Source organism: Armigeres subalbatus, chromosome 2 (genome assembly GCF_024139115.2).
Source record: "Armigeres subalbatus isolate Guangzhou_Male chromosome 2, GZ_Asu_2, whole genome shotgun sequence".
In the NCBI taxonomy this organism is placed as follows: Eukaryota; Metazoa; Arthropoda; class Insecta; order Diptera; family Culicidae; genus Armigeres; species Armigeres subalbatus.
Window position 1 is genome coordinate 8,402,560 of NC_085140.1, and position 204,678 is coordinate 8,607,237.

The window sequence follows — 204,678 nt, forward strand, 5'->3', positions numbered from 1 at the left end:
AATGCCAATAAGAAGAAGAAGAAGAAGAAGCGACAATTACATTCCTTGTTAAGGTTCAAATGTCATACATCAAATCGACTTCTTTTTCTTGCTGTTCGCTTCTTTTTTTTGCGGAGAGCCTACTCATTCGCTCAAATCTGATTTTGTACAAAGTACACAAACATTTCAGAAGGTATCAAACTCTAAATGTTTCCACAAAATATTAACGCCCTTTTCAATACCTGTACAGCGCACAGATTATAGTGATACGCATAAACAACCTCAAACATGCATCTGAGATTGATTTGTTGTGCATCCTTCTCCTAATTACACAATTTCCTACATGCATTTTACATGAATGTAAAATTATGATGCAGTTGACAACCTTCTCAAATGTTCGTCTTCGAGAAAACAAGCATAACATATAGAACAAATCAACACGCAACACTGAACGATGATTTTCGAGTATCTGCAAAGTATAAGAGAGCGTGAATATGTACGTAAACATCAAGCAATAATCTATGAAAATGATGCTTTTCATGCTATATATTGACACTAAATATTAGATGTGAGCTAGAACTGTAAAAACGCAAGCATTCATAAGCAACGCAGGTTATTTATTTTTTCATAATTCAAGTGTTGATAATGTAATGAAATGCTAAAATAATAATATAATGCTAAAACGGCATCACTTTTCATGTACACAGAGAGAAGACCGATCATATGGTCATGTAAACAATCCATTGAATCTAGACGAACATTTGAGAAGGTTGTCAACTGCATCATAATTTTACATTCATGTAAAATGCATGTAGGAAATTGTGTAATTAGGAGAAGGATGCACAACAAATCAATCTCAGATGCATGTTTGAGGTTGTTTATGCGTATCACTATAATCTGTGCGCTGTACAGGTATTGAAAAGGGCGTTAATATTTTGTGGAAACATTTAGAGTTTGATACCTTCTGAAATGTTTGTGTACTTTGTACAAAATCAGATCTGAGCGAATGAGTAGGCTCTCCGCAAAATGAAGAAGCGAACAGCAAGAAAAAGAAGTCGATTTGATGTATGACATTTGAACCTTAATAGTGTTGGACTATTTTATATTGCATTCAAAATATTTATCTAGAACGAATAAGAGTTTTTACAACAATTGAAAACACAAAAATGCAGATGCCTCATTTTAATAAGTGCTTCCGCAAAAAGACGTTCAAATATTATAAGATGACTCTCAAAAGAAATTTTTCAAAAGAGCCATATGAGGATCCTTGTATATTTTATTTTGTAAATATGTTTGAAATCCGAAAAATTATAAACAAAATTTTGGAGACAATATCCGCAAATTTTCTTCAAGTTCTACAAAAAATTCTAAAGCGATTTCCGCAGGAAATCATGAAGAAATTTCCGCAAATAGGCTCTGAAGATTTTCCGCAGGTTGTTTTGAAGAATTTACTTGAACTTACGTCAAAATTCCCAAATGAATTATACCGAATAATTTCCCAGTGGAGCTTTTGTGCAATTGTGGAGCGATTTCTGCAGCAGATCCGAGAGCAGTTGGATTTCTGCAAACATTTCCAAGAAAATTTCCGTTAGATTTCCCGGAGGATTAACCACAGCAATTGCTGGGATGAATCTGCACGCGAATAATTAATTTCTGCAGGAATTCTCGGAGAAGTTTTCGCAGATATTCTTGGAGATTTTGGCTGAAATTCCAGTACGGTTGAAAATGTTGCAACCATGTTAGATTTTGTATTATTTGTTTCTTGATACGAATTCAAATAATTGTTTTACAGAAGTTTTGTTTTAAACCATTGCTGCATTGTCTAATTCGTTAATCTCTACGCAAGTTTGTCTTTTGATCAATAACAATTTGCATAATTTATTACTTCAGAAGAAATTACGGTTTTGGCAGATTTTTTAAACCGTCTAAGACGAATTAAGTACTGTCCATTTAATTCCACCAGTTAATTTTCGTTATCTTTGCAGATACGTATTTCGACCACAACTGTGTGGTCGTCTTCAGTGTCTTGTACTTGAAGTCGAGTCAAGTACAAGACACTGAAGACGACCACACAGTTGTGGTCGAAATACGTATCTGCAAAGATAACGAAAATTAACTGGTGGAATTAAATGGACAGTACTTAATTCGTCTTAGACGGTTTAATACATTCCACTAAAAGAGCTTAATATATTTTTCTGAGATTTTTTTTATTATTCGCCAAGTTTATCTGTGATCAAGTATGATCAAATCTGACCTGAAAATAAACTGACAATAACGGAACAAAACATGCCAAAACCATCATCTCATTTTAAAAGCGGTGCTTATTGAAATAGTTTTGGCTGTTTAGTTCTAGTTCACTTAGCTTCAATACTTCTAGTGGCGAATAGGGCCATCTAGAGTGGTTGTAATACTAACTGCGGGTTACTTAGCATGTAGATGAAATGCTTATAGAATACTAAGGTAAAAATCTGGCCAAGTTCCAGTTGAAATGTATGGTTATTGAATAAAATATTATAGAAAACAAACTTAAAGAGAAGACGTTCAGTAAATTGTGATAAAAAAAATGGTATTTCACGTGTATTTGCTTAGAATTTATTTCTGAGTAGCGCGAATTTGGCGCGGAATGGGTTTCATGTCGATTTTTGGTCGGCTCGGAAAATATTTCTGAATCTCTGTAACAACCCTGGAAATATTATTTTCGGGAGAATCTTATTTTTGAGGAATTCGAGTGTTCGGGGAATTGTACAATATGAAAGAATCTCGGATGATCTAAAGAATATAGAATTTAAATTATACCTAACGTCCATTATGCCTAACCCTAGCAGCACAAGTCGGGATAATTTAGTTGCTGCAACTCAAATGTAACCGAAATCAGTTGTAAATAGGTTGCATGAACCTCTATACCACATGTGTGTTGCTCGGGAATGTAATAACAGATTCATAATGGAATGCGGGACGTTTTCTGGGACGTCTAGACACTTTAATATATCACTTGCCAGGATTCTTTCACGAAGACTACACTGCCAAAAATATATAAGATATATGTGTCGGGTGCAATAGATCCACCCTAATATAATTGATATAGAACCACACATAAATTAAATAATTGCTAACTCGAGAACACACATAAAGTTTATTTGGATATATATTTTTTTAGTAGTTCGCGTGGAGAATGGTTATGTGTGCGGTGATATACATCATAAGTTGAATCTATGGATTTTTGCCAAAAAATATGTGTGGATTTTTAGTAGTGTAGACTAGACTAAAGACTAAAACTTCAAAACATTATTTTCTTATTAGCCGATAGTAGTCGAGTTTCGATTGAAATTGTCATAGGATGCATTTTTCTATAGTGGTGCTAGATGCTGGGTCATTAGGCCGAAGGCCATTAGGCCGAACGGTCATTAGGCCGAATGGCCATTAGGCCGAATGAGAACTGGGGAGTGAGAAGAGAGCAGTGCGAAGCGAGGAAGAAGTAGAACGGAAGAAGAAAGATGGAAGAAAGAAGAAGGATTAAAGAAAGGTAAGAAGGATTAAAGAGAAAGGAAGAAAGAAGAAAGAAATGGAAGAAAGAAGAAAGAAGGAGGAAGAAGGAAGAATAAAGAAGGTAGAAGGAAGAGGGAAGAAGGAAAAAGGAAGAATTAGGAAGGAAGAAGGGAGAAGGAAAAAGAATGAAAGACGATTGAAGAAGGAAGAAGGAGGAAGAAAGAAAAAGGAAGAAGGAAAAAGGAAGAAGGAAAAAGGAAGAATGAAGAAGGAAGAAGAAAAACGGAAGAAAGAAGAAAGAAGAAAAAAGAAAGAAGGATGAGCGAAGGAGGAAGAAGGAAGAAGAAAAAGGAAGAAGACAGATAGACGAAGGAAGGTGTAAGACGGGAGAAGGAGTAAGGTGCATAAAGAACCTCATTTTTCACTTTTTGCTTCTTTTTGCTAATTCGGCCTAATGGCCATTTGGCTTAATGACCATTCGGCCAAATGGCCTGACACCGTGGTGCTAATTTTATTTAACTTTCAATTAATAACTGAGGGAATGGTAATACATACATAGAATACTAAGTTGAAAAACAGGCCAAGTTCCAGTTGAAATGTAGAGGACAGTAGAAAAATCGACATTTTTTGCGTTACGTAAATAATGAATATCTCCTTAACCACCAATATTCTCCCCTTCCGACGATCATTCATAAGCCTTTTAAATTAATTCCAAAACAATTGAATCGGTACTGAACCAAATCGTCCGATAACAATGACCGTCACGAATCGATAGTCTTGGCTGATTATTTTCTGAAGAGGAAAAAATTTGCTACGGTCAAACAAAGTCAGTTACAAATTGTCGACGCAATATGTAGTATATATGGAGAAAGATGCACTTGGGTAGTAACTTATGCCACTTATGCCCGTTTGTGGTCTCTATTACACAATTGTATCCCAACTAAAACATTTCAATTTCTACTATATATTTTTTCTTCTTTATGCAAGTATTTTCACAAAAAATATTTAAGTTCATCATTTATTTTTACTTTACTAGAATCTTACGCTAACCATATACCAAAAAACAAGTCTTTCGATTGTATTCCAGCCGAATTAATACAAATTCTCTTCAAACAAGTTTTGTCCTTACAGATGGATTCAACTTTTCGTTAAAAAAAACTTGAACGCAAGCCAAAGCATAATTGCCGGGAGCTTTTTAGCTCTATGAAGTGCGTAAAAGTTCCAGAAGCTTTCTTTGGTAGCGTGCTGTTGGAAGGAAATGCAAATTATTGCTTGTAAGCATGTTGATACAGAGAAACTTTTGAGGTCGAAATTTGTATCTGTAATGTTACTATTAAGTAGTGGAATTAAATGGGATAGTACTAACACTTATGACAAGTTAGGACATTTTGCTGAGTTTTTTTTATTCAGCATTTTAAAAATGAGACAACCAACAAAACCCATCTAATGTATTATAAGAGATAATAAAATATTTTAGATAAGCCTAAAACTTGAGTACTTGTTGAATTAATAAATTATCTGGAGCTTTCACTTGAGCGACTTCACTTTTCATTATACGAGATAGTACCATCTCATTGAATTCCAACTCCTTGATTGTACTTTTACAGATATGTATTTCGAAGTCAACAGTCGAATTGTATCGTACTTGACTCAACTTGGTAATTGTCTATTTTATATAAATTCGATATAAAATTTCTGACAGACGTACAATTTAATTTTAATTAAATTTGCAATTTGTTTTAAGAACTAACATATGCTTCGTAACACTTCTATGTGCTCTGGGCTAAACAATTTCTGCAGAGGCGACAATCAAAGGATCACAAATGCCAACTTCCACGACAACTTTTATTCCTTAGCTTCCTAGGTAGTGATAATGTGAAATTCATCTAGATTCACGTAAGAAGAATAGCTGAAATCGACTCACTTCACATCGCTCTACTCTACTACCCGAATAAATGAAATTATACAATTTCAGCCCAGTATAATTTGGTCTTTTCCGTGAATAATAAACTCATAAAAATTCTGCCTGATTCAATTCTGGAAAGAGTAACTAAGTCGGCACAACTAGCAAACCGTTGTAACCGCGCAAGATTTACGTCAACCGTCGGAAGAGATCCCAAATCCCAACTCATTTGGCATTATTTTATTTATTCTTCCATCAACCAACCTTTCGACTAAGAACCGCGGCATGTTATCATAATCCCAGAAAGTTTTATTTCCATGCTTTTATAAGCTCTCTCATAGTCAGAAAAATGCTCACACGCGCCGACCAACATATCGCGAGCAATCTATACCTTATACCTCCTACTCAGCCAAATCTATCCTATCTACAGCTGAAGCGTGCTGCTGTTTCGTTCGTAGGCTTGGCCGCTCGATAGTTTCGTGAACGGAATCCAACCACCGCCGGCCGAGCGCGGGCTCGCTCGCTGTTGCTTTGCTGCTGCTGCCTTGTTGCTTTGGCAGCGACGTGTGGCGAGTCGAGGACTTTGACTCGTCGGTCGGTTGATCAATGAATTTCAGTTGCTCAATAGCCGTCCTCCGCGAATGACATGGAATTCGCCGATGTAAAAGTAAACTCGGCTCCAATCGTCTAAGTGGGTGGTGTTAGTTCTACGAATGTAGTTTTCCTTCTGGAGTGTCCTGATAGGGTAGAGTAGTTTGTACGGAAGAGAATTTAATTGCGGTGAATTTGCAATCGGAAATACCACATTTAGAGGAATCAGTTCTAACGAGAATTGACAGCTGCTTGTGAATAATTTCAAACGCATAAAATTTTCATGCAACGATAATCAAAGTTACGGTGAGGAAATGTGAAAACTTGTTTTCCATTCGCCGAGATTGAGTCAACAAAGTGGGAAAGCGCATGAAGAGTGACCGTATAAAATTGGGCAATCGAGTCCGGTTGTAGATTTACTACTTGTGAGTGGCGTTCAATCTCTGTGACCATGTAGGTTTCCGAACCAAACAGCGGTTCCCTGATCTGAGGCTTGGCATCAGGAGTGTGTGTTCGCGAATTTACTACCAAAGAACAGACGAAACCAAGTGTCCAGTCAATTTATGCACATGTTTGCAATGCGTTTGGCCCTCTCGAAGAATTACCAATAAAAGTTGATAGTCTACACAAGTAGCGAAGTGCCAGAGAGCCCGCGAGTGTTTGAAGCAGCCCGAAAGTGAATGCCAAGAGGTGGTTCTTCGTTGCTGAAGAGCATAAGTGAAGTAGCATAAAATCAACACTTGTACAAATTGTTTAATTTTTTCATCGGCCGAGTGCGACGGCGACGCGTGATTGTTCGTGCACATACGGCTGAACCAGCTGGTGGGTACCGGAGAATTATTGGCTAACAGCATACCGGTTCGGCCATCACGAGTGGCAACGGTGGAAAAATGGTGCAATGGACACTGGTGTGGGCCGGTATCGGCGTCCTAACGGCCATCTCGGGTGCCCTGCTCGGATGGGTTGTGTTTCCTGGGGCGGTGCATGATAAAATCCTCGAGGTGAGTAGAGAAGGGAACGGGCAGGCAGGTTGTTCTGTTGCATGTGAGTGCACTGCAAACGAGCTTCATACTGGGATGTTACAAGAGATCAGTTGTAAAGATAAACGACTAATGGAATACTTTCCGGAAAATTACTACTAATATTACATTTGAATGCATCGTAATATTGAAAGCTTCGTGTTAGGCGACAATTAATATGAGAATGAAAGTCGTTTTACAGCATTTATTTGAATTAGAAACTGGCTTGTAGTTGTTCTTCCCATCCTATGCAACTTTTCCCTTTCGATGCATTGATGGAAAATGGTAAAAATCTAAACTCCTACCTATTTCTTTTGATCTAAAAATCCTGCAGATTTCAAAAAACATTTCAACATATAGAACCTTATGATTTTTTTTTCGAACTTGTATATGAAGTGCATTTCAATTTTAGATTAAAATTTCATCTTTCATTTTAATTTTATTCAAACATGGCTTGTCAGTTGAAATCTGAAATAAATTTCGAGATTTTAAATTGTTCTCTTAGATACCAGAATTGAATTTTAATTAAGATTACTACTGAATAAGAAATATAGATTAAGAAACAAATTCCCATTCGAATTTTTATTTTTCTGTGGCTTTGACTTAAAATTTGAATTTGAATTTTAGTTTCAATTCTAACACAGCTGTCGGATCCAAGTAGGCATCAATACGCTGACATTTTTTTTTGTGTTACATTAAAGTTGTTTTTGAAGCGGGTGGATTAATTAATTAGGGGAGAAGGTTTCAAAAACGACCGCTCCATCGGCGAATAATTCATCATGTCAGTTGAATGCTACCAAAGCACTAACAAATCGGACGTAGACAGCTATCTTCCATTGTCGTGTAGTGCATACCACTTAGGCTAGATCAGAGGCTCCCAAACATTTAGAATAGTCACATAGTAGAATCCCATTTGGTTGTGACCCACCAGGTACCAAACGCCTTTGTTTTTAGAAAGTGGTTAAAAAGGAGTTTACGTTAGAATGCTCACGTTATGATAATAAATTGTTTTATACCTTTTTTATATTTGCCAAAATCTCAGAAATCTTTTTTTCTATTTGGAATGGATTCAAATTGAATTTCAGTTGGGTTTGTATTGGATTTGATCTACATTAGATTTGGGTTGGAATTGGATCCTGTGTATCTTGTGGATCCGAATGTAAATCGATTTGGATTTAGATTTGTATTGAATTTGAATTGAATTTGTATTGGATTTGGATTAGATTTTGGATTGGATTTAGATCAGATTTGAATTGTATTAAGATTGATTTTGGATTGAACTTGAAATGGATTTGGATTAGATTTGTATTGAATTTAGATCAGTTTTGGATTGGATTTGGATTGAATTTGGAATGTGTTTACATTAGATTTGAATTGAATTAAGATTGAATTTGGATTGGATTTACATTCGATTTGGATTTGGATTCGATTTTCATTGGGTGTGGGTTGGATTTAATTTACATTGGATTTGGATTGAATTTGAATTGGATCTGGATTGTATTTAGATCAGATTTGGATTTGGATAAGATTTGAATTGGATTTATATTGAATTTGAATTGGATTTAGATTGGATTTGGATTCGATTCACATTCGATTTGGATTTAGATTTGTTTTGAATTTGAATTGGATTAGTATTGGATTTGGATTAGATTTTGAATTGGATTTAGATCAGATTTGAATTGGATCAAGATTGGATTTGGAATGGATTTGGATTGAATTCAGATAAGATTTGGATTAGATTTGAATTGGACTAAGATTGGATTTGAATTTGGATTGAATTTGGAATGGATTTTGATTAGATTTGAATTGGATTAAGATTGAATTTGGATTGGATTTACATTCGACTTGGATTTGGATTTGATTAACATTGGGTGTGGGTTGGATTTGGACTCAATTTGTATTCAATTTGGATTTGGATTGAATTTGAATTGAAATTGAATTGGATTTGCATTAGATTTTGGATTGGATTCGGATCAGTACTGGAATTTCTCATTTTCAATGAGAGATATCACGCGATGTTTACATATTGGCCCCTTTCAAGGAAGGATGGAAAAGGAATATAATTAATTTATCGACTAGTCACTATTCTCTGCATATATCTATTAGAATAACTTAGAAAATTAAATTTTAAAATAAAGCGCAACATCCTTTCATGACTGCCTTTCATGCGAAATTGATCAAAGAACCCACGATTCTTTCACTTGGTCGCCTGAAATAGAAAAAGACGCTGTTCGAACCAACAGGATTGAACTGTACAGCGGGGAATCCCCCGACAGCGAGACAGTATGCAGTTAGCAAACACAATACGAAAGAGATGAGGCGACGTCAAACGTAGATAATGAGGAGATCATATATGGATTGCCATCGAGCGTTTTAAAACGTGTTATCGAACGGTTACTTGTTGATAATATAAAACTTATTGAATTCTTTGATATTATCGTTATTTTTGAGCTAGTGATCTACAGTGTAGGGGAATTGTTCAGTTGAATACTTGTAAGATTGCGTTTCGTAGTGAAATTTATGCAGTAATTGATTAATTTGTATCCCCTAGGTTAGAGATTGTGGGAGTCAAATGCTATCTGGTCTAGGGTCGTATTTCGACATCGATTCATTTCTAATAGGACTGTAAGTGTAACCGCAAAACTCTTTTGCCAAGCTAAACCTAATATGCTATATATCTATAGTAGGACCTGTTAGAAGAAATAGCTACGAGCTCATTGCGCTGAGTACTTGGAAGGGGAAAATTAATGTAAAGTCTAATAGCACACGAATCTAACCCACAATGAAACTTAAATACACTATCTATTACAGCTTTGAGCGTATCACCAAAACCGCTACAGAGAAGTTTTCTTGACCCATAATCCGAACAATCTCAAAGACTAATTTCGGAATCACGCATGATGCCTCGAAAGCCACCTCTGGACGATAGCTACTACCTATGTGAATCATGCCATGAGTCACCTTCTGCTGACCGCGGGATGGTTGCTTGCGACGAATGTGGAAAGTGGTTCCACTATGCATGTGCTATCGAGGACGAATCAATAGAAAACACCCTGGTGCTGTGAGAGATGTTTGTCTGCCAGATCACAGCGACACAGAGGAGGTAGCTCAACATCGTCACGACGTCGGTCAATGGCATTGGAGCTCCAACGGCTGGAGGAAGAATATGCCTTGCAGCAAGAATACATGCATAAGCGGTATGAAGTGATGGCATCGTTTCTCGAGGACGAAGAAGAGAATGATAGTCAGGATGGTAACTCGGTCGACAGCAGCGTAAGTAGGACTAGAAAGTGGATCGATAGTCAGCGAGGGGCAAGGGGAAATTTTGGTCCCAGTAAAGCCTGTAGTCTGCAAGCGATACCGAAAGCAGGTCCAAGCAAAGTTGAAAGACACGTGAAGTTACATTCAGTCACCCCCGGTCGTCCGGAATCGAGAATATCGGAACGGAAAAACAATTTCCCAATACCCGCGGTGAATCATCAAGCTTATAATCATTCGCACCGTGCATCATCTTTATCAGAGCCTCTACATCCTGGTTCTAGCCCACACGGGCTGGGGAGAAGTCAAACATCGTTCCGAGAAAACGCATCGATAATTCCCGAATTACTGCAAATCGGACCCTCGAACCCACCACAGAGTCAACACCGCTGCGTTAGAAATGTGGATTACGGCGGTCGTTATACGGATAATGCGAGCAATCATACGTTGGTAAATACAGTTGCTCAATCGACTCCAAATATTGGACCAACGGCGGTCCAAATCTCAGCAAGGCAAGTGTGGCCAAAGAAGCTGCCGGTGTTCACTGGGGCAGCAGAGGAATGGCCCATTTTCATAAGTTCATATGAAAATTCTAACGCTGCTTGTGGGTTCTCTGATGTAGAAAACCTTATACGACTGCAGGAGAGTCTAAAAGGTCCAGCGTTAGAAATCGTCCGCAGTAGGCTACTATTACCTGCGAACGTTCCAAAGGTGATTGAAACATTGCGTCGTGTCTACGGAAAGCCGGAGATTCTCATTCGTTCGTTGATATCGAAGGTACGGGCTATAGACCCTCCGAAGTCTGACCGATTGGATTCCATCATCAAATTCGGCATTGCCGTACAACAACTGTGCGACCATTTAGAGGCGGCGAACCAACAAGATCACCTTAGAAATCCAGTCCTATTGGAAGAAATGGTGGAGAAGCTGCCAGCTAATTTCAAGTTGGAATGGGTACGCTTCAAGAAATGTAAGGAGCATGTGTCGATCCGTACGTTTGGGAATTTCATGGAAAATCTGGTGGATGAAGCTAGCGAAGTGACACTTCTGAATACGCCATCAGAGTCCATAGTAAAAGCAGGAGAAGAAAGCATCGGTGAAACAAAAGGAGTTCCTTCTATCACACAGTGGCCCGAACGCTACACCTGAGGGTGACACTAAATCGGATAAAATGAGGGAAGAAAACCATGCGCCACGTGTTCAAAGGTCGGGCATCGAGCGCGAAATTGTGAGGAATTCAAGAAGTTGAAGCCAATCGAACGTCTTCAGTTGGTGAGGAACCGAAAACTATGTGCCGTGTGTCTCTACAGTCATGGTAGTATGCGCTGTCGGAATAAGATGTTATGCAACGTCCAAGGCTGTCATGGTAAGCATCATGCCTTACTTCATAACGCTGATGAACCAGAAGAAGCAAATTGCATGGTGCACCAAAGAAGCGCCAAATCATCCGTGGTATTCCGAGTCGTTCCGGTAACACTCACAAATGGAGCTTGTGAGTTAGCGACCTATGCCTTCCTGGACGAGGGTTCTTCCAAGACACTATTGGAGAAAAGCGTAGCTACCAAACTGGGGCTGAAAGGAGCTGTAAGACCATTAGATCTAACATGGACTTCTGGAGTTACTAGGACTGAAAAACATCGATGAATGTGCGCTTAATGGTGTCGAGCAGAGAATCGAACCAGCGATACTTATTAACAGATGTACACACTGTTGAACGACTAAATTTACCAAGACAAAGTGTAAATTTCAATAAACTGGTGTCAAGATTCGATCACTTGCAAGGATTGTTTGTCGAAGAACAGAATGATGCTGAACCGACCATTTTGATCGGCCTGGACAACCTCGATTTGATGGTACCTTTGGAATCGCGGATAGGTGGAACCGGAGAGCCAGTGGGATTACGCTGTAAACTAGGATGGACGATCAGTGGACCAGTAGCTTCAATCGCTTCAGATGGTTTTTGTGGTGTGCACCAGTGTGATGTTTCGTTGGACCAAGCACTGAGAAATTATTTCACTATAGAAGAGGCCGGAATTACGTGCCCGTATCGCGTGGAATCCGATGAAGACCGAAGAGCTCGTGTTATTTTGGAGCAAACCACAAAACGTGTGGGTACCAGATTCGAAACGGGCCTGCTATGGCGTAACGACGAGGTGCGTCTTCCGAACAGCTATTCGATGGCATACCGGCGCATGCAGAGTTTGGAGCAACGCTTCAAGAAGGACCCCGAGTTGCAACTCAAGATAGCTTGTACAATTGACTTTGTGAAGAAGGGATATGCGCATAAAGCAACAGCCAACGAGCTCGGATCTAGCGAGATAGTTAGAGAGTGGTATCTACCATTGAACGTAGTGGTCAACGCGAAAAAACCGGGGAAGATTCGGTTAACGTTGGATGCTGCAGCTAAGGTAGGAGGAATCTCACTCAATGACATGTTGCTGAAGGGTCCTGACATGTTGGTTTCTATGTTGGACATTATCAACCACTTCAGAGGAAGGCGAATTGGGTTTGGGGGCGATGTGAAAGAAATGTTTCTTCAGATTCGGATGCGGCAGCAGGACAAGTGTTTCCAAAAGTTTTTATTTCGACAAGACTCTTGCAAAGCTCCTGACGTCTACATCATGGATGTAGTCATATTTGGGGCGAAATGTTCGCCTTGTTGTGCACATTACACAAAAAGATGCAAATGCTCGAGAACATGCGAATTGGTATCCAGACGCCGCAGAAGCCATCGTTAATCGACACTATGTCGATGACTATTTTGACAGTGCTGACAACGAAGATGAAGCGATTCAACGGGCTCTTGACGTGCGGAAGGTACATGCGCTTGGTGGGTTTGAAATCCGCAATTGGGTGAGTAATTCACCTAAGGTACTTACTGCACTGGGAGAAGAAGGCCGAACAACGAAGACCTTGTGCTACGATAAAACGACAGATTCGGAACGTGTGTTAGGGCTACTTTGGAAACCGGAAGAAGATGTGTTCACCTTTTCCATGGGGTTGAAAGAAAAATTAATTCCATACCTAGTTGGAAACAGGCGACCCACAAAGCGTATCATTCTGCAGTGTGTCATGAGCTTGTACGATCCGGTTGGGTTCCTTTCTCCTCTCCTGGTGCATGGAAAGATCATCATTCAAGAAACCTGGAGAAGTGGCACCGAATGGGATCAACCGGTGATGGATGAGATCTACGACAAATGGATAAGTTGGACAAAACTTCTTCCCAATATAGGAAAGGTAGAAGTTCCAAGATGTTTTTTTGGGAATGAATCCATCGCGGACGTAACTTGTATTCAGCTACATATATTCTGTGATGCCGGCGACGATGCATATGGCTGTGTAGCTTATTTGCGTTTCCAAGTAGCGGAGGATATCCGCTGCTCCCTGGTAGGTTCCAAGGCGAAGGTCGCCCCACTCAAGCTCACCTCGACACCACGATTGGAGCTGCAAGCCGCAGTGATAGGTGCGAGAATGATGAACACGCTGCAAACAACGTTGCCCGTCCCGGTCCAGGAAGTATTCTTGTGGGTAGATTCAATGACGGTTCTATCCTGGATTAGGTCTGACAGCCGTAAGTACAAACCGTATGTGGCACACCGTATAGCGGAAATAATCCACACGACGAATATCAATTGCTGGAAATATGTCCCGTCGAAGAGGAATGTAGCCGATGATATAACAAAATGGGAGCTGGAACTACCGTGGACCCGGATAGTAGGTGGTTCAATGGTCCACCTTTTCTCCGTCAAACTATAGATTTGTGGCCGGAGCAACCGAAGACAAAGTCCGTTGTGTCGGAGGAGCTAAGACCATGCTACCTGCTTCATCATATAACTATTCCTCGACATATCATCGACGTAACACGCATATCTAAATGGCGAACATTAGTGCGAACAGTGGCAATGGTGTATCGCTTTGTCTCTAACTGTAAACGAAAACGGATGGGGTTACCCATTGAAGCAATAAACACTGAAAACGATCATAAATTAACAGTTTCAGCAGAATTTGTGGCAATCCAGCAAGAAGAGCTAGTGAAAGCTGAATGTTTATTGTGGCGAATCGCTCAGGCCGATGCATTTCCGGATGAGATGAGAATTCTGAAAAGAAATATGGAACTTCCACGTGACCAGTGGATGTACATCGAAAAGTCAAGTCAGCTCTACAAAAACTCACCGTTCTTGGACGAAGATGGTGTCATCAGAATGGAAGGAAGGACGTGCTCAGCAGCCTTTGTAGCGTGGGGTACCCGTTTCCCTGTCATATTGCCAAGAAGCCACGAAATAACGACGAAGATATTGGCAGATTATCATGTTCGATTCGGACATGGTTCGAAGGAAATCATCGTAAACGAAGTACGTCAAGCGTTTTCGTTCAAAACTACGGACAGCTGTGGCCGAGGTTATTCGTAATTGTTTGAAATGTCGGCTACGGAAAAGTAAGCCGGTTCTACCTCGTATGGCGCCACTTCCTATTCAACGTTTGCAGCCCTATGTCAGAGCCTTCAGCTACGTAGGACTTGATTACTTCGGGCCGATCGATGTCACCGTAGGTAGGCACAAGGAGAAGCGTTACGTAGCACTATTTACGTGCCTGGTTGTACGGGCCGTCCACTGTGAGGTAGCGTATAGTCTAAGCTCTGAATCTTGCAAGCAAGCTATCAGACGTTTCATTCGGCGACGTGGTTCTCCAGTTCACATTTTTTCGGACAATGGAACCAATTTCCAAGGGGTCAGTCGGGAGCTTCGGAAAGAGTTGGAAAGAATCGATCGAGACTGCGCCAACACGTTTACCGATGCTAGAACTAAGTGGACCTTCAACCCGCCATCCGCTCCTCATATGGGCGGCGTGTGGGAGCGAATGGTGAGGTCTGTCAAAGCCGCAATGGAGATGCTTAATGACGGTCGTCGAATGAACGACGAAATTCTGGCGACCACTTTAGCGGAAGCAGAGTACTTGGTTAATTCCCGACCACTGACGTATGCGGGAACAGAAGATAATGAAATGGATGCAATTACACCAAACCATTTCCTTCTCGGCAGTACCTCTGGACAACAACACGAACTGCGTACAAGGTTACCATTACTATGGCAGACGAGCTAAGGAGCAGCTACAAGCGGTCTATGTCACTGGCGAATGCGTTCTGGAATAGATGGTGTAAAGAGTATTTTCCGACACTAAATCAACGCAGTAAATGGCACGAGGAAGGTAGAAGACTAGAAGTAGGGGATTTGGTTTTCATCATGGATTATGGGAAAGGCGAGACAGGAGTTCGAGGTATAATCGAAGAAGTCTTCGCTGGACGCGATGGGCGTGTGCGGCAAGCAATAGTTAGGACGAATGGAGGAGTCTTTAAGAGACCCGTAGCGAAGCTGGCGGTTCTCGAACTGGATGATAAACCTGGTGAAGCCATCGGAGAGCATGTAGACCAGGGTTTATGGGCTGGGGAGTGTTCGAACCAACAGGATTGAACTGTACAGCGGGGAATCCCCCGACAGCGAGACAGTATGCAGTTAGCAAACACAATACGAAAGAGATGAGGCGACGTCAAACGTAGATAATGAGGAGATCATATATGGATTGCCATCGAGCGTTTTAAAACGTGTTATCGAACGGTTACTTGTTGATAATATAAAACTTATTGAATTCTTTGATATTATCGTTATTTTTGAGCTAGTGATCTACAGTGTAGGGGAATTGTTCAGTTGAATACTTGTAAGATTGCGTTTCGTAGTGAAATTTATGCAGTAATTGATTAATTTGTATCCCCTAGGTTAGAGATTGTGGGAGTCAAATGCTATCTGGTCTAGGGTCGTATTTCGACATCGATTCATTTCTAATAGGACTGTAAGTGTAACCGCAAAACTCTTTTGCCAAGCTAAACCTAATATGCTATATCTATAGTAGGACCTGTTAGAAGAAATAGCTACGAGCTCATTGCGCTGAGTACTTGGAAGGGGAAAATTAATGTAAAGTCTAATAGCACACGAATCTAACCCACAATGAAACTTAAATACACTATCTATTACAGCTTTGAGCGTATCACCAAAACCGCTACAGAGAAGTTTTTCTTGACCCATAATCCGAACAGACGCTTTGCTCTCTGTCTTATAACGATCACGACTTATTCCAGTGCTGATTCAGATCAGATTTGGATTGGATTTGGATTAGATTTGAATTGGATTTAGAATAAATTTGAATTGGATTAAGATTGGATTTACATTCGATTTGGATTGGATTTGATTTACATTGGATTTGGATTTAGATTAGAATTGGATTAAGATTGTATTTGGATTTGGATTGAATTTGGAATGGATTTGAATTAGATTTGGATTGGATTTAGATTGAATTTGGATTGAATTTAGAATGGATTTGGATTAGATTTGGATTGGATTTAGATTGGATTAGAATTGTGATATTGATGGAATTTGATTTGGATTGGATTTGAATTAGATTTGAATTGGATTAAGATTGGATTTGGATTGAATTTGGATTGGATATAGATTCTATTTGAATTTGGATATGGATTAAATTTGAATTTGATTTGGACTGGTTTTGGATTGGATTTAAATTAGATTTGGATTGGATGAAGATTGGATTTGGCAGTTTGTATTTTACCGTCGTAGCAGTCGGACGAGCGAAAAGTTGTCTACGCGTGATAATAGGTACGGTAGCTCATAAAGAGAAGCCTTTTGATTGCTCCGTCCGGATCAATTCGGTCGTTGTTTGCATGATGATGCTTGTGACTACAGTGCAATTTAGATTTCCGCTCTCCTCTCCCCTTCCGACATGGGCTGAGGTAGCGGGTTTTGTCAAACAGTTGGATACTGATGTAAAACTTTTGGAAACTGTTTACAAAACGTCGGAAGACAGATCTTCATGTGTGAAATTCACCTCGTCCGATGCCATGCAGGACGTGTTACAAAAGAATCGCGGGCCACGAAAGTTTCATTATTCGAGCGGAAAGACAGAAAGTTCGAAAGATCGTTACGGGAAGTAATATTCCGTATGGTGGGGTGTTTGATCTTCCACCAGAAATACCTGATGAGGATCTACCCTCGGTACTCGGACAATACGGTACAGTGGAGGTTTCAGTTCGAGAAACATTTCCAGTGGATTTTGGCCTCGATCACTTGTACGTGGGTGTACGAGGTGTCTGTATATATGTTAAAAGTAGAATACAGCCGTCGCTGGAAATTGCAAATCATACAAAGAAGATTTTGTATGATGACCTGAAGAACAAATATCTCAAGTACCAAAAGGAAGGACATCGCAAAAATGCATGTACTCTGCAAAATAAACGGATTCAGGAGTAGCCCAAGAAATCGACAATTACGTTTGCCGGAGTGGTCATTAAAAGCCAGGACCAGTACTGGAAAAGGTCGTGATCGTCATAAGACAGAGAGCAAAGCGCATTTTTCTATTTCAGGCGCCCAAATGAAAGAATCGTGGGTTCTTTGATCAATTTCGCATGAAAGGCAGTAATAAAATTAAAATTTCTAAAGTATTTAAAAAAATACATACGAAGAATAGTGACTAGTCGATAAATTAATCATATTCCTTTAATTCACCGAGTTGAAAGTGGTAATAAACACGAAAATAAAGCCGATATTGCACACTTTCATGTCCTGTCCCGGAACAAATATTTTTTGAGATTTTTGTAGCATGCCATTCATCCTTCGCGTTTCTATAGATATTGAAAGGGGCAGATATGTAAACATCGCGTGACATCTCTCATTGAAAATGAGAAAATCCAGTACTGGCCAGGACAATGAAGAAGATATGAGGAAATTATTGAGGAGGAAACTATTGAGGTTCTAGACGAAGTGATGCAGCAATCTGGGGAAAAGGAGAAGTAGAAGAAGAAGAGGAAGAGAAGGAAAAAGAACAGGAATCAACGAAAATAGTGTTTAAAAATAAAACAGACCAATTGACCTTTCCCGTCAATTTATTTAAGGTCAACTTTCTCAAAGAATCCATATTTTTTGACGTCTCTAAGTATTTTTAAAATTTAAAACAAAAAATCGAAAATGTGCTGTTTTTCAAGATTGGCCTAACAATTGTCCGACTTTGAACGAACATAGTGTGAATTCTTCAGACCGGTTCACACGTGTAGGTCAATTGAACGAGCGTGGAGAAATTCTTTATTTTACTTTATTATTTAATAAGTAAATCGACTCCGTAGAGTTTTATATGAAACAAATGAGCCTCAAAAAACACATTAGAAACGAAAAATTGATTTTTTTCCATCCATTTTTCCATCTAACTAACATGCATATTGGAGTGACTAATTATTGTTACAAAGTGACTTATATATGTGGGGTCAGTGTAGTTGGATTAGATTTGGATTGGATTTGAGTTAGATTTTGATTATATTGAACTCCATTGTACATATTTGCTAAAACCTCTGCAATTTTTATTCTATTGCTGAGCCTTTGCCTCTGTCCAGAATTCATATTTCCACCTTTTTTGTATAACCTTTTTCGTAATAACGACCCCCCCACCCCCTTGGTCGTATGTGGTTTATTGTTAAACGGCTCATTATATTATGAAAAAATCAGGGTGGTCCAAAACCAACCCTCATGTTTTTACGCTTTACTTGTTCAACGCAAGCGCCTGATAGATAGTCACCTACTTCGATATTGAGACAGCAGTTTGGAATAGAGTGATTAAAATTTGTTTAACAGATAGGTATTGATTTTGTATACCAAAAATGTCAAAAATAAAATTAACTAGAATGGAAAGTAATCTGCATTGACTCCAAAAACAGCAACAACAATATAAATTGTGTGGCATTGGACAGGCCTATTATCATGAACAGGCCTAGCATGCAAGAAGAATGGTGCTATTGTGGACCAGAATGATCACAATTCTGCGTGGTGGGACGCCCGCATTCAAGTGTTTCTTCCTTTGCGTTGGTGGGACGCCCGCAAGAAGATCGGTGTTATTGTGGATCAGAATGATCACAATTCTGCGTGGTGGGACGTTCGCATTCAAGTGTTTTTTCCTCTGCGTTGGTGGGTCGCCCGCAAGAAGAATGGTGTTATTGTGGATCGGAATGATCACAATTCTGCGTGGTGGGACGCCCGCATTCAAGTGTTTCTTTCTCTGCGTTGGTGGGACGCCCGCAAGAAGAACGGTGTTATTGTGGATCGGAATGATCACAATTCTGCGTGGTGGGACGCCCGTATTCAAGTGTTTCTTCCTCTACGTTGGTGGGACGCCCGTATTCAAGTGTTTCTTCCTCTACGTTGGTGGGACGCCCGCAAGAAGAATGGTGTTATTGTGGATCAGAATGATCACAATTCTGCGTGGTGGGACGCCGGCATTCTAAAGTTTCATCCTCTGCGTTGGTGGGACGCCCGCAAGAAGAAAGGTGTTATTGTGGATCAAAATGAGCACAATTCTGTGTGGTGAGACGCCCGTATTCAAGTGTTTCTTCCTCTGCGTTGGTGGGATGCCCGCAGGAAGAATAATGTAATTGTGGATCGGAATGATCACAATTCTGCATGGTGGGACGCCCGCACTCGAGAGTTTCTTTCTCTGCGTTGGTGGGACTCCCGCAAGAAGAATAGTGCTATTGTGTATCAGAATGATCACAATTATGGGTGATGGGACGCCCATATTCAAGTGTTTTTTCCTCTGCGTTGGTGGAACGCCCGCAAGAAGAATGGTGTTATTGTGGATCAGAATGATCACAATTCTGCGTGGTGGGACGCCCGCATTCAAGTGTTTCTTCCTTTGCGTTGGTGGGACGCCCGCAAGAAGAACGGTGTTATTGTGGATCGGAATGATCACAATTCTGCATGGTGGGACGCCCGCATTCAAAAGTTTCTTCCTCTGAGTTGGTGGGACGCCCGCAAGAAGAACGGTGTTATTGTTGATCGGAGTGATCACAGTTCAGCCAAGCAAGAGTCTCTTGCTTAGCGATGGTCGATGACCTACAAGTAGTTTGGTGTTGTGGATCCGAAATGTCACAGGTACACAAGAGGATTGATTTAACTGATATTAGATATTCGGCCATGATTTGGAGCTGTTCATCGACCTTTTTTTTAGTTACGGTATCTGGTTTTTGTTGCTGGTTGTTTCACAAATGTGAATGCACAGTGCATTGGACGTGTGTTCGAAAAAAGCAGAAGTAGTGGTAGTGATTTGAAGTACACGTGAAATGTTACTTCACGAGTTGTGAGTACAATTGCGAGTCGAGACGCCCACTGCATGGGAGTTCCTTGAGAGTGGTTTCCCATATTTATGTGAGCCACCATTTAAGTGTGTTCTTCGATTATGAAATGAGATGCACGCAATACAATGGAGTGCCGGGAATGATTGTTTGCTGCAAGATGCTTTTGTATCATGATGAGAGCGTAACCGGATGATACATAATATGTCGTAGGTGTTATTTTTTTCATACAGAAGAAAAGGGTTAATGCATTTTTTTTTTGAGAAGAGGGGAGATGTGTGGCATTGGACAGGCCTATTATCATGAACAGGCCTAGCATGCATGTGTCAAATGACAGATCCTGTCAGTCATCGTGAGTATACACATTCGCGGGCAGTCGATCCCACCTTCCTCGCGAGTGCAGCAGTGCAAACATGATGGGTGACAAATATGCGCGATGTTGAATTGCACATAAATGATGTGCCATTGCGTGCCAGAAATAGGTCGTTTTGAATCACCCTTTTTGAGAATGTTAAAAACGTAAACTTTTCCTTCTCCGCTGTATATTCTAACTTTCCACAGCCACCCACAAACAGTAAAGTGCCAGGAAATGTGGAAAAATGTCCTTGGGGGTCGTTCAACAATTATGTCACAGTTTTTAGGGGACGGGGGTCTAAGATTTTGTGACAGTACATATACTAGGTATACCAAAACGCGTCACAGATGGGGAAGGGGGATCAAGAAATCTGAAAAAGTTCTGGACGTCATATTTGAATCGTCCCTTGCCAGAAAAACAATTTTTTGCTTTTTTGCTTAGAGGGTCGGTTTCGATTTCTATTATCATTATTTACTCGATATTTCTGAACTTTCATTATCTTTCAAGTAATGTGAACTTCCCTCACTTGATACGTTCTCTTCATTTTAGCGGCGACATTCGATCTATTTTGGTGGTTCCTACATACAATATCGAGTACCTGAGGGAAAGTTCACTGTATACGCTTATAGTATAATATAGAAACCGGCTAGAATCTAGAGAAAGCATATATTCGGTCTGGGGGGTGGCATAACTACATATTATTATGTATCTACCTGAGTACCTGGTTGGCTACAGCGGCGTTACAACTATGCCTGACGTTTTGTGAAGCTCCGTAATCGTTGGTTATGACCGATTTACCTAAAGCTTTCCCGAACGTTTAGGATTAGATTCCACCAGGTGCTGGTTTACTGTTGACTTTTTTTCTTTCAACATTTACACTAAGTCTGCCGTATTTCATACGTTTCAAGATATTTTCTTCTGTGTACATACAGTTATTCTTATGTGTACATACATTAATTAATATAATTTTCCGTATACTGACTAATTAACTAGATATCAATTCATGAGGTACGTAGCTATTAAAAAATTGCATATAACTCTGCCCTACAGGATTTTAAGGCGAAAAGAGCAAAAAGTCGTTCAAATGACATTTTGTGATCACTAAGTAGAAATCTTGTTCTCTTTTTACACGAAACAACGTACTCTGTCTAAAAATTAAATAAATATTTCGTCAAAGGGTCATACCATTTCGTGCACAATATTTTTATTTTTTATCTGAATCAAAATTGATTATCATTGGGACTGAGCTGCACTTACTAAACTAAATTGGGATTTGTTAATGCTCGGCGTTGTTATCAATGGTCTTATTTAACGAACTAAAATGATGAAGACACAGAAAGGTTAATTATTATGTGTATAGAGCTCTGAATAATGTTCCACTCTGACAAATTGCTGATCACTGTTCCAATTTAACGCTGATTAAAATGCGTTGAATGGCAATTATAAAAAATAGTTTAAATCGATGAGTCATGCGAATACTGCGTCAGACAATCGATAAAAAAAATGCTGCGTTTCTTTCCTGTTGTACTTACTGCTAAAATGATTCATCTTTAAGTAGAAGGTAATAATCGGCGGTAGAATAATCAAGGTCATGAGCAACGCGGTAGAACGTATTTTTTCACCTTTTTTTGCTCAGGCTTATTCCAGTAATCAATAAACGCCTTGGAATTAATCAAAAATAGCAACAAATGTTTCGTGTGATTTAACCTTGCGAATGGATGTGTGACTGCCATGGAGCTGTACCTGTAATGAATTAATTTTCAATGATTTTCAATACCGGCCGTATATATGAATGGTTGCTACTCCATAATTGATCTGAACTGCCATAAATTGCACTACGGTGCAAATGAATGAAGGGTGGAATGTTACCACATATACTCGAAGTGTACATACAATAATAGCCCTGGTCAAATCCTCAAGGAAGGAGAGAATATAACAGAGTGTAGTTATCCTTGCTACCAATTAGAATCCGATAATACCTCTGCACCTCCCGAATAGACATGGAAAGAAAGTGGTGTTATTTGGGTAGAGTGAGCAAGAGCGTATATCGGCGTGCACCATGGAAAAAGAAAGGAAACGATTTAGGGAAGCTTCCACGTTGTGAAGATCGTGCCCCTTTTTTGTAGATTATTTTCCGGTTGTATGAAAGTGCAGTGAAAATTGTGCACAGTTATTAGAAAAAGTTTGCTGATGATGGTCGAATACTATAAAGGGTAGAGAGAAGGTAACCAGTAGGATGGTTCAAAAAATAGATTTTGCTCCACAGTGCTCATCTGATTCTTTACCATGTTCTGAGTGTCCTCTGAAAATTTGAGCTCCTTTGGATTAAAACTGATTTAGCACAAGCCGTTTCAAGTTTGCATGCAAATTAGTATGGGGAAATTTATTTTTTCATTGTACTGTTAATGACGCTTCCCCAATAAGCGCAGGTTTGAAGAAAACCTACACAGCTAAAAGGAATACTCAACAGCTTTCACCCAACGAAAATCGCATGTTGATTAATCACTCTCGTTGGTAGGTCTTCCTCGCAATCCGAAAACAAATATTGAAGGAATTGCAGAGTCTTCATTCAACATCGCGAAGGGTAGACCTCAAAAACCGTTTCAAAACCGAATAAAACCAAGAAACTACGTGTTGAAGACCTTATCATTAAAAATGAATCTGATGAGCTAGCATTTGCGGCCAATGTATCAAGTAGCTCAAGCGCAAATCATGAAAAGGTAATGACAGCGACACAAGTATTGGCGTTGTACATTGACTTGAGTTTATCCGACAGAAAGTACAATCTGCTGCAAAGTACTTTAAACGAGGTGCATGCAAATCTGCTTCCTAGCTTTTACGCGTTGAAAAAGGAAAAGGAAAAAAAACATTCCTAGACAGGTTTCCGCGTCTGAAGCGTCCGCTGAGGTTAATTTGCAAGACCTGATGAATTGTACCTCGCTAAGCATTATGCAGAAATTTTCGGTAGAGAGCTCAAGGACGGTGAAACTTGTATGGAAATAGGGTTTTGATGGACGCATAGGACATAGCACCTACAAACGAAAATTTTCGGAGGATGAGAGCCCAGATGAGAGTCTGCGTGTTGCTCTATTGCCCATGATTTCATAGTTGACGTATCAACCATTCGAAATATCAGCAAATTTCCATCATTCTGATGATGATCCCAGTCAACACGTGTACGCTGTCTTCTACTCCTCTGTTACTAACTTCATAATAAGATATGATTGTACATATCACCAAGAGCCAAGACTCCGTGAAGAGTTATACACGCCTGAGTTCCAATGATTTCTGATACCGTCGTTAAAAACAATCCCTCAAATCATTACTAAGAATATTCTGATTCTATAGTATAAAACATGAGAGCTGGCGTTTACGTCATTCATGGGATGATCAATTGGAAATTGGTCAATTGTTGTAATAAAAACTGTTATCATACCACATTATCATATCACATATTTTTCGTAAAAAGATCCTGGTTCTTTGAGGCATATCGTAAAATCTGGCGTTTACGGCATTTATGCAATTTTCTGTTCAACATAGTTCAATTACGCAAATAGTAGTTTTTATCATAAGTGACAATTCTCCCAAAATGATCTCGATTATACGAAGCGTATTATATTGTATGAAATTTGGCGTTTACGCCACTAATGCAATTATCAATTTAACATAGGCCATTAATGAGAATAGTAGAAAAACTAGTTTACAATCATTTTCCCAAAGACACCATTGAGTTAACACGTGCAGTTATGATTTTTGTCCCGTAGTCCCGTAGTACGTTCGAAGCACTGTGTGGCGTCACCAATTAAAAAAAAATCTCAGTTTGATTGCTTTTTATATTTTTGTTTTTATTATTTTGCAAGGGCGTAGCCAAGGGGGGGCAGGGGGGGCCGTCGCCCCCCCCCTAAATTTTGGAAAGATTGAACGGGTACTGAAATGAATTCCCTCAAACATGTGCACTTTACGATCCAATCATATACAGAAATAGGTAGTTGAAATTCAAAAGATTCCCAAAACTTATTAGGGCATTCAGGATCCATAATATATGAAAGTTCAAAACAACTCGAAACATTTCGGGCTCAAAAATTCTCCTTGAAATAATTCTAGAAGCTCTCTGGGAACTTCTGAATTCCTCCGGAAAGTTATCCACAAATTCCTCTGAAAATCGTTCGAAAATCCTTCTCATGTAATTGTAATTCCTCCTTATCTAGAAACCACCACTATTTTTCTTAGGAAATTCACGAGAATATTCCTTGAAAATTTCTTTTCTTCAAGATTTACTTCTAGATATTTATTCGGCTATTCTCTCTTCAGGCAGAATCCGGCATTTCCTTCATGAATGCATTCGAGAGTTCCGTCAAGAATACATACGGAATCTCTTGCCAAAATTCTACCAGAAGTTTCTTCAAAAATTTATGACGGAAATCCTCCGATTTAGCTCCATAATTTAACTTGTAAATCTATAAGAAATTCCTTCGGAAATTCTCCGGCCATTCCTCTCGGAACTCTTCCTTTAATTCCTCCGGGATTACTTCCAGGAAATTTTCCGGGAATACATTCAAACATTCAATAGCGAAATCATCTAGCATTGCGATCTGGAATTCTTTTCGCAATTACTTCAGAATATCCTTCAAGAAATCTCTTCATGAATTTCTCCTGGAATTCGTCCAAGTATTTCCACAGAAATTCTTACAGGTATTTTTTCGGGAGTTTCTTTAGGTACTTCTCCAGAAATTCCTTCAGGAATTTCTCCGGGAGATTTTCCGCGGAAGTGTACTACTCCTGGTATTTTTCTGGGAATTACTTCAGATATTTTTTCGGAAATTTCTTTAGGGACTTCCCTTAGAATTATTTCAGGACTTCCATGTGGGAATTCCTCCAGAAGTGCTTGTGGGAGTTCCTCCGGGAGTTTTTCCTTCACAGGGAATTCCTGGAAGATATTTGGCAGGGAATTGACGGGAAATGGGATTTCGGAAGTTCCTTCGGAAATATTTTTTCTCTTCCTCTAGGGTATTCCACTGGATGTTCCTCTGAAGTTCCACCAGTAGTTCCTTCGGGAATTCAATCAGGCTTTCTTCCAGGAATTCATTTAGCATTTCTTTAGACATTTATTTACAAATTCCTCCAGAAGTTCCTCGGAGAATTTCTCTGGGAGTTCTTACGGGAATTCCTCCAGGAAGTTCTTTTAAGAATTCTTCCAGGAGTTCCTCCTGGAAAGTTCCTTTGAGAGTTCATCCTAGAATTCTTACGAGAGTTCCTCCAGGATTCCATCCGGAAATTCTTCCTGTAGTTCTTCAATAAATTCCTCCAGAAGTTCCACAGCCAGTTCCTCCGAGAATTCCTCTAAAAATTTCTCCGGAAATTCCTATAGAAAATTCCCTAGGAGTTCCTCCGGAAATTACTCTGGGAGTTCCTCCGGGAGTTCCTTTTCAGAGAAACACCCGGAGAAACTGCCGGTGAAACTCCCGAAGGGATTCTCGTAGAAACAACTGGTGAATCTCCCGGAGGAATCCCCGAAGGAACTGCCGGAGGAGCTCCCGTAAGATCTCCCGTAAGAACTCCCGGGGGAATTTCAGGAGGAGCTCCTAGAAGAATTCCTAGAGGACGTCCCGGATAAGCTCCCAGAGAAACTATCGGAAGAACTTCGGGAGGAATTTCCAGCTTAATTTTTGAAGAAAGCCTAAATGATTTCCTGAAAAAAGCCTGAATAATTTTCTGGAATAGCTTTTGGTGGAACTCCCGGAGGAATTTCCGGAGAAACTCCCGGATGAATTGCTGGTGGAATTCCCGGAGGAACTCTCGAAGGAATTTTCTGGAAGAATTTCTGAAGAAATTCCCGGGAGAATTTTCAAAGGAACTCCGGGGAAACTACCAGAAGCAATCTCGGAATTAAGAGAATTCATCTTATAGACAAATCTCGTCTAGCTGAAACCTTTGTTGGGGTTTGTAGCTGGACCATCATCATCAGAGGACCTCCCTGAGGAGCTCGCAGAGAAATTCTCGGAGGAGCTTCTGGTGGAAAATCTATATAAATTCATAAAGAAGCCTAAATAAATTCCAATTCTGCCGAAATCCCGGAAGAATTTTCAGACGAACTGCCGATAGAACTACCGGAATAATTCTCGAAGGAAATCCTAGAGAAATTCTTGGTGGAAATGCCAGTGGAACTCCTGGAAAAATTTCAGGAGGAATTTTCGGAGAAACTCCTGGAGGATCTCCCAGTGAAAATCTTGAAGTTTCCACCGGAATTCTTTCAGGATTTCATTGCGAATCAATCTAGGAATTCCTCCGAAAATTCCATTGTTGATTTCATTTTCGGTATAATTTCTGTATAAATTTCCGGTGGAATTCCTGGAGAAATTCTTTGAAATTTTCACAAGAAATTATTCGAAACAATTCACGGAAAATTTTATGGAATTTACACAAGAAATTCGAAAATTTTTCGTGAAATTCTCAGGTACAGTGAGTCCAAAAAGTATTCGTCTAGCTGTGTGTTTTCTAGAAACTGTCAAAGATAGAATCTAGTAAGCTCAAAAAAATAAAACTATCGATTACATTGTGTAGTAAATTAATCAATCTACTTTATTGTTCAAAATCAAACAGAAAAATAAAACAATAACAAAAACAAAGGTAACAAAACATAACAATTCATTAAATACGGGCTCAAAAAGTATTCGTCTAGTCAGGTTTAGCGCGCTTTTGAAACGAAAACAGGAGTTGTAGAATGGAATTCAATATTTCGTTGGATTCCCCTGTGTATCTATGACGGGCTATAGTTCTTGTGGCATGGAACTGACCAAATTAGCCGTAATGGGGGCCGGAATATTCTTCCATTTTTCTTTCAACACTAATTTCAATTCGTTGTTGTTCGAAATATGACTTTCACGAATTTCACGAAAAGTTTGTCGTCCAGAACCTTCCAATGGAGTTAAATTGGATATATATCTGGGATCTGAGGAGGCGTTTTGAGTTGATTGGGGTATTATAGAGTAGCTACAGCTTAGTACTTTGGGCTGTGTGCTTGAGGTAATTATCACGCCGTAAGATGTATGTTCCCTGTAAGCCCAATTTCTCAGCACTGGCGTTCAAATTTTCTTTCAAAATGCGGATGAACATTTTGTGATACATAATTCCTTCAATAATGTGAAATTTTCCCATACCAGTTGCGCTCAAGCACCTCAGAGACCATGACGGAGCCCCCACCATGCTTTACTGCTCAAAAGAGATTCTGCGGCTGTATCTCAATTTTCCTTTTCCGCCATACCATACATCGGCCATTTGATCCAAATATGCTGTACTTGCTTTCGTCAGATAACATGACTTGTTTCCGAAAGTCATCCTTCTTCCAGCGATATTTTTAGCGGAAATCGAGCTGTTTTTGGTAATTTGATGGCTCACTTGAATTTTCTTCCGTGATACTCGCCCATTATACCCATACTTTTCACAGGTATTTCTGTTCGTATTGGTTCATATCTGAGCACTTCTTCTCTCCAACTCACTTGCCTATATGGGTGAACTAGTTTGTAATTTTCCGCACTATAAATCGCTCATCGTTATCAGTTTACCATCGCTAACGACCACTCTGTTATTTGTTTGATAGACTTTTGTGGCGCTGATGCGATCAATCACCAATTAAATGTTTGAATTTTTGCTACCCTGAGTCTACCCACATTTCTTGCAAAGTCATAAGTCAACTTGCACTAATTATGCAGGCGTAGAATAAGTTTTTTTTTTCATTTTTACTCATCTTTCTACTTTTCCCACCCATGGTGCTTCTATTTCCCGCGCCAAGCTCAAACAAAACAAAAACATTATTTGATCTGTCATTGAATATTGACAAAAATGTTGCTAGACATCACTAGAGTGTGCTAGTGTAACTACATGCGAATAAAACTATTATATTCGTGTTTCACTCGATTATTTTCTGAATAGACGAATACTTTTTGAGCGAGCGGAATTGACGAAATTTAGATATTCTCTACATACCAGAAAAAGTAATTGAAATTTCTATTTGTTTTTGAATAATAATCATGTGTTGATAAGTTTTCTACCAAATTTAGAAGAAAGTTTTTTGATCTCACTTCTATCACGCCTAACTTTTACATTTTACTAAAGAACATGCAGCTAGACGAATACTTTTTGGACCCACTGTATGTTTACTGGCAATTCTGCGGAATTTCCACGGAATATTCTTATTCTTAAAAATTATGGGAAACAGCACGAAATTATTTGAATTATTGCAGGGAATTCTGCAGAACTTATAAAGAAGTTCGTGAAGATTTTCTTGGAGTAAATAATGGTGGAATTTTCGGGTCAATTCCCGGCAAAATATTTGGTGGATTTCCTGAAGACACTGCCGAAGAAGTTGCTGGAGGCATTCCTAAAGAATCCCTGATAGAATTTCGGATAGAATGCCAGGAACAATTGTCGAAGGAATTCCTGGAGAAAGCTTGCATATTGATTTTTCTGCTTATTTTATAATAAATATTATTTCAGAGAGGATTTGTTTAGAAATTCAGATGTATGGTTCTAGTTTTCTTAAACTTATGGAAGAATGCAGGATTTTTATAATAATTGTTATAGCCGATTTTATATTCTTTCTGAATACTAAGTTCGATAATATGTTTCTCACTTTATTTAAAAATATCTGATGAGCAATAAATCACGCATTTTTAAATCCATTATTGTTTTAATCATTATTGTTTCGATTTGGTTTGGATTTGGTTTCATGTGTTATTATTCATGTGTTTTTATAAAACTACTATAAAACTACGATTTAGAAGACCAAAAAGTTGCCCCCCTCTTTTCGAAATCCTGGCTACGCCCATGTTATTTTGTGATTGTTTATTGCTAATTTCGATTTAGGGTACAATGACCAATAGTAGACCCTCCACCCATATTTGAATAATTACTTCATAAAATAAAAAAATTCTATGAAATTCCATTGGGAGAACCTAACTTACGTTCTAATGATTAGATTACATACAATGGAAATGTCATGGAATGTAAAAAAAATGCTGGGGTTGTATACAAGACACGACCGCTCGACATAAACTACGTAAAACCAAATATAGTACACTGAATCAATTATTCTGCTCTATATAGAAGATAAGGAACTATCCCACCGACACTACTACCCAGCATTAGCAGCATCTCCCACTCTGTGAGGGAGTAGGGACTCCACTGTCTAGCAGCTGGGCCACCCCATTCATACACCCCAGTTCAACAATGAATCGACTGCTTTGAGCGTGCTTACAGCGGCACACTAGGAGTTAACTTTCTGAAATCAGTATGGCGAAAGGCATCTAAGGTTCGATTTCTCAAAATTAAGCACTTTAATCGAAAAAATATTTGGTAGGCGTAGTAGCGGACACCATCCCTCATAACCGGTACCAAATAGTTTTTCATGAAAAGTTCCTAATTTTGAGAAAACCAGCGTTAGATGTCTTTCGCCATACAAATTTCTGGCGGTTAACTCTTGCTGGCTATTTTGTGCATATACTATAGCGCCTGGATGTGGCTGCGGCGAGTAGAAAATCAGCCACTGGCAATAATTCATTGATAATACCTAAAAGTAGGCAATTACCAAGGATACGAACGCGCTGCAGAGGGGATGCATGATGCATGAAAGAACTAAAATTTTCAATAGTTTAGCATTGATACTCAAAAGTTTCAATAGTATTGGTAAATTGGTGGAGAGTTTATGAATCGATTGATATATAAATCTTTATAATCCATTGAAAGATAAAGGACCTATTAATGTTACAAATCTTACATGATTTCGTGACGGTCCTCAATTTTGAAATTTTCATTTTACACCCTGTATCCGAGTCTTCCCCTTAGACGTAGTTTACGTCAAAAAACGTTTTTTTTTACAATTTTGCAAAAAATAAACTCGAGAATGTTTATTATAGAAATATTTTGGGGGGACATAAAAATGAAATGGAGTGTGATCGCAGCAAGCTATGAACGAGGATGATTGCTTTGAATACTGATTCGGCTGATGTTAATTTTTTGCATATGTACTAGAATTTTTTTAAGTGATCTGAAGTTTGAAATTTGCGCTTATTGCAAAGTTCGCTTGTATTTCTTATGTTGCACGTGTTGCACGATTAATGGTTCAATCCAGTAATATCTTTGCTGATTAATCGTGAACCGTTAGATTCCGGAAGAGAGCGCACTTTGCTTTCAATCTGTTGCTTCCACCAAGTTCTGGTTTCTCCTTTATTCCTACTTAAGACCAGTGTTAGAAAAAGTTCAGAATCTAAGAAAATCCACTAGTCCGATAGTCGATGCAGGAATCCAAGTGTTTTCCAAATTCAGTGAAATGACGTTCTTCACGTGGAACAATGGAAGTGTAAACAATAAATTGCCTTTGCATTGATTTTAAACGCAAACGTGGATATTTTCCTTGTAAATAGCGATATGCTCGATTTGCTTTCTTATCCCATGAGTTCCGGCGTTATCGAGTATCGACAGGAAGTTATATGATTGTAAAAATAGTATAATAACCTCTAAGCTGCGAGGCGGTAATGTCCCAGTGGGGGACATACATACAATGACTTGGAAGCAGAAAATGATACTGATAACTGATACTTCTTCATATAAAGTTGGTTATCGTAAATCTTCATAAGTACTTACTGGAGTATTTACCGTTAATGATCGAGAAGATGTCACCTGCGTAGATATGTTATTACTTACACCCTTCTTTGGTAATTTCGTTATTTTTGAAGCTAATTGCTCATTTTATATGAAACAAAAAGACAAAGTTTCACAAGATTATAGAAAAATACAGCAAAACGTTGACCTTTTTACATTCAACCAATTTTAGTTTTTTTTTTTCATTCTGCTGAATAAATTTCAATTTTTAGTTAAATTGTATTTTTTATCCAAATAATTTGTTTATTGCTGATTTCTGATTCTGTTGTAGTTTTTAGCTTCAAATAATATGGTAAATAGCCATGGGCGTAGCCAGGATTTCGATTAGGGGGGGGCCAAATTTTTTAGGTCTTCTGAATCGTTGTTTTATAGTAGTTTTGTAAAAACACATGAATATTAGTGCTTGGTACTTTTTCCTTCTAAGCTCCAAACACTTTGAAACCAAATCCACAACCAACAGTAAAGGCTGAATCTCAACAGCGCGTTGCGCGTCAGCGTTGAAGTCAGCGTTTTATACTAAAACGTAATGCCAATAAACGTGACGCATTCACGCCCGGATTCTTCAGGAATGCCTCCAGCAATTTCTTCGGCAATGTCTTCAGGAATTCCACCATCAATTTCGCCGGGAATTGACCGAAAATTCCACCATTATTTACTCCAAGAAATATTCCACGAATTCTTTTATAAGTTCTGCAGGGAATTCTTCAGATAAATCTTTCGTGCTGTTTCTCATAAAAAAATCTGAAAAATTGCACCGTGGAATTCCTAAGAATATTCCGTGAAAATTCCGCAGAATTGCCAATAAACATTCCTGAGAATTCCGCGAAAAATCTTCGAACTTCCTGTGTAAATTCCATATTTTTTTCCGTGAAAGTTTCGAATAATTTCTTGTGAAAATTTCAAAGAATTTCTCCAGGAATTCCACCGAAAATTTATACAGAAATTATACCGAAAATAAAATCAACAATGAAATTTTTGGAGGAGTTCCTAGATTAATTCCCAAAGATATCCAGAAAGAATTCCGGTGGAAACTTCAAGATTTCCACTGGACATTCTGCAAGAGTTCCTTCGAAAATTCCTCCGGGAATTCTTCCAGGAGTTCAACTTGCAGATCCTCCAAGAATTCCTCCAGGATTTCCTCCGAGAATTATTCCGGTAGTTCTATCGGCAGTTCCTACGGGGGCTCTCTAAAAATTCTTCCGGGAATTTCTCCAGAATTTCCTCCGGGAATTATACAGAAATCCCTCCAGTAGCTCCTCCGAGAATTTCTCTGGGAGCTCTTCAAGGAATTCTCCGGGAGGTCCTCTGATGATGATGATGGTCCTGCTACATACCCCTACAAAGGTTTCAGCTAGATGAGATTTGTCTATAAGATGAATTCTCCAAGATTTTTTCCGAGAAGTCTACTGGTAGATTCACTGGCAGTTCCTCCGGAGGTTCATTTAAAGAATCTCCCGGGAGTTTCTTTAGACATTCCTCCGGGTATTCCACCAGTAGCTCTTCCAGGAGATCATTCAGGCTTTTTTCAGGAAATCATTTAGGCTTTTTTCAGAAAATTAGCTGGAAATTCCTCCCGAAGTTCTTCCGATAGTTTTTCTGGGAGTTCCTCCGGGAGGTCTTCTAGGAATTCTTCTAGGAGTTTCTCCTGAAATTCCTCCGGGAGTTCTTACGGGAGCTCCTCCAGCAGTTCCTACGTGAATTCCTCCGGGAGATCCACCAGCAGTTTTTATGAGCATTTCTCCGGGAGTTTCACCGGTAGTTCCTTTGAGAAGGAACTTCCGGAGTAATTTCCGGAGAAACTCCCCGAGGAATTTCTGTAGGAATTCCCGGAGAAAGCATCAGAGGAATTTTCGGAAGAACTGCCAGAGGAACTTCTAGATGGATTTATTGAAGAACTACAGGAAGAATTTCCGGAGGAAATCCTGGAGGAACTCTCGTAAGAACTTCTGGATGATTTCCAGGACAAACTCCTGCAAGAATTCTTAAAGGACCTCCCGGAGGAGCTCCCAGAGAAATTTTCCGAGGACCTTCTGAAGGAATTTGTAGATAAATTCTCAAAGAAAGCCTTAATGAACTCCTGAAAGAAAGTCTGAATGAATTTCCGGAGGAACTGCTAGTGGAACTCCCGGAGAAATTTTCAGAGGATCAGCTGATGGAATACCCGGATTTGAATTTCTAGAGGAACTTCCGAAATCCCATTTCCCTTGAAATTCCTGCTAAATATCCTCAAAGAATCCCCTGTAAAGTTCCTGGAGAGATTACTAGAGGAACTTTTGGAAAAACTCCTGGGGGAGCTCCCGGAGGAACTCCCACAAGCACTTCCAGAGGAATTCTCACAAGGTAGTACTGAAATAAATATTGGAGAAGTTCATGAAGGAATTCCTGGAGAAATATCAGAAGGAATTCCCGAAAAAATACCAGGAGGAATTAATTCAGAAATTACCAGATGAAATCCAGAAAGTATTCCCAGATGAATTGCTGTTCTTTGTTTGTTCTGAAGAAATTCCTGGAAGAACTCTTAGAAGATATCTTGGAGGAACTCTAACATTACTTTCCGAATTAAATTCTGGAGTAAATTCCGAGTGAAGTCCGGAAAGAGTTCTAGAACAATTCCGCGGAAAAAATCTGGAGAAATTCCTGAAGGAAGAGAAAAATTTCCGGGGAAATACTTGGACGAATTCTTGGAGAAATTCCTAAAGAAATTTCTAGAGGAATTCTTGAAGAATGTTCTGAAATAATTTCGGAAAGAATTCCAAAATGTAATTCTGGAGGATTTCGCTATTGAATTTATAGAGGTATTCCCGGAAAAAGTCCTGGAAGTTAAGGCTACCTTAAACCTCGGGAAAATTTTCCGCCGGATTTTGGTCCCCGTGCATTTTAAATGGGGCCGGGATTTTGATTTTCCGTGCCCAAATCCCGAAAACATCGCATATGCAAAAATACATGGGGAAAAAATCCGCGGATCAAATTCCCGAAGTGTGAGGCTACCTTTATTCCGGAGGAATTTAAGGAAGAGTTCCTGGAGGAATGCCCGAAGCAGTTTCTTATAGATTAGCAGATGAAATTATGGAGCGAAATCGGAGGATTTCCGTCATAAATTACTGAAGAAACTTCTAGTGGAATTTTGGGAGGAAATTCCGTATGTATTCTTGGAGGAACTATAGAATGCATTCCTGAAGGAAATGTCGCAGATTTTCCTGGAAGAATAGCCGAAGAAATGTCTAGAAGTAAAACTTGAAGGGAAGAAAAGAAATCTTCAAGAAACTTCCACATGAATTTCCTAAAACAAAATTAGTTGGAGGTTTCTAGACAAGGAGAAATTACAATTACAGGAGAAGGATTTTCAAACGATTTTCAGAGGAATTTGTGGATAATTTTCCGGAGTTCAGAAGTTCCCAGGGGAGCTTCTAGAAGGATTTCTAGGAGAATTGAACCGGTGCCAGCGAAAGTGGTACATGTTACATTGAATAAATTTTACAGAAGAAGCATTTTTCCGAAACCTTCGAAAATAAAATTCAAATTAACAATTTTCTGCATCTCAACTATACCAACGTGTTATGACTGATGTGCCTAAAGGTAGTAATGAGAAATATGCAAAGTTTCTTGACAAATTTCAAGTTTGTTGGAATAAAATGCACATGTACCACTATTAATGGGAGCAAAATGCAACAGAAACCTAAAATCGTTGCCAGTAAAAGTGGTACATGTACATTTTTAAAATTATTTTAAACGGCAGTAAACCATCTTGAAATTTAAAATAGGGTTGAAATCTATTGCGGAAACATCTATGCTGTACAATTTTCTTTTCAATAAGCTGTTTTTAATGGGTATAACTGCACATGTACCACTTTTCCTGGCAACGAAATTGCCATTGTGATATATACCATAAATTAAAAAGTGCATATCTCCAGATTTATTTGTCAAAAATCACTTTTTCGTTATTCCCTTACTAAATCTTTGCTCCCAGAAGCAGTTGGTGTAAAAAACACAAAATCGACAAAAATGGTTTATGTACCACTTTCGCTGGCACCGGTTCAATTCTTGAGGCCGAAATGTTTCGAGTTGTTTTGAAATTTCATATAGTATGGATCCTGGATACCCTTATAAGTTTTTTGGGAATCTTTTGAATTTCAAAAACCTATTTCTGAATATGATTGGATCGTAAAGTGCACATGTTTAAGCGAATTCATTTCAGTACCTGTTCAATATTTCCACCATTTAGGGGGGGGCGACGCCCCCCCCCTGCCCCCCTCTGGCTACGCCCATGTAAATAGCATTCATTATACATTGATCCCAATCCTAAAAATACATTCATTCTTAATAATTAGAGATCTTCCGGAGGTCTGTAATAGGAAATTATTCGCACCTGAGCATAATATGAGTCAGCGTTAAACTGATGGACCAAGTAACATCAATAAGGCTCGAATTTATTAATAATAATAATTTATTATTTATTATTAGAAAATATTAACGTTAGTTGAATTGCTCCGAACGGGATACAGTTTAAATTCATCATTCTAAGATCGCTGATAGGACTTTACGCAACCGCTGTGTCACCTCGTTCGAACGGGTCATAGAAGTGTACCCGTAATTCAATTGTTCTAACTTGTTGACGCGGTGATTCAGCCCATCAGTCGAAACGAACACGATGGAGAATAGTTTGATCTCCGAGTTCATACCTACGTAGGCAAAGGCACATTCACTCTGCCGGTGTAATGATCGCTAATTGTAAGCTAAATATTCCTAGCAGTCAATTAGCGGGGATTTTGCCAACGAGAGAGAAAAAAATGTGCCGACTGTGCATATTTCTAGGTATTGGCGACTGATCTGTGCCTGAGCACATTATCGAACTGACTGATTTCGCCCCGGACTCGCCGTTGTCGTTTGTCGAAGCTCGAATCACGGCTGAGAACAATATGAGGTAACCTTCTTGTGTAACAGCTTTTTTCTTTGTTTTTCTTCCAAGCGCGTCAAAGGGTTGAAGTTTTTTGTATGTCCCAATCACTCTTCAACGTGACGTGCAAGTAACGTTCAACCAGGAAACGTCTCGTTCAATGCAGTAAAGCTTTTTTCCCGATTTCCTAAACTCAGAACATCTGTAAACCAATGTTCCATTGTACCGTTGTGGTGTGTTAAGTGGTTGTGTGTACCGCTTCAATCTATTTTGCCGATTTTGCCAGCCAAAATGTAGAAGAATAAATGACGAACATTTTTCTCCTTTGGGTGACAGACCTACGTATGGAGATAATTAAAATGAGTCGAAAATTGCGGTGATTCGTCACGCGTCACCCATTGCGGGATGTCAATTGACTTGCGTTGTGAGCTTTATTGGACAGCACTTGTGTAACTATCAGGAAGTGGATGCAGCAAGTTCAAGATCACTTATCAGCGCAGCAGCTGTATATGATGAATAACGGATGAAAAATGAACTCATTTGTGGGAAATATATGAGGTGAATATATTTATATGATAATATGAATAGACGTTCGTAATTCCATTTATTATCATAACTAATAAAAAATAGGGTCGTGGGTGTAATATTTACTGAGTGTGTGACGTCGACCTATTATAAAATAAAAAATAAAAAGAATCCTGAAACAGACCTCGGGTTGCCATAAGCGAAATGTGTTTTAAGTAAATCTAGTGAAGATGTCTACCGGTGTTGCTCAATTCATATGAACCGTTTAGCCGAGGCATTGAAGAAAACGTAAGATACGAAAAAATTAATCATTTGATTCTAATAAAAAAAATTAAATGGTGGGAATGCGCTTGTCATAAGACGAGTTAGTACACCACTCGAATCAAGTACGAGATACTGAAGACTGTGAGAAAATGAAATTGTGAGAATGATTATTAATTGAAATTAATTTTAAGTAAAATGATTGGTGATTAGCGTATTACCCTAACTGGGTAGTGATTCCTGTCAGGTTTCAATTTGAAAACAGCTTCCCGCTTTCAAATGGACAATTTTTCAATATTAGGTGTCAAGTAAGAACTAAAATCAGTTTTGCATCTTTGCTTCGTTGCAGCATGTGTGGAAACAAAAATATTGATTTTTGTGCCGTTAAGAACGCTAGGTGAGGACTGGCATAGAGATGTGCGCCGGTCCGAATATCGTCAACGGCGGCGTTTGTGGCGTCACGCCGAAAGCCATTTCAACCGGTGGCGGCGGCGACGTAATTTTTTTACGTCAAGTTGGATAAATATTTTAGAGTGTAACATTCACCACTATAACGTTCTATTGAATAAGCTTGTCAGGCGTATGTCAGAACTTTGGCCAGTGGCGTTTTCGGCGTCAAAAGCCATTATAGCCGGCGGCGGCGGCTTATTTCGGCGTGGCAATTTTTTATTACTTTCATATTTTTTTCAAGTTATTTGTTACATTTTTTATGTTTTCAAAACATTGAAAGAATCTTTAAAGTTTCACGAGAAACCTCCCCACAAAATTTAATTTAAATAAGTTTTTCCAAAATATTCATTTGAAAATCATTTTCGAATTTTTGACTGGAACTACTTAGAAATTTCGAGAATTCTTTGGAATTTTCAAGGGAATCTCTTTAGAACTTGCAAGGAAAATTATTAGTGAAAAGATCTTAAGAATTTCTACGAGAAATTGATCCAAATTTCTATAAGAGAATGTTGAGGATATCCACGGAAAGTTTTTCGCAATTCCTGTTCAATAATTTTTGAAATATGCACAGAAAGTTCTGCAAAATATGAAAATTCTGTAAAATATCCGGAGTTTTCACGAAAAATTCTTCAGAGTTTCAGCGGAAAACTGTTCGGAAGTTCTATAGAAAATTTAATGGAATTTGCATGTTTTTTCCAATTTCTACACGGAGAAAAATGTGTTAGAATCAACCGGGTTTTGCAACAATAACAATATTTACTGTTGATACAACCACAAATAGGGTTGAATCAACCATACTGTACAAACGCGATAGTTGATTGGCTTATTTCACTGGTTTGTTTCTTGAATTACACTAACAGACAAGACACAGTCTAGTTTACAGTCTAGTCTATATTTGATTTAACCATGCTTTCCAGCTATCACTGTTATATAAGCAGGGATCGTAATGCTCACTCACGCAGATTTTCACTGAGAAATCATTTTGCGGGGAAGAAAAAAAGGCCTGATGAGAGATAGCTATTTATCCCTTACTGTTCGCGCCGCGAAAAGTTGATTTTCTTGTTTTCTTACATCTTTTATCTTTTTCGTGCCTTCACCAATGCAAACAAGAGTAGCCTTTATGGAAAAATACCTATCCCAATAAGCAGTCAACGTGGAGGTATGGCTAGAGTGAGCGCAACCCAGTGCTATTTTTGTTGGTATTCTAGGTTCGAATCCCATTGCGGTTTTAATTTCTTTCATAAACGCACTTATGAAATATCAGCGAAACTACTTTATCGACAAGATAATGATAACAACAAAAGAGGAAAAAGTTATTACAGCAGAATCGAATTAGCTTCATGGCGAGTGAGTCATCCACCGTATCTCATAAGTCATAAGAACGAAATTATTATTGTTTAAGTCATACGATGCACGATTGAAAAAAAAAACGATGAAATTCGTTTGAATAAAGCAGTTAATCAGTGTTGAAATCACTAATTTGAAGATTGAAACAACAATGCCCTCGTTGTTTAATGCATCAAACGATATAGTTGTTTCAATCGTGCGTGTAAAGAAAACTTTTCAAAATTTCTCCGAGGAATTTTCCAGAATTTCCACTAAACCTTTTCAGAATTTAAACATTCAATTATTAAATTTTTACAAAAAGCTGTTGGATTTCTACGAGACATTCTTTGTTTTCAGAAAATCACTAAAAATGGGAAAGGATCGTTTGGCTAAAAATCATTCGACGGAAAGACATTTCGTGCGAACCGGTTATAAATGAAAAACGGTTTGACCAAAAATTTAATTTGACCAAAGCGTCAATCGGCCGAAAAAACTGTTGTCTCTAATAGGTTGTTGGCCGAAATAGTCGTTTGGCCGAATGAGTCAACAGGCCGAATGGATCATACAACTAAATGGCCATTCAGCCAGATGGCCATTTCGGTCAAATGATCTTTCCGGCCAAAGAACCTTTTCGGCAAACGGTATTTTTGGTCAAATGACCTATTTGTCCCCAATCGACTTTTTCGGCCAAATGACCAACGATATTTTCGGTCGTATAACCATTTCGTTAAATGACATTTTCCGTCAGATGGGTCTAATGATTTATTTGGCCAAACACCTTTCGGCCAAATGGCCTTTCCTGTCGTTTGGTCGAAAGTAATTCGATGAAAAGCCATTTGTTCAAATGTCGCTTGGCCGAATAACACGGTAAGCTGAATTGAATTTGGCGGAATTATGTTAACGTTTATCCGAAACGGTTGTTGGGTCGAAAATAATTAGACCGAAAATGTTATTTGGCCAACAAAGTTGTTTGCCCTAGCAACCCTGTAGGCTGAAACTGCCGTTTGGTCAAAATAATCGTGTGGTTGAAAATGTCGTTTTGGTGAATAGATTATTTAGCCGAAAGAGACCTTTCTGCAAAACACTCCGACGCTTTAGGCAAAATGTCCATTTCGGCCAAATGGCCCTTTCTGTCAAACGACCCTTTCGGCCAATTGTGCAATTCGGCCAACGGATTTTTTCAGTCAAAGAAACTGTTCGGCCCTACGAGATTTTCGGCGAAATAACTTTAGGCTAGACGGGCTTCGGCTATATGGTTTGTTCGGTCAAATGCCATATTTGACCGAACAACATTTGGCTTTCGGCCGAATGTCTTTCTGTAAAACGACTCTTCTTCATTCAAATATTCTATTTCAACGAGAAATTCTTTGGATTTCAACGGAAATCCTAAAACACTGTAATAAAAAAAATATTTTGAGCTTTTTAGTGGAATGTCTTCGTTATTTTTTATGACAAGTGGACTGTAATAAAGTTTTAAAAAAACTGTTTGTGTATTTTAGTAAAATAAACGCCACACTTATTTTTTTACCGGGATCTCAGCAGTTTGTTGAACTTTTACCGAGATTCGCACAACCGAGCCCCAGCAAACGTGTTTTTTGCCGAGATTTCTGTCAAAATTGCTGAAAATCAGCAAACTATTTGCCGAAAATCAGCTAACAAACGTTATTTTTGCCGGGATATCAGTTTTTATTTTGCTGGGCTAACGGCTGTGCGGATTTTGCCGAGCTGCAGAAATAAAAACGAGTATGTTATTTACCCACCGTTTTGACACGGTTCCTCAGTATTTTCCTCTGAGGAAGACACAATCCCCGTGCCGAAACGTTGGGTAAATAACATACTCGTTTTACTAAATGAAGACTGAGTAGCCGTTTTTTTAATCCTTCAGAATTTTTAGTTTCGATTACCAAAGTCGGTAAAATTTTACTGGGTTTTTGAACAGCTGACTTAACTCGGTAATTTTAAATGCTACTGAAAAGTCGGTAAAGATTCGAGCTCATGAAATGTCAAAAAATAACTGACTTTTTTCCAAGTTCGTTTATTTGGTGGTCTCAGGCGTGTATAACACTTTACGGAGCAATGTTTCTTTGTGATAACTGACTTTCTTGGTAATTTTTTCGTTCACTGGGGTTTACCGAAATTTCCAGTTATTGAACTCGTTTATTTTGTATAAAAAAAACATCATAAATATTTTGTGGAATATTTAAAAAAAAATATCAATGTTGACTTATTGTTAGAATAATAAGAACAAAAATGTATCGTTGCTTCAACTTCAACGATAGTCATTTAAATGAGTTTACGTGAATTAACAATTTCCTACTAGATTCGACAATCAATTTCGATTCTGATTCCATTCTGGTCAAGATTCTGGCTTGTACTCGACAATAACCAAGCTGCCAAGTGCTGTTTGGGCATGGATCCCTACTACTGCTTGGGAATGGATTTCCGTTGGGAACCTGATAGTTTGCGGCTAATGGAAACAGCAGCATATATGTAAGGGCCAAAATGAACCAAAACTTCAGCGCGGTACTTTGTTTTTCGATTCCTGGATCTTCAAATCGAGGTGCTATCGAGGGTGCCTGCTCATAATTGTTTGATTCTTCAAAAGTCCTGCGAAGAAAAAACACCAACTGTACCGTTTGCTTCAAGAATCTTGAAAAAATGCGAGAAAATGAAAGTTTTGCCTTTTCAAACCACGAGCTTAGTTGACGTTTAGTTTTGAAACCCATTGTCAGTAAAAAATAACAAAATACCGTAATTTCGGTATTCGTGTTTACTGACTTTTTAATCTATTCAGTAAACATTAGTAAACATTCACTTATTACAATAAAGTCGGTATTAATCATTACCGAATTCAGTAAATCATTTTGCTTAATGCTGATCGTCGGAAAGAATTTGTCGAATTACCGAGTTTTCAGTATTTTTTACGTTTTACGGTTCGAAAACCGTAAAAAATGTACCGAACAAGAAAGCCGTGATTAAGTGTTCACCGGTTGGTTGAATAAAGAGAGCTGCAACTGCTGGCAGAGCTATCATTAGCGAGGGGGTTCCCTTGTTCTCCAACAGGTTATAGGTCCAGGATTGGTTCTGGATCTGCATCGTAGTGGGATTTATTGACCGTCGGCGTTACAGCAGTGGGATCATGGTTTGGTCATGTTTGTTCAGGTGGTTGCTGGCTGGTCAGCAGGAGTCCAGGAAAAGCTATTGATCGAAATAGGAGCTGGTCTGTAGAGCATTTAGAGGCGCTGTACGAGCAATAGAATTGCACCAGGAGTTGTTTCGGCGAGGAGGAGCTCAGGTCGAGAGGCTCGGTGTTAGGAGGAGCGTAGAGTGTGGCGAAGCGTCCACACTAAGGAGGAGTGTTGGAATATCAGATCAATATTGAACTTTTCGCCATGGGTCTTCTTAAAAATGTTTCGAGTAACATTATTTTCTTTTTGTAATCCCAATTAGGTTTTGTCAAACCTCCCTTCAAAAGCTGGTCTACCCAAGTGAGTCCTTTAAACATGCATCATGCATCGATTGATCGTATGTTTTAATGTCGAAGTACTCGATATCTTCATCGACTTCATGCTTCGTTTCATCGTTTGAAACGTCTTGAAGCAAGCTACCTTTGAATTGAATTTCATCGCATAGCTCATCATATTTCTTCCACATTACTCTTGTTCATTTGCGGTGTTGCATCTGATCGTCCTAAAGTACAAATGCATGATGTATTAATTGCAATATGTGTATACCCAACCAGCAATTTTCAAATATTTTGTAGAAAATACAATAGGTATGATAAAATGGCAAATTGAAATACAAAAAAATGATTTTGTCATACATATATTATATGAATGCAGACTATAATTTGTGCAATATTCTTTATAAAATTCTTTAAAGGATTATGTTCAATCATGTAAGGTTTCGTGGAATAATTTGGGTAAATTATAAAAATTCAAATAATTTCAAAGATAAATTCTAATTCATTTTACACTGGATTCTGTTTTTACTCGATTTACATTTTCTCAATTTTGCGCTTATCCTAAATATTTGACGCATATTAATTACCATGTGATTTTTCTTTGAATTATTTAGGATTTTTTGAAACATATTGCATAGACTGTGGTGGCAAATTGAAGTCACACGATCAAAATTACGAACAAAAAAATCGTGTAAAAACAGAATCCTGTGTATTTTCCACTGCACCTTTCATGCCGCAATTTTAAGGTCACTCCTGACAGAATCCCAGTTTCAAAGTGCTCGCGTTTTCGGGGGCACACCACTCGATACGGAGGCGGCGGACAACTGTCATTTTTGTTGATTCAGCTTTGCTACGTCGCAGCATGCGTGAAAAAATAGAAATGACAGTTGTGCGTTGCTTCCGTACCGAGTGGTGTGCCCCCGAAAATGCGAGCACTTTGAAACTTGGATTCTGTCAGGAGTGACCTTAAACAACTTTTTCAAGGTTTTTTACGAGTAGGTCAGGCTATAGATTCAACAACAAGCTATCCCATCTATCGATAGTAGAAAGGCTTTTGAGAATGAGGCATATCAAGCCTATATAGTCTGAACATTTCATCATACAGAATGGTGAATCTAGTTGGAATCCAGAAAGTGGTTACGAATAAGTTTCCTAATATTTAGATGATCAATTTGACGGGGAAAGTTGAAAAATTGTCAAAATGTCGAAATCTCGCTTAACTTTTCAAAGGAACCTAACTAACATTTTTTTATGAATTAATTTGAATATTGCAATGAACAGACCAATATAAAAGCTTTTGATTGCAGTACTCAAGTTTATTCATGAAAAAATGTTACTTAGGTTCTTTTGAAAAGTTAAGCGAGAAATCGATCTAGAGTGCGACGCCGCAATCAACTAAATGATTGACAGATCGCAAATAAAACCCGAGCGAGTTCGGGCAGGTTCGCCTAGTAAAACATAAAGGTAAAGTACCGTGTTTCAGTAGGGATTCCCACCGTCCGAAAACTCCCCACGCGCACACGCCCTAAGACCCGGGAGAAAAGAGGCCTTCTACGCCCACCCGGAAGCTGCCGTTGGTCAGACCAGCAGCTTGGGTCTAGGCTAGTCCGCTTCCGGGACAGCAAGAACTCCCGGTGTCATAACGTTTCACGCGATACCTCGAATTCTCACTACCCCTAGTGTGAACTATCGCCTATTTCAGTTAATAATTATTTGCGAGCGTCTTAGGGGAAATGTTACACGGTTTTAAATAAATTGTCTTCGTTTTTTCGTATCTACACAAATACGTATTTCATCCCACTACTTGTGGACATCTTCAGTGTGTTGTTTACTGTTGTTACTCAGTCACAAAGAAAATTATTCTAAAACTTTGGGAGTACAATTTCATCGAGTTTGACATCGTGTCAACTGCGAGACACTGAAGCAAGGATGGTTTCAATCTCTAGTAATTTGGGTTCAATCATAGTTATATAGTTAGGCAACAACAAGAAAAATAAAAGATTTTTAAAAATTAGGTTTTACGTAAAACCAGTCAAATCAAGGCACGTTACTTTTTTTGGTGAAGAGTCCTAGTCGAAAAACGCATAAGTGAAAAAAAATCCAAAAATCCAAAATCCAAAAAACAAATATACAGAAAGGCAAAGCTTTTTTCACGCTACTAACGTAATAATCTAACACAGGAGATTCAAAATAAATTATATCAACGGGAAAAAATATATCTTTGTCGTTTTTTAACAAATTATAACTGAAAATCCTTCTTCCACTCGAAACTTACGATCCGTTTGTTAAAAAAACTGTTCTCAAATTGACATTGACAATTGTTATTTAAATTTTGTATGGCTCAAATTCATTTGGGGTGTTACTAGGAAGCAAATAAAGCCACTACATGGGAAATAATAAGTAGAGCTCTTGTTAATAAATAGAAAAACATATAATTTGTTGGTAGCAATATAGTTGCCACTGCCTTATAAAGGGTTAACTCCGTTTGCAATATGCGTTTTACTTCGTATTTTGTTAACTGATTTTGAAAACTCGAAACATTTTGTGACAGTTCTTTTAGAAACGGGCCTCCACTTATTTATAGATTCCACAAAGTTTGTCTTCAAAATAACCTTAACTTTTGTCGCTCGATTGCTCAACAATAAGGTACCAGCAACAAGAAAAAAAAGCTTAACGCTTGGATGAATGCACTTCCGAGCGTGGCCCGAAAATCACGATCAACACCATCGTACTTGGCTTAAAACGTACATGGCAAGAAGATAGCTACCGAAAAATAAAAAAATAAATGTCCCGAGCGTTCGTGACAAGTGCATCAAATTGGAAACGATATTTCGATTTCGCAACAAATTTCAAAAATATTCGATAAAGGTCGTGTACAAAGATATTGAATTGAACATTAGTTAGTCGTGGAATTGAGCCATTTTAACACGTATCATTCAATATCATAGCTTTACCAAAAATGGTTTATTTTCTCACTAACCTCGATTATCACCATTGTTTATTTTTACTCTATTGTCCACAATTGAACCTCTGGAACGCAAACACCTGCCCCCAAAAATAAGTCATAACAACCACGAGCCACGTCTCTTGCGGTGCCGGCTTGTTGACAATGAACTTATTGCGACCATAACCATACGCACTGTACCTACTGATGCCACGGCAAGGATATCGATTGGTCAGTCTACATACTTATATCTTATTTTCCCACCTCTCACCGCATGGCTCTTTACATCATCGAATTATCACCGCAAAACAATAAACCACACACGCCGCTGCCATCACTCGATGATATGATTCGAATTACCCTCACGTAGGCCGGGCCCGGTACGCTAATACGAGACAAATTATGCTGAACGCTACCCCCGACCGAAGGTTTCATCGGAAAGCGAATGCTCCTCCGCCTGTCTGCATAAGGGGGTTCGAATCCAAAAACACTTACTTACGAGGGCACTTAGCTGGCGTGGCGTGGCGGCGGGCGGCGACATTCGTTGGTTACTGCAGTTTCGAGACCGCACTGTGACATTAGTGATGGAACGTAAGTCGTAGGCCGTGTTAATGAAAAAAATAAATCCTCACTCACATGTGGTGGCTTCTTTCGGGCTGCGATTGGGTGAACAGTAGGGTGTTCCAATGAAAAGACGAGCGCGGTTTGCAAATCTAAAAGGGAAAATGATTATTCATCAAGTTTAAATTTATCGACTGTTTGATTTGCTACATATAACTTCATTTGTCGGATAGACTAAACTTGAAATCTAAAACACACAACAAAATTAGCCACTAGTGAGAGCATTATTATTTTATCAATTTGAAACACACTACTGACCATTTTGCCCACATACAGCCAGTCAACGCTAGTTAACCACCTAATGCTGCGGTACTGCTGAGTGAGGTAATAAAGTTTTATAAGTTGGCGTCAACGGCGGACAAGGTTACATTTTCGATAAAAGGCGTTGAAAGATTTGGCATACCAATGATGAGCTAACATTCCGTCTGTTTTGGACCCGCAGGGAAGGTCAAGTTTGAGATCTTTGCTTGGGAGAAATGGCTGCTGATTAAATGATTAAAAAATAAAAGCAACTTTTCGGTTAGTGCAACGACCTTTATATGATTACTAGTTCTTTTTAAAACGTTTTTTTATTCTTGGATTTCCCTGATTCCATTCGTAATTCTATAGCATTATACCCAGATTGTTCACATTTCACAAATTTTCACCACCTTACAGTTCCAGCTAAGAGTTAAAATAGATTTATTATCAAGCTCATGATGGCCTGTCAGAATTCTCCTTTGATTTTTAGAAATATTTTCCGGACCCATCTTTATGAGTTCAGCTTCGACACCGCATTCTTACCAGCTGCTTTATTGTTTTTGAGCCGTTGGATGGCATCGACTCGCAGCATGAAGCCTGCGTCGATCTTCTGATCGAACTTGTGTGTTTCTTGATAGCGGGACATCTTCGCACTCCGGTTCTTCCAGACGGTGTTTCTTATCCTGAAAAAGGCGGGTCTGCAGTCTCCGTTTTTATCTTTAGCGTTCCATGTTCTGCCGGGTCTACCGCCCGTACTGCGTCCTTTGAACCAATCGCGCCGTCGACTTTGCCCCACATACCGTTCCACAGACTTACTAAAACCAATTTGGGCTGAATTGTGCTGCTAGGGCGGCAACGCTGCATCGATATACTGCGCATATGCAGTGACGACATCGGGATGCTTCGGCCGCTGTAGGTCTAGATCGTACTCATGTTCCAGCTGCGCGTAGAATCGTCTTTATAACCATCACTGCTTCTGGAGTGTGGGCTATGGACGTTGATTATGCTCAAGTTAAAAGGGCCGATTCTTCCTTAAACTATTGCTTCGCGCAATCGAAGCTATTTTAATAAAAATTTAGCATAGGGTACAGCCCCTCGAATCAGTTCATTTTGGCAACAGCTTCCGAAGAAGGTCTCTGACGGTGTGCTACCTATCGAAAGTGTATACATACATGATAAGTGAGAGATTTTTTCATTCTCATTTGGATGCAAACTCTGCTTACGCACATGCCTGCAGTCTGATTCAACCTGCATGGGTTCTCTCAAATGGGAGCGGGTCATTTGACATAAAGTCATTTGGTATAATTGCGAACATCGTCAAAAGTGAGGGTAATTTGGCATAACGGACATTTGGCATATTTTTTTCTGTTTTCACTAAATTAGTTGCTTGATTAAGTGGTGCTGGAAAAACCGGAATAGTAAGTATAACACCGATCGATAATAATATTAACCCTTTCAGGCCTAAATTCACAAAACAATATTTTTTGAGTTGTGCTAAATCATCCAAATTGTCACCCCCGTAACGCTGGGTAGACACCTTTGCGTGGTGTGTTACGGTGTAAGATCTACCACGGTCATATTGTCAGCTACAGGCAAATCCTGACCCAACGAAAACCTTCCCCAATATCCAACTCCGTGGTACTTATGAGGGTGTCGCTGAGTCGGGGGCCTCTCGTTAAGTAAGTACTACATCAACACTTCCTTCCCCTCCCAAGTTACGGTGAAGAAAGGCGTGACCAGGAGTAGTAATCCTCATGCTTTTGTGATTTTTATCCTAGATTGAAATCAAGGACCACACCCACCTTGATTTCTGATAGCAATCTGGATAAGGATTTCAAAAGAAAAACATGAGTATCACTAGTGTCTAATCTACGAAGTACACCGTAACTATGCTATGCTATTATTTTTTTTAATTATATGAGTGAGATAAAAAGTATTTGAGCATTAAAAGTATAGATCGAACCTGGAGTACGAAAGAAATCGGTGGAAAGAAACCGGCAGCTTAAGCACCTGAATCATTTCAGATTTACAAAGATCGGTTAAAAAGTGCTGTGATCGAGTGTAACAGCGATCGCATGTTTTAGCTCCTAACTACTATCATTCTACATGAACTATAATCTTACTTCTCTCCAATATGAACATAAACACTAAATTAAAGTTCATTTTTATCTTTCATTCCATTACACATAAAAGGCAACACATAAACTAAACTCGAACCAGTTAGCCATTCAAAAAGAAACACTAAGTCAGATTGGTAAAATAAGTAATAAGTTGTAAATACTTATAGTTGTAATAATGGAAACATGCGCTTAGGTCCATCTTTGGCGGTGTGTGGTCGCGAAGGATAAACCAGGAGCTCGCCCAACACCACGGCGAACCCAGTATCCAGAAGGTAGCAAAAGCAGGAAGGGTACGATGGGCAGGGCATGTTGGAAGAAAGCCGGTGTTCGATTACAACCCGGCAGGTACAAGAGCAGCAAACTTGGTGTACTAACCTGGCACAGAACGAATTGGCGAGCGTGCAGCGTAACCGAGGATGGAGAGATTGGAACTCAAACCTCGTATTGTGGGGGCAAATTGTTGATACAGTGTTATCTGTTTAGTTGATAAACCAAATAAGGAATGAACCGGAAACAAATTCAAACTGATTTGAAACAACCTGGACCACTTTTTGGACGTGTTTGCAGGTATATTGGGGATATCGTTGAATTAAAATATGGGTTCTTTTAAAATTTCTTACACAGATAGAAAAAGTTGTTGAAATTTACACGAAAGTAATGCACATAGAGGGAATGCCTAGAAGAGTGTAATCTTAAACGATATTTTCGCTTGAATGTATGCAATTTGTATTGCATTATGTCACTATTTAGTCGACTAAGTGGCATAATGCTATACAAACTGCATACATTTTTGGTGAAATTGATGGAAAAGATTCATGTATGCTTAGAATAGTGTAATTTTCCGTGTCTTTATTTTTTACACGCTTATTAGTTTTCATTTTTTTTTCCTGTGTAGCTAAAAACTTCAAATCAAAATTTCTCGAGATTCCTCCTAGGCATTTTTTTAAAATTTGTCCAGAGCTGCAGAATTAGCACAAGAATCGAGCCCAGTACTTGATTTTGATGGACATTTTTATTTTTTAATAACGGTCTACTGGCGCACCGTGCGCGTTGCTTTTCCGTTTTTGTATCATCAAGAATATGGCGTCATTCAAATGAAATAATTAGTCGCTTACTAAGGTGATTTCCAATATATTTCCTTCCCAACTAACATACTATTCCTTTCCAGTCTCTTGTAGCAATAAGTGCCAAACTAATTTTCCCCTTGACTTTGAGGACGTGGCTGGCAGCGTTATTGGTCTTGAATTAAAGAAACTCCGAAGCATGTACAGTGAGAATGTCTTTCCAGTCCCCAGAAAACTATTCAATTGGTGAGCTGTACATATTTGTTATTTCTCGACCAATCACGACTAGCAACTACGATGGGTACAGTCAATCAAGCTAAGCTTTAAGTCTATGGTGGATGTGATCCCTTCTTTACCAGTAGCCGCTTGCCCGCTTTAAGGCAATGGCGAGTACAATTCTTCCTTGCCCGGATTGATGTAAGCGCTTGTTTAGATTAAGGCAATGGTGGAATAGATCCCTTCTTCAAAAGTCAGCGTCTGGAACAAGTCAAGACAAAATTTTCAAAACGACTTATCTGCTTTTGTAAACAAAGATTCGAACGACGATTTGACGAATCTGATAGCTCTCCCACGCAAACTAGCACCACCAACAGGTAGGTGAAGATTTCCGCTACCTGTTGATGGTGTTGGTTTGCGTGGGGGAGCTATCAGATTCGTCAAATCGTCGTTTGAATCTTTGTTTACAAAAGCAGATAAGTCGTTTTGAAAATTTTGTCTTGAAGTCAATGATGAATGAGATCCCTTCGTCAGAAGTAGTTCAAACGCCTCGTCCGTCCGTTATTCCGAAACAACTTTATACCAAATGGCCCAGAACCCCCCTCCCCCCTATCCCCAAATATACACCAACTTGAACCGCAACAGTTGCTTACTGGATCTTGTACCTACTAGTGAACGACTACATTTTGTCAAGCTCGAGCAGCAACACGGAAATTGAAGCTTCTATTCGCTACTGGTCGAAATTTGTCCAAAATCTGTTCAGTTAATTTTACCTAATTATAAAAATTGAAAACATTTAAAAAAATTAAACTATACCATACTATACTATACAAAAAAATGACATTATCTGCTTCCCGACACTGAACTGGAATTTTCATCGAAGCAAACATTGATTCCTCGGTTACCAATAACAGCCAATTTGTTGTTTGATTTTCATCAACAAACAAGCTTATACAGAAAATTGGAATTCTTAACACTCAATGCACTTCATTGATATGTCTAATTTTAATTTAATTACAGAATATCGAGGAAAACAACTTGAAAAATCTATGAACATGGCGGTTAACTTACTTGGATTATATACAGAAGTGGACATATTGAGAACTTGGATCAGGAACATTGTGGTCGATCATTGAGCTGTGGATCATCGCTTACGATGTGCGATTGGTAAACCTATCCGTCCTTCAAAAGCTGCATATCCAAATCATGAAAAATCAAATTGTTTTTTATGAGCCCTATCAGATCCTCGAAAAGGCGTAAATTTTAGAACTCTGGAGCAATTCTGTTCTTTTTCCGTTCATCTGAACTTCCAGTGAATGCTTATTAGTGCATCATTGACCTTCGCGCTTCTTAAATCTAGAGAGAATGTATATGGTTTTGTAACAGCAGAGTTTTAAAAGGGGTTTAAAATGATTAAAAGTATACCCAATGCAAAAATTTAAATAGAAAAACACTATTGTAATTTTATAAAATTCAAATCAAAATCTATTCTGCTGCTAACTGCAAGAGCTGTTTTCTAAAAGGGAAATCCGCCAAAGATGTGCCCGACTTACGGTTAGCGCCACTATTGAGATCACTCTACAAGTACTTGGTGTTAGATACCTCTAATGAGACGAGAATGTATCCGATTGAATTACAAGACGATTTACGTGAGAAAAGTCGGAATTGACCAACCTTACATCAATCTGTTTGTAGAATAAGTCTATATATGTGGAACGCCAAAAGAGAAAGGAAATAGTTCCTTTATTGTTCAAACGAGTAATACTTTTCAGATTTGGAAAAGCTAAGTACAAACGCATTTCTTGATTCACAAATGCCTAACAACAGGCCCAACGTTCATCATTATGTCCACTTCGATATACGCTCACTATCCACGCAAGTTGACCGTTAAGCTCTTAGATTATACTTATTTCTCTCGGTATTAATCTGTAATTAAATTAAAATTAGTCATATTAGCAAAGTTCATCAAATGTTAAGAATTCCAAATTCCTGTACAAGATTATTTGTTGATGAAAAGCAAACAACAAATTGGCTGTTATTGGTAACGGAGGAATCAATGTTTGCTTCGATGAAAATTCCAGTTCAGTGTCGGGAAGCAGATAATGTCATTTTGATAAGACAATTATTTTGAGCTTTTTAGTGGAATGTCTTCACTTGTCATAAGACGAGTTTATACCATCCCATTGAATTCCACCACTTAATTGTATCTTGACAGATACGTATTTCGACCTCAACAGTAAGGCCGTCTTCAGTGTCTCGTACTTGACTCGACTTGAGTCGAGTCGAGTCAAGTACGAGACACTGAAGACGGCCTTACTGTTGAGGTCGAAATACGTATCTGTCAAGATACAATTAAGTGGTGGAATTCAATGGGATGGTATAAACTCGTCTTATGACAAGTGACATAATGTCATTGTTTTTATAGCATCCGCCATTATGGCCAGCGTGGAAAGCTGGATTAATAGTTCAAAAAGTACCTTGCGGAGTGGGCTCTTTGATTTGTATTATGATCAAGTTTAATTTATTCCAATAATTGGGAAATGAAACTCAGTAAATTTTGAAACCAATTTTAATAAACACTCGAATTAATGGAACCCAAATTTCAGCGTTTGTCGAATGGCGATTTGTTTTGCCTTTCTCGTATACTAGGTATATATGTTCGCTCCTGAAACAAACTTTTTATAGAAGGCCCGGAGACTCCTATTGTTTTATACCAATCGACTTAGCTCGACGAACTGAGGTGATATCTGTGTGTGTGCTCACGTTTCAGCCACTTTTCTTTCCGATTTGCTCGCACGCGACAAGTTGCATTCAGCAGAAAATCCTGTTCTATTGTTTACTATTGGAAACTGCCAGGATCGGACTATGGGCACAGAAGTTATGGTATAAATACGACTTATTTAAACTTATTTACGACTTATTTAGCATTTCACAAACACAGGAGTGAAATCAACATATCAATAGAAAGCCATTTCTTTTCAAGAATCGATTGAGATCATCGTTTGAGCTTGAGCTTGATTGACTGCTCGTAGTTGCTACTTGCACAGGGAACAGATGTTTGCTTGGGACTAGCACACATCTTCAATGTACAAGTACTGGTGATCTCATTTGTTAGGTCATACTGGCGCCTGCCACGTCAGAATGCAAGTCAATGTAGGGAAGGGGGAGGAAATGATTATGCAATCACTCGCCCACTGCAAGCCGAATATACCTCTGCACTTGCCACGAGTTCATGCGGAATTTGTTGGAATTTTTGGGTTAGGTTCGAGAGGCAGAGGTCCGTCTTGGTTAACGAGCTGCCAATGTGATAGATAGGAGAAAGCAACTGATGGAATTTTTAATTGGATGTAGGAAACGAGCTCTATAGCTCATTTCCAAATTCTAGCAGATTACTGTTAGAATACTCAAGTTGAAGGTATAGGAATAGTAGTGGAAACAGTTTGGAAGTCCATTTCCAGTTCTAGCGATTGCTAGAACATGAGAAATATAGAGAAAGATACAAAGTAGGATAATGGAACGGACCTAGGATTGAACCCACGACCTCCTGCGTATGAGGCAGAAGCAGTAGCCATATGACTACCAAGCCCGTTTTACAAGAGCCAACACGCACTGAACTGATTAACTTTATTACCGGCCGCGCAATGCAAAACACAAAATTTCGGCAAATCGCGCGATCGTTCTGCCGTCCGAAACAAGAGCCAACACGCACTCTCAAGAATCGATTGAGATCATCGTATGATCGAGAAACAATGTTTAAATAGTTCATTCAAAGTTAGTAGCCTATACTCCGGGTATTGACCACCTATGCCGGTTGGTACAATGTTTGAAACCCAAGTGCATATGCACAACAAGTTAAGAATTTAGTTCTGAAAATGTATTGGAGATAATCACTTCCCTCAGTGAGCTGCAACGGAAGAATTTGTACAAAATCCCTTCATTTTCACTTTTACGATTTGGAATTCTTTCACCTCACCCATGAGGTTTCTTTCACAAATTACGTAACGCTAAATTTGATGATTTTGGACCCTCTCCCTCCCCCACGTAACACTTTTTGAATGGAAAGTTTAATTTTTTGTATGGATCGTAACGCTCGACCTGACCCCCTCCCTCTCCCTACAGCGTTATGTAATTTGTGAAAGGCCCTAAGAATTTTGTTTAATCCATCAAGACAAAACGAAACAACCACGCGTTTACCATTATTTAACAATTGATTTATTTCACACCACCATTCGGGCGTTTTTCTCGAGGCCCATTTTTAAAAGATATTTTAAATGCGTTATGGTTAGAAAGTCACGAAAACATTGTTGTTTTGAATAGGAGATTATAATTTTGAAAAGATATTTTAGTTACCAGATAAAGATTGTCGCTTCAGTTCCCTTTGTTCTGCTGTCCGAAACATGTGTGGTACCTAACTGTCAAATCGTATGTATTTTTTCTTAATTGACATTTAAATCCATTATCCTCGCCAGCAAAAGATGTTCCGGACAACGACGACAGCGACAATCTTTACACAGACATACAAACGTATCACTTCCCATTTCAACATCGTTCACGCGTTCAACGGTTTATTTGAAATACATCTGTGCTACGCGATTGTGCCAAGAGAGGCGCTAGTGTTCAATCGCTTTGACATTTGATTAGTGTATATGCTGCTGAATGTTTTATGTGTTGATGACGATGATGATGATGATTGTTATAGATGTATGCGTTATAGCCTATTCAGATTACGCCATTAATGACATAATAATTGGCGTTTCAGGGTAAATACGCTTTATGATGTCATTATTGACGTAATATTCCATACATTTTGCGCTGTCAAAAGATACCCGCTAAAAAGAGTCATAGAGAATTTATTACGAACAATTATTACGAGAGAGCTTTCGTTCTAATTGGGATGCAGGGAGAAATTCAACAAAACAAAACTGACAAGCGTCACGCTCTCTTTGCCAGAGAGAAAATTCTCTCTGTTTTCATTTCGTTTCGTAGTTGACAGTCATGCTCTTTCTGTCGCAGCAGGGTCGAATGCATGTTTGATGGAAATCTTCTGAGCGCTGAAGAATAACTCGGATTGTGATGGTTTTGTGGAAAGCATTTTATATGATGAAAAATAAAAGATGATAATTATTTATTCTCCACTTATTCAACATGAATTGTTTAACAAACAGATGCTCTCTAGAATTAACATGAAGTATTTAACTTAAACCTAGATTTAATAGAACAAATCGAATAAATTTTCAAAGTTCAAGGGCCAATGCGGAAGACAATTTAAAACGTAGGAATGGTTGTAAAACGAATGTATTTGATGAATAAACATGATTTCATAAATTGTTTCAATTCTGCTCCTTGAATGGCTTAATATACTTTGGATTTCAACATTTTTCACGTGGGACAACTGTACGATTTGAATGGGATGTATATATAAAGTAGAATAACCTTAAATAAAACATGGATTGGTAATGCATTAATTCATCCAAAATTTGTGAGAATTCCCAAAAGTATCTAAATTTTTCTATCAAATCTCCGTTCGATCATAGTACAGAATCAAAATACTTTTTAAACTTAAAAATAAATTGAGGAATAGTCTGATTCCCCGAAGAACGGCGCACCCAACTAATGAATGTAGCTTCGCTCATTATCCTTAATGAGAGCTTCAAATATTCTTCGAAAATCCCTTTTCATATTTTTTTTAAATATTTTTTTTTCGTAGAAACTTTGTTCAGAAAAAAATGATCGATTGTCGCCACACAAATACTTGATTTCGCAAATTAAATTTTAAAACTCTCCTTGAATTCAACCCTGTATTAGCGTGCAAATGAGGAAACATGGAAACGTCAAGATATATTATCTTGCTGCAGTCTGAACACCTCGTAATAATTGGATACCCTCTCACTTAACAAAGTCATAAATAGCCCAATCTGAATAGGCTATTAGAAGCAAACGTCAAATGGGAAATAATCATGACCGACTGAGTTTCTCGCGATTCTGATAACAGATGGCAGTAGTGTTTTCTGAAAAGCGAATGACGATATTTTTTCGAACAGGTTGTATGAAGAGTTACATCTGTTTGTCTGTGATCTTTATCTAGTAACTAAAATATCTTTTTAATTTTGCATCTGCCCGTTGAAATGGTTCAGTATTCTTGTTTTTATTGGTGAAAACATCAAAAAAGCTTAAGGGTGCATGTTGGACTGTTCTCCCCTACCGCCAATACATTTTTCGAACTAAATCTTCCACATGTTGTGCATAATCACATCGAGTTTTGAATGATAACAAACTGAAAATTGATCATGGTTTGAACTTGTAAATGCAGTCAAGTTTTATTATTGTCAGATTTTCTGGATATGATACACGGCGCGGCGTTTGTAGGGGAAGAGGTTCGGTTGAGGGCACCCTTTTGTGTTTGGCCCATAACTTTGGCCCTGATTGATCTTATGTCGACATTTGCATAGCAATCGAAAGCAAAACTTATAACCTTACTACTAGCAAAGAAATTAATATGATTTCATCGATTTAGAAAAAAATATTGACAATTTAGAAAATTTGACATTTTTGGACATTTTCATTTCGTGGTTCGGTTGTGGGCTAAAATAAAGAAGCATGAATAAAAACCACCCAGATTTAAAGACAAGGAATAGTTTATTCATTCTAAAAGCCAGGAGACGCTAAAAAATCTCAAATCAATTCACCTAGCAGTGATGATGCCTCCTCGGTGCATTAAGGAGGATGTTGAAAAAATCACATAAGAAATGTCTAAAATAGCACTTTAGGTAAATAGGTTTTAATTTTTCATTGATTTACGTTTTATTGGTATGCATCACAGTAAAAAAATCCTGATTAATCACCCTAGCGGTAATAGTGCCTTTCTCGTTCATTTCAAAAAATAATATTTTGGACATAAGTTTTGATCCCCCCCGATCTGACCAATTTTCAATAGGAAACAATGGGAAAGCATTCCCCGTCGAATGCAACTTGTTGCAAGCAAATCGGTCAACGCTTTGTTCCAAAAAGTGTGTGTATAATGACTAGACATGCCCAAAGAACAAAAATATTAAATAAACTCATTATTTCGAACAATTATGTCAAACTAATTATAAAAACTGCCTTAAAACGTTATTAAAAATAAGTTAAGGGACAAGTAAAACGATATTGAATGATTTATCAATAAAATGAGGGTGTCCATAACCGAACCAATAAAGGTGCCCACAACCGAATTTCGCAGCCTTTTTGGAACGAGAAGAAAAAAATCGCGCTAAAATTTTGATGGCAATCGACATTGGGCCACAAAATAGATTAAATTAACTGTATCAATACACATTAGAACTCACTTTCTGAATTAAATCCTTTAATCAATGACACCTTCAAAAAGACCAAAAAACTTTCGTGTTGTTTTTCTTGTACGAAAAATTTATTTGTTTCTAGTTCAAAGTAGAGATGCCCATCCGGTTTGATATTGAGCACAAAACATCATGCTATTATAGCAAACAAATGACGGTTGTCAGAATGACAGCATCTCTTATCTGTCAAAAGAGGGGTGCCCATAACCGAACGGTGGCCACAACCGAACCTCCTCCCCTAATGTTCCCAAATAAGTACTTGCACAAAACTTCACGCGGCGAATGACTGTCGAAAGGTACGGCCGCGCCAAACGATACACCGCAATGCTATTCACCCATAAGAATTAAGTAAACGGGGTGCAGAAAGCGCGGCGGTACCATTCATGAAGGGTTCGCCGCGTGCAATTTTGAGAAAATCAGGCAATACTATACGGTAGGAGCACCTTACTGGAGCATAATCAAATTTGTGTCGCTATTAGTTTTCTTAGCATTTCTATGACAAGTGAAGACATTCCTATAAAAAGTTCTCAATGCTATAAACGGGCACATGAGGTTCACCTTTCCATGATAGATTTAAGTCGAAAGCATAGGTAAGTATAACTCCGTTAGATAACGGCTAGCATGTATAATTACATAAGTAAATTTAAAACGGCGCAGAGGGCAATTTGTGAGCGAACATTACTTTTACCAATTCCTTTGCCCTCTCTTCCGTTTCATGGAAGTGTGGCAAAAAGAATGAACGCTTCGATTTATTTTGAACATAAATTGCCCTTTGCTCGCTTTTAATCTGTATAAAGCCTTCATGCCTGCTGTATTCTAACGGAGTTATCAATGCTACAATTCTGCACCTAATCTATCATGAAAAACCTACTAATTAAAATTTACAGTTTACAGTTTTTACAGTTAAATTTCTGTATAACGTTTCCATTTTTTTTAATTTCAGCAGTCATCTAAAAAAGGCAACACAATTTTATAGTGATTAAATATTCAAATCCGTCAATTTGAATTCTTGGAAAAGCATCATTTTTCCTTTTATCACATTATTTGTCTCTTGGTCAACTTTGTAATAGGATCATACTGCCGATAAATGCATATTTGTCCCATGTTTGCTAGGATTTCCTATATATATATGGGACAGTTATGCGTATAACGGTAGCCTAGATAATAGGTACATAACACCGATATTTTATCTGCTGCATCACGTTAGCATTATTTTATGGCGACAAACAACTACCTTAGTAGGCGTCATCGTATCTAGGTTACGCGATCAAGTGGAAGCGAATTGAAGTTCAATAATCATCAACACTCCTACCGCGCCAGGCTCGGGGCTGTGCTTAATCATGTCTGGCATACTAAAATAACAGCCACCATGACGTCGCGAATGATCAAGCCTTTGTCGTTTTCTTTTTCACAACGCCATACGAACGATGAAAAGGTTCGAAGCTATGCGGTCAAAGTGGAACCTGCATCGGCAGCAATCATAAAGCATTATAAACATGTGAAGAGCCCGTAAGCCATAATGGAATGTGCACGCCCTTCTGACTCCGTTCCTAGACAGGTACTAAGAGTATCGCCGCACTTATTGAAATTGTCATCATCGGCATCGCTGTTATTGCCTTTCCTAAGAGATACTCCTTCAAAATGATAGGCATAACGTGTTACCGACGATACAGACCTTCAACACTTCATACCTCAATTGGCTCAAGGTCAGCAGCTTGCTGGTGACGGCACGGAACTGGTGTGGAATACCTGTCCGTTTTCCACCTACTCGAGTGCAATCAGAACGGTAGGCGCAGTCGGATTTCTAGATTTCTGCCATGGCTCGAAATAAATTCAACAAAATTTGAAAACGATGCATGCTCGGACACACAAACGGTTGGGTCATCATTTCCTCATCGACCACACCGTCTCACGAAACAGACCTCTAGAGCCGAATGAAGTTTCGAATGTTTAATTACTTCCCCAGACCCAATCGAACGGTTTCGGCGCTCGTTCACGCCAAGGTAGATTGATGCAATCAGATGTGCTGTAACTTATCGAAAAAAGAAACAAGTCATCTCTTGCAAGCAGAAATCAGCATCAGATGTCCAGACAATGTTGGGAAGTGTAGATACAATCGTGATTAAGTAATCGTTCTTCGCACAGCTTAGGTCTAATGTCAAAGGATCGGGTTTCAGAAAGCCCTGGGAAATTTGAACCTCTTACTGGTAGGTCGTTCAGATTTGTCACGTCTTTGTGTAATACCATCGACGGGATGCAATAGCGGAAAAGTTGGTTTAGTTTACTTCCTCACTTGTTTGTCGTCGGCCCTCTGCGTCTCATGAGGGTGCTTAGAAATCGAAGTCAGTATATACATATGTAAATTATCTACTCGTACTAGATGTTCGTCCGCAGGTTTGTTTCATTTTTTTTGAATCTGTCCTCAACGTGACAAGCTGAGGTGATTTACTTCATCTCATTTGTCGTCGACCTAGCTGTGATTTACACCAGGGCATGTGCAATGGCTCCACTGTCATTGCGCACAATCCATAAAACCTATCACAGCAATTAAGTGCCTGGTGGCTTATACTGCGATGATCATCTAACGGCAGCTAGCGAACCAAAACATACAGTGATCAAACATGCAAGCTCTCACGGTTGCATTAGATCGGTGGTTTTCGATTCCTAAAAAAAGAAAAACTTTGGAAATTGCAGTAATTTTCTTCCATTTGGCACCGAACGGTCGTCCGTGCGATGTGGTACGGCAGGCAGACAGACAGTATGGCTTGAGTATGCATCGTCGTCTTCGGTTGGACTCTTTTACGCTTGCGCTTACGTACAGGTCGGAACAAAACTGACAGTCATTAGAAAGTTGATTACCCTAGTTGTTTGCCACTTGGGCGCGAATCGTCAACTTCCGATCACCACGGTTTTCCGGTTCGACCGGTAGATATGTAGGAGATAATGACCTAAAGTGTTCCCTTGTGGATAGATGGTGCAGCACATGAAATGACAACCTTAGTTTTCCAACCTAGAGGCATAATGAAGAGATTGAAAAAAAAATTGTGGCTCTGTGAAATTTATCAAAAGAGATAATCGTTTCGTATAATTCACAAACCTATGATAAATAATGAACATGGAATCCCCCGTTTATTTATCAGACAAAACCTTGATGTGGATTTTAGACCATTCTTCCTTAAAGGTATAGCAACACTTTCAATAATGTCTGATAATTTTGGCCACCCCCGGTATGTATGATGGTATTATTATCTTTTGCTGTGCACTAGTCTTTCTAGCTCGCCAATAAAACCAGGTAACCTGTATTCGGTGAGGATGAATAAACATAGAAGAAGAAAATAAAGCCTGTTCACTAGAAAGTAAATATTGAATTTGGGAAAAATAAACTAAGTAAGTTAAATTGTGAGAATGGTGAAACAAATTCCTTTGAACTAATTAATAATTAATTTGATTTGTTCGATTTATAAAGTTTATAGCAAATCTAATGCGGACATTCATTTTATTCATTTTATGCTTGTTTCTTTATTCTGAGTATGTGATACTACTTTTTTTCTCGTAGCTGGGAGGAGATTACTCAATATATTTTTCATTTGAATGATTTTACTTGGAAAAATGGTATACCCACTTATCAATTAAAATATCACTCACAACATCACATTTTGAAGACAAACGTTTTAGTCATAATTTCTTATCTGTTGAACTGTATTTGAGCGAATGCACCTCAGAATAAAAATGATAATTCAATTATATGGAGCTATTGGTTATCCGGAAGAATTTGTTTTTAAAATTTCCGGATAATCTGCCCTGAATAAAAATTGCTTAGCGTTTTTACACGAATGTAGATATTTGTTTGTGTATATACAAAAGGTTTCCTAAAGAAATTCAAACATTTTTAAAATGCTCAAACTATAGTCAGAAAACATATGAATCCCCCTAGCGGCGATGGTGTCTTTATCGAGCATTATAAAATGTGTTAAGAAAATTACAGAAGATAGGTCAAATAGCACTTTAGATAAATGGATCCCAATATTTCGTTCAATTCGTATTCGATAATATTCACATTTAAAAATATTGGTGATATTTCGTGGTTGGAAAATATAATGAGGCAAAACGCCTTTCAGCTGGTAGGGCTCTTTTAAGAACAGCTTTAAAAAGGAACAACACACCACGCGTCGGCGAACCAGCATCCAATGCGTGGAGGCCCGTAGTACATTGTAAATTAGTCCCACTAAGCCGTATTGCCTCGCCAAAATGTTAAATGTTTCATCAAAATGTGGAAATTATCGGTTTTCCCACCTTCCTATCTGTTAATTTGACACTTTTTCTTGTCTTACCATCATAATTTTAGGTCTAGTTTTGTTTCGGCCATCTCAAACAAGGTAAATATAGGGAATACCCAAAAGACGTTTTGCCTCGGGCCAAGGGGCCTCTTTCCCTTAATTGTGTGTTGCTGTTTGGGATTTCATGCGTCAGCGAGATGACAGGATTCCTTTTCTAGTTCTAGTTTGTTGGGGGAAGCTTCATATTTACTCATTCTTGATAAAAAATGATAGATTGTTGGACGTATATTGCCCTTTGCTTCTCTCTGAAAGAAGGGAACATGAATGAGTAGCATGTGAAAGGAGTTATTGATCGAGTCAAGTCCGAGAACTGAAGAATAGTACCAAACAAGTCTTATTACAGGTGAAGACATTCCATAAAAGAGCTGAAACAATTTTCACTTTAGGTTGCTTTCTTACTCTTCAAATATGCTCTGCGTTCCTGAAATTCCAAACAATAGCCCTTTCGATTCAATATCTAATTCTGGTTTTGGCTTCTTTGGTTTAATCTGCGTGTTTGCTCAGTATTTGATAGGTTGATTTTTTGACGTTATTGCGGTTTATGACGCGAGTTAAGACATAATACGTACTTATCGTTTTTACTCTCGTCAACTAACATTTTAAAATTATCCTCTAAGTCGACCGGTCTCGGGCGTGATGTTTCCCATTATCAGGACTATACCTATACCCAACTTCTGAATATAAATGATCATCAGGACATCGCGCCCGAAACCGGTCAATATAGAAGGTGTAAAAATAAAATATCTGGTAATGCGTCGCGTTTCATAGGTATCTGTAGAACATTGAGTCTTATGAATGTCGATTTTATGGAAGTCTAAAGCGATAAGTAGACCTATGCGCCGCAGAGCCGCACCGCCGTCGCCGGTGGTTTTACTCACGTCGCCGCCGCTGACGAGTTTGGATCGGCGCGCCGCCGATCATAATTTCGCCACGCCGATGACTAATCGCAATAAAAAAAAATCAATTACCTTGAGTCGAGTCGAGTAAAATAAGAGACACTAAAGTTGGCCTTACAGTTGAAGACGAAATACGTATTTGTAAGACAATACAACGTGGTGGAATTGACTGGAATAGTACTAAACTCGTGTATTGATTGTTGTTGTTAGTTAGTTGTTAGGATGTTGTTGAGGTGGAACTCGTCAGAATTCAATTTCAAATCTACCTCAACTCAAGTGATGGTGTCTCCACAGACAAACAGACAAAACACATTGAACAATCACTCATCAAATTCATCGTCATTTAAACACTAACGACATCTGTTGATTTCAGTTAGTTGGGCGAATCACAAACCAGATGGCGGTAATGAGCAAATGTCAAACTCGATCGGATGATGCGCGCGCCACTAGTGACCGATTGGCCAACTAATGATTATTTGAATTGACCAGTAAATCAGTGAACGATGGAAATTTGACGAGTGTTATGTCTGTTTGTCTCTGGTGTCTCTAAGACAGTGTGGTGACAAACATTGGAAACAAAGCATCATTCAGTCGGACACCTAAATCTGTAGGCAGTGTTGTCCTACATTCTGTGCAAAAAAATCTGCTCTTTGATTTTACTCCATCCAAACAATTTTACAATCTTAACTACGTAAGTGCAACTAATAGAAGGCTATTTGTATTTTCTAAATGTCCATCGTCTAGATGGAGTAAAATCAAAGAGCAGATTTTTTTGCACAGAGTGTAAGACTGCCTGTAGGTGACTCGCAAATTATGTTTGTTGTGGTACATAAGCTTTTGTAAAGGCTTGAATACATGCCCAAAGCGTCAAAACCAATTGGTATATTTCCTAGTAAATTCCTCCAGATATTCCTCCGAAAAGTTTCAATAAAAAGCCTTAGAAAATTACTTTATGTATTCTTCCGAAAATGTCTTACGAAATTTCTCTTGAAGTGAACGTCCCCGAGCCGACGAGCCGACGTTCTGATACCTGATACAAACAAACTGTTGTTAGCAATTCCTTAGGAGAATCGTTAAGGAATTCCTTCAGAAGTTTCTTTGGCGATTCCTCCGGATATTTCTAAGAAATTTCCCAAGAAATTCCATTTGGAGTTTTTAAGGCTATACCTCCTTATGAATTTCTTCGGCAATTATTCTATGAATTCCTTAAATAAATTCTTCCAGAGATTGCATAAGGGATTTCTTCTAAATTTTCCTACGGAATTTCTTCAGAACTTCTTCCAGCAATTCCTTTAAAACATTCTCTGGGAATTCTTCCAGAACTTCCTGCAGGAATTCCATCGAAAATGCTTTCATGGGTTCTTTATGAAATTATTTCAGTAATACATTCGGATTTTTTCAGTATTAGTTGGCTAATTTGTTTGTTTTATTTTTTCGAAAATTCAATTAGCAACTCCACCGAAAACTATTTCATTCTTTAATTGATTTTCAATGGATTCCCTGGAGAAATCTAAGAAGAAATCCCGGAGTAATTCTTGGTGGATTTATTTTTTTATTATTCAAGGAAATTTTTTTGAGGAGCTCTTAAATGAATTTTTGGAGAAGTTTTTGAAGAAATTCCTGTAGGGTTTTGTGCAGGAATTTCTAAATGTATTTCCGAAGGCATTTTTAAAAGAGAGACTGAGTGGATTTTCAAAAATAATTCCCGTTTGAACTACTTTAAGAGATTTTGAAGGTGTTTCTAAACGACTTCCTAAAAGATTTCCTAAAGGAATTTCCATAGGAATCCATAAAGGGATTTTTGAAGGAATTTCTAATAGAATTTCAGCTTTAGTGTTTTGCTTTGGAATTTCTTTGAAAATTTATTAGTTAAATATTCCTTCGGAAGATTATTTTAGGAATTCCATCGGATTTTTTTAGTAATTCCTCTAGGAGTTCATTAGCAAGTTCCTTAACAGTTTTTCCTGAAATTCCCATAGGAATTCTTTCAAAACTACGTTAAGCAATTTATAGAGAATTTCTCCGGGTAATCCTTTGAAAATTCCTCCAGTAAATTCTTTTTGTAACTTTATGAAGCTACCGACAGGCACTGACAAAACTAGCTCTGTACACATCGTTGATTCGTCCAGTTGTCCTGTACGGCCATAAATCATGGACGTTAAAAGATGCAGATTATCGAATTCTGGAAGTGTTTGAGTTGAAAATACTGCGCTCAATATTTGGCAGCGTGCTGGCAAATGGTAAATAGCGCAGACTAATGAATCAATCACGAGTTAAACCAAGTATACACAGATGCAGACATAGGCAGGTTGATAAAATAAGGCAGATTACAGTAGGTTGGACATGTAGTGCGTATGCAGGAAGAGAGACCATCAAAAGATCTTGCAAAGAACCTGGAAGAGGACGTTGGTTCAGGGGTGTGCAATCGAGGAAGATGCGGGAGCAGCCGCTGATGCATTTTGGGAATATTGTTAGGAATTCCTTCGAAAATATCTGTGGGGATTTCCTCGAAATTTTCTTAAAAGGTTCCTACTACACTTTCCAACACTACTTTAGGAATTCTCTCGGAAAGTCCTTTAGAAAATTCTTTTAGGAATTCCATCGAAAAATAGTTCATTCTTTAATAAATTTCCGAATGAATTCCTGCAGGAATATTGTATGTTTTACTAAAGGAATTTCCCAAAGAGAACCTGAATGGATTATTCTTTCTAAAATCAAAAAATTCTGCAGAAATTGTCATAGGATTTTACGAAGGAATTCCTAATGAAATTTCCTGAGAAATGCCTGTAGGAATTAAAAAAAGTCATAGTTTTCTCCAGAAATTCTTTCAGAAACTGCACCAAGAACTTTATTGGCATATTTAACCAAATTTTAGGAAAAATATTAGACTACTTTTGAAATTTAAATATTTCGAGATCAAAACGACTGAAATGTATCAAAATCCTGAATTGGAAATAATTTTTAAAAAAGTTAGTAACAAATTAGTTCTATGATACCACAATATTATTCCTAACACTTAGGGGTCACGAAAATGATTAATCAAAATAACAAAATAGTGGTAAGTCAAATATCATTTTGAAGTCAGGTATTGATTAGTATCGCCGGCAATTGACTATTTTGTTGAATGTGCTGTTTGATGATCGGCAAACGCAGAATATTGCAATTTTAATTAAATGAGTTCGCATTTCCTTTGAGGCAATATAACTCACGAACGGATGGACCGATTTGCAAGAATTTCTCACTAATCGATTCGTCTTGGGAACAGCTGTGTTTATATATACAAAAAGTTTGCAACTTCGACGAGTAATGGTTGAAAATTGTCAAAGTACTATATTAGAACGATTTGGGAGAAAACCCAACGTGATCACACAAAAAATTATCTAGAGCGCGGCGCTGCAATGTTCTCATTTCCTTTGAGGCAATATAACTCACGAACGGGTTGACCGATTTGTACGGTTTTCTCACTAATCGATTCGTCTTGTGATCAGCTGTGTTTATATACATAAAAAGTTAAAACATTTCGCTGGGAAAGTTGAATAAATCTAACAATACTGTGAGTTCTGAAGAGAACCATCAAACTCGAATAAAATCGACCTAGAGTGCGACGTTGCAATCAACTAAAAGATTGACAGGTTGAAAAAAAAACAACCCGAGCAAGATCGGGCGGATTCGTCTAGTATTTTATTTAAAAAAATCTCATGAAATGAAAACCTTCAGAAAATTTGTGATAACAAAAATTGATATTTGGCGTATTTGGCCAGAGTTTAGTTCTGGGCGCAAATAGCACGGATTTGATTTCAGTCAGTGCAGATTTGGCACGGAAAATATTTCAGGATCCCGTAGCCACTTTGTAATTGTTATTCATACCCTTGTCTAAACTATACCTTTCATGCTGTGGGAAACAGAGGCAAACCGCTAAGCATCAAGAGAATGTGAAACGAGGTGATCGTAAATGTCGGATCAGACCAGGAATGTTTGTGTTATGGGAAGAAAGCACTGTAATTATTAAAAACACATGTCACTGATCAACCATTTTTTCAATTGGATGATAATGTGATAATAAATATTGTATTGCTGATCCAGATATCTTGGTGGAGAGAACAATCTGTTGTAACTGAATACCCGATTGGACCAAACAAAGAGCCGGGGTATTTGGAAGACTATATCAAAGTCCTTGATCATGGAAATGAAAAATACCAAATCGACTCGCTTTGTCTTATCATAACCAAATAAAATATTATAGCCGATGAACAAAAAAATGCGTCAGTTGGAGTTTTTTTGTATAGAAGGAGGAAGTGTGGGTCGTGGGCTATCTGGCAACAGAATTTAATACATGTACAAAAGTCTGTTTTAATCAACTCGAAAAATAAAAAAGTAATTTTTTCAGCTGTATTATAACGTGAGCCTACGGAGGAAAGTCCTGATGTGGTGGAGTTAGGGCAAATGGACGTTGATTTCATAGGTTTTAGAACCTATGACGGAAATTGGACAACGGGCGGAAAATACCTGAAGTACCCGTAATTATTGCGAACGTTTTCTCGAGTCACCACGAGTACGTTGGCTTCTACCCCTCTTCTACTAATCGTATAATAAAATGATATTGAGTGTATATATCACACAGGACCATGGCTCCGTGAAGTGTTATACACGCCTGAGCCTACTAAATAAACGGACTTGGGAAAAAAGAACTGCGAACGTTGCTTGAACGATTATTCTCTTCACCTCATGTAGCCCGATCCGTGAAAGTTGGCAGCTTTTCTCATATGGCGCAGTGGAAGATTCCATTCATTGTTTTTTGGCATTTCTATTCAAGCGAATTAACGGGTTTGAAAAGAGACCTTTCCGAATAATGATTAATTAATTACGGAATTATGTTGAATTTTTCAATACTTTTTTGGCAGAATTTTTTAGTATCGGTTGGAAAAAATAATCGTCATCAAGATAACAGTAGTATAAGCGGTAGCAGTGATAGTGATAGACCTAAAGAGTTTTTAGGAAGATGATGGTTTTTATTCAATTCAGAACTAAAGATCGTACAGTAACTTCTTTGGACCAGTACCAGGCGACATTAGAAAATATTTTGCAAACTGTTATATCGGCAGATACATAATACTTTTGCCACAACCATGTCATTTGTGTAAGTGAATTCTTATTGACGGCTGGTGACTACCGAAATGTGATTTGATGATCTTGAGAGATTTTCTCCATATTTACCCAGGCCCGGATCATCAATTCGCGTGGTGCTTTAATTATTGTTTTCCTCTGTGAACATGGAATCACAGGTGAACGATTGGTACATGGAGAAGTTGAATGAACCATGAATTGTATCATCTTTACCGCGAATCGGACGACTGCGGTGGTTCTCGATAATGATCTGAATACGGCGTGCGGCTTGTGGATGAAGGTTTCTAATATTGGAAGCGAATTAGTTTAATACATAAATTAATTAGAAGCACAAACCACTGATGTTTCATATTCTTTAAAATGGCATATTGATTTTTTTTAACAATTTCAGTAACGTTTTATGTTATAAATACTCAGATATCTTTCTATAGTAAATGACTTCAACGGATAAACTTGAATCTTTCTAACGTATTAGCAAAAAATTCTACATGGCTAAAAACAATGCCACCTAGCGTATAAATACATAATTTCGATGGATTCCCATAAGTTTCAGTACAGTTCAGTTAAGCACCGCCTGAACGTTGGTCGATATGGATGACATTTTGTCTCGAACATCAGAATATCAAATATTATGTGACCTATCAAAAAATTAATAAATAAGTTTTTTCATACTAACTTGAGCCACCCTATGTCCATGAAATAAATTAAAAACATGCGTCTTCGAATATATCATGTCATGTTACCATTATTGGATTAATCGGCATGCAGATTAAATGAAGGTTAAAAACGAAGGACCATCCTCCTTTAATATGCTAATTTTCGCTTGCGAATAGTGATTCAAATAAATAAAAAATATTAAAAAATATTGACCATGATAAATTTTGAGTGATAGGATACCGTAAATATCCATTCTGATTTGAAATTTTTCGAAATATAACCTTAGTTCAGTTCGCTAATAGGCTAATATCGAATGCTAATATCGAAAGTCGATGCTGCGCCTCGAAGCCAGAATATCCAATCAAGCCTACTCGGAATTCATTTTGAATCAAAAAAATTGTGATTGTGATGCAACTCATATTTATTACATCCGATCGAAAGGAAAAAAAGAACAGGTTTCCGACAGAAATTTGTTTATTCCAACATCACACCTAATCGAAAACCGATCCAAAACTGCCCTTTCAAACTAAACATTTCGGTCACGGTATTCGACGTTGCATCGATCCCAAAACGAGTGGTGCAGCAGCCTGATTTGCAAATCTCGAGACGAATCGTTTCTCAGCGAGCGAGCGAGCGCACATGGCCGCAGCAGCAGCTGTGGCAACAAACATCGTCGGACCGTTGAATTTTTAGAGAGAGCAAAAAAAGCACGTCGACCTGTCCGATTGATCCGTTTGAAACCGGCTGAAGTGGTCTGTTGCCCAACGAATGAATCCACTGACCATACGGCAGTGCTTATATGCCATATTCGCCATATGAGCCGTTATGAGCATACACAAAATAAATCCCAAGCCTACATCAGGAGAACTTGAATATTTTGGTGACAATTTTGATGTGGGTTTAGGGTTTTTGTTTTTCAGTCAGATTTCTCCAAAAGACACTCCCGGGAGAAACTTTCCAAAAATAAAAAAGTTGTGGCTCACGTTGTTCACATTTGCATACCGATATTTGATCGGTTTTGAACGTCAATCGTGTTTTGCTTGTCCTGGTTTCAATTGGTCACCGGGTTCGTCGCTTGATACGATGAAGTCACCACACTTGTGTAGTGCGCTATGTTGGTTGAAAGTAAATACATAAAGAAGTAAAGTGCTTGTCTTTTGTTCGTGGAATACTACAACTTTTTCGTGAGCATGTGTTGATCTCAGCTGCTCACCTAAACACAACTTTATTTAGTGACTAAATTAATTCTGCTTATTTCATTTCTTTTTTTCCGTATCAAATGAGAAGCATAATTAAGAATCGTGATCAAAGCAGATACACAGAAACGCTCAACAAAACAATGATGAAGCGTAAATCAGTACAACCATGTTTAATCTCAAATGCCCAAATTAAACTATGAAAACCAGTTTAATGCATTCTTTGTACACTTGTTGAGCAGTCGCTAGAACTGAGATACAACTGGACTTGTTTATATCCAATCAATCCTGTTTAATAAACCGGCTACTTAGCTGGTGGCGACACAAGGTTCGATCACGCGTTTTTTGTGTAAGTAATATTGGATTGAATTGACGAACGAAGTGTGATAGCTCGGCAACAATAAACAGTTGGTTGATCATGTTCTTGGTGAATGATCATTTTTTGTCATGAAGACTTCCTCTAAATATTATTCTTTTACTGTATGTCATTCTATATGCGTCAATTGATTATTTAAATTATTTATTCTGATCGATTTTTCGACATTTTCATTCCAATCTAACTTTGACAGTTCAAGCCTCATGATTTTCAGGTCACTCAACTCAGTCCAAATCTTTTCTCATTTTGTTTCTATGTTCCGATCCACCTTTTTCAAAAAATTATAATTATCTTGAAAGTATTTGCTACTTATGGTAGGTAAATGCTGATGCTTTACAATAATTCACAACACTATTCACTTTTAAAATAAATATACCTAGTATAGGCTAGTATTTTTTTCTAAATCAAGGGAAATATAAGCACCCGTGTTAATTATTTGTATTTTCCTAAGAAGTATTTTTAAATTGTACTGTACTTGTAATTATGTAAAGTACATTGCTATAAATATGTACCACTTTTTCCAAAGATTGAGAATCGCTGGCACCGACGACTGACGCGCTCGCTCTAAACAAACATCACGAAATATGACTTGACGAAGGGATTAGGTCAAAATAAACAGAAGCTGCTGCGGCAAACTTTTTTTTTTATCGTCACCATCAACGGACCATGCTTGAATAAATATGCGTGTACCTACAAATTTGAATGACCAATAAGTCGTTGCGTCAGTTACCCTCCCGATCCCGCCCAGTCCGATTCGAAACAGATTATATCGCCATGTGGAATGAACATAATTGAATGCCGACGCCAACGCTGACCACGAACTGCGGCTGGCATGGCGCGGCCGTTGGTTTCGTCCGCGCGGCTCAGACAATAGAAGCGTAAAAGGTAATCATTGCGATAGTCACAGGTCATTTGAGATGAAAGCGAAAGTAATGACCGCAGTTTAGGCGTAAGAGCAAATGATTCGGGAGATTACTGTCGATGTGGGATTTTGAAGCATGCTCGATAAGATTATAATTATTTTATTTCGTTTCATTTGAAGAGATTTGTAAATTTAATGTGGTTTTTATAAGCAGATTAAGATCATGGTATCATGGCTGTTTCAAGCTTGGTACCTGCTCCTTATGGTACAGAGAAAAGATATTGTAGACAGTATATGTTCTTGGTCATCCAAGAAATCCCTGGAGTAAAGCATTCTAGGCAACAAGCGTAACCAAAGATCAATTTTTCCCGATTCAAATATGGTATACATGCTTTCAGAAGCGCAAAGAATAAAATGCTGGCACAGCATATGTTTTTATTCATACAAAAAATCCCTAGAGTTAGGCCTTTCCATCTGCACACGTAACCAAAGATCAATTTTGTCGATTCGATTAAGGTACATGTTCTCTGTAGTGCAAGGAGAAGAATGTGTTAACAGCATATGATCTTGGTCATCCAGGAAATCCCTTGAGTAAGACTTTTCAATCTGCACGCATAATCAAAGATCAATTTGCCCGATTCAAATATGGTACATGTCCTGGTTATTACATTACCCGATTTACTCGCAACAAGTTGCATTCGACGGGGAATGCGGTCCCATTGTTTGCTATTGAAAATTGGCCCGATTCGGCATTTCGGAATTATTGAAAAATCATTGTTTTTTTTCCCAAGGGAAAAAAATTTTAAAATTGGAAAAAAAATGTTTTCAAGAATGGTGGCAATGCATAGTAATTAATGCAAAAACATGCAAAATGATAGAAAATATGCGATCTATTCCCCTAAAGTGCTTTTTTGACCTTTCTTATGTGATGTTTTTAGCTCCAAGCCGTTTTTGAGCCACATTTTTTTTTAATTTCAGTTTTTTGCTTATAAGCGCATGAAATGGCATGCGTCCCCATCACTTCAAAATGCCAATAAGTTAAATGAAGTTGTCGAGCTTGTAACTGATCAAACATAATAAAGTATTTCAAGAATGCATGATTGGTCTCATGTTCAATGTTGATTTTTTGATGATGTGTTCATCGAAAATACGTTGAGAAGATGGAATTTTAATCTCTGAGTAAAACTTTTACTAGTTCAGATTTTTACCATAAGATATATTTAACCGCAGCGTTAATGCACATTCAACCAATACTGCGATACAAGATTTTTGTTACAAGAGTTTACAAGGCCATCTTATAACTACTGCAATCGAACTTTATTTATGGCCTACTTCAAAACTAGATTTCAAAATAAACTACGATTTTTTCTCGGAAGAAGATTACAAAGCGATGGAGAAAAAGCAGATTAATTCACCTAGCGGCGATGTTGCCTTTCTCGTGAACCATATTAAAAAAAACACATTAGAAAATCACATTCTATCATTTTGAATTAATTTTAAATAAATTTTTTTTTGGATTAATTTCTATGCATTTTGTGATTTTTTTTTCCAAGGGGGAAATATTTTGAATATTTAAACATCTCAAGGCTAACTATTTTCCTTAAACGATATTTTTTCTAAAATCAATAATTGAAAATCTTTTCATTCGTGCCAAAAGATTCCAAATTTATTCATTAGTTCAAATGTTATGAAGGTTTGATTTTTTTTGGGAAACCCCATTCTGAAAATGGTCACCCTAAGAGCGAAACAAAAAAAAATACGGGTCTAATTATTTTCGATAGAGATCATTCATACATATTTTGAGCAAAATCGGTGAGCATTTTTTTCGTCTTTATTCTTTTTTTTATGGAATCGCTGATATTATATATTTTCATTTCGCACCTTTTTCATAAATTTTTCAGCTTAAATGTAAATGGTCCGCATTAATGTAATGCACTGAATTATGTTTTTATTTTGCTCAGTGTATGCTACTTTATGTACCACAATGGGCACATGACATTTAAAACAGGGCAAGGTTTTTGATTACGTGTGTAGGTCCTTTTTTCTTAGATTTCTTGGATAACCAAGAACATCGTCCGTTCAAATATACTATCCGATGTTCAGTTCAATGTACCTTTGACATTTTCAAAACAGGCCAATATTTTATGGATTTAGCCCGTTTTGATAAACTACAGTGCATATATACCGCACAAAAAAACTAATTAATTAAAAAAAATAAAAAATAAATTAAAAAACTAAAAAATTAATAAATTTGGTGTACTTGTTCAAATACCAACCAATATCAACAGATTTATTTGACATCAATCCATCGAATATTGGGATGGACGAATTAAAACTCCCATGGACGTAAACATATTTTCGTAAGACAAATTAAAGAAAATTGAAGGGCATTTTTGTATTAAACCATGATTTGTTCATTGCGGTAATAGTAGGGGAAGGATGGCAGACTTGATCCCTGGGGAGACTTGATCACCCCCCGTTTTATCGAGAATGAGAGTAGTTTTGTTCTAGCGTATTTTTTAGAATAGATGCTCTAGACAAGTGACCTTTATGTGGTGAGTTATTTTTCGGATTGACAACCTTATTTATTCTGCAGGGCGGTTTGTATGTTTTGACCTTCCTAAAGATTTTTTTATTGTCCACGCAAAATTTGAAAAACTTTTCATAACAATGACCAAATGCTTTCATTTTTTCACAGCACAAAATGTCAACATTCCATCCAAGTTTTAGGATATTTGGATTTGAAGTTATTGCCTCAATATGGGGACGCTTGATCCCCCATTAGTCATCCATACAACAATTTGGCGAAAAAAAAATCTGTTTTCAGGCTTCTATTTTTTTGTAGATTTGACAGATTTGATGAAGGGTTGGCAGGAAAAAATATTTATTGCGTAGATATCATAGAAAGGGGATCAAATCTCCCCAAATTTTAAAATTGCATGTGCTGTCGAATTCAATAACAAAAATCGTTCATGTATACGCACAGAAATTAATTAATAATTCCGTAATGCCGCGTATTTTGAAGGAAAAATATTTTTTTAAAACTAAGGATTTTATCAAAGCAATTTCTTGGAGAGGGATCAATTTCCCCCGAATATTTTAAAAGTCGACTTTTGACAGCACTCCAAAAAATCTATTGTGTATCAATAACAACAATAATTCAAGGACTGTCATACATCAGTAAAGTTAAATACTATATTTCTTAGAGAGTCTGTGTGGAAATCGCGTATGTTTATTTATTTGTGGCTGTGATACATCGGAAATCAGAAAAGGGAATCAAGTCTCCCCAGTCTCCCCTACACAATGGAAAGTAGGAACTCGAAAATGCATGTTACATAGAACATAGTGTTAGAGTCAATAGTTGGGCTAACGTTTGCTAGCAGTACCAACTATGACGGAGATTAGCTCAGGGGCTGTGCACAAACCACGAAGACCAAATTTTCACGTTTTCAAACCCCTCCCCTAGTAGTAATAATTCTACGTAGATTCTTGGTATACCACCCGTCCCCTTCATAGACAAAACTAGGCTTTTCATGACCAGCCCCCACCTCCCTCCCACCCCTCCTTGAGAGTCTATGTGGTTTATGGACAGCCGCTCACTACCCTGCAACTTATGCCTCAAAGTTGCGTTCTATCCCAACAATACAGCATGTATACCACAAGGTGTCTCTATAGGGGAACATTATTTTATAAAAATCAGTATCTGAAACACCCACCACGCGAAAGTATGTATAGTCTCCTCTTTCATGTCGTGGGTATACTAAAATGTTCTATCAGGGGATCTAGAACATTTATTTTTTCCGTATTTTTAGTGCAAACTCCATATAAATCATATTCGCCACCAAACTCTGGAAAAATAACTCCCCATAGAACATTTTATAATTGCACTTAAGCAAAAAACCTATACTATCGTGTAGTAGGTGTTTCAGAGATAGCGATTTTTTGAAAATATGTCTCTTGAAACAAAGACACCGTGACCAGCTAGCACACACACAACATGCCACAATTCATTGTTGCTAGATATTTTCATTTGAAATTGTGGAGAATGTGTATACTATGTGCGAAAAGTGAAAAAAAAACTTCTTCAAAAAAATTGTGCTTGATATATATAGGTATATGTGTATAACTCAATGGACGAAATGGTTCTACGCCCCAACAAAAAAATAAGACCTATTCTGCCGTAATCTGAAAAAATGACGTATACGCCATTTTCCAAAAATGGTGTTAACTAGTAGTACTCATCGAGCTCTTCAACAGAAAAATGGAAACATGCATGTTGTAATTTGGCGCTTACGTCACTTTCTCAGATTACGGCAGTATTGTTGCCAGTTTACCAATTATGTTTAGTAAAATATAAATTCATTCTTGTTTTTGTAACCGTTTGCGAATTATTCTCGAGGTGATTTTAAAACACAGTGGCTTAAGCGCCACACTCGAAGAGAGACCACCGGTCGTGTTCTCTATTTGCCCGACTTTTACAGACCCTTTACCTCTGGGGACTCTCGAACGGTCGCTGGCTCCAAAATTACTTACGCTTAATATTTACTTCCCCACTTCCCACCTACCTGAACTCGCTCAACCTACTGAAAAGAGAACGGGAAGCAACTTTTTAAGCCAACTTTCGAACTGTAGCCACGGAAAACAAGATGGGATTGAATTTTGCCAGCCCCGTGAAACGCAATACAACTAAAACTCAAGCTTACTTCTTCAAATTACTTAACGGCATTTATTCTCTAATTCGGGTTGGACGTATCGGTACGGAGTGGAAAACAAGCTAATATAAATAACAAGCTCACATACCTGCGCAGATTTTTGCTTCTCGATGCACTGATGCGTTGAAAATACTCCGCCGAGAAGATGAAAACGATGTCCTCCGACCAGGTTGTGGTGATGGCGGCTGATTGGCTTTGCCGCAGATGCTGCAGATTGGCGCCCAGCGATGGAGGTCGAGCTCGAGCGATATGGCCGAAACTAAAGATGCGGAGGGAGTGGCGCCTGACGGAAGGCTTCCGATTTCGGAATCGAGAGTGGTCCGGAATAACCGTTCCCTCAAGCTAGTAGTTTCGTTTCCCTAACGACCCGGTTTCGCGTACCTTTCCGGTTCACCGAGCGAGGACTAAAGCGTACGATTATTCGGTCCAGCGTACGATTATTGACGACTTACGGGGACCGCACTCTCGGGAATGATCCACGGGAATTCGTTTGGGGATCTTACCTTCGACGGTTGATTGGCGACCGCCGAGTTTTTGCTTTTTGACGAGCGACTTCACTCCATCTCCGTTTAACTACCTTTACAGGCGGGCCTTAACGCACGCTCGAGCTCTCGATGTCCGTTGGACGAAATAGCGGGCCCTGTAGACGCCACACGTATTCCCGTACCCGACTCCGGTCGAATACACAAAATCCAGCCCGTACCAAAAAGCGCAATGAGCTGGAAAAGTCCAACGCGAATTCGTTTAATTACCAAAAACTTTACATTTAACATTATAATTCGTTTTACCTTTTTGTACGTTTCACTAGCTAACACGGTGTTCGCGGAATTCAAAAATACACGTCCTAATGACGTCTGCTACGTTAACTGTTAATTTAGAAATTTGATATTAGTCAAACAAGCCAAACTCAACTTAAAATACTGGAAAACATCGTAGCCTACTTGCAAACACTTCTAATCACCAGCCGTTTACTTAGCGAAATGATCGAGTTCTTGTCTGAATTTTATAAAGAAACTTATCCTTTGAAAAGTCGTCAATTATTTTAAATTTGCGTCAAATAAATTTGAAATGGCGACAACGAGTGCGCGCTTTCGGTGAGTCGACAAAAAACGAGCACATGAGAACACTACAACAGTACATGGTCAATTTTAATTTGGATAATAGATTAGTCAAGACACAAACCTTGTAATCGACATACAAATAAAAATTCAAATTTCTTTTCGTCCGGTTTGTAAATGATTTACGTAATATTTTACCATTTAATTAATTCCAAATAATTTAAATTTGTGATTTTACCTTAAAAGAGAAAAACGTCATAAATTACTATTTTGACTTAATTAAAATTTATCGAAAAAACGTAAAACGTTACATTTTACATGGCAGATATGAGAATATGACTTTTCACTGTGCATTAATTCACCAACAGCTCAGCTGATGAATTTTCAACACCCCATTACCACCCACCGGTTAGTAAACAAAGTTTGTATATGCAGATTTCGTTAGTGTTGATTAATCAATACTAACAAAGAAAGCAGTCATTGCTTTTCGAAGCTTGTGATGTAGTCTTGTGTACCACATGTACCGTTACTAATTAGCGACCAAACGCGATCTATTTTTTCACTATATTGACGAGGAAGGAGTAAATCGTTAGAGACAATGCAGTAAAAAGTAGACCAGACTATAACAGACTATGTAATTGGCATTGTGTTCTAGAAAATGTTAATACATCCCATTTAAAAGGACATTTGAAAAAATAATTAATTCCAATCGCATAAATAAAAAAATGAGTTTAAGTATTTGAAAATACGCATTTTGTAAGGTTGTCCTAAATCGTCACATGTTGGTCTGACTGGACTTGGGTTGTATTGACGACGACGTTTGTCGCTGACAGAATAAGCTACTGGATTTATAGTGTGCAAATTGGTTTTGATTATTTAGTAATTGGATCATTTTGTTGTTTGTCAATAACTCATTTCAGAGGCTGAATTTCAAAATGTGTTGAAAGTTTGGACTTGGCGCCATGTTTTTTTTCAACAACAGATCGTTGATAGAATTCTACTAGTTGTGAAGCTAAACTGCTAGTTGTAGTAACTTATGTACTAAAGGATACCAAAACTTCAATCATTAAATGTATAATCTTATAATTGTATACTATGTATTACATGTTTTCAATAAATAACGAGTAGATTTTGTATTAGTGTAGTCGATCAAACAATTTCATCGAGGAAGGTAGGTACTTTAGGAATTAACGTGATTTTCCGCTGGCGATCAGCCGCGCTATATCACGTGTGGTGCACTTGAACCGTCCGGTTGTAGCTAGCAGGGCCGATCCGCCCTTAAACACGTGGCTTAAGCGCCACTCCACGGGGGAGACCACGTGTACTGATTTATTGCCCGGACGAGACTCTCCTTAGGGCGAGTCCATTTAATCTCCTCGAAAGGAATTTTACAGATCGTTTCAGCTAGCTAGCGAACCAACGACCGAACGGGTTTACCCTAGTTATCGCAACTTCCTCATACAACCAGAAGGCACTCAGAGATTTCGGTAAGGGATCCACCCGGATAAAAAATATCATTAAAATATCATAAATTTTATTGTTACAACACTATTTAAAACATAATTTTTACCATTGAATATAATGGAATGTTGACAATAAAATCACATGAGAAATAATGGTTTTCCACGATAAAATTAATGGTAAATGGGACTTTTACAATTAAAAAGGGGGTTGTTATGTAATAAAACAATTGAGTTTACGGTTCTTCAATGGGATGATTTCGAGCAACAAAACAATAGAAAACATTGTGTTTTAAATGTTTTCAATTACTATTTCTATTGTTTTACAATAGAAATACAACAGGATTTAGAATACATTATACTCCAATATTACAATAAAAATACAATATAATTAATTGTTTTACAAATTATTTTATTTTCCTTCGGTTGTTTAGCATATCTTTAGACGAATCCAGAGCACTACTTCCAAAGTTAAGTGGGTTGCCTGTATCTGGAGAGAAATCCAACATCGGTTTAAAAAGCGTACTAACTTTGTTCCGAATAGACAATACATATAGATATAAACCTGTGAAAAATGTAAATTATAAAAGAATGTCAGTTTTATTAGAAAAAAAATACGTCGAGAAGAAAAGAAAAAATTACCTGCATCAGTTCTTATTATATCCCGTTGGTGAGATTGGCCAATGGTAGCCACTGAACGATCTTCAATCAGTGACCAGCAAGCAGCAGTATTTTATTTATCATAAGCTTCATTTCTGTAAAGGAACAAGGATACATGTTAATACCAGGCATGTCATCAGATATTATGATGATAAAATTTTCATTTATTTTTTGTTCGGGATGAACCACTGCGTTCATTATGTACATTGAACTTTTGTAGTATAAGATTACGATTACCGGTGGTGAGTATAAACCGTTTATCAGCGCAGTATCATTACTTGACACTCTACCGGTCGCTACTAAACGCGCTGCTAAAACAGTAGCGCAGCTGACAGGTGATCAAATCGACCAAATAACAGCGCTACTATTTGATGAACTATCAAACGTCGAACGTCACCGATACGGAATGCAGCCACCGAAATGATAATCGAAAATACCGAAAATAGTGACCGATGCGACAAAGAGTGACTAATCTAAATTGACAGTACAGTGAGAGTGATCAAAATACTCGCGTCCAGTAATCATGCTCTAACGCGCTTCAACACTTTAGATACTCACCACGGCACAGAAGCCATAGTGATCTACCGCTTTCCCAGCAGCAGAAACTGCAATGAAAAACCATACCTGCACCATACACACGCTCATTTGAATCTACTCAAAAGTGAGTCAAATTTGACTCACTTGGAAAAAAGTGGAACAGCTCACTTTTGAGTAACCGTATGTTTACTCACTTATGAGTAATGTAGCATCATGTCAAAATTAGAGTAGCTCTTACTCACTTTTTTTCAACAAAAAGTGAGTAGATCTTACTCACTTTAGGAAATGCTAGCTGTTTTGCGCTTCATTATGGAATGGCATTTTATTTTGATGAAAGAAAGGCTACCCGCCTCGCTAGATTTATTTATTAATATCATTAATATAAATATTAGTTGAATAAAAAAGTTATGTACAATAATGCTAAGTGCATAATAGTGCACATCGGCACCGCCTTGGCAGAAGTAGCGACTATTGTCTAGAATGTGAATAAATATAAAATCAAAACATAGGCTAACGATCCCAGTTCTTAGCAACTTACTTGGATGTAATGAACAGCTCCTTTTTTCCCACGATCATTTACACCGTCTGCCCTTCCTTAACGCCGGCCGGCACTGATGGGATGGCTACTCAATTTCGATGAACCATCTATCATTTGAAGACGTGTTCCTCATTTGGGGCATATATCCACAACATGATCGTATATGTATTAATATACAATTGTTGAAACTGCGAGACAAAGTTCTAGTTCCTGGGCGTCATCAATGCAATACCGCTAATCGGAGAATAATTCACGGAATCGGCCTTGAATCCTCCTTCACCGACAATCTAACGGAACAGCACCTCCGGATCGATCGTGCTGTGGAACTACCAGATTAGTGAGAATCCTTGCGGGCCATATACAGCGGGATCACCATCGCCAAATCCGCTCACATGCTCCGATATTTTTTAAGTGTCGTACTTACACGTCCGTAACATTTCTGAGTCGATAGAAATACGAGTTTTTCGGCTTTTTTTATTTTTTTTTTCAAAAACGCGAATATTTTTCACGGAAAACTTTCAAACTGTTTGACAGTTGAGATGAACAATTACGCAAAAGTGAGTAAACCCTAAAATTATAAGAATTGAGTGAAAATTGACTCACTTGCTAAATATAATGTTACTCACTTTTTGACATTTCCATTAAAATTTTAAAGTGAGTCATTTTGACTCACTTTTGAGTAGATTCAAATGAGCGTGCAGTTTCATTATTTTCATCTCTCCACTAATTATAAACAAAACTGTACACGCTCAAATGAATCCAGCCATTCTCCGAGTAAAATTATAAGCAAAAGTTTTTGTTCCCTTTCATTTTTTTGAAATCAAATTTTAATTGCAAAACATTTCTAGACCTGCAACAAGACCTGCAATATGAAAATATATACTTGAGAATCGGTATAACATTTTTATTTATTTAACAAACAAAGCTATTGTAATTTTATTGTTTTCAATTGTTATTTCATCAATATAATAAATCCATGAAATATTCCAAAATTATATTAATTGAATAACATTAGTCGGATTTCCAGATCATCCAAACCGAATGCTTTTAAAAATTGTTTAGTTTTTGGATGAGCAATACTAAACATAAGCGAACAATAAAAATATAATAGAATATATCGGAAACATTTAAATATATTGTTATTTTAATGTACGTACAATAAAGATCTTTTACAACCGCGAACATTTTACAATAAGTATACAATAGTTTGTATTGTTTGCATTACAATCTATTGTATTCCAATGGGTTATGTCATACAAGTTACTGTAAATTTTTATCCGGGCACCCATACTCAAATGCGATGCAACAGGTTATGCTGCTCGCAACATCTCATCATCGGAGATCCGCCGATGGTGGCAAAACAAACAACAGATAGGAGGTGGTCTGACTGCCCCTACGTCACACTCCCATATGGTGGAGGACGGGACTCGAATACAACAAACGCGATGTGACGTAAAACACATATAAATCAATCAAACAGCAGGGATTTGGGACAGAACTAACATTTATTATAAACAAGAGTCGAAATAGCTTTTAGGTTTACATGTATTTGGTTTCATTGCTCATTTTAATTCATGTTCAGATTGTATTCGTCCTCTCTATTCTATCCCTACTATGTATTGCGTTCTCTCTCCTGTCTAGTTCTCATGTGCTCATGTGCTTTAAATGTTCTTGATGTGACGTCACATTTCTAGCAGCGCATCGGTGGGGCTAGTCTGCGCTCCTGGTGACAAGAAAGGTTTAGCGGCGGCAATTCGTCACGCACGCTTCACGGTGTCACCAATTTTTGTGAATGGCTTTATGGGCACATTCCTTCAGTCTTTTGACTGGACAAAAAACAACAACTCCGAGGCGTCTTCAGCGGACACCCCACTCCACAAAAAGAAAACTTCCACTGGATGGACTCACCGGATTCTGATGGCTTACCGGCCCAGTCGTTGACCTACGGGCAGGTCAATGTGCCCGTCTCGAGCGGCGACGATGACGCCAAGCGCCTGCTTGGACGATGGCGGTTGGCTTGCCCGCTCTAGCAGCGGCGATGCAGCGATGGCGACACGCGGTGGCAGATCGCGATGGCTGTTGACGATGGCTGAAGCGGACCGATTTACAGACCCTGTCCAAGTGGAGGTCCCTGGGCCTCGCCCGGACGATATGTTGGCGGATCGTCCGGCTTCCAGCGGGTTGACGGTTGCTGAGAATGCTTTCGTCCGTGGAGGAGGAAATTCGCACGCTTGGGTGCGAGTCCGATTGCTGCGAATGAAAATAGCCAAACGGCTAAACAGAACACTAAGCACAAGCACAGTACAGCACATATCGAGCACATTACCTTATATCGTTGGCTTTATCTTAACTATCGCACACAAATCCTGACTACGCACACTTTACTACTAATCTAAGGACGAACAAATATTTAATTAATCTTATGCACTTAACGTCACTCTATTTAACATACTTATTAGACAAACGAATAAACTAACAAACGCGCACACTTCCTATACACTGGCTGTTCACAGACGAAATGGCAGAATCTATGTTCCCTCAGATTAAGGAAAGTGAATCCCGGACAATCCTGAGATTCGCCATTTCCCGAAATTTCTTCGTGCACATTCGTGATTGCACAATTCCGAAGGATAACTCGGTACGCTGGACCTGCTGCCGTCTCTTTCCAACCTTTCGAGGCGACAACTAAACTCGCCCAAGGAAAGATTGGGCAAAAATTTATGGCTTGTTGCCTATGCTAAGTTAAACATTTAAACATTTTGAATGGAATTTTCGCCCATTCACATATATACAGAATCACATTTAATATTTACAAAATTCTGACCGTTACATATCACCCAGCTCTGTTTACGAAAATTTGGTTTAAGGCGTTAAACCAAATTTTCGTACTGGTAAATTGTAGTTCCTTTCTTTAAAGAACTATTATTATTGATTTTACTGTCCCTTGCTTATATTAATTTGTCGCAAATAATCAATTATAACATATCCGGGTTCCTATCCTATACAACATGCCGTAGCCAAAACATATTTACAAACAAATCTATCAATATTTACAGTTTATTTACAAAATTTAGGTTCATCTCCATAACATTAATTGAGTCTTTTGACGTTCTCAGAATAGATGTGAGCACAGATATACTCTAACCACAAGAAACATTTCATCTCCCAAACGGCATTGCTGCGGAAACCTCACAGTTTCTACAGAAGCCCTATACATGACTCTAATACATTACTCTAAGACCAGACTAAATAGAATGAAACCACACCAATCCTCCCCGCTGGTTTACTGTTTCATTCATAAATGTCTTAAACACTCAAACATTCAACGATACCGACATCAGAAAAGCAATAACACCAATCCTCATCGTTGGTTACTTTTCTGAGTCAAAACTAGAACCAGTCATCCTATGAACCCACAGGTTTCTTACCTGCTCTCGGTTCAATTAGCGTAACCAAACATAAATACGAATCATCTGAAACATATCTACCCACGCGTATCAACTCGCCAAATTAATTATTGGCTTTGTCAGTACGCACGCAACATAAACTCCTTAACACATTTCAATAATGTTTCGAAACGCCGATGTCTCACATCAGCTCTCACGAAACATTACCAAATGCCACTCTCCGTGCGACACGGAGCAAAGTTCTCTCGGCACTCATATACTGATACGCTTACCTACTCTGAAAAAACGTCAAAAGTAAACGTAAACATTGGACGTGTACTGCGGTGCCAAATTTCCGAAAAGTTTTCAGGTAATTTAGTGAAAATTGTTTCCCCAAAATTGCTTTCAATAGCGGAAAATGGACTATGAAGTGACTTGAAACCTGCAAGTAATGATATTTAATGTTTTTCTAGTGTATAGCTGCAGTACGGATGGAAAATTTTATCGACGACCACGACGGCGGTGCTGGATGAGGGCATTATTGCTGACCAAAACCTCGCTCCCCTTGGGTCCTAAAGCGGCATTTATGTTGAAGAAAGGAGACGAATCATCGGTGATGGTGATGCGGACTCGAAGGGAAGTTGATTTCCGATTACAGGTGAGTTTTAGGAACTGTTTATTATAATTTATTTTTCTCTTTTTAGGTGCAATCGGACAAGGAATGTTGCACGACATCGTTATGATGTATGGACGATGTCGCACAGTGGGCCGACAAGGAACAAAATTTTCCAATTGGATTCAAATAAAAAATTTGAGATTAAATATTTGCATGCAGAAATAAATAATTAATTAAATAAATTTGTAAATAACTATGTGCATGCAAAAATAAATAAATAGTGTAAATAAATCTCCAACAAATAAATAAATAAATAAATATAAATAACTATGAAACAATACAAAAATATAGAGTAACTAGCTTTATGTACCCGGCCTTGCTCGGAGTTGCCAGTTTAATTCGCAGTTTTTTTCACCATCGGAATTGGAATAGGTCAAAAGGATAATTGTGTTTTCTTATTGATATTTCATCATTTGATTAAAAGAAGGTAGATTACATTTGAAAACATTGACTGATTTTGAAAATGGGATCAAACCCAAAATCGCTTTATTCCGGGCAAACGTCTATTTCTAAAGAAGGAAAAACATACACCGATGCCTTATTCCGGAAAAACGTCTATTTTTAAAGAAATGATCACATTTACCGTCCAGAAGGAAACACTTTAATCATTGCTTTTCTCTGGGCAAACCATGATTTCGATGAAGTGTTGAGTTGATCGATCCCTGTCATCTTCGCCTTCTTAAGAAAAGAATGTTTGTTCCAAATTTGGTTGAAATCGGGCAAGGGTACAGAAGTTATGCTGGAACATTGGATCATTGCATACCTTGCTTTTATTTATTAATCTTGAATCATTATCATATAATTATCATACCTTTTAAAATTTGGAATAAAGGTTACTCGATTATGGATCACTATGCAATTTGATCATTCATAATCATCAATCATTAATCATATCGATCGTTAATCATTAACCATACACATAGTGTGTCAACATTTAATCACGATCGGTAATCGTTAATCATAATCCAACGGTTTTTCATCTATTATTCATAATCGTTAATTATTGTCAAAATGAATTTAATCATTAATCATTATCAGTCATCATTTTCAAAAATTATAATTCATTAATCATAATCTTTAATCATAGAGTTGAATGATTTAATCATTTAATCTGCTTAGAATTGGTCCTGGGGTCAGGAGTTACACTGAATTGCCCGTTTTCTAAAGACAACCGCTTTCCCTTTACCCTTCCTCTTTTCTCAACGGCCATTTCACCCCTTTGTTATCTTCTCCTAGGGATAGAAAATGTGTACCAAATTTGGTTGAAATCGGTACAGGGGTTCAGAAGTTACACTAAATTGCCCGTTTTCTGAACAATACCCCTCCTTCAGACCCCTACCCCCTTATCCAAATTTCCCTCCCGTACGATCGGCTCCTCATAGTGAATAATATGTGTACAAAATTTGATTGAAATCGGTCCTGGGGTTGGGAGTTACACTGAGTTGCTCGTTTTCCAAAGACAACACCTCCCCTATACCTTCCCCTTTTCCCAATGATCATCCCACCCCTTTGTTATCTTTTCCTTATGATGTAGAATGTGTGTACCAAATTTGGTTGAAATCGGTACAGGGGTTCATGATTTACTTTGAATTGCCCGTTTTCTAAACAAAACCCCTCCCTCCAGACCCCTCCCCCTTTCCCAAATCCCCTCCCATATGATTACCTCCTCGTAGTGAATATGTGTACAAAATTTGGTTGAAATCGGTCCTGGGAGTTGAAAGTTACACAGAATTGTTCGTTTTCTGAACAAAACCCCTCCCACCACCCCTCCCCCTTTTCTACATGACCATCCCACCCCTTTGTTAACTTCCTCTGAGGATAGAGAATGTCTGTACCAAATTTGGTTGAAATCGGTCCTGGGAGTTGAAAGTTACACAGAATTGTTCGTTTTCTGAACAAAACCCCTCCCACCGCCCCCCCCTTTTCTACATGACCATCCCACCCCTTTGTTAACTTCCTCTGAGGATAGAGAATGTCTGTACCAAATTTGGTTGAAATCGGTCCTGGGAGTTGAAAGTTACACTGAATTGTTCGTTTTTTGAACAAAATCTTTCCCACCACCCCTCCCCTTTTCTACATGACCATCCCACCCCTTTGTTAACTTCCTCTGAGGATAGAGAATGTCTGTACCAAATTTGGTTGAAATCGGTCCTGGGAGTTGAAAGTTACACAGAATTGTTCGTTTTCTGAACAAAACCCCTCCCCCCACCCCTCCCCTTTTCTACATGACCATCCCACCCTTTGTTAACTTCCTCTGAGGATAGAGAATGTCTGTACCAAATTTGGTTGAAATCGGTCCTGGGAGTTGAAAGTTACACAGAATTGTTCGTTTTCTGAACAAAACCCCTCCCACCACCCTCCCTTTTCTACATGACCATCCCACCCCTTTGTTAACTTCCTCTGAGGATAGAGAATGTCTGTACCAAATTTGGTTGAAATCGGCCAAGTGGTTCAGAAGTAGTTAGCGAACATACATACATAGATTGGTTTTTATATATATAGATATTGGTCATAATAAAAACTATCATTAAGTACACTAAACTAGCCTAAGACTCGATGTGCACTACAAACTAACATTACTATACAGAAAGAAACACCCACTACAAATTTGCAAAAGTTCCGTTTGTCGAGATGATTAATTGCGAGTCGAATTTAATTTCAAAACCGGTTGAATGTTTCAAATAGCATTTCCTTTTCCAAAAGTTGCTGATCTACTTGCTCGATTCACTTAGTTTGCTCATCATCGTCTACAACTTACGGTAGAGACATCCGAGTCTTATTGACGATCATCATCTTGGCACCCTCAATCGCAAGACTCCGTATTATTACTTCTCGCGTTAGATACTCCTCATCATCACTTTTCAGCTCCGAGTTTCTTAGTCACTAGCTCATCGTTCTGGAGTGTACTCCACGAACTCGCTCTGCATTCAGTCGAGAGGGTAGGCGTCAGTAGACCAGCAATATTCAAAATAGGAACTTACTACTAGCTTCATTCTTACCTGAGCCAACACGTTTGCGAGATTTCTTCCAGGGTTTCCCACCTAGGTAGCACCCAGTAAATAAAGTTGTTGTGGGGCTGCTCGGACTGAGGGTCCGAGCTAAACCTCGCAAACAGTGGTAATAGTGTTTTTGCGACCAGAGCAGAGCATCATGGTGCATGGTTGCTACTTCATTCGAAATGAAGAGCTACATAGCTTGAGAACGGTGGCATCATGTACATGTGTCATCGTTATTGCAACCCTAGACTTGCTAGGGCATTAGTTACTGTCTTGATGATTAGACAGTTACATAGCTATTTAATTTTTCATGTTTACGGAGGGTTTGCTTTGGTAAGCTTCTTGAGGAATTTACAATGGAAAATTCCAAGTCTTTTTCCATCCAAACCCTCCAAATCGTAGCAGTGACTCCCAACCAATCGTTTTACAATAGCTGGTATATACTTTGGTCCCAGCTTGGCGGATACACCCTTTCCCTTGTCCGATTGCTCCGTGTTCTTTTTGAGGACTGATTCCCCGACTGCATAGTTAGGGCAATTGGAGTTCGATCTGAGATTGTAGTAGGAAGCGTGTTTTGAATAGGCTGTTTTTAGGTTCTCTCTCACTTCGTCGAATAGTTTGTCTCTTTCTGCTGGGCTCAGGTTTGGATCATTCGTAGAACTGGTATCTCGCATGTGTCGATACTCTAAGCCGTCATTCACCATGTTCCTTCCGAAGACGAGGAAGTAAGGTGTGTACTTGGTTGCACTATGGACAGAATTTCGGACTGCATTGGCGATTTTTTGTAAATTATTTGCCCATTCTTTATGGTTACCTTTGATTGTGGCTCGGATAGCTGTGGTAATGACACGGTTGACCCTCTCCGTGTCATTTACTTGAGGATGGTAGTTGGGTGTCCTCCAATGGGTTACGTTGTATCTCGATAGTAGGTCCTGGAACGTTTTTGAAATAAATTGGGACCCGTTGTCCGAAAGGACTACTTCCGGCACCCCGAATAACAAGAAAACGGAATTTTCGATGAACTGAGCTAATGTTTCTGCTGTGGCTTCCCGAAATGGCTGCAATAATACGAACTTGCTGAACAAATCGGTTACCACCAACAGACACGTGCTACGGCCTTTTCCAGATGCCGGTAACGGACCCACATAGTCCATGGCCAGAAATTGCCACGGATGTTCCACAACCTTTTTTTGGCTTGTCATCGGAGGAGTTGTATTTTGGTTGTTTGCCTTGCTGGTCTGACATTTTAAACAAGATCTGCATTGCTGTTTCACGACCCCGCTCATTTTGGCCACCAAAACTTTTGGCGAACCATCGCTAGCGTCTTATCTGGCCCGACATGAGCTTCTTCGTGTATTCTTCGTACAATTTCATCCCTTTCGTCCTTCGGGGGTACCGTTTCCAACGAAAACGTGGATCCTCGAATTTGGTTTCTGTTTTACAGTATCGCAAAATCTCTCCGTCCACCACTCGAAAGTCTGTGTACAGCGTCGGGTCCTTCTCGATTTTTAGCCAATTCCTGGTACTTGGTATCTTCCGGAACTGTAGAGATCGCTTCCACAGATCTTGACAAGCAGTCTGCCAGGATATTGTTTTGCCTTTCCGATATTCCAAATCAATATCGTAGGACTGAATTTTTAAAGCCCATCTAAGCAGTTTCGCGTTCCCCGACTCAACCCCAATGGTGAACAGCCATAATAAGCTCGAGCGTCGGTTACTACCCGGAAACGTGTGCCTTCTACAAAATGCTGGAAATGCTGTATCGCCAACAACACTCCGAGACATTCTTTCTCCACACTTGAATACTTGCGCTGTGTACTGCTAAGCTTTTTGCTAAAATATGCGATCACACGTGGTAGGCCTTCTTGTTGTTGAATCAGTGCCGCTCCAACAGCGTTATCTGACGCATCCGATTCTATACTAAACGGTCGACTGAAGTCAGGATTCCCCAATATGGGTGCGGATACCAACGCTGCCTTCAGGTCTCCGAATGCCGCTTCTGCCGCTTCCGTCCAGCTAAATTTCTGCTTAGTCTTCTTGAGCAAATCCGATATCGGGGCCACTATTCTGCTATAATCGCGTATGAAACGCTGGTAGAATCCGGCCAATCCCAGTAATCGTCTTATATCCTTGATGTTTTTCGGCCGAGCGTAATTTAGAATTGGTGCTATTCGTGAATTGTCGATCGATACTCCTTCGTCTGTTAAAAGATATCCCAGATAGGATACTGTTTTTCGACAGAACCTGCTCTTGTCTAACGAGATAGTTAGGCTGGCTTTCGTTAATCTTTCTCCCACGATTTTCAACAAACGAATGTGTTCCTCGAAGCTTTCCGTTGCAATGACGATGTCGTCCAAATAGACGAATACGTTGGGCTCGAGATCGAATCCAACTACTCGATCCATGAGACGACACATAGTGAACGGCGCGTTAGTCAGCCCAAAGGGCAAACCTTGAACCGGTAGAGTCCTTTTGGCGTCCGAAAAGCGGTGTGGTCTCGCGACTCTTCCTTGAGAGGATTTGGAAGTATGCATCTTTAGATCCACCACCGAGTAGTACTTCGCTTTCCCCAATCGATGAAATATTTCACCCATATTCCTCATTGGGTAGGAGTCCTTCTTGGTGAGTGCATTTATCCTCCTGGAGTCTAAGCATACGCGTAATTTCCCGTTAGCCTTTCTAACGGGGACCAGCGCACTAGCCCACTCACTGGCACACTCCTCTATTGCATCCATTCGCTTATACCGTTCCAACTCCGCGTCCATTTCCGCCTGTATCGCTGGCGAACAACGGTATAACGGCTGGCGCCTGGGTTTTGCCTCCTCATTTAAAACAATTTCGTGCTGAATTACCGAAGTTCGGCCCAACCGATTCTCCGTTGTGCAAGGAAAGCTCTTGATGGCTTCCGTCAAGTCCTTCCTCTGATTCGTCGTTAACCCATGTTCAGTCTCGATGGTATCGGGCGTCGTTGTCGAAGGTTCTGGTAACTCCAAAGCGGGGATGTCTAGTGAATCGTCGGAGTCCGCTACTTTCAGAACTGGCAGAGTTTCTATTGGCAACACCGGTATTTGCACGGAATTTACGCAATGCCCGTTTCGCTCTTCTTTCGTGTTTATCGTGGCCACTTGTTCGAATCCACCTGCACTTTGGATCATGGGCTGAATCCCGAAGATTTTCCAAAAATTATATCCTAGTATTAAGTCCCTGGCGATTTGTGGTACTATTAACGTTGGAATTATCTTCACAACCCCTCTACATTCCATCGGCAAGTTCACGTATCCTAAGCTATCGTGAACTGTTTTGTCGGCTGTCACAATCTTTATTGGACTATGGTGTACTTCCAACCCGTTCTGTTCTACAATTTCTGTATCACTCATTACGCTCACCCTTGCTCCCGAATCCAACAAAGCATCGTAGTTTTTATTAAATATTCTAACCATCACATGTGGGCACATGTCCATGTGTATCTTCACTTCGCAAAGTTCCTAGAACGTATCCACAAAAGGAATATTTTCTGGTTTTCTGGGAACGGTCATAACTGGAATGCTATCGTTCCCCGGCTGGCATTCCAAATCTAGTTTCCCGAATTTTCTCTCGTCGGTCTCCTAGTGTCTGCTGGATGATTCTCACACGTTTTCACTGTTTTTCCTTATGCTCCACACCAGTAACAAAACAGGTTTTTCTCGTGTGGACAATTCCTCCACAGGTGGCCAGTCCTCCTGCAGTTCCAATACAACATGGACTGCGGGACGTTGACGCCATCCCTGGTTGATGATCCTGGATTCCTTCCGGTCGACGATGATACCTGCTGCATTCTCAGTTTCCTATCCCGGTCCATTCTACCTCCAATTACGTTGACATCTTCTGGTTCCGATTCTGAGCTATACGATTCTTCCTTTTCCCGTAGGTCGATGTTGTGCACTGCACTCGTCTTGCTCGGTCCATCCCGTCTGAAAATTGGGTCATTCGCATCAATTCTATATGCATAGTATTCGAGTTTTCTCAACTCACGTACTGTTCGACATGCCAACTTCGACCTGTAATGGGGCCGCATGTTATCCCAAATAACTTCAAAAATTCTTTGTTGGTCTAACGGTGTGCTAAGTAGCCTATTCAAACGCTCAATTTCCATCTTGAAGCTTAAAAGGTTTCACCTCTATTCTGCTTCCTCTCGTAGATCTTTTGGCGATTTCCCTGATCTTTGTTAGGGTTACCGTACATATATCGAATCCTTTCCTCGAATTGCTCCCAGTTATGAAATTCATCGGCGTAGCAAAGGTACCAGTCGTACGCTTCACCTCGCAATATCGTATGTATTCTCTGCATGAGAACATCGTCTGCAATTCTATCCATTTTGGCAAGACGACGTACTTTCAGCAAAAAATCTTCCAATGATCTGGTACGCGAATCGCCACTGAAACTTAAGTGCCATTTCTCCATCCTACGATCTGCGTCACGGATTTCAGCTTCACTTACTCTCCTTACTCTGTTTTGATGGTGGAGCACTCTATTGTTGAATCTCTCATCCTCTGAGAATTCGTCTGAACTGAATTCCGATTGCCTACGTCCGTGTGTAAAGCCTCCTCCATGATGAACACGACGATCCTGCACTTCGCCCCAGTGTGTGTGTTGTTCCTCTTCTCCATACCCTTGTTGTCGCTCGAAGTGAGTTCGAGTATTATGTCGGTCCGACCATACTCTACGTGTGTGATCATCTTCACCTTCACGCCTCCTCTCAAATCTTTCTCGGTGGAACGGAACATGGTCACGATACCTTTCCCCACTTCTGCCTGGCTCGTCCCTATACACCACACTATTTCTTATGGTGTTTTCGTCCGTCTTATTACTCCTGCCGTCATATCGGAACATTCCACGTTCATATTCTTGCCGACCGCTATCATCTGCATCGTATTCATCTGTGAAATTCCTTCTGTTTCTATCCTCTCTCTGGCTGTATGTACTACGTTGTGCTGGAACACACAAATCGAACCTATTTCTATTGTCCTCTTCATTCCAGGTACCCGTCTGGTTCCAGGTACCTACTATCCCTGCGGTAACCTTGCCCTGTAACGCATTCTGTGAGCTACTAGCATTATCCTCTTTTCCTCCTTTAGCTCCCTCTGAATTTTGGATAAACATGTCTAACTTTCGCTGTAGATCCGCAACCTGTGCTTCTAACTCTTTTTCCCGATTACTGACCTGTACCTGTTCACCTTGTGATGTTTTCGGAACAACCGACTTGGCTCCCATTGGACTTAGCATTCTGACCTGAGCACCATAACCATCCTGAGATCTATCCTCTTTTTGTAAACTCGAAGTATCTGGCCTTTTATCCTGCCCTTTCTTAGATTCAAATTTATTTAATTCTTCCCTTATGTCCTTCAGTAACTCTTTCCGCATTCGCTCTGAATCAGCCTCTTTGGTGATTATCCTGTAGACCCTACAATAATAATGTCGCAATCGAGAGTAAACTCTCTCATCCAACCCACCTGCCAACTTATTCCTCAATTCATTGACCCTAGAACATATCATGTCATATTCTTGATCAATAGTGAATGGAGATTCGTACACTCTCTTTTCTTTCTCATCTTGTTTGAACAAATACCTCAGCGTTCTATACTTTGTCTCAACATCATTTTTCGTCTCGTCGTATTTCCCTCTAATCGTAAGCTCATAGTCGACTTCGTCATTGATCAGATGATCCGCATGTGGGGGTTTAACAGCCATTTTCAACAGTAAGTAACCAACAATTATAGATAATAATAAATAGAAATAATATGATGTTCAACAAATAAAGTAAATGAACTCAATAAACTTTCAACGAAACTTTGTAATGCACTACATCAACCCAAACTTTACAATCTCAATTACCTACAAAATACTCGAAATCACTCAACAAAATATTTTTACTCCAGAATTTCTCCACATATGCTGTTTTACGGAAACAATTAACAATTTTAAAAGTCTGATGAACGGAATTTTTTAGTTATAAGATAGGTTATATTAGGAGATAAGTACAGTCTGTACGATGTAGTGTCGAAGACGGTGATGAATAAATAAATAAATAAATAAATAAATAAACATAAATCATAAATACAACATAGAAGCCCCACGTTGGGCGCCATTTGTAGCTAGCAGGGCCGATCCGCCCTTAAACACGTGGCTTAAGCACCACTCCACGGGGGATGGCGCCCAACGTGGGGCTAGTCTGCGCTCCTGGTGACAAGAAAGGTTTAGCGGCGGCAATTCGTCACGCACGCTTCACGGTGTCACCAATTTTTGTGAATGGCTTTATGGGCACATTCCTTCAGTCTTTTGACTGGACAAAAAACAACAACTCCGAGGCGCCCTCAGCGGACGCCCCACTCCACAAAAAGAAAACTTCCACTGGATGGACTCACCGGATTCTGATGGCTTACCGGCCCAGTCGTTGACCTACGGGCAGGTCAATGTGCCCGTCTCGAGCGGCGACGATGACGCCAAGCGCCTGCTTGGACGATGGCGGTTGGCTTGCCCGCTCTAGCAGCGGCGATGCAGCGATGGCGACACGCGGTGGCAGATCGCGATGGCTGTTGACGATGGCTGAAGCGGACCGATTTACAGACCCTGTCCAAGTGGAGGTCCCCTGGGCCTCGCCGGACGATATGTTGGCGGATCGTCCGGCTTCCAGCGGGTTGACGGTTGCTGGGAATGCTTTCGTCCGTGGAGGGGAGGAAATTCGCACGCTTGGGTGCGAGTCCGATTGCTGCGAATGAAAATAGCCAAACGGCTAAACAGAACACTAAGCACAAGCACAGTACAGCACATATCGAGCACATTACCTTATATCGTTGGCTTTATCTTAACTATCGCACACAAATCCTGACTACGCACACTTTACTACTAATCTAAGGACGAACAAATATTTAATTAATCTTATGCACTTAACGTCACTCTATTTAACATACTTATTAGACAAACGAATAAACTAACAAACGCGCACACTTCCTATACACTGGCTGTTCACAGACGAAATGGCAGAATCTATGTTCCCTCAGATTAAGGAAAGTGAATCCCGGACAATCCTGAGATTCCCAATTCCCCGAAATTTCTCCGTGCACATTAGTGACTGCATAATTCCGAAGGATAACTTGGTGCGCTGGACTTGCTGCCGTCTCTTTCCAACCTTTCGAGGCGACAAATAAACTCGCCCAAGGAAAGATTGGGCAAAAATTTATGGCTTGTTGCCTATGCTAAGGGACAGTTAAACATTTAAACATTTTGAATGGAATTTTCGCCCATTCACATATATACAGAAACACATTTAATATTTACAAAATTCTGACCGTTACACGGTCAACTCCGGTTCATCAGCTAGAGGGAACACTTTCATCGAGTGTTTTGGAAAACGACAGCAGCTTGCACTATAAGTTCGGAGGCCGAGCCGACAAGAAATCTTATGACGACAGATTATGTGTCCTGTGTGGATTTCACTCGGCAAAGTTTTTATTTATGAAAATTTGTTGATACAGCTGGTTCAAAATTTTAGTGTTACCACAACTGCAACTACAGCTTATCTCCATAACCAGTAGAATTTTAAGCAACGATCTGTTAAATAGAATTGTAAAAAAGTTGAAGGTTTCAACGCAAATTCAAAGTAGAATTTCGTATAGTGCAAATATACGATTGATGAATACGGAATTCGATCATCAACATTTTACGCATGTTCACGCGCTAATAGCCGAAATGTAGACAATTTATTATAAATAGTGAAATTTTAACACTGCCTGACAATATTCGATTTTTCAATAGTTAAGCGCCTTGAATCTTTCATTTCGATGATAACAAAATCTCAGAAATCGGTTGAAAGACGGCTGAGTTATTAGCCCATTTTCTCTGACCACTTTTCGTGACGGTCTCAAATTTGAATCTGCAGAATCTGCAAACCTCCCTATATTCCAGAATGACGTAATCCTACCCCAAAAAATATCGCGCTTGTAGCCGACCTCCGATATTCAGATATTCTTAAATGAGTTATGAACAAACTAGCAAATGATCGAACCTGTCATAAGACGAGTTTATACAATCCCATTGAATTCCACCACTTAATTGTATCTTGACAGATACGTATTTCGACCTCAACAGTAAGGCCGTCTTCAGTGTCTCGTACTTGACTTGACTAAAAAGCTCAAAATAATTTTCTTATCAAAATGATCGAACCCAAATAACTTAATGATCAAAACCTTCCTCGATTGTGAGAGTATATTTTTGTTTATTATACGACGGCCCAGTAATCATAATTATCAAGGTAGATAAAATTTATCAAACCAGAATGATCTATCCAAGGCCATTTCTCTTCCAAAAGGTCAATCCATATGCTGGTAATTACTTTCATATGTGGCTCATCAAGCTCTTCATATCGGTTTTCATCTAGCGCTTGAACCTTCTCATTCTCTCAGTTCAGCAAAGCTTTTTCGTTCGCGTGTGAAAACTCAATCGCGATGATACACGCTTAAAATGACTTACATATTTTTGTGTTCCGTTCACACAAAACGGGGCTCTCCTGGAACAACTCATATTATGAGTAACTACGATGTTACTCATTTTTGTGTAACCGATGGCCGATGATTTTCGGTGAGTTCATTTTACACAGCGAGAGAGCAGTCGGAAATCGAACCTAACCTCAATTGTATGTTTTCAAATTAATGTTTAAGTAAGCCAACTTTTCCATACTTATTCGGAGGCTTCTCCAATCGTTTCGATCAACAAAACAAAGTGCGATGATTGTATTCGCACTTTTTTTGTTTCGCCATCAAAACAAAGGAAAAACCTCCGAAAAGTAGGATTTCTTGCAGCACATTCTGCACACGTTCGCCATCATAGCGACCTGAAGGGACTTTGACAGTTCGAGGCAAACTCACTTACACATATCATGCACGTGTGAGACAGTACACAGCAAATGCGTATGTTGCACACAAAATTTTCACGCATAGGGAGAGTTGGTCAAGGCGTCGCCGTGATGTGTGAAAGCTATTCATGCGATGTGTACTTGACTTTAAGCGTGTAACAGCGGCGATGTCCGCTCTTCTTCAAGCACCGCCTAAAAGTAGATAAATTGTTGCTCATCGTCGAAGCAGGTTAAAGCTTCGTGCCTTTTCTAACCCAGCAAAAAAGCTCAATAGCGCTTTTGAGGTGTTTCCACAGGTATGCAAATATTCTTTGTCTAGATCGCGCTTACCCTGCCGCACACCTATCAATAATATTAGCTGACTACGCGAGCTTGAAGCGCGTGGCGTAGCGATCATCATCCCAACAAGCGTCTCACGTCGTAGGTCGCAACGACATTGTTTAAATAAATAACCCCACTTTAATGGCTTATCCGGTAGAATTAGCATTAATGCATCGTGTGTCGTCCTGGCCGATTGAATATTTGATCAGCGGACTTCTCTTTGACGGATTCCACCGGCACGATAACTGAGTAGTCCAACAGCTTAATCGACATTCGAAATTGCGTGCCAGCATATGTTTGCGTGGATAATAGAGCCATATCATTGATCCGTTTCCGCCGATAACCTTGCACAATATCGGTCTGGACTCATTGGGTAAACAAATAGGTGCCATACCTATAACGAGCTGAATAATTTATGTCGATGTTTGATATCATATCGTCTAAATCTGGAATTGGGCTAAATTATATTTGAACTTGAGGGACCCGACGCGGGATGAGGCGCTGGCAAGGGACATTCACCTTCCTCACATTAAAGAGGCATTTTTGAATACGTAAACAGCAAAACAGTGGAAGTATAAACTACCAACCGACACGCAGACCGGCTTCATTGAGGGCAAGGCTGAAGGCGCGGATAAATGGAAGAAGGTCTCCAGAGAAAGTGTACTCTGTCGGTCAAGGATTTTGGCGATTGATTAAGGATGAACGTGACTGGAGGGTAATTTTGTTCCGGTATTTACATTATCAAAAGAACAAAGCACGAAATCTCGCTAGTTTAGTGTTTGTGATTTTATTTTCGCAATTCTTCAATAGTAATTTTGTGCAGATGAGTATTTAATTGGATTCAGAATGCTGCACCTTAATCAAACCTAATAAAAAATTAGATGGCTGTTGAGTTCACTTTCTACTTTCATACCGTTTTTAAATCGGAAAGGTTATACGATCAGTGCGAAAAAATAATAAAACGCTCAAGTCCAGACTCACTAACCAACCAAATTGTAATAAGCATGGGAATAAACAAAGATCAGTGCTGGAATTTATTATTTTCAATGAGAAATATAAAGGTTTTCCTTATTCAAAAATATCAGCATGGAAAGTTTATTGAACTTTTTACATTATTTTTGATTACTGAGAAAATTTTACAAATCTTATTAAATGTAGTTCTCAATAATCATCTCTAGGTAAATAAATCGTTTTCTTTTCTCTTTTTCATTTCAGAATACAGAACTGCGGCAAGAAACGCCACAATTCAAACGATGGGAGGCAATACCCCAACCTCTGGACTTCAAGGTTTACATATTCAATGTGACCAATCCGTACGAGGTGCAAATGGGTCGACGACCTCGAGTGGTCGAAGTGGGACCTTATATTTATTTGTAAGTATTTGCATGCCAGCCAATTTCGACGTATCGCTCTAACAACATTCCCATATTCGCGCATCGGCAGCCAATATCGCCATAAGGACAATGTTCGGTTCAGCAGAGACCGATCCAAGGTCCACTTCTCCCAACAGCAGATGTACGTCTTCGACGCCGAGTCGTCGTATCCCCTGAGTGAAAACGATCCACTAATGGTGCTTAATATGCACATGAATGTAAGTCACGTTTTGCTTCCTTTATTGTAGTATTCCCTCTCCATGAATCGGCGTTTCGTAAATTTGTTTTATTCATTAGCAGTTGTGAAGTCTGTCTCTTGCTGTGCGTAAAGATGAATATTTCTCGTATACATCGTATCATTTATAGAATTTCAATTTCGGTATTATTTTTCTCAAATTAAATTTCCAATTCTTATTTTAGGTGCAACTTATAGCAATGAACAAGTTTCTTCCGTAACAAATTATTTTGACACTAATTAAAAAGCTTACGCCAATTCTATAGTTGACATAAGTTGCACCTACTAAACCTCGTTACCCATACATGCATTTCCGAGAATTATTCTATCTAATCTATAATTTCCCTCTATCTGTCCGTTTCTTTCATTTGTATATTCTCCATTTCAGAGCATATTGCAAATAATCGATACCCAAGCAAAGGAAACCATCACAAACTTTCGCTCCGATGTTAACAATACTCTCGAAAAAATTCCCGTAGTTAGAGTCATTAAACGAATAATAGAGAAAACGACGCCAATCCAAGTAACGTTTTTATTAGGTTTTCTATTCACTACTTTACGAACTTAGTATGAGCTTAACCAAACTTTACAATAGTGGCGTTTGGTTTTTCACAACTCCTTTTTGTATCTGCTATATACTTCCCACTTTACCGCCCACTTGGTGAGGCTGGTCATATGGTTGAGGCTATTCTACACTTTTTGAACATTTTTCACTTCAAAGCTCTATTGCTTCCAAGCCTGTTGAGCTCTTTCTTCTATATGTCTGTATGTGTGTATCTACTACTTCTAGTTACTGTGTTTTCGCTGTGTTGTGTATAATCATTCTGTTCGGGTGGCGGACTAATTTGCTAAATAGTTGAAGCACAACTTTCAAGTAATTTAAAATGTAGAATTTTTGGCTTTGCTCTATTAGCTGTAGTTGAGATTCATGCGCCCATCTGTAATAACTCATTATTACTGTGCACTCATCCGTTTGTTCACATTTGACCATCATGACTCATACTTCATATCTGACAATGACAACAGATTGAACACTTTTGGATTGAAACCGCCATCCGAACGGGTATCAGTACACATCCATCGACGACATCCCCCGTGTTGAGTGACGAGCATGCTTGTTTGTTTAGAACAAAATCGAAGAAATTACAAAAAATGTAATCTGGTACAAACATCAATAATGTGATGCATTTTTCACCCTTGAACATCTGTTATACATATAATATTGAGATGAGTCGAATTAATTTTCTTATTTCATAAAATTACTTTTAAATTTCCGAGGGAAAACTTTTGTAACGTTATATTTATATATCGCCTCATCACCGTGTTGTAGTAGCTCTCATGGCATGATAGTTGACAACCGTAGAGCCTTTGTTATTTTTCAGTCAGATGTCCTGCGTGCATGCTTCCTTCTTCGTTAGCATCAGGACGTAGGCTCCGGGGGCTCCCGTTCGTGTCCCTACAAATGTCAGGATGTGGCTCGTGACCCTTGAGGAAGCGGTTCCACATCTCATAGAACTTTCGTTTGTTATTAGCGCGGGACAGTTTCTCCTTATCTTTCTGTCTGCTGGTATTTTTTCTTACATAAAATAGAGTTTTTGTCAGTCTATCCAATCCTTTGCGTGGTGTGTGTTACGGTGTAAGATCTACCACGGTCACATTGTCAGCTATAGGCAAACTTATGCACTTAGTTATGAGGGTGTCGCTGAGTCGGGGGCCTCTCATTAAGTAGGTACTACATCAACACTTCCTTCCCCTCCCAAGTTAAGGTGAAGATGGCTGTGGCCTGGAGTAGCAATCCTCATGCTTTTGTGATTTTTGTCCCAGATTTAAATCAAGGATCATGCCCACTTTGATTAGTAATCTGAATGGCGATTTCAAAAGAAAAAACATGAGTATCACTAGTGTCCAATCAACGAAGTACACCGTAACTATGCTATGCTATCCCAGTCCGATAACCGGTTTGGTCATTTCCTGAACTACAATAGATTTCCGTCGTATGTATGCTCCAACGCTGCTTTTTCTTCCTCTGGATACCCGTGTACACAGTGTACGTTGATGAAAAAACGACCCCTTTATATATCCTTGCGTCCATTGGCCGCCTCCCAAACACTTGTTGGCGTAGCTTTTCCAGCACTATAAAGCCGGTTGGAGATGCTAGGCTAGAGCTTTGATAGGAGGTAGCCACTCGGTGCCCGCCTTTCCGTTGTCTGTCCCGTCCAGCATACTATCCACAGCGCCACGATATCGATATTTTATGTGATTAAAGACACTATGAACAAAGACAGGAAATGTTCCGATTGGAATTCAACTGTCAACTCACTATCTTGTAATCTATATTTCAACATATTTAAACTCGACATTCGTAAATCCTAATTTGCAATATTCGTATAGCCATGACGTGGAAAAATCTGCCAACAAATGATCAATAAAAGCAATTGCAGAGATATGAGAAAAATGACAATTTATTTCAATGCTTATATTGGAATCATATAATTGATTACTTATTCGTATGAGTACGCGGTGCCCTCAAGCTTTTTTTCTATGAAACAATAGACAATAATAAATAAAAGGCCAAAAATATAAATATACACGACACGAGGTCGGCGATTATCGCAACTATTTATATCATGCATCTATAATCGAGGAACGGATAGACAGAATAAGACTATTGTTATAATGCTATGATTAGCTTATACAGTAGATGTTCGATAACTGCAAGTCATTTAACTGCAATGCTTTTTAACTGCAATTCGATAGTTGCAACAGTGTTGCAGTTATCGGACCGCTAAACTTCAAACTGATGTCAAATTCAATGACAGCTGCATTGCGCTGCACATTTAGATGCACTTTTATTGCATCTGACGTCGATTGACAACCCTTTGACGTCTAGAATGTGTTGCAGTTATCGAACGGCATTCATTAACTGAAAAGTAAACATTTTGCAGTTATCCAACGGCTACTATATTAGATTATATATGTATTTATCTTATGTAGTTTTTGTGTAAATTATCTAAGAATTTTTCGTAGCATGAATTCACTATAAAAATATAAAATAATATAAAAATACAAAAACAGCTTTGTTATGCTCAAAATTATTCAACGCTTTAAAGTTTTAATTTTGCCCCTATTTCCCTGAAAATCGAATTATTTCATTAATGCTTCGAACTGTAAATATATATTTCGTGAAGGCAAAAAGGGCGATGGTTTCGGCTTGATACCAGGGGTAGAGGTGTGCGCCGGTCTGATATTCGTCGGCGGCGGCGTTTGTCAGAATTTCGGTCGGCGGCAGCGGCGTTTTCGGCGTCACGCCGGAAGCAATTTTAGCCGGCGGCGGCGGTGGCGTGAATCGGCGTGGCGATTTTTTATTACGTTTCTTTAAAAAAATGGCATTGCAAATTGGAAGAATCTTTTGAATTTCGCATGAAAAACCTAATGAACTTCTCCATGAAATTCTATAAGTTTTTCCTAAATTTGGAAATTATTTTCGGAGAAATCTTTGGAATTACCCAGAGAAGCTATTTGGAATTCCCAAATAAAATTGTTTGGATTTTTTATCATAAAATTCGTAGCAATTTACATGAAAAATATGATAAATTGTTCTTAACTTGTACAGGAAAATCTTCGGAAAGTTCCGGATGAGTTTCTGTTGAGCATTCTTCGAAATTTACACAGACAATTCTTCATAAATGTAGGAGAGTGCGGCTGGGTGTTAGAATGGGTGTTTTAACGTTGGCTTTCTCAGTCTAGAATAATTCAGACGGCTTGTTTGGCATGGTCAAAGATATTTTTTGTGTATTTATTAGGGAGACTTTCAGCCCGAGGCTGGCTCGTCTCCGGATGGTCAAAGATAAAACATTAACTTCTTAAGAATTTCCACGGGAGACTCGAAGAAGTTTTCAAGGAAAATTCTCCTGGAATTTTAACGGAAACTTCTTTAGAATTTCCGCGAAGGATTGTTCAGAATGTAGATTTAAATAAAGAAAATCTTTGGATTTCAACGGAAAATTGTTCGGAATTATTGAACTACGGGAAATTCTTTGTACAGTAGACGTTCGAACACTGAAAGTTATTTAACTGCAATGCTTTTAACTGCTGTTCGATAGTTACATCAGTTTTGCAGTTATTGTACAGCTGATCTTCAAACCGATGTCAAAGTCAATGATAGCTGAATTGCACTGCATAATCCAGTGTACTTCAATTGCATCTCTATGTCGTGACTCGTATTTTTTAATAATCGGACTTGATAAATAATTAACTTTTTTTTGCACTTGTTTGGAAACACGTTTATTCCACTTCAAATCATCCAACAAACTGAAACTAATCTCCCAAGCCTGCTGCGATTCCAATATTTTTCGAATTCAATCACACCGCTTTATTTTCAAATATCCTATGCTTGCTGCTGATTGAATTCCATTGTTTGAATTCTACTCGTTCATTCACACCATCTGTTTTCAAATATCCTACGCCTACTCCGATCTACCCCATTAATCTTTTATCATGCCCATTCAATTACACCATCTATTTTGAATACCTTATGCCTACTGCGATTCAAATGTATTCATCCATCATCCTCGCCTGTACCTGCCTTTTTGGAATAAATAATCTTTGTTCTTCTAAATTATTATTATTAATATTTTTATACAATCTCATTTCAATCTTATTTTGAGAGTTTCTTATACGACTTCAATTCATAATATGTATTTATTTATTTTAATCCGTGCGCTTCCCTACACTCTAGTCGTCTGACAATTGTTTGACGTCTAGAATGCGTCGCAGTTATCGAACGGCATTCTCTAACTGAAACGAAAACATGTAGCAGTTACCGAACGACTAGTGTATGTTCCATAAGAAATTCTTGGGAAAGCGACTTACGGCCGAAAAAGTCGTTTGCCTTAACAGGTAGACCTGTGCACCGATCTACTTTGAGCCGGCGGCGGCGAGACCGCAATTCTTTAACGGCGGCGGCTGCTTAGCCGGCGCCACGCCGTGGTTGCTCACGGCGGCGGCTCGGATCGGCGTGGTTCAAAATAATCGTTCAAACATTTCGTCGGTTCCTAAGGAACCTTAGGCAAAATTCTTTCAAACATTCTCCAGGAATTTCTTTACGATCTCCTCCAGTGATTTCTCCAGAAATTCTTCTTAAATTTCCTTCAAGAATTCTTCAATATTTCGTCCTGGAGGGTGTGGAATTCCTAGTGAGAACACTAGCAAAAATTCTGAACTTAGCTGCCTTGGCTGCCTTAGCCTGGCGACTGCAAAGTAAGGCCATGCATGGTACGGTGTAGGTTTTTTGGTTCTTCCCCATGCCTATGAATTATATTAGTTTTATGACACAGGAATTCATAAATGTTGATTCTACTTAGAGACTGTGGAAGTGCTTAATAAACACTAAGTTGCGATACGGCAATTCCAGCAGGACATACGTGAGAATCCTACAGACATTTTCTGGAACTTTTCATGTTTTTTTTATCCAGAAAATCTAATACACGTACTATTCATTCCTCAGAACTTCTGGAATAAGCGTTTTACAGTAATTCTTGTGTAAGGAACTTATGGAAGTCATATCGGAGGAATTTCCTATTATTAATAGGAGAATATTGCTTCATAATTCGTGAGGGAGAAATTGCCCTGTAGGTTATTTTCCAGGAACTTGTTTCTTCAAATTACTGAAGGAGAAATTACTCTTTCTAGGGAAGGGATTTCTTGAAATTCGAGCGAGAGGAATTGTCATGATCTTTTGAAGGGGCCATTCCCCAAAGTTTCTGAATGAGTATTCCGGAGAATTTCTGTAGAAGGAATTCTTGTAGAATGCAATTCTCCGAGTTTCTGAAGAAGAAATTCTCCAATAATTCTAAAGCAGAAATATACTACCATTTTTGTAAATCGAGCTCCCAGAATTCATGAAGAATTTCTCCGAAATAACAGGGTGGAAAATTGTCAGAGAATTAAAAAAAGGAATACATTGGTCAAGGTGAGAATAATATAATAATAATAATAATATCCATAATATCTAAAGGGGTACAGGGAACATCATCAGAACAACTGGAAAAGAATTCCCCAAAATTTCTAAGGCAGGAAAAATCCTGTATTTTTTTAATATGAGTTTCTGAATAAGGAGTTTCGCAGAATTTTTGGGTAAAGAATTACACAGAATTAAAGAAAAATGAAGTTGCGAAAATTCTCAAAGATGCAATTGCTCAAAATTCTTTGAGTGGGAATTCTTCAGAATTCCTGGAAGAGTAGTTCCTCAGAATTCCTGTAGAAAGAATCACTGATGGCGGAGTTTCCAGAAATGAATTTTCCAGAATTCCGAATACATTTTTCTGAAAAGGTTTCTTAAAAATTTTACCAGGAGGATTTTTTGGTTTGGTACCAGTTATGTAAAGAGGTGTTCGCCAATATTTCTAGCTCTTTTGCGTGAATTGGTTCAATGATGGTTTTGTCATTGCCAGAAATGCTACGATGATCAGCAAATCGCACCATCTGATGGCACATTACATCAAAATATCTGACATCAATAATAAAATCAGATTCCTTCAAAAAAGATACCATAATACATATGTGAATCAGTAGTGTAGCGAGAAAATTTGTTGTGGGAGATGGGGGACTCCTGTATTGGGTTCGATCAAACTATTTAGAGTTATGATTCTGCTAGACATTGTGTCCTCCGTTGTTTAAATACAATGACTCACAATCTTCCTTCCCAAGCTTCTTTCGTGCAAATAAAATAAAAAACACTACGTATTGTATTCCAATTTACACGAATAATTAGAAAGGACTCGTCCCTACTGACATGTACTAAAAAGGGATATTCCATCAACTTCAATTGCATTCATATAAAAATTCCCTGGAGTATACATCTTGACTTCCTTAAGAGCTGCAAGCTTTTTTAAATCGTTTATGTTGATTGTGTTCCTTAGAATTGAATTGGATGAGCGTTCAACAATTTTTCCATATCAGTTCATCCAAGAATTCCCTGGATTTTGGGCCTTAAGGTCTGCACGTGTATCCTAACGGCTGTTATGTGTTTTTTTTCTTAATTGACAATGTGCCTTGTAATCTGTAGAACCACATTGGATGTGCCATCAAAAAGTATATTATTCCTCTCCTCTGATTCCTGTCCACTGAGAATTTCCTATTGACTGTGGTTTATGCAATATCTGATCCATATAACTAAATTAGATAAGAGTTAAATATAAAGTCAAATGTTATTTGATTCAAATGATCACAAACAACGACGTCTTCCTTCGCCATGCGATAAGATGCGTAGCTACAAAGCAAGACCAAGCTGAAGGTGGGTGGGTTCGATTTCCGGTCTGGTCTAGGAAATTCTCAGGTTCGAAATTTTCGCAACTTTCCTAGGCCTGAAGGTATTATCGAGTTAGCTTCATAACATACGAATGCAAAAACGGAAACTTGGCTTAGAAACCTCGAAGATTACAACTGTGGAAGTGCTTAATGAATACTAAGCAGCGAGGCGGTAATGTTCCAGTGAGATATGTAATGCTAATAAAAAGAACGCTAACCGCATGTTCATTTCTGAAAGAAGAAAGAAGATCTTTCGTTGTGCATATTGACCTGTACTCCAATTCTTGAAAATCTTGAAAATTCGTGAATCTAGCTTGGAATGGAACAGGCATTCAGTTGACCTTTTCTTATGTGTCGTTTGTATTGCTTCAGTCGATTCTTTGACTTATTTTTGGTCAATTTTTCTAGAGAACTCAATTTTTTTGAATCCTTTAACTATTTTAGAAATCGAAAATAAAACATGATATGCTGCACATATGAACCTGAAGAATTGAACTAATGTTGGTTCCAGATGGACCAAATGTTAGGCCAAACTTGAAAAAAGCATTTTTTGCAATTCCTGGTCATAATACCTGGTTTACAGTTCGTCTTTGAGTGATAAAACGGCCTACTTTTCCATACCAACGAAATTGGTGGTTTAATGAAAATTATGCAACTCAAATGAGTTGCATAAAGTTCATCATAGCACTCATTTGGGTGCTATAAAGAAAAACAAACATCAGAACAGTAATGACATGACAACATTTTGTTAAATTAGCTTGGGTAAGTGCTCAAATAGTGTATTCTCTGTGCCTCGTAATAAATTAAATAGTTTAATAAACATGAACATCAAAATTGTCCAAAAGCAAGTTCAATTTCGCTTCTTGGCTAGTCAAACCATGCAATGTGGCACGATAACATGAAATCTGATTGCTCTCTGCAGCAACATGATTTATTGGTAAGAATGATCATGAGGATTAAACTAAACTATACAATTTTGGTACAGATTTATCATATTAAATCCCTTTTTTCGTCATTGCAAAAAATAGCGTGTGCAACTCGTTGCAAAACTCGATTTTTTCAGCACTCGTAGTATTTATCCAACTCGGCAAGCCTCGTTGGATAAACGTACAACTCGTGCTAAAAAAATCATCTTTTTGCAACTAGTTGCACAAACTACTATTTTCGATTTTTGTTGTAATTTTAAAAAGCAGTTAGAAGCGTAAAAATGGATTCTTTGGGAAAGTTAAATAAAAAATCGATTACTAAGAACATGTTTTATATCTGAAAGGACTTGATAGATTTTTCGTTACGTGTATTGACTTTAAGGCCTGTACTCCAGTTCTTGAACTTCTTGGATTCCTTGCAATGAAACATGCATTCAATTCGAAGCCAATTTGATTCAAATGATCACTAAGAACATGTTTCGTTTCTAAAAGGAGCTTGTGAATCTTTCGTTATGCGTATAGACCTGAGAGACCTATATACGTGAGGGAATTCTTGGGTTACCTGGAAAGAAACATATGTTGAAGGTATGTCCAATTTGATTAATGAATCGCCAGGAATATTGATATATGGTCAGCTGGAAGCATGTACCATACCAAAAGGCCGAAATATATTAGTTTACGCGTGTAAGCCTAAACTCCAGGGAATTCTTGAAAGACCTGAAACATTTGGCGATAACATATCCACCACAAAAGTTCAACTAGTGGACGTAGTGGTTTATTGTCCCAAAAAATCAATTTGGATCTTTGAATTGTCATAATAATGTATCTTGTGGGACCGAAATCCGTACAGCACCGAAATCCGTCCACCTCATGAGATATCAATAAATTATAGGGGGTTAAAGGTAAATAATTCAGAAAAAAAAATTATCTTTATCCTGTTCTGACACTTGACAATAAGCTTTAAGTGCGTTTAAATGGAAAGTAGGCTTTGAAATTAAAACAACAAAAATCAAAAACATATCGCCACCCACCAAAAGCGGAGTTTCTGTCGCCATTTTTTTGCGGGTAGAGCATAATCGCACATAATCGTGAATCAATACAAAAGATAAACGGAATACAATTCACAGGGATCGCTTCTCAAGGTGCGTATTGAACTATACCTAAAGCCTGTCCACGTTAAATTTCGGACACCCATCTCCAAACGCGATTTTTAAACATATTCACCGACCACTTTTTTACCAACCACTATCTACATGACAGCCCAATCTCTTGGCTTTACAGCTGCTTTCAGCATGTCTTAGCTCTTGTTAAAAAACGACGACAAATCAATTGAACATTATCTAACTATCCGAAGTTTAACGTTGACAGGCTTTACTTCGGAAGATTCAAAACAGAATAATGTAAAATAAACTTAATCTGAAAATAAGAATGTCTGTCCCTTCGCTTAATTTTATTGACGTTGAGGCGTGACCTGATTTTAAGGAAATACTTGTTTACCAAGTTACTAATTCCGGGCAATCCACTGATGAGATTGGCCAAATTTTAATGCCTCCTCTCCCGGAGAAGCACCTGTTGCCATTAACTGTTAAAAACCTTAAAAAAAAGTCGATCTATGAAAAATACAAAACGGCATAGATAGCATTCTTTTAAAAGCCACACTAATAACTAACATCTCACACTTTTTTTTATGGGTTTCGTCCTTATTTATTGGAAGATGAGTCAGCCGAGGGCTTAGATCTCTCTAATAAGAACTTTCTATGTATGATCAATGTAGAATCAATGAAAAAACGGGTAACATTGAGGATTTTTCAGATTACGACGGGACATCACAAAACGGTCTAAAAAATGGGACTGTCCCGTTAAATACGGTACGTATGGTCAGCCTAGTTATATACCAATCGACTCAACTCGACGAGCTGAACAAATGTTTATCTGTTCGTGTGTATTGTGTGTGTATGTGTGTGCACAAAAGCTAAGATAAACATTTTACAACTTCTCATATAGTAGGGTAAAATGCCCAATAGTGGACCCCCTAGTAGCGAAATTTTGCTCTTCCTGGCATAAGGAGTGGAAATTTTCAAAATATTTATTTTGCGTGATATTTAACATCAAGCTCTGCATCTCCTCTTCACGATACATACATAAAATACTCAAATACTCGACGTTATTCGTTGAAATTAACATTTTAAAGTGTGACTGAATTCGCCCTATAGTAGACCCCCTGGGGGTCCATAGAAGGAAATTGCTTCCCTATAGTCGACACTTCATTTGATTTTTATGTTCCGTTTCGGGACGTTCTTTTTCCCTATTATGGACCCCCCAAAATATTCCTATAATGGACACTCTCGTGTTTATTTTTTATAGAATTGTAAAGCATCATCTAATTTTACTTTCCATAGCATTTCCAATGCATGTAATCAAACTATAGGACTGTCAGGTAGGTTCTCCCGATGGAATTTCATAGCAAAATGTTTACATTGTGCTGTAATAATGCAAACATGACTGGAGGGTCCACTATTGGTTGGGGGTCCACTATTGGGCACTTTACCCTAATCCTTAACCGATTTTCTCGCAACAATTTTCATTCGACATTTCGGAGCAAAGCCTTTTTGATCACTGTTGAATTTGATAACAATCAACCGTTGTGTTTGAAAACTATGAAAATAATGGTACCGTCAACTGGGGGGAAGATGACATTTGAGGTGAAGATGATCATTTGATGTATCAGTCAAAAGTGCCAATTTTTTTTATGAAACGGTAGTCAACAATATTCTCAGTTCAAGTAATGTTACCGCTAGGTAGAAATCCGAGTTTTTGATTATAATCATGAAAATGTATTTTGTGGAAGAAAGAGAGATAGTCATAAATGACGCTATTTTCGTTTCAAATATTGACTTCCTAGACTTCTTTAAGTAGTAAATTCAACATTCATACAAATAACCTAGTATATTTTGACGGTTAGGTCATAATGATTTTAGTAGAGCTGTCTTGATCAACTTCACCCCAAACCAGATTACTCAAAAAATGTGTGATCATTTAATTTATTTTAATAAATGCGAACGCATTTCAGAAAACTAAAGTTGTTGATTATTGCAACGTATAGCAGTACATGTTTTGAAAATATTTGTTTCGATTTAAAATGTAAACACACATTGTTATTGCATGTTTTGTCTTAAAAATGATCATCTTCCCCCCAGTTGACGGTACATCGAACAGCATCGAACCATATAAGCGCTATATAATGGAACGTACACCCGGTCAAGCAGTTTGACCAACAATGACTCCATCTCTCGTTTATTCAAACATCCATCAAGTTTCACCAACAGCGGCACGAACAATCAGTTGATTCGATCAACAATATCACACACGAACGACCGAAGCGCCAACTTGAGCCCCAACCATCAAAAAATATATGGGGGTTTATACAACTTTACTACAAATGCTCAAACATGTTCGGTGAACCTTGACTCCACCCCCGACAACTCAAACCAAAATCAAACCGTTTTAATTTTTTCCAACCGAGTCGCCAACTGTCAAATGGTTGTTCGAACAACTTCACACACGTTCAAACAAAGTAGCAACCGAAGCGTTTTCTTGGAGGCGGAGTCAATGCTCGTCAAACTGCTTGACTGGTGTGTACGTTGCATAAGGTTGTTGTCTGCGAGAAGGCAGGATAACTACTCGGTGAACGAGTTTTTTTTCCTATATTTGATTATGTTCAATTTAGATTCAGCGAATGCGTTATTAGAGTGTTATATCATTATACCATGAAGATACGGAAGCGTTATAGGGTATCTGTTCTATTTTTAATAGCATGTTGCTATATCATTAACATCCGCAAAACAGGCAATTTAGGCTCAATTTGTTAATTAGTTGTTTCCTTATGAAGGTTTCAATGGTATATTCATGTCACTGACAAATGGATGCATCACAGATTTTTTTTAAATGATCAAAAAAGAACGACTCAAATAAAAACTCCCTCTAAAAAAATTTAAAAAAAATCATAAAAAATAGTAAATCAAAAATAAAGAAATCAGTGTATCTCTATCTTCTTTTTCTTCTTCTTCTTCTTCTTCTTCTTCTTCTTCTTCTTCTCTATATAAAAATGAGTTTGCTTTTTCTTTGAGGAATTATAACTCACGAACGGTTGGGCCGATTTTCAAGATTTCCTCACTGATCGATGTGTCCTTCCTGGGCTCTGCTGTGTTTATACACAGATAGTAGAAGCATAAGTACTAGAAAGCTAGAGGCGCTGTTTAAATTATTTTGCTAAATTATGCTTCAACAAGCTTCAATTGGCCATAATTTATGTGTCATGTTGTAGTGCATGTTTGGTTTCATCATCAATATCGGTTTGACACTTGTAGTACCGGTACTTTGGCTGCCAGGTCAAAGTAACCTAGATGTTAGGCACGCGAACAGGAACGACATTAGCAATCTTATACTTTTGAATCTACTGGAAAAGTAGAAAAAATATTAAAACACAATAATAGGATGAATTGTAAGGAAAAACAATGCAATCGTACGAAAATTGATCTAGAGTGCGGCGTTACAAAAAACCAGGGTTTCGACTTTTCGTTTCAATGAGATCAAAGCAAGCGTGTTTCGGGTCAAGGGAAAATCTTGTTTCGTTGTTTAGGTTGAGGATCATCTTTCACCCATCAATCTTTTCTTTAGAATTAGCATTGGAAGATGAACGAAAATCTTGCCTATTAGATGAAAATCCCTTTTCGTTTCATTACTTTCACCTCTCACTCACTTTTCGCGAGAATTATCGCAGAACAATTACAAAATTGTATGGCCGCGCCGGGATTCGAACCAAGAATAGTAACAATAACAGCTGTGGAGATGCGCTTACTTTAGCCACACCACCACGCTATCTGTATGAAAGCGTTAAGTTATTTGTTTCACATAAGCTACTATTATTTGCATTTATGATGCTACGAAAAGAGTCGAATATAAAAGAAAAAGAGCAAACCAACGTTTAGCGGCAATCTAAGTGAGCGAAAAATTGTTATCACTCTCCAGGCTGTTTTTCTTTCCTGAAAAGCGATTTCTCCCCTAAAACTTTACTGAGGGAAAATCATGTGCTCCTGAGATTGAGTGAGCATTATGAACCCTGCAAAAAACTCATTAATTGACATTTAGAACGCCAAATTTTACCACAACCCCGTGCAATGCAGGGTACGTTATTCTAGTGAACAATTAATAAATATAAATTTCCACAATAATGCAAAATTTCCACAAACAATTAAGAATTATCCACAAGACAAACTTTTGAAAGCAAAAATGGCAATTATAAAAGAAAAATTACGGCTTTTATTGCTACTATCCTGGGCTCGGATACCGGCGCGGCCATGCAATTTTGTAATTGTTAATTCTCACGAAAAGTGAGTAAGTTAAGTGATGAAACGAAAAAGAATTTTCATCTAATAGGCAAGATTTTCGTTTATCTCCCAGAAAAGATTAATGGGAGAAAGATTATCCTCAAAATAAACTATGAAAAAGGATTATCTTCTTCTTCTTCTCTCTTCTTCATGGCTCTTCATTCCAACTGGAACTTGGCCCAGCTTTTTAACTTAGTATTCTATTAGCATTTCCTCAGTTATTAATTGAAATTTTTCTATACCCGCCATTGCATGAATGTTTCTTGTGTGGCAAGTACAATAGATATACTATGCCCAGGGTGTCGAGAATGTTTCCAACCGAAAACATCCTAGACCGGACCGAGAATCGAACTCGCCATCTCCGGATTGGCAATCCTACGCCTTTGCTCGCAATGCTACTGGAGACCCAAAAAAAAAAGGATTATCATTTGGCCCAAAAAACACTTGCTTTGGTCTCATTGAAACGTAAAGTCGAAACCCTGATTTCTTTATTGGCAATTTCCTAATTTTCCATGGAAATTTTATTTTGCTGTCAAAAATAGCTATGAGCTTCTGCTCTCCAGTTAGCGTTGCGAGCCAAGGCGTAGGATTGCCAACCCGGAGATGGCGAGTTCGATTCTTTGTCCGGTCTAGGATGTTTTCGGGTTGGAAACTTTCTCAACACCCGGGCATAATGTATCCATTGTACTTGCCACACAAGATACATACTCATGCGTTGGAGGGCATAGGAAAGCTTTCAATTAAATAACTGTGGAAATGCTTTTAGATCAATAAGTTGAAAAGCAGGCAAGTTTCAGTTTAAATGTTGAACCATTGAAGAACAAGACGAGCTTCTGGTGTTAACAAGTAACTGAGTACCTACAACTTCTTTAACTGTCAAAGGAAGGAACAGATTCTATAAACGGCACATTGTAACATTAACGAAATCAAATAAAAAACTGTATGTTGCAGTTAATTAGTCTTGTAGGTAGTATGAATCGTATACCGTTTAAATTGCTGGGGGTATTACTGGGTAATACAAAGTTATCACACGAGCTGATCGGGTTTCAATGATAAATAATATTTGTCTCCTATCAATGACTATTCCAATAACATCCAGTCCCATCAATAGCTCTAGTTAAGTATGGTTTTACGTTTAATGCAATTATTACATTAGTAGTAACTGCAGATGGGGACAATGGTTACTATTTCCAGGAATAGAGTTACAAAATAAACAAAATGGAATCAAACATCTCTCAACTATCATCGCCAAGATCGACCTGACTAACTGCATTTATTATTTTCCATGTTTTATGATATGTTCACTTTTTTCTGTTCACATTCTCAATATTCGTACGTAGTACTTATTAATTGCCAGCCACCACCCCATTCGTTCAAACCACAAACCATCTTAGTATACACATTTTGGCTAACCGCAAAACCACGCTCTTCTTTTCTCTGTTACACCATTTGTGAATCCATTTTGCACGCATGCGTCTCACCAAACTCCGTAGTCGATCCTGCAAATCGCCGAAGACGAAACCTACGACAGTCTGCGGTTGATCAACGTCGAACTGAACCGTATCTTCGGCCGGCCGGACTCCATGTTCCTGCGGACAACTCCGCGGGAGTTCCTGTTCGAGGGTGTCCCCTTCTGCGTGAACGTGATCGGCATCGCCAAAGCGATCTGTAAAGAGATCGAGAAGCGGAACACCAAAACCATCCGGGTGCTGCCCGACGGGTCGATGAAGTTTTCGTTTTTCAACCATGTAAGGCAAACTAGTTGCCCTTTGCGGTTCATAGAATTGCACTCTGATTCAATTGTGTGAACTTCCAGAAAAATATGACTGATGATGGTACTTACACGATCAACACCGGGATCAAGGACCCAGCGCAGACACAGATGATCGAGTACTGGAACGGAAGGTCTATGTTGGACAGGTGGATAAATCAGTCTGCGGGATCGTCATCGAAGTGCAACAAAATCGTTGGAACAGACGGTTCCGGGTATCCCCCGTTTCGGGAAGGAGTCGACAAGATGACTATTTTTAGCTCCGACATTTGTAGGTTTGTATTTCAAAAATATGTTTTTTTAATACAAAAAAAATGATGTTGATTCTTCAATTCAGAACCGTTGACATCAAGTACGTGGGTCCATCAAGCTACGAAGGAATTCCCGCGTTACGGTTCGAAACGGACAGCCATTTCTTGAACGAGATTGGGCCGGAATATGGCAACGATTGCTACTGTGTCAACCGAATACCGAAGGCGATCGTTAAAAGCAACGGTTGTCTCTACAAAGGAGCGTTGGACCTGTCAACATGTTTCGGTGAGTCAGTTATTTTTATCAGAACCAATTTAAGGTTAGTCATGGGAATAATCTGAAACCTTTCCGGTCGTAAATGACGCACTGAAATATGATTCCATAATAGGTGTTAAGCGATTATTTATTTTTCCAAAAGATCGATTAGCATAATTCTTGAATTTGATTAACTTGTGGCGGAAAATGTCCGATGCCAGTCATAAACCGGTCACCCACACCAGCGATGCTCCAGTCGAGAACAGCGAAAAACTGAATCGTCTAAATGCGATAATAATCAGGCAAAAAATACAAATGCCATCCAGTCAAAGATCAAAGAGAAGTCCCATCTCTAACTGCGCTGATGATATGTAAACAAATCCTGCGCTAACCGGCCAAACAGGTTCGCATCAGACGGCGAAAGAAGCTTGCAGTGGTAACCGACGACAGGTGATAGTTAGCAGAATATGCTACCTTTCTAGATTGAGCCTTTCAGGTATCGACTGGAGCGATAATCGCAATTGAGAAATGAGTCGTGTTTGTCACTTTAGGTATCGGATCATCGATCAAGAAGTATGCTAATTTGATGTAAAGGCTGGATGAATTTTGGTCAACTCGCCAAGCGATGAGATTGAGATAAGACGGCTGATCGATTCGAAAGGAACGTGTTCTGTCAAAATGCTCTTAACTATAGGGGGAGGTTCGCAAGTGTCAGACTCCCAATATCGGACACTTCTCAAAACGATACTTGTACAAGCTCCTCTAATTTCGTACGAAAGCTATTTATAAGTCCTTTAGCGGCATTGATCGATCGTCCCTTATATTTCAAATTTGGAAATAACTTATTAATCAGGTGAACCAACAGTATGTAGTAGAATCGATCGAATGCATTTTAATTATGTAAAGATTATCAATTAAGAACAAGCCTCCCGGAATCCAAAACTAAATGCACTTGCGTTTTCAAGGGCACACCATCCAATATGGAAGCAATGCACAACTGTGCATCGCAGCATGCGTGGAATAATAAAAATGACAGTTGTGCGTTGCTTCCGTATTGAATGGTTGTGCCTCGAAAACGCGAGTGCATTTAGATATTTTATGTAATTGTGGCGTGACACTAATTTCCTAGGAAGTTGTCCCTAAGGATCATTCACGAAACAAGGTACCATACCGAGGTACCGTATATAAAGCAGACTCATAAAAAAACATTGTGATTAGTTTTGTAAACGACCCAGGCAACCATTTATTTTATTTATTAACAGACTAAGGCCGGAGTGGCCTGTGCTGCACATAAAAGTCTTCTTCATTCAGCTCGGTCCATGGCTGCACTTCGCCAACCACGCAGTCTTCGGAGGGTCTGCAAATCGTCCTCCACCTGATCGATCCACCTTGCCCGCTGTGCACCTCGCCTTCTTGTTCCCATAGGATCGTTGTCGAGAACCATTTTCACCGGATTACTGTCCGATATTCTGGCTACGTGCCCGGCCCACCGCAGTCTTCCGATTTTCGCGGTGTGGACGATGGATGGTTCTCCCAACAGCGGATGCAACTCGTGGTTCATTCGCCTCCTCCACGTACCGTTCGCCATCTGCACTTCACCATAGATGGTACGCAACACTTTCCTTTCGAAAACTCCCAGTGCGCGTTGGTCTTTCACGAGCATCGTCCAGGTCTCGTGTCCGTAGAGAACTACCGGTCTTATAAGCGTTTTGTAGATAGTCAGTTTGGTACGGCGGCGAACTCTATTAGATCGGAGCGTCTTGCGGAGTCCAAAGTACACACTTAGTTCATCTCGGCATTTTTTTGTTTCTTTTGCCGAGATCCGCACAGCCGAGCGCTCGGTTCGTGGCTTTTTGCTGATATCTCAGCTGAAAAAGCAATTTGTTTACTGCGGCACTCAAAGGAGCCGCCGTAATCATACGTCCATTCAGCCGATATTCCAGCTAATGAACTTTAACCGAGATTTGCACAGCCGAGATCGGTGGAAAATTTTAAGTGTGTACGATTTCCAGCCACTATGCGTCTCCGAATTTCTCTGCTGGTATCGTTCTCGGCGGTCACCAGTTAGCCCAAGTACACGAATTCTTTAACCACCTCGATTTCGTCACCACCGATAGAAACTCGTGGCGGGTGGCTTACATTGACCTCTCTTGAGACACTTCCTATCATGTACTTCGTCTTCGACGTATTGATGACTAGTCCAATCCGTTTAGCTTCGCTTTTTAGTTTGATGTAGGCTTCCTCCATCCTCTCAAAGTTACGTGCCATAAAATCAATGTCGTCGACGAAACCAAATAGCTGAACGGACTTCGTGAAAATCGTACCATTCGTGTCAATCCCTCTCCTTCATATTACTCCCTCCAACGCGATGTTGAATAACAGGCACAAAAGACCAACACCTTTCCGTAACTCCCCGCGCGTTCCAAAGGGAATAGATACTGCCTCTGGAACACGAACTACGCGCATCTCGCGATCCATCGTCGCCTTGAACAACCGTATCAGTTTATACGGAGATCCGTCTTCGTTCATTAGCTGCCACAGCTTGTCTCGATCTATTGTATCATATGCGGCTTTGAAGTCGATAAATAGATGATGTGTGGGCACGTTGTATTCGCGGCATTTCTGCAATACCTGACGTATGGCGAACACCTGGTCTGTGGTAGAGCGTTCACCCATAAATCCCGCCTGGTACTGTCCCACGAACTCTCTTGCATTTGGTGTTAGTCGGCGGCATAAAATTTGGGAGAGTACCTTGTAGGCGGCGTTCAGCAATGTCATTGCGCGGTAGTTGCTACAATCCAGCTTATCGCCCTTTTTGTCCATCCACTCCTGCGGCAGAACCTCATCCTCCCAAACCTTGGTAATCACCCAGTGCAGCGCTCTAGCCAGTGCCTCACCACCGTGTTTAAACAGCTCTCCCGGTAGTTGGTCAACTCCAGGGGCTTTGTTGTTTTTCAGCCGGCCGATCTCCTCCTGGATTTCCTGGAGATTCGGAGCCGGAAGTCGCATGTCCTGCGCGCGTGCTCCTAGGTTCATTACCATACCGCCACCGTTGTCTGCAACATCGCCATTCAGGTGCTCTTCGTAGTGCTGCCGCCACCTTTGGATCACCTCACGCTCGTTTGTAAGAAGGTTTCTGTTTATGTCCTTACACATATCGGGCTGTGGCACGTGGCCCTTACGTGAACGGTTCAACTTCTCATAGAACTTTCGTGCGTTATTAGCGCGGTACAGTTCCTCCGTCTCTTCACGGTCTCGATCTTCCTGCTGGCGCTTTTTCCTCCGGAAAATCGAGTTTTGTCTGTTCCGCGCCCGTTTGTATCGTGCCTCGTTCGCCCTCGTACGGTGTTGCAGCAATCTCGCCCGTGCCTAGTGCAGCGGTTGCGGTGCTTCCAATGGCGGATCGAATTTCTCTCCAGCCATCTTCAAGAGATGCTGCGCCTAGCTGCTCTTCCGTTGGGAGAGCCACTTCCAGCTGCTGCGCGTAGTCTTGGGCTAGTCTACCGTCTTGTAACCGCCCAATGTTTAGCCGCGGCGGACGACTCCGACGCGTGTTGTACACCGTCGAGAGTTTTGAGCGCAGACATACTGCAACGAGGTAGTGGTCGGATTCAATATTCGCACTGCGGTAAGTTCGTACGTTCGTGATGTCGGAGAAGAATGTACCGTCGATAAGAACGTGGTCGATTTGGTTTTCCGTTACTTGATTAGGTGATTTCCATGTGGCCTTGTGGATATTCTTGCGGGGGAAGAAAGTGCTTCGGACTACCATTCCGCGGGAGGCTGCAAAGTTTATGCATCGTTGGCCGTTGTCGTGCGATACGGTATGCACACTATCCGGTCCGATGACCGGTATATACATTTCCTCCATTCCTACCTGAGCGTTCATGTCACCGATGACGATTTTGTCGTCCCGCAGTGGGCATCTATCGTATGTCTGCTCCAGCTGCGCATAGAACGCTTCTTTCTCGTCGTCGGATCTCCCTTCGTGTGGGCAGTGCACGTTGATGATGCTATACACCGATCTCGGCTGTGCAAGTCTCGGTTAAAGTTCATTAGCTGGAATATCGGCTGAATGGACGTATGATTACGGCGGCTCCTTTGAGTGCCGCAGTAAACAAATTGCTTTTTCAGCTGAGATATCAGCAAAAAGCCACGAACCGAGCGCTCGGCTGTGCGGATCTCGGCAAAAGAATCAAAAAATGCCGAGATGAACTAAGTGTGTAGTTGAAGAAACGGCCTTTTATCCTCAGCTTGCACGTCCTTGCGTTGATTGGCTGCCACCCAATCACGCGTTGACGCATCTTTCCCAGCACTATGAAGCCGGTTCCCAGCTCGTTGGTGGTGCCACAGCTTTGGTAGAAGGTAGCCGCTCGATGCCCGCTTTTCCTCACTTTCTGTCCTGTTCAGCAGATTTCCTACAGCGCTACGACATCGAAGTTGCGGGGATGTAATTCATCATAGATTATCCTGTCGCAACCTGCGAAGCCTAGCGACTTGCATTTCCATGTTCCAAGCTTCCAATCGTGATCTTTTATTCGTCGCCTAGGTCGTTGCCGATTGTATCGAGTCGTATTATCTTCTATGTCGTTCGTAATGGTTGTTTTTTAAAGGCGACTTATTGGGCCTGCGCAAACCTCCTGTCTCGTCGGAGGGCCGTCGTGTCAGGGCTGTTTAGCGTCCCACCTAACACCAGGACTTGGGCTTGTGCGCTTTGAGCGGCACACGGTCGCTTTGGAGGAGCCTACTTGCGGATACATTTTCATTTTCATTTATTTAGTTTACATCTAAACAGATAACACTGAATCAACAATTTGATGCCACAATATACGGTTCGAGACCGCATCTCTCCATCCTCGAATGTGCCCCACGCTCGCCAAGTCGTTTTGTACCTGGTCTGCCCATCTCGCTCGCTGCGCTCCACGCCGTCTCGTACCTGCCGGATGGGAAGCGAACACCATCTTTGCAAGGTTGCTGTCCGGCATTCTTGCAACATGTCCTGCCCATCGTACCCTTCCGGCTTTAGCTACCTTCTGGATACTGGGTTCGCCGTAGAGTTGGGCGAGCTCATGATTCATTCTTCGCCGCCACACACCGTCTTCTTGCACACCGCCAAAGATGGTCCTAAGCACCCGTCTCTCGAATACTCCGAGTGCTAGCAAGTCCTCCTCGAGCATTGTCCATGTTTCATGTCCGTAGAGGACTAGCGGTCTTATAAGCGTCTTGTACATGACACATTTGGTGCGGTGGCGAATCTTTTTCGACCGCAGTTTCTTCTGGAGCCCGTAGTAGGCCCGACTTCCACAGATGATGCGCCTTCGTATTTCACGACTAACGTTGTTGTCAGCCGTTAGCAAGGATCCGAGGTAGACGAATTCCTCGACCACCTCAAAGGTATCCCACTCTATCGTAACACTGCTTCCCAGGCGGGCCCTGTCGCGCTCGGTTCCGCCCACAAGCATGTACTTTGTCTTTGACGCATTCACCACCAGTCCAACTTTTGTTGCTTCACGTTTCAGGCGGGTGTACAGTTCTGCCACGTTTACAAATGTTCGGCCGACAATGTCCATGTCATCCGCGAAGCAAATAAATTGACTGGATCTGTTTAAAATCGTATCCCGGCTGTTACACCCGGCTCTCCGCATGGCACCTTCTAGCGCAATGTTGAACAACAGGCACGAAAGTCCATCACCTTGTCTTAGTCCCCGGCGCGATTCGAACGAACTGGAGTGTTCGCCCGAAATATTCACACAGTTTTACATACCATCCACTGTTGCTTTGGTCGGCATCTCAGGGAAGCTGTTCTTGACCATAGTTTTCCATAGCTCTACGCGGTCTATACTGTGTAATCCGCCTTGAAATTAATGAACAGATGGTGCGTTGGGACCTGGTATTCACGGCATTTTTAAAGGATTTGCCGGACAGTAAAGATCTGGTCCGTTGTCGAGCGGCCGTCAACGAAGCCGGCTTGATAACTTCCCACGAACTCGTTCACTAATGGTGACAGACGACGGAAGATGATCTGGGATATCACTTTGTAGGCGGCATTAAGGATGGTGATCGCTCGAAAGTTCTCACACTCCAGTTTGTCGCCTTTCTTGTAGCTGGGGCATATAACCCCTTCCTTCCACTCCTCCGGTAGCTGTTCGGTTTCCCAGATTTTGACTATCAGTTTGTGCAGGCAAGTGGCCAGCTTTTCCGGGGCCATCTTGATAAGCTCAGCTCCGATACCATCCTTACCAGCTGCTTTATTGGTCTTTAGCTGTTGAATGGCATCCTTAACTTCCCTCAAGGTGGGGGCTGGTTGGCTTCCATCGTCCGCTGAACTGACGTAATCATCTCCTCCGCTGCCTTGACTTTCACTGCCTGTACTCTCAGCGCTATTCAGATGTTCCTCGTAGTGCTGCTTCCACCTTTCGATCACCACACGTTCGTCCGTCAAGATGCTCCCATCCTTATCCCGGCACATTTTGGCTCGCGGCACGAAGTCTTTGCGGGATGCGCTGAGCTTCTGATAGAACTTGCGTGTATCTTGAGAACGGCACAGCTATTCCATCTCCTCGCACTCCGCTTCTTCCAGGCGGCGTTTCTTCTCCTGAAAAAGGCGGGTCTGCTGTCTCCGCTTCCGTCTATAACGTTCCACGTTCTGCCGGGTACCTTGCTGCAGCGCGACCGCCCGCGCTGCGTCCTTCTCCTCCAGAATCTGTCTGCACTCTTCGTCGAACCAATCGTTCCGTCAACTTCGACCCATATACCCGACGTCGTTCTCCGCTGCGTCGTTAATGGCTGCTTTAACTGTTTTCCAGCAGTCCTCAAGAGGGGCCCCATCGAGCTCGCCCTCTTCCGGCAACGCTGCCTCGAGATGCTGCGCGTATGCAGTGGCGACATCAGGTTACTTCAGTCGCTCTAGGTCGTACCGCGGCGGTCGTCGGTACCGAACATTGTTGATGGCGGATAGTTTTGGGCGCAGTTTAACCATCACCAGATAGTGGTCAGAGTCGATGTTAGCGCCACGATATGTCCTGACGTCGATAATGTCGGAGAAGTGCCGTCCATCAATCAGAACGTGGTCGATTTGTGATTCTGTCTGCAGTGGTGATCTCCAGGTGTACCGATACGGGAGGCTGTGTTGGAAGTAGGTGCTGCGAATGGCCATATTCTTGGAGGCGGCGAAATCAATTAGTCGTAGGCCGTTTTCGTTCGTCAGCCGGTGAGCGCTGAACTTTCCAATAGTCGGTCTAAACTCCTCCTCTTGGCCAACCTGAGCGTTCAAATCTCCTATGATGATTTTGACGTCGTGGCTTGGGCAGCTGTCGTACTCACGTTCCAGCTGCGCGTAGAATGCGTCCTTATCATCATCAGTGCTTCCGGAGTGTGGGCTATGGACGTTGATTATGCTGAAGTTGAAGAACCGGCCTTTGATCCTCAACCTGCACATTCTTTCATTGATCGGCCACCACCCGATCACGCGCCTTTGCATATCGCCCATCACTATGAAAGCTGTTCCCAGCTCGTGTGTGTTGCCGCAGCTCTGGTAGATGGTATGATTACCTCTAAACGTTCGCACCATTGATCCCTTCCAACAAACCTCCTGCAGCGCTACGATGCCGAATCCACGGTCCTTGAGCACATCGGCGAGTATGCGTGTGCTCCCAATGAAGTTGAGAGATTTGCAGTTCCACGAACCGAGTTTCCAATCGCTAGTCCCTTTTCGTCGCAGTGGTCTTCGCCGATGGTTCCGGTCCGTACTCTCTTGTTGATTGTTCGTAGCGTGAGTTTTTTTTTGGCTGGCTTGCAGGGCCTGACACCAAACCCCCTAAATTTCCGGAGGACCATTCCTCCTTGTTTCCGGTGGACCATGGTGCACAGTTTCACTTAGAGTCCCTCGCTGGCACTCGGACGATGATCAGCCGCCTCTAACATGGAGAACAGACGCTATTGTGAGCCGATCCTTACATGGAGAACAGACGCTCAATAAGATTTGCACCTCCGGAGAGGAGCAAACCCCCCCCTTCCCTGTTTACATACCTTCTTTGTAGCATACGACCATAGTTCCCACCGGGGTTGGTTACCCGATCTTCCCTAAGGTTGCTCGTATCCCGGCCAGCACCGCGGGGAAGTAGGGATAGGAGTTGCTGGGTAAAAGGCTAAGGACCGCAAGATGGGGTCTATTTTATTCCTTCAGGTACGCGAAGTACCAATGGTACGCTTTACCCAGCATTTGCCGTGCCCTACTTGCGGATACATGCAGCTTTTTATACAGGTTTAACAGGGCCCACTGTCAAACCCCACCACATCCTAGGCAGGCGCCACAACTCGCAGATGGCCTGCGGAGGGATCGTCAAGCCCTTGGACATAGTCCCTGCTGCCCCAGGCAACCAGTATGCATTAAATAAAGCATTTAAGTGGCATTATATGCGCCTCAACGGCAAATCATTACATGCCAATAAGCCCTATAGTCGCCTTTAATGCTAGTTTTGAAACTTAATCTAACTCATTTTAGAATGCAATCATCACGAACGTCATACCTAGGTACAATGAAACAGCTATAGTAGAGCCGCTTTAAAACATCCATCGAACATAGTTAACGACAAGTACTTCCGTCATTGGTCGGAATGAAAAAATAGTAGTTTGTGCAACTAGTTGCAAAAAGATGATTTTTTCAGCACGAGTTGTACGTTTATCCAACGAGGCTTGCCGAGTTGGATAAATACTACGAGTGCTGAAAAATCGAGTTTTACAACGAGTTACTACGCTACCTTCTTTTGCAATGACGAAAAATGGGCTTTAATATGATTAATCTGTACCAAAATTGTATAGTCTAGTTTAATCCTCATGATCATTCTTGCCAATAAATCATACTTCTGCAGAGAGCAATCAGATTTCATGTTATCGTGCCACATTGCATAGTTCGACAAGCCATGAAGCAAAAATGAACTTCCTTTTGGAAAATTTTGATGTCATGTTCATCAAACTAATTAATTTATTATGAAGCGCAGAGAATTCACTACATAAGCACTTACCCAAGCTAATTCAGCAAAATGTAGTCATGTAATTACTATTCTGATGTTGGTTTTCCATTATAGCACCCAAATGAGTGCTATAATGAATATTATGCAACTCATTTGAGTTGCATAATGTTCATTAAAGCACCTATTTCGTTAGTATGGAAAAGTAGGCCGTTTTATCACTCAAAGACGAACTGTAAACCAGGTATTATGATCAGGAATTGCAAAAAAAAACATTGTGCACGTTCTGATTTCTCGAGGTTTCTCTAATTCAATCATAGTAACACATAGTTACGGGCTCGGAGGGACAAGCGAGTATGAAATGACTCTTTCTGAAAGAAAGCCGCAGCAAACGAGAACATTTGTCTCCACTACGATACCTCACGATGGCTTAGCGGGGTGAAGATGAATGCGGCGATACATGTGAAAGATGTAATTTGTCAGTAATTGACGGCCCACTAACCAGCTGGTTGACCAGTTACTAGTTCCAACATTTCGAACAGCTTATCCAGCAAGGCCAATACCGAAACTTCGTTATTGCTAGAGATCCAAAGTTATCCAAAGTATGGAATCTATAAAAGCCTCATAGTGCAATCGTATATTAGCCGATAACTTAGTAAAGGTGCCTAAAAACTGATGACATGCGCGACTATATCCCGGGCAGAAGCCATGAACAGAATAACAAAACATGATATGGACTTGATTGATATAAGAGATAAAAGAACAGGCAACAATATCAAAAATTTGCACCGAAATATTATTTCAATATCAAGATATGTTATGGATAAGAACAAGCCAATAGCACATGATATTGATTACTTCTTACAAATAGCATAAGTTGATCTCCTCAAGATATTTTAGTGCAAAATTTTGATATTGTCGTTTGATCTTTTATCTCTTATATCAATCATGTCCATATCTCATTTTGATATCTTATCAAGATTTGATATTATTGAGCTATTTTCGTCTGCTCGGGATGCGATACCTGGCAAGGCATTATGTGGGTGTGTAGCATAATAGGAGCATAAATTCTATACAGGGCCGGATTTAGCCGGAAGGAGGCCCCGGGGCCGACAGCTTGTGGCGGTCTGACGGCGGCAGTAAGCCAGAAGATCCTATATGGAACATACTGTCAAGCTCCGTATCATTCTGGACCAAGTCAACGAAGTCATTGAATACTAAAAAGCATTCAATTGCCTCAATTACAAGAATATATGAAGCGTATATATGAAACACAAAGCAGAGTCCTTCTCGTGCAGAGTGTTGCACAACGGGGTCTTATCCTATCCCATTTGTTTCGTAGCTGGTGTGGGGCAAGGATGTAAGTATTCCATTACCACTACTGTTCCTTGTCGTATTCATCTACACCTACTAGAAGGTGCAATTAATCAGTTAGCGCTCAACTTCCAAGTACATAGTGCAATATTGCTTTTCATTTTTTTCTTTCCGTATATAATTGATTCTCCTTCGCGAGTAGTGCAAGAATGAGTTATCGACGCGAAACACCTTTAGCGTTCGATTATCCTGCGAATATGGCGAAGAAGCCGTCTTTTGAGGAGCTTCATGACTGCACTGGGTTAACATAAGACCTGCAGCGCGAACAAGTTTCTTTAACCAAGTAAAGCATATCAGTACGCATTCGTAAAGGTCGTTTACCTAGCCCAGCTGAACACAACAACAATCACGAGACAGCGATAGAAGACTAAATTAAAAATTAAAAAGAAAAAAAAACTCTCCTTAATATGTCCACTAAGTAAGCAAGGATGCTAATATAATTTTCAGAGTTATTTATTGATTTGCTCTAGCTGATTTTAAATTTTCGTTTAACTTTCATTGGCAAAATCAGACACTATTCAACCCCTAGGAAAAGTCACATTTCATTGTCCAGATAATTCGCCGATTTTCACAAAATTTTCCCGAGCCTTCAATTTGTGTGTTCTGATAAATTGAATAAAAACGGTTCAACGCATAAGGGATATTGGACAAAATTAGACACTGATGGGACCATGTGCAAAAAAGGAATAGCCTTTTGATATACCTACAATAGTCTTCAAGGATCTTAGTACATTTTCCTAAAATGAAAATTGATTTGATGTTATACTTTTGAAAATATTTTTAAATTATAGGGGGCATCAGACAAAAAGAGACACTAAACATATTCCCAGTGAATTGTCCGAGGATAACACTATTTGATCGTCCTGAATTCCGTAACTGACAGTAACTCATTTGATGATCTCCTCGAATCTTAAATGTGTATCACATAAAGCATTTTATAGGGGGTATTAGACAAAATGAGACACGTATCCGTGTTCAAAAATACATGGGAGGCCTATTATGATATTTCCATAACACAAGTCAAGGTTTTCCCCGTCTTTTCGATTGATGTGAACATATGCATGAGCAAAATCCTCTATTTGTAGGGGAAATTGGACAAAATAGGACACTTCCAGTATTCTAACGGGAAAGGGGTAGGCACCATCAGATTCTTTGGGTTTTTGTGATTTTTTTTAAAGGTAATCTCCAGATACATACAATTGCGTGGTTGAATTGCGTCCGTTTTTTGGCTCGAATTTGCACACTGTGTGGTTTGCTTTTTTTCTTTCATATTCGTGTCTTTTAATGGCATCATCAATAAAAATGGTAGTACTTTATGTGAAACAAATAACTTAATGCTTAGCGTGGATGGTGTTGTTAGAGTAAGCGCATTCTCACGGCTATTATTGTTACTATTCTGGGTTTCAGTCCCGGAATCAATTTTGTAATTTTTCTGCGATAATTCTCGCGAAAAGTGAGTGAGAGGTAAAAGTGATGAATTCAAATCTAGGCAAGTTTTTCGTTCATTTTCCAAGGCTAACTCTAGAGATAAGATTGATGGGTGGAAGATGATCCTCAACATAAACAACGAAAAAATATTCTCCCTCCCTCCCCGAGAAACGCTTGTCACAATGAAGTTTCTGCAATCATTTTCGTTTGACTTGTGCGGAAACCCCTTCAAAGGTACTATAAAGGGTACGATCGCGCTTCTAGAGTTGGAAGGCAGAAAACTGATTTGCTACCCATGCCTCCTATGATATCTGCTACAGCATGTCACCATAGAAACGATCTTTAAAGTGCCTCCTGTTAACACTGCAATTCATATTAATCCACATATCTATTCACACATTAATGGCCGTTGAAGTTATCTGTCGTGCATCGATTTTCCGCTCGCCTGAATCACCCATTTTCCCACGCACTTCTATCCCATAATCTCTCAATTAGCATCAATCAATAGCCTGATGCGCAAAGCCTTGCGTGCTCCTAAATAATAGAAGCACGCGTTGTTATGAGTGGTGCCTGCGGCACTGCACTTCCGATAGCAATCAACATATCTCCAGCAGCAAAAAAACCGCACCCACAAACAACAAACTCTGTTATTAACAGCTATTGCGCCGTTATGGCTAAATGCATGCCCGTTGCATGTCCGAAACCTGTCGATGATCGTATGAACAATGGTTATCAATTTGCTAACTAACTCACTCCACTAGCTTCGATAACAAAGTACGATCGCACGCTCACGCATTCTCAGCCTCTAGGGATGAGGTTCATATCGATGGAAGCAAATAGCTTACTGATGCGCACACCCTCTGCCACCTGTCTATCCACCTCTCTACAAACCGGTTCAAGGTCGACCATAAATCATTCCCCGTGGTGTTGAATCAACTCAGCGACGTCGCACGTTGGCAAACGAACGGGTTCGTCGTTTAGGCGGTCAGCAAATTTCCAAATAAGCCAAATTAAGCCAAACGATCTTTGTCGGACCTTTGTGACGAATCGATCAGAGTGTTGTTGTTGATAGAATTTTCTCACGATTCGTATACACAAAATGTTCTGGGTATTTTTTTTCTATTTGAATTTGGTATAGATTATAAACATTACTTACTTCTGTGGGCTGTATATGGTATTAGTTTGCTGCAGATCCAAATGATGTTAGTATTATGATGAGAAATATCTTGGTTTCTGTCTGGTGTTTCCATCTACTGTCTAACTCTTATCTTAGGCTTGAATACTAATGGAAGCAACCTATTTTTTATAACTCCACCACTTCAAAAAATATATTTTGATAGATTCGGAAGGTTTGTAACAAAGAATGTTGCTTCAAATCGTTTCAAAGCGAATTAGACCACATGCGTTAAATCTCTCGTACGGTCAGATTCATAATTTCACAGTTTTTTTTACTAGTTATATCACTTTTTATATTGTATGTTATATAAAAAAAACTTCTAAACATCTCCAACTGAAATCCTTACGCTAAAACTTTCCTATTTATAAACTCATCGAAATGAATACACGTCTTAACATCTGGCCTCTTTGGTCGCAACGCATATTTGCAAGAATGATTTACGATCCTGCCCATTCGTCTGGCTTAATCCGCGCGAGCGGAGACACTTTGTCAGCACAAAGCGAGAAAGTACCGCACCCAGCAGAAGTATAGAACCTGTCGTGTCGCTAACCATTTACTTAGCTGCACACTCGCGCAAAGCAGCCAGCGAGGGAGATCCTCTCAGCTGATATCCACCAGCAAGCAACTACCCACGAAGGATGTTCGAAACTCATCGAGAAGCTCGCGCCACCAAGCCAAACGCTGATGATCCTCTCCATGCTGTTTGTGGGCGCAGCATTCAGTCGACAGTTAGCAGCATCGCATAGCAGACGTTGAAATTTCGCGATCGCGCGAATCGACCCGGCAAATTAAACACGATCGTCGTGAGCCGCGACTTTATCTTTTTTTTTTTTGCTGAAGTCACCTCACCCACTGTAGACCTCTGGGTTCCACTCGATCGCACCCCGATCGAGTTTGTTACAAGATAAACATTTGTTTCTGGCTGTAGTATGGTGCATGGATGGATCAACAAAAGCACCATGACGCGATCGTTCTTCATAGCCGCGGCTGTCGTTATCCTGACAATGAGCGATCGTGCCGTAGCAAAAATCTTCAAGAGGTGCGAGTTGGCACGTGAGCTGGCACTCAAACAGGTGCCGGAAGCCGAAATTGGGGATTGGTTGTGCATCGCCGAGCATGGATCGCGGTTCAACAGCTCGGCTAATAATCTCAAGTACAAAAGATTCGGGGGTTCTGCATATTATGGGATCTTCCAGATCAGTGATCTTTATGGCTGTTTGAAAACTTCTATATGTGGACTTTCTTGTGCCGCTTTAAAAGACGATGAAGTGGATGATGACATCGATTGTATGATGAAAATTTACGGCGAGTATAGCCGAGAAATTGGAGATGGTTTCGCCGCTTGGCCGGTGCATAAAATTCATTGCCGTAACCCGGCGAACTACATACCTTTTAAGGAATGCTTGAACGAAGAAGTCATGAGATTTCAATCGTATTACAAAAGGAAAAGAGCGAAAGCTAAGAAGGCTGATTTGAAAGCGATAGCAGAAGTGGGAAAAGTGTATGATCGATGTGAACTGGCTGCTGAACTACGGGATAAGTACCAGATGCAGTCAGAGCAAATTCCTACATGGGTTTGCATAGCGTATCATGAAAGCCGTTTTAACACATCTGCCGAAGGTCGCCTGAACGCAGATGGGAGTGGTGATCACGGACTATTTCAAATAAGTGATATTTATTGGTGCTCTACAGGGCGATCTCCAGGCAAGGCATGCGGCGTGACATGTGAAGATATGCGAAACAACGACATTAGTGATGATATCCGCTGCATCAATACGATATTTAAGGAACACCAAAGAATTTCTGGGAACGGATTTAACGCATGGTCTGTCTACCAACCCTACTGCCAGGGAAGAGAGGAGAGTTTCGTTCACAACTGTTTCGACACAACCAAACCAACCAAACCAACCGAAGTAATTCGTCCACGGCCGGCCATAACGGCTCCTACTACACCGAAAACCAAATCGTCGGTTGTCTCGATCGGTAAAATCTATGACCGATGTGAGCTGGCGAACGATCTTCTGCACAAGTTCAAACTTCCCAAAGATCAAGTGGCAACTTGGGTATGTATTGCGTATCACGAAAGCAGCTTCAATACGTCGGCGGAGGGCCGTTTGAATGCGGATGGAAGCGGTGATCATGGACTGTTTCAAATTAGTGACATTTATTGGTGTTCGCCTCCAGGAAATGGGTGGGCCTGTGGAATAAGTTGCGATGATCTGAAAGATAACGACATAAGCGATGATGTGCAATGCATTCGGAAAATATTCGACGAACATCAGAGATTATCTGGGGACGGCTTCAATGCGTGGTCAGTGTACAAGCCATACTGTCAAGGGAAGTCAGATAGCTATGCCAAGGGGTGCTTCGGATCGGATGATGATCATACAGTCACTTCCGCTTTGCCCAAGCCTGCTATCACTGCTCCTACTCGCGTTCCTCCTAAAAAGTTGGGAGTAACTCGCGGAAAAGTGTACACTAAATGTGAACTCGCAAGAGAATTGTACTACAGACATCGACTCTCGATCGAGGATACTGCTATGTGGACTTGTATCGCTCAATATCAATCGAACTTCAACACCTCGGCCGTAGGATATGGAGGTGGAGACGTGCAGTACCACGGCATGTTTCAGCTCAGTGATGAGTACTGGTGTTCGCCTCCTGGTCGTGGTTGGGTCTGTGGACTACCTTGTTCCAATTTGGAGGATGACGATTTAAGTGATGATCTCGCTTGTATGAATCACATCTACGAAGAACATCAGAGGATCTCTGGCGATGGTTTCAACGCGTGGGCCGTATATCAACCTAACTGCAAAGGGAAGGCTCAGAACATGATTGAGGGATGCTTCGAGGAAGGAGAGAATGCAATCATTCCAACTACGACGAAACGAGTTCCTCATAGGAAGCAAAATGTTGGAGTTGGAAAGATTTATGAACGTTGTGAACTGGCTCGCGAGTTGTATTACGTACACAATCTGCCGTTTGAGCAGATCGCCACTTGGGTTTGCATTGCTCATCGAGAATCTAACTACAATGTATCCGCGATCGGTAGACTAAACGCTGATGGAAGTGAAGACCATGGACTGTTTCAAATAAGTGACATCTATTGGTGCTCACCTCCAGGAAAAGGTTGGGTTTGTGGAATAGCGTGCTCAGACCTTGAGGATAACGACATAAGTGATGATATTCAGTGCATGAAAACAATATTCGAAGAACACACACGGCTCTCTGGAGATGGATTCACTGCTTGGGCTGTTTACAGGCCTTACTGCCAAGGAAGATCCGATCATTACATCAAAGGGTGCTTCGATGAAACGACAACAGTGCCATCAACCACTGCAAGGAAAACAACATCAACGACTCAAAGATCAACTGGTACCACAAAACGATCAACTTATTCGTGGTTCACCCCAACTACCAGAAAACCTACTACTGCCCTAACATACAAAACTGTACGGACATCAACTACCAAAAAATCAACACTGCCATCAACGATAACTACCCGTTCTACAACTACCCCACGATCTACAATTGGATCTACAAAGTCGACAACAAGTCTCTATGATTTTTATTTGAACCATTTTGGCCGCCCAAACACAGCTCCGGCTTCCTTCACTGCCTACACTCTGAAACCACCGAGTTCACCGAAACCTGCCCTTTCTACGACCGCTGCTCGAATAACGGCCTGGAAATCTTCCACTGATCGAACTACAACGCGGTCCACCACTATCAGAGCACCTACATTGAGCACCACCACGTATTCAAGATTCGATCAACTTTTTGATAATTTTAAACATGGATAGCCGAATAAACAGACCTTTAGTTCAAAATCAAACATAACTCATTCAAAGAAATGTCCTTCACCTTTGGTAGTTTGTTAAACAAATTGATCGATCGTAAATCGACGTCCTTCACAATCGATTCCACGTACCTACGTTTTTTATTCAATTACATCCATCATAGCTGAGGATCGTCTTCAAGAGTCGTAAATCAAAAGTAATAAAACGGTAATTTTATTGCCCACTTCTCAACCTCTCTTCCGTTCTGTTTTACAGATGCCCCCGTCGTTCTAACGCATCCCCACATGATGGGCGCGGCAAAAGAGTACACCAGTCTGATTGATGGGCTACATCCCGATCCAGACAAGCATCAAATCTTCGTTGACGTGGAACCGGTAGCATATATTAACGCTTGATCAATTGATCTAACGACTCGTTCGACAAACTGCAACTTAACTTTAAATTTTATTTTCCAGCTCACCGGAACTCCCCTAAATGGAGGCAAGCGGGTTCAGTTCAACATGTTTCTACGAAGGATCGATTCGATTCGCCTGACGGATCGTCTGCAAACCACCCTTTTCCCGGTGCTGTGGATCGAGGAAGGAATCGCCCTGAACGAAGACATGGTCAAACTGATCGACGACAGTTTGATGAAGATCCTCACCCTGCTGGACATTGTCCAGTGGGTCATGATCGGGTTCGGTTTGCTGTTGGCGATCGTCATGCCGATCGTGTACTTTAGCAAACGGAGACAACCGTCGGGGTCGATTACGCCGACCCTCACGACCACAACCAGTACCGTGAGCATTTCGGAGGGCGGTGGACTGGGGGGAAACCCGCAAAAATGACAGTCTCTGACTATGACCTTTCTGGACTGATCCGACAGGGAAAGAGTGCGGTAAGTTGATCGGGTGAAATGATGAGATTGAGCGTGAGCGATCGAGTGAACGAGTATCAAGTGCCAACACCATATGAAGCAAAGTGCAGCAACGCAAGCGGTTCGCTATTGTGCATTTCAGTGCAAACTAAGTCATTCCGATTCCGTCCATTTTAGGGGTATATGAATCATGATTCTTTTTTAATTCATACAGTAGAAGGCAGTTACAAATAGCTAATTTTATGTGATTTTTGTACATAAGTAAAATGTGTTACCATAATCCTCAAATTTGTTTTTTATGATCCGAAATTCAAACCGATTTTGTTCTCAAAAACAAAGATTCGCACCTGTCATGTAAGAATTCGTTAAAAGTTAATTAGGCTTCTTTCTTTGCATTCTTTGAATACCAGTAAAAACTAAAAATAACTAGAAAAAATATTTTAAGCTCTTTTTTCCACTAAATTCAACCGTCTAAGACGAGTTAAGTATTCTCCATTTAATTCCAACAATTATTTCGATATATTTGTAGATACGTATTTTGATCACAACTGTGTGGTCGTCTTCAGTGTCTCGTACTTGACTCGACTTGGAGAATACTTAACTCGTCTTAGACGGTTAAAAAGAACTATTTTTTTTGCCGGCATTATTGTATTCGCCCAGTTTTTATATAGATTTTGGAATGCTCTATTATATAATACTGGTGTTGAAGAAAGGATCCCATGCATCCCGGACAAACAAAAGGAAATTTTATTACCTGCATATATTTATTTTCTGCCGCTCAACACTTATTTGTGTTAATTGCGGTATATTATTGGTGAAATTCACAAAAGTGAAGTAAGCTTTATTTAATGGATTTCTTATGATTCACTTAAAGCCAGTGGCGCCGGGAGTGGGTGGGACAAGTAGGACATGTCCTACGCATGAATTGTCTTGGGTGGGACAATCAAAGCATTGTCCTACCCATGATTATGGTAAGAACATATGAAGTCATTGGCTGGCAAGAATTTGTGTGTTAGCGAAAGGTGATTTTAAAGTTAATCATAGTCTAATAATAATAGACTACTAATTATTCTTTAAGACTTCAGGCAATTTATAATCCCGAATGCACTCTAAGCTGTCCAAACTTTACTTCTTTAACTCTAAAGGTTTTCAAAGTTGTCGACATCTGCAAATTCGATCAATTAAAATTTATGGTAAATAAATCACAATTGATTGGATTATTAGAAGCCCATAGAGAAAAGTTTTCTGCAAACCTCAAAAGATTTATTGTAATCTGATTAACCAGAAACATCCCAAAGCCTTCTCGTAATCTGGTCCATGAGGGATTCTGAGCTCCCAAAAGATTATTTGACAATCATACGATTTTTTGGGTATTTTGCTTTGAATCGCTAGGTCCATAACTATTTCTGAAAGTTAAATCCTAGCAGTAAACAATAATTGAACAATTGAATATTTTTTCGAATCTCTGTGATCCGTGACTTTTCTTGGAAGCTTCCAAGATTATCGATAATCGTGAAAATTCCAAGATTGTTATGCTTCTTGGAAATCCTTGAACAATCTTGGAAAAGCAAATTTGTCCTAACAATCGAGGAAATTTTCTCAAATTATGTGAGTATTCTGGCCACAAGAACTATTCAAGTGCTGATTATTTTTAGAATTGATTACATTGCATTGCAAGCACAACTGTCCCATACTAAAATGGATATTTTTTTCTTTTCTCTTTTGTTTGACGTTCCAAAACCAAAAACCAAAACCAAAACGATTCCTACTGTTATAGCTATACTGTAACTGTTCCAAAACCTCCCAAGGCACCTATGAGAGGTCATAGAGTTCTCGCTTAACTTTTCAAAAGGACCTAAGTAACATTTTTTTCATGAATTAATTTGAATAGCGCAAACAACAGAAAAACATGAAAGCTTTTGATTGCACTACTCAAATTAAATCATGAAAAAAATGTTACTTAGGTCCTTTTGAAAAGTTAAGCGAGAGTTCTCTATTGCTTTCTTAAGGACAAGCTACGCGTCGCAGCATGCGTGGAATAATAATAATGACAGTTGTGCGTGGCTTCCGTTTCAAATAGGTTGCCCGTGTAAACGCGAATGTATTTAGTTTTGGACAATTCCGGGAGATTTGTCCTTAAGTATAGATGTCCAATTTGAACAAGAACGTGGCCAGGACATATAATAGTCTATGGTTGTAACACCTACGAATTCAGGAGAATCGCTTAATGCTTATGTTAAAACCAAAACTGTTGCCAAATTGGCATTTCCTGTTTGTCCTACCCACGACTCAGAACGTGAATGCGCCTCTCCTGAGGATTAAGGATCGTAAATGTGGCCTATCCTAAATCCTAAAGTGACCAGACGTCTTATATTATGCGGGACTGTCCCAGAAAGTGAATTCAAGAGACTATGGAATCCGTAGAAAAATCCAGAATCCTAAAAGCTTTTGAAACCTTAAGGGTCTGGATAATGTGGGGATATTGAAAATTAGTTTGATGTGCGGAATTAAAAATATGTCGAAATATTCTGAAGAGTTTAGGTCATGGCTATTCCAGGATCTGGAGTCAGTATATCAGAATATCAGAAAAGTCAGTATATCAGAAAATGTCAGAAAAAGTGTCTCTGGAACCTTCTTCTTCTTCTTATTGGCATTACGTCCCACACTGGGACAGAGCCGCCACGCAGCTTAGTGTTCATTAAGCACTTCCACAGTTATTAACTGCGAGGTTTCTAAGCTAGGTTACCATTTTTGCATACGTATATCATGAGGCTAACACGATGATACTTTTATGCCCAGGGAAGTCGAGACAATTTCCAATCCGAAAATTGTCTAGACCGGCACCGGGAATCGCACCCATCAACCCTCAGCATGGTCTTGCTTTGTAGTCGCGCATCTTATCGCACGGCTAAGGAGGGCCCCTAATGGAACCACCCCACCCATTTTTTGCCCTTCATACAGGAGTTTGATGAAATGCAAACAATAATATAAACATGATCAAATGCAAATCGTTTGTCAGATATGGCCAGTGCTATCGGCAGGTGCCTTGCTACAATAAAACATTGCACGAATCTTCGCTATCTCTTTCCCACTTGATAAAAATTAGAAAACAACAGGACCACTTCCTGTCAAATTTGACAAGTACTGGTCCTGTTGTTTTCTAATTTTCAACTGATGGAAAAGAGATAGACGACGTGATGACGTCACCGTGCAATGGAGTATAGATGGTAGTATCATCATCATCATCATCAACAAAAAGAAAGATTCGCACCTGTTATGTTAGAATTCGTTAGAAGTTAATTAAGGCTCAAATTACCGTCATCCAGTCATTGACGAAAAAGACAGCCACGTGCTCGTACCACCCCCCCGTAATAAAACCACCTACCGAGGGGAAAAAGCAGTCTCCAGCTGGATGGGGGAAGTATTTTTGTTTCAAAACTACATCATCCAATAGCGAAGACATAATTATATCCAGTAAATGCTTCAGTAGATTGCTTCATTTTCATTAAAAAAAACTGCCTTTTGCAACATTTTTTCCCAAGAAGGGAAATCGACGATTTACTCTCACGCAAAACATGGCAAAATATGTAGCAAAAGGCAGTTTTTTTTTTAAACTAAAGCAAAATACAACCAAATGAAGCATCTACCGGATATAATTATGTCTTCGCTATTGGATGATGTAGTTTTGAAACAAAAATACTTCCCCCATCCAGCTGGAGACTGCTTTTTCTTCTCGGTGGGTGTTTTTTTTTACTGGGAGGCGGTACGAGCTTGTGGCTGTCTTTCTCGTCATTGACTGGATGACGGTAATTTTAGCCTTAAGGTGATTATACAATCAAGTCATGTGGTGAATTTCAAATTCACCACACGATTTTCTACTCCTATTATCAAAAGTTCAAATGTAGCGTAATAATTTTCGTACAATGCTGAAATTTAAGTCGATTGTTTAGCATGAGTAAGCAAGCGATCTACGGATGTTTCATCCCCATGGGCGTTGTGGTTCTTTCAATTCGTGTTCTTGAAAAATCACTAGAAAAAGCACGTGGTTTTCAAGATGGCCGATTTGTGGCTTTGTTGTATAACCACCTTAAGCTTCTTTTAATTCTTTCAAATACCAGTGAAAAGAACTATTTTTTGCCGACATTATTGTTTTTGCCCAGATTGTATACATATTCTGGAAGGGTCTCAAACAAAATTGTAAGAAAATCTATAATCCGTTGGATGGGTGATAGAATTAATCCTCGGCGTTATGATGCTATTCTATTGGTAATCCCCTGTTATCATTGTTTCACTGATCAATAACTAGTTATAAGAGGAGATATAATGAACGACAATCAGCATGCTCAAGATTAAGACGTAAAGTAAAAGTGACTTCTACTGTTGATACATAAATTGTTGTACTATGGAGGAACGAATTTACTTTCAAACATATGAATGCAGAACTGGATAAAAATTGTACCTACCAGAAAAAATGAAACACACATATTTTCTGCAAACTTCATGGAATTAAGTTCGTCATTATGATTATTATTTTTCAGATTAGTATCTAAAGTATCAGACAACCTAGATTTAGATTTAGGTATTTAGGTTTCTATCTTTCACATATGTTGACATTTGCAGTAAATTATTGTGGAAGTGCTTAGAGAACACTAAGCTGCGAGACGGCAATGTCCTAGTGGGGGTTGTAATACCAATAGGAAGAAGAAGTTCAAACATGTGCTACTTGGCTATCATTCGTTTTGCGCAAACTTATTGATTAGAAGGTTCAATCAAGGCTAATATAGCGAATAGCTAAGGATTTGAACAGTGTAAGCTTTAAAGTTAACTATTCAACGTTAATTATTGAGTAAACGTTAATGCTAACTAGTGCTAATTGGATGCTAACAGATATACATTTATATAATCTTGCATAACACCAATCCGAAAAAAGTGAGATTTATTTCTATTGAGAAACGAGTGTATAAAAAGAATATAGTGGTCAACCTCAACAAAAAAGTGGATATAGCCGTGAAAGAAAATGGTTAGTGTCAGTTATTAACTCTTTCTACTCTAACTCATCTAGGTGCTGTAACCGAAATCTGGCGTACTATCGAGTGCTTTGTAAATCATCTCGCTTCCAAAATTATCGAAGTACACCATCGAACCATCTCTGCCAAGATAGCTTATCTGTCTGTTTACAGAGAAGGTCACAGATTCTTCAATTCTGGTAAGCCTAATCCTTTTTTTTTCCTCTTATTGGCAAAAACAACGGATGTGAAATAAGATTTGAATCCAACTTGCTTGCGGAAATTCCAATGCAGATTGGATGAACGCCAAAGACATTTTTTAACAGAAAATATGAAACTGGATATGGCCTTGGGCGTATGAATGGTAATACTGTAGACCAGGACTGCCCAACGTACGGCTCAAGGTCCCATTTTTTGTGGCCCGCGTTGTGTGGGGAAAATCACTACATTACCGGTCTGCAAGCTTTTCTATCTGGCTCGAGAGATTCCTTTATTATTTATTATCAACTCTGTAGATTATTACTGAAGTCAAATCTGTTATTAGAATCTTTTACTTATATTGTGTTTCAATATATCTTTAACTGCTGTTTATGCTGGTATCAACATAAATCTAATTGGAAGAACTTTATTTTCTACTCGTAGAACGGACGTTTTAAAACCAACGATTGCGCCAAACTATTTATTTGAATTTGGAACAAAAATAAAATTTTACATCATTTGAAACGGATGCATAAAACGAAAGTGCGATGTGGACCCGGATAAAAAATATAATTAAAATATCATAAATTTTATTGTTACAACACCATTTAAAACATATTTTTACCATTGAATATAATGGAATTTTGACAATAAAATCACATGAGAAATAATGGTTTTCCACGATAAAATGAATGGTAAATGGGACTTTTACAATTAAAAAGGGGGGTTGTTATGTATCTTTACAATAAAAAAATCGAAAATTTTCCATACAAAATTCGGAGCAAAACAATTGATTTTACGGTTCTTCAATGGGATGATTTCGAGCGACAAAACAATAGAAAACATTGTGTTTTAAATGTTTTCAATTACTGTTTCTATTGTTTTACAATAGAAATACAACAGGATTTAGAATACATTATACTCCAATATTCCAATAAAAATACAATACAATTAATTGTTTTACAAATTATTTTATTTTCCTCCGGTTATTTAGCATATCTTTAGACGAATCCAGCGCACCACTTCCAAAGTTAAGTGGGTTGCCTGTATCTGGAGAAAAATCCAACATCGGTTTAAAAAGCGTACTAACTTTGTTCCGAATAGACAATACATATAGATATAAACCTGTGAAAAATGTAAATTATAAAAGCATGTCAGTTTTATTAACGTCGAGAAGAAAAGAAAAAAATACCTGCATCAGTTCTTATTATATCCCGTTGGTGAGATTGGCCAATGGTAGCCACTGAACGATCTTCAATCAGTGACCAGCAAGCAGCAGTATTTTATTTATCATAAGCTTCATTTCTGTAAAGGAACAAGGATACATGTTACCAGGCATGTCATCAGGTATTATGATGATAAAATTTTCATTTATTTTTTGTTCGGGATGAACCACTGCGTTCATTATGTACATTGAACTTTTGTAGTATAAGATTACGATTACCGGTGGTGAGTATAAACCGTTTGTCAGCGCAATATCATTATTTGACACTTTACCGGTGGCTACTAAACGCGCTGCTAAAACAGTAGCGCAGCTGACAGGTGACCAAATTGACCAAATAACAGCGCTACTATTTGATGAACTATCAAACGTCGAACGTCACCGATACGGAAAATGCAGCCACCGAAATGATAACCGAAAATACCGAAAATAGTGACCGATGCGAAAAAGAGTGACTAATCTCAAATGACAGTACAGTGAGAGTGATCAATATACTCGCGCCCAGTAATGATGCTCTAACGCGCTTCAACACTTTAGATACTCACCACGGTACAGAAGCCATAGTGATCTACCGCTTTCCCAGCAGCAGAAACTGCAATGAAAAAAACACTTTCTGCACCATACAGTTTCATTATTTTCATCTCTTCACTAATTATAAACAAAACTGTACACGCTCAAATAAATCCAGCCATTCTCCGAGTAAAATTATAAGCAAAAGTTTTTGTTCCCTTTCATTTTTTTGAAATCAAATTTTTATTGCAAAACATTTCTAGACCTGCAACTAGACCTGCAATATGAAAATATATACTTGAGAACCGGTATAACATTTTTATTTATTTAACAAACAAAGCTATTGTAATTTTATTGTTTTCAATTGTTATTTCATCAATATAATAAATCCATGAAATATTCCAAAATTATATTAATTCAATAACATTAGACGGATTTCCAGATCATCCAACCCAAATACTTTTAAAAATTGTTTAGTTTTTGGATGAGCAATACTAAACATAAGCGAACAATAAAAATAATAGAATATATCGGAAACATTTAAATATATTGTTATTTTAATATACGTACAATAAAGATCTTTTACAACCGTGAACATTTTACAATAAGCATACAATAGTTTGTATTGTTTGCCACACAATCTATTGTATTTCAATGGGTTATGTCATACAAGTTACTGTAAATTTTTATCCGGGAACATTGCGCTTCAATGGAGGATTGGAAAAAGAAGTTTTGAAGAAGATTTTAAAACTACGTTACGTGAAGGGAACGACTGGAGAGAAACTGTCAAGACCTGTATGAATAAGCTTGGACTCTCCTTTAAAATCTTAAGTGGCCTTACAACTGATAGAGCACCAGAAGGAACACTGGCGTTGTGACATAGCATTGCATTTGTCATCAAGAAAATCTAAATAAATGTGCGAAAATGACCCCAATTCCTGAAGTATTTATGTTCGTCATCAATACAATCAACTTAATTAACGTGAGGAAACTCAACCAGCACCAATTCCAAATGAGGGGGCCAAACGCAAAGGGCTATAAGTGACAAAAACATTTGTTTTGGAAAAAAATATTATTAAAATATTATTTATCAATATTTTTTCGTTCCATACAAATCGTATGAAAGTTCCAAAAATTACTAATTTTCTGTGAATTTTCACATTTTTCTGCATATAACGCACAAACAATGTTATGAAAACTCATATGTGAATATGTACGTTATGTGGAAGATATTGATTTGGAAAATGTATTGGAGGTAACCACTTTCCCTTCGATGGGACTCGAACCCATGACCCTACAGTACGCTAGACTGGTGCTTTAACCAACTAAGCTACGAAGGACCTCCGTCGGCCTTCGCAACCTAGCGGCTACTGAACGAGCTCGAGATTCCCAAATTGGACGCATAGTCAAATCACTCGCAATCTATTTATCAAGCCAATACTTCCACATGTGTATTGTACACGTCCACATTAGAGGAGCGTGAGTATTTAGAATGTCTGGCGGCTATACACATTCTTCATCAGCAACGGTACTGATCAAGTGAGGTTGTGTAAGCTTTTTGCCAGTCGGTCGTCAAGCTCAGACCCGACCGCATTGCGTAGGCAAGAGCACGCAACTCAAGTTCAGTTCAATCAAAGGTAATTGCCTATTTCCGGGGATTAAACCACCCGACTTGGACGTTAATTTACAATGTTATGAAAACTCATATGTGAATATGTACGTTATGTGGAAGATATTGATTTGGTGTATAGCCGCCAGACATTCTAAATACTCACGCTCCTCTAATGTGGACGTGTACAGTACACATGTGGAAGTATTGCCTTGATAAATGGATTGCGAGTGATTTGACTATGCGTCCAATTTGGGAATCTCGAGCTCGTTCAGTAGTTGCTAGGTTGCGAAGGCCGACGGAGGTCCTTCGTAGCTTAGTTGGTTAAAGCACCATTCTACCGTACTGTAGAGTCATGGGTTCGAGTCCCATCGAAGGGAAAGTAATTAACTCCAATACATTTTCCAAATCAATATCTTCCACATAACGTACATATTCACATATGAGTTTTCATAACATTGTAAATTAACGTCCAAGTCGGGTGGTTTAATCCCCGGAAATAGGCAATTACCTTTGATTGAACTGCACAAACAATATCAATACAGTCGAAATTGAAATGGGTACTAGATCAAAAAAAGCTCGTTGCTATGAAAAACGACAACAAAACAAATGACGTTTTCTGTTGTTGATGTGTTTGTTATTGTCCAAAGATGGTCTAGTAGCCTAAAAATTTGAACAGCCGTCAACTATCCAGATTGAGAAAACTGTCAAAACGTACGTGGACGTACCCATTCTGCGTGGCTCTATTGTGCGCCGGCCCTAGGTGAACGTGAACAGTGAACAGTAAACGTTTGCATTTTTTTATTTGGGGGTTTCTCTAATTGGGCCGAAACGCAATTAAAAAGCAGCTAAATGTCAAAATGTGATTAGTCGAGACCAGGCATTGAAAAGAATCAGATCATGAGTAAAAATCAGCTTAATTCATGCCAACTTGATGTTCTCCTGCGATCTAATCGCTGATGCTTTCTAAATCGTTGAAATTTGGCGTTCGTTGATTCAATGTATAAAGATCTTCATCGCTCACCAATGGGAGACAACTGAGCAAGGTAAATCACTTGGTAACCTAACAATGAGTGTTGTTACCACACGGTGTTAGAAAAATCTTTTCAGACATTAGGAAAATTAAGTCCGCTATGAGAACGGAACTCGGATACACTGCATGGGAGGCTTCGATACTTTCTCTCCTCCATCCCAGCAACTTGAAAGCAGAGTGAATAAAGCAGAACACGTGATGTGTTTTGGTTTTATTCTAGTAGAGCAAGCGTAATGCAAATGCTTCAGGCGTAGCTTCCATGGATACCATACCAAGTTTGGCTTGGCGAACTCTGTCGCTCGTTGTTTACGCAGCAACGATCGCTCACAATCGTTGTTTGGTATCCATCTGAGCAAGGCTGTTCATTCACTAGCATTGGATGCTATGATTGAATTAGATTAATGCTCCCCAAGTAACCATAAGTTCGACATTCCACGACGTATTCTACTTCTAAGTTTCAAAAAGTTCACATGGAGTTGCGACGGAACTTTCTTGCTGCTTTAAAGGCTAATGAAAGCACCTTGGATACTTTAGGGTAGAAACAGTACTTTTACGTACTCATAGCAACTTAATGTTTAATATCAGTTGCCAAAGGTTCCTACAGTAACTTTCAAGCTGATTGAAAGTTCCATAGTGTCATCTTAGAAACTTCAAACATCGAAGTTCCTAAAAGGGTAACTATTGAACCTTTCAAAAACTTCGAAGCTTCAAGAAGGTTTACTGAAGTTCTGCTGCTACAAAGATTTTTTTAATTTTGAATCCTACTTACTGTAAACGTATAGTAGTAGATGAAATAAATGTTTTAATTTTTATGTTCACAATGTTTATGGAATTATAATATTTAAATGATCGAACAAAAAAAAAGGCCAGGACAGGTTTCGAACTCATGAACCTCTCATGCAAGGCACGAATGATGACCACTGAACCATAGATGTGTTAAATTATTTTTCCGAAATGAACCAATTTGAAATTATAGTGATCGTAAAAACCGTACACAGAACTGGACTAACATTATAAAAGATGCTATTTGAGTGTTCGATAAATATAAACTTTAATCTCTGCTATGCAATCGATTGAATAACAAATAGAAATAAAAATATAAAAATGCTAATAAAAATCCAACTGAATACGTCATTTAACGACTACTATCGATCAAATTCCGACTAATATCTCAAATTGTCATGAGAGATTTACGATTGTTCTACAGGACGGCAACAAAAAATGCGCTCTTTTCATAAACACCGCTAGAAGTATCTGTCAAAAGTAATTATAATCAAATGAAATCGTAAAAAAGCATACTGCAGCATAATTTAAAATTGAAATGGATTTTTCAAAGAAAGTAAGGAAAAGCGGCCTTTTTTACTACCGTCGAAGGAAAATTCTCGAGAAATGGACTAAGGAAAACCAATTATTTCAATCAGGTAAGAAAGCACCAATTGTAGTTTTTCATAATTAAATAAAACATTGATATTTTCAATAGATCATTGTACGTTCAATCAACAACTATCATCTACTTTGGGGCAGGAGAATCGACCGGATGCTACGACTGATGATGGGATCGCAACTGGTGATCTCTCTGGTGATAGTCAGTTTATAAATACACAAGAAATAGACAGCGGTATTCCGAATATTGATAACCCTACGGACACTAAAGATTCAGAAGAGAATGTATCACTATCTGGTGCGTATGACGATCTTATATCCACTGATGAACTCGATTCAATGAGCCTTGAAGAAAGCATCCGATATTGGGCTCTTAAAACGAACCAACCGCATCAATCCATTAACATGATTATGGACATCATACGCAAAAAGACGGACGGGAAACTATTACCGCGATCCGCCAGATCACTGCTAAAGACTTCAAGAACTGCAACGTCGAATATCGTAGACATAGCTGGTGGTCAGTATTGGTACTATGGGATTAGAAGGTGCCTGGCAGATTTCTTTCGGTAAGTAAAATAAAAAAAATTACTTAAAATTTAGTGAGTTAGTCTGTTTACCCAAGAATCCCACTTTGACTATTTTGCATTGGCATGCCTACGAAATTGTTTCTGCAAAACGGGATCATGTTAAAATTATCACTGTGATACTTACAATTGAAGGTTCCTCCAACCTACCAGCTTATTTTAATGTATTTTTCATTTCAATTTTCTTTTTAGCGATATCGATCATCCTATTTCCATTTCAATCAACGTGAACATCGATGGCATACCTGTTTACAAAAGCAGCAAAGCCCAGCTATGGCCAATTCTTTTCAATATATTTGAGAAACCAGATATTAAGCCAATGGCCATTGCCCTATTCCTTGGCAATTCAAAACCTGAAAGTTTGGAAGAATTCCTGCGACCTTTTGTAGATGAGTTCACAGATATCTTGAACAATGGATTTTTCATCAACGGTAATAAAATAACCATTCGATTGAGATGCTTCATATGCGACACACCCGCACGTGCCTTCATTAAGGGTAAGATATTGTATAGAGTTGCATCATTTATATAGTAGCGCATTGCAGTACATAATTTAAATATCAAAAGTTATTGTTGTTCAGCTCCACAAAGGATTTTTTTTTCAAAACTTTGACAAATCAGTTAATATTTGATATTACCTCAATTTGCAAACTTTTCAATCACATGCAAAAGATAATACTATATAGAAAAAGCAATTCAGATTGTTACAATTATGTATTCATTTTTTCTTAATTTGTACGTTGCGAAAAGCAATTATTTGCCCTCATTAAGAATATTTCTAATGATATTAATTTTTGCAGGTGTATATGGCTTCAATTCAAAAAACGGTTGTATAAAATGCACATGCGAAGGCGAATACTCATATGAATCTCGCACAGTAGTATTCACTTCAGTGAACTGTGCCAAACGAAATGACCACGAGTTCAGGACGAATGCTTATAGTCACCATCAAAAAACGATCACACCTCTGATTGATATTCCCAATCTGGATCTTATTCAGGATATTATCGTAGCAGATCGCCTCCACCTAATTGACTTGGGTTTAATGAAACGATTATTGCTTGGGTGGAGAGATGGCACTCTAGGGTACGCAGCTAAATTATCAGCTTTACAAATTAATGATATGACGGTTATTATACGGACAAGACTATATATTATACGGACAAGACTATTATGGTACACACAAATCAACGAAAAAATTTCCTTTATTAACAAATTTCGGAGATTCTGTACGCGTTGAGATAGAAGATAGCTTTGTTCTGAGTAACTCTCAAAGGAATAGTTGGTTTTTGACTAAAACCAATCAGGTGGTAAAATTTGTTAACGCGACACAAACGCCAGGAGTACAAATTCATGGTAAAGTTCTGGTTAATACCCGAAACTTTTTTGATGATCCTTTTACCTCGTCTGTTTTATACGTATTTTGCGGTGATATTAATAATTTGTCTCCTGATGAGCTACTATTCGGATGTGATGATATCAAGTGCAAACTAGTTGCTGTTCCAAATGGCGAAGAATATGTGTTTGTACCTGTACTGCATACGCTTAAATCAATTTGAATAAACATTCGTTATGTCAACAAATAAAATCAATGTCGTTTATTTATCGTATACAAACGAGAACCATTGTTTAGTATAAGTCAATGAATTCCAAATTTTTCATTCGGCCAACTCGCAAACGTTGTCGTCAAGTGGATCGTTCTCCTCCATATCTAGGCTGCCTTCGTAGTATTCATCAGTGGAGCACGTCTCATTCGATGATTCGGCATCCATATCATTCACCGGTTCGTTACCTGCTGTACCAATTTCCCCGGAAATTTCATCGAGATACTCATATGGTTCGTAGTTTTCTACGAAAGAGTCATACAAATCGGTGTTAGCTTCATTTGCCATGCCATCTAGAGCATCGTTCGAGTTTTCAATCATACCTTGCTCTCCTTTTATCTCCACACCTTGATCAATCCTGTCGTCTGCTTTTTCGATTACGATGAGTCCTTTTCCTCCAGTCGTGATGTGCTGTGATTCTTCATTGCGGTTTATTACTCTTTTCTTAACAACATGACGTGAGCTTCGACGAACGCCCGAAGATTTTAGTCTTTTACCGGCGTTTTTCAATTTCTTCATAAAAAAGTTGGTCAGTTTTTGCTGTGTAACTATTTCAGTATCACTAGTTCCAATCTCCACAAAAACCTTCAGCATTTTACGATTGACCATAATTGGGATTTTGGGACCTTTCCGACTTGATCCTGTCCATGTACACTGCGCTTGGAACTTTTTGGTCATCATTAAATCTAGTACGCATAGCATCCGTTCGTCAGCACAATCACCACAGACGTTCACGCGAAGCCATTTTACCTATAACCAGTAGAAACGAATATGATTTAAACGATATGTAATTAGTGAGTTCAGCATGCGAACAGATACTTACCAGATTTGATCTATAGGACTCATTTTCAAGGTTCTTCTCGAGATCTTCCAGTTTTCGAGAATCATCGATTCGTTGGAAGCAAAATGATCGACCTGATTCTGTTGCTTCACCTTGATCATTACGAGATTTGAGTGCGTCCATAATAAATTCCAGTTGTGTTGATTGATGGGCCAATCTTTTCTCCAGGGATGATATGCGAGTATTAAGCATGGTATTTGATTTCTGTTGCATGTCAATAAGCCGATTCAATAGGTCCACACATTGTTCGATTGATTTTGCAGATGATGATTGAGGGTTGTTGGTCAAAGAGAGAAGTTCCGGATAATTATTATTGGCAGCGTCAAACTCGTAAGATGGTAGGATTCCGGAAGCAGATTGCGCTTCGACGGTCGCTGGAAGCAGTGTGCGCTTTGGTGGTGCGGCTGTAGCAATCAGTTTTGATGGCGTTTTTCTGGAAATATTAACTGAAACCTTACGATGTGGTGTAATTTGGAGAGATGGCTCATCTGCGGGTAAATTGAGCAAATCGTGGAAGTTGACTGGAGCTGTTTTGTTGCTCTTTTTCTTTTTCTTGAGGATCAAGCTTACATCCGAGGAAGAGCAACCTGACATTTCGTCGATCAGTGAGGCTGCTTGGGCATAAGTAGATATATTTTTACGTTTGATACGGCATTTGTATCTCAGCCAAGATTTTCCTGGTGCGCAATTCTCGTCCCTTTGTAGCTTTGCCTGCTCGGAGCTAGACTTGACGCTAGGCCACCAAAGAATATTGCCATGAATCGACGTATTGATCCATTTCTCAGGAACTGCCGAAAGCTCTTCCCTTCCTCCGGCGCTATGAGTTTGGACAATGGCAAATGGCATACCTGCTGAGAAAAGTAATGTTGTTAATGTTATGTTTGTTGAAATAACTCGAATTTACCTTCAAATTATTTTGAAAAAGAAAAACAAATTGCAGAGAGGTTCTCGTCGGTATTGTGTTTACTTTATTTTCACTTTCGCAACTAACAGTGTTGCCAACAAAATTGATCAGTTTTAATAATAAAAAAATCTAATGGAAGTAAAGTATATTTGATTTCAATTATTAAAATGGTTGCTTTGATTGATACTCTATACATCATTAAATATAAATGAAAATGAGGCAACTAGAAGTCAAATGAAATATTTTGCTGCATATAATAAAAATGTGTGGTCAGATTTCTGTGTCAGAAAAAAATACAATTCGGCAACCCCAATGCAAACTTTACACTCATAACTTGAATAGCATTAGCTACAAGCGTGAATCATGTATATATTTCAGATGGCGTAGCGGTTCGTGCTGGAGTTCTCACGGAGAAGGATCGGGTTCAATACTTCATGTAGCGCAACAACAAAATTATATCTAATTATAAATCACATTAAATTTCATAAATGTCATAAAACAATATTACACACAAAAATCTCGAATCGGAAAACTACTCATGATCCCAATATTGTTTATTTAATAAATATTTTTGTCAACGAAGTTCTGTCGTAGGCTGCTTAGAAAGCTATTCGCGTACATGTGTGAACTTGGGAAGTTCGTCGCAAGTACTGAAATAAGCTGCTTAGAATGCTATTCGAACATGTTATAGGAACTTTGAAGTTCGAATAACGACTTAAAAATTAGGCTGCTTAGCATGCTATAAACCAAACGCAACAAAGCTGATTAAGCCATTAATAGCATTTTATCCGAACTTCTGGTTACTTGGTTACGATCGTCCGCTTCACTCACGCTTTCAATGCCTGGTCGAGACACTGAAGACGGCCTTACTGTTGAGGTCGAAATGCATATCTGTCAAAGGTACAATACAGTAGTGGAATTAATGGAATAGAACAAACTCGTCTTATGACAAGCAAAATGTGATGTCTAAAACGAGTTGACGTTTTATTTCCGTCTTTGGCGGGATCGATATACATATCTTGGCGCGTAAATTTTTCCTGTTCAATGCAAAAAGTAGAGAACATTGATGCATGTCAAAACGCTCCAATCAACGAACGGCATTCGATAGTTGGGGTAAGGTCGTGCCCTAATTAGCGAACGATCACTGTAATTGCACAGCGCGCCAGTTCTGATAGAATCATCGCCAATCAGGGGGAGAAGGCGGAGCACTGAAGCCCTACCCAATAGAGGTAATAAACTATAGAGGACGATTGTCGCTGCGGTTCCCTTTGTTATCGTTCCCAAACATGTTGGGTACCTATCTGTCAAAACGTACTGATTTTTCCTTCGTTGACATTTAGTGCCCTATCTTCACCAGCAAAAGATGTTTCGCCAACGACGACAGCGACAATCTTCCTCTATAGTTTATTACCTCTGTTCCCTACCCCGACATGTGCGACATCCGCGACATCTGGATTTGGTTCTAAAATGTAAACAACATGTGGTATGATTGAGATACATGCTTGATTATAGGAATTCGGAAAAGAAATTATTTGCAGTAACTAACCGAATATAAATAGGGGAAATGTTCCGATTTCCATCTCACTGTACATTATACTAATTTGCGTCCAAACTTGATACGGCTTGTGCTAAATCAGTTTTATTCCAAATGAGCTCAAATTTTCAAAGGACACTCAGAACATGGTAATGAATAAGATGAGAGCTGTGGAGCAAAATCGATTTTTTGAACCACCCTAGTACATATATCCATTTCATCGCTAAACAAAGAAATACGGCACCAAATTCGTCGCTTCTTTTTGTCAACATGCGTGCTCACTAGACTGGCCCAGATTAGTATGGGGAGAAAAAAATGTTGTCGAATTCCACGGGGCACCCCCCAGAATTGTGTCTTTGGGTGAGAAAATCAATCTCTGGAAATTTCAGCTCAATCGCTTGTTGCATAAGCTGGCGCATTTGATATGAAGTTTGTATGGGGATTTCAGCCAAAATATATAGGAAAAGCCAAAATATATAGGCAGTTGGTATGCTACATAGCACTTTCACAGAACATTGCATGATGATTAAATGAACTTTTATTTAGTTTTCTGCTGATTTATTAGGAGCTGATTTGTGTATTTTTGGATTTTTTGATCGAATCGCATCAGCCGAAACCTATATAAAAGTTCATTTAATCATCATACAATGTTCTGTGAAATTGTTCTGTAGCATACCAACTGCCGTTTTTGCAATTCTGAGGTCAATCGAGCAATCAGAACCAATTTTCAGATCGAATGAGTGACGGAGGTGTATTTTCCTATACATTTTGGCTGAAATCCCCATACAAACTTAAAATCAAATGCGCCAGGTTATGCAACAAGCGATTGAGCTGAAATTTTCAGAGATTGATTTTCTCACCCAAAGACACAATCCTGGGGGGTGCCCCGTGGAATTAGACAACTTTTTGTTTCCTGGGCCAGTCTAGTGCTCACTGTTGAAAACCATCACAAAAACAATAAACAAACTAAATTCCTTACCATTGCTTTGTTTTTGATGGGATGGAAATAGGAGCTATGAGATGAAGTGGCGAACCGCTCCCCTATGTTCTCATTAACGATTGCCCCCTAATACTGGTTCTAAGCTTCGATGTAGAGTACACGAGCTTTGTTCGCCAGTGACAGGCGTACGGGAGCCTTGTCGCCAGTCCATTGATCGAAGCCGGGTAGCACAACTTTCTATTAGGTATTTACAATCTCGATTATATTGCATTCATGCACGTTTTGTTGTCGGCTACAAAGCAAGGCCATGCTGAGGGTGGCTGGGTTCAATTCCCGGTGCCAGTCTAGGCAATTTTCGGATTGGAAATTGTCTCGACTTCCCTGGGCATAAAAGCATCATCGTGTTAGCCTCCTGATATACGAATGCAGAAATGGTAACTTGGCTTAGAAACCTCGCAGTTAATAACTGTGGAAGTGCTTAATGAACACTAAGCTGCGAGGTGGCTCTGTCCCAGTGTGGGGATGTAATGTCAATAAGAAGAAGAAGAAGAAGAAGAAGACGTTTTGTTGTCGTCATCAAGGTCGAGTTTACGGGGGATGATTCTTCAGGTTTTTGAGCCACCCTAACATCTCCACGCGGAAGTCGATGCCTCTGGTCCTCTGCTATCAAATAGCGGTACTCGTAGTTTTTCATCATTTTCGAAATAAGTGAGAAGCTACGAATGTGTGTGTGATTCGTTTTATTATTACCGCTCGGAAACTTTTCGGTCTCCCTCTCGCTATGCGGTGAAACGAGAAAAAACACATCAACAACTCAACAGCGCTGCTCGCACTCTCGTACTGAATCACCGGAATCATCCAGTTTTTTTGTTTCTTCACAAACACACAAAGCAAGCCAGTCTTGATTCGATTCGTGTTCGGCTCCATCGTTTTTCTGCTCAGCTAGCGCTGCTTTTCCTCTCCGGTTTTGTCGGGCGAACGATTTTTTTTGACCGTCTGCTAAAAAAAATAGTGGAAGTCTGTCGAAGGATTTTTGTACCGTCGCGTCGCGCTGGAAGGGGCAACTCGGGAAAAAGGTACAGACGGTCGAGAAGCAACCTTTAGCAAATTTTCCTGATCGCGAATTTTGAGTTTCAAACCATTGCTTGCCCGTTTCAAATTTCGGAGAATTCGAAATCGCAACTATCGGTGAATCAATCAGTGAGTGAAGCGTGAATCTATTCACCTTCTGGGTTTTTGTCTCCCTTTGCAAAGGCTGACAAACTTGCACAAAAATGTCTGTGAAAGGTGTGTATAACCCGCCGGAAGTGGTGTCCTCGAAGTGAATTGCAAAGTTGTCGGATTCTTTTGTGCTTCGTGATCCAATATGCACTGAAAAATCCTGGTAAATCGAGGCCAAAGCGGGAATATCCCGCGGGAGCATTTTCGCAGCTTGGAATACCAGGAGGTGCCATTTTTGCTGCTTCTCATCGCAGCAGTCATCCAAAGTATCAAGGCTGTTTTCGAGAAGGTGCAGCAGTTCATAGAAAAAAAGTGTTCGTGTTTTTTTTTCTCGAGAAAACGGAACCGGAAGGAAGATTTTTAGCACGAGTGAGAAGAAGGCAAAGTGCTAAAAGTGATGCAAATTTTCGATTGGATGTGCAAGGTTTTTTTTCCTGTTTTCGGGGAGAAAATGAAAAATCGATCCTGATGAATAGGAGACTCCCACTCTTCGTCTGCCATCGGCCGCAGTCGCCGCCGGTGTGATACGGTGAAAAAGAGAAGCTCCGCACGGTGTTCCAATCAAAGAGGCTTTGTTAAAATTGAAATCTTGAATTTATTATTTTTGCATTGGGCTTGAGGATAAAAATATCCAAAAATCGCATATATATAAAGGGGAAACATTATCAAAACTTCAATTTTTTTTAAGCATCTAAACAGCTATCATGTGCCTTCCCCCTTTTCAAGTATATATTTCATATAAATATTGCGAGGCCTAGAAGCAACTGAAAAGGGATTGCCAAAACATTATCTGTGTCCAATTTGAAGTTATTCAAACCTTCTAATGTTTAATGACATTATCGACCACCTCCTTGTAGTCAGTTGTGAAGATGAAAGTCATATTATAAGTACAGTCGACTCTCTACATCTCGATGTTCTATATCTCGATTTGTTTGAAGACTGTGTTTAGTTCTGCGTCTCTTAAATAATCACAGGAAGAAACTTTGGCTTGTTGATAGGTAGATCTGGATTCACCTGCGATCATGTCAGTTTTTTTTACAAAATGGTTTTAACAAACATTTTACAAGTCCTGTCAAAAAGTCACCACTTTAATATGGGGCTCCATACAAGTGGAGTGGTTTTATAATTATTTTCATCTAAAACGAGCCTTTGCAGAAAACATGCATACAAATAAAAATCATTAATTTAAAATTTTGGTCATTTAAGGCTGGGAGGCAACATATGTCCTTAATATATCCGCTAGTAATTAAGATTTTGATCCTCAAACATACCCATTTTGTATGAACATCAGCGCTGGTGTTATAATTATTTCAGGGAGTGTAATTCCAAATTTTATTCAAAAAATCTTAAAACTTTTCATCCGGAATTTTTCTGGATTCTGAATGCTTGAATTTTTTTTTCATAAATTTCTTCAACAAACTTTCATTAATGTTTTTTTGAAATAAAAGTTTCCTAACATATTTATTCTAAGGACAGTTCTTTTCTTTACAAGATTTTTTAAACTACACTTCTAAAAATCCACACATATATATTTGCAAAAATCCATAGATTTAACTTATGATGTATATCAGCGCACACATAGCCATTCTCCACGCGAACTACTAATAAAATATATCTCCAAATAAACTTTATGTGTGGTCTCGAATTAGCAATTATTTAATTTATGTGTGGTTCGATATCGATTATATTAGGGTGGAGCTATTGCAAAAATTTATAACGGCGACACATATATCTTATATAGATATTTTTGGCAGTGTAGTTCAAAACTCTTTCGAATGCAAAAAATCAATGCTTAAGAGATTTCCTAGAGTTCTAGCCATTTTTTTCCAGCAGTTTTTTCCACCAATTTGTCTAGTAGATCTTTTTTAGAAACTCCAGGAATTTCTTCCAAAATAATTCTTTTTTCGCGACTCAATTGACGTTTCCCGTCAAAATCCGTATTTTTTATTTTTTAAGCCTCCAACTATTTTTAAAATCAAAAACGAAAACCGAAAAAGTGCTGCACGTGTAAACCGGCCTGAAAAATTCCCCCGATGTTCGTTCAAAATCGAGCCAATCTAAAAAAACAGCACTTTTTCGTTTTTTTTTTGTTTTAAACTTTAAAAATACTTAAAGGCGTCAAAAATAAAACGACTGCTTTTGTAAACAAAGATACAAACGTCGATTTGACGAATATTATAACACCCCACGCAAACCAACATCATCAACAGGGAGCACAGGGTGTCTACTCATCTGTAAAAACAAAATTCCCTGATTTTTCCAGGTTTTTTCCAGGTGTTTTACATTAATTTCCAGGTAAAAACAAACGTGCCATACATAGATTTTTGAAGCAAAATAATCAATTCAAAAAAGTAAATATTGCGAAAAATATTTTTTTAAAGAATTTTTTGGTAGTCTCACATAAACAATGTTGTAAATTACTTAAGAAATTCCTCCAGGAATTCCTTTGCAAGTTCACCCGGAAATTGATCCAGCCATTCAATCAAAATTCCTTCAGGAATCACATAGAAAATTCCTCCGGGTATTCCTTTGAAAATTTCTCCATGGATTCCAGGATTTAATTTGAAAATTTCTTTGCTAAAACTTTAGAAAACATCTCAAGGAATTGTTCCGGAGATTCCTTTAGAGATGCATTTGGCCTAATACCTTTATAAAATACTTTGCAGATTTCTTCAGATATTCTTTTGAAATTTTTTTTAGGAGTTTCTTTGGAAATTTGATTAAGAATTCTTTCGGAAATTCCTTTGAATTTTATTTCAGTTGTTTATTTAAAGAAACTTAAGAAAACTTCTTAAGGAAATGTTTCGGAAATATCTTTGGGAATTTCTTCAGGAAATCCTTCAGTTCATCCTTCACTTCTTATGAAAACTCCTTCAGGAAATGTGTTGATGCAAAAATATTAGATTGCTGGGCCCATGACGCATAATACCTTCTTTATGTCGTGGGCTGTTTTTGGGACATTTTATACTTAACATCCTTTATACCTAACGAACTCATGCCTAACGTCCTTCCTTATACCTGTTCGCGAGACCAACATCTAGTTTGCTTGGACCTAGCAGCCAAGGTACCGGTACTATAAGAGTCAAACGGCCAAGTTATAGCCTATTCAGATTACGCCATTTATGATCATAAATATCATGATAAACAACAACCTGATGCAATCCCCATACATTCAATTTTCTTTCTCAGCTTTAACACGATATTTATTACGATGAATAATCTAATCGTAATCTGAATAGGCTTTACTGTAAAAACCTTCGGAAAATGCTTCGGATATTCTTTTGAAATTCCTTGGGATTTTTTAGGAACTCATTCAGAAGAATCTTTAGGAGAATTTTAGAAAACACCTGGAGGAGTTATTCCGGATATTTTGCTTTTAAGATTTCTTTGGAAATTCTTTGGGAATACCTGTAGAAACTTCTTTGAAAAATCCATTCGGGATTCCTTCGGCTATTCTTTCAAGAATTCTTTTAGCAAAAACCCTTCACAAATCACTTTACACTTTTTTTTAAATCCCTTCAGGTTCCCTTTCGGAAATTTCTTAAAGACTTAAAACCATACGAAAAATCGTCCGGAAATTCGTTTTGACATTCTTCTGATTTTTATCTTGGGAATTTCCCCAGAAATAATTTAGAAAATTGCTAATCTTTCTTAATTTAGTGATTTCTTTGAATAATTTCATGAAAAACTGATCCCGAAATTCCTTCGAAAGTTCCTCCAGGAATTGCTTTGAAAAATCCTAACTAATTTAGTATTTTTTAATATATTCATAAACAATTTACGAGAGAATACTCAAAAGCATTCGAAAAAGTAATCTCTAATTGATTTTCCGAATAAACTCCTAGATTTCACCAAGAATAGCTTCGGAAATTCTCCAGGAATTCTTTTGAAGATGGCAAAACGTTTTTTGCGAAACAACGATCCATTAATGTTCACTACATTTTCAATAGATTTAATTGGTATATTTATTCAAACACTTTTAATAATTTCTTTAATCTTTTGAAAGAATTTCACTCATGATCACCAGGTATTAAAATTTCCCTGATTATGTCAGGAATTCCCTGATAATTCCAGGTATTTTCCAGGTGGGGAGAAATTCCCTGATAATTCCAGGTTTTCCAGGTTTTTCCAGGTAGTAGACACCCTGGAGCAGACACCTTCTCTACAAAAGATATTTTAGTTAGATATTCAGATAAAGATTGTCGAGGATAGGGGATCTAAATGTCAATGAAGGAAAAATACATACGATTTGACAGTTAGGTACCACACATGTTTCGGACAGCAGAACAAAGGGAACCGAAGCGACAATCTTTATCTGGTAACAAAAATATCTTTTTTTCTCTACCTATTGATGGTGTTGGTTTGCGTGGGAGTGCTATCAGATTCGTCAAATCGACGTTTGAACTTTTGTTTACAAAAGCACCCAAGTATCCTTAACGGAACTTTAAAGTTCACTTTTACGCTCCCACCATACAAAAAATTACTTAAAATGAGAGCTGATTAAGCCAAAATAGCCCTTCTTATCCGAACTTCTGGTTGCTTGAGCAGACAAGTCGTTTTGAAAATTTTATCTTGAATTACCCAAGTAACACCAAGCATTACAATATTGCACATATATCAATCACAAATCGGCATGCTAAATGCTAATAGCATTAGATCTGTTTTAACGATGTGTTGTTGCATTTATTTATCAACTGTCAGACAACGATACTCTAAATCAGCAGTACGAATGCAGCGATGCATTACTGGTGCTTTATTTCAACATGGCAAAGTAATGAACCATTAATTCGGTCTTATAATTGCCCTTTTCCACTTTAAGTAAGCTTTTCGGGCTGTGTTTTTTACAAGCATATATAGCTTCATGGTTACTTGGGTATTATAATCTTCTTGTTTAATAAGTTCTATCCAGCTTTTTGCGCACGGTCATGGCGGCTCTGTTGATTCAAAAGTGTATCCGTCCCCGTACTTCTTTGGCATCTGAATTGGGTTTTACATTTCGATTACCCTCTCCCCTCATCCTGGAACAGAAGGAAAACGGAATGTCAAACCCAAGCCAGATGTCAATGAAGTACAGGGACGGATACACTTTTAAATCAACAGAGCCGCCATTACCGTGCGCGAAAAGCTGGATTAGATATTCTGCTATTGAATTGGGTGTTGTGATGGTTGAAAAACATTTAACATTGAGCTAGTCCAACCTTTTATAAAAAAGAATCATTATTGCAAGATAGCTGATTCATTTGGGATTTTTTGATAAACAACTAATGTTGTGGCGATTAAATCGCTAATTTGGCACTGTTTCCAAAGCAGATACAAAACGAATTATTGTTGATCAGAACAATCTCAAGAATATAGCGTAGGCGTACTATGGCTCATATACATCAGGGCAATAAGTATAACGAGTATACCGCAAAATATTGGTTACAACTCAACTACCTATCAAACTGATTCAAAGATTTGACCCAACGACTCTCGTGTGTGTGCACGTTATCTATATCTAGACTTCAGTAGCTGACACTAGGGTACTTAAGCAACCAGGTTGGATAGGCACTAGACTATAGCAAGATTTGCGCAACTAGATACAAGAAAGTGCAAGAAATGTAGATTAATTTTCAAGAAATTCGTTATAACTCACATCATCCACGTTTTCACCGATTTCTCTATGTTCCCGGTTTGTTGTCGTCTACCAGTGCCATTGCATCGACCGTACCGCCACAAAGGCTGGTGTGAGTAAGTCTTGCAGGGCTGTAGAGCACATTCAAGGTTGCTAGATTGCACAGCAACATTCCCGCCCCCGTTACACTGCCTGCTATGAACAGTTTGACTCGGATTTCCCACATCTAGAACAGCCAGCATACATACTGGTCTACGCAGAAACCCCGATCGTGTCTGGACTGTTGCCCTTCGTACGCGCCCATCCGGTCCAGGATGGATCTCCGACACTTGTCCTCGTCACTGGCGGAGACAGAGGTGGGGCACCACACGATGCAATCACACTATTGTTTTCATAGGCTATTGTTCTTGCGCCAAGTGGTGCCCCACCAAATAACAATAGCTGGCTCCGCCAGTGGTCCTCGTAACCAACTATTCCTCTTTGAGCTTTCTGCTAAGAGAACAAGATCTCCTACTTCGATAGGTTTAATATCCTTGAACCATTTAGTCCGTCTGCGAGTTGTCGGCAAATACTCTTTTAGCCAACGATGCCAGAAGAGATCTATCTGGTGACGAAGTTGTGTCCAGTTGTTAAGAAGTGCTTTTCGGTCAGCAGTGCGGCTTGCCGGTGGTTGCTTGACTCCGCTACTACTTCCGAGCAAAAAGTGATTTGGCGTAATAGCTTCTTGTTCTTCAGATTTCGGTATGTTAATGTCTATGCTCTCAATAGCGCCGTGTCCATTTGGAGAACCTTTCGAATTCTACTGTAGGTTCATAATTCTGAACTCCATGAACAAAACAGTTTCGAAGGTCTTCTTCAGCGATCATGTTCTGTTTGCATTTTTGATGCGGCCAGTGTTGCTCGGTACAGTACAGAAACTCCGGCCCTTGGAACCAACTCCCTTCCGAAGAAAGACTGGGTCCTTTACCCCAGAATTTTTCATAGATATTCCCACAACATGGGGCCCACCTTAGCCGTGTGGTAAGTTGCGTGGCTACAAAGCAAGAAGCAAGACCATGCTGAGGGTGGCTGGGTTCGATTCCCGGTCCCGGTCTAGGCAATTTTCGGATTGGAAATTGTCTCTACTTCCCTGGGCATAAAAGTATCATCGTGCTAGCCTCATAATATACGAATGCAAAAATGGTAACCTGGCTTAGAAAGCTCGCAGTTAATAACTATGGAAGTGCTTAATGAACACTAAGCTGTGAGGTGGTTCTGTCCTAGTGAGGGGATGTAATGCCAATAAGAAAAGAAAAAGATTCCCACAACGTAACGTTGGAATTCCACACTATCAAAAATCCAAAAAAAATATCAATAAAAATGTTTAGAAATTTACAAATCAATTTTACGTCCCGCTATAGAAGAATTCACATAAAGGTTATTAGTCAGATATGGGTTATTAATTATGTGAATATAGTAGAATAAAATTTCGAAAAGCTTCCTGCTAAAACTAAGGCGAACTTCCAGCGGGAAATCCAAAGGATTTCCCGATGAAATCCAAAGAATTCAGAGGTCGAAGGTCGAAAGTTGTTTGGCCGAATATGTGAACAACCCATTTGGCTGAAGCTTTATATAGTCTCAAGTTTTTTGGCCGAAAGCGTCATTTAGTCGAAGAGATATATGGCCGAAAATGTCGTTCGGCCACACAATTCCTTTGGCTGAAAAAGTCGGTTGGTCGAATAGTCGTTTGGCAGAACTTTCGCCGAAAGTGTCGTCTGACTAAATAGGTCATTTGAATAAAAATGCCGTTTGATTGAATTAGCTGTTTGGAATTGAGTTTTCGTGGAATGATTAAAAAAAATTTCGAAGAACTATTCTTGGATATTCTGAACAATTTTCTGAAGAGAACGAGTCAAGAGAAGTCGAGTCAAGTACAAGACACTGAAGATGACCTCACAGTTGAGGTCGAAATACGTATCTGCGTAGGAATTAAATGTAGAGTACTCAACTCGTCTTAGACGGTTGAATACATTCCACTAAAAAGAGCTTAAAATATTTTTTCTTTCTGAAGAGATTTGAAACAATTTCCCGTGATAATTTTGTGGAATGCACTTGTCATAAGACGAGTTAATACAATCCCATTGAATTCCACCACTTAATTGTATCTTGACAGATACGTATTTCGACCTCAAATGTAAGGCCGTCTTCAGTGTCTCGTACTTGACTCGGAAGTCGAGTCAAGTACGAGACACTGAAGACGGCCTTACATTTGAGGTCGAAATACGTATCTGTCAAGATACAATTAAGTGGTGGAATTCAATGGGATTGTATTAACTCGTCTTATGACAAGTGAAGACATTCCACTAAAAAGCTCAAAATAATTTTCTTATCTTTGTGGAATGGCTCATGTAACTTCCGAAGCATTTTCCACGGAAATTCTAAACATTTTTTCTTGGAAGTTCCAAGGAATTTCTCACGGAATTGATACAAAGATTTCCGCATATCTCGAGAACAATTTGCATGTGGATAAAAACAAGTTTTGACGCTTGCTTCTTAATTACATCAACTTCTTCTGATAACTTCATCGTCTCCATTAATTTTGGGTGAGACAAAGTTCGACGTGTCAGCTAGTATTAAAATAAAAATGAGTTCATTATATGAGTCTGGGATTTGAATCAAAACGGTAGGTTTCAAAAGAGCCCCTGATAATATTTTAACATACCTACCAAACCCTTCACTGCAAAATGCGGTGTTCGCTCAATTTCACATTTTTTTAAAGCATGAACTACGAAAACTAAAACAACACATACTTCATATATGCTTCAAGTCCTCCCATTTGTATAGGGACCTACTTATTTTCAACTCACGCAAGGATTAAAAATTTCTTTTGGTTTTCATTTTTTTTAACTATTTAGGTGTTTTTTAAAAGAGGCTTTCAAATAAGTCTAATGATTGGAACACCGTTTCACTATCTTTAAACAGAGATACAGAGCATTATCATGACACTATTTGACAAAGTGTGCTATAGTGGATAATAGCATATTTGACAAGATCTCTGTACTAAGATTTGAATTGAATTTCACGAATTTTACTTCATTTGAAAAAAAGAAAACGTCCGGTGACGTTTTGAGGTTGTGATACGGGGAATCGATTGATTTTCGTGCTTTTTCTTGTTTCTCGGTTCGTGTTTTTTTCCTTCACTTGACATCTTCTATCTTCCAACCCGCTGTGCTGTGTGCCACCATCAGTTCCAGCTCTGCTGGGGCTGATGGCGAACGGCAATGTGACGGGGACAATAACTACGCGGCGACGATGAAGCGAGCGAATACTATCTACGTAGTAGAGGTACCTCATCCGATAGCTTCTCTGTGCTTTGCCGTCAGCACTTGACAAGAGCAGCGCTGAACTGGAAGAGGAACCAAGTGCAAGCGAACGAATGTGTGCGTTTCGATGGTAAATGGCTTTTCCTCATCCACATCGGACGACGTTGTTTCGGGTGTTTTACGTTTTTTTTTGCGACGCGTTTTTCGTTCGCTCCGGATTCGAGCTCGTGTGTTGAATGTGGAGTGGACCACGAATATCGTCAAGGCAGAGTATTATCGCGCATACACTCCCCTGGAATTAATAATAAAGTGGATTGTATACGATGCTTTCACCACTACTTCGATGGTAGCATTGTGTTTACTTACAGTAGAGAATTTATTCGTTATTTTCAAACAGGACAAAAGTATGAACGTTTGTTCATTTTTATCTAAAATTTATTATAATCATTGTATTAATTTAATTAAAATCATGTTTTTCTTTAGTATTATTTACTATTATTGTCTAAATTTAAGAGGCTTTCAACCCTTGGCTGACTCACCTCTAGAATTTTCCTTTAGTATTTTTTTTCTTGTCTATCAATTTTCCAAATATCTCAATATCTGCTAGGATTCTGTATTTTTTTTGTAGCGTGTTACTAGAATTCAACATTTTTAATACTTATTACATATTCCATTCAACATCAACATTTTTTCAAAATGTCCTCATGTAACAATCCAATTCTATATTTTTGTTTCAACAGTCATCTTTTTGGCTGATCCTTTTATTTGCTCAATTGTTAACACCGATGGGAAAAATAGTTATTGTCACCTATTTTGTTCGGCAACTTCATTTCGAATCCAAAATTGGCATACCCCTCGGCGATTTGTTGACTCCAGAAAAACGAAGCTACGAGAGAAAAACAAAAAGCAAACCCGTGCATTTGTGTTTGTGAAGGCCAACGCCGTACTTGAGCAGGAGAGACCCAGTGCTCGGTCGGAACCCTTCGGAACGGTACTTTCAACCAGCAGCCGAACGACTGCGAGAAAACGGGTTAATTTTTCGCGTGTGCTAGACAGAGACAAACAGCATGCTGATTGGGAAGAGATCGGGTTTTCCGAGTGTGGTGCAGCTGTGTTGGTGGATTTCACGATCATTCTCAAAAGCTCATCATTCATCAATGAGGGGGTGGGTGTCGGTTGTTGGTGAGCTGGCTGATGTCAGCCTGAAGATATTCGAAACGAAAGTGTGTTGATTTTTAGCACCAGTGATGCCGGTTATGAAAATCAATACTGTTTGAAAAAATTTGTGAATAATAAGTGCTTTAGTCGAATGCTACATATTTTGATAATATAACCGAACAAAATCCAATTTAATCTTCAAGATTATCTCTAAATATCGTATAACTTTTTCTTATGTGGAGGTTTTTGTGGAGTCAAAAATGTCACTTTTGGCATTTCAATGCAACAAAAATGTTATCTTCTTACACTGTTATTGATGTTCGAATAATTCCTCTAGTGAACACCGCGTGGCGCTGGTGACGGATGCTTTAATGAAGGAAAATTTCCAAAAGAAATAAGGAGCTTAAATCAAGAATAGTGCATAGTGGACATGTTAATCAAAAATTAGCATAATCAAACAATACATTTCCGATACACCGACATAAACTGTTTCGTATGAGTTCAGTTCAATAGTGGCTACGTGTTTCCTTCGTTTTCCCGCCGACCGAACATCGAATTCGAAAACAAGTAGCGGAATGACAGAACTGACAGTTCGTCGGCCACCGTTGACAAGCCCGGTCAGGCAGCGCAACTGCGTTCGAACAAAAATGGGCAGTGTCACTTCGACAGAAAATGGCGTCTGCCAACTTTTTGGAGGAAGCTCTTAAATCAGATGTCGATGAATCCGCGGTGAGTGCGATCGTCGGAACGCTTGAAAATCAGTTGGATCAATCCAGTACGACCCAGGTGCAACAAGTCGCGAAAAATTTCGAGTGCGGAAACGGTGGGAACAGTATAAATAGTGCAATTGTGTCAAATGGAGGAACGACCCCCATTTATAGTGCAGTGCAGCAGCAGAAACACAGCAATCATGGTGTTGCCAATGGTGAAATCGTATCTAATGTTATGAACAGCAGCAACATCACCAACAATAACAACAACAATAATAACAGTAAAACATTTATCATAGCCACTGGTGGTGGCCAGAACGTAATCAACAGTGCGGGTTCTGGTGCCACGACAGTGGTCCTCGGGAAGAATATTACGGTTTCATCTAGCGGCGGCGGAATTCAACCGTCGTCAACACCTCCCGCGTTGATTTCGACGGTTCCGACGGTTTCGTCATCATCTGGCATCAACATCATTAGCAACCAGATAGTGGTTTCTGCCGGGGGACCCCCTCCGCCACCGTTCCACGTTACAAGCAACAGTATCAGCAATATTAACAACAACGCCACTATCCACCACCAGACGACGAACATGCCAAAGAATGAACCAGTAAAGTTGGTTTATCCTGCTCATGGTGGTGGCGCCGGAACGCCGAATGCTGGTACTCAAGCGGTGCTCAGCATGAACAACAATCGCGTTACGCTCACCTCGACGGCACTGCCGAACGGGACCATCTCCCTGTCGCAGGCGCCACAGCTGATACAGACCGGCGCCACTGGGAAGACCACCATCCAGGCAACGAGCGGCGGTCAACCGGTGGGGCCCGGCCAGCCGCAAACGCTTATCATCAAGAACCAGCAAACCGGAGCCGTGATGAACTCCGGTGCGCCCGGCATCGTAACGATGTCGAAACCGATCAACAATCAGGTAACCTGGCAAACGAGTCCTAACCTTCGTCAAATCGTAGCCTTTAACTACTGCACAAATATTGATACCTGAACATCCCACCCTAGCCTGGAGAAGGATTAATAACTTTTGTTGATAAACCTAGCCTCTGTCCTTTTTTTTACACCCAATAACACTTTCATAAAAGACAAAACGAAGCGTACGGTATTTACTTGATGTGGCTTAACATAATTTGATAGGTTTGATATTGTATATAGGTACTAAGCTAGGCTTGACAGTTTTTTTTAATGGTGAGCGACGCTTTTTATTTTGTTCAAGCCTTGGATAAGTTCTATCAATAACTGCCTGGCAGAACGATTCCAAGGTGGGGGGTCGTACACTTATTACGTAAGCATTTTTTCCGGGATTTTCGATCCCCCCTCCCCCCATGTAAGATTTTTTTCATACAAATCAAGCATAATTTTTCATAACGACGTATGTAACAATTATGAGGATTCGAGAAATCCTTTGCAGAAAGTTGGCAAAACTTTTTCTAAAACTGTTTTAAAACTAAATCTTTTTCAATACTTTTTCCGCTGGCATGCATCATTACATGACACGTAATAAGCGTGCTTCACAGCAAAGCTCAGTTCATTCAAATTCACTGTGAAAAACGATAAAATTATACATACACCGGTATGCTACACGTACGTCGGTGTACATTGGTCAGTTTTCCATAGTGCACTGATTGACGCAACTGCAGTTTTGTTTTGTTTTGCTTTTTGTTACATAGGTCGTTCTTAGTTCCCATATGTTAAAGCGACGTATGTAACAGTGAGACTCAAAAATAGAAATTTTTACATACGTCGATTCGCAAAAGATTGAATTAAAGAATTTCAAGATCTAAAATTAGTAAAATCGATGCGTATTATATAAAGCCGCGTGTGATTGTCACGTTGTATTAAAAACCCGTTTTGTTTACTTTTGTTACATACGTCGTTATGAAAAATTATGCTTGAAATGTTTTTTTATTTATATGGTGCGTAAGAAAACGACCGACCCCCCCCCTCCTCCTATAAGTGTTTACGTAATATGTGTACGACCCCTAGGGTAGTGTGGGTCATCATATACGTTTAGTGTTATATATAGGGGCGATTCAAATATGACGTCCACTACCTTTCGAGATTTCTAGATCCCATCACCCCCTTCCTCACGCTTTTTTACTTCCTCTTTCCCTAAAACCTGCGACGTCATTTTTGAACGACCCCATAGCGCGTGTTGTATACACATTTTTATATTTATAATTATGTTATCATTCATAACTATCTAGAGATTGTGTCATATTACAGTGAACTTTTTCTTTTCCAAGACAAAAGGGATCATCGAGGATATCGAGTTAAAAGGGCCAATATTTTGTTTTACTTATAACCATTAACATTTAAAAAACCTCTCGATATTTTTCTTTATTTACTTCAATCTTTGGCTGTTTTATCTAGCCCCTTTCTTCTTTATTGTATGAAACAAAGCAGTTACAATCATTTTAAAATAACATGTATATTTATATGAAATGTCATATACATCATTTTCAGTAAACTTTGACTTATAGGGTAACATCTATATCAGGTGATATAGCTTGTAGTCTGAATACCCAAACAAAACATTGAATTGGACGATAAACGCTGTCAATTCTCTTAAATCGGGACCGCTTTGCGATTTGGGCGTAACTTATTTTGTAAACAAACATTGGAAGGCGAATTCCTGCTAAAACAAGCATTTCATAAGGAAACCACGGTATGGATCCGATAGATTAAGCTTTCCTCTACCAGATAAGGGAATTAGTTTAGGATGAAAACGCTTGCATTCTCCGGAATTCATGAAGCAATGTTTGTTTACAAAATAAGTTACGCCCAAATCGCAAATCAGTCCCGAAATCTTTGGGCTTGCCAATCGGCGATGTCAAACGATGACGACACACGATAACAGCCGTGACCGATATAACCTGTTGCTTTCGGGTAGGCCGGCTGTAAAAACCGAATGATTAGCCTTTTATCGTCGTCATCGTCGCCAGCTAAACGACTACGACCGACCGACGTCTATTGGCTGTCTAAGGCTTCGCGATGAAGGACCACACTGGCAATGCGCCAACGCAGAATCAGTTGTTTTCTCCAGCAACGTTCTCGCCAAATTGAATTCAATTTCGGGTGATTTTCGGGAAATGTTATTTCTGTTTTTAATAAACTAGGTATGGGTTCAAACATTTACATTTCAAAAATTGGTCCCCTACACAGGGATGGGAAAAATCATTTTTTTATCGTCTGATAATGATTCAGCGCAACACACTGCCCCTACATTTTCAACATGCGGGGAGAAAAAATTGATATATGATATTAAAAAATGCAGCGAATATTCGACCAGTCCAGCCAGATTTCAAAACTAAGTCAGGTGTTTTAATTGTAGTAAAAATGTTGATATATTTCTACATCGAAAGAATCTTGACAATTTCTTCAAATCAAGCCAAAAAGCAACTTATAAATAAATTTATCATCTTGGAATAAACAACTTTCGTTTTGGTCCAAAGAAAGGAAAATTGCATCAACATATGTGAAACTGTTGAATTATTTCCAATATGTAATTGTTAAAATGTTTAAAGTTTTGTAATTTGTAATTTTATTCATTCAGTTTTGCGTGATCCTGTAGGTACAGACCTTATTTTTAGCGCAACTTTAGCTTCATATTAACTGGTTTCAAAAGATGATTTTTTGGGCAAGAAATGTGTTGAATTTATTTGAAATGATTAATATTTTGCACCTGTTTGGATCATGAACTAATAATGTTATGCCAAATGATTGCCACTTTTAATGTTATCCTATTGGACACTGTCTCTACGTCTGTTATTTATTGAGTTTGTCTCAGGCTAGTTCTTACGTTCATGGTTTTCAGATTTTTACAAAATTTAATTTAAATTATCAAGCTAAAAAATACGTTGATTGTATTGTAAACAATTGGAAATGGATCCTTTTTGTTCTTCAATGGTTCTTGCGCTACTGTACAACCTAGCGTTCTTTACCACAATTATAAACTAAAAGCTTTACTCTGTCTGTCATTGCATTGAAATTTAAAATAATATGGATCAATTACAGCATGTGTTTCGAAATAATTGTGCTGTTAAAATTTTCGAGCGGTTCCAAACATTTTCAAACCCATTTCGGCACGCACGTACGACTACGGCTTTGAATTTGGCCAAAGAATATACTTTATGCTTGTTTATTTTTCTCGACAGCATGTATGATCTAGAGGTGTGCGCCGGTCCAAAAATCGGCGGTGCCGGCGTTTGTCAGAATTTAGGACGGCGGCGGCCGCGTGAATCAGCGTGGAGATTTTTTACGTTCGTTTCTTGAAGTTTTTTTTTTCTGCATTTTTTCAGGATGTTTTCAAGACTTCAACGGGAGAATCTTTTGAATTCCGACGGAAAAATCTGATGAACTTCTCCCGAAAATTCTCTGAGCTTTGCCAAAATATTCATATCAAAATTATTTTCGGATTTTCCATGGCAACTACTTTGAAGTTTTGAGAATTCTTTGGAATTTCCAAGGAACCACTTGGGATTTCCAAGGAAAATTATTTCAAGTTTCCACATGAAAATGTTCGGAAAATCCACGAAAAGTTTCTGTTGAGTATTTTTCGAAATTAACATGAACGTTTGGCAAAACGGTTATATAACGGAAAACAGTTTGGCCATAAAATTTCTTTTAGCCAAAGTGACATACAGCCGAACCGAAAAGCACTCTTTCCTAACACGTCGTTTGGCTGAAATGGTCGTTTGGATAAATAGATTATAAGGCCGAAAATGTCGTTCGGTCTAAATGGTTGTTTGACAGAAAAACTCATTTGGTCGAAAATGCCATTTGGTCCAACGACCAAATGTTGATTACTGAACGGGTAATATGGTCAAAAATATCCACCCGTTTGGTCAAATAACATTTTCGGTCAAATGGCCTTTCTGCCAAACGACCATTTCGGCCACACAACTTTTTCGGTAAAATGGCCTGTCGGCCGAAAGACATTTTTAGCTAAATAAAATTGTTGGCCAGATGGGATTTGGCCTAATGGTTTGTTAGGCCAACAGTCATCTAGCCAAATTAAATAAGGCCGAGTTAAACGTTTGTCCAAAACGGTATTAGGTCAAAAATGGTTCAACCGAAAATGCCATTGGACGGAAAGCGACAAACAGCCGAAAGGCTCATTCGGCCGAATTGATAATTTGACCGAAAAAGTTGTTTGCTCTTAAGTTGTTTGTCATTTGTGCGAAGTGGTCGGTTGGTCAAAAAAGTCTTTGGCCCGAAAATGTCCTTTTTGCAAAACGAGCATTTCAGCCAAACGGCATTTTCTCCCAAATGACCTATTTTGGTCATATAAGCGCTTTATTCTGCTCCAACGTTTGTTGGGCGTTGTGTCATTCGGCAAAATGCTTTGTGCCAAACGACTCTTCTCCGTTCAAAAATGCTATTTACAGGGTCCTGCAATTGAACTGCTACATAAGTGAGTAAAAGTAATATAATACAAAATACGTGGGCACGTCGTTACTTTGATACCAGGGGTTGGGTCTTACGACAGGATTACACGCCATTTCGGGTCATTTCGAGATAAGAGCGGCCAGCGAGTTTGCTGGACATAAACCCTGTGTATTTCACTGTCAGGAGTATGTTGGAGGCCGCGGCTGCTCTAAAATATCATGTTTTTTGTGCAAGTCCTGCAGTGACATCTGGTGACTACGATGCGTTCCTCAATCGTCTGCAACGAGTTGTTCAGCTCAAGGACAAACTTTCTGGCACATCTTGGCGTATGTAATTGACCGACATGTGCCAAAGAAATCACAGAATGGATCGCACCCTCCATGGTTCTCGACTGAACTACAAAAAATGAAGTCCACTAAGAGAGCAGCTTTCAGAATTTTCTCAAAACATCGAACGCTACCTCTGAGAAACCATTATGTGAGGCTTAATCATGAATACCAACCGATAGGCTCGGCAAAGCATTGCACGGTACTAACTAGATCTTGAGCACAAATTAAAATCTAAACCAAAATTATTCTGGAATTACGTCAACGAACAGCGCAAGGAATCCGAGCTTACAATGAATTTGAATGGTGAAATCGCCTCAACTACTCAGGAAGTTTGCAGCCTATTTGCCGAAAAATTCGCAGTGACGAAAGGTTGAATGACAGCCAAGTCTTTATCGCAGCAACATACAACCAGTCCTTGAGTGCGATCAACATCGATGATCTTCGATAATCAATGGATTTTTTCCCTCTTGCTGGCAGTTTGCACTAATGTTTCCAGGGAGACAAACGCGATGTGAACAACTATTGAGGGATTACGTCATTGTCTGCCATCTTGAAGCTGTTCGAACTCGTCATTATGGAACCACTGCTTTCACACTGTAAGCAACTTCTTAGTGATGATCAGCACGGATTTACTGTCGGCCGCTCAACTACCACCGATTCTATTTAATCTATTTCAACGATGTACTGTACTGCCGTTGGACGCATAAATGTCACATGTTACATTTTAACATTTTTGAGGTTTTGATGTTCAACGTTCAACGACTGCGTGTTTGGCGACGTGTAGCCATGGACCGAGCCGAATGGAGAAGACTCTTATATACCGCACAGGCCACTTCGGCCTTAGTCTGAATAAATAATAAATAAATGTTCAACGTCATAATTTGATAAGTATTTTCGAAATATTTTGTCAAAATAAAAGTTTTATTCTAAAAAACTCGAAAGAAATGTGAAGTCAATTTGTCATATTCGAACAAATGGACTCATACTTGTCACACCGGGATAAATGGACGCATATTTGTCACACTAAAAAAGAGATATAACAATCACACAAAAAGACACATAGCACTGCGTGATGTGTCCTGAGGACCGTCCATAAAATATACCATGCTTTTGAGGTCATCTACAATACACGTGGGTAGTTTAGAAGGGTGGCTGGTAAGTGAGCAAGGTCTTTCCCTACTTTCCGAATTTATATGGACGATTGTTCATGGAAAAAAGGGAAGGTATTATATTGTCTAGAATCTCTCAAAGTATAACGTGAACGGCTTCTTGGGAGAAGACGATATGAAACTGTGACATAATTTAAATTTTCAAGGCCTGTAAAAAAGTGATAAAGAGGAACCCTTTAGCAAACCCGTTTTTTTTCTAAAACTCATAATTATTGTGACATGTTATGGCGATAAAATTTATTCAAAGTATGAAACGAGTACAAAGATTAATCAGACGCTTCTTGCTTCGTCCCAAGATCAATGAAAAACGATTTTTCCTTTTCGGTAACAACAGGTTGAACCACTTTTATTAGAGAAGTTTTCTTTTCTTCTTCAATTCCTAGAGGAGCATTTTGCCAACGTACATTTGTATCATGAGAGGATGAATTCTGCACAACCAACTTAAATTGCTTTTTGGAAAACAACTTTAGCAGTACTTAAGGTCTTTACTATTGATATTGTTTGCGTATCCAATTTCATAACAGCCTTTTTTAAACTCCACTATTTGCATGGAATCCACATACGAGCGTGGCTTGCAGTGGTTTATCGTATACTCCAAAACGGTGAGCTTTGAAGAATTGCATATCAAGTACGTCAACATTGTTCTCTGCATTGCCAACCACAGACTTGAAGTTTTCATAACTGACGACATGTTCATGGCGCATTTTGGAATCAAACGCCGCATGGAAAGAGTCATCGGTCATAAACGTATGTCCCGATTGAAAGTTCTTCAACAGTATGCGCTTGAACTGAATTTCATTATTGTTTATCAGTAGAGTAATGTGATGGGATAGATAACAGTTATTATTTTGCGAACAACAATTATCCAATATCCAAAAGATAATTGTCTTCAGGTCAGCGTACTTCATAATAACTTCGAAAAAACAGCTAAGGATTTCGTTAACTGTGCGATCATTAACTGACTCGGACCAAATGCACGCAGACAATGGTAATGCTCGTATGGAGGGGCCAACAGACGCAAAGCTCTCATTAAAGACCAGCAACCTTTACGCTAATGCTCTTGAACCTATCCAACCGTGGAAGCCGTATGACCTAGAATGTAATCTATAAACAATTCGACATTGTTGTTTCAAAAGGGCGAAAGTCGCAAACGTAAACGTTGACTTCTTCTGCTGATTTCAGGGAGACTTCTGGGGGTATTTTACACTTCCGTTCGATAGAAGGCGCGGAGCGCCACCATTTCCAAGTGGTTGTTAGCTGGGAGCGGTCCTAGTTGTCGAGAAATTTGCAGGAAAAGGCATTGTTTACGTTTGCGACATTGGCCCTTATGAAACAACCGTGTCGAATTAAGAACTTTTTGCAAATCCACAGAAAAAACTATTTCACCTGGTAGCACCTGTCACCAGCATCTCGATAAGACAGTCGTGATTCCTTTACACGTTGAGGATGTTGTGCATGTCCTTGTCCAGGGCAAGGAAACTACGCCACTGCCGTCAAGAATCGGTTGGTCAACCTCTGGGACCGGTAATGGAACGTTTGCCGGCTCCGCAAACAAAACACGATCAGGATGGAATAGGATGAATGTATTTTGAAACTTCAAATGGCGTTTTTCTCATTTTTCTCGCATGTAACATGTGACATTTATGCGTCCGACGGCAGTGTAAGACCTCGTTATCAAATTCCCTCGGTTGTCTGACGCAGATGACCTTAAAATCTTTTTGGAAATACATCGTATCGCCGATTGTCAGCTCTTACAACTTCAACTAGATCGCTTCGCTAATTGGTGCTCTCTGAACCGAATGGTGGTAAACCCGGCCAAGTGTTTTGTCATTACGTTTTCACAAAAAAACAGCCCATAGTTTGCCTTTTTGGCACATAAATAAAGCGAGTGCTATTGCTCTCTAGTGCGCTCGACTCTTGAGTACTGTTCTACTGTAGTCCGTCTTACAACAACGGTGCTGAGAGAATCGAATCTGTTCAACGCCGTTTCCTTCGATTCGCGCTTCGTAGGCTACATTGGCAGGATCCGTTTTGCCTACCGAGTTACGAAAGCCGATTTCAGCTGATCAACTTGAAGCTACTTCGCTCAAGTAGAGATGTCGACAAAGTCGCAGGGACGAATCGACTGTGGAGTTATGTTGAAACAAATAGACCTGAACGTCCAGCCACGCTCGCTCCGTAACAGTCAAATCACAAATTATGGCATGCATGGAGCTATTTGTAACCTGAAAGAAATGAAGAAAGCGAAGAAATAGTCCAAAATCAGACGAATGTTGCACATTATTATTAAAACAATAATTCATTTATTCTTTAGTGTTGTTACATTCAAAGTTAATTGCCTATATGCCGGGTATTAAGCCACCCGGAGTGGAAATTAATTACTATGTCTGAAACTTGATTATGCATATGTACAACATGTGATAGATTTAGTTCGGAAAAGGTATTGGAGGGTAACCGCCCCTTCGGTGGGGTTTGATCCCACGACCCCAGTTCGCATGACAGGTGCTTTCCCTACTAAGCTACGAAGGACCTCCGTCGTCCACCGCAGCTTAGCGGGTACTGATGAAACCAAATTCCCAGCACCAGGTACCAGCCGATCTCTCGCAATACATTTTCAGAACTAACTCTCTCAAATGTATTTTTGTACACATCATGTCAACCAAGTAGGATGAGTATTTAGTATTGTCCGGCTCCTACACACTTGCTTCATCAGCAACGGCGCTCAATGAAGTAGGGTTGTGTGAGGTTGTGCCAGTTTGGTCGTCAGATCCCAACCCTGCGGTGGACGACCCACGATACCTTTTCCGAACTAAATCTATCACATGTTGTACATATGCATAATCAAGTTTCAGACATAGTAATTAATTTCCACTCCGGGTGGCTTAATACCCGGCATATAGGCAATTAACTTTGAATGTACTGATCTCGAGTGGCGATCTCTCTTCGCTTGTGTGGTCGTGTTGGGATCTGACGACCAAACTGGCACAACCTCACACAACCCTACTTCATTGAGCGCCGTTGCTGATGAAGCAAGTGTGTAGGAGCCGGACAATACTAAATACTCATCCTACTTGGTTGACATGATGTGTACAAAAATACATTTGAGAGAGTTAGTTCTGAAAATGTATTGCGAGAGATCGGCTGGTACCTGGTGCTGGGAATTTGGTTTCATCAGTACCCGCTAAGCTGCGGTGGACGACGGAGGTCCTTCGTAGCTTAGTAGGAAAGCACCTGTCATGCGAACTGGGGTCGTGGGATCAAACCGAAGGGGCGGTTACCCTCCAATACCTTTTCCGAACTAAATCTATCACATGTTGTACATATGCATAATCAAGTTTCTTTATTGTTGTTGCATCAACAGGCTACGTTCAGCCCAGGGGGGAGTAAGCCTGTCAACCACGAACAAATCAAGCCTACCAAAGATGTATTATCCGGGCCACCCGCTTGGCAAGCGTAACATTGTTCGAATTATAATCTTGTAGGATCTGGATATTGGTTAATCTACACTACTGCTGACTAACGAAAAATTTGTGGGATTGTTTATTTACATTTGCTTCATTCTACATGCAGAGAAGGCGCGATAATCCCCCTGGGTCAGCTCCAATGTATTTGAGTATAAAAAAATAAGACGTCCACTACTTTTTGGGATTTCTAGGCACCCCCCCTCCCCTCCCCCTCTATCACGCTTTTTCGTATACCTAGTACATGTACTGTCACATCTTAGACCCCCTCTCCCCTCCCCGTAAACCTGTGACATCATTTTTAAACGACCCCACATGAAAAGATGTTGTCAAGAGATAATACAAAGTAGGTATAAAACTTTTAAGCAAGCATTGTCATTTTCTTCGTCTGTTTATGTCTTCGAAGAACGATATGAAAATCTTCGGCGGACAATGCTCCGTGTGACGTGGAAATTGAAGAGCGATACGACTCTGTTGAAGTCACGCTGCAGCCTGCCCCTATTCGCATAAGCGTCCCATGTCAGGTTTCTTCAACTTGAGAAATATGCTGATGAACTTTTCAAACTCGTTTTATATGGAGAAGATAAAAAAAAATCTAATAAATCGATAAACCAGCAATCTTTCTGAAAATTTGGCATGATATTTTTTATCTGTATAAATTGCTATGAAACTATTAAATGGACCATAATTTCATTGATGTTTTGTGCGAGAGTGTATCAAAATCTAGAATGTGACTGTTATGCGAATATCTGCGAAAGAAACACTTTGCGAAACTGCAAAACGCAGGTGAGACAGCATGATTAACAATAAACCAAGAGCCTTAGTGAACGATTTTGTATACCAATCTACCTCCTGTCTGTGGCAGTTCAGATAATTTGAAGCGATATAATAGAAACATTTTACAAAAACGCATAGATAACTCGTCGTTCACCATCATGAAATAGGTATTCGATTAATGTGCAGTTTAACACTTTTCACTTCTCAGATTTTAAGGAAGCCAATGCCGTACCGCTCAAGAAATAAACACACTATCAATTCGTAGATTGCTATAATAATCACATCTTGCTTCTTCCCAGTAGTTTGGCTAACATCTCCTCTAATCCTTCTCTTCGACGTGACGCCTTGCCTTGTATTGCCTGTTGTCGTTTGGCAGCAGCTTCAATCCAATCATATCATAGTTGAATCATTTATTTGAGAAACAGCATAAGTTTATTCGACATAATCCAGTGAAAACAGAAAAAAAAAGATGACCTGATCATTTTGACACAACACAAGGTTTTCAAAATGGCCTAAATCGCCAATAATAATGTGAACAGTTTTCAGAATTTTGTAGAGCATTTAAACCTTCCATAATATGGAAGCTATTATTATTATATAGAATCGTCCCTGAACACATGAAAGCTGGAAATGTGACCAAGGGTCTCTACAATTTTAAAATAATTATTAAATATATCAAATTTTGATTATTTTAGTCAATGTCAATACAAACAATACTTACTTCACTTGTCATAAGACGAGTTTGTACCTTCCCATTTAATTCCACCACTTGATTGTACCTTGACAGATACGTATTTCGACCTCAACAGTAAGGTCGTCTTCAATGTCTCGTACTTGACTCGACTCGTACGAGACACTGAAGACGACCTTACTGTTGAGGTCGAAATACGTATCTGTCAAGGTACAATCAAGTGGTGGAATTAAATGGGAAGGTACAAACTCGTCTTATGACAAGTGAAGACATTCCACTAAAAAGCTCAAAATAATTTTCTTAAAAACCTACTTCATAATGAAATACTGACAAAATCTACATATGTTGTTTCCCAAATAAATGGCTCAGTTATAGTAACAATTGCATCGTAAAACTAAAATTCTTCACTATTATTTATTTTTTTCTTCTTTCACTCCCATTCTTCGTATTGGTACTTTTAACAAAATAAAATCTCGATTGTTACAATCGAAACTTACAAACACAAACGCGCAACTGCAGGCCACTCAAAACATTGTCGGCCTACCGGCTGGTGTACAAATTGTAAATGTTAGACCGAGCGCTCCACCCACGCAACAAGCACAGCAAAAAACTGTTGCCGCTGTATCACCTAGAGTTGTTATTGGTAGTCAGCAAATAGTTAGTACTAGACCACCAAATGCAAACGTAAGAACCTTTCCTTACTCTCTTTTTTGTTTTTTTCGTTTTTGTTTGTTTTTATTTTTATAAGTCTATTTAATTTTTATTTCGTATTGGTTTTAAGTCTTTATTGTTTTCGTTTTCATATCATCCAGCACATTCATGGCATTGATTAATTAATCTTCTTCTCGTAACGGAATGGATACTAAAATTAAATTGGTATTAATCCCCCCTTATTGATGATGTTGCATTATCGCTAGTGTACATGTTTTGGACAATTGTTTCTTGCTGTATTAATTAATCAATTAACCAATTAATTCATTAACATTATTCGATTTATGTTATTTCGATGTTTGCTGTCTACAGTTTGTTTGGACAAGATGTGCTAATTCTCATTCAATCTATTTCCCCCACCACGCTGGCAGATCACGCTAAGTGCCCTTCAAGGACAGCCGGGCTCGACGCTGCTACTGAAGAATGAGCAGGGCCAGTTCCAGCTACTGCGGATCGGACCGGCACCGGCCGGAACGCAGATTACGCCCGCCAATATAACAGCCACGTCGGGGACTAATCAGACGATACGGTTGCAAACTGTACCAGCTGTAAGTAGGTTTACCGGTCCTCCATTAGCCCTCCGCAAGACCATTGTCACCACGCAACAGGTGAAACAGAAGCAAAATGTAATTACCAAAGTCTTCCATCGTTGGTTGGCCTGTTTCAGAATATTTTATACTTTTTTATTAGTTTTTCCTTATTCTGATTTTTTTTATCCTTCTGCGTTCTAGTTTAATTTTTTTCTTCAATATCATCATAAATTCCTAGATGATTTTGTTAGTTTGAAATGTTTGAAAATGTTTATTTTTTTCTACTTTTGTAGACTTAAGGATGTTTTGTGTAAACAAATTTATTATCACCATTATTGGTGAGGAATGTTAATTGGAGTTGATGTTATTTGAATTCCTCAGGAAAAATAAGTTCCTTAGGAATCCTAATATAGCTTCTTGGAATCTTGAATCCAGAAGAAAACGAGCATGGTTTCGTTTTCATGTTTTGATTTTGCTTCCTCTCAATTGTTTTCACTCAAGTGAAACTACAGTGAACTCTCCCTTACTCGATATTGAAGGGACCATCGAGTTAGGGAGGTATCGAGATAGGGAACACATTTATATTTGGCCGAATGACGTTAAACCGAACAGTTAAAATTTGTTTCCTTATTAAGTGAAGTGAGAAGAGAGATGTTCGAAGTGAATGTTGAACAGCCAGAACTGAGAAGTGAGAAATGAGATTTTTTTAATGAGTACAGAGTAGTGAGAAGTGAGTACTGAGAAACGGAAGTGAGTATTGAGTAGTGAGATGTGTGCAGTAACATGTGAGTAGTGGAAAGTGAGAAATGAGAAGTGAGAAGAAAGTGGTGAGAAGTGAGTTGTGATAGTTGCGAAGTGAGAAGAAGGATGTGAGTAGTGAGAAAAACAGAAGCAAGGAGTGAGAAGGAGAGTGGATAATTATGAGGTGAGAAGCGAGATGTTAAGTAGTGAGAAGTGAGTGGAGAGATATAAGAAAGGAGAAGGAGGCAGAAAAAGGAAGAGAAAAAAATAAAGGAAGAAAAAGAAAGAATATCGTTTCTCACTTCTTGTTTTTCGGTCCTCACTTTACACTTCTTATTACTCCCTTCTCATAACTTACTTCTCACTCTTAATTTCTCACTTTTCACTTCTCACTACTTACTTCTTACTTCTCTCTTCACACATTAGGCTTCTCATCTCCCTTTTCCCACTACTCACTTCTCACTTTGCACTCCTCACTATTAATTTCTGACCTCTCACTTCGCACATCTCATTTCTCACATCTCATTTTTCACTTCTTACTTCTCACTTATAACTTCTTATATCTCACTTCTGACTTCTCATTTCTCACTCATCACTTTTCACTTCTAACTTTTTACTTTTCACTATTCGCTTCGATCATCGTACTCTAAACTTCTCACCTCTCATTTTTCACTTCCCACTACTCACCTCTCACTTCTTACTTCTCGTTTCACACTTTACTTATCTCACTTTGAATTTCTCACTTCTCACTTTTAACTTTCATTTCTCACTATTAATTTCTCACTTCTCACTTACACATCTCGCTTCTGATTTCGCACATCTCATTTTTCACTTCTAACTTCTCACTTATAACTTCTTATATCTCACTTCTGACTTCTCATTTCTCACTCATCACTTATCACTTCTAACCTTTCACTTCTCACTTTTCACTTCTCACTATTCGCTTCGATCTTCGTACTCTAAACTTCTCACTTCTCACCTCTCATTTCTCACTTTCACTACTCACCTTTCATTTCTTACTTCTCACTTTGAATTTCTCACTTCTAACTTTTCACTTTTCACTTCTCGCTATTAATTTCTCACTTCGCGCATTTCACTTCTCACTTCACATATCTCACTTCTGACTTCACACATATCACTTCTCTTTTTTCACTTTTCACTTCTCACACATAACTTCTTATATCTCACCTCTGACTTCTCATTTCTAACTTATCACATTTCACTTCTAACTTCAAACTTTCCTCTTCTCACTTCTCCCTTCATACTTTTCACTTCTCATAACTCTCTTCGCACTCCGAATTTCGCACTTCATACTCTGTATTTTTCACTTCCCACTACTTATTTCTCTCTTCTCACTTCAAACTTCTCACTTCTCATTTCTCACTTTCCATCTCTCGCTTTTAACTTCTCATTTCAAGCTTTTCTTCTCTCACTTCTCATATCTCATGTCTCATATCCCACATCTCATATCTCACTTCTCATTCTTCACTTATAACTTCTTATTTCTCATATCTCATTTCTCACTTCTCACTTATCACTTTTCACTTCTAACTACTAACTATGTCGTGCATGTACATCGAGTTAGCGAGGTGAAAATGCTTTAGAAAATTATTTCGACTTGGAGAATATTGAGTAAGGGAGATATCGACTTACGGAGGGAGCGCAATATGCTAGATTCAAGGCACTTTGAATTTCAGTGAGTTAGAGAAAATATCGAGTTACAGAATATCGAGTTAGGGAGAGTTCACTGTAGTTCCAAGTATAGTCACTTTACTGTAGACTGACGAATAGAAAGACCGGATTCAATTGTAGCGGCTCAATGGAATTGGCTAAAGCATTGTGTCATTGATTTTTATGGAACTCGTGTGATTTCGTTATTCTATCCGACAGAATGTGATAAAGTCACTATAATCTCTACAATTTTGTTTCTCCTGTTAAGTTGCAGATTTTCATCATTTATCTATTTTTGTTGGGTTCTTGTTTGTATGATCGTTAGTAGTTTTCCAGTTCGCATGTATCAGTTGCGCAGAACATTTAAAGCCTCTAACAATGTTTCTATTCCGTTGTGAATTGTTTGTCGCATCCCTTGCCCCCTTTGTTAGCAGCCTATTTCGTCCGGTTCCGGAACGATCATCGTCAATTCGCAATCCATCACTACCACACCAACCAGCTATGTGACGACGCAATCGACTCCGGTAGCATCGGTAGCACCTGTTCCGGCGCTGGCCGCCCAACAGCACATAACTATCTCGGCTGCAGCAGCCCAGTCACCTGCTTCAGCCGTGGCCACCGGTCAACCCACCGTCGTCGCAACCCAGCAACCACAAACCGTCGTCACCACCCAGCAACCACAGCAACCTCAACAACCTGGCCAACCTGCGACACAGACTGTGGTAGTCACTACCACAACCGGTGGACAAACGACACAGCAGCGCCAATCGTTAGACAATGCCAAAGAAAAGTGCAGGAAATTTCTCACCAATCTGATCGAGCTTTCCAAACGGGAGCCAAAACCGGTAGAGAAGAACGTACGGACGCTAATCCAAGAGCTGGTGGACGCCAACGTCGAGCCGGAGGAGTTTTGCGAACGGTTAGAACGACTATTAAATGCCAGTCCGCAGCCATGTCTAATAGGTTTCCTTAAGGTTAGAATCCCGTGTGTCCGCTGTAACTGACGTGTAACAAAGCTAATCGTTATTCTTATGTTTGTTTTTTTTTTCATGAAATCTGCAGAAAAGTTTACCACTATTGCGGCAGTCTCTTGTGACGAAAGAGATCACTATCGAAGGCATTAATCCGCCCTCGGCAAACGTAGCCTTCTCCGGCTCGCCGCTAACTCAAATACCTGTAAGTAATTGAACTAATTTACATGATGTTGCATTTTTCGAGTTCGTCCTTGCCAATATTTTGAGACGGTTTCGAACGATGTATTCGGATTGTAATTTAATTTTTAAGCGTCAAACGACCAAAACTTTGAAGAATTAAAATTGCCAGAAAGCTCGGAATACTTTATTCGGCTTCGAAATTAAAATCATGATGTCATTTCGATTACTAACCATAATCAGATGAACTGTGCGAATTAAGAATGGGACCGTTGATTCCGAAAATAAGACTGATGCACTGTCTTTGTTCTTGAAAAAAATTCAAACTTAAATGCGACAGTTAAAACATTCGAAAATTTCTGCTCGCCGGCCAAGAATAGTATCGACTTACATTTCCGTGGAAATACTCCATTGATTGTTATGCCAATTAACTCTTAAACTTTGATTTTGATCAAACAGATAGCTGCCCTTATACGCATAACTGTCCCATGTATAAAGGGAATCCTAGCAAACATGGGACAAGTATGTGTATAACGGCAGTATCTTTTGAATTTTTGCAAATTAGCTCTTATTCAACTGCCAAATTACGTCATTTTGTTATTAGTGCTTTCCCCTTATATCGCGTATAGTTGCTATATTTGCGAAGTTGGACTTTCAGCATTTTTCATTGTAGTAAAGAGCAGTCAAATTTTGTACTTTCTGTTGCAAAACGGCCTATTTCAAGAAGTTCTCATACTGTGCTTTTAACAATTTTATTGCCATGTAATAAATAGAGCCCCCCTTTCCAAAGAAGGGAGGGGTTCGAATCATCTTAAGAACCTTCCACGGCTCCAAAAACCTCTGCATACAAATTTTCACGCCGATCGGTTCAGTAGTTTCGGAGTCTATAAGGTTCAGACAGACAGGATTTCATAATAAAATAGTAAAATATTGATCAATTAAAAACATTCCCCCCTAATCAGATTTACACCCAGCTCCAAATAGTATACAGCTTTTTAATACGATCGGTAAAAAAATCAAATCGGTCCTACGAAAGGCGGAAAGCACATCATAAGGTTGAATCACAAAAGGCAGTACACTCAACCCTCTTTTTACGGCAGTTTTTTTTACGTCACTTCGTTTTACGGCCTCCTTTTTACGGCATGTGACGTAAAAAGAATTTGAAACATTATTGACATCCAAAAGTAAGCCTATAAGAAGGCACTTATAGAAATCCATAAAACAAAGTAGATGCTTTGTATACACATCATTTGCCTTCAACAATTGTTCCGTTCCAGGTCATCCAAGAATTTCCTGGAGTCTACACGCGTAACCGAGGACCTAAGGTCTACAAGCGTAGCGAAAGAGCTGTTATCTCTTGTAAAAAACGGTTTATGCCCAATTTGATATATTGAACCAAATTCCGTCCCAGGTCATACAAGAATTCCCTGGAATATAGGTCTTGAGGTGTACCCGGGTAACCGAAGGGCTGTTATCTCTTTTATTAAATGTTTCATGCTCTATATGATCTATTAAACCAAACTCAATATGCCTTAAGCAGCAGTTCCTTTCCTGGTCATCCAAGAATTCCCTAGACTCTTCAGCCGCGGATTCATTCCCAAATATGTCCTCCGAGTTTTTGTCTTTAACTTGCATCTCAAATGTAGGCATATGAGTTGTTCTAAGATCTCCAAATTGTCCTTGAGTTTGAATCAAATGGTCTGCCGAATCAACCAAGGCTTTCATGATGTCCATAGCTGCGGTAATAACCCAATTATGTCTTACGAGTATTTTTCTTTTACTTGCGTCTCAAATCCAGACATATGAGATGTAGTAAGATCTCCAAATCGTCCTGGAGTTTGAATCAAATGGTCTACCGAATTAACCAAGGTTTCCATTATTTCCCCAGCCGCGGTATCAACCCAATTATGTCCTCCGAGTATTTGTCTATCACTTGGGTCTCAAATCCAGACATATGAGATGAAGTAAGATCTCCAAATCGCCCTGGAGTTTGAATCAAATGGTCTGCCGAATCAACCGAGGCTTCCATGATGTCCTCAGCCGCGGTATCAATCCAATTATGTCCTCCGAGTATTTGTCTTTCACTTGGGTCTCAAATCCAGACATATAAGATGTAGTAAAATCGCCCTGGAGTTTGAATCAAATGGTCTGCCGAATCCACCAAGGCTTCCATGATGTCCATAGCTGCGGTATGAACCCAATTATGTCCTCCGAGTAATTTTCTTTCACTTGCGTCTCAAATCCAGACATATGAGATGTAGTAAGATCTCCAAATCGTCCTGGAGTTTGAATATATGGTCTGCCGAATCAACCGAGGCTTCCATGATGTCCTCAGCCGCGGTATCAACCCAATTATGTCCTCCAAGTATTTGTCTTTCACTTGGGTCTCAAATCCAGACATACGCGATGTAGTAAGATCTCCAAATCGTTCTAGAGTTTGAATCGAATGGTCTGCCCCATCAACCGAGGCTTCCATGATTTCCCCAGCCGCGATACCAACCCAATTATGTCCTCCGGGTATTTGTCTTTCACTTAAGTCTCAAATCCAGACATATAAGATGTAGTAAGGTCTCCAAATCGTCCTGGAGTTTGAATCAAATGGTCTGCCGAATCCATCAAGGCTTCCATGATGTCCATAGCTGCGGTATCAACCCAATTATGTCCTCCGAGTAATTTTCTTTCACTTGCGTCTCAAATCCAGACATATGAGATGTAGTAAGATCTACAAATCGTCCTGAGGTTTGAATCAAATGGTCTGCCGAATCAACCAAGGCTTCCATGATGTCCATAGCTGCAGTATCAACCCAATTATGTCCTTCGAGTAATTTTCTTTCACTTACTTCTCAAATCCAGACATATGAGATGTAGTAAGGTCTCCAAATCGTCCTGGATTTTAAATTAAATGTTCTGCCGAATCAACCGAGGCTTCCATGATGTCCATAGTTGCGGTATCAACCCAATTATGTCCTCCGAGTAATTTTCTTTCACTTGCGTCTTAAATCCAGACATATGAGATGTAGTAAGATCTCCAAATCGTCCTGGAGTTTGAATCAAATGGTCTGCCGAATCAACCGAGGCTTCCATGATGTCCTCAGTCGCGGTATCAACCCAATTATGTCTTCCGGGTATTTGTCTTTCACTTAAGTCTCAAATCCAGACATATAAGATGTAGTAAGATCTCCAAATCGTCCTGGAGTTTGAATCAAATGGTCTGCCGAATCCGCCAAGGCTTCCATGATGTCCATAGCTGCGGTATCAACCTAATAATGTCCTCCGAGTAATTTTCTTTCACTTGCGTCTCAAATACGGACATATGAGATGTATTTAGATCTCCAAATCGTTCTAGAGTTTGAATCGAATGGTCTGCCGAATCAACCAAGGCTTCCATGATGTTTATAGTTGCGGTATCAACCCAATTATGTCCTCCGAGTATTTTACTTTCACTTGCGTCTCAAATCCAGACATATGAGATGTAGTAAGATCTCCAAATCGTTCTGGAGTTTGAATCAAATGGTCTGCCGAATCAACCAAGGCTTCCATGATGTCCATAGTTGCGGTATCAACCCAATTATGTCCTCCGAGTATTTTACTTTCACTTGCGTCTCAAATCCAGACATATGAGATGTTTTAAGATCTACAAATTGTTCTGAACTTTGAATAAAATGGTCTGCCGAATCAACCAAGGCTTCCATGATGTCCCATGCCGTGGTATCAGCATAATTATGTTTCCAGGGTATTTGTCTTTCACTTGCGTTTCAATTCCAGGCATATGAGTTGTTTTAAGATCTCCAAATTGTCCTGGAGCTTGAATCAAATGGTTTGCTGAATCAACCAAGGCCTTCATGATGTCCCCAGCAACCCCAGTAACAACCTGAGCAGCACAAGTCAGACAATCATCCCAAGGAACATTTTTAGTTCTATAATGGTCATGAAAACCATTATTTGCTCTACATGACTTCGGTAAAATCAGCATAAAACTAAAATGTTTGTAGGGATGGTTCTAGCAATTTTATTGTGACTAAGTTCGGCAATTCAAATGGGCCATGCCCTTTTTGATCCATAGAACCAAAGTGAATACGGCTTCAACTATTTTTCCATTGCAGATCATCCATGAATATCATCCATCCCTGAAATATAAGCTTTACGGTCAACACGCATAACCAAAAGGCTGTTTAACTCTTTAACTTTAATTTAACTTGCTCATACTCGTTTTGATCCATAGGACTTAATTGGATACCTCTTTAACTATTGTTCCATTCCAGGTAATTTAAGAAAGTCATGGAGTACTGGTCTTTAGGTCTACAGGATTATTATTTTTGAATGGTTGATTTGGTAGACCATTTGATTCAAACTCCAGGACAATTTGAAGATCTTACAACATCTTACATGCTAAAATTTGTGACTCAAGTGAAAGACTTAGACAAAAGACAAAAGACTCAGAAGACAAAATTGGGTTGACACCGTGGTTGGGGGAACCATGGTAGCCTTGGTTGATTCATTAGACCATTTGATTCAAACTCCAGGACAATTTGAAGATCTTACAACACCTCATATGTCTTATTTTGAGATGCAAGTGAAAGAAAAATATTTAGAGAACATTTTGAGCTTGATACCACGGCTTAGAACATCATGAAATCTTTGGTTGATTCGATAGATCATTTGATTTAAGCTCCAGGACAATTTAGAGATCTTAGAACATCTCATATTCCTGTATTTGAGACTTTAGTAAAAGATCAATGCTCAGAAGACAAATTGGGTTGACACCGCGGCAACGTGAAAGCCTTGTTTGATTCGGCAGAACATCTGATTCAAACTCCAGAACAATTTGGAGATCTTAAAACGTATCATATGCCTGTATTTGAGACGTAAGTGAAAGACAAATAATCGGAGGACATAATTGGTTTAATATCGCGGCTGGGGGCACCATGGAAGCCTTGGTTGATTCATTACACCAATTGATTCAAACTCCAGGACAATTTGGAGTGAAAGACAAATACTCAGAGAACATTATTGAGTTGATACCACGGCTTAGGACATCATAAAGGCTTTGGTTGATTCGATAGACCATTTGATTTAAACTCCAGGACAATTTGGAGATCTTCCAATTTCGAATATGCCTGTATTTGAGACATTAGTAAAAGACCAATACTCAGAAGACAAAATTGGGTTGACACCGAGGCTGGGGACATCGTGGAAGCCTTGTTTGATTCTGTAGACCATCTGATTCAAACTCCAGGACAATTTGCAGATCTTAAAACATCTCATATATCTGGTTTTGAGACGCAAGTGAAAGACAAATACTCGGCGGGCATGAGTGGGATGATACCGCAGCTGAGGACATCGTGCAAGCCTCAGTAGATTCGGTAGACCATTTGATCCTAACTTCAGAACAATTTGGAACATCCCATATACCTGGACTTGAAACGCAAGTAAAAGTCAAATACTCGGAGGGCATGATTGGGATGATACCGTGGCTGGGGGCACCACGGAAGCCTTGGTTGATTCATTTCACCATTTGATTTAAATTCCAGGACAATTTGGGGATCTTACAATGTCGTATATGCCTGTATTTGAGACGTTAGTAAAATACCACTACTCAGAAGACAAAATTGGGTTGACACCGAGGCTGGGGACATTGTGGAAGCCTTGGTGGATTCTATAGACCAGTTGATACAAACTCCAGGACAATTGCAGATCTTAAAACATCTCATATACCTAGAGTTGAGACGCAAGTGAAAGACAAAAACTCGGAGGACAAAATTGGGTTGACACCGAAGCTGGGGACATCATGGAAGCCTTGGTTTATTCGGTGGACCATTTGATTCAAACTTCAGGACAATTTGGAGATCTTACAACACCTCATATGTCTTGTTTCGAGACGCAATTGAAAGACAAATCCTTGGAGGATATAATTGAGTTGATACCACGGCTTGGGACATCATGAAGGCTTTGGTTGATTCGGTAGACCATTTGATTCAAACTTCAGGACAATTTGGAGATCTTACAACACCTCATATGTCTTGTTTCGAGACGCAATTGAAAGACAAATCCTCGGAGGACATTATTGAGTTGATACCACGGCTTGGGACATTATGAAGGCTTTGGTTGATTCGGTAGACCATTTGATTCAAACTCCAGGACAATTTGGAGATCCTATAACATCTCCTGGATTTGGAGAGATCTTACAATACCTCATGTAAGACGCAAGTGGATTTATTTGAAAGTATCCTCACTATCAATAAATTAAGTGAAGTACTAGAAATTTTAGCAAAAATTCTTTTTACTTCACATTCGGTTTACGTCCCCCCAATAAGTGACGTAAAAAGAGGGTATCACGATACGCATCGGACTGTTTTATCTTAGGTGGACATTTTGAACCAACAGATCGAACGGCCGTTTGATCTGTTGTTCAAAATGTCCGCCTAAGTGAAAACAACCCAATGCAATTCTGCCTTTCGTGTATTTTCTTTCTCTATAGTAAGAAATCCTTTGGTTTTCGATCGGCCAGATGCTTGCTTTCTTGTTGTTTTATGGGTGCACACCTTCCGTGTATGGGAGTACACCTTCCGTAGCGCAGTGATAAAGCATATGACTTTGTACGAAGCATACCATACTGAAGGGACTGATATCCAATCTATATACGGGCTGAGAAGTTTTGGAGTGGGAAATTTTTTCGCCTTTCCGAGGCATAGAAATCGTACACTTAATAACTCTGCAAGTGCTCAATGAATACTAAGCTAAGAGGCTGCTAGTGTTTTAGTTGTGAGATAATATTCCAATAGATAGAGAGTAGACAAATATACGGAGGGGCGTGCTTTTAAAGAAGGAATCATATCCCCCTCAACTTAGACTGGGCAGATGCGAGTCTTCAAAGAATAAAATATGCCCTCCCTTATCTTAAGCAGACGCCTGCGTATAAAATTAAGGAAAGACAAAATTCTGCTTTTTGAAATCCCGCCTTTCGTATTTCCGGCTTATCTAATTACGCCTTATGATACATTCCGCCTTTTGTTACGTGTATAACAAGGTCTGTCTTTCGAGATTCTGCCTGTTGTGATTCCGCCTTTCGTTAGAGTCCCGATCAATTAAAAACATCCCACCCTTAATCAGCTTTTTACCCGGCCCAATTAGTATACACCATTTTAATACGATCGGTTAGATCAAATCCGACAGGTGTTAAATGAGCTGTTAGAAGAAAGTCAGTTGGATTATTGCGAAATCAATGCTTTTAGGCTTCTGTGCTCTAATCTGATTAAATTGTCTTTGAAACACTTGTACTGAGGCGTAACAGAGGAAAGTTTATTGGGTTCCCCTTTCGCTTAGAGTTTTTTGGGCGGAAAAACGTTTTCAATTGCGTTTATAATTTATATCACAAGTCAAAGACAATGTTTACTGCTCCGGTGATAGCGTTACACTATTTGAAAGTAGAATCAATTTGCTGTAGTAGTAAATAGGAGCAGAAATCGATGAAGAGTCACATTGGGTCTCACCCATATCGTACTCAATACAAGAAATCATTTCGTCGAAAATTTTCCAGGAACGGATCTTTATGCCTAACAATTTAATTGTCTGAGTTATTTCCGGAGCGGAATCGTTGCAGTTCCTGTTCTTAACCAAATACCATTTCATCTACTAACGCTTCCCTGCCATTTTTAGGCCCAAATACGTCCCGTAACGCAAACCATCGTCACCCAGAATAGTATCGTCGGTCAGACGCAAATCCGTATGCTAACGACCCAGTCAGGCGCCCCAACCGTACCCCGGATAGGACAAACGACGATACGGCCGGCCACGCCGGTACGGATACAAACACCCCTCCATCAACAGCCCCATCATGTGGCCACCACCGTTGCGACCCCCAGTGGGCCCCGACAAATCACCGCCCAGCAGATACGACCAAACGCAACGGCCACCGTGGGCCATACCACTATTGTGCAAACGAGCCAACAGCTGCCTCAGACGATCTCAACAACACCCCCCGCGCTGCTTCCGGTATGTATATTAGAAACAGTTTAGTTAGGTGTGGTTTATGCACACTATTCTCGCACCACCACTACTGTATAGCAATGTCATATAAATCCCAGTTCGTTCCCCTATTCCTAAAACCCACAGTCCTTCTTACAGCAGTTTCTAAGAGAAATTTAGTATCGTATCATTCCCTTTTCCTTCACATTCCATAGTAAAATTGGATTGCCATTTTTTTTAGTTATTTATTGTTGATGTTGTTGTTGTTCTTATTGTGGCAATAAGGTTTTGAGTGCTGTTAAATTTTCCCGATTCGTTCAATTTCAAGTCCATCGTTGCCTCTTTCGTTATTCCGACTACACTGTTTTGTTCAAAATTAACACACTCGCACACTAGTCACTTGTACACAGACACCTACAAACAAACACATGCTTCCATGTCTTACCTTATCCCAATACGTGGAAGAGCTTGCTTTTCTTCGTTGGTATTTTGAAGAACAATTTTGAAATACACAAACTGCTACTACTTATCAAAAGTCTGGTGTTTATATTTTCGTTCTTTTAGAAGCAGTTTGCTTACTTCAAAAAAGATAAAAACATTTAAATAGTAGAAACAAAAAGAAATATGATAGTTGATTCTTGCTTGTGCTTATTAAACTTTGTAGAAAATTAGGGTAAAAATTAGTATAATGCATTTTGGATTGGAATTATAAACCTTATTCATTTATTATAATTATGATATTTATATTTATTCTGAGTTGTTTTTTTTAGTTATTTTTATACTAGTGTAGATTTTTTAGCTTTGTTTTCAAATATACATATTACGGTATTTTATTGCGGAGTTCGACTATTAATTGCTGTTACTTGCTGCTGGACCATAACGGAACGCTATTAATAGAAAAAACCTACGTTTACTCTATCTCCCTCGTGTAATCAAAATAATGCATGACGCCGGTTTATTTCGCTGCTGTTCAAATTTTATTGTTTCTTTCCCCTCACTCAATACTAATAAATGGTTTTAAGAGATGTTCTTTTCCAAATTAACATGTTTTATTTAATGAAAAATGGCAATAATTCTGCCGCATTTTCAGACATTGTAAAACAAATCAACAGGTTAGTTTATCCAAAGATAGTCTGAAATTAAACTGAATGAAAACTACTAGTTTGATCCCTTTGCTGTGGTAGTTGGTGATGGTTCCGGAACGAAGAAAAGTGTCAGTTATAATATATTTATCTTAACCATATTATAAGTTTAGAATCCACGCTCGAGAATTGTATACTTATGCTGTTTTGCCGGTTTTTCCTCTTATATCCTTCTATATTTTTACCACATTTTATATGCATGAACTTCCCCATTTACAATAGTTATAAAGTATTTTTTAAATGAATGTAAAATGTATGGAAAATATAGTTTTATTCCCTTCAAATGTCGTTAATGCATCCTAGAATACATCATTAGGAAATGAACACTAAATTTCTCTCTGCTGAAATCTCTGAAACGTGCAAAACCTCTCCAAACCTATATAGTTATCCAGAATTATGCGCTTCGAAGGTGTAAATCTAAATAATAAATTTTCTGTTTTGAACAACATTGTATTTAAACTTATCCATACAAAATTGCTGTAGGGAGACGGACCATATGGGCAGCACCTCCTAATTCTGTCCGTAATGTTTATAATTCGGCCGCATTCCAACCATATGACTTGATGACTAGAAATGTACAGTCACTAGGCATGTACCAAAAACCAAGTATTTATTTTTTGAAATTGACGAAACCGAAGGTCACTTTTACTCCGATCGCTTTGAACTGTTGGATGGCCCGTTTTACACTGGGGGAATTGTTCATTCTTTCTATTGTCTAATGAACAAAATTAAACAACTTCAGTGCCATTTATAGCTAGAAACGAGAAATACATCTCGCGCTTAGTTTCATAGGGGCGTAACTGTATTGATCGATTTCTCTTAATCGATTTTATATATTGTTAATAACTCAATTGTTTCAAAAGCTACAACCGTGATTATTGATTCTTGTCCAAGATACAGTCATCCTTTATCACACCAAACTATTAAATCATCGACAAACTAGCGCAATTCGGTACAACAATAAAAAGAAAACATCGACGAAGAGAAATCGATCAATACAGTTACGCCCCTATGAAACTAAGCGCGAGACATATACATATTTTCGCATGCAATTCTGTCGATATTTTTCATACAAATTTCAGGTTCGACGAGTGCTAGTGACTTGACGGAAGATTCGATAATTTGTTTTTATATTTATGTCAGAATGGGAAACGGACACTACCGGGGAAAAACCGGGAATAATCTGGAAATAGTTCAACCTGTCGGGAAATTCAATATAGGTCAAAGTGACAGACATTCTATGATCCGTTTTTTTTGTAACTACTATTTGTCAATCAAACTTGTTTTTTCAACTTATCAGTTATACCTACACTTGTATTATTGTTTACGGACGAACGAAACTTTCAAACGAATACGATTCGTGTTTTTCAAAATCCAAATTTTAGAATTTAAGCCAATCTTAAGTCGATCCTTTATATAACTAGGGGAATAATATGAGTTCGTTTTCTTCGTTTTCAGATGTTTTTCGAAAGTTCTCAAAAGCCTTAACCACGACATATATACAATTTAGTCACGCCAGCTTAGTATTTACCGCGGTGGAGTTTGGTACTCGGATTCTGGTGGCTTTCCCGCAAACGGGACCTTTAAGTGGTCTTGTTGTGTAGGGGTTATCCCGCCTATCTAGAGTAGGATGTTGAGGGTTCAAGTCCCTCCAAGAGACGTGGATTCTTTTTCGCAAATTTCATATAAATTTATCCATTTCGAAACATCTGATGATTTTCGTTCGGCCGAGTTGCCGAATAATATGCAATTAATTCTAAATGAGTCACAAGAGCAATTCGTGGATTGAATATCTACACGAAAACTGGAGTTTCCCGGGTAGTGTAAGAACTGACTTGAAATCCGTGACGAATTCCAGCCAAATTAGCAACAGGGTAAAAGTTGGATTTTGGCGTTGAATTATTCCTAAAAATAATCTTTTATAGCATTATTTTTTACAATTTCTAAAGGTTCTTCCCAGAAGAATTCCTGATTACAAACTTAGTATAATTTCTTGGGCCATTGAATACCTATTGAAAATCATTGATAAATATCATAACGAATTTTTAAGGAAAGTTTACAATGAATTCCTCCAAAAGCAATTAGTTTCCCTTATGAATTATAAAGATTTATGAGCAGACTTTTCTGTGGAATTATTTAATCTTGGAAAAGTTTCTTCAATGATGAGTTCAGCATTATGGTGTGGTGATTAACAACTTTAAGCAATAATGGTTGTATCGAGCACTGTGACGATTTTCAGGTAGGAGTTTATTTGAAGATACCGTTTTGTAAAGTGGAAAGAATCACTCCGGCTCAGTGGTGTTGCAGCAAAGAGCGAAAGTTTGAAATCTACATTTTTATTTTCTATAATTGAATCAATTAGGAGTACAAAAAGTGGTTGAAGAATATTGAGTATTGTGCGAGATAAATAGGAGACTTTTTTTTTAATTATCAATCATAAACCTACGGCTTCCAAACATTATAAATCATTAGTTTTCTGTGCAGTGAGCCGGGAATCGAGTCCATAGGCCCAATTAGTGATTTAGCCTATATAAGGCCGTTGCAAATATTTAATTAACTTTTTGTCCTACTGGTCTCCGAAAGGTTTAGGGGGGGGGGGGATAATAAAAAATAAATATTAAAATGAAAAACATAAAAAAACTCCTCGGATTTCAGTTCAATCAAAGGTAATTGCCTATTTCCGGGGATTAAACCACCCGACTTGGACGTTAATTTACAATGTTATGAAAACTCATATGTGAATATGTACGTTATGTGGAAGATATTGATTTGGAAAATGTATTGGAGGTAACCACTTTCCCTTCGATGGGACTCGAACCCATGACCCTACAGTACGCTAGACTGGTGCTTTAACCAACTAAGCTACGAAGGACCTCCGTCGGCCTTCGCAACCTAGCGGCTACTGAACGAGCTCGAGATTCCCAAATTGGACGCATAGTCAAATCACTCGCAATCCATTTATCAAGCCAATACTTCCCCATGTGTATTGTACACGTCCACATTAGAGGAGCGTGAGTATTTAGAATGTCTGGCGGCTATACACATTCTTCATCAGCAACGGTACTGAACAAGTGAGGTTGTGTAAGCTATTTGCCAGTCGGTCGTCAAGCTCAGACCCGACCGCATTGCGTAGGCAAGAGCACGCAACTCAAGTTCAGTTCAATCAAAGGTAATTGCACAGACAAACAGACATAACACATTGAACATTTACTCATCAAATGCATCGTCGGGCAAACACCAACGACATCTGTTGATTTCAGTTAGTTGGGCAAATCACGAACCAGATGGCGGTAGTGAACAAACGTCAAACTAGAGCAAATCCGATGCGCGCGCCACGCGTGATCGATTGGCCAACTAATGATTATTTGAAATGATCAGTAAATCAGTGAACGATGGAAATTTGACGAGTGTTATGTCTGTTTGTCTGTGGTAATTGCCTATTTCCGGGGATTAAACCACCCGACTTGGGTGGTTTACATTTTCCAAACATTTTCCAATACATTTTCCAAATCAATATCTTCCACATAACGTACATATTCACATATGAGTTTTCATAACATTGTAAATTAACGTCTGGATTCTGTTCAGTAATATTGAGTCTCATCGTACCCAAGACTTTTGAAAGTTTATATTGGCTAGTAAACTTTTGAACAATGAGAACAAGAAAGATGATTTCAATAGATAGTAATCGTTCAATGCCATTTTTTTTTCATATGAATAAGTTAATTACAATATAACAAAACGTTAAAATTCAAGGAAGAATGTATTTCCTGCATGATTCTACAATCTGAAAAATCTTCACGCCATTTTTGCCTGAAAACAAATGCGATTCTCATCCACCATACTTTTTACGTAAGAGTGACCTGAATGACATGTAACCATATGTTGGTAAACTCTCAAATTCTCAAATCTCATCGGCGATTCAAGTCATGCGTAAGTCAAACCTCATCAGAATCATGGCCCATGGCTTATGAGTCGAATCGCGATTTGCATCATTGCATGATTTTTACGCGTTCTTTATTGTTGAATGCATTGAATTACCTTTTTCGCTTAAAGCGATGTCTAATAAATCCACATGTAAACGAAACATACCCTAGATTGCGTTTTGACGATTTATCTATAGAGCGAAATCATTTTTCGACGAGTGAGCGAGGCGATGCGATTCTGATCGAGAAACTCAAGCGCAATGCTCTCCCTATAGAATCGCAAGCGAGTTGGCTCGCGCATAAAGCCTCGATGATTGAAATTTGGGTATGATTCTACCAACACTGGACTTACCTGAACAAAGTTTAGTTTCCTTGAGATACGTGATGTATCAGGTGACTGGATATTCCAGTACTAATGGTGTGAAGCTTGAAAGTAGTTACGAGTTTGATCAGGTGAAGCAGACGTGATCTCTAAGTACTAGTTACGTGAACTTTTAGTGAAAGCTACATGACAGCAGGTAACCACTACATGTTTTGGAATGCATTGGCAATATAGTGATAACTGCGCTTCGGAGTTATCGCAGAAAAACTGTTAAAGAAAAAATCAAAGTTACCGGCGGATGTCGTCACGTAACAATCGTCGTGATTTTTTTTAGTGTGACAAATATGACAAAATTTTATGTGGAATTGTTCTTTGGATGTTAACCTTATTTCCTGAAAATTTGGGCTCGATCGAGCTCTTCCATCCAATTTCCTGGACGAAATAGTAACAGCGGTGTATTTTCCCATATATTTCGGCTGAAACCCCCATATTAACTTCAAATCAAATGCGCCAGCTGATGCACCAACCGATCAGGCTGAAATTTATAGAGAATGATTTTTTTACCCTAATACACTATCCTGGGGGTGCCCCAAAGAATTCAACAACTTTTTTTCTCCCCATACTAGGCTGGGCCAGTCTAATGGTTATGTATGCATGAAATTAAATGAAAAGCAGCATCATTTTTAGCGATTAATAGTAAAAATTTGAACAAAACAAGGTCATCACTGCGAGCGCCATTTTGACTTTTTTCATTAACCCTTTATAAGGCAGTGGCAACTATATTGCCACCAACAAACAAATATGTTTTTCTATTTATTAACAAGAGCTCTACTTATTATTTCACATGTAGTGACTTTATTTGCTTCCTAGTAACACCCCAGATGAATTTGAGCCATAAAAAATTGAAATGTCAATTTGAGAACAGTTTTTTACGAACAGATCGTAAGTTTCGAGTGGAAGAAGGATTTTCAGTTATAATTCGTTAAAAAAACGACAAAGATATATTTTTTCCCGTTGGTATCAATTATTTTGAATCTCCTGTGTTAGATCACTACGTGATTAGCGTGAAAAAAGCTTTGCCTTTCTGTATATTTGGTTTTTGGATTTTTGACGAAATTGTGTTTTTTTTCCCAAGGGTCCCCCCTTGGGAAAAAAAACACAATTTTTTTTTTTTCACTTGGAAAGCGTTTTCTGACTAGGACTCTTCACCAAAACATGTAACGTACCTTGATTTGACTGGTTCTACGTAAAACCAAATTTTTAAAAATCTTTATATATTTTTGTTGTTGCCTGTTTTCCCGCTTGGCGGGCAGTGGCAACTATATTGCCACCAATTTTTCAATGTTTCTGAACTGTTTAATGTATAACAAACATAAATTTGAGTCATTGTCAACATTGTGTCCTTTTGTTGTTTTTGTTAAATTATTGTTTAGATTCGTCTGCCTTATAAAGGGTTAACCCACTTGCTATGAACGTATGTTATAATATTTAAGCATTTTGAAATCAAAATTTGCCTTGGATTTCAATCAAAGAAGCATAACAAGATATAACAGACACCATTATAGTGTATTACCAAATTTACCGATACCGTGAAGCTCCCTAATTTCGCGCAGTTAAGATCACACAAAGTGTCAACCCCTAAAGAAAATAAAAATGATAACCAATACGGCCGATTTGCTGCTGCATGGCCCGCTATAGTAATTTGAAGTTTTGGAAAAATATTAATTAGAGCCAGTGCTATAACATAACCACATTCACGGAATAAACTTGACTCGATTGAAAGTGCCTAAATTCGTGCACAATTATAGGAAGGTTCCTAATTTCGCACAAAATGGGTCCTAATTTCGCGCATGTTCGAAATCAAACAAATCGTTAGCTAAAAGTCGTGTATACTTGTTTTATAACCAAAAGAAACAAAATATATTTAAAAAGCATGAATCATATTATTTATTATTCAAAATCACAAGTATTTTCATATTTATAGCTACACTTTTATGCGATGGATCTTATCTAATCGCTTCTTGGTAACACTCTTCTCTTTGGCAGCTCTCTTCAACAGCCTTTCAATTATCTTTTTCTGCTTCTTTAATTCGTCTTCTTCCTTCTGTTTCTCAATATTTTCAATGTAATCTCCATAAGCCTCACCAGTAGCCACGGAAGGAGGCTGATTTTCGTGTTTTTTTTGGAATCTTGTACCTTTTTAGGTTTAGGAAATGATGTGTTCAAAATGTTCATCAGAGTGTGAGCTACGCTGTTCTCAGAATGACGGATTCTACCTAAAAATCAGTAAAAGATATAATGTAGATGTTTCGGTAAATTGGTAGTACAATATGTTTTATACCTTGGACATCAATTCTCGCGTGATTTTTGAAAACGTCGTTAGTCCAAAAGAGAGGCTCTTTTTGTTTACTTTCTCTTTTGATTATTACGGAGCCTTACTAACATTTACTTCGGATGTTTCAACAGAGATCTGAAGAAAATAGCTTTGTCTAGCGTGCTGAGGTGGAAATATTGCAATAATTGCAAAGCTAGCTCCAGTATTAATAAAAGAGAGCGTAATAGAAGAGAGTCGCTCATTTGACGTTTTCAAAAATCATGCTAGAATTTCAGCTTCCGGGAAACCCATAAAGGGCGATTCTTCATCCTCCGAGAGCTGACAAATATTTTCTGTTTCGAGAATCGAACTTGTTTCATCCGACTTACCTGCTGTATCATCTCTCTTTCTTTTACATACCGTGAACAAGTCTGTATCTTCTACTGGTCCAGTCCAATTTCCAGTTTGGCTCTGCATAAAACATTTCAATTGTTGCTGCGACAAATATGATTAAAATTGATAAAGTGTTTGTACGGTATTTAAAGTGTCATTTTGGGAAAAATTCGGAGCCATGATCGATGATTCCTTGCAGGATCCAGATGTCAATGAGCTGTAATTCACTGAATCAGCGTTGAACGGGAACAACCCACATCGTTTGAATCCATTTTCAAGTGTCGAAGTTAGATTTTTCATTCTATCAATGGCTTTCTTAAGCAACGGAGCGATTTTGCTTCTTGGGAGCATATCGCCACAATGTTCGATCCTCCACTCTACAAGAAGCTGGTTCCAATAAGCCTTTAGTGGCCTGAAAAAGCACACATCCAACGGTTGGGTGATTTGCGTTGTGTTCGCTGGTAAGCAAACCAGAATAATACCGTTTTTTTTACAAAAATTCATCGATAGATGCGATACATGTGATTTATGACCATCTACAAATAAAATCACCGGCAATGTAAGATGTTGCTTCAGCAACCATGGGTAAAATACATCCTGAAGATATTTGAAGAATGTATCGCGGTTCATCCAACCTGGCTCTGTCTTACCAACAGCTCAGGACTCTGGCAGCCTTTTGAAAATATCACCTGGAACTCTTTGCTTATATGGAAAAATTACCATCGTAGGCACCAAGAGCCCGGCTGCATTTGCTCCGAACAATGCTGTATAAGATTCCTTGTCAGAATTACCAACGCGCGCATGTACATAGCGACTTCTGACTCCCGCTAATACAACCTCTTTAGTTGGAATGGTCCGTACTGATGTTTCACCCATATTAAATATTCTGGATAGATCTTGCAGTACCCCTTCGAATCTGTCCGATACAATATAATCAGCTATTTCCTTAAACCAAGTACGTATATGTATGTCCTTCTGTGACAATAGCACGATATTTTGGAAGAATGCTTGGAACAAGACGGGCAATGTTCGGATGACGCTTTAGGAAAAGTTTAATCCACTTTCTACCCGGAATACCACCCTTAAACTTTGTGATTGTCCCTCTATGTTTTAAATAAGATGCGACGCAAGCTTTCAGTGACTGTGTGCTTACCTGAAAACCTGCTTTGGCCATATATGAGCAAGAAAAGTCGTATTTACATAAAGCCATATAAATGGTGAACGTTAGATATTCTAATCCGCAAGCAGTCAGACCGAAAGGAACTCCGTTTACGCCCCTTATATTTTAAGCTCTTTTTAGTGGAACTCTCCATTTAATTCCACCAATTATTTTGATATATTTGCAGATACGTATGGGCGAAATACGTATCTTCAAAGATATCAAAATAATTGGTGGAATTAAAAACTCGTCGTAGACGGGTGAAAATACAGTTTTTTTTCAGTTGATGAATGACGAGTTATCAAGTGATTGCTGGACAATGTGAAGAAAAGGTTTCCGAAGGACACGGACAATTTCAAGCAGCACAATCCATTTAATTGTTGCGTTCTTGTTTTCAAAAAAAATTCTTTCTTGTTTTCACTGGAAATTTGTTGACGGATTCTAAATCCACTAATAAAAACACTGCCGTCTCTGAGCTAGAAATAAGATTATGTTTCGGCCAAATCCGTGAATACTTTGTAGAAGTAAATCCGGTGCTGAACAAATATTAAATTTGAACGAACAGCGGTATGAGTAATTTGCCTTATCTTGAGCATTAAAATTTAAAAGAAGGAATGATCTCCCTTTATGCATTGCACCGAGCGAATGCGTCCTTCAGAAAAGGACATAAACTCTTTTGCATTATCCTGAGCAATCGCGTATATTAAAAGATGGAATGATCTCCCTTTTTCTATTGCACCACGCAAAAGCGTACTTTGAAAGAAGGTATCATCAACCCTTTCGCATTATCCCGAGCAATCTCACTCACTCATATATCGTAAATGCTAATGCATGTTAAGATGGCAAAGGTTCAATTTCTCACTTGCAATTACCTCGGAAAATTATTCTAAATTTTCACGAAAATTTACTCGAAAATTGACTGGAAAACTTTTAAAATTTAAAAGGAAATTCTTCACAATTTCTTCGAGAATTTAGTTATTTTTTTTACGGAAAAGTCCTCGATTTTCAAGAAAAACATCTGAATTGGGTTGGCTGGTTCGTTTCGGAAAAGTCAACGAAAGTCTACTAGGGGGAGGGTTTTAAAAATGGGAAAATTTAGTCTACGTTGTTTGTAGACAGTCCCTTAGAAAAAAGCTCCTAATTGTTATCCACTTAGACGTTGAACATCTATTTATAAGACTATATATTATTGTTAATACTTTTCAATGGATTTTTTTAATAAAATATATTTTAGAAATAGATGCATTCACTTGAGCTGCAAAACGTTTCGGTAGAATAAATATGTAGGTAGAATCGACAGAATATCCAACAAACATGATGCTCAAAACCTAGAAAGCACTCGTAGATTTACACCCTAGATAGCGCATGAAGCTGAAGCGATAGTTAGCAATGTCCTCCTTATATCAGTCAACCGATCACGATGACAGCAAATAACGTAAATACGATATCCTTTCTCTTTTTTTACTTTTATATCTAAATCGAACACGTCGGCTATTCGCTCGTCGCTTCCATTCATTGCGGTTTGCGTGTGCGTATGAAATTGCTCATCCGAAACATCCAAATTACTTGCGTTTGTAGATTCGCGCTCCGGCCGGTACGGCAATCACGCGTACACCAGCGACCCTTCAAATCCGTGCGACTACGCCCACAGTTGTATCGCGCTCTACCGCAGCTACCAACAACACGACGGTTACCACCAAAACGATTCGTAGCCAAACGCCGGCCGTGGCCTCGGTGGCAGCTGCGGCAGCAGCTGCTGCTGCTGCCGCATCTGGTTCCACGGCCACTCAGGTCAAGCAAGTGACAGCAATTAGTAACAGCAATGTAGTCGTCGCAGCATCAACACCATCAACGGCACCCGGTCTAGTAGTTACCGGGACACAACCCTTACCAGCGTTAGCACTTAGCTCTTCCGCCGTGGCGACTTTGAATAATGCTAGCATTAGTAATAATTCTACGAGTTTAATCAGTACAAGCATCCCTTCGACGGCGACCGTAGTGGTCAGTACGGCCCCCAGTATCAGTACTGCAAACACTAGCAGTACAACTAGTAATAATAGTAGTGCGAATCAGGTAACCACTGCTAGCACTAGCAGCTCTTCCACCACTGTCACCACTTCCAGTAGTAAATCCAGTTCAGGATCAAAATCACAGAGCTCAACGGCGGGCACAAAAAAGAAGGCAAATGCCAGTGCCGCTGCCAGCTCCGCTGAATCTAACGATCCTTTAGCCGTAGCGAAAAAAGCAGCTGCCTCTATGCAATCCTCTTTTTATCAGCATCACGTGTCTTCCTCAATGTACGGGGATGATGACATCAACGACGTTGCGGCCATGGGAGGTGTCAACTTGGCCGAGGAAACGCAAAGGATTCTCGGTTCGACAGAATTTGTGGGGACGCAGATTCGGTCCTGTAAGGATGAAGTGTTCCTACACATGTCGGCACTACAGACCAGAATTCGGGGGATAGTCGCAAGGCACGGCCTCGAGGAACCAAGCAGCGAGGTTGCGGTCCTAATATCTCACGCCTGCCAAGAACGACTGAAAAACATCGTGGAGAAGTTGGCAGTGGTTGCCGAACATCGAATCGATATTATAAAGGTATGGTTGTTTCATGTTCGTTAAAAAGATTTTTAGTAATCATTGCATTACCACAGGTTGACCCGAGGTATGAAGTGACGAAGGACGTCCGGGGACAGATTAAGTTCCTAGAAGAACTGGACAAGGCTGAACAGAAGCGACACGAAGAACAGGAACGAGAAATGTTGATGCGAGCAGCCAAGTCTCGATCAAAAACGGAAGATCCGGAGCAAGCAAAACTGAAAGCAAAGGTATGTTTGGTGTACATTTTGGAATTGATGTTTGACGATTCAACACAACTCCTCCGGAGACGAGCCAGCCTCGGACTGAAAGTCTTCTTAATAAAGACACACAAAAAAAACACACAACTCCTATTCTAGGCGAAGGAAATGCAACGAGCGGAAATGGAGGAACTACGACAGCGAGACGCAAATCTGACGGCTTTGCAAGCAATTGGGCCGCGGAAAAAGCCCAAGCTGGAAGAAGGAACGACTACGCCAGTAACGGTGAGTTCTCGAGCATGCCATCTGTTTTCGACAACTTCTAAACTTGTTCACTTTTCTTCAGCCTGGTACATCCGGAATCGGAGTGGGTGTAAGCGGGAAGACTGCAACTCCGTTGCGGCCACGTATCAAGAGAGTAAATCTGCGCGATATGCTATTCTATCTTGAACAGGAGAAGGAAAGCTGCAGAAGTCAAATGCTCTATAAGGCCTACCTCAAGTGATCGATTGTGGTGGTACAATATCCAACAGTGGTGGCAATTGTGACGGCGGTCGTTCTCTGTTGAAACCGTGAACGGTGTCAACTCCGAGGTTTGGACCAACCACCGACAAACGCCAGCGAGAAAGGTTTTCACTCGTAACACGGTGGTAAATGTTTCCAGCTCGGAAGCGCGTACTGAATAGGTGGTCCAATCAAAATACGTTTCATGGTCAGTTTAGGTCGGTTGTCGAGTAAAACGAAGAATTGGGGGCGCGGTTTGTATAGGAACGTCAGAATGATCAGAATGTTTATGTATGTGCGTGATTTTCGAGAATTTTTGTAAATATTTCAAATAGCCGCTACAGCGAATATCAGGAATCGTGCGCATGAGTGGTGGATGACGAGAACGGCAGGGCGCGTAGTACAGCTTGGCTCGGACTTGCCGGCCCAGTTGTTTTATATGTTTTATTTAATTTGAAACACCGGAATCGATAACAGCTGTACAGAAACAAAACAATATAGCGTAAAGTGCACGAGCAAGCATAGGTATGTAGGAAAAACAAAGGAAATGAAAATTATAGGTCTAAAATAGTGAAAACCAGATTTAAAATTGTGTAATTAGTTTCGAGTCCTCTAGAGCTGTGTGCTTAGCGGAACAAAGGAAAAAAACACTGGTCAGCCGCAAGCATTGTTTTTGTTTGTTTATAATTTTAAGTATATATCGGTAGGAACAAAATAAAACTCAACAGAAAGCAGAACATATTAAGGAAAACAAATTTCTGAAAATTTAACTCGGAAGGATAAAAAAATAGTTTATAAATCTATTGAATCAACTGTTTTCTTGGAAACTAAAAATCGATATGTTATGGTTGAATTGACGAAAAGTCGATGAGTAACAAGCTTTGTTTGTGATTATATCACTTAAAACTAATGAGATAGAAGGTAAAGATACTAAATCTGTTTGTGTATGAGCGAAAGTGGACGGATGAAAATCGTTTATTTATGTTTAATGTCTTTTCATTCAAATATAATTTAATGAATTGAAAAATCTACGAAAAATGGGAAAAACACTGAAAATGCAAAAGAAGAGATCAACAATAGAAATACATTTTCTTATAAAAAAATAAATTATGAAAAGAAAATGAAACATCCGCATTTTGAGATTATATGAAAGAAAATTCCAGTTTATTGTGGTAGGTACAATTGCTTGTAATAGTTTACGTTAGCTGCCATGAGTACGTGAAGTTAGTTTTTGCGTTGCATAAGTGGGATAAGGGGAGCGTCTCGACTGATGAAGGTGTGAAGTAGCACATCGTGGAACATCTAAATCGGACCTACTACGGGCTCTAGACGAAACTGCGGTCTAAAAAGGTTCATACCCGGACCAAATGTTTTTTTTGGGCAGGGATAAAAAAAATTGGCTATTACTTTTTTGTTTTTCAATTTTTTTTCTATCGCAATTTTCACCAAAAAATGCAATCTATTCGCGCGTCGATTCAAATAAGTGTTCCATGATGTTACTACTTCCACGATGCAAGTGAACTATGCTATGGCTGGAATTCCACGGGATGTGCTAGATTTTAGTATTCCTCATATTACGAATAACAAAGAAATTAAAGCTTTCGTTCGCCGCCGTCCCTGACGTATTCCCTCATCAGTCTTGAAATATTGCGCTGACTCGTTAAGTGCTCCGTTAGTTAAGCTGTTTAATCTCTCGGTTCAGCAATGCAAATTTCCCGTCCGTTGGAAATTCTCTTATATGTTTCCAATCTACAAAAAAGGAGACAAACAAGACATCCTGAATTATCTCGGAATCACCTGTGCAGAAGTCACTGTTTTCCTGCTCTAAAAAGTACATCGATGCCGATCAACACGGATTTCACTCAAAGCGATCAGTTTAAACGAATGTGGTGCAGTTCACCTCCAGCTGTTTGCGCTGCATGAATTCGGGGTGGCAGTCTGACGCTGCGTATATGGACCTGAAGGTGGCATTTGATACAGTGGACCATGAAATCCTTCTCGGCAAATTGGAGAAGCTTGGCGTTACATCAAGCTCTGTGCTTTGGTTCCAGTCCTACCTGATGAACCGCTCGGTACGGGTCAAGATAGGTTTGTCGGAGTCGGAATCATTCTGCAACTACTCGGGAGTTCTGCAGGGCAGTAATCTTGGCCCTTTGCTTTTCTCGATTTTTATAAACGATGTCTCGCTGTTGCTACCTGCCGGCTGTCGCTTATTTTACGCAGATGACACGAAAATTTACAAAATAATAAAATGTGACACGGAATGCTTGGAGCTACAACATATGGGGCATACCTTCGTAGATTGGTGTTCGCGTAATTTGTTGTGTCTAAGTATCGAAAAATGCAAAATCATTTCGTACCACCCCAAGAACATGCCGATCATCTTTGACTATAGCCTTCCTGGACGTGGTCTTACCCGAGTGCAGCACCTGAAGGATCTCGGCGTTATCTTGGACAGTGGGCTTACCTTTCGAATTCATTACAACGACATAATCGCCAGAGCCAACCGACAATTGGGCTTTATGTACAAAATTGCAGACGAGTTCCGTGATCCTTTTGGTCTCAAAGCCCTCTACTGTTCGCTGGTACGATCAATTTTGGAGACGAATGCTGTCGCGTGGAGCCCATTCCACGTCAGCTAGATTGCCCGAATAGAAGCTATTCAAAAAAAGTTGGTTAGATATGCACTTCGGTTCCTCAGGTGGCGCGACCCGATGAACCTGCCACCGTACGTGGAACGTTGCCGTCTTCTGCAAATAGAACCGCTTGAGGTGAGACGGTCAATTGCTCAAGCCGCTTTTGCAGGGAAGCTACTTACGGGAGATATCGACTGTCCTGCTCTGCTAACTCAGCTAAATTTGTACGCTCCTGAGAGGCCACTCCGTTAACGCGATTTTTTGTACCTGAACCCAGGAAGCACGGACTATGCTTTACACGAGCCAATTCGTTCAATTAGCCACCAACTAAATAAGTTTTTTAACCACTTTGATTTTTATCTTTCCTCGGACGTGTTTCATCAACGGATGCTCAATTTTTCCGCACTGCTCATCGTTTCCAGTTAGGTTAAGTTTTATTCATTGAGACATCATCTGTCAGTTGGATTTTAAATATTATAAATAATGTTCTGTGGACAGCGAGGGAATTTCCAACCTCAAATAGTAAACCTCGTATTTCGTGGTGGTAAGCATTAAGCTAAAATATAAGTTTAATTTGTCATTCTCATCGACATTTTTTTTTAAGAATAGGTGTCTACATGTTTTGGTGAACCCTCGAGTTACACTTTGTAGTTATGGTACGTTCTATAGCGTAGAGCTAGGAGGGTGAAACGCCAGCCATCCGCGGGACAATGGCACTCTACCCAATATCGTTTTTGGAACCTCAAAAACTACCCAGTTTCTAGGTAGTGTACTCGAATTCAGCGCTCATTTTGGGTGATTGGTTCGTACGCAGTTAGTGCTCATTATCGGCAATAAACTTCTCCTGGCGAAAATTTGCAACAACAACTATGTTTGGAATCCTGAACTGATTTCAATCGTAGGAATCCTTCAATGGCCGTAGGATACATTTAATGATTTCACTCTAACTTATATAAAAATAGTTCAGTAGCTTTAGTTAATTTAGCTTTCCGACAATCGGCCTCACACTTGATCCTTGTGCTGACCAGTTGATTTGCAACAGGGCTTTCGTCGTGACACATAAGTTATGGCAATCCTTGGTAGTTTTATTCTTCCTTGACCGTACTTGAACCAGTTGGAATCGGTGAAAGGCTTTACCGAGTACCGGTTCAAGGGTCATTTTTGGGAAACCCTTCATGACACATATCAAACTTCATGATATGTCTGATGATCAAATTAGGGTACTCGTTAAATTCGTTCACCGGTTCACCAGGAAGTACAAAACTACCATAGAATGCCATATTTTTTTTTTAAATCATGAAGTTTTATGTTCCGCAAAATGGTATTAGACTATTTGCGTAAAGTGACCCCATAATAGGTTCCGGGAGAACGTCCGGAATGCGGAATAGAGGCCATATTTTGAACGGATCAAATTGCTGATCAAAATTGGCATAATTTATGCGTTGTTTCCAATCAAAATATCTAAAATAAGCAGTTCCGAAGTATGTGTTCTGAGAAATGGTCAAAAGCTATCACCCATTTTAAATCCGGAATTACTTCGAAAGAACGTGGTCAATCCTAGAAAACCATAGAACTCCTAAAACTTGAATAAATTTTGCCCTTTTTGGTGAAAATTGCGAGAAAAAAAAAAAGAATAGAAAGACAAAAAAGTTACAGCCAAACATCCTCTCAATAAGGTTGTCCGCGGTCAAATCCATAAAGTGGAAGTTGATCTAACCATGATTTCAATTGACCCAACACAATGCAGCCGGAGTAAGCCTGTGGGTCCAACGACCATATCCGTTATTCTAAATCATCTCTGAATCAGGCAGAAACTATTTTGATGATTTTGGAAATGCATTGAAGGGCTAGGCGGTTCTTAATACTGGAGATGAGCTTGTTCCTAATACAGTTGACAATACCGCCCCAAGCCGACATATATCCAAAGATTTATATCCTATCGATTATAATTGCTGTGAATCTCCTCGAATTATCAATATAGAAAGGCTAACGTTATATAAAAACCAAGTCGAGTCAAGTACGAGACACTGAAGACGGCCTTACTGTTGAGGTCGAAATACGTATCTGTCAAGATACAATTAAGTGGTGGAATTCAATGGGATTGTACAAACTCGTCTTATGACAAGTGAAGACATTCCACTAAAAAGCTCAAGATAATTTTCCTAATAAAAACCTTTGTAAATATCAATTTGTGCAGAAAAACGAGTAATTTAGGCTTTAACCCTTTACAAGGCAGTGGCAACTATATTGCCACCAACAAATTATATGTTTTTCTATTTAGTAACAAGAGATCTAATTATTATTTCCCATGTAGTGGCTTTATTTGCTACCTAGTAACACCCCAGTAACACAGATCGCATGTGTCGAGTGGATTTTCATTTATAATTTCCATTTATAATTCGTTAAAAAAAAACGAAAAGATATATTTTTTCCCGTTGGTATTAATTATTTTGAATCTCCTGTGTTAGATTATGGCGTGATTAGCGTGAAAAATACTTTGCCTTTCTGTATATTTAGTTTTTGGATTTTCAACGAAATTGGGTTTTTTTCAGAGTTCCCCCCCCCCCCTCGGGAACAAAAGCGCAAAAAAAATTGTTTCCACTTATAATGCTTTTTCCGTCTAGGACTCTTCACTAAAAAATTTATCATGCCTTGATTTGACTGTTTTTACGTAAAACCTAATTTTTAAAAATCTTTTATTTATTTATATTGTAGCCTGTTTTCCCGTTTGCAAGGCAGTGGTAAATATATTGCTACCAATTTTTCAATGTTTTTGAACTGTTTAATACATAACAAACATACATTTGAATTTAATACCATGTCAACATTGTGTCCTATTGTTGTTTTTGTTAATTTATTCTTTAGATCTGTCTGCCTTATTTTGTAATAACGAATTTTTTTTGTGGTGGTTACAATGGCAGCTGTCCCTTGCTATTAATCTACACTGTACCCCGCCCATATTGGCTTCTATGAGTCTCCCGTTTTTCATCACCACACAGACGTTCCTAAGCGATGTTGCTCATGTGGTCACTGTTGTGGGACGTGTTGATGAAAACAAGGATTTGTTTAACAGCCCACCCCATCATTATAAGCACTTAGTATTGTCAAACTACTATCACTAACATCAACTTCACTCTTTTCTTCTCTTTTACCTTTAAAAAATATATAAGTTTTTCTGCAACTACTAATCACCTCAGTCACTTCACTCAGTATAAGCAATGAAATCATTCATCCTATTCACCTACTATCATTACGTAAATCTTGGCACAGTCATCGTGATCATCAACAATTTTGCGGTCACTATCACCGTATCGTTATTTCTTCACTTTCACAATTTCTCCACTATCATAACTCTCTTAGGCAGGAAAACCATCCCCAGAAACGGGTCACCGAAAAATCACCAAACGGTCAAAATCAAATTGCCAAATCTTCAGAACCATCCTTGTTCAAAATCCCGTACAACATTTCCAAATTCACGTCACTCCTTAATAAGTATATAAGTCCCAGTTTACTATTTTGTTGAACATATATTGCAGTCGTATGTTTAATGATTAGTTGATTCACTTAATGTAGACCCATGACTGCCAACACCATCTAACATCGCTTCATCAATTTTAACATTTTGCACTTCTTAGTCATCACCCAAAACACTTCAGCATAATTTTCCACTCATTTCCTAAATCAAATTTTATGCTATTGTCATTAGCAGATCCAAATATTTGAAAATTAATTAATTAATTAATTAATGATAACTAGCTTGATGCGCGTATTAAACATTCAGTTCTTCATAGTGTGATTCACAGATTAAACACACTCTTCAGATGATGATATATACACACACACTCACAAAAACATACATACATTCTCTCACACATTTTATGCGGTTAAAGAAGTAGTTTAGATAATTGTGCCTATCTTTATGTCTTCTACCAATTGCAGTGATGTCTGGTATTACACTTTTTAATAGTCAAACAGTAAGTTTACTTCTAATTTTGTCAAGTATTTCGTAAGATGTCATTTGTTTTATCTTGTTTAATTCACCTATGACATTGTCTTTCTTAGTTTTTTGTTCTCTACGTAGTTCAGTTTAAGTCGATAGATATAGATTATGTTGCGTCGTTCCTTCATTTTATTTGTCTAATACTAATCTCCCAGGGTCGTTTCTGCATATATGGAAAACCTAGTTTTAAAGTTTGAAAGAGCATTGCTTTAAAGTTGCGCGAAGATAATGAAATTTGCCCTACCATATCTAATCGTCTTAAATCTTTACAAGTAAAATAACTATCATTACCTAAGTCGTGGTCAGCTATTGGATTCACTTTTCGGTGGCAAAATAAAGCTTCATCACGCCTATTCCCTATCTGTTAATAAAATTTATCGAGAATGAAGCCATTATTGGATTGTTAGTATACCATAGTTGTCAAGTGTGGTATTTTATATTATGGCTCTTTAATTTGGACATAACAAAATAAAAGAAGCGCCACGCTCCTAGTTTTGAAAAAACTTCTACTCAGTGAATCCTATCAATGTCAATTTCCTATTAATGTCGATAAAGTTGATTATAATTTCTCTATATACGCCTATCTAGCTAGATTTAAGCGTAGCTACGACTCATCATCTTCAGGGAACACATCAGAAAAGTATTGCAAAAAAGGAGGAGATCTCACTTTATTATTACTGAGTAAAGAAGCCCACCTCACTGCATCACTATTCCAGGCTCCAAAACACGATGATGTCCGTGACGCGGCATTGAACAAAAATAGTCAACATGTGGTACCACCACGACAGGATATGTCTTTGGTTGCCATATCAGTGCTAATGGCGTAAGCCCACCCATCGCGGC

The 204,678-nt window shown here is 39.2% G+C and overlaps 5 protein-coding genes and 4 long non-coding RNA genes across 20 annotated transcripts; 4 read left to right on the top strand and 5 right to left on the bottom strand.

Moving 5' to 3' along the window:
• The first annotated feature begins 5,981 nt into the window (after positions 1-5,981).
• On the top strand, positions 5,982-130,952 carry LOC134217637 (sensory neuron membrane protein 2). 2 transcript variants are annotated; one of them, XM_062696441.1, is made up of 9 exons: positions 5,982-6,960; positions 96,777-96,934; positions 97,005-97,152; positions 97,558-97,692; positions 112,284-112,538; positions 112,607-112,836; positions 112,899-113,098; positions 130,072-130,190; positions 130,272-130,952. In XM_062696441.1, exons 1-9 carry the CDS (start codon positions 6,850-6,852, stop codon positions 130,641-130,643), a joined length of 1,728 nt encoding a protein of 575 aa, XP_062552425.1. In that variant the 5' UTR covers positions 5,982-6,849; the 3' UTR covers positions 130,644-130,952. The 2 variants fall into 2 exon arrangements, with proteins under 2 accessions (XP_062552425.1, XP_062552427.1); XM_062696443.1 differs by lacking the exon at positions 97,558-97,692 and having other exon boundaries at positions 5,983-6,960.
• LOC134217640 (uncharacterized) lies at positions 78,040-78,614 on the bottom strand. Its single transcript, XR_009981116.1, has 3 exons — positions 78,458-78,614; positions 78,203-78,315; positions 78,040-78,125 (listed from the first exon to the last, which is right to left on the bottom strand). It is a non-coding gene; the product is annotated as an uncharacterized LOC134217640 (long non-coding RNA).
• On the bottom strand, positions 81,513-82,020 carry LOC134217639 (uncharacterized). Its single transcript, XR_009981115.1, has 3 exons — positions 81,748-82,020; positions 81,622-81,687; positions 81,513-81,569 (listed from the first exon to the last, which is right to left on the bottom strand). It is a non-coding gene; the product is annotated as an uncharacterized LOC134217639 (long non-coding RNA).
• On the bottom strand, positions 92,563-93,411 carry LOC134217638 (uncharacterized). Its single transcript, XR_009981114.1, has 3 exons — positions 93,301-93,411; positions 93,175-93,240; positions 92,563-93,122 (listed from the first exon to the last, which is right to left on the bottom strand). It is a non-coding gene; the product is annotated as an uncharacterized LOC134217638 (long non-coding RNA).
• Positions 126,323-130,011, top strand: LOC134217636 (uncharacterized). Its single transcript, XM_062696440.1, has one exon. It carries the CDS (start codon positions 126,946-126,948, stop codon positions 129,817-129,819), a length of 2,874 nt encoding a protein of 957 aa, XP_062552424.1. The 5' UTR covers positions 126,323-126,945; the 3' UTR covers positions 129,820-130,011.
• A 5,567-nt stretch (positions 130,953-136,519) lies between the features above and the next one.
• LOC134214006 (uncharacterized) lies at positions 136,520-137,765 on the bottom strand. Its single transcript, XR_009979598.1, has 3 exons — positions 137,644-137,765; positions 137,069-137,181; positions 136,520-137,001 (listed from the first exon to the last, which is right to left on the bottom strand). It is a non-coding gene; the product is annotated as an uncharacterized LOC134214006 (long non-coding RNA).
• A 3,525-nt stretch (positions 137,766-141,290) lies between these two features.
• Positions 141,291-143,460, top strand: LOC134214008 (uncharacterized). The gene is made up of 4 exons (XM_062693455.1): positions 141,291-141,671; positions 141,731-142,202; positions 142,413-142,717; positions 143,021-143,460. The coding sequence occupies exons 1-4, from the start codon at positions 141,572-141,574 to the stop codon at positions 143,458-143,460; spliced, it is 1,317 nt and encodes a 438-aa protein (XP_062549439.1). The 5' UTR covers positions 141,291-141,571.
• A 418-nt stretch (positions 143,461-143,878) lies between these two features.
• LOC134214007 (uncharacterized) lies at positions 143,879-145,667 on the bottom strand. 4 transcript variants are annotated; one of them, XM_062693454.1, is made up of 4 exons: positions 145,570-145,667; positions 145,124-145,516; positions 144,648-145,039; positions 143,879-144,574 (listed from the first exon to the last, which is right to left on the bottom strand). In XM_062693454.1, exons 2-4 carry the CDS (start codon positions 145,509-145,511, stop codon positions 143,879-143,881), a joined length of 1,476 nt encoding a protein of 491 aa, XP_062549438.1. In that variant the 5' UTR covers positions 145,512-145,516; positions 145,570-145,667. The 4 variants fall into 4 exon arrangements, with proteins under 4 accessions (XP_062549438.1, XP_062549437.1, XP_062549435.1 ...); XM_062693453.1 differs by having other exon boundaries at positions 143,879-144,069; positions 144,148-144,574; positions 144,648-145,516; XM_062693451.1 differs by having other exon boundaries at positions 144,648-145,516.
• Positions 145,668-148,942: 3,275 nt separating this feature from the next.
• On the top strand, positions 148,943-198,007 carry LOC134217648 (transcription initiation factor TFIID subunit 4). 8 transcript variants are annotated; one of them, XM_062696451.1, is made up of 11 exons: positions 148,944-149,330; positions 159,676-160,973; positions 172,392-172,556; positions 172,955-173,131; positions 175,957-176,499; positions 176,588-176,701; positions 184,333-184,668; positions 195,476-196,495; positions 196,552-196,725; positions 196,855-196,980; positions 197,042-198,007. In XM_062696451.1, the coding sequence occupies exons 2-11, from the start codon at positions 160,011-160,013 to the stop codon at positions 197,198-197,200; spliced, it is 3,777 nt and encodes a 1,258-aa protein (XP_062552435.1). In that variant the 5' UTR covers positions 148,944-149,330; positions 159,676-160,010; the 3' UTR covers positions 197,201-198,007. The 8 variants fall into 8 exon arrangements, with proteins under 8 accessions (XP_062552439.1, XP_062552440.1, XP_062552435.1 ...); XM_062696454.1 differs by having other exon boundaries at positions 175,960-176,499; XM_062696452.1 differs by having other exon boundaries at positions 148,944-149,243.
• Positions 198,008-204,678: the final 6,671 nt, after the last annotated feature.

Excerpts from the sequence above, each read along its gene's own strand:
- LOC134217648 (XM_062696451.1), top strand. The coding sequence starts at position 160,011 with ATGGCGTCTGCCAACTTTTTGGAGGAAGCTCTTAAATCAGATGTCGAT. Across the intron at positions 176,500-176,587 it reads GTCTAATAGGTTTCCTTAAG|AAAAGTTTACCACTATTGCG; the intron begins GTTAGAATCCCG and ends TGAAATCTGCAG. Across the intron at positions 184,669-195,475 it reads CACCCCCCGCGCTGCTTCCG|ATTCGCGCTCCGGCCGGTAC; the intron begins GTATGTATATTA and ends TTGCGTTTGTAG.
- LOC134214008 (XM_062693455.1), top strand. The coding sequence starts at position 141,572 with ATGGATTTTTCAAAGAAAGTAAGGAAAAGCGGCCTTTTTTACTACCGT. Across the intron at positions 142,203-142,412 it reads TGCCTGGCAGATTTCTTTCG|CGATATCGATCATCCTATTT; the intron begins GTAAGTAAAATA and ends TTTTCTTTTTAG. Across the intron at positions 142,718-143,020 it reads CGCACGTGCCTTCATTAAGG|GTGTATATGGCTTCAATTCA; the intron begins GTAAGATATTGT and ends TAATTTTTGCAG.
- LOC134214007 (XM_062693451.1), bottom strand. The coding sequence starts at position 145,511 with ATGCCATTTGCCATTGTCCAAACTCATAGCGCCGGAGGAAGGGAAGAG. Across the intron at positions 144,575-144,647 it reads AGTCCTATAGATCAAATCTG|GTAAAATGGCTTCGCGTGAA; the intron begins GTAAGTATCTGT and ends TACTGGTTATAG.
- LOC134217637 (XM_062696441.1), top strand. The coding sequence starts at position 6,850 with ATGGTGCAATGGACACTGGTGTGGGCCGGTATCGGCGTCCTAACGGCC. Across the intron at positions 6,961-96,776 it reads TGCATGATAAAATCCTCGAG|AATACAGAACTGCGGCAAGA; the intron begins GTGAGTAGAGAA and ends TTTTCATTTCAG. Across the intron at positions 112,539-112,606 it reads AGTTTTCGTTTTTCAACCAT|AAAAATATGACTGATGATGG; the intron begins GTAAGGCAAACT and ends GTGAACTTCCAG.
- LOC134217636 (XM_062696440.1), top strand. The coding sequence starts at position 126,946 with ATGGTGCATGGATGGATCAACAAAAGCACCATGACGCGATCGTTCTTC.